Source organism: Ursus arctos, unplaced genomic scaffold, assembly GCF_023065955.2.
Source record: "Ursus arctos isolate Adak ecotype North America unplaced genomic scaffold, UrsArc2.0 scaffold_11, whole genome shotgun sequence".
NCBI classification, from domain to species: domain Eukaryota; kingdom Metazoa; phylum Chordata; class Mammalia; order Carnivora; family Ursidae; genus Ursus; species Ursus arctos.
The window spans coordinates 13109943-13398300 of NW_026622775.1; the positions used below are offsets into that span (position 1 = coordinate 13109943).

General features: G+C 39.2%; 3 protein-coding genes and 2 long non-coding RNA genes across 10 annotated transcripts in view; 4 read left to right on the top strand and 1 right to left on the bottom strand.

Moving 5' to 3' along the window:
* Positions 1 to 5330: 5330 nt before the first annotated feature.
* Positions 5331 to 172568, top strand: SYNPO2 (synaptopodin 2). 3 transcript variants are annotated; one of them, XM_026499243.4, is made up of 6 exons: positions 5341 to 5602; positions 135217 to 135368; positions 138754 to 139565; positions 142013 to 144197; positions 146920 to 146934; positions 149084 to 149235. In XM_026499243.4, the coding sequence occupies exons 1-6, from the start codon at positions 5498 to 5500 to the stop codon at positions 149154 to 149156; spliced, it is 3342 nt and encodes a 1113-aa protein (XP_026355028.1). In that variant the 5' UTR covers positions 5341 to 5497; the 3' UTR covers positions 149157 to 149235. The 3 variants fall into 3 exon arrangements, with proteins under 3 accessions (XP_026355027.2, XP_026355028.1, XP_044240226.1); XM_026499242.4 differs by lacking the exons at positions 146920 to 146934; positions 149084 to 149235 and adding an exon at positions 169035 to 172568 and having other exon boundaries at positions 5331 to 5602; positions 142013 to 144195; XM_044384291.3 differs by lacking the exons at positions 146920 to 146934; positions 149084 to 149235 and adding an exon at positions 169032 to 172568 and having other exon boundaries at positions 142013 to 144195.
* A 23953-nt stretch (positions 172569 to 196521) lies between these two features.
* LOC125281019 (uncharacterized) lies at positions 196522 to 203215 on the top strand. 2 transcript variants are annotated; one of them, XR_007188001.2, is made up of 3 exons: positions 196522 to 196807; positions 197270 to 197414; positions 200274 to 203215. It is a non-coding gene; the product is annotated as an uncharacterized LOC125281019 (long non-coding RNA). The 2 variants fall into 2 exon arrangements; XR_008958608.1 differs by having other exon boundaries at positions 196522 to 196716.
* Positions 203216 to 224936: 21721 nt separating this feature from the next.
* Positions 224937 to 262818, top strand: MYOZ2 (myozenin 2). 2 transcript variants are annotated; one of them, XM_026499244.4, is made up of 6 exons: positions 224937 to 225126; positions 225686 to 225774; positions 241587 to 241756; positions 247199 to 247328; positions 249849 to 250032; positions 262390 to 262818. In XM_026499244.4, the coding sequence occupies exons 2-6, from the start codon at positions 225699 to 225701 to the stop codon at positions 262622 to 262624; spliced, it is 795 nt and encodes a 264-aa protein (XP_026355029.1). In that variant the 5' UTR covers positions 224937 to 225126; positions 225686 to 225698; the 3' UTR covers positions 262625 to 262818. The 2 variants fall into 2 exon arrangements, with proteins under 2 accessions (XP_026355029.1, XP_048068080.1); XM_048212123.1 differs by lacking the exon at positions 224937 to 225126 and adding an exon at positions 226624 to 226697.
* Positions 243617 to 246404, bottom strand: LOC125280995 (uncharacterized). The gene is made up of 3 exons (XR_007187936.2): positions 246229 to 246404; positions 245826 to 245976; positions 243617 to 243714 (listed from the first exon to the last, which is right to left on the bottom strand). It is a non-coding gene; the product is annotated as an uncharacterized LOC125280995 (long non-coding RNA).
* A 13640-nt stretch (positions 262819 to 276458) lies between the features above and the next one.
* The window catches only part of USP53 (ubiquitin specific peptidase 53), a 63139-nt gene continuing 51239 nt past the window's right edge, over positions 276459 to 288358 (top strand). The window contains exon 1 of one of the 2 annotated variants that reach the window (XM_026499247.4): positions 276459 to 276640. The gene's annotated coding sequence lies outside the window, so the exon portion shown is untranslated. Of the gene's footprint in view, positions 276794 to 288358 lie in introns of both variants that reach the window. The other variant, XM_026499246.4, reaches the window with a different exon arrangement.

Consider the following 288358-nt stretch of genomic DNA (forward strand, 5'->3'; position numbering starts at 1 on the left):
TAATACTATCTGAAATACAAAACATGCAATATTTACTAGTAAAACAAAGTAACAAAATGATATTGTTAGTAGACCTCATGAAATAAAATTTTCAGTTCATTTCTTGACATTTGGAGAAAACAGACGTCTAAACCTATTTTTTCTAATATATTTACTTAACTCCATCTTTGTTGTCCTAAAGTGTATACACACACACATACACACACACACACACACACACACACACACACACACTGCACTTTTATAAAATATGGTTTTTGAACTGAAGCTTTTAATGTGTGTGTATCCTACGGGGACTTTAATCCATGTGGTTTCATTTGGTGATTCATTTAAATTTAACTCACATAAATATATTAGCCAATGTTGTCAGATGCCTGCCAGGTTTCTGGTGTTTGGTTTGGTTTGGTTTGGTTTTTTTTTTTTTAAGGCCTTTTGATAGAGATGCCTGGGTGGCTCAGTCAGTTAAGCGTCTGCCTTCGGCTCAGGTCCTGATCCCAGGGTCCTTGGATGGAGTCTGCATTGGGCGTCTTGCTCAGCGGGGAGTCTGCTTCTCCCTCTACCTGCCGCCCCCCCCCCCGCTTGTGCTCTCTCTCTCTCTCTGTCAAATAAATAAATAAAATCTTTTTTGAAAAAGACCTTTTGATAAGCCCCAAATTTTGGTGGCCCTAAAGGAAGGAAGAGTTGGGTTTGGTATAGATATTGAATATGGTATTTTATTACAATTTTTTTTCTAAATTTCAGAGAACTTTACAATAATGTTGTGAGATAATAGAAAGTAGATATTGGTTTCTGCCCCCAGTTCCCGGCACACTAGGAGCATCTTTTGTTTGAATGTTGGTCTTTGACCTTTGTTCCTGATACAGAACTCCTGAAATCCTTGTCATTTCCTGGATGGTGGGAGTGTCTTTCATTCTTCTGAGGTGATTCTGGGTGGCCTTTTGGATGAGGGCTGGCGACTGGAAAGACCAAGAAAAGATTAGAAGCTTGGAATTTTCAGCTCCGCCACCCATTTTCTTGAGAAAATGATCCATCATGCTTACATGATGAAGCCTCTATGAAATTCCCAAAGTACAGGGCTTGGAAAGCTTCTATATTGGCGAACACTTGGAAGTGCTGGGAGAATGGTGTGTCTGGAGAGGGCATGGAAATTCTTCACCCCTTCCCATATACCTTGCCCTTCCTTCCATCTGGTTGTTCTCTGTATCCTATATCATATCCTTTAAGAAATAGTTAAACAGTTTAAGTATTTCCCTGAGTTCTGTGAGCCACTCTAGAAAATTAATCAAATCCAAGGAGGGGATATTTGGAACCTCTGATCTATAGCCAGTTGGTCAGAAGTACAGGCGATAACCTGGACTTATGAGTGGGGTCTGAAGTGTATATGTGTGTGTTGGGGGGCGGGGACCTGTCTTGTGGGACTATGCCCTTACCTATGGGATCTGAAGCTATCTCCAGGTAGAGAGTGTCAAAATTGAGTTGAATTCTTGTATATCCTGCTTGTATCCTGAGAACTGCTTGTTGGTGGTGTGGGGTACACTCTCCACTCCCACTCCCACCCCCACATATTTTTTAGTAAAAAACGGAATTAGAAAAATTATAAAGAGGCATGAGCCTGCATAGGTGGCCAATGTGAAATTATTCTGGAATAAGTCATTCCTACGGGAATATTTTTGTTTGATAATGTGGTTTCCCAATTCATGTTAGGCTCAGAAATCTTACTGTGCTGTCAAAATTGGGAAGGATAATATAGGTATTATTTGCGGAATGAATAATCAAGTGAATGAATGGATGGATGGTATTATAAAACAGAACAACTGATATATTGGTAAATCCTTTAAATGGCATAGAAGTAGAGTTAGTCTAAGAAGATCATTTTTTTTATCGAAGTATAGTTGACATTGTTACATTGTGTCAGGTGTACAATGTTACATTAGTCTCAGGTGTACAACATAGTGATTGACAAGTCTGTATATTATGCTCGCCACAAGTGTAGCTATTATCAAAGGTCATTTTCAAAACCACTCAAGTCCCTTTTTTTCCTTAAGAAAGTGAATTTTTACTCTTGCCTTAATTCTTAAATTCCAAATAAAATAAAGAGCAGACTGTGTGCTGTTTGACCAGGGCTCTGGTTCCATTTCTCCGCTTGTGCCTCAGTTTCACTTTGTTGGGTCTGGGACTTGATATCACCTTCCCTGCAAGCTACTAAGTTAACCTGCTACTGCTTCACGGATGCTGGAAGAAGACATGAGATTCTTTGGCCCGGCAAGCAGCATGTATATCACCATATTTACAAGTTAATCTTGCTTCAGACTCCATAGGGTTTACAAGATATTACCCAGATGCTTGCTACTTACACAGTGGATTGCCATAACAGCTAAGGTACACTAAGCCTAATGAATCCATTGCTTTTATTTTATTTTATTTTTTGCTTGCAATCAACTAGCAAACTTCCTCTTTGTCCCACGTTGAGATATTACCACATCCATCAAGGTTCCTTGCTACAAACACAAGCCTAAGAAATAGCTCAGGAAAAGAAACATTAGGACCTTGAATTCTGACACATCCGGAAAGACATCTAGGAGCACTAGAGACCCATGGAAGACTGCCTTTCCCAAAATACCTTGTGGTGGTTTCCCCTTCACGTTGGCTTCCCCCATCGGCTGTTATCGATATCCATAGGGCGAACAGGATTGTCCCTGACAGCTATCTGGAAGAGTCTTAAGCTTCCCTGTGGTTGAACCATATATAAATTAATCACTGGAGCTGGGGTAATGTCTTTGGCTTAGGCCTGGGTTGTGTATCTGTTCCTGAACTAATCTCTGTGTTAAGGAGGAAAGATTACTCTGTCTTAGATCAACCAACTTATCCATGCTGTTGGGGTGGGAGGATCAATTTTACCTAACCCAGTAGTTACTGCCCAATGGGGGAAGTGCAAAATGTTAGGGAGCCTGTCACTAAATATTCCACATGGTCGTTAAGTGGTATAATTCAAGAATTTTGCTCTATTTCAGATTTTCCCAAGTCAAATGAAGTGAGGAAAAGAAAAGAAATTAGAACACTTTGGCTCTCTTTTCTATACCTTTATTCTGGGAAGTTGTATCTGGTCTTTCATTCTACTTATATTAATTGAGCACTAATTAGTGGTCGAGAATTGTATTAGACCTGGAGAGACAAGTTTGAATAAATTGGAAACATCTGCTAATCTCACAGGGTTAATCATCTAGTGTTGGATTCAGATAATTTAAGAGACCATTTGAATGAGAGAGAAAGTGCAGGGTGGTGGCAGCACGTGGAAGGGACACCTGACCTGGACACAGGAGCAGAGCAGGAAAGGTTAGGAAAGGCTTCCTGGAGAATGTGACATGTAATCTGAGGCCAGAAGGATGAGTTGGAATTATCAGGTGATCTACGTGTGGGGAGGACGAGATCGCTTGGAAGCATGACCTAGCAGATGGGGCAACAGAGCAGGTTAAAGAAACTAAAAGCAGTTCTGTGTGTCTGAATCATAAAATTCAAGGTGGGAGATGACATTGGAAAAGAAGTGAGGAGTGGGAGGCAGAACGTATTCTCTAGGTAAAGGACTTTTGACTATTCTGAAAGCCCTTGAAGACTTGAAACAGAGGGGAAAAAACAAATATGATAAATGTTGCATTTTAGAAATTTCACCCTGGCTGTAATGTCAAAAATGAATTGAGGGTGGAAAAAGGCATGGGACAGTCAAGTTAGGAGATTGTTGAAATCAAGGCCAGTGACAGAAGTAATCGCACTAGTGGGAATGGAATAAAGAGGCAGATTTGCAATCTATTTAGAAGTTGGATCCATATGTCTTTTTAAAAAAGATTTTGTTTATTTATTTGAGAGAGAGAATGAGAGCACGAGCAAGGGGGAGAGGGAGAAACAGACTCCCCTTAAGCAGGGAGCCCAATGTGAGGCTCAGTGTGGGCTCGATGTGGGCTTGATGTGGGGCTCGACCCCAGGACCGCAGGATCTGACCTGAGTCGAAGACAGATGCTTAGCCATCTGAGCCAGCCAGGTGCCCCAGTCCCTGAAGTTCTTTTTCTTTTGTTCTGAGTTCATACTTTAGAATGATACTTGTAAAATTCTTTTTTTCAAAGAAAGATTTGGGTAAATTCAATTCACCTTTTGGGAGAGAATCAAACTTGAGATTCACGTCTGGGCTTCACACCCTTCAAAGGATCTCTGAGTGCTGAAGGTCTCTGAGTGAAGGTTTCTTACTCTTTGTGGGGAGGCACAAACAAAATCACTTGACACATTTGGCTTCTGGGGAGCGAGGCTGTGTGAAGGTTCGCTGCAGAGTGCTTCCCATTACTGAAACAGGCAGAGGGTCTGGAAGTCAGTTTTGTCTGGTACCACGTGTAACACGAATTAACTTGCCCAGGCTTTTCTTTATTTGGTATGTTTTTATGTGGATGAATGTCATGGAAAATAAAAATATAATGGGAAAATAAAAATGTTCCATTTGTACAATTTTTGATAGATTGTATTCAGATTTAAAACATTAAAATATTTTTGACCACATATAAAATCAACTTTTATTTTGGACCACCCAGACTCAGGACACTGTGATCAGGGACTATAAAAATAAGAAACTTGTAAGTGACATTGTATGCAGTTGGCTGACTATTTTGGTTTAAGAAGTTTCTTTCCTGCTGAGGAAGGAAGAAAATGAAACACTTATTTAAATTTAAAATACTCCAAACCATGCAAGAGACACAGTTTAAAGAATGTAGTTTCCAGGGGGAAATTCTTTTCTTCTCCTCTTCCTCCTCCCTCTCCTTCCCCTCCTCAACTCTAAAATACATGCACCTATCTCAAAGTTCAAAAAAGTACCTTTTAGAGTAGGAGGTTTAAAAAACAACAACAACAAATGTTTTGCTTTCTTTTATTTCCTCTTCTTATGGAATTAGACAGTAGAAGCTTAGAAAAATAATAATAATTTCACCCTCTTGAACTCCCTTTGGTCTGTTTCAATCATCAGTGTGGTCATTCTTGAAACATTTATTTGAGAAAATCAGTTTGTCTAGTAGTTGAGTTCTCAGAGCTCCTATTTTAGGATGTCACTCGTGGCCTGGAGATTAAGACCTTCACGTGTTCTCCACTACTCATAGGATTATTAAAGGAAGGTTTTTCAATCATTCTTTAAGTGCTGGCATTAAATCAGTTAGTGCTAGAGAACTTTTGCTTCCCCTCCCCCATCTCGCCCCAAATGAGGACCTTCTTCTCTAAGCGAGTCTCCTTCCTTTGCCCGAAGTGGGCTGAGCAAAGGAGCGTGACGCAAAAGTGGGCTGTGTCCTTGATGCTCGGGAGCGCCTCTGCCTCCTTGCGAATGCGGCCAGCGGCCGCAGCAGCAGCTGAAGCTCTGCGCTCCCCAATCCTGCCTCCTGGGCAGGCGCTTGCAGCTAAGTACGCATCTCAACTGCACCGAAGCCTCCTCTGTCTTTTCAAGCTCTTCATGCTACCCAACTGAAAGGAGAAAATGGGCACGGGGGATTTTATCTGCATTTCCATGACCGGAGGGGCGCCCTGGGGGTTCCGATTGCAAGGTGGCAAGGAGCAGAAGCAGCCCCTGCAAGTTGCTAAGGTAGGACCACCAAAGAAATGCTATCACCGCTCTGTTCTGGGAAGGAATGAGAGCAACCTGTTGATGGTTTTTTTTCAAGTTCTCATTCAGGAGTTTATGTATTAGTTTGATTTTGGCGCCGATGTTAAATTTTTCTACGATGCGGGTTTGTTCGTGTTTCCAAAAAGCTTTGAAGTAACATAGCATATATGTAATTAACCAGTAATTGATAGGGGAAAAAAGAGTGCCGCATTTGTCAGCTGAAGAAAAGCCTAATCAGCTTCTCTGACAACCAGCAAGACACTTGGGAAGTTTCTTCTAGGCAATAGTAGAATATGCAGTTGAGTTATTGTTTCGTGTTACTTTACTTGGTTCTGGCAGAAGAGAAATGCTCAGCTCAGCAAAACCAATTGGTGTGTTTCTTGGGGACTTGTATAAAGCCTTGGTAGTGACATTTATAATGCAGCATTTATGAAAAGGCCAACTTTGGGCGATACTTTTAAATATATGATGAAAATGTCAGATAATCTATTTGAAAGAATATTCTTTTAAGGATTTGACAAATAAATGCAAGAATCTACTGCATTCCATATGTGTACTCATCTAGTTAAGTGCTCAACATAAAATTCAAAGACACTAAAAATATGTTGTAAGTAACTTATAGGAAACTTTGAAATGCATCTAATAACGATTTTAAATGTTTTAAATGTTTTTGTTTCCATTATATTGCTTGTTTTTTGCTACCAGTTTGCTGGAGGGAATCTGATATTGTCTAAATTGGGATTCAGCTAAAATAAATTTTTAAATGCATGAAATTTAAGCAGACTTTTACCTGATTTGAATACTAAATTGTAGTAGTGTATGATTAATTAACGTGTTTGATTAATTTCTGCTTTATATATTAAAAATGGATATAATCCTTATGAAATATGTGGACTACTGGCCTTTGTAGTTATTCTTTCTCTTGGGTTTGGCTTTTTTTTTTTTTTTAATGTTCACTGTGAGGAAAGGAGTTTCTTTGAAATTTTCTGCTCCTAGGCTTCCAGCGGAAAATCCTTTCATAATGCAATGGTGAAATCCTGCCACCTAGTGAAAATTTCAAACATCAAGAAGGAGACATAAAACAGAAGGTGAAAAGCAAAATTTTTAGAACTGGAAAGTTTCTCAGAGACCTCCGGTTCAACCTGCGGATTTTAGATAAGGAAAGAGCCCAGAGCGTTTAAGTAACTTTCCTCTGCTTCAGGCTAGCAGTGATTGAAGAATCTGGAAAGGTAGTTTCATTGTGTTGCTTTAGGAGTTGATGGCAGAAAACATCAGACAAAACAGTGATGCCTGCTTCAGAGTATGCAGAATTCATGGCCTGAACAGGATTTGTTCTGGGTCTAGAATAGCAGTTGGCTGGCTCCAGTTACTGAGATTTGGGTTCTAATTCCAGCTCTGATCTAACTTGTAGCCGGACCTGAGACAAATCTCTCACCCTTCCTGAGTCATCTGTTGTGGCGTGGCGTGTGTGTGTGTGTGTGTGTGTGTGTGTGTGTGTGTGTGTGTAGAGGGAGAAAGAGACAAACATTTTGAGTGAGGTAGGAAAGGAGAAGTAAAGAGGAAATTAACTGTACTCGACCATCAGTGAGATTCTATTTTGCTCGAGTATTTTACTGTCCTTATAGAATACAACTTTAGAATCACTTGCCTACCAGTTAAAATGTGGGGACAAAGGTGGCTGGATGCTGTTATTCTCTGTTAGTTCTTTGTGGCCAGACCTTAAGAATAGGGTGGGTATTCGGTTTCTCCTGAGTCCTTAATGTACTTATTGCAAAGCGGAGCTATTATGTGGTGATTTTTTTTGGAAGAACTACAGCAAATAGCTAGTGAAGTGTGTTTTGGGAGCATTTCTCTACTGATGACATCTCTATCAACAGGATTCAGAGAGGTTATTATGTGTGTGAGTGTCAAAAAATTCAATCCTGCTCTTACCCCCCAAGTCAACTTTCCTAAAATACCCTGCAAATATAGTTGTGGTTTTTAAAAAAATTATTAAAGTATTTGGATGTTTGCTTTAATTATCGAGTTTGTGAGAGTATAATTAATTGCTAATTCTAAAATATCATTATGACGGCATCTGGATGTTTGCCTTAATTCACGCACGCGTGAGTGTGTGTATGTGTGTGTGTGTGTGTGTGAGAGAGAGAGAGAGAGAGACATACACTACAGTTTACAGTCTAGTTTTCCCCATATGTAAAAAGTGACTAGAGAGCCTTCTAAAGAAGACAAAATTTCTAAGTTACTATGGCAATGCCTACTTTTGTTGGTCTATTTTTTCCCCTTAATTCAAACTTACATTTAATTTCTTATACTAGCATTATTTGTTCTAGAAAACCCTTGGAGCAAAGTGCTTATCACTTTCTATGTTATCAAGGCCATGGCCTCGCTAGGATCACTGATTTCATTTAAAACATCAAGTCAACTCAATTTTAGTAATGGTCCCTCAGCTCAAGGTGAAGTGTATGTTGCATGGCATAGACTTCCTCTGCTTCCAAGGCGATGCTTATGAGGGCCAAGTCACCTCCAAGAAGGAGGGTGGAGAGGCGGACGGCAGAAAGACTGGGTAGGGATGGTTGCTGGCAAACACTATGCTCACAGTTTCGAAGAACATGCAGAAGATGAATTTGGGAGTTAAAGAAAATACATAGTAAGAAAGAAAAGGAAATTTCAGACAGTCCTTGAATCATGCCCCCTTAAAAGGGGAGTGCTTCAAAGCCGTTCTATACATGACAACAATTTTTTGGCTTGTATGAAATATCTAGCGTTCATGTTTTTCATAATTCTGTATAGAATGAAAATTGAACACGCTGAAATAGGGGGGAAACCCTATCTAATATTATTAACAATGATTAGATATTGAGTACCTTTATAATTCCCGGTAAATATCCTTCTAGTGACACTTTGGAGAGATGTTCAAACATTTTTAGTATTTGGCTAGCTGATTGAACAGTAGGCAAATGCCGACTTTTAAAGATCACTAACGGAAATTTTAATAATCAAACTTTTCATTGACATTGAAGCTCAAGGCCATAAAATCTGGTTTTATTTGCAAGAATAAACTGAATTTTTAAAAGATCCAAACCAGTTGCCTGGTTTTTGAATGTCTATATATCTTTTAATTTATGTTCTAAATACATGTGATAGAAAGCAAACATTTCTGGGTGCCTGGGTGGCTCAGTCAGTTAAGCATCTGCCTTTGGCTCAGGTCATGATCCCAGGGTCCTGGGATCCACAGCGCATGGCATAGGGCTCCCTGCTCAGTGGGGAGTCTGCTTCTCCCTCTGCCTCTGCCCCTCCCCCTGCTCGTCTGCAAATGCGTGCTCTCTCTCTCTCTCAAATAAATAAATAAAATCTTAAAAAAAAAAAAAGCAGACGTTTCTAATACAGAGTCATAAATATATTTCCAGGAGATCATTCATAGAAACAAATTCATTGAGGCATATTTACAATATAAAACCCCATTGTATGTGTGCAAATACTCTTAGAAAAACTCTGTTAGCACTTTTACTTTACAAAACTCATTTTTCAAACATGTACTTACATGGCTATGCCTCCGGACAGATCACTTTGGAAAATCTTCATGTAAAGAAGTGGGGAGAAATTTTTGTTTTACAAACAAATCTTATGAACAAGTCAGTAATAACTCACATTTTGAAAATAATGAACAAAGAAATGTTCACACTGTATCCTTTATACGTTTGAATGTTTAGAACTGTAAGCTTTCTTCAAAACATATAGACCACTATGGTATTTATTATTCTCTTATTGAATTTCTTTTCTTTTCTTTTTTCTTTTTTAAAACATTTTTTTTAAGAGGGAGAGAGGAAGAGGGGTGGGGGGAGGGGCAGAGGAAGAAGGGGAGAGAGACTCTTTTTTTTTTTTTTTTAAAGATTTTATTTATTTATTCGACAGAGATAGAGACAGCCAGTGAGAGAGGGAACACAAGCACGGGGAGTGGGAGAGGAAGAAGCAGGCTCACAGTGGAAGAGCCTGATGTGGGGCTCGATCCTGGATTGCCGGGATCACGCCCTGAGCTGAAGGCAGACGCCTAACCGCTGTGCCACCCAGGCGCCCCGGGGAGAGAGACTCTTAAGTGGTCTCTGGGCCCAGTGTGGAGCCTGATGCAGGGCTTCATCTCACAACTCTGAGATCATGAGCTGAGCCGAAATCAAGGGTTGGTCACAACCTACTGAGCCACCCAGGTGCCCCTGAATTTCAATTCAAAGTTTCAAGTAGCTTTTATTAAAATTGACATGACAAATTACAATCATGTATTTTATGAGGCAAAAGTGGATTTAATGATTCTGTATGTCAGCTCTTTAACTTAAATAAAGATATGTTAGTAAAGCACAATCAGATAACATAGTCTTATCAGTGCCATCAGTGAGGTCTCTAAAATGTTTCAAATGAAATAATTCCAGCATCATAGCTATTTCTAAAGGGAAAAAAAGAAATATTTTGATGTGTTTGAATATGTGTATTTGAGGATAAATGCTCCTTACTACATATGGAAAGCTAGTAACATCTTCATTAGAAGATATGACTGATCACTTCACTTTTTATTGAGTTTTTGAGCGCTTTCTAGAAATTCTAAAAACAGGTATGCATATAGAAGTCAGTGCGAACTAGGTAAATCCATTAAGCATATGTTATAAAATCTTTGTTTTGGAATTGTGTGTTTGAAGACAGATCACTGTTTGTTGAAAGACAATGAACTAAGATAATGACTTTGCATCAACTTTACCATTACTGGGACATGGCACATATGCATTTATCAAGCTCTTTTCAGGAAAATATTCTTTGCAGTATTTTCTTTGCAGGTGTTTTTTCTTCAAATGACCCCCATAACCTAAGAAGTAGTTTGAAAAATATGCTTATTTTAGAAATGAAGAAATTCAGGCACAGAAAGGCTAAGTTACTTGCCAAAGATTAAGCTGTAAAAAATGGTGGGATTTGATTGTGAATCTGACTTCTCCTTCTGAATTGGTAAAAACAGGTGCCTGAGAGAATAAGGGGAGGCTAAGGTGGTTCCCAAAATGAAGCTTATAAAAAATAGTGTGCTCTTCATCCAAACGTGATTTAATTGGCCAAGGGACCCCCAGGTATCAAGATTAATAAACACCCCGAAGGCAATCCTAATGTGTGGTCAAGATTCAGAAGCACGGCTATAGAAAGTTGAGGCCAGATATGTCATCACAGGGCTTCCTGAAGGGTGGCGTGCTATGTTCTTCTAGCACAGCCCCACTGCCCCTTTTCCAGCTGATGTAAGAGGAGAACCAGAGAGACGCAAGAATTGTCTGAGTCCTTAGCATTGTGATGAAGTCTTCACTTGTAGTGGGAGGGTTTTCCCTTTCTGAAGCCAAGACCTCTGGGTTGCGGGAGGCAAGGAGGTGCTGGGAAGCTTAAAAATGATCGTTGTAAAGATTGGAGGTGCCTGCAAGAGGGGAACCTGGCAATATATTCCCTAGCAGGATGTCTTTTTTGTCAACGGAATTGCCGACCTGCCTAGTGCCTCTCTGAACGGTGGGATAAGAAGTAGGGAGGGGTGACTAGGGGAGTAAAACTGGAGAAAGATGCAAGAGGAGGGAGAGAAAAAGACAAGATGAGACAGAGAGGGAGAATGAGAGAGAAAAGTAGGAACTTAACTATTTGGTAAGGCAAGGATCCTTGCATTTCCCAGGGGTGAATGACTGGCACAGAAAGTGGCAGGATTTGAACCACCTTGCCAGTACCCTACCCAGAGAGGCAAGCTCTTAGCTAGGGACTGGCAGGTGCAAGCTGGCATCCTGAGGAGCTACTGGGGGTCTTGGAAGGGAGCTGGGCAGGAGCCCTATTTCTCATGCTGTGGTAAAAGCTTTCCAGGGCTCCTTGAAGAAACTACATAAGTGCCCTAGCTTCTGGACACTGGCCACAGAGAGGACAGAGATGGCCACTCAGCATTAACCAGAGAAGTGCAACAACCAGAAAGAGAAACACCACCTCATTCAGTTATAACTAAATATATCTACCATCCCCCCTCCTTCTCCGGTCTTCCTGCCTTCAACCTGGGAGGAGCTAGAGGGAGGTAGGAAAAGAGCAGACAACACGCTCCTTGGGGTGCCAAGCCCCGGAGCCACAAGCCCGCCACGGTGCTTAGGGAGAGAGCCTAGGAACAGACAGTGGATTGAAGCTGTAATTGGACTAGACTATTTTAATAACCAAAAACCAACAGAAATGCATGGGATCTAACCAAAGTATTATTAAGGGAGGGATTTGGCTTTATCATACTTGAAAACAGTTGCTGGAAGAAATGAAAGTTTCATGTTTATAACTGAATGAGTTGACACTCCTCAAAAACATCGGTTCCATCACACAGGTTCCTATTATTAATCACCTGTATTTGACGTATGTTAGCTTCAAAACTTAACCACCAACTCGTGTGACTTCCATAGATGATCATGTTGAAATTTTTTTATCTAGGATTCATTGAATGAATGAAAATCTGGCTTTGGGCCAAATAAGAAATTTAAGCTACTTCTTTTCTCTTTTCCTTTCGTTGAATGTGAATCAGCACTTTAATAACCTGGTATGCTTTTTGCTATTAGGTAGGCTCATACTTTCAGTTAGTCTAAAAGAGTGTGTCTTGAACATTATTGTCAGGATCCAGAACTCTTAATTTAAAAGTAAGTACTCTGAGCTTTTATAGGGTCTTAATCTAGGGTGATTGTTGTTTTTAAAGAAAGTCATATTGCAAATTCCAGAAGTCAGTATGTAATATCATTGTGACATACATATTATATCTAACTGAATAATATTTGTATATTTCTCATGGTAGTGGTTTCCAAAATAATTTAACCTCCCTCTGTCAGTTAGTAAGTGTCCAGGAATATAAACTAGTTTATATATTTATCTAAAAATATTTCACATGTGTATATCTTACAATCGTCCAAGTATGTTAACATATGTTATCTCATTTTATACCAGTTGACTAGACGGTTTTATTACTCTCAGTTTATAGATGAAAAAACTGATTCAGAAAAAAATTAATTACTTGCAAAAAATTTATATAAAGGAGTCCGAAGTCAAATATAATTCTTTCCCCTATGGCAGGGGCATCATGCCACTCTCTGCATCAGTTTGGATAAAGAGAACAATCTATCATTTAGTAATGCTGAAAACTGCCAAACTTTGATTTAGAGTTTGTATGAAATGGTATGTCACCTTCTAAGATTTAACCGTTAAAAACATATATAATTTCTTCTTTTAATGGGATCGAGGAAAAGGATGACAGGAAATGCATCTCCAAGGTCATGTGCAGTGAGAGACAAGACTGGAAAGTGAACCAGTTTACATATAAATAAACCTAAAAAATATATGGATTCCAAGATTTTTACTGTAGCTTTCCTAATAGATTCATGATGAATGCCATGAGACTTTTGTAAAAGGAAATGGAGAATTCCTGCATCAGCTTCATTAAATAATCCTTAAGAGTGGGGTGCCTGGGTGGCTCAGTGGGTTGGGCGTCTGACTCTTGGTTTCTGCTGGGGTCATGATCTCATGGGTGTTGGGATGGAGCCCTGTGTCTGGCTCCCCGTACAGCGGGAATCCGCTTGAAGATTCTCTCCCTCTGCCCCTCCCTGCATTCACACATGTGCATGCACAGACACACTCTCTTTCAAATAAATACATAAATCTTAACAAAAAACTCAGTCTTTAAGAGTAAACAACTTCAGGGGCGCCTGGGTGGCACAGCGGTTAAGCGTCTGCCTTCGGCTCAGGGTGTGATCCCTGCGTTATGGGATCGAGCCCCACATCAGGCTCCTCCGCTATGAGCCTGCTTCTTCCTCTCCCACTCCCCCTGCTTGTGTTCCCTCTCTCGCTGGCTGTCTCTATCTCTGTCAAATAAATAAATAAAATCTTTAAAAAAAAAAAAAGAGTAAACAACTTCATGAAGTTGAAAGCCTTATACGAGAAGCAAAATATGACTTGCAGTTTGGTGGGTATTTCATTGTTTGACCACCTCAATGACAGCGTATTTACAGTATTGAATTACCTTGGCATTTTATTTTTTAAAAATTATTTACCATTCTTTTTTATTAGAAAGAAGTAAAGTTGGCCAGGTTCTCAACAAATTGTCTTCAGTGTCTTTGTGAAATCCATTGGTATGTGGCAGGTCATTGGCAATAGTAGGTATAGTTTGGTGTTACGATGGTCTGGATGTAGTTTTCCTTAATTGGCCTTTAAATCTGGTGTGTTTCCAAAAAAATATACTGAAAAATACAGTGGATTTGCCTTTTGAAACACTGTGTAAAAACTCCTGTCACTTGATTATGTAACAAATAATTTTCCTAACCTTGGTCTTGGATTTTTATAATCCTGCTCATCCATGGCTAACTTTTCCACTTTTATTTGGAATCAGCGTGGGTACCGGATTGATGAAATGATGGGGTGGATGAATTTTCCTGAAAAGAACTACAGGTTTATGATCTGTCTAATTCTGCCTGGGCAGTACGCCTTCCTTTACTGCTCTTCCTTCATTCCCTTTATCAAAATTTACCTGGCTTGAATTTCACCATTTTAGGATACAGATTATTTTTCCCTAAGAAATTTATAACAACAGCCAATGAATGTCATTTTTTCCCCAACATCTTCCTGCCTTTAACAGTATTTTCTGGAGATAACTTTATTTAAGAAACTCCTATATAATGTTTCCTGGATGCCAGACGCTTCCTTAAAACACTTTTTAAATATGATGAGAAAATTCTGTGAGGTTATCATTGTTTGAGATCCCCATTAGAGGAGCACAAAGAGGTGAAGCGACTTCCCCAGGTCATATAGATAGTTAGGGTTAGACCTGGTTCACACCTAGAGAGTGTGGCTCCAGGGTTTGTATTCTATACACACAATTCTTGTGGGTCTAGTGTAGTTTACTTTATTCATTTTCACAAAGGGGGATAAATGCAATGAACTTAGATGGTAACTGGGTACTGGCTTTCTACATCCTCTATGGCTCGTATTCTTTCCTGCCCGGGATGCCTTTGCTTAGGACTTCAGCCCAGGCCCTTACTCTTTGCTTTTAGATAACTACAAGCCTTTTAACTGTCTCCCCGCTTTGGGTTTCACATTCCTCAGATTTATGCTACAGAGAGCTGCCAGAGAGATTTTTCTAAATCACCTGTTATATCACTGCTTAAAATACTTCAAAGTCTCCCCATCATAGTCATCAAAAGAACCATAACATTTAAAAAATTTTATTAAGTACAATTAAGCACTTGATGAATTCGATCATACACAATAGCAGATTTTTTTCCCCGCAGGTAAAGAAGCTGAGGGTTAGAGAAGTTAACTAAATAATTTCAGATCACACAGCTGGGAAATGGCAGGTCCAGAACTGAGGCCAGTTTGATGCCAAAGCCCACAGTCTGAGCTGCTCCCTGCACCGCGCCTTGTTTACTGGCCCATGACTCCACTGTGGCATCCGTCACCCTCCACGATCTGGTCCCTGCCATACTGTCCAGCCCCATCACCTGGTACTCCCCTAAATGTGCACTTAGCCGTTGGAAATACGACAGTTCTCTAAAACACTCTGCCTTTCCTGCCACCACGAATCGTCTCTGCTGTGTGCACCCCTTCCTCTGGTACCTACCCTAATACATCGGAGAAATTTTACTCACTCTGGACAACTCTGTTCAGAGTCACTTCTCTGGGTGATTTGACTCAATTTTCTGGTCAGATGTAAGTAAGCATTTGCTCAGCGGTGTTCCCTTTATCACACGCAGGTTTCACCACATGCCTCCATACACGTTGCTGCCGATGGCTGTAATTTTTGTTCACATGTTTGTTTCTTCCATTAAACCAGTGGTATTCAAAATGTTTTGATTGTATCTCCTTAAGTGAAACAATTTTGAGGGTAGCCCATTTATACCTCATATACATGTGAATGATGTATATATATATATATATACACATGCAAGGGTGTGTAAATGAGATATATATATACATATATATGTAATACTATGCTAATATGTTATGTATAGTATACAATATATCAAGAAGAAAGTTTTAAGGAATAAAATAAAGATAAAATCAGCAATTTTTTAAAAAGATTTATTTATTTATTTACTTGACAGAGATAGAGACAGCCAGCGAGAGAGGGCACACAAGCAGGGGGACTGGGAGAGGAAGAAGCAGGCTCATAGCGGAGGAGCCCGACATGGGGCTCGATCCCAGAACGCCGGGATCACGCCCTGAGCCGAAGGCAGACGCTTAACCGCTGTGCCACCCAGGTGCCCCAGCAATATTTTTTAACCAATTTTTATTTTGTTTTGACAGCGCAAAAAGTCTTCTCACTCTCACTGACCAGAAGCTTTTTTTTTTTTAGTGAGAACAATGTGTTTGATGGACTCTTAATTATGAAAATCCGAGTGTGACCCCATGAGGTATAATGAAGAGGTCTAGATTTTAGGTCTAAATTTTAATTTATTTTAATACTTGAATCTGAAGACTATCATGGTTGAAAAAGATAACCACTTATCATAGGTAGCTCCATATTGAATAAATGAAACACTAACTGGAAATTCTTTTTCATTCTCGACTGATAATGCATATGTTTTTGTTGTAATTTTTTGGGTGGATTTCCATCTTCCCTGGTAACCATACTTTGTTCTCATAAACTAATGAGAATAGGCTACATTTTAATATTTTAGTGTTAAAATCTCACTGATACTTTTTACTTGAAAGATTGAAAGCCTGTTAGAAATTCTTTTTTCTTTTTTCTTTCTTTTTAAGATTTTATTTATTTGTCAGAGAGAATGAGCACAAGCAGGGAGAGCGGCAGGCAGAGGGAGAGGGAGAAGCAGGCTCCTTGCTGAACAGGGAGACTGACATGGTCTTCATCCCAGGACCCTGGGATCATGACCTGAGCCAAAGGCAGATGCTTAACCAACTGAGCCAGCCAGGCATCCCAGAAATTCTTTTTTTCTAGTGAAGTGTGCAGATAAGACGTTTTAAAGAATAACACGCTTACATAATTTTCAACCAGCAAAATGGCATAATCATAGAAACATTTTCAAGAACTCTTCAAAATCTCTGTTTCTTCTACTTCTGTTTTTGAAAAGTTGCTTTCAAAACAATTAATTGTGAGGGAACATAGTATATTTATTATTCTAAAATATAGGCCAAGTAACCGATGACTAAGAGCCACTTATTCCAGAAAAGGTCAACAAATTTGGAATATTAATTTATCAGTTAAATGAAACTGTGACACATCCTTAGGTCTACAATTCTTAAAAAGATTTGCAAGACATCAAAAACCGGGGATGTACTGTATGGTGACTAACATAATATAATAAAAAATCATTATAAAAAAAAAAAAAGATTTGCAAGAGATACACTGGACCTCAGTGATACAAATTTCTATGATAGAAACACTTTCCTTGGGGCGCCTGGGTGGCACAGCGGTTAAGCGTCTGCCTTCGGCTCAGGGCGTGGTCCCGGCGTTATGGGATCGAGCCCCACATCAGGCTCCTCCCTATGAGCCTGCTTCTGCCTCTCCCACTCCCCCTGCTTGTGTTCCCTCTCTCGCTGGCTGTCTCTCTCTCTGTCGAATAAATAAAAATCTTTAAAAAAAAAAAAAAGAAACACTTTCCTTGTCACTCCCTATTTCACTGCAACATGTTTAAAAGATTCTAATATATTTTAAATGTGAGCTTTTATAAAGTTAATCATATTGATGACATCTGTAGCACTTTTGCATTCTATCTTCAGTTTATCCAAATGTGAATTTTCCTTTCAATTATGTCCTGAATGAATTTTATGGGAGGCCCCTCCATAATCTTACCTTCGAGTCTTTTCTTTATTAACCCCAGTTCAAGCAGCTACTTCCTCAGCAGTTTTATGTACATTTTTCCCCATAAAACACTGACTTTTTAAAAAAGATTTTATTTATTTATTTGAGCTAGAGCGAGAGAGAAACAGAGAGAGAGCGTGCACAAGCAGGGGGAGGGGCAAAGGGAGAGGGGGAAGCAGGCTCCCCTCTGAACATGGACCCTGGTGCGGGGCTGCATCTCAGGGCCGGGAGATCATGACCTGAGCCGAAGGCAGACACTTAACCAACGGAGCCACCCAGGCGCCCCAAAACATTGACTTTTTAAAAATTAAATAATTCATTTACTTTTGAGAACTTATCTCCATGATCTTCCTTATTGGTTCTCCAAAGGAATAGTTCTTCAGCTATGCAAATATCGAAATTGAATCTTAAAAATACCATACGTTGGGACATACCAGAAACATGTTCTTTTATTTAACTTTACAATAGACGTCCTCCACCAGTATTTTGTTCTAATATTATTTCTACCAGTTTCTTGGGGGGGGGCGGTTTGCATCTTCAACAATATTTGCTGACAAAAAATACGTCTTAGTTTGTTGCCAATAGTACTATTTTAGCCATTTTTGATTGCATCCATGAAGAACTTTCTAAACATTATCATTTGGTTTAAATTGTGGAAAGTTTTAAACTCAGTATTGCCTGACTTGAACCATTGTTGGACAAATTAGTCTAGATTTTTTTGTGTTCTGGATACTTCGTTATTAAATATCTTCTTGACTGATTACTTCACTCTAACACTGGCTGATATCATCCAGTACAATAAAATAAAGCACCTCTCTAACGACAGTGAATATAAATCCATATTCCAAATAGTCTTCTTGGTAATTTGGGATATTTTATCTACCTGTCATATGATTAGGCAGTAATGGTTTTTAATCTCACAATACGGCTGATGAAGAGTTTCTGTAGGATTATAGAGAAGGGTTAACTCTGCCATATTCTTGTTCTTTTGTGCTTGAAATGTAATTCTTATCTTTATTTAATAGCTTCCTTTCAGGAATATTTTAAAACTTGTGTCATTTTGTGGGAGTTAAAACTGGATAATAACATAGAAATTAACTTAATCAAACACTGTAAAACATTATATATTACAATATGCTGAGAGAGAATGAACATGTGAGGAAGCGTCTTTCCCTTCCACCATGTTGGGAGGTCCTTAGTTCAGTGGGGTCACCTCAAATACTGTATGAAATTCATAATCTGCTTGGACCAGACTGGCCCAGGGTACCTATGTTAGCCTTTACTTAATGTAGATTAAACATTAGTTGGCACTTATTTCCTTCTCATTTCTTAGATGAAAATAAATGTTCTTAGGCGTTCCAGCTGGCTTGGCAGATATGTGGGGGAAGGCTTTCAGGCACAATGCACTACAAATATAAAAGGGTCCTGGGACAGAAGCATCCTTGGCAAGTTCAAGGAAACCTAAAGATGCCAACATAGCTGGCACATATTTCCATGAGAAATCACTATGGAAGCCCTGTCTTCACAGTGATAAAAATGAAAAACTCTCTCTCCTGGGAACCCCGACCATGTGGTTATTTTCCCATCATTAAATGATTAACATACTGATCCTACTAGAACAAATTTGAACTGTCCTCTTCATATTTCCTTCTCATCCATTTCAGCTTTTCATAATGTGGCAGCCTACTGACCAGTGTCTGGAACACTTTATTTAAATGAATAATTGCCACTGGCCCTTATGCAGAAGTTTGGTTAGAAATTATATTAAACTAATCTTTCTCTTCCTCTGAAATTGATTCTCCCAGTGAGAGAAGAAGAATTTAAGGAGTGTCAAGGAGAATTTGATACATAGATCCTGTTTATTTTGACCTCAGTGTCAGACCTAGGGTAAAGAAAAGTTTTGTATTTTCTAGTGTGTCTTAATTTCCTTTCTCCTTCAAAAAAGATATAATCCTATTTAGATATTGTTTGGGAACTGATCCTTGAAAGGACAAAAGCATTTTAGTGCTGGCGACCATTTCTATGTAACTTTAAACACATTTTTTTCCTGAACCTCAGTTTCCTCATCTGTAAAATGGAGTGCTATGTAATGAAATTGCTGTTTTTGTGGATAAAAAGTGTCACCAGTTTGACAGGTGAATCTGAGACCCAAAGAACTGGTTAATAATGTGTCTTACCATTCTTTGTAAGCATTGTGTATTCAGATATCACCTGACACATAATAATCACGCAGTAAAGGAGTCTGTCATCATCATCATTGTTCTAATTAGAGGAAGAAGTAACTGTCTTCTACACAAGTTTATTTTTTCTTCAGAAATTAAGAAAGCACTAAACCAATTCCTTGTACTCCTGATATACAAATGGAAGTTAAGAGCATGAAAGGCAAATAGAATGACATGTGATATTTCTTTCACCCAGTGTCAATTTTCATTTTTGATAAAACACAACATTTCACAAAACGCTTACAGTATCACTGACTAACCAAGATTTGTTTGTTATGCAGTTTAATGAGTTTACAGCAAGGGATCCTAACGTTATACATTATACAAGGCCAAATAAAGCTAAATGACTGTCTCGTTTAAAAATAGCACAGATTTTTAAAAAGATTTTATTTGTTTATTTTAGATAGATGGGGGGAGAGAGAGCGAGAGAGTGAGAGCACATACGTATGAGTGGGGGAAGGGGCAGGGGGAGAGAATCTTCAAGCAGACTCCACGCTGACTGTGGAGTTTGAACCCACACCCCAGGAGATCATGACCTGAGCCAAGAGTTGGCTGCTGCAACTGACTGGGCCACCCAGGTGCCCCCAGATTGTTTTAAAGGAAAATACCTGAAGCTATAAAGAATTAATTATATATAATTATGCTGAGCTCTGTTTAGAGTGGACTCGGACTCTTTCAGTCATATTAGTCTCTGTGCCTCCGTTACCCCATTTGTAAAATGAGGATAGTGTTGGGACCTATCTCTAAAGATTATTTTCAAGGTTAGAAATATAAGTCACTTAACACAAAGGAAACATTCAGTGGTTTTTAAAAAGAATTATTAGTGTCTCCCTTTGTGGTTATTTTAATTTTATTTAACCAACTCTTGTGAAATTGAAGGAATATCTGCTGTCTTCCATGCAATGCCTTTTGAGATCCAGATCTCAATGTCATTGGAAGGGCCCCTGCAGTCCTTGGGATCCCCCCCGCCATGAGATGGCATTTAATGGTTTCAGAATGTGGCCTTACACTCACTGAGTAAGCCATACCCCTTTCCCTGGAAACAGCATATGGAAATCATCACAAAGAAAAGGAATCATTTCAAGTGCTTTGAAAATATAAAAGAAAATAAATTGTCCCTGGTAAGTAAATATAGGACACTGATCTCTGAATAGTTAGGAAAACTCTGTGCCAGGGCCTTTGGCGAAGGCTAATGAGCATTTCCTTCCCTCCCCCACCGACACCCCCGCACTCTTGTCTTCTAAATTAAAAGAAGTTATTACTATATAAGGCAGCTTTTTCTAAGTAAATGATAATACATTAAGCTCTTGGTGTTTCTAACTTTCCAAATAGTGGTGAGTTATTTTCATCAGTCAAGATCAAGCTAAAATGAAAAACAACATTTGTGAAAGGCTCAGGCCTTGGGAGTCAGATACGACCATAGAACTCACCTTTATTTTATTTCTTCTGTGAAAAACATAACATTTTCCATTGGATGGTGCTTAGCATGACTGATATTAGATTGGATCGTGTAAATATTATATTACATTTACTGGCTGCTGCAGGGAGTCCGAATGCAGTGATCCATTTTTGGGTCTCCCATCTTCTGGCTGCCTGCCTGCCAGATGGGGAAATGTTGACCAGAAGGATTTCATCCTGAGGCAGAGCTGCGATCAGGAACGGAAGCACATCACTGTGTGCTTCCTCTGTGCCCAGATGACCCTGACGCTTCATGCTGAGTGAGTTACCAGGGTTCCTTCAGGGCTGAGAGGAGACACAAATTCAATTAAAGATCCCATTATGATATTTATTCCGTTCTGTTCTTTATTACCTTCTCTAGTCTGACCCTCTCCTTCTCTTTCTTACTTGAGAAGGAAAACTCCTTCTTTTCTATCTTCACTGCCCCCGTTCTCTTAATTCTCATCCTTTCTTTATCTAGTTCTTTTTATGTCTCTTGTTTCCCAGAGAGCTTAAAACCAAATTAAGACATGAAATTTGATGTTGCTTTATCTGCCGAAGAAAGAGGAGAGATACCGTGTGTGTGTGTGTGTGTGTGTGTGTGTGTGTGTGTGTGTGACAGAGATAGAGAGAGAGAGATGGAGGGAGAGAGGGAGAGAAAATAAACAGGAAGTTGTGCATAAGTCTCTCTCAACTGATTTTCATGGAAAGGTAACAGCATGCTGGATTTTTTGATTCAGGCATGAGATGAACTATAATGGAGAATTATTTTGTCTTTATAAGCATTTTCCAGGAGTGTGTTTTCAATAGTTCAGCACTTCATTCATAGAAACTCCTTTTTAAGTTTTTTTTTTTTAAGGTCTTTCAGCTCCCTTCACGGTTTCTCGTCTGAGCAGCTTGCTTCTTCCTGTGAGGCTGTTCTCATTTTCTCCCAACATGACACGTTTATTCATCCCCCAGTCCTCTGTAACTGCCCATGATCTTTTCTGAAGTAGAATGTTCTTCTATTTATTTCTCCCAGGTACACAGTAGGTATGCAATGAAGACTATTACTTTTTTTTTTTTTTTTTGTCAGAGAGAGAGAGCACAAGTAGGGGAAGTGGCAGAGGGAGAGGGAGAGGAAGAAGCAGGCTCCTTTGCTGAACAAGGAGCCCAATTTGGGACTCAATCCCAGGACCCTGGGATCATGACCTGAGATGAAGGCAGACGCCCAACCAAATGAGCCACCCAGGCGTCCCAAGGCTATTACTTTTTAACTGATTGTTTAATACTGACTCCTATTTGTAATTTACCAAGTGATAAAACTGCATTCAGTCAAAAATAAATACTTATTGTTTGGGGAAGTTTATAAACTTCATCAGAACCTTTAAGGATGAAAACATGAGTTGAAGTTCACAACCTGCATCAAAGCCAAGTGGGGGCCTCAAGACAGTTATGCTCCAGGATTGAAGAAAAGGACGGAGGGCAGGGACAGGGATGGGGACAGATGAAAGGCACGGGGATGGCAGGGACCAGGGTCTGTGGCACAGCGTGAAACAAGGAGATCCTTGCATTAGGTATTCATAATATTGCTAGACTGGAAATCTTACTCGGCCCCCTGTGTCCCAGAGCCAAGGTGGCAAAGAGTGTTGTCAAGTGTGTGATATACCTTCCTATTTTACATTTAAACAACCAAATATTACTGTTTGGGTATAGACATTTCCCATTAGTATTTCTAGTTAAAAGACTTGCATTTTTCCACACTTGTGTTGGCACCTTGCTCTTTGAAAGCAAAACCATAGCTATTGGCAACTTCTAAAATAGTTCTCTGCAAGGGGGATGATATACATGGATGTTACATATATGTGTAATTACATATTTGAGGCAGGCTTTTATACTTACTGAAAGGTTGTTGAATAAATAAATGAATGGATGTACATCTGTTATTCTTTACTATGAGAATGGCAACCACTAAAAAGACTGATGTCACCGAAGCTTTATTGGATGCTTTTTTAAATGAGTGATTTATTTAAAGAATAATTGGAATAATAATATTTATTTTTATATGTGTGAATTCATATTTTTGTTTAGTATTTTGTAGTAACAAGACACCAATCCAAAGGGTGCAGTGAAAAGACTGAACTGAACTAGGAATCAGGAGGCCTGAATTCTGGGCATGGTTCTAACTTGACTTTACTCTGCGGCCTTTAACTGTGATGTCACTAAAACTATCTGGCCCTCAATTTCTCTATTTATAAAATGAAAGGTTTAGAATAGGTGATTTTAAGGTTCCTTTCAGCTAGAGTCTATTTTAAATCAAGAAGATAATAGGTGAAAGAAAATGTCCATGAATGGTCATATTCTCTCTGTTAACTTGAAAAATAAAGTAGCATTTTTTTGGGAAGTGCAATTATTATTATTTTTTTAAGTTTCATTTATTTATTTGAGGGAGGAGGGACTGAGGGAGAGGAAATGAGAGAATCTCCAGCAGACTCCCCACTGAGCAAGGAGCCCGATGTGGAACTCGATCCCAGGACCCTGAGATCATGACCTGAACTGAAGTCAAGAGTCTGATGCTTAATTGACTGAGCCACCCAGACTTTCTGAAAGGGCAATTCTTTATACGGCATATTATGGAAATTTGATTTGCCTTTCTCCAAATTATAATTTACAAGACATATTTGTTTAAAAAAACAAAACAAAAATTCTCAAAATGGTATCAATTTAATGTATTCTTTCCCAGGATTTTCCCTTTTTGTGCTTAAAATTGTATTGCGGTGAATTACCACTGCATTTTCTTAGGCTTCTTTTTTCAGTAAATACTTGATTCTTTTTCTTTATATTTTTCTAAGTAATGAGAGTGTTCCCTAGCATATGCTAATGTAACCAATACATTTTTAAATATCACTAAGAATTTGTGGATTTAAACACAATTGATGTTTTTAGAGATCTAACTTCTTTACTCAGACTCTGGATCTGACATAATTTATAACTTTAAGTTTTGTTCTCCTTACCTTACTAGAAACCCTAAAGAGACAGTGGGTATGGACCATCTCATATCTCATCAAGTAAAACCACTCATTCTGACCTAGCTGTTCTCTTTTATGAGGTATTCTAATTAGATGGAGAAGAGGGAATGTATTTGATATTCCTCATCTATTCCTTAAGACTCTCTCACTTGGGAAAAATGTGTCACAAAAAAAGGAGGAGAGAGTTTTTAGCATACTTGGAGTTGATTAGTTTAGGTCCTCATCTTAAAGTGCAGGATTTTTAATCAAATCATGTCTCTATCCCACAAATGGATTTCTTATCGTTTATGTTTTGTTTTGTTTTAAAGAAAATAGGTAGAATTAAAAATGGCTTTTATTTTTGGATTATAAAAGATGACACATTGTTCTTACAAAAAAAGATTCAAACATTACAGAAAAAGATAAAAATAAAGTAAAAACCATACAACCCAGAATTGACACATCATTAACATTTCAGTGAACAGTATTTTAGACCCCTCTCCCAGCACACGTGCTAACTTACAGTCATACTCACATTCAGTTTTATGTGAAATGAATGGTACTAAATGTATTTCTTATTAAGTAACACAGCATGAACACCATCCTGTGTCAATGAATACTGAGGTACATCGTAATTTTTAAGGATTGCATACTGTCACATTGTATGGACCCACCATAATTTATATAACCCAAACTCCCTTGAAATGCAAGTTATATCTAATGTTTCAACATTAAAATTAGTGTCAAGATGAATATTTTTGTATATATAAAATATATTTGTGCACTGGTCTGATCATTCCTGTAGAATAAATCTCTAAAAGTAGAATTACAAGTCTGAGGGCTTGCTATATTTTTTTGGTGAAAATGAAGACTATCTGAATAAATTCAAGGGCAACTATTATATATAAAGAGAAATTTTCTTATCATGCATGTTACTCATTATTACACTGGCAAGTATAATTGTTTTTAGCTGATCAAGAAAGTAAATATAAAAGTCAAATAATCTATGTGACATACTTTCATCTCTAAACATTTAAAAATATTGGTACTGATTTGTAACTTAAAAAAATGTCCTGAGGGGCCCCTGGGTGGCTCAGTCAGTTAAGTGTCTGCCTTTGGCTCAGGTCATGATCTTAGGGTTCTGGAATTGAGCCCTGCATCGGGCTCTCTGCTCGGTGGGGAGCCTGCTTCTCCCTCGCCCTCTGCTGCTCCCCCTGCTTGTGCTCTCTCTCTCTGACAAATAAATAAATAAAATCTTTTAAAAAAATGTCTTGGAAGAAAAGTTTTTGAGAGGAAGAAAAATTCCCACTTGTTTCAGTTCTATTAAATTTTCCGATTGTTTCAGGATAAAAATTTTGTAAAAAGATTAGCATCTTAAAAGTAATGGACAAAGGTACTAATGCCTGTATCAATGATACCTCGATAAGACTATTTAAAAGACAGAAGAAGAAGGAGGAGGAGGAGGAGGAGGGGAGGAGGAGGAAGAAGAAGTTGGAAACGAGAATTTATTGGCACTCTGTACCCCTATACCAGTAGCCCCTTCCCCAACCCCTGGCCAACATTCCCATCGAAGGGCACTCAGTAATACAGTACTCTTCCAGGCAAAGCCCAAGGTGGATTTTCTCTAAACACATTTAAAAAATGTGTGGGGAACATGAAGGCATTTTGTGTGGATAGTAGTACCCAAGAATGAAACCCTTCTCATTCTGGTACAGGAAGAAATGGGCTATGGTGTGAAGCCTGACACTACTCTTCCCCACACCACACAGAGCTCTTAGTCAAAAACTGTACGGACAGGAGACCACCCAAGGGTCACCAAGACTATGAAGAGTGTCAGCAAGACGGAAGGGAAAGACCAAGATACACAAGTAGAAAACATGACCCTAGAGGAAACAGACAATTTAGGGAATAGAAACTTAAAAAAGACAAGATGCCTAATATAGTCAAACAGATTCAATAAGATTTATAATCATAAAACAAAAAGGATGATTTAAATTGGTAAATTAAATGCAAATAACATGAAGGAATAGAAAATACGGAAAGTAAAGTTGAGATAATCTTCCAGAATACAGATAAAAACACAAAAACCATCCAGAAGGTGCAGTAACTAATAGAAGCCCTAAAAGAAGAGAATAGAGAAAATGGGTGGAATGAAATTATCAAATAAATACTGGAAGACACTTTCTTAGAGTTGAAGGGCTTGAGTTTCGGATTGAAATGGTCCACTTGTGGGCCCACCAAGATGCCATGCCTTGACAGTCTCATGAAAAATAAGTCCTAAAGCCTTCCAGAGGACAAAAATAAATTCATCCATGAGGTATGGGAATGAAAAAGAAATAATATTTCTCATGATTAACCTAAAAACACAAAATAAGACAAAGCAAACCAGTATATATTTTGAAAGAATGTGTAGAAATAAAGTAGTTTGTACATTTAAAAAAATAGTATTAATGCCCAAGGAATTAGGATTTGCAGCTTTCCATGGAATTATCAAGAGAGGATAATCAGATAAATCAGATTTTTAAAAAATATTCTAGGGGCACCTGGATGGCTCTGTCAGTTAAGCATCCGACTCTTGATCTCAGCTCAGGTCATGATCTCAGCGTCATGGGATTGAGCCCTACGTTGGGCTCGGCACTGGGTGTGGAACCTGTTTAAGACTCTCTCTCCCCCTGCCCCACCTCTCCCCTCTCTCCCTCTCTAAACAACAACAGTAACAACAAAAAACCCTAAAACAACAACAAAAAACCCCACCCCAACCTGTCCTAAAGAAATAAACTCTAATCTCTCATTCTCTCTCTCTCATCCTCTCTCTTTCTCTCTCTCTCTTTTTTTTTTTTTTTTTTTGGTGCAAAAGGGTGTTTTTATTAAAGTGTGGGGACAGGACCCATGGGCAGAAAGAGCCGTGGTCACTGCTGCTGCTGCTTCCTGCTGCTCCGGGATTATGAGGAGCAAGCGATTATATTCCTTGGGGTTGGGAGAAGTAAAGATAAGGGAAGTTCCAGAAGGATGATATTTCTCTTGTGAGAAAGCTATGAAAATAAGTTGAATACATGATAAGATCCTATATAAAAGTATTACAATAATTGTCATTGCAGTATTGTTTTCCTAAAGTTATAGGGTCAGTTTCAAGAGAAAGATTTCTTTATAGGAAACACCGTCATTGAAATTTAGGTCTCAGAATTAAGTTTTTTTGTTTTAATTTACAAAAGTATTGCAAAACCTCTTTCGTTTTTAATATAGTTTATATAATTTTGTCTTAATAGAGTTGAAAAGTTTCTAATATCTTGAAAAAGAGAATTTATTTTGTAGAAGATCGGGCCTGTGTAATATAAAGCATGGAGGAATGACCATCGCTGGTCCCCCGTTCAGTTCTCTGGCGCTGCAGAGGGGTCCCTAGACAGGCCCAGCCGCCTGGCCGGGAGCACGGGTCCCCAGGAATGACTTCGTGCTGAGACGCGAGTGCACGGCTCATGTGTACTCTCAAACAGCCTTCAGACCTTAACAAAAAGTACTAGGGATTGTAAATTCACTCAGAGGAAACATAGTATGAAAGATAAATCTCCTTTCGTGGAAACATCGAAAGGATGGGAACTTACGTAGGTGTGGACCATCTATTCTGTTTACATGTTTAGTTTAATTTTTTCCCCCTTAGCTTAATTTTGCGGCAGTAACGGAGTGGTCCTGAGGCAGCCCAAGCTAAAAATGTCCTAGTGCGGGTGCTTGACCTATAGGAGTTGACATGTTTGGGTGTGTGGGAGGGTAGGAGAGCTTGTGGGAAACGGAGATGCTTGTTCCCCAGCCTTCCCCGGGGACAACCTTTCATTCCAGTACAGAGAGATTAGGTGGAAGCAATAGAACTGTTTTCTGGGAAACTCTGCGCTTGGCTGCACCAGAGCCCAGATGACAACGGGTGACGCAGCGCGGTGGAGCAGAGTGCTCTGGTGTTCTCCTGGGGCAGAAGGAGGGCGTGGCCAGGGCTGAAGACCTTGCAGCTCAGCTCCTTGAGGGCTTCGCGGCTTTACAGCTTTGTACACAGGAACCACCGCTCTTCTAGAAGAAAGGCAGCTTTGTCATGGAGGCTTCTGGAAAGGGTGGTTGACGGGGGTCGTCATGGATGGGTGGAGAGCCATACCTATCTGTGGGAAGGTGGGAGCGGAAGGATGAGTGAACCCTACCTGAGCCTGGAGGAGGGGCTAGCAAACTTCCAATTAGTAGGGTCCCTGGGAGCTTTGTGATGACACTTACGTCTTTGTGATTCCCAGAGTATGGACGGCCTGGGTTCACACCTCTGACTCTTCCCAGAAGTTGGTATCCACATACCAAAAGCTATCTGTAAACTAAAATAATCACAAATGAGATGACACAGCAGTTGCACAATGGCCCGTACAGATCACTCCCAGTGCGTTCTTGGTCTCTCCCATGTGTTGAAAACACATGACCTGAGCAGGATCCCTGCCCCTGGGTTTTTGCTTTCCGTTTTCTGAGTCTGTGTTCTGCAATGACCCCAAATCATTAATCTAGCTAAAGTATTGAAGGTCACCACTCCCTTCTGTGTTGCTGCTTTTAGTCTTCGACCCTGTCTTTGCAGCCACGCATGTTGCTGTTTCTCACTCTCGTGTTGGCTCTAAAGCCTGCTCCAGACGCACAGAGAAACCCTGACATGGTCACCCCAACGGTTCCTCTGAACCGGGCCCTCCTTGGGATAGGAGGGTGCTCCGAAGAAGCGTGTCAGCGGAGATGCAGACGAGATCACTCCACTTTGCCTTTTCTGTGCTGGAGCTTTGTTTTGCCCTCTGTCCCCTCACTTGCCTTTGACCTTGCAGGACGTGCCTGTACTCGTATCTAAAAGAGGAGCACTGCACTGGGGATTTCCAGTGTGACAGCATTCAGAATCAATCTTCACGAACACAAATGCTTAGAAATGACTTGTTTAGCTTGGTGCATGTTCGTGAGTTTATGGGAAATAAATATGGTGTTTTTAAGAATTGCCAGTTTCAACTTATTGATACGATACAGAGGAGCTCTGCTCCAGTGATGTCCAAAGAAAGGGAAGAGTGCTTTCAGGGACTAAGTGGCTTTAGGGGACTTTGACCGACTACCTGTAAACATTTCATAAAACAGCTACATTGTTTAAAGCTTAGTGTGTGGGTGGATGCTTGCGGGGGTGGGGAGACTCCAATCCAATAGTTTATTTTAAGATAAATTACAGGAACACAGCACCAGAACAAATCTTTCTTTCTTATTTTATGTAGCCATTTTCCCGCCTAATAATCTTTTAAAGTTTACTTCAGCCCAGTTGTTTTAGTGAATCCTTCCAAACAAAATGAGTACTTTATTTGCTAAAACTGTCAATGCTGTGTATTGTCAATGCCTGTGCATTTGGTGCCTGATCATATACTGGTAATTTATTTGGTTTTTCGCGAGTGTGTGGTTTCCCACTATGCCCCTCCCCCAAGCACTAAGCCCCTTAAAGGCAGGGAGTATATTTTACATTTCTTTTTTCTCATGGTTTCTTACACATAAAAAACCCTCACTAAATATCCAAGAGATCTATTCTGGACTTTTCTATTCATCTTCTGATCCTTAGTTCCTTTATTGCAGGGTACCACTTTTACTCTCATATGGATAAAGATAAGGAAATATTTTGACTTAAGAAAATCTAATGGATGTGTGGGTGGATTTTTGAAACACAATTTATCTTTGCATTATTGAGATTCAATTCATTTTATGCTGTCCTTAGTTCCAATATCATGGATATTTGGGAATTGCATGTGTAATACCTGCATGAACTTTCGTGGGTATCCATTAATATGGATCAGTCACATAGACTTCTCTTCTTCTCTCTTATAGACTCCAGATGTACGTCTGAGATTAATTCAATCTTTGTTTTTCCCCCTTTACCATTTGTTTTTCTATCGGATGTAGTCACCTTTCGAGCAGCTGGAGTGGAAATATCAATCTGTTCTTGGATGCCTAGTCCTTTGTTCTTTCTTTTATTGTTTTATTTTCTTCATGCATGCATAAAAGTTTCTCGGCATGCTCTGCTGATAACATTAAAAACTCTACACACTTTATAGTTTGTATGAAATTTCTGTCAAAGCCAAAGGAAAACTTCTTGCCTGAGAGGTCATAAGGAAGGCCTTGCCATTTCACCATCATGGGAAGAGTTAAGAAATACTAACATTTAGAAGCTCTTTAGATCATTATTTCTGGGAGTTGAGATGAGACATGTACTAAAAATCATTTTGTTTACAAGTCTCATTTTTATCCGGAGATCTTTTTTCTCCCTTTATAATAGATGTATATACAATGAGAACACAGACTTATTTTATAAAGAGAAATTTCCCTTGAGGCACAGACATGAATTAACAGGTTACACCAATTGACGGGACTAAGTCTACATGCAAAATAAGATTGATTGCAGAATGTCGACAACTGAAAAATATGGAAAGTATTAATGGGATCATGAAACCTTAGAGTTGAAAGAGACCTCTCATTTGATATAACTTGCCTCTTGATGGAGGACCTCTTTTTACACCACCACTGATAAACAACCAGCCTTTAAAAAAAAATAGTTCTGATAATGGGACCCAATGAAATCCAAACTATTGTTGGTCACCATTACTCAAAGAATAATTTTCTTTATATTTAGATGAAATCTTCTTCCTCATAACTCTTGCTCGTTGATTCAAACTCTGCCTTCAGTGCAATATAGAGTAAGTTTACTCCTTCCTATGACAGCTGTTCAAATAAAGACTTCCAGAAACATCAATCATTCCTTCCCTGTAATTTATCCTTGTAATGGAACACATCTACCTCGAAGCTTTAGCTGTACCGCTGTTTTATTTGGTTAGCTAAGCTTACTATTAATTAACACTGAGATTTTGCAGTTATAAAATAGTCTCAGGCATCAATAATGAAGAAAATGTTGAGCTAAGTGCATGGTTATTATTTATGTTTATAGTTTCAACTTTGTAGTAAGTTTTTTTTTCATGCAATTTTCCAAGTTGCATCCATAATCATTATTAGGGTTGCTATTTCAGGGTAAAATCACCCACACTTCCCAGATTTATGGATTCCATCTAATTTTTATCTTCTGCTTCGTCTGTTCGTTTTAATTCAACAAGCATTTTCACCACTTGCTTTATGAAAAGTGCTATTCCAGTGTGTTTTTCCGATACCAAGAAGCATTTCTCCATATCTCAGCAGACACTGGGTGTCCTACAGATTTGACCCAGTTCTGATCCTATCTACCTGGAGATAGCATCAGATCCCACAGGCTGAGGGCTCAGTCCTACAAGACTGCCACCTCTTCAGGCTCCAATCACAAGTCCAGATTGTTTTCGGTGCTTCTGACCAACTGGCTATAAATTGGAGGCTCCCAGGACCCCCTCCTTGGGTTGGATTAATTTGTAGGGGGGCTCACAGAACTCAGGGAAACATTTACTTACACTTACCCGTTTATTTTAGAAGATATTATAAAGGATAGAGATGAACAGCCAGATGAAGGCTTACATAAGGCGAGGTCAAGAAGGGTCCTGAGTGCAGCAGCTTCTGTCCCCATGGAACTGGGGTACACGACTCTCCTGGCAAGTGGATGCATTTACCAACCTGGAAGCTCATCAAATCTTGAGTTTTTACGGAGCTTAATCTGCAACGCCCCCTTCTTCCCAGAGGTTGGTGGGTGGGCCTGAAAGATGCAATCCTCAAATCACTTGGTCTCCCTGGTGACCACCCCATCCTGACCCTATCCGGGGATCCCACCCTACATCACTTCATTAAATAAATTCAGGTGTGCTCCCAGAGGCTCCTTATGTGTAACGAAAAACATTCCTGTCCCTCAGGAAATTCCAAGTGTTTAGGAACTTCATGCCAGGTAGCAAGGACAAAGACTAACTATATTTCTGATTATACCACAACTATGCTCGATTCTGAGGTGAATAAGACATTGTCCTTGTTCTGAAGAAACCTAAACTTCCATGGAAGAGGCAGACTTATAGTTATTATACAGGGTGACAAGGCTTTAAAGAGAAATATATAATATAAAATAAAAATCACGAATAACCTCATTCTGTATAGTGGCATCAGGGAGCACTACAGAGGAGTCTCCATTCCAACTGGACTCTGACTTGGACAAAGACATTCCAGGCCTAGGGAACCAGGCAACAAGGCTCCCATTCAACAAGGACACAAGAGCGGGTAAAAGTAAGGCCTGTTCAGTGAACGACAAGTGGCTGCAGAGACCAGAACCAAGACATTGTTCAGTTCTGGGGCTGTAGTGATCTCTTTTATGAATATTGGATAAATCTTTGTGAAATATGTATAATACAGAATGCAATCAGATAGGATTCAAAATATTCCTCTTTGATGCCTGAGCCTTCTTTCCTTTATTGTTTTGTTTTCTTTGTGCATGCCTAAAAGCTCACTGGCATGTTCCTATGATAACGCTCAGAAGTCTACACTCATTTTCCATAGTTTGCATGAAATCTTTGTGTCACAGTCAACAGAAAACTCTTCGCGAGGAAGGCCGTAATGAAGATCTTGCCACCTCACCATCATGGAAAGGGTTAAAAGATACTAAATTTAGATTTGTTATCTCAGAAGTTGAGAAGAACCGGGGATTAAAAGTCACTGGCTTCTTCTTGTCAACTCATCATATTACTCGCTACAAACTCTCTCAAAGTCTCATCAAAGATTTTTAATCAGGGGCATCATAAGACCTGGTGTGTGCTCAGAAAGATGACTTAATCACAGCGTGGAGCTGGATATTGAAGGGCAGAGCTTGGGGAATGAAGACCAGTGAGGCAGAGACCATATTACTCCAGGGACAGATAATGAGACTAGACTGGGCTAAAGCACTGGGCTGGAGAAGCAGCAGCAGACAAATTAGAAAGATACAGGATGTGGATGGCAAGAATAGGGAAGAGTGGACAGTAATTTGGAGGATGGATGTGGCATTTATTAAAATGTGTAGGAGGAACAGTTATGGGGAAAAGAAAATCAATTTAGTTTTGAATAAATGGAATTTGAGCTCTCTATGGGACACACAGAAGGAGCTATATAATGAAGAGCTAAGAGAATCAGTTTGGGCTCAGGAAAGTGGCCAGTGCTAGAGGAAATCTGGGGCTAACAGTTGAAATAGAGGAAGGCAGAAGCAGAAGACAGAGGACAGAAACATGGAAACACCAATATATAAAGTATGGACAGAGAAAGAGGAGACAGTGAGAGAAATTAAAAGAAGTCTCTGGAGGGATAGAACGTAAGTATTTCTGATGAGTTAAGAAAGGAGACTATTTGAAGGAATGGGTTATCAGGGACAAGTATTTCAGGGCTCAAGGGCTATAAGACCAGACATACATTTCACACCTGGAAGGTTGTTGGTGATTGTCTCTCACTAGAATGGTGGGGATGGAAGCCACGCTGAAGATGGTTGGGGAGTAAATGGGAATTCAAGGAGAGCACGTGGAGGTGTGAGCATAGACAATTGTATTTAATGTTTGGCAGTGAAGGAAAGATAGCAAATAGGATGTGAGTGGTGAGAAAACAGGAGTGAAGATGCCATCTATTCAAGGGAAAAGATGATCCAGGAAAACTTTTTTCAGAACACTGGAAGGAGAAAGAGAGAAAAAGAGTCTAAGTAAGGTAAAGTAGTTACTCTTATAGCAAAATCAGAGAAGCTGGGAAGGATTAAATCCATTGAACTTAGTGCTAAATATGTAGAAATTTTATATATTTCATTGTCAGTTGGAAGTGTTTTTTATATAATAAGAATTATTGAAGGGGGTAGAGGGATGGGTTAGCCCAGTGATGGGTATTAAGGAGGGCACGTATTGCATGGAGCACTGGGTGTTATACGCAAACAATGAATCATGGAACACTACATCAACAACTAATGATGTACTGTAGAGTGACTAACATAACATAATAAAAAAAAGAAACAGTAAATGTTTAAAAGTCCTATAAAAGAAAAGAAAAACAAGTAAGATCATTATCTGAAAGCTTTCTAAAGCATTTGAGTCATGGACTGTGAATTGATTGATTGATTTATATTAAACTTTTTTTTTTATACTTTGGACAACATGAGCCCAGAATTGAAATAATTATGCTCCTTGGTTCATAACATATTTCTTGAGTTATTTATAATAATATCATAAGCACATGTGACCCCCCTAACTCTATAAACAAAAACTAAAACAATAGCCTACATCTAACATTATGCGCCACCCCCCCAAATCACTCTGCCTCTCCCCACCCGAGGTAACCATCATCCTGAATTCTGCATTCATTATTACTTGTCTTTCTTTTTGTATATTTTTATTGACTATTTATGCATACTTAGGAAGTAGGTATTTTTATTTTAGTTGTTTTTAATTTTAATAAAAGGGTGTCATGTTTTATGTAATCTTTGGAGACTTTTTTTTCACTTCAGAGATCATCACTAGGGTATATTCCTATGGCTGCAATTCTGGTTCATTTGGTTTGTCTGATGTATAATTCTGCTGTGTGAATAACCCACAGTTTATTCACCACCTTTTGTCAATGGGTATGTGGGTTGCTCCAGGTGTTTGCTATCGTGAATAATGCTAAGAGAACATGTCTCCTGTTGCACATGGCAAATCGGTTTTTAGTTATTTATCCAGGGGTGGAATTGCTGGGTAGTAATTCTGCACGATCAGGTTTAGAAAATGCCAAACTCTTTTTCAAGTGATACATGATTTTACAATTTCATCTGCAATGAATAGGCATCCTGTGGCTACACATCTTCTCCAACTCTTGATATGATCAGAATTTTTAATTTTGTTGTTCTTCTGGTTGTAAAATGGTATCTTACTGTGGTCCTGATTCGTATGTCTTTGACCATCAGGCAAATTGACTATCTCTTTATATGCTTATTGGCTATATCTCTTTTCTCTTCTGTGAATTGCCTGTTCATATCTTTAGAATACTTTCCGTTAGGTTATCCGTGTGTTTCATTTTGACTAGCATAGGTACTTTACATTTTCTTCATATTAAACCTTGTCGGTTGGACGTATAGCGAATAAACTCCAATTTTATAACCTGTCTTTTCATGTTATTTAACGTTTCTTTTGATGAATAAAAATTTTAATATAATCAAACATAAATTTTTTTTCGTTTGTAAATGTTTTTTGGGTCTTGTTAGAGAAATCTTTTACCATGCCATGGTCCAGAACTATACACTTATATTTTCTATAAGATCTTAAGTTTGTTTTTTTTTTTTTAAGATTTTATTTATTTATTTGACAGAGATAGAGACAACCAGAGAGAGAGGAAACACAAGCAGGGGGAGTGGGAGAGGAAGAAGCAGGCTCATAGCGGAGGAGCCTGATGTGGGGCTCGATCCCATAACGCCGGGATCACGCCCTGAGCCGAAGGCAGACGCTTAACCGCTGTGCCACCCAGGCGCCCCAAGATCTTAAGTTTTTAAACTACTATTTTAGAATGTGTTTTCCCAGGTGTTTTCCCAGTTATTTTGTTTGTTTGTTTAAGAGAGAGAGTGTGCACACAAGTGGGGGGAAGTGGGGAGGGGCAAAGAGAGAGGAAGAGGGATAGAGAGAATCTTAAGCAGGCCCCATGCAGGAGCCCCATGCGGGGTTAGATCCCCTCATCCTGAGATCATGACCTGAGCTGAAATCAAGAGTCAAACACTTAACTGACTGAACCACCTAGGTGCCCTGCCAGATATGTTTTTAAATAAATTTTTGTTTATCTTAGATAATGCTGTTCTTTAAATTACACAGCATTTTTGTTGCCTTTAAAAATTTTATTTTCGGGGCGCCTGGGTGGCTCAGTCGTTAAGCGTCTGCCTTCGGCTCAGGGCGTGATCCCAGGGTCCTGGGATCGAGCCCCACATCAGGCTCCTCCGCTGGGAGCCTGCTTCTTCCTCTCCCACTCCCCCTGCTTGTGTTCCCTCTCTCGCTGGCTGTCTCTCTCTCTGTCAAATAAATAAATAAAATCTTTAAAAAAAATTTTATTTTCATCATTTTGGAGATTAAAAGTAATTTAGGTAAAAACAAACAAACAAAAAACCCCTTAGATTCAGAGAATTCAGCCAGTGTAATTCCCCAGCTGAATAATGTATCAGGATGTTGTGACTTAGTAGATGGAAATCAAGTGTTTTAATTTTTTTTTTAAAGATTTTATTTATTTATTCGACAGAGAGAGACAGCCAGCGAGAGAGGGAACACAAGCAGGGGGAGTGGGAGAGGAAGAAGCAGACTCATAGCGGAGGAGCCTGATGTGGGGCTCGATCCCAGAACTCCGGGATCATGCCCTGAGCCGAAGGCAGACACTTAACCGCTGTGCCACCCAGGCACCCCAAGTGTTTTAATTTTTGAATTATTTTCAGCTGTAGGTTTGTTGCTCAGCTAAGAGTAGAAAGAATTTAGTATAAAAAACCCAACAACCCAGTTTTATACTATGTAGATATGTGTGCATACTTATAGTGTATATCTCTTATTATGTATGACTTTAGGTGGAAACATTAAAAAAATATTTCAATCGGTAGGATTGATTTTGTGTTACCGGATAAACATCAATTATTTGTGCTTTTTAAAAGAAGAATTTCATTATGCCAGGAGTCATTTCTAGTCTATTCTAAGACACTGACCAAAAAAAGATTAGTGTTAGAAATATTTTGGTATAATGCAAGGAGAATTAAACAATAGCAAAATTTTGGAAAAGTAGCTAAATATCCAGCCACCATATACCAGAATTTTATATTCTCTCACTTCAAATTCAGAGAATGAGAAGAGTTAGAGAGAAGTCCAAACCGAAGTGACAGTTTTCCCACCAAATTGTTGAGTTAGTTAAAGAGGAGGTTAGTTGAATGGTGCCTGCTGCATGAAGCTTTTTTTTTTTTTAAGACTTTTATTCATTTATGTGAGAGAGAGAGAGAGCACAAGCAGAGGCAGAGGGAGAAACAGATTCCTCACTGAGCAGGGAGCCCAATGTGGGGCTCGATCCCAGGACCCTGGGATCATGATCTGAGCCGAAGGCAGACGCTCAACCGGCTGAGCCACCCAGGTGCCCGCAAGAACCCTTCTTTTAACAGTCTTTCCCATTTAGCTTTCTGTGCAAACTCTTCACAATACAAATTCTTTTATAAATTTCCTAGAAACTGTGAGTTCTCTTTTTTCACTTCAAAAAACAAATTTCTTTCACAGAGTAGCCAAAATATAATTCCAAACTGCAACCAGGTGTCAATGTTTGCAGAAACAAAACTGTCCTTGTAGTTTACCATTGCATGTGTGCCCAGGTGCATATACTTATGTAATATGTTTAGAGACTAGAGTATGGAGTAGGAAAAGCATGAAACAGACGTATTTGGCTGGGTGGCTCCTCCAGCAGGTCGTGTATTTTATAGGATTCTCGTTCTCAGTTGTTGAGCCTACGTTCAAATAGAAAGAGAAAGAGGTTTATCTCTAGAAACAGGTTTGATTTCCTTAAAAGGCAGTTGTTTCTTTTTTCCTTTGCTTCTCTGGAGAATTGGCTACAAACTGGGAATAGCGATCCCATGACTCACTGGCAGAGCCCCGTTACAGCATATAGAGTTCAGATAAAATTATAATGAAACAGACCCTAATTAGACCGTGTGGAACAAGACAGTAATTTTCAAAAGGAAATCTTCGGGATTGCATTTTCTTAAATTTACTTTGAAGATAAAATAATTTGTTCCTTTTTTTTTAATGACTTAATCTAAACGTTGGAATAAAATTTTCATTTGCCTTTTTAACTCAATATATCTAGTTTTTGTATTTGACAAAAGACATGACACATAGTTATGTTAGGCAGTGATAATTTAATTCTTAAGTATTTCAGAGGTAATGCAATGACTATTTTAGATTTCCAAGTCCATCAAATTACATAAAAAAAAAAAAAAGAAAAAAACCACAATGGTACCAACCAGACGGCACAGGCCAAGATTAAGGCTATTCTAAAATTAAATATCCATTTAAGAATTCTACCGCAGTATCAAACAGCAGTATGGAATAGCCAGTTTTAGCAGTGTTCCCAGTGTGAGATACTCTTAGAATGCAGACACTGCCTGACTCATGTGCACAAAGCGAGATCTTTAAAATTGTTTGCTGAATATTTATTTAAAAAGACCTGCATTAAGTGAAGGAGAGCAAATATAAGGCACAAACATGACGGAAAGTGCTAACGGGTCATCACATTCCTTCTGCAGTGCCTCCGCTGGACCTCTCTGTCCCTCAAGCTTGTGCCTTACCAGCCACTTGCAGTTGATTAGAGTTGGACTTTGAGCCAAAATCTCTTTGCAATCACCCTACTTAGCCCTTTCCCCCTCATATTTTGGCTAGTTTTATGTACCAGAGTAATTCAATTAAAAGAGGAAAACGTGGGGGGCGCCTGGGTGGCTCAGTCATTAAGCGTCTGCCTTCGGCTCAGGGCGTGATCCCAGGGTTCTGGGATCAAGTCCCGTATCGGGCTCCCTGCTGGAAGCCTGCTTCTTCCTCTCCCACTCCCCCTGCTTGTGTTCCCTCTCTCGCTGGCTGTCTCTCTCTCTGTCAAATAAATAAATAAGATCTTTAAAAAAAAAAAAAAAAAAGAGGAAAGCGTGGGGCACCTGGGTGGCTCAGTCAGTGAAGCACCCGACTCTGGATCTCAGCTCAGGTCTTGATCTCAGGGTCATGAGTTCAGGTCCTGTGCTGGGCTCCACACTGAGTGCGGAGCCTACTTAAAAAGAGAGAGAGAGAGAGACAGAAAAATGCATTCGTCTATATATCAATTTTTAAAGCTGCTTTGATGTATTTAGCGATGTCCATGAACATCACTGAGTGAAACTAGGTCCCAGGAACACAGAGATGAATACTCTAAGTTTCCTTTCTTCAGAAAGCTCGCACCGTCATAGCGGGAGTCACCTGTGTGATACAATCAGTGTAATGAGATTTTGTCAGTGTTGTATAGAAGGTGAAATAGGGAACGGTGGAGGCAGGAAGGGGGACAGAGAGAGATGATCAGAATATTAGAAGATGGAATACACAAGCTTCAGCTTGAAATGCAAGATGTCTATGAGGATGGAGCAGAGGGTCACGTAAAGTGCTCTGAGAATAGCCCTGAGGCACAAACCAGCATGGCCTGTTAAGAGCCTCTGAGTGCAGGAGCTGGCTACAACCAGGGCTTCGGTGTGTAACTAACTGTGGGGCAGCCTGAGGGCGGAGATCAGAAGACAAAAGATATAGTTGGGGAGTTAGGCAAGAGACACATCATGGAGGGACTCGCGGCCCCAAAACGCAATGGGAATCCCATTAAGAACATTTTATGCATATAAGGAATCATATGATCAACCCATGGAGAGAGGATTGGTTGGGTGAGAGACTGAAGGCTGGTTGAGCACTTGTACGATTATTGTCTTAGTAATAGGGAACAGAAGATGAGGGGAGAAAAGAGGAGATGGATATCACTGATGAAAATAATTTGATTCTGTAAGACAAGGTGGTTGAAGGGAAGTGGAAAACAGTGAAGGAGAAAGGAATCTGAGATGACTTGGGTGACTGAGCAAATTTTAGCATCATTCTTGGAGACAGTAACTATAGGAGAAGGAACAGGTATGCAAGAACAATAATGAGTTTACTTTTATGCATTTGAAATGTGAGGTGCCTGGAAGCCATCCACGGTGCCTTGTCAGTAATTGTGCATAAGGATCCAGACCTCAGGAGGAAGGGAAGGATTTGGAATTCATCTGTGTACAGCTGGTGGTTGAAGTCATTGGAGTGGGTGAGATCACCCACGTCATGAAAAACAACTTTTATCTAAGTGATCCAGCTTCACACATATTAAAGTAGATACAGCAATACTTGGCACCGACAGTGGGCACACCACCAGGTACTTGTTCTGTCTTGGACTGTGGGCTCGAAGAACAAAATATTCCACCATGGAACAAAGGAAAAACAATCACTTCCTTAGGCATTCTCTCTCAAAACTGAGAAGTAATTTAAGTATCAAAAAAAAAAAAACTCCTTGTAGTATTAGTGTGATATAATAAGAAATATCTATTTCATATTCCAACTTTATTCAGATTGCATACTGGAACAATTTTGCCAAAGGTGAAATAAATCTGAAATCAAATGAACATTTTCACAATACACATATGAAACCATTTCTTTTTTGGACACCAGTCTAATCATGAAATAACCAGGCCGAAGGTGGGCACACTGGCCTGGTCAAGAATAATCTCTTCTGGGGGCGCCTGGGTAGCGCAGTCGTTGGGCATCTGCCTTCGGCTCAGGGCGTGATCCCGGCGTTCCAGGATAGAGTCCCACGTTGGGCTCCTCCGCTGGGAGCCTGCTTCTTCCTCTCCCACTCCCCCTGCTTGTGTTCCCTCTCTCTCTGGCTGTCTATCTCTGTCAAACAAATAAATAAATAAATCTTAAAAAAAAAAAAAAAAGAAGAAGAATCTCTTCTGGCCAGGGAAGATTGTTAGTAAGATCCCCCTAAGTTCCTTACCTGGGCTTTAAGTGTTAGGGTTTTGTAGGGCTTCATGGTCAGCCACCTGCCTTCTCACTGCGTGCACGATGCCTTGCACGTTACGCCATTCTCAGTGTCTGCTATCATCATCGTGTCTGTGATGCCCACATCTCTGTCTCTAGCCCAAACCTTACCTTCCAAGCTGTCGTCTACTCAACTGCTGGGCTGATGTCTGAAACACATAGGGCCCATGTTCCTTTTCTGATTAAAACCCTTCCCTTCCAGACTAAAGCTGAAGCTCTTCAATTTGGAAAGATAGATGCTTTGTTAATGATATTCCAATGCTTCAGCCTTATCTTTTTTTTTTTAACTACTTGCACTTTAAACTCCAGCAATAACAACTGGTTATAGTTATTTTTTTGTAGGATTTTATTTATTTATTTATTTATTTATTTATTTATTTATTTATTTATAATATACTTCTTTCGCCATCTTGTCTTCATTCTTGCTTCTCCCTCAATATGCAGGTCTCTGTCCTCCACTTGGTTAACTTCTGTCACCTCCCCAACATAGCCTGGCTTGGCCCTGAATTAATTCCCTCATCTCAGTGTCTTCATAGTACTCTGTGCATATCTTTGTCACTTTACACACTGCTTCACAATTATCTGTTTCTATGACTTTTTCCCTTCCTACCCCGGGGGCACCCTGAGGGTAGAGACTATATCCTGTTCATCTCGTATGCTTGGTGTCCACCATGTGCTTATAGAATGGTTAAATTACATGAGGAAGGCGTGAAGGTCAAAGTCAAACCCACATGAAAGATGTGTCTTTGTATTTCAGTGTAATGTCTTAACCACTGACTAACTCCAGTTAGCCGCACACAGATTTGTTTACTGTCAAATGGTTTTTGTCACCAGTTCTAATAATTGGATCCTAATTAGATAATGCCTGAAGTACACATACGTCTGTCTCATGGACAAGGCTGTTTCATCCTCTCAAGAAATCCTTCCATGTTAGAGAAAAAAGATTGGCTTTCTTCTCCAAGACCTATATGCAAATGATCCCTTCTGGAAGTAAAAACAGACTATATTTGTGCTCCTGACTTTATCCTCCTCTAAAAAATTCCCTGAAGAAACTCAACGCTGACTGACAGGATGGTCAGATTTTGCTCGACTCTTTTTGATGTACGGATTCATATTTTCTAACTGTATATTCTATTGGAAACCTACATGTTCATACAGAGAGACATGTACCATATTTATTTACAAAACCTAACAGCTTGTTCCCTGTACACTGACTCCTGCCATTTTCAATTTTCTGTCCGTTGTGAATATGAGACTGCTATTGTAATAGGAGAGAAAGACGTACAGCTATCTTACATTTTAAATTCCAAGGAAAAGTGTCCTGTAGGAATCACAGTATATTTAGGGATCTCAGACAGCTAATAAGTTCATCCTGTCAAGAAGAAATAGGTTTTTTGTTTTGCTTTGTGTTTTTTTTTTTTTGTTTGTTTGTTTGTTTGTTTTTTTACCAGAAGTATCCTCCACATAGTGTAGTTTAGCCCTATCTGGATTGGCTGGTCTTATCTATGCATATGTCTTTAATTATACACCTGTGCTAATAATAGCACAAAGTAAATCTTATAAATCTTTTAAATAAAACAAGAAATTCCCTGGATATGCAATACAGGAACCGTAGTGTCCAGATTGCTTGTATATATTTTGGGGAAAAAAAACCTTTCTCTGCCGTCCATATAGTATGGTGGCTGCTTCAGAATATTGGTGTTTTAGCTGAATTTCACAAGTAATATACAGTCTGAGAACCCAAATATCGACCTTGGAGGTTGCTTCCTGGTTCTAAGTAGGAACATGACGGCTAGCTGACCTTTGTCGTCCCTCGCAGCGCGCACACGCGGACTGTTGCGTGCAGCCCAGGACGTGCCCGCAGACGGCACCCTGATGGAGAGAAGGCTGCCTCTTACCATCACTGTAACCTTCGTGCTCCCCTGTAATACAGTCGCGTCTCCTTAGCTTCTCGAACCTCTCCTAATGGAAACATCCTGGCACGAGGAAGGGCAGACATCCCAACAGGGTGCGCTAAAACAACAACGACAACAAAACTGAGTTCATGTGGCAACAAGTTTTTCCAGAAAGTCTTAAGGGGATTGTTATACTGAGTTTCAATGAATGCTGACCTCAGCTGGAAAAGCCTACGCTTCTGTGTTGTGTTTCAGGACACAGGTACTTGACAGTCACTGTCGACATACACCAGATTTTACTCATCTGTCAGTAAATCAGAGATTAAAATGCGAGAGGCGGTACCCAGGGGCTTTGTGCGGGTGTGTAGCATTCCCCAGTGGATTAAGGGCCAGCAGATCATGCAAAGTTAGAGACCGATCGAAACCATCCCTTCTGGTACAGGGATACTCGACTCCAGGACTATACAGGTCTGCAGAAAATCTTTGCCTCCTCTTCTTCTTCTTCCTCCTCTTCTTTTTAAATATTTTATTTATTTATTTGAGAGAGAGAATGAGAGAAAGAGCAGGGTGTGGGGTGAGGGTCAGAGGGAGAGGGACAAGCAGACTTCCTGCTGAGCAGAGAGCCTGACATGGGGCTCAATCCCAGGACCCTGGGATCATGACCTGAGCTGAAGGCAGGCACTTAACCAGCTGAGCCACCCAGGCTCCGCTGCTTCCCCTCCTCTTTTTTCCTTCTTCTTCCCCTCCTCCTCCTCCTCCTCCTCCTCCTCCTCCTCCTCCTTCCTCTCCCATTCTTCTTGATTGGGAATTGGCAGAAGAGGATCTTGTGGCATGACGAATGAGAAATATGACATCTTTTAATTTGGCATTGTTTTCTGGTGCTATCATTTGGGATGGAACCACGCCATGAACATTCTGCGTTAATCGTTAGTAGCAACACAGCCCTTAAAGAGAGTAGAAATAGGGGTGGGATGTGTGATTATATTTCTTTGCCCAGGTAGCCTGATAGGGAATTGGTGCCCTGAAAGCTCATGTGATTATTTCCTACTTTGATGTTACAGAATTTCAAGACATTTAAAAAATGTCTAAGAAGTGCCAAGCTGTTTGCTAGGTACTGGGAAAAACAAAGATAAATTAGGCACAAATCCTGCCTCCGAAATGCACACAGTCCAGTCGGGAAGAAGCTAGTAAATTTTTACTGGACAGCTGAGGAAAAATGCAATTGGAGCAGATGGAACAACACTTTCGGTGGCAAGGAGGCGTGGCATGGTGTGCTGTGTCCATCCAGGTGAACGGAAAACAGAGCAGGGGATTGTAGGAAGTAAACTGGAGAGGTAGGCAGGGGCCAGACTAGAAAAGCCTTTGTAAGCTGTTGTATGGATTTTGGGTTTTGTCCTGTGAGTGTGTGCTAGGCAGCTATTAGCAAGAGTGAAATTGACTCACATAATTCATGGGTTCTCATGGAGAGGAAGAAATCATTTGCTTTTTGATACATGTCTGGGGCTGCTAGGGGGCTGTTGCAGCCGTGGAATATGGTGAGAATGTGAGCTGTGACAGCGGCAGGGGTGCTGAGAATGGGACACAGTTACGAAATGTTTAGATAATGCAGTGGAAAGGTCTTGATGATCCATTGGACGTAGGAGGAAAGAATAATAAGGGTGATTAAAGGAATATGTCTTTCTGCCTTGATTAAATGGTGCTGGCAAACCTGTACAACAATGTGGGGAACGCTGACAGCCAGGTAAGTTTGGGCCCCAAAGTCTCTAGCAGTCAAAGCGAAGAGAAAATTACAGTCGGTTAAAGTGTCGCAATAGCAAAAGGTGTAATAAAACAAAAACGGTGAAGTGCTATAAGGTATAAAGTGTAATGAATGTAAATTATTACTATTGTAGTTAAATATGCTTTTCGCTGTAGAGGGGCCAGGGTTCTGTCTCTCAGCTCTCCTAAGTCTGGCAGAGCCCCGGGGCTCCTTGACGAGTGAGGATGCTCTCCGGCTCCCAGGGTCCCAGCTCCGGGAGCAGGGAGCCGATGCGGAAGCAGCGCGGACTCTCGCAGGGACTGTCCCTGTGCATAGATCGAGGCATCCTTAGGGACACACCAGCTGTCCTCCATCGTGTTTGCTGTCTCTGCAGTCTTCTCCTACCCCTTTCCCCTTCAGCAAAAAACAAAACCTGTGCTCTCACATACGAATGAACTGCTTTTGGTCCTGTCTCACTAGTTTGCCAGGCATTCCTAGTCTTGCCTGGACCCTAGCACCTGCTGGGCGCAGAAGCAAGATGAAATTCCTGCCGTGGTTATTTTCTGCATTTTTTTAAAATCTGAAATTTGACATCATTCAGATATTTGCTCTCATTTTCCTAACTCGTGGTGACTGCAAAATTCTCTTGATTTTATGTTATTCACAAGACATAAAATGTTGGAATCAGGGGGCACCTGGGTAGCGCAGTTGTTAAGCATCTGCCTTCAGCTCAGGGCGTGATCCCGGCGTTCTGGGATCGAGCCCCACATCAGGCTCCTCCACTGGGAGCCTGCTTTTTCCTCTCCCACTCCCTCTGCTTGTGTTCCCTCTCTTCGCTGGCTGTCACTCTGTCAAATAAATAAATAAAATCTTTAAAAAAAAAAATGTTGGAATCAGGAAGGACCCTGAAGGGCACCTTGACCAACGCTATCCTTTTACAGATGAGGAAAATGAGGCCCATGAGGGTAGTGAATTGTGAGTTGTACTTAGCTCTACAACCAGCTAGTGTCTGGGCCAAGTCTAGACTCAAGCGCGCTCACTCTCAGACATTACCATGCTGCTTCCCACAGCTTTTTTGAAATTACTCTGGGGAGAGAAAGAGAGGGAGAGGGAGAGGGAAAATGAAAGAGAGGGAGAGAGAGAGAACGAGTGAGAGGGAGAGAGGGAGAGAAGGAAAGGGAAAGAGGTATGTCTCCTAGGTTTAAAGACATTGGCCCTCCCTGCTGGGCTGGAAAAGTAGAATTTTCAAAAAATGTCATTTGAATTGTACACTCTAGTAGTGTAGCTTTAGGATAGTATTGCAGTATGCCTCTCGTGAACGTGGGGACTGGTACCTGCTTTATGACATGGACTGCTGACCGTGTTGAACTAGGGTTGTTTTTAACGATGCTGTTCTAGAGCTTGTTTTTTTCCTAAAAATGATGGAGGACTTACAGCTATAACAGAACTTTGGGAAATGATGGATGTTTATGTCCTATAGACCAATGCAGAGTCTGCAAGGGCTGTTCCTGCGCTTGGCACTTAGCAGTTGTTATTGGCTTTATGTAAGTACCCTATTGGTATAATTTGAATTTTTGGAAACTTTAAGCTGTGCTGTCAATCTTGGGAAAAAGGCATTCTGCTTGTGTATGTTGTACTGGTATTGTATAGAAATTGGTCGGGAGACTGTGTTGATCTAGAAATATTAAACTTCTTCTCCATTTGCACCTTTATAATGTCCATACTAAATATGTACATGGGTTGATGGTGGAAATGAATAAAGTATTCTCTCTCTCTCTCTCTCTCTCTCTTTTTTAAACGCATTTGTGAATACTTCTCGCACTACATCCTGAGAGGAGGAGGGTGTCTGCAGGGTTCTGGAGATCTGAGAGGCCGGGCTGCCTGGCTCCCATGACAGGAGATTTGCTAGGCAACCAGAGCGAGCTTTCAAACCAGCTTAGATATTCCTGACTGGCCCGCTGCCATCCTCTAGGAAGGCAAGTAGGCGCCGTAAATTAGAACTGACCATAATGGCTGACGTGTTACCCTTTAAGAAGTGTTGATATTTTATGGCAAGACGTTTGTTTGTACAGAACTAATCAGTCCATGTAGGGGTTTATTAGCTAATTGGTCAGGATCAAAACTTATAAAAAGCATTTGGAGAACAGTCCCTCTGTGATTACACTGTAGGAAAAAACCCTTATGATGAAGTCAGAAGTGTTGATCTTTGAGAAAGCTTGCCAACCTGCATATAAATTTGTGTGGGAAGAAATACATTTAAAATATGTCCTTCTATAGTAAACTTAAAAAAGCTTCTCCAAGCAAGAAAAAAACAGATGGCATGGGTCTTATTAGGTCATAACTGATACTCTGAGACTTGAAAATCCAGACCAGTTCCAGCAACATTCAAAAATGTTTGCAGTGACATTTCTTTAGAAAGATTAGACATTACTCAGGAAGTGTCGGATCATTACAAAAAGAGGTTTTCAAGAAAACCTCCATTATTTGTTCCTTTATTTTATATATGTCTGGTGAAGGGGATTAGCCCATTTATTAGAGTGAAACAAAATGCTTAAACCTAATTACCCTGGGAAACTGTGAGGCAAAGTTTGACTATGTTGTATTTTTATATTTATATACTTGCATATAGATACATAGCAAGATATAAGGCAACTTCAAAAATAATGAACTGTTTCTTGTTCCTGAACTCAGCCACATTCCACAGCAATGTGCTCTTGTCCTCCACTGTACTTGCCTGATTATAGAACTTACCATGTTGTAATAAACACACCTGTTTAACAGTTTTCCATAGAAGATTGTAAGCTCTGTGAGGGAGGAGCCATGTCTGTTTTATTCATTGTTTCTTTGCCAGAACTTAGGAAAGTTCCTGGTCTGTGGCCATATGGAGAAAAAAGGAGAGGGAAGAAAGAGGAAAGAAAGAAAGAAAGAAAGAAAGAAAGAAAGAAAGAAAGAAAGAAAGAAAGAAAGAAAGAGAAAGAAGAAAGAAAGAAAGAAAGAAAAAGAAGAAAGGGAAAGAAAAGAAAAAAGAAAAAGGAAGGGAGGAAGGAGGGAAGGAAGAAAGGGAGAGAAGCAGGTTTGCATCAGAAACTGGTATCACATACATTTATTTATTTATTTATTTATTTAAGATTTGTTTATTTATTAGAGAGAGAGAGAGCACGCGAGGGGAAGGGGCAGGGCGAGAAGGAGAGAGAGAATCCCAAGCAGATACCCCACTGAGTGCAGAGCCCGACGTGGGACCCCACCTCAGGACCCCAAGATCATAAACCGAGCCAAAATCAAGAGTTGGAATCTCAAACGCCCGAATCACCCAGGCGCTCCGGTTATCACATTTATTATGTATTGTACGGGCACAGTTTGCAGCTTTAAAAAAACTTTGTCTTGGGACTCCTGGGTGGCTTAGTCGGTTAAGCGTCTGCCTTCAGCTCAGGTCATGGTCCGGGGTCCTGGGATTGAGCCCACATCCGGCTCCCTGCTCAGCGGGGAGTCTGCTTCTCCCTCTGCCTGCCCCTCTGCCTGCCACTTCCCCTGCTTGTGCTTTCTTTCTCTCTGACGTAAATAAATAAAATCTTTAAAAACAAACAAAACAAACAGATAAACAAAAACCTTTGTCTTTCCCATTAGAACACAAGTTCCTTGAACTTGTGGTATAGGCCTTTTTCATATTGGTAGCAAAGGGCCTAGGATAGCACCTGTCATCCCTTAAGAACTTAATAAATATTTGTCAAGAAATGAGTGGTTTTATTCAGGTTTATTGCCTTCATTAGATTATGATTACCTCCGAGGATAGAGAAGTATCTGACTTGTAAATTCCTTACCCATGGTGATGACTCAAATGGGTAAATAACTTTAAAAAAAAATTAGTATTTACTGAATTAAATTAAGGGTTAAAATGAGTGCTATCATCTTGTATTAACTAAGATATCAGAATACTATCACATCTTATGCAGATTTTCAAAAGGGTAGATAGAATACTTTATAGGGCCTTCCAGTTTAGAAAAAACATTGCTGTATGCTCAGAATAAACTCGAGAAATTAGAAACTTACAGGTAAGGAGTACTGACCTTCAAAGAGTTTCTTGTCTGCATTCACAGAGCTATAAATGGCAGAGCCGGGATGAGAATATAGGTCTTCTGACTACTAGTTTGAGTCCTTGCCATGATATTAAAATATTTCACAGCTGACATTTCAATTTACGAGCACACTTAATACCCCTATATCCATGGTCATTAGGCTAGTCTTTTAATACTTACTGAACATTCACAAAATGGTAGGCTCCATTGTGAAAAATTGTATACATCCGTCCTGTACTCCCAAGAAGTTTGACTCCCCCTAGGAGGGGGGAAGAAAAAGAAGCAATTCTATATGAAATGACTCCGTACCGTCCACACCACTTCTCTCTGTGATCTAAACTGTGCAGAGATCTAGCTTTGCTGCACAGATCAGAAATAGCCCAGAGTAAGTGCAGCAAATCAGTGGGATCACAGATTCTCCAGAACCAGGTCTACACCCATTCTCTTACTACCCACCTGGATACAGTGAACGTCTTTCCATTCCCGCGGCTCACTGACTCTTTGGTCGGGATCGACAATGCACGCCTGAGGCTTTTATGGAATGCTTAATACAGGGCCGGCCTTACACGTCATTTAAAAAATCAGCAAATATTTGTTTATTTTTTGCGTGAAAACTCCTTACTCTATCAATCACTAGTTTGAATTAATTGAAGTAAAGGGGCTTTTTATTCCCCCTTGAATTAAACACTTCACTGCTCAACATGTCTACAGGTTTGAAAACCACTGTTTCTGTTACCCTTTTTGGAAGGTGATCCAGCACAATGGAGCATAAGTAAGTGTGCCAGGGGCTAGAAATCATTTGATTTTGTGGTTCCCCACAACCTTGTGATCTTTTCCCTCTGCGGGTTATCTTTTTTCCTGACCCAAATGGTTTCCAAGCAGACTTCTAATAATATGCTTCCAACTATTTATAAGGGTTTTCACTTCAAAGATCTCAGGATGTTCAAAAATAGATGAGAGTGTTTTCTTTGACATGTCTGTATTCTGAGACAGAGGCAGCATTGACCCCAGGGGATAAGGTAGCATTTAGAGTGGGATTCAAAGAAGATTCTGGTTTAGATGAAGAAGTGCTCTGAAAAGCTTCTCATCCTTGCTGTCAAAAATATAAAGCCAAGAGTTTTGAGGTTGTAAATATACTTGTTTATATGTGATGGGTTATTGGGTTTTTTTTTAAGATTTTATTTATATGAGAGAGAGAGAGTGGGTGAGAGAGAGAGAACACATGAGTAGGGGGGAGGGGGAGAGGGAGAAGCAGACTCCCTGCTGAGCAAGGAGCCCCATGCTGGACTCAATCCAAGGACCCTGGGACCATGACCTGAACCGAAGGCAGACACTTAACCCACTGAGCCACCCAGGTGCCCCTGTGATGGGTTATTGTTAATCAAATAAAATACTTTCTCCTATGAAAGTGAGCATTTTTCAAGTAATTTATCTCCTGCTAGTTATAACATTTCAATTCCTTTGAATGATTTCTGTGTACTGTAGCCAACAACACCTAGATTTCATGCACTATAAATAATCAATTATTTTATCCTGGTTAAATAAGAAACCTTCATGGGAAGTGGGTACAGAATCTATTTAAGGTCAGGATTTGCCCCCAGATGGTGTTTTCTGTGTGAGCATGAAGTTGAAAGGTAAGAACTTCTTTTCTGCAATTAAAACCAGAAATATTAAATAATCATTGTTAATGAAAGTGATAGATAAGCGCTTGACAGTTCATAGGCATTATCATATCAGAACAAGAACCCATCTTTCTTGAGTGTTTCTTACAAATTTTCCACACACCCTGTTGGGTGGTCTCTGCAACATTTCTCATTCCTCTGTGTCTGGCTGTAGGAGTCTTGTCCATGAACAGCAACAATGTGAAGAAATGTTCTGGAACATGCTCTACCCTGAAAATCCACAATTTTATTTTTAAGCCAGAACTTGCTAAAATCCATTTTTCTAAGAAGAGAACTGAGTAAAAGGACATAAAAATAATTTTTAAGGGAAAGAAACAAGTGAAAATATTTTATCTTGGCACTGAAAAAGAAAATAAGTTTTGAATTTTCTTGAATTCTTTGAATTTAACCGAAAGGAAAGCTTTACTTGCCTTTAGTGATATTCTGGCAAAACTATATTTATCGTAGGTTTCCAGAGCTGGACCCAAGAGGTTCAATAAAAGAAGAACAAGGTAGAACGTTTCAGTAGTGTTACTTAGGGTAGCACATCCTAGAATTTTTGTTGCAATGCTATGCAGAGAAGATGAAAATATTTCTATTGCATTTTGGATAAACAGATAAGCTGCTCCTGGAAGAGTCTATTGATGTGGGGTCTTGGTCTACCTGGAGCCCTACCCAACTCTCCTGAGGACTGAAAAAAAAAATCAATATCTCAACACACTAGTGAGTCACAAGCCAACAGGCAAAACTGATGCTAATATTTTGCTTCAGTGTAAGTCTATGATTTTCACTTTTTATTTTGAAATTTATATATAGGCATAGATAAGTAAAGACTGGTAAAATTTGAACCTAGTTGAGGATAATCAAAAATGATTCTATAGAATCAAAATATGAATTACTGGGAAACAGCATGCAAAATAGTGTATGGTTCTTATAGTTTTAGTATTGAGAAGTTACCAAAACTGAAAGCAAAGTAAGAAATTATTTAAGCATTTAATATAGTCAACTCACAAAGTCGTTAACACTGTAGGATTTATAAATTGATTGCAACTGCTTTTTTTTCATTGGCAGTAGCCCTGCGTGGGGGAAGAAGAATTAAGTTTATGCATGCAAAATGAAAAGCTTTCTATAGAATTGCTTAAATCTGTTTTAAATGCTTAGTAATTTTTTAATTAAATGTTCGTGAACATGTTTTATTCTGAAAGAGATACTAACGGTACTGAGATCCAAATGGAGATTTTTATGATTCTCAGGGATCAGTATTAGAGAAATCTCTTGGTTGCTAAGTGGATCTCTGGATGCAACATGTAGCTGGTTTCCTTTTCACTTTCATTCTGAGAATGGGTTACTTTACATATATTTGGTTAAGAATCAGAGTTAGGAATCTGCTGTTTACATGTGTAGAAAACACACTCAAACTGCTTAAGAGACTTCATTGGTTCATGTAATGGAAAAGGCCATTGGGAGAACTGGCTTTAGGCCTGGCTTGATCTGCTGGCGTCCATGACATGACAGGTCCAGGTCTTTGCTTGGTTTCTTTGTTCACCTCATTCCTGTGTGGTCTTGAGATGTCTACCAGTTATTACAGACTTCCTATCTCTATTCTGTGTGGTGGGAATAAAGCATATCTGTCCCAGCATTCCTAAGAAATCAGTTTGGATTAAATCACACAGTCACCCCTAACCCAATCATTATGGCCAGAGAATTGGAATGCACTAATTACTAGTTGCACTAATGAACTAATCGTCTAGTTTCAAGCCCTTCTCTACAATTTCCAGTGTGGTACCAGTGAACTACACAAATCATCAAATAGAAATTCATGAAATTCAATAGAAGTATCTTTAAGAAGAATGGATGCTAGAGACATTCATTACATGGTGAGTCTTAGAAATGGAAGGAGACTTTAGAATCTTTAGCCAAATGCCTTTCTGATTGATCAAACTTTACAAAACATTAATGTAAAATGGTCCTTTAGTCTCTGTGGGTATCACTTATGACAGCAAGCCACCCTAGCCTGTTTGATTTTTGAACAATTGTATTGGGAAAGGCTTTCTTTACATTGAGCAAAAATTTGCCTCCCCTTGTCCTTCATCCATTGGACCCTGTCTTGCTCTTTGTGGCCGCAAAAAGTAAACTAAATTCTTCTTCCACAATGTAGGCCTTCTAGTATGTATTAAAGATAGTGAACATCCCCGTTCTCTCATCTGTTATTGATGTTGAAAGGTTTAGAATACCCTCACTCTTTTGGCCTCTCTTCTTTGTATGAATTCTGGCTAATTAATTCCAAACTCAGACATATACTTCCATATACTGACATATACTCCCAATGTGGCTGTTGGAAAGTGGTTTATTGCCATACGTGTGAGCAGAAAGATATTGAGGAAAAGGAGGCTAAATCTCTTTAAACAATTTTTTAAAGATTTTATTTATGAGAGAGAAAGCAAGGGGGAGAGAGAGAGAGAGAGAATAAGCAGGGGGAGGGGCAGAGGGGGAAGCCGACTCCCTGCCAAGCAGTCCCAGGACCCTGGGACCACGACCTGAGCTGAAGGCAGATGCTTAACCGACTGAGCCACCCAGGTGCCCCAAGGAGGCTAAATCTCATGGAGAATAACTTGAACAGCAGTCCATGGAAGAAGCCAGCTTCAGAACTAGTTACCTAAAATAAATTATCTGCAGCTAGAATGTGTGCAGAAAATATGTTTTGGGACATGATTTCTCAAATTTCTAACCATTAACATTGGGTTTAATTACTAATTTTTTTTTGTTGGAGACTTGATATTTAATTTGTAAAATATTATGTATTATTAGTATTCTGATAAATGTGTGCCTAATAATATATATAGTATCTACAATATAATATATATATATACACACACACACACCATATTGTTTTAAAAATAATTCTTTTTATTTTGTCTTATAAAAATGAAAGAGAAAGTATTACATCAAGACGCTTGGTCAGATTCCTTTTGCCACGAGAGAACTCTCAGTTCTCTTCTTCATCTACACATTCTCCAGCAGAGTGACAACCTCCCGGGGTCCTCAACTTGAAGCACTTGAGTGTCACGAAAAATTTACGCTGGTAGTAACTCTGAGAAGGACTGGTCCCCATCTGACACAGGAGAAGTGGGAGGAGTTGAGCACTGATTAAGGAAAGCCTCTGATGCGGTGTTGGCATGCCTCCCTCTTCCTCCAGTCGGCCACCAGCTCCTGTAACCTACCGTACAGTACACTGCAGGCACGTTCTCTCTCTTCCAACCTCACTGCCACCACTAGTCCAAACATCGTCCCAGTCATTTGGGATTCCTGCCATGGCCTCCAACCTGGTCTCTTCTCATCCTCCAGTCCATTCTCCAAACAGTAACCAGAGAAATTTAAAATGCCAATAGGATCATGCCTCTCTTCACTCATAGAAAGGTCTTCAATTGCTTTTCATTATACTTAGGAGGATAGAAAATCCTTCACAGGTCTGAGAGGCTCTGCTTACTCGTCTAAGCCCATTTCTCTCCATTCTTTCGGTTGTTCAATACATTCCAGGCATACTTAGCTTCTTTTGGTTCCATAACTGAAATAAACTCTTTTCTCTCGGGGCCTTTGCATATTCCTTCTTTGCTGCTTGGAACACTCCCCATTTCTTTGCCTCTGTACATTCTACTAATCATTAGCTCTCAACCTGAGGGTCCTTAACTCTCCATTCTTCCTAACAGCCCAAAATCAGACCTTATCTTTTATTCTCTGACAGTAACCTCTATCTTTCTTTCAGAGCACCTATGTGTGTACTGGTTGAATGTTTGAAACCTGACTCAGTTGGTAGATCACAAATTGCCGGAGGAGTGGGTTGGCTCACCACTGGATCCCCAAGATGCGGTCGAACTACCTGGGTTTGAATTCTTGTGCTGTCACTTGACAGCTATACCTTGAATACTCAGCCTCAGTTTCTTCACCTGCATGATAGAGAATATAATATTATTTTTTACAAGACTATTGCAAGGATCAAAATACAAATTCCATGTAAAGTGCCTGGCACATAATAGGTGTTCAATCTATATTGATTATTAGTATATTATTGCTTTTAGGATATATTGTTGTCGGCAAGAGCCACTAGAAAATTGTTTCAGTTCCTTGAATAATTCTAAAAAGTCTCTAGAAAAGCTATTGTTATACAAGTATAAAATAACACTAAAAAACGTGTTTTTAACTCATAGCTTCACTGTTCTGTTTTTTTATAATTGTCAAATATTTCAATGTAGCAATGCTAATATATAATTTAACCTGTTTCAGAGGTTGTCTTCAAATATGTTGAGTTTTTTTAATGGGCAGATTATATAAAACTTATTTTCAGATGCTTTGAAAAATAATCCACTGCTACTTTTTATTCTTCCATTGAGATTTCTTAGTTTAGCAGATTTTTTTTAAAGAATTTATTTGTTTATTTATTTATTTATTTAGGGTGTGAGTAGGGGGGAGGTGAAGGACAGAGGGAGAGAGAGAATGTCAAGTGGACTCTGGATTGAGCACAGAGCCCAACATGGGGCTTGATCTCACGAGCCTGAGATCATGACCTGAGATCATGACCTGAGCTGAAATCTAGAGTTAGACACTTAACCCACTGAGCCACCCAGGCGCCCCAGTTTAGCAGGTTTCAAATGGAGGGCAAACTGCTTGGGCCTCTTGACAAAGAAATATTTTGTTTTTATAAACTTCAACTTTTGGAGAATAATGGTATTTTTTCCTGTTCTTTTCTTCTTTTCGTTATGGGGTTTTCATGGGGGAGCTTTTTATAAGTAAGATCTATAGAGTAAAAATTCTGCTTTGTGTAAAAGGATTATGACAGTGTATAGATTTTCACTGTCAGACACCTTCCTTTGGGTAAATATTTATATGAAATGAGGCACAGAATTTAAAATAGCCCTAAAGAAGCTGCATACTCTCCTTGACAACAACAACAACAAAAAAGTTTGTGTATTAACAGTTGGTTTAACAGTGTCTGGCATAGAGAAATAAAGACAAAAATATACTTTGGTCCCATAATATTTATAGCATTGCCAGTTTAACCACGGTGCCCTATTTAGGAATATTTTTTGAGTGAGCTTTATTTTCATGTCCAAGAACACAGTCATAAGTTGGTGGCAGGGAAGCTCAGTCTCTGCAAAAAGAATACACTTCTGTGGTCTTCCGCGAAGGTCAGGGAGGGAGCTCACATTGTAGAAACCCTACATTCTTGTACATCCTGACCTGGAAGACGTCGGTAACAATGGGACAGCCACTTGGAAATGCTGGGTTATGCTTGATATGCTTCTGTAATAAACACTGTCTTCATGAGTCTATACACAAGAAAGGCAAGAGATTCCATTCGGTAATTGTGAGCGATGCACGGCCACATATGGCCGCAGCTCGGCCGCGCGGCGCCCCCATTGTTAGAGAGCGAGCTGCTCCGCGTGACGCCCATATTCCAGATGGCTGGAAGCTCAGCTAACATGAGTAACCACTTCACGTTTTGAATCTTTCTAACATTTATATAACCTCTGCTTTAAAAGCTAAAATCTAAAAATAATTTCCATCGTACTATAAATCTATCCAAACTGTACACATGTTCCCCTGGCTTACTCAGAGCTCTACCTGTCATAACTCAGCCTCCTTGGAGACTCGATGTTCTCATGCGAACACCACTTTCTGATCTGTATTGTGTTAACGTTTGTGAGCGTGTCGGTCGGCACGTACACCGAAGGACACGACGCTGCCACATATAAAGCTTTTTAGCTTCTTCTCTTTCACTTGTAAGCTGTCACTTTTAAGTGCTCTGTCAGTGAGTGTGAGTATGTGTGCCCCCGGTTCCATCTCCCCTCTGTTTTTAATCACCTGTGGGGTAGACAGTGTATTAGATGATTTCTAAAATAAGAGTAAATTGGCTTCAAGTGATTACATAAGGACCACCCTATACGTCAAGCATGAGAACTTACTTTTCTTCTTTGATTCAACAAAGACAAATTGAACACCTACTATGTGCTCATTATTGGATTGGGGACATGGTGGTGAGAATGGTCTCTGCCATCAGGGGGGACGTGCGTCTGCCGAGACCCATACTGTAACTGAGGAGGGACCCTTATTCCTACCTGGGGGTCGTCAGAGAAAGCACCACAAAAGAGGCAGTGCTTGAAGGTGAGTTTTCAACAAAGAATCCTGACAGAATAGTTTTTCAGATGAATAAGGTAGTGATGATGGGCTGAAGCTGGAAGGAGACCGAGGAGTGAGAATTCCAGGCAAAAGTTGGCCGTCCTGCCCGCCTGTCTCTCCATCTCAGTCTCCCCTGATGGCTCCTCTTCTTCCCGCTGATTAACGTGGACATTTTTCTGGCTTCCGACTGAACTCTTCTCCTGTCATTCAGCTCACTCTTCCAGCGTCATTCACAGCGGCCATTTCTATTTCTTGGAGATGACTTTTCGATCGTTTAGACGTGATTTTTAAATGTTCTGTCTAGAGTGTCATCTCTCTTCTCGTTCCAGACCATCATATCCAAATGGATGCAGACGTCTATTTTTATGTCTGACAGACACCTCAAGTTCAGCCTCCCCCCAGATCTGATTCTCCCCTGGGTCATTTATCTCAATGAAAAGAACTACTAGACCCATCTAACCAGTTCTTTAAGCCAGAAATCGGCTTCTTCCTTGCTCCTTTCTTTCAATTCAGCAACACTGTTTGGTTCTTCATCTTGAACGTCCTTTTAATTTATCAATTTCTGTTCATTCCTGGTCACCAATTTCATTCAGGACACTATCAGTCTTTTCCTACATTGCTTTAAAAATGCACTAATTGGGGGTCCCCTGGGTAGCTCAGTCAGTTAAGCATCTCCCTTCAGCTCAGGTCTTAATCCTGGGGTCCTGGGATTCAGCCCCATGTCGGGCTTTCTGCCCAGTGGGGAGTCTGCTTCTCCCTCTGTCTGCCACTCCCCCTTCTTGTGCTCTCTTTCTCTCTCTGTCAAATAAGTAAATAAAACCTTTTTTTTTTATAAAAAATGTATGATTTTAAGTTAACATACATGATGTGGGGGAAGGGAACAATCATTCATATAGAGCTTATAACTCCACAATTGCTCTCTTTACACTGGAGTTGTCTTCTCAAGACAACATGCTGCCCTTGATCAAAGCAGTGCTGTCACACCTTTTTGGAACCGTCTTCAGAGCTCATGTCCTGTTCTTTTGAATAACATCAGGAGTTACAAACATTGCCCTGTAGGGCAGGAGTTTGGTTTTTGGGGAAAAAATCAAGTTATTCGAAACTGCATATGGCAAATAAGAAAAATAATCCATGTTCCTAATGCCATATTCATAAAAATTGAGGATGGGCTGTAAATTAAATAAATCTGGCTCTAAAGGTAATTCCAAAAGGAGTTTAGAAATGTCTTGAACTAAGTCCACATCACTGGAGTAGGTCTGCAGGAGAAATCCTTACATTGAGATGTGAGTGTTCCAGAGTATTACTTGAAGGTCATGTTCTTTTCAGTACCACAGACGTGTGGAAGTACTACCAAGTTTGTGTACAACCAAATTTCTGATAGGGTAAGAATGTTTAAGACAGGTCTTATTACACTTTTTATATGTGAAAGTTGAATTTTTAAGCTACGACCCCACATTTCAAAATTGGAATTTCTACTGTAGTAAAGGAGGTGTTTATATTTAAGATTTTTCCTCGGATGTTAGCTTTACTTTGCCATCTAGGCCTGATCTAGAACAGGTTTTTCATGTCAAATCAAGAGCATGTTTAGGGTACTGGAGGATAGATTGGTGTTGTAATGGAAGAATTAATGAATTACAAGTCCACTCCGAGTACCAATGCATCGCAGTTTGCCCAAGACTGTCCCGATTTTAAACCCGAAAGTCCTGCTTCCTGGGAAACACGTCAGTCCTGGGAAAATCAAGACAGTTACCCACTCCAGCTTCTTAGCTAACTCCTCCATTCTTTTTGGACTATTTGCAGTGAAAATGAAACAATGCCTCTTCTTTGTAAACAAAGGACAGGACACAGGACACATATCTTGGGAGTTGCGTAGCAACTCAACTCAAACAGCAACATAACTTAGCTGAAAGTAGATTGGGCTAATCACTAACTTCGATGCTGATTCAAACTGAAGTCAAGTTCTACTTTATGGTGATGGCTAAGGCCATGTTTTACCAACCAATAACAGCAACATTTACAAGGATAGTAATACAGTTGTATAACTTTTCCCCATCGTGCTTACCATATTTGTTGTGGTATTTTAGTAGAGATATTTTGACAACTTATGTCCGTGGGCAAGGAAATAATTGGCTTATTTAGTTTTTCAAAGGCTTTTTAAGTAGATCTAACAATTATCCATGATGCCTGAAAAGTAACTTATGGTGGAGTTTGGGTTAACACTAAAGATATGCATCATTGAGGGGGAATTTAGGGCTCTATGGATAGGAGAGAGAGCACTGAAATCCGGAGGAGCTGTGTTTGTATCCTGCCTTGCCATTTACCGTTGTATAACTTTGAATTAGTTGCTCTAAACCTCAGCTTCTTCATGAAACAAACGATAGGGACAATTATGGTACCGGTCTCCTGGAAATGCTGTTTATTAAATGATAATGAATGTATAATACTTAATGCTGTGCCCAGCACATAGGAAGGATTCAAGAAATGTGAGCCATTATTATTTGCACCTATCAGAAGTTTCGATAGTAGTGTATTCTGACTATATTTTAGAGTCGTGTTGTCTCTTTAATTTCTCATTTCCTATCCATTACTCTGAGAAGGATCATGTTTTTAAAATATACAAAGAGCACAGAGAATTCTGATAAAAGATGTTTTGCTATATATCAGTGTATGTTCCAAAATCAGGGTAGTGTTACTATAGGAGAATATTGATAGAAATAAATCACCCATGACATAAGACTCTTTGTAATTTTCTCCAAAACAAGATGAATTAAAGAAAAAAAGAAATTCTAAAAACTAAAACTGCACAATTAAAAAAACAAGACTTGAATTTAATAACACTGGAATCAAATTTGAACTACTCTCAACTATACCTTACGATGACTTTGTGAATATCTTTAGTTTATCTTTCAAGGCAGGATACATCAAAACATATGTTACTTGGGACAAGAAAGTAAGATCTGTTTTTCATATTTATTAAGCTAAAGATGTTAGAAACCAAGACATGGCATTCCAAGGTAGTTGCTATACAGATTTATTTTATTTTATTTTATTTTATTTTATTTTATTTTATTTTAGAGAGCATGCATGCAGGGGAGGGGCAGAGGGAGAAGGAGAATCAGGCTCCCCACTGAGCAGGGAGCCCAATGTGGGGCTTGATGTGGGGCTTGATCCCAGGACCCTGGGACTGTAACCTGAGCCAAAGGTAGATGCTTAACCAACTGAGCCACCCACGCACCCTAGTATGCAGGTTTTAAAAAGTAAGATGATATGCCCCAAATTCTCCTATTTATCTATATTCCAAAGTTCCTTGATATATTGAGTTCAAAATTAGAGTGTTACATATATGGAATCAAAATAATCAACAATTTCTCTCTCCCAAGTTTCTCTTATAGCTGGTTAGAAAGCAGCTATTTGACTGAATAGTTAACACTTTCTTGAAAAACAGTAATTGGAAAATACCTGGAGAAAGCAAGATGTGTCCATTGTAGGGTATTGTAGATAAAGGTAGGTTGAGATCACATGGTCATCTACCAAGATAATCAGAGGCAGACTGAAAGGAAAGGAAAGGGAAGGGTAGGCACACAAAGCAACTTCCATCCAGAAAGTTCCGTACATAAAATACTGACTGTAGGTCCAGATGCCATGAACTTAAAAATATGTGTTCTGCTGTGGTGTATATGGGTTTTATTTTCGAGTGAGACCTGACATTAGAAAGAAAGGTAAGGGGCGCCTGGGTGGCACAGCGGTTAAGCGTCTGCCTTCGGCTCAGGGCGTGATCCCGGCGTTCTGGGATCGAGCCCCACATCAGGCTCCTCCACTATGAGCCTGCTTCTTCCTCTCCCACTCCCCCTGCTTGTGTTCCCTCTGTTGCTGGCTGTCTCTATCTCTGTTGAATAAATAAATAAAATCTTTAAAAAAAAAATAGAAAGGTAAAACATCAAGCAGAAACAACAGTTTCCTGCCAAATGAGGGCTCAAGCTGTGCTGTTTGGTAAATTCCAGCGCTATTTTGAAAACAGTTGACAGATGATTAGGAGAGGTCACTGACTTTCTTGTTCTTTTCGTGACCCAGTTTTAGATAACTGCCACCCAAAAGGAAGAGAACAGCCACCAAAGGATGATACAGTCTGGCAGTCAGGTCCTGGCTTAGGCTCCGCCTTCCTCTACGAGCCCTGTATATCATTGCTCACTCTCCACTGCATTCGAACTACAAAACTAAAATAGTAATGTGTTATTCCTTTTATGTTCTTTAAACTTTATTTGAATTGCTACAATACATTTTATGTCTTCATTAATGTTGTTGTAGATGGTAAAATCCTAGAAAGTTACACCGAAGTATGTTAGTCTCCTTCTAAATTCACTCTAACGTTGCAAATCCATTATGAAAAATTTAGCGTGTTCTCTCTTCTAAATCATTTATATAAAGTGTAGAGAGAATTCTATGAGTATTTCAAGAATGAAATCAATGAAAGGCTTTTATGTTTCTGTAAAAATCGGTATGATTAAAGGAAATGCGTTTAGGCTAGGACTTTTGGGTCAAGTACTTTGAGTTGACCAGTTTTTTTACTGAATTGATTCTTTGCTCTTGTGTAGCTAAGAGTTTTGAACAAATACCCTTCTACCCTCTCTTCTATCAAGACGATTTTTTTTTTTTTTTTTTTTTTTTTGCTGTTTAAAACCTGTTGTTTCAGGTTTTAAAAAAATGCCTAGGTACTAGGCTTCCAGTCAGTTTAATTCATCTTTAAGCAGATTGACTTAATTCTACGAACTTCAGAGTCTCTGGTGATAAACTTTTCCATCATCTCTGTATTATCTCTTCTACAGCCAGATGGGGAAAATGGTTTACATCAGGCACAATGTATATTTGAGCAATAAGGTCACAAGGAGAGTTATATTACCTTTTATGGGCAGTGAGACATGTAATGTGTTGCAGCCTTCTCTTTTAAGCTACATAGCACATCTGACACAGCACTTTGTTTTCATGCCTGGATTCCCACACAATCTTAGTTTCTAAGCTCATTCACGTCAACAACCTGAGCCTTATTTAAAGCAGCATTTCCTCTTGAAGTATAGAGCGGGAGGAGGGCCTTCAGTTCCAGCCCTCCGAAGTTTGATAAAAGCCACCTGAAATAAGTTTATTGTCTCACGTTCTGCTTTTTATCCTCTGTGGTCTTCAGCACTCTCTGCCCTGTAAGGACAGAATCAGTATTATATTAATAAGTCCCAGCCCTAAAGAGGTAATCATCACACTTCTGCTTTAGGATCTATTCCTGTGTTAAAGGGCAGTTTTGAACTATATGTAAAATTAAAACAATAATGAAAACAAGTTAAGGGGATGGAAGAGTTCGGTTGTAGCACGTGGGATACATTTTAAGTTCCAGTAGGAAGTGCTACCACAGCCTTGTGTATATATATAATTTTAGGAAGACAGTGTAGGTCAGGAATTGGCACAATTTAAATAATACCAAGAGACAGGATACCATTATTACCATAGTCTAAATTGCTTTCTGTTTAATGGCACCCTACCTTTGGGGATCTGATTAATGTTTGGTATTTCCAGCAAAATATAAAGAATTTTTCATGTCTATAATGGTCCAAAAGGAAACTTCTTTGGCTAGTTAACCCTATAAGCAAAAGAAAAAAACCCCCTTATTTCTCCCCTCCCTCTCTGCAGAATTTGTTTAAAGAGAGGTTCAAAGTGGTTGGTTTAGAGCTCTGTTTGGTTTAATATAACCAACTATAGTTTACGAAAGATGGAACTTTTAAACTGAGTGCACTAATATGATCCAGGTTGTTAAGATCCTCGTTCATAAGAATTAAGAACAAAATAATCAAGTACAGGAGCAAAATTAGCAATAGGAATGAAAGGTCAGTTTTCTTGAGAAGAAAAGAAGTGGTTGGGGGCACCTGGGTGCCACAGTTGGTTAAGCGTTGAACTCTTGATTTCAGCTCAGGTCATGATCTCAGGGTCCTGGGGTGGAGCCCCAAGTCTGGCTCTGCACTCATCAGGGAGTGTTGTATCTCTTCTTGTATCTCTCCCTCTGCTCCTTCCCCCAACCCCACTCTCTTTCTCTCTCTCAAATAAATAAATAAATAAATCTTAAAAAAAAAAAGTGGTTGGGACATGGAGTGCTCAAGAGCCAGGTGTCACCATAGTGATTCTCAAACTCCAGAGTGGGTTGCAATGACCTAGTAGGCTTGTTAAACCACAGATCACACTGTCCCCCCAAATTGCTGATTCAGTAGGTCGGGGGTAAGGTCTGATAATTGGCATTTCTAGCAAGTTCTAAGGTCTACGCTTTGAAAACTACTGTTCTACCCAAACAGGCCCTCCTGGGGTCAGAGGGCAAACAGTGTTCTCCTGCCAGTACTCTTCGGCCCAGGTAACATCCCTGTGCTGACCCCAAAATGAAAAGGGGGGATTTTCTCCCTCAAATGCCATGTTCTTGGAATTGTGATCATGGCTCACTTCCTCTTTTTATTCCAGAAGTATTTTCTCTGCAACATCCGTCTCCTGACTGTACATGGGGAATCCATACAAATATGCAAGTTTTTTATTACAATGTGAAAGAATTGATGTATGTACATTTATAATCCAGGTAAATTGTAAACACATCATGTCCTGTTACTCGGTTAGCTTGTCACAGCTTAACCCATGGAGTAAGTGCTTAGACTTGTCCTCTCTGGTTAGCAGTAGGATGATCTTTTTTTATCCACCCCCTGGAAAGTTTTAAAATAACAAAGCCTGGGTCCCATCTCAGACATATGACATAAAAATCCCTGAGTGGGGGCTTGGCAGTTAAAAGCCTTCAGGATAGTTTTATTGTGCAGTCAGGGTTCAGACCAGTGGTAATCCTGACCATGTCTTCTCACTGGTTACCGGTGGGGTGTTATCACCCTCATAGGGGTGACAATTAGCTCTTGGTGGGGGGAAACATATCTTAGGTATTATAATGGTTTGTGGACCCCCAAAGGGCCAGAGTATATCACAGGCGTATATTATATCTGTAGTATTTTTTTTTTAAAGATTTTATTTATTTATGTGACAGAGAGACAGCCAGTGAGAGAGGGAACACAGCAGGGGAGTGAGAGAGGAAGAAGCAGGCTCCCAGCGGAGGAGCCCTATGTGGGACTCGATCCTGGAACGCCGGGATCACGCCCTGAGCCGAAGGCAGACGCCTCAACGACTGCGCTACCCAGGCGCCCCTATATCTGTAGTATTAGCATTTCATGGGGATGGGGGCAAAGTAGGAAAAAAAAGATTCTTTAGGAAGTGATCATGAAAAAAGGTTGAGAAATACTGCCCTAACCCTGAAACGCTGCTGTGAGCTTTTGGTAATGTGTCTTCCTTCTAAAACGCAACACGAATCTGGTTGAGTGCTCTTGCAGACACGTTGGTAGGGAAAAATTTTTTTTAAAACTCTATCACATGTTGATCATCGAGCAAGGGTACTTTTACATGTATTATTGAGTTAATCCTCATTGCCTTGTGTTTTTCCTTTAGAATATACATCAAAATTATATTTAGTTTTGCTTGATTCTGGCTTCACTCCATTTTCAAAATAATGAAAATAATTACTGTCTTCGTGAGGCTTAGCGAAAATTCCATCAGAAGCTGGGAGGCAACCAGGTGGCTTCAGATTGCCTTCATTCTAAACCATTATTAAATGCATTTAATCCATTTGGAAAACATAACATTCCATTAAAAGAAATTGCAAAAGCAAACGACTTCCATACCCTCGTCTCAATTATGTTATTTTTCTAAAGAAGTCTAGAAAATTATCATTTCATTAATTTGTAATACTACAGTTTTCAGAGAATATCTTGCCATGAAACAGGCAAATATTTAAAATACCTATGGTTTCATATGCTCTTCTGCTATTTGCAAGGTTACAAGATTGTTTTAAAACGTACCCAAGATTTTGTTATTCAAGTATGGTGAGGCAAACAAATCAGGAGACAATCACCATTAAAAAAGTAGTTGTTACAGGGGCACCTGGGTGGCGCAGTCCTTAAGCATCCGCCTTTGGTTCAGGGCGTGATCCCGGCGTTCTGGGATCGAGCCCCACATCAGGCTCCTCTGCTAGGAGCCTGCTTCCTCCTCTCCCACTCCTCCTGCTTGGGTTCCCTCTCTCGCTGGCTGTCTCTCTCTGTCAAATAAATAAATAAAATCTTTACAAAAAAAAAAAAGTAGTTGTTACAGTTCCCAAGAGGAGGGGACACGCCAAGCCATGAAGGGGCACAGGGGAAGAACCGGGGTTGGTCAGGAGGCAGAAGGAGAGAGGGGAGAGCACGGGCAGAACCTTCAGTGTGGTTTCCCAGGTAAGAAATGGGCAAGGCCAGGTGAGCAGGTTTAGGGTTGGATAGTTTGAATAATCTGTGGGCTGTGGGCTATGGTGGTGGGGGAGGGAGAGGTGGTCCCTATCATCTGGTACTTGGCCTCAAGATAATTAGAGCAAAGGCATATTCCTTCCTGGAATGCCAGATAGAGGAGGAAGAGGGGTTTTGGACTCTGGATTGGTTGGTTTGTACATCAAAGCTGTGCTCAAAGGCAAATCAAGTTGTTTACTGTCTCTGGGAATTAGCTAAGCTGGGAAAGTCAGCCTCTGCTAGTTGGTAAAGCCTGAGATGACAGAGCATCAAGAAAACAGAAAAGCAAAAAATATAGTTAAGGTAGTTAAATATAGTTAATACAAGTTGTGTCCCAGAAAGTCAGAGCCATAAACTAGCTTTGTTGTGGAAAAGGAGGAAGATATTTGAATGTTGCGAAAATAACATAACCAGACACTATTAAGTCTTCTAGTCTATTTCTATAAAAGGAGAAAGTTTTAACGAAGTATGAAGATGTCCAAATCTTCCTGATATTGTATACATAAATCAAAAAAACCCCACCTGTCCTGAACAGTGAGACTGTTGGCGGGAGGAAGCAGATGGCGGGAGGAGTTGCTTGACATTATGACCTGGATAATTCTATGGCCCGTCTTATGCCCCATGTGCATGGCTCAGCAGACACAGTGTGTACTGATGGACATTTAGAGCAGAGAGTCTCTGTTACCAGGCAGTAGCAATACATGAAGAGACAGCAAGTTTGTTGGGACCCAACTGCAAAAATCTATGGCTTCAGAATAGGGCCAGGACTTTGATTATTGCTGTAGGTAGTGGTTATCTTCACCATTCAACAGGAAGAAGGCAGCATTGGGTCCTGAAAAGAAACTGCACTGTGTAGTAAAGTAAAGCCAGGACTGAAATTCTAGGTCAGCTCTTCACTAGCTGCATAACCTTGGCCTATAGATGTTACTTCTCTGGACTTGGGGCTCTTTTCTTTTTTCTTTTCTTTTCTTTTTCTCTTTTCAACATTTTATTTATTTATTTGAAAGAGAGACAGACACCACGAGTGGGGAGAGGGGCAGAGGGAGAGGGAGAGAGACAAGCAGACTCCTTGCTGAGTGGGGAGCCTGACGTGGGGCTCAATCCCAGGACCCTGGGATCATGACCTGAGCCAAAGGCAGCTGCATAACCAACTGAGCCATCCAGGCACCCCATGGACTGGGTTTTTTTTTTTTAAATCACAAAATGCAAATTATATCTATTCTTGAGATTGGAAACAACTGAGAAACAAAACATAGGAAACAGATGAAGATTTAAATATAAACTTAAAAAAACAAACAAACTACAGTAAGGTGAATTTAATATTTCATCCCAGAATTCAACTTCCTCACTCAGTCTCAGGCAAAGCTGCAGAGAGCCCATTCTTTCAAACTTACCTAAGGACTAGCTGAGAATGCATCCTGAGGAAGGGTTCTTGGGGCAGGAAGAACCAGAGGGGGCGGACTTCATCTAGGCTTCCTCAGTTCCTTCTCCCAGTCGCAAGGATCAGGGAGGGCATGCATGCCCCTGCCTGAAAAGCGAGTGAGGAGGGGTGAAAGAGGAGACAGTAGGTCCCCACCTCCCTGCTCTGGAAAAAGTACAAATGGCGACTGGAAATCCCCCTTCACTACTTCAAGGATTATTATGAAGATAGATTATAGATAAAATATGCAAGATGCTTACCCAGAAAGTAAGCATTTTAAATGGAGATAGATAAATTCATCAAGACTTTACTTAGCACATATGGATTATTCCTTCTCCCGGTATTGAAATTCAGCAAAATGGCTGTCTTTTTTTTTTTTTTTTTTTCTTGTACAATACCCAAGAGTAAGTTTTTTAATTTATGAGAAAAGGGGATGTACTGTCTGAATCCAAGGTACTTGTAATTCTGTATTCTGAGTTACCTCATGTGACTCTCAAATTCCATTCCAGTAAGAACGCAGATGGGTGAAAATGCCAGAAATAATGTAATAGCAATCTGTAAACATGCGTATTAAATCGTACCATTCCATTATTCTTGTTGGTATTTTAATTGATCACTTTGGATGGTAGGTATTTAATTCATTTTTCCACATAGAACAAATTAGCACATTCTTCATTAATACAGGTACAGGTCATCAGCATACGAGAACTGTTCCAAAAACGATACTAAAACATACAATTTACTAAGTGCTTTATCTGTCAGGCATTGTGCCAAGTGCTTTATAAAGCTTTATTCCTAATTATTTACCAGCTCTAGAAGGAATTATTATTATCCCAATTCTATAAAGGAGAAAACTGACGTTCAGAGAGATTGAGTAATTTCCCCAAAGTTATACAGATTCAAAGTTGTAAGGTCAGAATTCTAACTCAGAATCCAGCAAAGCCTACATTCTTCCCTTTAAATATGTCCTTGGCCTCCCCCTGGGAAAAAATCTCATGTGAAAAGAGAGAAAACAACATTGTGGTTCCATTAGCATAACTAACAGAAGTGACCTTGGAACCTCACTTAGTGGAAGTGTAATGAGGGATAGGAAGACAGCCTTTTTAAACCCTCACATATTATTTTAAACACATTATTCATTTTCAGCTAAAGTGTTTGGTTGATTATCCAAACTGTGTAGAGAGTTTAGGGAAATATGAAACGAGGGGTTTTTTGGCATTAGTTCTAATTTGAAGCTTTTAATGGACACACCATTGGTTTAAGGGTCTATACTATCTTGTACTTTTCTCTTTTTATGACTTCATCACACTTGAGGCAGGACAGGTGCTCATTAAGTATTCATGGACTATTTGGATGTGCTAATTAACAAGTAAAGACATAAGGCTCTTAGAAATGAGTGGTAGAGGTATCAACTTCAGGCAAGAAAAGGAGAGACTCTGCAGGACCCAGCCTTCCTCCAACTACAGCCTTTCCTCTTGAAAATTAAAAACTGTACACATGGGGCTTTCAACACTTTGTGCCATATAGAATACGTTATTATATTTCCATAATTTGCACGTATATCTGCAAAACCATGGGTTGTCTTATAGATTCCCAGGAAATAATATAGATGGCCAAATATCACCAAAGTGAAGGTCGAAGCAAGCATGAGACTGAATGCTGATGAGCCTCGTGGAGATCAGGGACACTGATCTCCCTTGGTCCTTTCCAGGGAATTTTCCTCTGACAAAGCTGGACCCTCCTGGGCTTGGTGGGGAATGGATCCGAGGGCGACAAGGTGGAGCGGAACCCCTGTCACTGACCTCCTTTCTCCTTCACTCCTCCCAGAAAGCCAGGATTCCTACCAGGTGCTCATCTCCCCTGACACGTAGCCCATGCCTGTCTACACAGCGACCGCTGCTCTCTCTTCAAATACTGTACTTGCCTTCTATTCGGCGTTACCTATTATGTACGCTCTTCTCATGCAGACTTGACTTGCTAGTAAAATCACAGCTTTATTTCCGTTTTAAAAACATATTTAAATATATGGATTTTCATGTAATCTTATCCTACAGTCTGTACATATCTTTAAAACAAAAAAAGATGTTTTAAAAACTGACACTTTGCTTCCAGATGTACCTTAATGTCTTCATTATTCAACAGTGGGGCCTTTCCCCCAGTTTCTTTCTTTTTTTTTTTTTTAATTTCAAGAAGATTATTCATTGGGAAAGTCCTAGACCCTGTTTCCAAACTAAACACAAATTATAATACAAAGCACCCTTTTATCTAGACTCATCACTGCCATGTAGGGAATATGTATGTCTCAAATGTGAAAGTATATTCAACTAAAAATGGGCATTTCAATGCTAATGAAAGTCTTGTCTGAAAGTAAGTGTGCAGCCCATCTCTCTGTCTCAGAAGAATGTTTACACGCAGTCAGGAAGAGAACGAGCCGCTGAAGCAGCCCTGGGCATAAAACTGAGCTAGAGGGGAACATGTATCTATTCTTGAAATAGATGGTATTTCTACCATCTCCCCAGATTAATTGGTTAGTTGATCAACTGTACTTCCATATATAGGTATGAATATATATATGTGTATAGATATATCAGTGTGTGTGTGTATCTCTCTCTCTCTCTCTCTCTCTATATATATATATATCTATATCTACACACTGGGAAATATGCAAGGAAGAATAATAGCTAACACTTCCAAAGTATGTACTACATGCCCGGCATTGTCCAAGCACCTTACATATATTAAACTCATGTCATCCTCACAATAAGTCTATGAGGGAAGTATGATATTGTTCCCAGTTTTATAGCTCAGGAAACCGATGCATAAGCAAATGCGTTGTCCAAGATCACACAGGTCGTAAGGGATGGCTTGAACCCCAACAGTCTGGCTCTAGTCTTCACGCTCTTTTCCACCAGGCCAAACTGCTTCCACCCTCAGAGAAGGTATAATGTAATGGGAAGTTTAAAAAGTCACATACGAAATGTGAAGTACCTCCATTCCACAATACGAAGTGTCCCACAACGGTGTGTGCGTAGATGGTGCGTGGGCCCTGAGGCGGGGGGTAGCTACAGATTGGTAGTGTCTGTTTCCCATCTATCTTACTTGGACTGAGATAACCAGGGGAAGCTTCTTAGGAAGACAAGTATTGAATTGGGCCTTCTTCAGTGGAAGAATTGAATGAGAGAGGCAGAGAACAGAAAGCATCCTGTGGGGGAGAAAGGACTTGAGCCACCGTTCAGAGATGGAAATGCACAAAGCATTACTTAAAGAGTAGTAGTAGGAAGGCCAGTCTGCCCAGAGCAACAGGGTCAAGTAGAGAAAGATGGGAGATGTATTTAGAAAGGTTGCTTAAATCCAGATTATTACAAGGATATGACTATCAGGCAAAGAATTTGGGCTTCATTTCATACATAAAGTGGTGTTGTCTTAAGAGGTCAAGGTCAAGAATGGGAAAGTGAAAAAAACAGGATTTGTGGAATATTAATCTGGCAACCATGTGCAAAATGAATAGAAGGGATAACAAAAGGGAAGTAGGGCCCTACTTGGAAATCTGTGTATTTTTCAAGATGAGGGCCCGGAATTCAATAGGTATGTTTTAAATAAATAAAAAGGAAGGAAGGCATAAATCTGGAAATATTACTAAGAAAATATCAGTAAGAATGGTCTGAATGGTTAAGGAAACCCAAGGGAAAACATCAAAGATTATTTCAAAGGTTTTAAATATGAGCAACCCAAAGTAAGATGGAATCCACTTGAGAAGAAGATACGAACTGAAATGAGAAGAGAGATTGTTTGTGTTTTATCATAATCAAAATTATTTCTGATTGGGTAAGTCCATTCTTACCCAGCCAGCCAGTCAATCAGTAATGCCTACTGAGCACTTGTATTCAGAACACAAGAGGAAGGAAGCTTGGTGGGAGAGGTAGAGGCAAGTGTAACTCACAGTAAAATAAACTGGAGAGCTTGGGTGATCTTAGCTCTAATTTCCTTTTCTTTTGGTATGTGGTGAATAGATGTAGGAAGGTGACACAGTGATTATAAGCTTTTGGACTCACACGCTAGATCCCTGGAGTGTCCTGGCAAATTTCATCTATGTAATGGTTCTTTGAACTGTGGTCTTTATTTAGAAAACCTAATCCCCACAAACACGGGAGGTTCCTCCCAAGGGAAGTTCACTGTGATCTTCCATGGCAGGGACCTCCTGGGTGCTTCTGATTTGAAAGGCTCTTGAGAATCAGTGAAGAGAGGTAGGAGGTAGGCTGGGGTCCATCAACACACCCACCGAGGAAATCAAGGGCCAGGTCTCATATCTCTCTCACCTTTGGTCTGTATGACCTAGTATGTAAGAGTATGTGCTTGCAAATCAGATCTGGATTCAAACCCCAGCTCCTCCATTTATCAGAATAATGATTTGGAAAGCCATTTAATCCTGCTTATCATCTGTAAAGATGGAAGTAATAACCCTATATCAATGATTATTGTTAAATGCTCTGTTCACACGACACACTGTTTTTTATTTTATTTTATTTTATTTTATTTTATTTTATTTTATTTTATTTTATTTAAGAGAGAGAGTGTGTGTGAGTGAGCAAGCTCAGAGGAGGGGCAGAGGCAGAGGGAGAGAGAGAATCCTAAGCAGGCTCCACACTCAGCATGGAGGCCAACATGGGGTCCATCTCACCAACTTAAGATCATGACATGAGTGGAAATCAAGAGTCAGATGCCTAGCCAACTGAGCCACCCAGGCGCCCCCATGTGACACACTAAATACATGAGAGCTACTCTATTAATTAAGGTGGTCCATGGAAAGAATGGTGCTTATCCTAGCTTATTATGAGGACTGACTGGTGTCAGGTCTCAATCCAGATTCTTTTACTACATAATAAAATGGCTTGCATCTTTGAACCTTTTCAAAGCCCTTCCATGCCCACTAATACATGTTATTCTCACAACAGACCTGTGAGCGAGTCGGTGTGTTTGTTATTCCTCCTTTTTGCAGGTGGAGAGGATCTTCAGAAAGGGGCAAAGACTTGTTTCAATCCTCAAATGAGGTCACAGAGCCCGAAATGGAACCCAGGGCTGCTCACTCCTGTCAGAGCCTGATGGGAAAAAGCCTGCTGCCACTTTTCTTGTGGAAATACCCCTCCACTTATGTAGTGAACACAGTGCAGAAATGAGCTAATTCTCCAGTCACATCAAAGAGGTGCTTGTTGAACTTTCGACTTTTGGCAAGTCTTAGCCTCAGCAGTTCCTTGACATTTTTTCTACTTTAACTTTTAGTTTTCAAGGCACTTTTAAATTTACTCCTAGCATTCTTGAATAGTAGGCATTGTTTTTTATTTTTTTCACATCTCAAAAAGTCCGCATTACCCATCCAAATACTTACTCAAATCAGAATGTTGGTCTGGGTGTATGTGCTGTGTGTATGGAGGGGGGTGCCTGTTAGTTAACAGGAGGAAAAGGAAAGTGCAAGTGAAATTAATCTCAAAGATTTTGAGATATGTCCTATTACTTTAAATCCTCTGTTTTAAATGTAAACTATGCTTTTCTTTAACTTTGTACACCAAGTTAATTAATTGACTGGTCCATTATTCTTTTAAAGATTTTTTTTATCTATTTGAGATAAAGATAGAGAGTGAGCATGAGTGGGGGTGGAGGAAGGGCAGAGGGAGAGGGAGAAGCAGAAGCAGACTCCCCACTGAGCAGGGAGCCTGACATGGGGCTCCATCCCAGGACCCCGGGATCATGACCTGAGCCAAAGGCAGACGCTTAACCAACTGAGCCACCCAGGCGCCCCCCGTCCATTATTTGATTAAGTTTTGTGCTTGCTCAGGAGGCATAAGGTCCTAGACAAGCAGGTTTCAGTCTGAGGTAACTTTGTTTACCTCTTAGGACCTTGTGGCGGTAGGAGAGTGGGTTGGAAATGGAAGAGAGAGGGTCAAAAGTGTAAGACTCCTGTTTCTGAATCCATCTCCAGTGAGATCAGGATCCCAAACATCTCTGCTCTAGCTTGCCCACAGTTGCCTGAGTAGAGGGAAACTATAGAAAATTCTCCACACCTCCTCTGGCAGTCTTCAACCATCTCAGGCAGACTGCTTCAGTCATCCTTTCTCTTCTAGAAGCAAGATGACTTTGTTAGAAGAATAGTTGAAATTTTCCCTCAATTTTCTCCCCCTCAAGTTTTTGAGGGTTAAGTCCTAAAATGCTCTGCCAGCCACCAAGGGAGGCACACTTGGGAAAAAGAAAAAAAAAAAGGACTAGTGTTCCTGTATTATGAGGTCATACATTCAGTTTTACTTTGTTTTAAAATATATGTTTCCCCAAGGCACCAATTTTTATGTTCTAGGACAGATAACATTTTGACCCTATGTGATATATTTCTATTCAAAGGATTTTAGGGTATGTTTGTTCATCAGTAAGTAAAGCTGAGACGTATTGACTATAAAGTTATTGGCAACACAGAATTTCTTGCTTTTCTGGAAAGACAAGGAGTGTATTTTCCCTGTGAGTGAGGAATTGATTGCATCATTGAGATGTACATCGCACCCCCACATCAAGGCATCAAAGGAAAGCAGCTCCCTCAAATCATCACTCTCCAACCTTTTCACTTCATGGACCAATCATGGAGGTTTGAATCCTAAATTTAACTTTGGAAGTTTGTTGCAAGTTCCAGAGAATTTCCTAAATAGGTTTCAAATGTTAGCGCTTTGCAGGCTTGGGAATTAAGCATTAAAAGAAGAGCGATGATTACAGTTACAATAAAAACTTGGCACAAAATGAAACAGGTTTCACTCTCTCTCTCTCTCTTTCCATGCGCTCACCTAAAGCTATAAATGTGTGGGTGATTACCCCTGAGTTTTTCCAATAATCTCAAGGCAGTTTAATGGCACAGGCAATGGGCTTTTTAAAAAAATCACTATGAACATTCATTTCAATTCAAGGAGTATCTTTTAAACTTGCTCTGGGACAAATCTGGTACAAAGCAACATGCGAGGTACAGAAGAAACATGACCCCAGGCCCTCTCTGGTTGTCTGTGACCGCCCTGCTGCCCAGCGAGTCTTTCCTAGCTGCTCTTCCTCTATCAACCTCTGTATGTTGGAGTCTCTAAGGCCCTGTACTTGGAGTGTTGCCTTGGAGGAACCTTTTGTCTTCTCTATACTCTCTCCCTACGTGTAGTAGGCTGAATCGTGGTCCCCAAAGAGATATGTTCACACCTTAATTCCCAGAACTTGTGAATGTTAGTGAATGTTACTTTATTTGGGAAAAGGGTCTTTGCAGATGTAATTATGTTAAGGGATTTGAGATGAATTATTCAGGTAGAGCATAAATCTAATGATAACTGTCCTTATAAGAGACACACAGGGGAGGGGCGCCTGGGTGGCTCAGATGGGTAAGCATCTGCCCTCGGCTCAAGTCATGATCTCAGGGTCCTGGGATTGAGCCCAGCATCCGGCTCCCTGCTCAGCGGGGAGTCTGCTTCTCCCTCTCTCTCTGCCCCTCCCCCCCACTTGTGCTCTCTCCCTCTCTCCCAAATAAACAAATAAAATATTTTTTAAAAAAGAGAGACACACACAGGGGAGATTTGACAGACAGAAGGGGAGGAGGCAATGTGACCAAAGTGGTAGACCTTGGAGTGATATGGTCACACAAGGCCACAAGTCAAGGATTACTGAGAGCCGCCAGAAGCTAAAAGAGCAACAACTTGTATTCTCCCCTAGAGTCTCCAGAGGGAGTGCAGCCCCTACAGACACCTTGATTTTGAACTTCTGGCCTCCAGACATCTTCATATTCCACCCATAGATTTAAATTTTCAAACCTGACCTCTCCTCAGAGTGCCACACCCAACATACATCTAACTGCTTGCTGGATATCTCCACTTGGATATCAAGAGATAACTCCAACTTAATATGCTAAGGGAATTCTTGATTTCCAATCTTTACACCCACGAATCTACTTCCGAGTCTTTCCCATCAATAAATAGCACTGCTATCTCAGGTTTTGGGTTTTTTTTTTAAAGATTTTACTTATTTGTTGAGAGAGAGAGTGACAGAGAGAGAGCATGAGCTGGGGGAGGGGCAAAGGGAGAGGGAGGAGCAGACTCCCCGCTGAGCAAGGAGCCTGACAGGGGACTCGATCCCAGGACCCCAGGACCATGACCTGAGCCAAAGGTAGGTGTTTAACCAACTGAGCCACCGGGCACCCCACTGCTATCTCAGCTTTAGGGTCAGTTCCAACTACTTCATGGCTCTAGGACAGAACCGAAGCATCATGTTTGATTCTTTTCTTCTTCTCGATACCTGCCACCTAATTCCTAGATGAATCTTTTTTGGCTACTACCTTCGCCCATCATCTCGGACTCAAATTTCTGTGACAGCCTTCTAATTCTCTCTGCCACTACTCTTCTCTCTCTCCACTACAGCCATTATAAACTTCCTACAGTGTAACTCCGATCCTATTACTCCCTGCCTAAGAAGTTTGAATAGCTTTCTATCACAGTGAGAATAATACCCAGACTTCTTACCTTGGTCTACAGCAATGGTTCTCAACTGGAGGCTTTTTTGCTCCCCAGTTGGTAATTGCCAGTGACATTTTTTGGTTGTCACTAGGGAGAGCCTTCTGGCACCTGTGGGTAGAGCCCAGGAATGCTGCTAACCATCGGACACGGCACAGAACAGCTCCCCATAGTAAGGAATTACCTGGCCCTACATGTCAGCAGCACCAAAGCTGAGAAATCCGAGCCTGCGGAGTCCACATGAGCTGACTGATATCTGCCCTTTGTTGTCTCATTTCCCTCTCCTTTTCCTCAAATATGCCAAGCTTGTCCCCATTTCAGAGCCTTTGCACAGATTTTGGGTTGGAACATATTTTCCTGGATCTTTGCACCTCTGTTTCTTCATTATTCAGGTGTGAGCTCAAATATTACCTCCTCAGAGAGGCATTCCCCATCTCACGTGGCCTCCACCATCCTCCCCCAATTGGTCTGTCACATTAGCCTATTTTTACCTCAATATCATTGCTCTTATAGCTTTAACTTAATTATATCGGCGTTTTGTCTACTGTTGGCTTCTTTGCTCAAAGATGTAAGGTCCTCTGAGGTCTTCCAAGCTCTTTGCTACCTGCACCTGGAGCAGGAGCTGGCACAGAGTAAGTGCTCAGTGAATATTTGTCAAATCACTGGCACACAAATGCAAAGCAATAGAGGATAATTAAATAACTCAGGTTTGGTGCCAAAAGTGATGCAGTGAATCACCAGGAAGGCAGGTTTATTTCTAGCGCTTGTTAATTTCTAGTAAGTGGCTCCGGGTGTTACCTCCATTAAAGACTTAACTCCACTGACAGAAGGAGTGGTTGGGATGTCAAGCCTATCTTGTTTGTAGAAAAGATGTAATTTTACCTTTGACTCTATTGTTCTGAAGATAAAGCAGCCTGTCAGGTAGTACATAGCGGGTAACCAGTTGTTAATATGGTTGTGGATTTTGAAGCATCCACACAGAAGTAACAGATGAATCCCTGAGAGCAGAGAAGTCCACCGAGGGATTGCTTTCAGAGAGGAAAACCACAAATTTGCTCTGAAAGAGCCTACTGTTAGGAACAGAGAATAAAGAAGAGTCAAAGGAAATAGAGAAAACTGGTTAGAAAAGTAGTAGGAAAACAAACAAAACAGTCTCTGAAGCCCCAAGTTACAGAGTGATACAAGACAGCCAATTTATAAAAGAACTGTTGTTAACCCGATTCTTAACTGTTGTTAAGCCAATTCTCAGCTCCTTCTTGAACCTCTGTCAGCTTCAGCGTATTGGCTTCCTCCCCAGCCTCCACCATCAGGGGGACCCAGAAGTTCTACAAGTTGTCCACCTCTGGCCCCCGGGGCCTTGAGCAGCCGCTCCTACACAAGCATGCCTGACGCCCACATCAGCTTCTCCACTTTCTCTCGGGTGGGCTGCAGCAGCAGCTCCCGGGGTGGCTGAGGTACCAGCATGAGTGTGGTCGGGGGTTACGGCAGAGTGGGAGTGGGGGGGGCATCCCAGCTGTCTCAGTGAACCAGAGCCTGCTGGGTCCCCTTAAGCTGGGGGTGGACCCCAACATCCAGGCTGTGCACACCCCAGAGAAGGAGCAGATCAAGACCCTCAACAAGTTTGCCTCCTTCATTGACAAGATGAAACACCTGGAGCAGCAGAACAAAATTCTGGAGACCAAGTGGAGCTTCCTACAGCAGCAGAAACCACTCAGAGCAGCATGGATCGCACGTTCAAGAGCTCCATCAACCACCTTCCATGGCAGCCGGACACACGGTAGCCCAGCAGAAGCTGAAGTTGGAGGTGAAGCTTGGCAATGTTTAGGGGCTGGTGGAGGACTTTAAGAATAAATATGAAGCATAGATCAAAGAGCATGCAGACATGGAGAAGGAATTTGTCCTCATGGAGAAAGATGCAGACGAAGCTTACGTGAACAAGGTAGAGCTGGAGTCCCGCCTGGAAAGGCTGACCAACGAGATCAGTGTCTTTAACCAGCTGTAGGAAGAGGAGATATGGGACCTGCAGTCCCAGATCTCAGACATGTCTGTGGTGCTGTCCACGGACAACAGCTGCTCCCTGGACCTGGACGGCATCATTGCCAAGGTCAAAGTCCTGTACAAGGACATCGCCAACCACAGCCAGGCTGAGACCGGATCATGTACCGGATCAAGTACGAGGAGCTGTAGGCATTGGCTGGGAAGCACGGGGGATGACCGCCATTGCATGAAGACAGATTTCTGAGATGAAACAGTATCAGCCAACTCCAGGCTGAGATCGGGGGCGTCAAAGGCCAGGGGGGCTTCCCTGGAGGCCACCATAGGGTGAGCAGCACAGGGAGCTGGCTGTTAAGGCCGCCAATGCCAAGCTGGCCGAGCTGCAGCAAGCCAAGCAGGACGTGGCGCAGAAGCTGCTCGAGTACCGGGAGCTCCTGAATGCCAAGCTGGCCCCGGACATTGAGATCACCACTGGCTAGAGTCTGGGATGCAGAACATGAGTAACCAGACTAAGACCACCAGTGGCTCCTCCGGTGGCCTGACCTGGGCCTAAGGAAGCCTCACCAGTCCTGGTCTCAACTATGGTCTGAGCTTCCGCCTAGTTTCGGCTTGGCAGGGGCTCCAGATCCTTCAGCCGTGTGAACCCCAACAAGACTGTGGTTGTGAAGAAGATTGAGACATGTTGGGAAGCTTGTGTCCGAGTGGTCTCATGTCCCGTCCAAGTGCACAACCACTGTGGTCCCTCCCAACCCCCCAGCTCCTGTGGCTGCCATAGAGCCTCGGGGAAGGAGTTGTGCCCGGGAGCATTGGGAACAAGAGAGCCACCCAAGGCTCAGCCCCAGTCCTCAGCCTAGCCTCGGGGGGGAATCTAATGCCCTGGGTACCCCTTCTTGCCCATGCCCCCAAGTAAAAGTCAATTCAAATGTCTTTTCCCAAACAAAGCCTCAGATGGTTCTGCCAGTGCCCCCCCCCAAAATAAAAAAATTAATAAAAGAAGCATTGCTGATGCATTTTTGGAACTTTGTGCTTTTGTGTTGGGGGTACATGTTCCTTCCATTAATCAGTGAATAGCTGAAAAGTTTTTGGCAAAGCAAAACTAAATTTAGCTATAAAGAAGTACCTACAAACAGAGAAGATAATGAAAGTATTCAGTTCTTACTTTCTAAAAATCTTAACCCTGCTATGAAATTCCTATAATCCTAAAGGGTTTTGGGTTAATCCTTGGACCGCTAATTTTTCTATAGATATTTTACTCATTAGGAAAACATCTGATAATTTCTAACAGCTTCAAAGTGTTGGAAATAGCAGTCATTTTGTTCCCTTTCACCCTGTGTTGAGTGGTTGAGAAATCATCGAGGGAGATTGGCAAAATTAAGAATTGGCAAAAGCTTCCATCTGCCCCAAACCGATCCAGTCCCGTTTCCATGTTTGGAAATGGTTTCTTGAGCTTATCCACACTTTGTTGGCAGGTCATATCTTTGTAGGATGACAGGCACTTTTCTTTCTACCACCCACTAGCCATGATCCTGGCCTTGGGGAATGCAAACCGGGTGTAATGTCCAGAATCAGAGGGCAAATAAACCAAGGACCAAATGCAATGATGGGTGCGGCCATTGTGTAAGAACCAGCTGCGCGGCCACCATGAGTCCTTGAGCTTGTTTTACAGAGGTGTGGTTTGTCCCATCGTATGAAGAGCAAGTGAAGGAGAGGACGTTTTTGAAACATGGGTAGAGAAGGAGAGTTAAATATATCTGATAATGAACTCAATTACGACATTTTATTCTAAGAAAGAATCACTTCTGTAACACTTTGAGGGAGAGAATACATTGTTGTGCCTCATTCAGATCCCTTGCAGGAGGCATCCTGGGCAGATATCTATCCCCTTAGATCATTGCAGTGAGTAGGCAGACAGTTCTTTCTGTCCTACTTCAGCATGTTTTCATCCAGGAGAAACTAAACTTTACTCCTATCTACAATTTCAGAAGTGGATTAGTTCAGTTTAAGGGCACACTGAAATGGGCCACCAGACTCAGAATCATTTTGCCTGACTTACTCATCTGTAGTATCAGCGACCGCTGTTTCAATGCTTAATGTATCTTCAACAACAAGAGAAACTGAAGACATTGGGATTTTCATATATTTAGACCTGATCCCAAAAATTATTTTTAAGTTTTGTATCTTTAACTTTTTAAAAAACATTCGATTGTACTTATTCCTTCTGTCGATTGATCAAAAACACAAGGAAATGAGGATCATCTGGGTTTTTTTAATTGGTATTGTTAAGTGTTGTTAGGGTTCATTCCAGTGTCTGTAAAACCTTCATTGTAGGGGTGTCTCTCCCGGTCTTCTGACCTAACAACTTGCATGAAGTGTTTTGCATCAAGTTCTGGGAAACTTGTATTCACCAGTGAAGTACTGGCTGTAGGCAAGCTCAGAAGCTTAGAGGCCGGAGCCGTCCTGGGTACCTCCCGTCGTCGAAATGTGAATATTTCCCATCAGCTGCGGGCTGGGAGACACACGCCCTTCGCTGAGACGTGATTGCAGCCAAGCGGGATGTGCACGGCCTTTGCATAAGGGAAGGATCACCTTATGAAGGCCACCCCCCAGGCTTTGTGCGCCACCCAACCTAATTCTAGAACATGGAGCAGACGCCAAGGGAGGTTTTGGAGGGTAAGAGATAAAACAGACATAAAGGAAAAAAACATTGCCTGAGGAAACCTTCAGGTTTTATCTATTAGGGTTGTACTCTCATTCTCTCCCTCCCTCCCTCTCTCTCTCTGCCTCTCTTTCTATTTTTCTCTTCCTGCCTCCTTCCCTCTCATTGGATTCTTTCACTAATTGTATGTAGTTCTTAATGAAGAAGCTCTGTGATAAAGCCAATCATCTTTCATTCAACAAATAGTAACTGCTATCTGTTAGACACTGTGCGAGAGATTCTGATGCTCTGACAAATAAGAAAACCCCTGTTTTCAAGGAACTCATAATCCAAAAGCCATCACAGACAAGAAAAATAACCTCTGTGGCGGGATGCGTGATGTGTCCGAGGTATTAGGTGGGACCTCCTGGTCCCTTGGGACCTGGCAAAGATGAGCCTCACAGAATTCCCATTTCCTGTCTCTTTGAAGGCCAAAGCGTGTTCCCAAGACTCCTGTTGCATTCACAGCCAGCTTTGCTCTGATTTCCTGCTTTCTGATGTCCTCTGCATCTTGTAGCCTTTCTTTTATTTCTGTTCTGACATAAACTCAGGTTTGGGACTCCTTCTCTTCGGTTCCCTCCCACACCCGGGTGGGCCTCTCCTCCTCCCACACAAAGCAATCATGAAAACAAGGTTACTATACTGATACTATGTTTTAGAACTTGAACTGAGAGTTTTGGGGTCATGAGAGAGCGCAGCAATAAACTTCAAATGACATAGGGCACATTCCTGCTGTGGGGTCTGTCTGTCAACCATCAACAGGGTCTTCTCAGGGTCTGCTTCACCTCACAGAGCACTCAGACGCCCTCCTGTCTTCCCTTCTGCCTCCTGATTCTCTCCCTCATGCTATCCCTCTGCACCGTATTCTGCCTCTCCCCTCACCTCCAGGTCTGGGAGAGTCTTGCTCTCTGTTGTCCAGAGCAAGCCTTTCCTCTTCATGCACTCTAAAATTCAAGTGCAGGCCCCCCTCATTCTGGGGTAGGACTGCAAAACATGGAGCCAAGTCTGACAGGACAAGCTGGATTAATCCCACTCAGAGGATAGCATTGCAGACAGGGATGCAATGATAAAAGTTGGCTCTGAAGTTCTCCACCATTCATTCGAGCTGCTGGAATGAAAAGGGAAACAGAAATTACGGTTTATTTCCATCATCTCTCCCTCCAGCTCCCACACCTCAGTACTCAAGCAATAGCCGTTGGGCAGAGTGAGGTGTGAGCTCTCTAGCGAGGAAGACAAGGCGCAGACTCCCACCCTTTTCAGTTTCTGGGTGGAGTGAAGGGTGTGAGAGTCTCGTTCGAATTGGTTTCTCTTTCCCAGAGGCTGGGCCCTGGAGCACAGCTCTCTCCGCACCCAGGCAGATCCCAGGGAAGGAGCTCCTCGGCAATCTTGTCTTGGAGAATGCAAGTCTGGGTATGGCTGGAGGGTTTGGTCATGCTCATAAAGAGCCCTGGGATTTGGCATTGGGTCCCAGGGCTGTTGTTAGTTCATATGGAACATCTATGCAAAGCTAAAAAACAGAACAAAACAAAACAAAAAAATCCTGCCACTTCTGGGATGATGCAACCCATGGCCAGGGTGCCGGCTTTGAGAAGGGCAAGGGCCCCTCTACCGGGTGCAGCCTGAACAAAGGAAGGGTGATCCGCTTTGTCCCAGGTTGTGCGGATTCTCTAAATGTAGTCTGACTAGATCAACGAGGTTCTTATTGTACCCGAATCAGAGGTACACTGCAGTGTCGGTCTTTCCTCACAAGGCTCTGAATGATTAGCTAATGAAAAGGCAGTGTTCAAGGATCGGTACGTCACAATCGGTACATCTCTCCCCTTCTTCTTATCCAATTACTTAAAAATAACAGTAATAACGGTTAACCTTTATGGGGCACACTTGACATGTTCCAGGCACTGCACTAAGTAGTTTATAGAGATTAACTCCACGAATTCTTGCAACAACCCTATGACTTACACATCATCAGTCCCACTTAATGTTTGAGAAAACAGAGGCTTAGGTGCTTGAACTCAGCTAGTGAGTGGGTTTTAACTTAGAGTCCGTTTTAACTCCCACCCTATACCACCGATTTTCTTTTCTTTCCCTGCTTTCCTCCTTTCTCTCTCCTCTCCCGCTCTCTTGCCCCACGGGGACAAACCCTTGCAGAGGAGCCTGTAACTTCCTGGTAACTCTACAACTGACCTCTGAGTTCTGAGCATCCCTGAGACTGGGCTTTCCAAACAAAGAGCTTCCCTTTGTTGTTGGGATATGCCGAAGAGCCTGGGATTCTGAAAATCCTGGCTGCAGGTTTCCAAATGAACCAGCAGGTCATGCCCAGATCCTACTCTTTGCTGGGTGGTAACATGTCCGCACACAACAAAACCTAGCTCCACTTGGCCCTTGGCAGGAGGTTCTGTGGCTTTTCTGGCCACCCAACCGAGGGCACAATAGAGAAGCCCCCATCCAGGGTCGTTTCTAGAGACCTCTTTGCCCTGTGGAGAAAAGAGATATACAATAGTACCTGGCAGTTTCTCTACAAAGAGGCTCCATATTTGCCTTATGTTTTTGACGCACCGCAGGATAACTCCCTTAGGTATTAGCTATCTCCTCAAAAAATCATAAGATACACAACATTTTAACCAAAGTTTGTAGTTAAAACCTGGGGACAAAATAGTGGTACTCCCCTTGACTTGGCTTTGATAAACCTTTATACTCTAAAAAAAAAATGTAGCATCCACTTGAAACATAGATCTATTCATGCACTTTGAAAGTTTGTTAAAGTTTGTGATAGAACGAAGATGCATAGCTAATCCAGAAAATGCCTAATTTTGGTGAAAAATGCACGACATCCAATATATTAACTTCCAAATAAGATAACCTGGTGCTCTCCGTTATTGGTTTCCAAAGACTCGTTGAACATTTCCTTGTTTGGCTTTGGAGGAATTTGCTCTGGGATTTCAGCCTGGCCCTCGACTCGCTGAAGGACTGCAGACTTAGAGCAAGCAGGCGGAGAAGCCGACAAGCGAAAATGAAAGTAAGCGGCCCTGGGCCTGAGGCTTAGTGTGTGTTCTTTAAAGAAGGAAGAACTCCTGCAGGGTCAGGGGAATGTCACTGGCAACCCTGGAACTTGCGAACGCCAATCAGACATCATGCGCTCCAGACAGATCAACCAAGTCCAGAGGCAAAATGTTTCATTGTAACTGTTGCAGCAGTGTCCTGGCTTCCTGGAGATGTCTTCTCTCCCGGGGGGTTGTTATTTTACCATGAGCCATTTAACTCTTGCCCGTGATGTTGACATACCTAACTCAGTAGGGACAGTGAGTGGTAGATCTTCCAGACCGGAGCCCAGGCTTTGGAAGGTTCCAGCTGGGAAAGCATCCGTAGCCAGGTCCAGTCCCGTTTAGTAAAACTTCTAACCATGATACAGAGCTGGGACATGCCAAGAAGGGGACCGGATATGCATGCATTAGCTGAGATGAAAAGAAGTGTCTTCTTTTTTTTTTAATAATAATATTTTTTATTATATTATGTTAGTCACCATACAGTACCTCCCTAGTTTTTGATGTAAAGTTCCATGATTCATTAGTCGCGTATAACACCCAGTGCTCCATGCAATACGTGCCCTCCTTACTACGCATCACCAACCTATCCCATTCCCTCACCCCCCTCCCCTCTGAGGCCCTCAGTTTGTTTCCCAGAGTCCATAGTCTCTCATGGTTCATTCCCCCTTCTGTTTACCCCCCCCTTTCTTCTTCCCTTTCTTCCCCTACTGATCATCCTATTTCTTATGTTCCATAGATGAGAGAAATCATATGATATTTGTCTTTCTCTGCTTGACTTATCTCGCTTATCATTATCTCCTCCAGTCCTGTCCATGTTGCAGCAAACGTTGAGAAATCGAAGAACAGTGTCTTCTTCTTTGTCGGGGGTGGGGTCAGGGAGTGACAGGGTCTTATTTTTTTAAATCGTGAAATAAATATTGGTTAAAATGTGTCACATGACTGGGTTTATTTTCTCCTCACCTCTTGAGAACTTTTGCAGAAACAGAGTGATTGTGAACACTACTGCATTTTTCTTTTCTTTCTTTTTTTTTTTTTTTTAAGAGTTTATTCAGAGCACAAGTAGGCCGAGCGGTAGACAGAGGGAGAGGGAGAAGCAGGCTCTCCGGTGAGCAGAGAGTCCACCGTGGGGACTCAATCCCAGGACCCTGGGATCATGACCTGAGCCAAAGGCAGACGCTTAACCAACTGAACCACCTAGGTGCCCCTCTACTGCATTTTTCAAGTGGGGTTTCCTAAGACCTTTGAACCCTGAGAAGCACATCAGAAGCTCTAAATCTAACCGTTAAATATTATGAAATATGGTGTGGCAAAATAAAAACCTTAAAGTGAGAGGAGCAAGAAGACCTCTGTCTGATTACACCCAGCCTCCTCCGGTGGAGAGAATCTAGTAACTTTTCCATGATCGTCAGTTGACCATAAGGGCCCCTTGAAGCTCTTAAATTCTCTGCTAATATAAGTATAGCACTCTGATAGGTTTCCACAGTTTTAGTGTCTCCTACTCCATGTAGGTAAATTTTAGACCAAGGTCACAATGTAGTATTATCCTCTAAAACATTTTTCTGCTATACTCAAGTGAACTGTAAGTCCCTGAAATGCTAGGTAGGTATTTCATTACACTTTGTAAACATTCTATGTGGCTTCAAAAATGCATCTGAGACTAAAATGTATTATCGTTCAAACCACTTTCATGTATGGTGTTTAAAATGGAAAATGCAGTTATAAGGAAATACAATATTTCTCTCCAGATTGTAATAAAAGGTTTACATGATCAGTTAACAGTGCTCTCACTGCCCTCTGCTGCCTTAAAGAGAACACTGGATTTGGAAAGCTTCGTCTTACATCTGATTGGGGAAGGCCAACTTTTCATTTATGGTCATTGTTATTAATGCTCGCTGGCATATTCCAAGTGTAAGACTATCTGACTTGGAAAATCTCAACAATGAAGCAGCCAATGACCCAAAACCAAATAAGCACTATGTTCTTGTGAGTCAGGATTTTCTGGGGTTTTATTAAGTTCTGGGGGTTCTTTCTACAGGATCACTAATATATATGGAAATAGCTGTTTATTTAGAAGTTGATTATAAAGGTTTTTAATATCTGTTATTTTTTTAAAGATTTTTATTTTTAAGTAATCTCTATACCCAGCGTAGGGCTCGAACCCACAACCTGTGATCAAGCATCACATGCTCCACTGACTGAGCCAGCCAGGCACCCCAATACCTGTTATTTTTTAAAACATGAAAAATTAATAGAAATGGCAACAAAACTGAATTTAAATGAGAATCTTGCTTCTTTAAAAAGTGGAATGAAGCTTAAGAGAATTGCTTTGTGGGAATGTTCTATTATTTGCATTTAAATATTGGGTGCTTAACGTCAGTAAAAGATGGAGTGTTTTCATAGTTTCAATTGAATCTTCATCTACTTTTAATTAACATTGTCAGGTCTGTCTATTCTCTAGGGCTTCTGTTTAATAGTAATAGAGAAAATTAATAATATACTCATGAGTCGTCCTGGAGATATGCTTGTTATTTGTATTCAGTATTGACCTAGCGAAAGCTTTACCTGAAATCTATTTTACTCCTGAATTACAAATTATCAACAGCATTTATTCACTTAACAACGTGTCAAATGCTTATTATGTATCAGGCACAAACTTATAGATGAATGTAAACTGCATTTCTGACCTAAGATGCTCACAATTTAATGGGTGCAAAATATAAATAAACATGTCTAATGGAGAAATTTTGGAGGGGGGGAGAGGGAAAAAAAAGAAATTTCCAAAGGTCGTGCTCCCATGGGCGCCAGTCAAGAACCCCAGTAGTCTAATTGTCTTAGATCAGGACCTATGACACGGTTACTAGTGACTAATTCTGTTTGTAGTACTCCTCAGTGCTCACTAAGAAAAACAGGAATGGGTTTTGCAAATCTCTCTCTCTCTCTCTTTTTTCCACTATACACCTTTTAATGACTTGATACCTTCCTTGGACAAAATGTCTGTGTCTACCCTAACCACCCCATTTCCTCTTCAACCATAAATGTGTTTGTAAACAGTAGAAAGATAAATATACTTCCAAGTGCAGATAACCTTATTTTATTTTTATAACTCTGAAGGGATTGTAATAGAAAACTGGTTCTGTTATATCTAATTACTGCCCAAACAGAGGGCTATTGATCCAACACTACAGAACCAAAGTGGGTATTTTTTGGTGGATGATTCTAACATTTAACTGGCTAGGAGTCAATAATCCTCTGTAGCAAGTTAGTTTATTTGGTTACCAAGAGTATGTTTTGAAAACAAAAGGAATACACAAAGGGCTTTGCTTAAAGTCCTCAAATACCATGTAAGGAATGCATGGGAAGAGATTGCTCAAAGTTAAATGTTTTGAGAAAGCTTTTCATTTTGTTATGGTTAAAGGTAGGCATTCAAGTATACTTGCTTCAAAAGTTTTCTAGGATTCAGTCTTTGGAAGTCATACTGTATGGTGTGCAACTGGGACCTTTGATCGTCCTTCCATATATATGAGCCTGAACAGAAATCTTTAAGCTTTTTCTTGAGAACCTTAGCCAGGCCCAACCCGTCTGCAGTGGTCACCTCCATGAAGAAGCAGAGTGGCGTTCTGATTGGACAACTTCTTTCAGTCTCCTCCACCCTGTGGTCAATATGGTCCTTCAGCAGGTTGCATCCCAGGAATGAAGGGAGTATAACAGCCAACTGCTATCCATCAGTACCAAAATGTGGTTGATGGAAATCTGTCCATACTAAGAAATATTTTAAGAAAAAGTTCCGTAAATTGTTTTTTTATTCAGTAAAGCATGTTGTAAAATTTTAGGGGGCAATAATTAATCATCCTCTTCTTCCTCTTTTAATTTCAGAACCAATCAAGAAATAGACTAGAGTTAGACAGATGGAGCTAAAAAAAAATCAGCTTTATTATTGGTAAACTTGACTTGGAGAGTATGGTTTGACCTGTGACCATGTCAGTCTTCCTACAGGTTCCCTTTCTTTCAGAAGCATTTGCATGTGTAAGGGAAAACTTTTACCTAGGATGGTAGGTGCTTTTTAAACTCCTTGTCAACACATGAATGAATGAACCAATCACAAAGCTTATTTCTGCTTTTTTTCTCAGAGTAATGTCAACCTAAATTCCAGAGTACAGGAAATCTTTTCATTTGTTTTGACCCCCGTGACCATTTGCCTCTTTGGACCTGTCCAGTTGCTCTCAGAGGCAGCAGGAAGCTCAGAAAGCTCTAGTGGCTTTAGGACTGAGCACTTTCTGGTGCCAGTGAGAGGTCCCTATCAGCACCTTTTCCTCTTTCTCTTCCCCCTTCATCTGAAAATATAACATGTTGTTCTCTGATGTGAAGATGAATATGTTTGATTTCAGAGATTTGCTCAGCCCCTTAGGCCAGCTGTTTTGGCTCAAACAGGATTCACTTAAACACCAGTTGCTGTTTAGCAACTTACTCTAGTCAATCAACGGATATTTATTATGTGCCTTTTATGCAGAAAGCAAAGAGAAAAACAGAACAAACCCATGACTCTTAAGAATGGGAAGCCAGAGGCACCTGGGTGGCTCAGTTGGTTAAGTGTCTGCCTTGGACTCGGGTCATGACCTCAGGGTCCTGGGATCGAGCCCCACATCAGGCTCCCTGCTCAGTGGGGAGCCTGCTTCTCCCTCTGCCATGCTTTCTCTCTCTCTTCCTCAAATAAATAAATAAAATCTTAAAAAAAAAAAGAGAAAAGAATGGGAAGCCAGATCGTGCTGATGGTTATGCTATGCCAATGTTTTGAAGACAGCAGAGGAGTGAAATGCCTGCCTCAAAGGTCCCAAATGCTCTAGGCTTAGAGTAACACATTTCCCACCTTCCTTTCAGGTTTTAACTTCAAATTATCAATTTTACTCTCAATAAAGGTGGACCGGACAATGGGACTTGGACCTGAGGCTAAACCAGCACTTCCTCGTAGGGAATTAACATTTATTAAAGTTATTTGGCCTCTGGTGACAGGCCAACCTGCCTCACCCATTCAAAGATGAGAAAGCTGGCAAGAAGAACAGAAGCCTAGCTGGGCCTACCTGGGGAAAGTTTAATTGCTTCCTGGATTTTAAAGCACAAGTGAGCCCACCGCCCACAAGCACAGCCAGTATAAGACAGTAAGAGAAAAGATTGGCCGTCACCAACTTTTCCATTCAATAACCATAGTATTTGGAAAAATCCTGGTTCAATGGTGTTCAGACTCTCCACTAATCAAATTAGCTACTCCTCCCGTGGGAGAAGTGACAGGAGACATCTAGAAGTATACCGTCCCATCTGTGGGAGGAAGGGAATTTCCCCTTGGTGGAGAAGGTATGAAAAGAGAAATAACGGTCTCCCCAACACTGAATTATTCCACAGGGGTCGACACCCCCCCCCCCGCCCCCATGCAGTCCTGGTGACCTTCATGGTCCTGAACACCACGGCGGGGTGACACGTAGAACTCTATTTAATCTCTGTAGAAACTCTGATGCAGGAGTTAGCCTAACCTCTTCGCATGGAGACCCTCATCAGAACATAAAAGAAAGAAAGAAGACAGAATAATATTTACCATACATACAAAAAGAAATCTGAGCCTGCAAGCAAAACCTCTACCCTTATGTTTCCCATTTGGGAAAATAGAATATTTTATATATATTTTTCTTTCCACTCCCCCTCCTTCCAAAATGCAGGAGCTTATTTGTCCGAAGTAACCCACAAGAAAGCCTAGCAAATCTGTCTCTTGTGTGCTGACTCCAGTTTCTTTCTGTCGTTTCCAACACTCTTCTCCTAGGATTGTCGTTGGCTTTAAAGGGGTGTCGTAGGTGAACACATTTTGCCTATCGCCTAACAGTTAGGTATGTGGCTCGGGGTTTGAATCTTGCTTCTCCCCTGTACCACCTCTGCGACCTTGGGCATGCCACTACAATCTGAGGCTGAGATGGTTTTCACCACAGGGTGAGTGCTTCCTAATTTCTGTGCCTTTCCTCTGAATGTGAGAAATGAATTAGATCTAGAATCAGCAATATCTATTTTATAAGCTGGCTGTACCCACCAGCCTCCTGCTTTGGCTCTCATTCACACTACTTTTTTTGCAGGCGGCAAATGCAGTGGAAAAATGTGAACTTTGCCATGAAACGGACATGGGTTTGAATTTCTGTTGTACCATTTATTAGTTGTGTGACTATGGATAAATCAGCTAAAGGGTCTCATTCTCTCACTGTGCTTAAAGTGTTAATCATAATGAGGAAAGGGACCCATATTCAGACTCCTATCTTAAAGCAGAAAATCATAGTTACACACATCAAATATCAGATTTTTCCCTGCATTTTAGAAAGTGGTTTATATATTATACGAGCTCTTCATTTCTTCAGTGACTGATTCACTTGTAAGGCATACCTGTGCACTAAATTTATACACAAACACACACATACAGCACTCCCACGGAAGTCAGCTTCCTTTCAGGGGGTTGCCGATTTCTTTGAGAAAGCCACAGCCCCGTGCCGGTGATAACTGGCATTTTCTGCTGTGGTGACGAGTGAGGGTGGGTTAATCCCTGTGCCTGTCAGGTTTGGCCAACTACCCCCCAGATTTCCCTTCGTCAAATGTAAATATGCATCCTGCCAAGTACTTTCCATTTACTTTGTAAAAGCTTCATGTTTTTCACTGGAAATTCAATCCATGTGTGCTGGGTTATTTACTGAGCTCAGAATACTGTTGGGCAAATGCCAGTTCATATCCAAAAAGTTCCCTCCCCACAAAAGAACCCACCATAAAGATCCACGTTTTTTTCTCTCTTCATTTTTTTGTTGTAATCAGGATCAGAACTAATAGAAGCCTAGTTTGGTTCTGAAGTTACATAAAAGTTATATAGTCTCAGAACATACAAACGAAAAGAACCATTCCGAAATGAGCAATCTACGCTGGCTCAGAACAGCTTGTGAAAAGTGTCAATTCTGGTTTGACTTGTTTTAAAATTGCTTTCTTCACCAAAAAGGAAATTGGTTCTTAATGTTTCTGTTTTACAGGCGAGGACACTGACAGTCAATGACTTACTTATTATGGTCAGATGATAGGAATTTGGAAAGGAGACTTAAGAATAAGAAATAAACACAGCTGAGGGTCAAACTCAGGTAATTTACTGCATTTGAGCTAAGAAAAGAGGCACGTGGATGCCTCTCGTGGGAGAGGACATTTCAGCACCCAAAGGGAATCAGTGCTTGAGTGGCAGGGGCAGCTTTTCTCAGTGGGATGAGATAAGAAATGTCAGACAGGCATGATATCATGAGTTTTCATGCACTAGAAATATCATGTGTAGGTAGAGAGGTGGATTTTTTTTAGAGCCACGTTATACAACAGATTTTCTTATTTATGCATATTCAGTCCATCTGTAAGTCCTTTGCCTGTTCTTGGCCACCAGCCTAGAAGAGGCCCGGACCCAGAATATTGTGTAAAACTGTGGGATTTATGACAAATTAGGTTTTAATTCCCTTCCCTTACGGTTTCCTCATCCGCATTTATGACTTCCACTCCCAAATTGATGTATTTAGCCCTGATCTCTCATCTACCTTCTAGTCTCAACAATTCAACTGATTTTAACACATCCTCTGCTTGAATACTTGCTAGAAATGCTCTCCTGCGTAATTGGTGTTATTAATGCAACATCTTGGGAAGAAAGCTTGGGTTTTATTTTTATTTCCCAATATTTGATCCCTCTTGTGAGATGCCCTTGCTTCTACCAATAACACCACCATAATTACAAATTTTCAGTCATTCTTGATTTCCACTCCCCTGTAAATCTGGTCTCTTCCTGAGTCTATAGTTTTTGCTTCAAATTGTGTCTCTTATCTCTTTCCTGTGTGTTATGACAGATAAACTCTAATCCAGGCTCTCATCACTTCCTGTTTGCACAGCTTTAATGGTTTCCTCGTTTCTCTGTCTTCAGGCTTCTCCTCTCTAGTCCATCCTGCACACTAACTAATCTCTCTAGGGGACTTAAGAACCAATAATAATTTCTCATCACTCCTGGGTCATGTCCAGTGTCTCATCCTGGCATTTAAAACTGTTTTAAATGTGGTTCCACCCCACTAATCCATCTTTACTTTCAATGACCTGTCACACACACCCTCCCACCCTTATTAGGTCAGCTCTGCACCTCCCCAGAACACACGATGCTTTTCCCACCCCTGTCCTGCCATACTTACATTATGGGTCACACCCAGCCCAGGTTCATGGCTAAAAAGGCTGGACAAAGACCTGCATGTGGAATGATAAAAAATGTGGGAGGCAGATTCCCAAATCTAGCTAGTACTGTCCTAGAGAGAAGACAAGTCGAACAAACAGAATAGGGCTTGGGACAAGTATGGGAACAGAAAAGTTGGGGCAGTCTGGGCAAGCAGTTCCTCTGAGAAAAAGCCAAATTTCAAGAGTGGGAATGGACCAGTATATGGATAACAGAGATGAAGGGTCCAGGACAGCCGTTCTGAGAAATCTAGGCATACATACAGACTGAAAGCATCTGGAATCTACTTACAAGTGGTAGTAGAGTTCAGCAATTCTTGATGAAGTCCAGGAGTAGGACTTCCATCCCTGGGAAGATGAGGAGATATGACCAGGCAGGAAAAGACTCCCATCCTAGAAGAGCTGGGATCATCAGGGGCAGGATTAAATCTCAAAGAGTAAGACAAGCAGAAATATGGTTACAGGATTTGTTCCTTAGAACAATACAGAAGCTTATGAAAACTAGGTCACCCAATCAGCACCAACCAGCATCAAGTGACCCAGTCCTGTGCCTCAAAAAACAGAGGGCTAAGAATTTGCATTCCAGAGGCTGAGAGGGAATCTAGCATAGTAAAAGCCTTTGGACTTGAATTGTATCCTCCTGCCACTGACTGAATTATCATGTGCAAGGTCCTTAATTTTTGTGAGCTTTGATTTCTTCATGTATATAATGAGGAAAATAATAAATATTCTCTAGATTTGGTATGATGATTAAATAAAGTGCCTGCTGTGGCACCTGCCATTTAATAATTGGCTCGCTGCTCTTGGCCAGACTTCAGAAATCTCTCCTGCCCGAGAAAAGGGTTGACCCCCGTGGCTGAGGTGGGGCTAAGACTGGGGGTGGGAACCAGCCATTCCACTGATGGCAGAGAAGAGTCCAGATGCAAGAAATCAGGCATGGCCTGACTCCTTGCTGGGATGCCGTCCTTCCTCCCTCTTCTTTCTCCCTTCCTCATTCCTTCATCCTCTTAGCTCTACCAATCCTGAACATGACTCATTCTCAGCACAACTGCACCTCTTCTGTGAAGCATCAACTCTGATCTAGAGATTCCTCCATTCTCTTGGCCCCTTCTGAACTGGCATTCTGCTAATTACTTGACCATGTATAATATTAACAATCCCAGTTTTGACTTCTTTCAAGTAATCCCTAAGGTTCATGGCACTGCCATTTGTAATGTTGCAAAGAGAGAACTTCCATAGAAGTTCGGCAAAACTAGCCAAGTGAGCGAACCCGGCAAGTTGGCCTCCATCATATCCAACATAATTTTGATGATACCGATTTGTTGTTGCCTGAACATTTTGTGGGGGGAATTATATCCTATTTTGGAATTTGAGGATTGGGAATTTTCTAAGTTCTCTGGATGAATTCTTTGATAACGCCAAAGGCCTGCAATATCGTAATTTATTGATTTTTAGTTGCTTCTTGTACTTTAGCCAGATTTGTTTAACCAAATTTCAAGCCTCTCCATGATTGATCCAAGTCTCCTCTTTCACGTGGTTCCCCCCAGATTTAGCCCAAAGTTGCCTTCATAGTGAGCACTCAACCTGCAGTTGCTGGTTGATTCGATGACTATCTCTTGTTACCATTTTATTTAGTTTTTGGAATTCTAGATAGCCATTTTCTTCAATTGTCTAGTCACATCTAAAATGAAATATAACATTTTCACTAGCATAATCGAAAGGGAAGTAAAACACAAAGGAGTTGAGTGTCTAATACTTTTTTTTTTTTTTTGTAACAAAAGCACAACAAGCCATTTGCAAGGAAATTTTGGTTAGACAGCATTCTTGTCACCAGGAATCAGGGTAATTTATATTATCTTGTTCTGTATTCCAGTGAATTTTCCACTTGTTCTTGTGATTTGCTGAAATAGAAAAATACTCAACCTTATTTACCTAGTCATGATTATTAGTACCCAATCACATCTCTCTGCTTCCAGATTTTTATTATTCCTTTTTTCTGCTTTCATTTTTAAAAGATATTCTTTATTTTGGAAAACGATGCCAGGACTTTCTGGCTAATTGTGGGTACAAACATACCTGCATATGTCACACTAATTACTTCTGACATTACACATATATGTATTTAGCCCATCTGTTGAAAAGTGGCAATAACCTTTCTATGTGTAGGACTCTAACCTTTTCCCTCTTGTCCAATCTGTTTTACCCTTTGTAGTGGCCTTGAATTAAATTTTATTTTTCAATAACCCTGCACCCCCATGCACATACACACTCACACACCATTTCCAATACCATCCACTCTAGCTGATACCTTCAGCATTTTACAGCTGGACTAACATGATAGTCTTCTTTTTTTTTTTTTTTTAAAGATTTTATTTATTTATTCGACAGAGATAGAGACAGCCAGCGAGAGAGGGAACACAAGCAGGGGGAGTGGGAGAGGAAGAAGCAGGCTCATAGCAGAGGAGCCTGATGTGGGGCTCGATCCCATAACGCCGGGATCACGCCCTGAGCCTAAGGCAGACGCTTAACCGCTGTGCCACCCAGGCGCCCCACATGATAGTCTTCTAGAGGCAGTCTTGGATTGTCACTTTCCCTTTTAAATTGTTCTGTACATTGTTTCCATGCTTACAGCCCAACACCGCCTCTCATCCCCTCAGCACAAAATACAAATAATGTAATCACGACCATCCTGCCCAGACTTGCCTTCTACTCCTCCCTTGTCCCTCCCACTCCCTCTGCACTCCTAGCTGTCCCTTGAACATTGGCTAGGCTTTCCTATTGCCATAGCTTTGCTCATGCCATTCCTGCCTGGCATGTTCTCTCTTCCTATCTCTACCCACAAAATTTTATGTATGCCTTGAGGCCCAAACCAAATGCAATTTACTTCATAGTAAATGCAAAGTAGTTAAAATCCTACCCTCAGCTTCATATCAGAAGCACATATTATTATCCTATGTTTCTAGTAGTGACTATATATACTGCCTTATTTTGTAGTAACTCACACACAACGCTTTTTACTAGGCTATGTGCCCTTGGTGGGCAAGGACTATGCCTGGTCCATCTTTGTATTTCCATATTATTTACTTCAATGCCCTTCCTATAATATGTGCTCAATAAATATTTGTTCACTGTATGAATATTCTCTCACTATATCCAGACTACGTTTTTAGCAGAATAATGGGGTATCAATAGAGGCATCAATGGAGGGTATACAAATCAGACCTCAGAAGTTCATATAACTAAGAACTATAGTTTGGGCAATTACTTTCATAAATTAAAATCTCTTTTAATCGAGAGATATGAAACCACCAAGAGGAAAGACATTTTTTTCTGTAGTCGCTCAGGATACTTGGGCTACAACATTGGATTTTCCTGCTTCTGAGTTCCTTGTCTGTTGCTTAATCTGTATCCCATGTTATCGAGAGAGGAGTCTGGAGCCCGGCTGTCACTCATCCACACTTTGATCATCCTGACCTAAACACTACGGAGGAAAAGACACTCTTCGTGTTTGAGAAATGAAGTTGTACACATTTTATATTGTATCCTGTTTTTAAATCACTTAAGAGGAGAATTTCCTAGATGAAAATAAATCACATTAATTTTATTAATTATGGCTGCTACTAATAATGATGCATATCCCCATGTACAGTGTAGTAGAACCACTTCCTCTATTTTCTAGAAATCTTGATTTTTCAACTCTTTTTAGTGTATTTTTCTTTGTAATATATAAGACCTCGTAATACATATTCTTGAGGTACACAGTGAAAAGAGATGTTGTTCTGCCTATGCTCCCTCATACTTTTTCTAGACCATTCCTCAGCCATGACCATTTTCTGGCTGGCTTTCCTGGAAGGGTATAACCATAATGACACACATACCACACTCCTAGAACTGTCTGGTGTTTGCTTGGTAAGTTCTACCTAGTTCCTTCCTTGGCCTGTGTCCTTCAAGGAGCTGTGGGACCACAGTGGTTCATACTCTTTCCTTCTTCTCTCCTCTTCCAGCACATACATGTGAATCATTCGCGAGTCGGATTGGACTCATTTTCTGGGAAAGTCTTTGGATTTAGAGCCATATGTGATTTCACTTAAGATTAAAAACAAGACACAAGAAATAACAAATGTTGGTGAGGATGCGGAAGAAAAGGAACCCATGTGAGCTGTCGGCAGAAGGCCAATTGGTGCAGCCACTGTGGAAAACAGTGTGGAGGTTCCTCAAAAAATTAAAAATAGAACTATTATATGATCCAGTAATTCCACTACTGGGTATTTACCAAAGAAAATAAAACAAAATAAAAATATATGCACCTTTATGCTTTTTGCAGTGTTATTTATAGTGGCCAAGATATGGAAGCAGCCCAAATGTCCATTGATAGATGAATGGATAAAGAAGATATATTATACATATACAATGCGATATTACTCAGTCATAAAAAAAAAGATTAAATTCTTGCCATTTGTAACAACATTGATGGACTAGACGGTATTATGCTAAGTGAAATAAGTCAGTTAGAGAAGAAGAAATACATTTTACTCAAATGCGAAATTTAGGAAACAAAGCAAAAAAAAAAAACAAAACAAAACAAAAAAAACCCCCAGACTCTTAAATATAGAGAACAAACTGGTGGTCGCCAGAGGGAAGGTGGGTGAGGGGTGAAATATATAAGGGGGATTAAGAGTACTTACCATGGGGCATCCAGCTGGCTCAGTTAGAAGAGCATGTGACTCTTGATCTTGTGGTCATGAGTTCAAGCCCTGTGTTGGATGTACTAAAAAATAAATTAAAAGAAAAAGTATGGGGGCGCCTGGGTGGCGCAGTCGTTAAACGTCTGCCTTCGGCTCAGGGCGTGATCCCAGCGTTCTGGGATCGAGCCCCACATCAGGCTCCTCCGCTGGGAGCCTGCTTCTTCCTCTCCCACTCCCCCTGCTTGTGTTCCCTCTCTCGCTGGCTGTCACTATCTCTGTCAAATAAATAAATAAAATCTTTAAAAAAAAAAAAAAAGAAAAAGTATGCTTGTCATCATGAGCACTGAGAAATGTATAGAAGTTTTGAATCATTATATTGTACACCTGAAACTAATATAATACTGTATGTAAATTAAACTTCAATAATTTTTTAAAAGCTTCACTAAAAAAGAAAAGTAACTTCATCAATAAGTGTCACCATCACCGTTTCGAACATCTTTCCCTATCACGCTATAGTGTAGCTAGAAAGCAAAGAAGTAAAGACCACCTAATACATTGGTTTTCAAAGTCTGATTTATAAAATATATCGCAGTGGGTGTGGTTGGGTAGAGAGAGAGGGAAGAAGGGACCCTGTGCCTGGTGATAGCCCGTGCGGGACACCCTCTGCACATACCAGTCTGTAAACCACTGAATTGAACTAAATGTCACAGTTTACAGAGGAAGAAACTGAGCCCAGAGAGGTTAAATGACTCACTCATGGTCATGTAATGAGTTTGTGGCAGAGCTGATCCCAACTTACTAAGCACAGAGTCCTTTCCAGGGCGTTCCCCACAGATAACTGCTGAATAAAGAGTTCATTTCTACTCATTGGACTAGCGCAATTCATCTCTGTGGCCAAGAGCAGTGTATGAGAACTTGTGTTTTCCTTGTTACAAATCTTTTATTATTGAGGGAGATTCACAATTCACTGAAATCACCGAAGTACCAGAAACAGTGTGACAAACCACAAGGAACACACATTGTGCATTTTTAGCTGGCTCACCTCTTCCATGATGGGCTTTCTAGCTGAGTTACTGAAAGCCTTGCAACCGACCTGCTTCATAAGCTCAGCCCAGAACAGCCCAGCAAACTCTGAGTCCGCTGGGCACTTTAATGGGTGGTCTCCTTTCTCCATCAGCAACCTGGGAAGCTAACCACACATGAGAGGACCTTGATGGTGGCCAATTAGCGCAGAGCCCCCTCAGAGCTACCATTAGAGGCCATCCACATCAATACGATCCTCCACAGCCTGCCTTGTGATTCATGTAATCACAGTAATTACTGGCCTCCCTTCTGAGGTCTTGGCCACAAGAGCAAGAGTTTTCCCTGAGTGCATTGTTTCCAAACAACTGTAAGTCCCTAGTTGTGGAAGATGATGTCATGAGTTCCGATGAGGGGGTTGCTCTAGGGCAGCTGAGGATTGGCCCCAAAGGCCTAAAGGAGCCAATGCAACTCATATCCCGCAGCTGCATCCCCATAGCCACATGCATGCAGCAGATTACTCGATCATTAACCAAAACACGCTTGTGGCTGTTGCTATTGTACTTCTTACTCCTGTACCTTTTAGAGAAATATTGAGACATAAAACCTTCCTTTTCCTTCTTGCCCCTCCGATATGGCACATAATTATCTTCCTCGCCTCTCCTCTCCTCCCCTCCCCTCTTTTCTTTTCTTTTTTCTTTTCTTTTCTTTTCTTTTCTTTTCTTCTCTTTTCTTTTTTCTTTTCTCCTCTCCTCTCCTCTCCTCTCCTCTCCTCTCCTCCCTCCTCCCCTCCCCTCCCCTCCCCTCCCCTCCCCTCCCCTTTTCTTTTCTTTTCTTTTCTTTTCTTTTCTTTTCTTTTCTTTTCTTTTCTTTTTTTTTCTTTGTCAGGAGTTAATGCTTAAATCAAAACAGGTCAGATTGGAATGTCCCTCCAGGAAAAAACTAGTTGAGCATTCTCTAACTGGACCACTTGAGGGCAGCATAGCCTCAGGAGCATATTTTTTGACCAACTAATTCGTAGCATAAGGAAGAAATATGCACTGTGACTTTCATATACACATTGCTGTAATTCAGGGAATAAACCATAAATAATGAGAAGACACTCCCTGGAAATCATTTCAAATTTAAGGATGAAGGAATACATGTCTAATTTTAAATGTACCTACATCGTTTTCTTAAATAACACAGTTGCTTGAGGCAGGCACAATATAAACCATTCATATGAAAAAGAGATGTAAAACTGAGTGCTCTCCTGTTGGTGGGCATTCAGACTGGTGCAGCCACTGTGGAAAACTTCCTCAAAAAGTTAAAAATGGAATTACCTAAAGATCCAGCAATCGCACTACTGAGTATTTACCCAAAGAATACAAAACACTAATTCAAAGGGATACAAGCAACCCTATGTTTATAGCAGCATTATTTACAATAGCCAAGATGTGGAAGCAGCCCAAGTGTCCATCAATTGATGAATGGCTAAAGAAGAAGTGGTATGTGTGTGTGTGTATATATATCATATGAGATATATATGTATATATGTATATATATATAGGCATATATATATAGGAATATTACTCAGCCATAAAAAAGAATGAAATCTTGCCATTTGCAGCTACATGAATGGAGCTCGAGTGTAATGCTAAGTGAAATAAATCAGTCAGAGAAAGACAAATACCATATGGTTTCATTCATATGTGGAATTTAAGAAACAAACAAGCAAAGGGTAAAAAAACAAGAGAGAGAGGCAAATAAAGAAACAGACTCTCAATTACAGATGGAACCAACAGATGGTTACCAGAGGGGTGGTTGATGGGGGGATGGATGGGATAGGGGGTGGAGATTAAGAGGAGCACTTGTGGAGCACCCGGCTGGCTCAGTCGTTAAGCGTCTGCCTTTGGCTCAGGTCATGATCCCAGGGTCCTGGGATCGAGCTCCACATCAGGTTCCCTGCTCAGTGGGGAAGCCTGCTTCTTCCTCTCCCACTTCCCCTGCTTGTGTTCCCTCTCTCGCTGTGTCTCTCCGTCAAATAAATAAAATCTTTTAAAAAAAAAAAAGAGCACTTGGGATGAGCACCAGTTCTGAATGGAAGTTCTGTATCACTATATTGTACACCTGAAACTAATATAACGCTGTATGTTAACTAACTGGAATTAAGATAAAAACTTTAAAATTTTTTTTAATTAAAAAATAAAATAAAATACATTAAAACGAGTGCTGTCAGAAAAAAAAGGTCCCAGACATTAAAAAAAAAAAATGGCTAAACTAAAATATACCCCACAGGGGGCCTCGGTGTCTCAGTCAGTTTAAGCGTTGGCCTTCGACTCAGGTCATGATCACAGGGTCCTGGGATCGAGTCCCATATCGTGCTCCCTGCTCGGTGGGGAGCCTGCTTCTCCCTCTCCCTCTGCTTCTCCCCCTACTTGTGCTCTCCCTGTCAAATAAAGAATCTTTAAAATATGTAAACATATAAAACTATATATCCCATAGTTGACCTGGGTATGTTTGCAGGTGCTTATGTTCCTCCTGCGGACACAGTTTTTCACAACTAACATGTCCCCGTTAACTACCTCTTTTAACCTAAGCAGGAGAGCTTCCTCTCTGCCTTTATTCTGTATTTTGGGAATCAATCCAGGATGGGCAAGAGAAGATAAAAAGAGGGGGTTTAGGGGGAAAGAGAAGTAGAGAGGCATTGCACTCTGTCCTCGGAGAATCACTAGTAGTGATCTGCAGGGAAATGTCTACTTGGCCCAAATCACAGGGAGCTGTACTAACTCCACTCATCTCTGACCCTTTCCAATATATTGTCTGTAAATATCTTTTGGTAGTTTTCACATGGTGTTAATGAACAAATTGCACTTGATCAGCCTGAGATATTTATGTTCTCTTTCCACATATCACTGCATAAGCTACCTAAATAACAGATAACCGACTCCCAGAAACCTGTCTGGAAGGCAATCTACATTCCTTCCTCTGCATCTCTGTATGAGCCATAGAAAGAACATGATAGTCCTTCAATACATTTCCCAGATTATCTGAAGGAGCCAAAGTCTTAACCTGATGCGTGGGTTTTTGTTTTGTTTTTCAAGATTTGTGATTGTGGCAAGGAATTGGAAGAAAGATCTGCAAGCAACCAATTTGAGGAGCTTCTTTAGTCCAACCTCAGTTGGACCTTCAGTGCCTCTTGAATATCCCTTCTTTCATCTGAAGTCCATATGCTATCAATTTCCTTTCTGTATTTTTTGGCAAATCTCCAAAAACAAACTCTTTCTCCCTCGAGCGTGGAGGTGACCTCAGCTACTTTGCTGAGATGGCCAAGGTGATTAGATGTGAACTCCCTGGCTTTCCTCCCTTCACTTCAGTTTTTCTCCTTCAATCTCTTCCAGGGTCTTGTTCCATCAAATATCTCCCTGACTCCACTCTGTTCTTCCACGCTTGAGGAGAAAGTTCTTTCTCCACCTTATTCACCTTTTCAGCTCTGATCCTTTCTCCCTTCACTTGTGGCAGATTTCTTGAACGAAAGGTCTACACTGGGCCACCATGTCCTCATCTCCCTCTACACTCTCTCTTGCATTATTCCACTCTGCTCCCACTCTTCACAAACCACTCTTTAAAGCTCAGGAGTAATGTGCTCATCACCAGGTGGTCAATGATTTCTTCTCAGCTCTTCTCTTTATGACACACACACCTATCACCATGTGAGGGCATTGGCAACTTCTCCCCCCGCTTTTCTCTTTGAAATTCTTTCTTCCCTTGGATTCAGGAACACACATACTCACTCTCTGACCTTTCCTCCTCAGTCTCTGTTGGCCGCACTTCTTCTCCTTCCCCATTACATGTAGGGATTTTTCAGTACTCATTTCCTCAATCTTCTGTGTCCTCTTTTCCGAGCTGGTCTGCTCCTACGGCTTCAACTACCACTTCTTTGCCCTTGACGCCCCAGTATGCATTTCTCTTCCAAGCCATGCATCTCACTTTCCAACGGAATATTTGTCATGTCCACTTTTATGTTGTATCTCCCTTTACTGCACAGCTTCCCCATCTGTCTGTCCCAAATTCATTCTCCCATCTTACTATCCTTCAAGTCTCGGGACAAAATTTCAGTCATCTTTGACTCCTTCTGTGCCATTTGTAAATTGATTGGACATGGGGCATAAGGGATTAGGAAATGATTTTGCAGAATCTCCCTTGTATTCACAGTGACAGTGCTCCACTTCAAACCATCATCACCTGGGCTTTTGAAACCATCACCAAACTGGTGTCTCTGTCATTCATCTCTCTCTTCCTTGTTCCAACCCAACCAATATTTGGCCATTAGCTAGTCCCAAACAATCTCCCCAGTACAAAAGAAACTGGAAATATTAGTTGCTTCCAAAATAAATGGCTGGGAAACAAGAGTGGAAGGAAGGGGAAATTTACACTTCCACGCCATCTTGTTCCTCTAAAATGCTGTGCCCCATGAATATATTAGCTATTAATCATGTTAAGGCCTGGGTGCCTCAGTCGGTTAGGCCACCGATTCTTGGTCTTGGCTCAGGTCTTGATCTCAGGGTTGTGGGTTGAAACCTCACATTACGCTCCACGTCCAGCATGGAGCCTACTTAAAAAAAATAAAGCAAAAATAATGTTTAGGTTGAACATGAAGTTTAGAAAAACAAACAAAACGTTTTTTTCAGTTACTCTTCTGCTCAAAATCCTGCGTGTGCTGACCTCTAAACAAGGTCAAACTTCATCCCATCGTTGGAAGTTTCCTTAGGTCCGGCCACACCCACCCTTCTAGTCTGCTCTGTCTCTCTGCTGTCTCTACTGCACAGGCCAGTCACGTGCCCTCACTCTGGATTCAGAGGCTTCCACGCCCTTGTTTAAACCGTCCCCTCTGCCTGAGGTGCCCTGCTTCATTCCAGATGCAGTCCTCCCTTCCTTCCAGCTTCGCCTCCGATGTCACCAATTCCAAAGTGCTTTCCCGGACCCCAGCATGTAAAACCACTCCTTCTCCGTAGGTTTCCCGGCCTACCCACTTGACTCTATCAGAGTCAGCCTATGCACGTGACTGTTCTTTTCTTTGTATGTTTTGCACCCTTTAGTTCAATGCTCTTCACATGATGGGTTCTTAGTAAATGGTTTCTGAATGTCACTGGCCCCAGACACCAAGAAATCCAAAATTAAAACTGGTTGGCTAGGGGGGCCCTTTGTGTCTTCGCTGATGTTTGTCACTGCCGTTAGGAAATACAAAGGTTGATGATTCCCTCTGCGGTCGGTGCTTCTGCAATTCTGGTCCTAGACCACCTGCTGCAGGAACACCTGGAGAGCTCACTAAAATGTAAATTGCTGGGCTCCAACTGACACCTGCTGTTTCAGAGTCTCTGGGAGTGGGGTTTGGCAATCTGTAATTTAAGCAAGCATCCCAGGTGATCCTTATGTACACTGGGTTCTGAGAGCCTTTGCCGTCGTAGGCTATAGCAGGGGTTAGGGGGAAGGTTTGAGTGCAGAGAATCCCCGAGGTTTCTTCAGCGTAACCCTACTTGTGTGCTCAGTGTTCCCTGGCTTCTGCCAGTCCTTCCACCCTGCGGCCCAGCCTGCTCCATGTACCTGGCTGTGCCTCTTGCTCCTGGAACGGGGCTTGCCCTCTGTCTCTCCTTTCGGGAGGTTGACAGCTGAGCCGTCAAGCTCTAATTCCTTGCAGAAGCTGGTGCTGGCAACTCCCGACGGAGTGCCTCAGACTTCAACAATTATCTCGTCTTTTTCCACTCTTCTCTTTTTTCCTGTAACTGCTGTGGGCAAGTGATTATCTCTGTGTTGTAGACATGGGGATCCTGAGGCAGGGAAATGTTGAGACTTACCTAAGCCTCTGCCATATTAATAGAGTTAATGTCAAAAGCCCTGTCATCCAACTTGGCACTCCCAGTGGCCATTTTGTCAATCAGTAAGTCAATCAGTTAATCAACAAGTATTTACTGAATGCCAAATAGGCATCCAGAAGTGTCTTGTTTAACAACTGCTGGCTGGTGCCGAACCTGGTTCAGTGACCCTACATCATCCTGGCGTACCATGCTGTCCGCAGTTTGCTGCCTTTGTGGTCATGCCAGGTTGCTGAGCTACATTTCACAACAATACCACCATTTATTACATAATTCCGTAGCCCTTAATGAAGTTAAGAGGAACAGGGCTGGGCCAGCTTCTCCAGCGTGACCGACGATTTGGCGATCTTAGCTTGACATTGTGCCTCTGACAATGTTTAGTTTTCCTTGGACTTCCATTGAATTAAAAGTAGAAATTCTGCAGACAAGGGTGCCTGTGTGACTCATTCGGTTTAGCGTCTGCCTTCAGCTCAGGTCATGATCCCAGAGTCCTAGGATTGAGTCCCGCATCGGGCTCCCTGCTCAACAGGGAGTCTGCTTCTCCCTCTCCCTCTGCTGCTCCCCCTGCTTGTGCTCTCTCTCTCAAATAAATAAATAAAATCTTTAAAAAAAGAAAAGAAAAGAAACTCTGCAGACAAGTATGTGACTCTGTGAAAGAAATCTTTTTCTTTTCCCCTTCCAATCCATGTTACGCTCAAAAACCTCTACCCTCAGCATAAATGGCCTTCATTTTCACAACCTGAAATCCTTTTATATGTGAAGATGATTATTTACTTCTACCCCATGGCCCCCAATGCTATACCCTTTCCTAAAACCAATAAATGCTATAGGCTGCATTTACTGAAACTTAAGGGCATTTTCCTTGATTTTCTAACAGTCACAGTGGAAACCATAACGGTGTATGTACAAACCCCATTTGCTGTTGTCAGCCAGCTTACTTTTTTGTGAAGCGAAGCTAGGATAGCAAGTTCAACTCCATGTTTAAAAATGCCACCTCAAACTGGACTGTCTGTGCCCAGTGTCCTGTAGGTTGGCACACATCTGCTAGTCATTCTAGTTACCGAAAAGCAGAATTCAACTATCACAGACTGCCTGGAGAGGATGAATATCTGAACCAAACTCCCATGGATAAGGTCTGAAAAATTTTGGCCTTCTTCCTTTCCTAGATTTCATAGGATTTTAAAAGTAACCCAAAAACTTGACCTGATTTCAGTAAGCATTGGTGGCCCCAAAGGTATCTACGGGGTGCATTGCTGGCCCATCCCAGGGTTGAGAGGGGATAAAAGGCACCTGTGGCCATTTCCACTCTCTCTAGTCTGTAAGTGGGCTGGATTTAGAACTAATCCAAATCACCTTGGCTGGCAGGGAGCCTGGTCCTTTGCTGAGAGGGATTTGGGCCAGTAATTTTACCTCCGCGTTGTTCGACATTCTATTTCAGGCTTAATGTTGTAACATGTTCTTCCTTTTTCCATCTCGTGTAGCCATTAAATAAACGCCCTGGCTGGATCAGAGGAACCAGGAAACAGAATGTTACTCGGTGAGCTATTGATATTGCCCCCTAAAGCTTCCAACAACTTCCCCGATCAACATCTCTGACACGGCCAGAAAATTCCAGTGGACTCCTGTTGTCCATTCATGTGTATTGCAAATGTGTTCTAGGTCTCACTCAATAAAACTATGGCAGTTTTGCTGAATTATACCAAGACCAAGTCTTCTTTAGATACCTCGTTATCCTGTCATTGTTTTAGGTGAAATTACAAATAAATAACATCTGTAATGAGTATATTCGAATGCACACGGGAAAAAATTGATTTCATAGATCAAGTTCACAGAACAAGTTAATAATGGTAAAACAGACCAAGAACTAAGGCCTAATAATTTTATTCTAAGGCCATAATAAAATACACTTTCTCTTGTAACATAGAATGTCTCACACAAATAACACCAAAGAGAAATTGAATAATTTTCATTCTTTAGGATTTCACTTTGATTTAAAGATAACATGGCTTTAGTTATTTTTAATTTTACTTCAGTCACTTATTAAAATACCTAATATGCACCAGAATCGCTATTTCTGCATTCCATTTTTATTTTTAAAATACCCATTTTTACACTCACTCATGTTTAGGTGTTTTACATGCATTTTCTCTATTCTTCACAATGATGTATTAAGTACGTCTTACCCTTGTAACTCTACAGAAAAGGAAAAGGACTCCAGAAAGTTATGCAATGTGAATTAATGAGCTCGGTGCCTGACATGTAACAATTTCTCAGTCAATATTAGTTAAAAGAATCGTTATTTTTCACAAAGTCACACAGCTACTACCTGGGAGAATATGAATTCGAAGTCAAATATGACAGAATGCTTTTGCCACTGTCCACACACTGCCTCAATTTTCCCACTCGATTATGAGCAGTTATTTTAATCGTGTTTATTTGACTGGCTAGAGCAAATATTGCATCAACTATATTTATCTGTCAGTATCTCACGAACATCAACTTATGTGCATGGACATCTGTATGTCTTCTTGTTTTATTTGTTCTGGTTTGGTTTCGGTTTTAGGTGTTTATATTGTACGCCACCATGCGTTTAAGGAAACTTTTAGACTTAAGAGGGAAGCTTTTTTTTTTTTTTTCCGGGGAATGGGAAGAAGGTATTAATCAAGAGGTACCTACGTGTGAAATGAAACAGTCCTGCTCCAAGGAAGAGCCGGGAACTTCCCTAAAAGCAGAGGTTCCTCGCACGGCCTTATATAGCAGGTTGAGTGACACCTCAGCCTAAAAATAGGACTTGCTTGCACAGTACGAGGTGGGACATTTGGATTCTGTTTTATTTCGAACTGACATTTTAGAAAGTGCCTCCAACATTTCCTTTAGAAGAGCTCCAGTGAGAGTTACTCTACGAGTTATTCTGAAGAAGGTCTGTAAGAATTCGGACTTTTGTTTGTAAATTAATAAGTGGCCATCTCTTTCATTTTGAGAGAAGAAAGGGATGCGATTTACATTCTCATGAAGGGTTGCAGACCCGACCTCCAGCCTCTTTTCCCTGCAAGCGCAGACATTGGAGCTTCGGGACCCTCACAGCTGGCTCTGCCCAGGAGCCGTGCGGGCTTCTCTGCAAAGGTCAATAGCTAAGGAGCCTCAGGAGGCACCAGGCACCCCTCCTCTCTTTCTCTCTTTTTCTCTCTCTCCTCACTCTGTCCTTTCTCTTATATATTTTTTTAGATCTTTCTTCCCCAAAGTCTAATCACTTTGATCTGAAATTTCCAAACTTTGACAGAAGGCTCGACCTTGATGAAGACTTCTCTAGAGGAATGCTCAAGGGCGTTGATCATGAGCAGCTGCCCAGGCAGTTAGTTCCCTTCTTTGATTAAAAAAAAGGGGGGCAGGGTGCCTGGGTGGCGCAATTGGTTAAGCAGCTGACTCTTGGTTTCGGCTCAGGTCTGTCCTAGGGTCATGAGATCGAGCCCCGCGTCAGGCTCTGTGCTCAGCACAGAGTCTGCTTTGGATTCTCTCTCCCCCTGCCTCCCCTGCTCATGCTCTCTCTCTCTCAAATAAATAAATCTCAAAAAAAAAAAAGAAAAAATAGGATGGTCACACAAAAAAGGAGTCATTGAATTAGCCAGAACTGGGCTTTGGAAATGCACGTGAAACCCTGGAACCAGTGATCTTAGCTGCATAATTTCATGCTTACACACAAAGGGGTTGATTAGGAAAGGCGTCTCAGCCTGGTCGGGGCTGAATCACACCGGCTGTGTTAGCCTCATGCTCTCGCCAGAAACCTCTGAAAATACTTGAAAGTATCAGACCCTGGGTCATGATTTTGCCTGTGAGACCCTGTGCCCATCGCTGGGGGGGGGGGGATTGTCAGCCTCTAGGGGAGTTAACAGCATTGCAGAGATTTCTGGAGCGCAAGTGAGGGTAGCTAAGGCTTTGGCAAGCTTGAGACTGAGAGCCAATTCCTCAAACTGTGACTCAAATTGGCATATGTCTCTCAACTTGTTTGTATCATTCTCTAATTGTTTCACGCATGCTCACAGGTCCCTCACAAGCCCGAAAGCGTCAGAAGACAGAGACAATGCTATTTCTGATTTCCCAAAAGATTCTGTCAGAGTCACGGGCTCACCTTGTTGACTGACAGTCACTGGTAGCAGTGACTTCAGCTGCAAATAAAGAAAAATAGTTTATGTTCCAAGTGATAAAAGAATGTGTCATGTTAGGGCGCCTGGGTGGCTCAATCAGCTAAACATCTGCCTTCGCCTCAGGTCATGATCCCAGAGTCCTAGGATTGATCCCACGTTGGGCTCCCTGCTCAGCGGGGAGTTCCTGCTCAGCAGGGAGTCTGCGTCTCCTTCTCCATCTGCCCCTCCCCCCCACCCGCTTGTGCTCTGTCTCTCTCTCAAATAAATAAATAAAATCTAAAAAAAAAAAAAAAAGAACATGTCATGCAGTCATGTCTCTGTGATACTGGATTGATCACCAAAAGAGAAATACCCTGTGAGGCAGAAATAGGTGAACTACACTAAGTATCTGGGAATCTTGTGGCAGAGAGAGAAGAAACAGGTAGTTGGGTTAAGGGTTCAGGATTTGGAAGGCACCTGACTTGTTTTCAGGCAAGGACCCTAGCAGAAGCTGTCCGGGGAGTGCATGGTCAATACTAACAGTCCTTGAGAGCAAGCCTTGAGGTCTGGGGGCTGCGAAGTCCACTCTCCATCGGGAGACAGACCCACATCATTCATTCATCTATTCTTTAATTCAGATGTTAAATATTGTACGGCAGGCACCATGCCCGGTGCTAGGAACATAAAGATGAGTATACATGGTCCCTGTGTCCAGAAGTGAGACCTGCTGTAAACCGGTACATTATGACCTCAAGCTAAATGCCATACAGCAGCGTGATTTAATGAAAAGGAGTTTTGCAAAAGAGGAAAATGGAGCTAGCTTTGGATAGGTTTCGCCAGCTACTATTGGTTGTATGATTTGGATATTTTGAGCCTATTTCCTCATCTATAATTTGGAAAGTAATATCTATCTCTTAGGGTTGTTGAAAGGGTAAAATGAGAAGCACATATAAATCACAGCACCACACTGCGTATGACCGACCATCAGAAAACCTTTGATTCCATGCTCTCTGTAACCGCGGAATATGCAGTGTGCTCGATGCCTGGACACAGACCCAATGGCTGCTTGAGAAAGGGAGAGAAGACTCCGCCTAGGAAATAACATTTTTGTTTGATCCTGAAGAGTAAGTCCCATGTTCAATCATTTATTCAGCACTTGTTTACAGAGCATTATTAAACGCCAAATATTACACCAGATACTGGGGGCACAACGGCACACAAAACAGACGATGCTGGACCTCATAGAGCTTATCTGCCAGAGGAGGAGACAGACCAAAACCACATGCTAAGAATAAGGAGGGCAGTGGAGATGGAGAACTGTGACTCTCACATGTATTCAGTTTTCTGGAAAGAGCACCAAGCTGACATAGCCCACAACTCAGCCCAGACCAGGCTGAGATGCCTTTCCTAATCAACCCCTTTGTGTGTAAACATGAAATCACGCAGGTAAGATCACTGGGTCCAGGGCTTCACATTCCATATCCAACCTCCAGGTCTGGCTGATTCAATGACTCCTTTTTTGTGTGAACGCTTTATTCATTTTTTTTTTAATCAAAGAAGGGAACTGCTTGACCTGCTGTTCATCATCAGTGACACTTGGGTGTTCTTCTAGAGAAGTTTCCATCAAACTTGAGCCTTCTGTCAAAGCTCGGAGACCCTTAAGACTTTAGGAGACAGACAAAAAAAGAAAAGAAAGTGGGTGGAGAGAGAGATGCATATTGCCTATTGAGACTTCTTAGCCACTGACATTCGCGTTGACCAGACGGTGCTTGGGCAGAACCACAGGTGAAGCTCGTGTCGCTTTAACATCTGCATTTATCGGGAAAGGGGCTGGCAGGACACCTGGCCTGTTATCAGCCAAGAACCAAAGGATAAGAAGGACCAAGCCGTGTAAAGAGTGAAGGGAAGAACATTCTAAGCAGAATAGCATGTTTAGTTGCTCTGAAGCAGGGAAGGGCTGGGTGGAGCAAGTGAAAGAAAAGAATATAAAAGGAGAAAGATAGCATTTAATAAAGTTCAACAATGAAGGATTCAGGAAAGTTCACATGTACAAAGACACAGAGTTGTGAGAGTCTGGCATGTTCTAAGAGTCTGGAGAACTTCATTTCGGCTGCACTCAGGCTAGAGGAAGGAGGGGAGCAAGGGAGAAGGGGTGCAGGAGATGGAGTTAGGAAGGTAGATGGGGGTGGTTGTGCAGGATCTTGCTTGTGTAATATGAAAATGTTTAGATCTGGTTCTGTAAGCAAGATTTTTACAAGGGAGTGTGAAGGCAGGACTTGATTGTGGAGAATGGATTTAAAGTGAAGAGACTGCTAGAACAGTCTGAGGAAGGACTGAAGTAAGGCAGTGGTGGGGAGGACCAGATTCAAGAGACAATCCTGTGGTAGAAGCAACAGGATAGGATAATATATGGAGTGAGGGCATGGAAGAGTTGGGATAACAGTGAGGTTTCCAGTTTGGGAGGCTCATATTCCATTAGCCAGTGTCACACATAACATATAGCTTCTGGAAAACTCCCTTGTGTGTTCATGAGAGTGAAAAGGGCAAAAAATTCCTTCCTATTGCTATAAAATTGTCTTGACCTCACAGACCCTCTTAAAGGGTATCAGGGATCTCTCAGGGTCCTTGACCCATACTTTCAGACGTGCTCTTCTAGGCAGTTACTTGGGCCTCCCTTCACCATCCCTGACCTCCCTTCATGAACTACTCACCACCAACAATCTCATAAATGCATGTGATCTGCAGTTGTTTGCACTTGGACTTGCTCTGGCCTTTTCGGTTTGAAACTCCTGGACTGGGGCAACAACCCTTGCCTTAATTTCCAAGCCTGTCTTGAAGCCCTCCCCCTGAAAGTGCCATCTTGACTGTCTTCCAAGTTTTGGATCCTTACTCCTCTGCATGGCTTCAGCTTGTCTTGCTGCTCAGATCTGAGGCATCTTCTTATTGTAGAGAAGGAGCTCTCTTTCTGACCATAGCAAGAGCATTCCTCTGCTCTGGATCCTGGGCAGGTGGTCAGACAAAACTAGATTCGTTTTCTTAAGAAGACCACTGAAGGCAGAGTAGAGCTGAGAGTTAATGGGAAGCCCGTGTTAGTCCTTGAATAGGAAAGCAACACGAGAGAAGCATTTATTAACCTATTTGACACTGATTTGCAAAATTCATTAAAGAAGGAAGAGACTAAAAGCAGGAAGCCAAATGTGGTGTGTGTGTGTGTGTGTGTGTGTGTGTGTTGTGTGTGTGTGTGTGTGTGTGTGTTCTTTTTTAAAGGAAAAAGTCCTTTACAATGTGGAACTGAAATAGCGAACTTGATAGTGTGTGGGATTGGACATTGTAGAGAAATGTAATTTTAGAGGATTGACATTTATTTGGAAACCTTTTCCTTTAGACAGATTTACCTTGTTTTATGACCCCTCCTTGATTTAGTTTGGTTTAAAATTCAGAGAAAAACCTATTCCATTGGATCACATTGTCAAGTGCAGCTCGTTAACATGTCTACATGAATTTCTAAGGTCTTCTAACAACTCACCACTCAATTTTTGGATCCATCCTCTTACTGGATACTTGTGTATGAGCCAGCAAGCTCCCTCCCTCCTCCATTTTGCTCTACAAGCACAATTCTCTTAGCATACAAAACTCTTAGCCTACAGACTCTCGTGACACAGGTTTTCCCTTGCATAACCTACAGCTTAGTAAGGTGTGTCTAGAAGTCTGTTTAAGAACCTATTTAACTGCTCTGAGGGTCTTTTCTCCCTCCCCATACTTTTTTCCTCAATATATATATTATTTTTTTGCATTTGAAATGTTATTCTGAATTTTCCAGATTGTAAAAGGGTCTCAAATGAATGTTTGTTTATGTTCAGATGGGTTGAAAATATATTCTGTGGGACCCCTGGGTGGCTCAGTCGGTTAAGCGTCTGCCTTCAGCTCAGGTCGTGATCCCAGGGTCCTGGGATCGAGCCCCACGTCGGTCTCCCTGCTCAGCGGGAGTCTGCTTCTCCCTCTCCCTTTGCAGCTCCCCCTGCTTGCGCGCGCTCTCTCTCAAATAAATAAATAAATAAATAAATAAATAAAATCTTTCAAAAAAAAAAAAAAAGAAAATATATTCTGTTAACAAATGTCACCCCTGGAGTTACAGTTATGGAAGCACAGAGTGATGTAATGCTTTTCCTAGTATTAGAACCCATCACGTTGGAAGAGACTTGGGCTAAAGCCTGATGGGCTGATCTATAGTCCCGTGCGCTGTCCTTGAACTAATTAATGGTCCCTGTTATTCTTGTTGAACATTTGGTTCTTCTAGGAGGCCTCTGGCTCAGTCACTGCCACTATATTAGGCAACATTCTGACGAGTAGTCTTATTCCTGCAGAGAATCTATTCTCCTTCTCTGCAGCGAGGTCTCCTCAGACCACTGGGCCCTGCTGGTGACGTGTGAACTGCCCAGGGGATGAGGCAGATAGCAAAAAATACACCAATTTTAGCAGAAAACACTGACATCAGCGACAGCTGGAGCAGCACAAAGTCTATAAACACACTTGTTACTCATCTGCTGTGCCCGTTGGGCAAGCCAGGTATGTGGCCCACTTGACCATCTTGTAGAGGAATGGCTTCCTAGGCAGGCCTCCTGATGGAACCTGAGATGAGAAGAATCAAATGAGCTTGGTGTTCAGAGCATTAAATGGGTGATTAGTTTAGTCCTGATTTCAAAGAGGAAACCTACCACCTAGATGGAATTTAAAGGGTTGAGGGAAGGAATGACAATTGGATCGGATGGCTCAGTAGAGTGCTTGTTGATTCAACCTATGGACTGGGGCATTAGAAGAGCTGGGTGGTAGCTGGCTGCGGGGGTCTATGGAGGGCTGGTTAAGAGGTTCTGCGTCCAGCATCTCCTCATCTAGAAAAAAGGCAGAGTGTTTTATGAAAGGCAAAGCTAATTACAATGCAAATTTAGATCACATGACCGTAAGCTTGGCAGGAAATGGCATGTAATTAACATTAACATCTTGGAAATCTAAAGTTACAAATGCCAGGGATTGCAGAGCAAGATGTCCTCTGTTTATGGTTTTTGGTTATTCATTTTATTTAATTTGTCTTTTGTTTTCGTATCCAAATGCCTGCCCATACAAGAATGAGATTATCTGGCGGGGAAATGTGATAAACCTAGACCTTATGATTAAATTTTCTTGGACTTTAACCAAATAACCGTAGATCTCTGTTTGATAAATATTTTTTATTTGCTGGTTTTTAATCACTAATTAATACAAGTGCACACAAACAAATATGTTCTCATCATGTATCCAGTCTGTCCTTTTAGACTCCTCGAAGGTAAGAGCAAGATTTTACTTCCAGTGCGCAATTCTCCACAGTGTCTAAGTGCCATGAACATTCAGCTCTGCTGTCTCTTGATCTAAAAGCCCATGATTGTTTTAGCTTTTGATGCAGGATGACCCCGGCCTATAGCTCTCTCCTGTGAAGTTCTTTAAATATATGTCTTTGTAATGAGACAAAGCCATTTCTTCAAAAGACGAAACTCAGACCAGTTAGTGTGTTAGGTATTTGAAGAGAAATACATAGCTCAATTTGGGGTTCTACATTGAGCTCCAAGTCCAACATGTGTAATTATCATGGCAGCTACTATTTACTATTTGTTGTATACTTACTGCCGTGATGAACATTTTATATGTATCTATGTCGGGCAGTCATCTCTCTCAACAACCATGGTTATGATAGGCATCTTATTCGCATTTTATATGCAAGAAAACGGAAGTTCAATGGTTACATAACTTGCTCGAAGTCACACAATTAGTACGTGAAGCAGGAGTTCTTTGAACCCAGGTTTGTGTGATTCCATAGGCCCTGCTCTGAGTGGCAGTACAGAGTGTGGTTAGAACCTTTGCCTCTGAAGCCAGACTGGGCTTCAGTCTTCACTCTGCCACTTGGTAACTGATGATACTGAGACCTGGGCCAAATAACTGATTCTCCCTGAACCTCAGTGTTTTCATTTGTAATGTGGGGGGTGGTAGTAGTACCCATCTGGTAGTGTTGTTTTGAGGATTAAACGTGTTTGTACACAAGAAACAGAACAGAGCTTGAAATACAGAAGCATTATATAGTGTATGCTGTTCACATCTAGCGTATGCATTATTGTGCCCGTAGTCGTGACGGCCCACACACCTCAAATTCAGTAAGTCCCAAACACATGCATCATCTTATTTCCCCTAGACTTGCTTCCCTGGTTTGGCTGAGCAACTGTCATCCGCAGGTCTTCCGAGCTAGAAAACTTTATATTCAGCTAGTATTTCATTATTGATATAGATCAATTCCTAACTTCTGTCAAATTCGTCTTGTAGATACATTATAAACATGTCCCGTCTTTCCCAGTTCTGCATGAGTCACCGCCTCATCATTTATTAGCTGGACCTTTGCTGTCCAGTGTGGTAGCCACTGGCCACATGTGGCTATTTAACACTTGCAATGTGGCTAATTTGAATTGAGATGCACTGTAAGTATAAAATATACAGGAGATTTCAAGGACTTATAATGAAAAAAATAATGTAACCTATTTCATTAATGACTTTTTATATTGCTTACATGTTGAAAGAAAAATATTTCGGAATAAATATATATATATTTTAAAGATTTTATTTATTTGAGAGAGAGAGAGCATGAGTGAGCACAAGCGGTGGGGGGGTGGGCATTGGCAGAGGGAGAAGCAGGAGCCCGGTGTGGGTCTCGATCCCAGGACCCTGGGATCGTGACCTCAGCCAAAGGCCGACATTTAACCAACTGAGCCACCCAGGTGCTCCAAACACATATATTTAAATTAATTTTGCTTGTTTCTTTTTAGGTTTTTAACGTGGCTACTAGAAAATTTAAAATTATACATGTGGTTTACATTTGTTGCTCATATTATATTTGTACTGACTAGTGTTGGTCTGGATGTTTCCAAATGCCATCTATCTATCTATCATCTATCTATCTATCTATCTATCTATCCATCCATCCATCCATCTATCTATCATCTATATAGCTAATTCTACTTTTTTCTATCTTAACTCTCTCTATTCCCTTGTGTCCATAGTAATATTAAATATGTCTTCCTGAACACAAATCTGGTCCAGTCTCTTTTTGTAATTAAAAGACTTTGCTAGCTTCGGTGGTCACCTACAATGGAAAGCCTATCTGGGGCATACCCCAACTTTTTATCCTCTCTCCACCTGGCCAGACTCGTATCTTGCATGACTCTCTTCCTTGCATTTCTCATTCTGGCAGTACCAAACTGTATTCCGGTTCCCAGGTCATTTCATAACTTTTTGCCTTTGCACATGTTTTCCTCTTTGTTTTGAATACTCTTCCTGGTTTTCTTGGTGAAGTTTTATTTATTTTCCAAAATCTGAGACATCACCTCCTCTAGGGAGGCTTCCCACAAAGTTCATCTTTCCCTCTTTTGCAATACTCTTGTTCTTTATGCTATTATTATTACCTTTCCACATGTATAAGTTGTTTTTGTATCTGTCCCCGCCTGCTAACCTGAGTCTATAGAGGACATGACTGTATCTTACTCATTTCTAATATGTCATTCAAAAAACAGTGACTGAATAAAATAAAATAAAATAAAAATAAAATAAATTAATTAAATAAAACAACCTGCTCTCAAAATACACTTCTGTAAGATAAAAATAACACAAGGCATAAACTGTGCCCTAAGAGAGAGGTCAATGAATATTTATTTGTGGGAAGAGAAGAAGTCAATTAATGTTGACTGAAATTTGAAAGAAGGTATGATGAGGTAGGACAAATCTGACTGACTGGCTTAAGAAATGTCTCTCAAACATGGCCCTTTATAAATTTGACATAGTCCAGGCCCTGACTCTCAGTGATGCAGTTCTACGGCAGTCTGGTCACTGTGCAGGCAGTACCCCAATCGGGGGTCACTAACTCACGCTACCTGAAGACAAAGTAGACTGAGGGTAAGCTAGAATTCTGATTCCTTCTTTTTGAAGGAGGGAAAAAACAGAATGACAAGAAGACCGATTGCTTGCATCTTCTGGCCAGTGCCTGTCTTCCCTTAGAAACCAAATTATTATGTAAATCAGGGACCTGTGAGTGAGGAATCAGAACAAAGTGTGTAAGTTGGAAGCTTCGATGGCGGGTGCCTGCCGCGCGCCCCTCCACAGTTGGAAAGCACCTGGTGCTGTGCACGTCAAGCCCTTGATCTGGATACCTTCTCTTCTGGGCAGTACTTTTATGGGCACTGCTTTGTCTCCTACCCTTTTCTAATTTCTATTTCTGGACAACTCATTCAGAAAGACACATTCTTTCCTTTGATATGGTAATACCCTCCATTAGGCTGCTCGGGACCGCGCCTGGCCCATTTATCTAGAGTTCCTTTGAAAACGCCTGTTCTCATCTGTTACTGTTGACCTCAGAGTTAACTCTCACATACACCCCCCTTTCCTTGCTTCTAAGATTGTAGACGTCCCTGATTCCTGCCACAGTGCATTTGCTGGGATGGAGGGAGGCACTGAGGAAGAAGAGGAAAGCAAGCTTCCCGGAGGACATGGTGGGATTCTGGGGAAGGGTGGGGGTGGGGCATTGGCACGGAGCCAGGAACGCCCAGAGTTCTGCATTGGGAGTCAGCTAGGACTCGGTTAAGAATTGTCCTTGCTTGATAATCACATTTTTCTGGACATAGATATCAGCTAATTGGGGAAAATTACAAGGTCCTGAACTTGGCCCTGAGTGTACATATCCATCTCACTGGCTTGGTCATATTCTAAACTTTGCTGCCTTTGTGCTGTTCAAAAGTATGAACGTGCAAGGTTGCTGACAGATGAAGCATTCACTATTTGTACTGTAATGACTACTAAATGGCAAAGCACATTTTAAAGGCAAAATATTTCCTTTTTGGTGAACGAACAAAAAAGAATTATGTTATCTTGTATATTTAGATATTATCCTATATATTTGGCAAATGAGAAAACTATTCATGAAGACTTTAGAAATTGTAATTCTTGCTTCTTAGAGTCCAGAGGACTTTCGTAAACAAAAGTTTAAACAAACAAACAAGCTTATACGTCTATTAGTTGCTATCCTGTTTTAAATGTCTTGATGTGTTAGTGCCTGGTGCAAAATTTACATAGAAAGGAACTTTGGAGTGAGAGTCAGGGATCCTTGAGGGCTGCATTCATCCCAGTTCTATCATTGCTTATGCACCCTTGAACAGGGATCTTAACCTCTCTGGTCTTAGTTGTTCTCTGTGTAAAAAGCAGAGGACAGGTTGTGTTAATTTCTTTAATCTCTCACAACTCTACAACTCTGGGAGTTTGTGAAGTATTATTCCAATAAGTGGGTCAAAGCCTGAGATTTTAAACTTCTTCTTTCCTCCCTCCCTCCTTCCTTCTTTCCTTCTTTCTGTCTTATAGCAGGGTATGAAGAAGCCAGATTCTGGTTGAAATGATGGGTTCTGCCACTCACTGAGACTGTGATTTTAGACAAGCCACATCACATCTCACAGACTTAGTTTCTTCTCCTGCAAAATGGACTTAAAACTCCTTTCCTCTCAGGACTATCGTGAGGATTAGAGATAGTGTGTGCGCCGCAAATGGTTTAGCTGTGGTTCTTGTTATTACTAATTGACCGTGTCAAATGATAAGGAGATTAAAACAAGGTTCCTGTTTTCATGAAGATACAATTTAGGAGTGCAGATACCGTGTTTTCTAATAATTAAAATACAAGTTATAAAGTGCCACAAGAGAAATTCAGAGTGATTTTTAATGCGTTCATAGACCGCAAATCTTTCTGTCTGGAGGGCAAAGGGAGATAATGAAGGGAAGAGCTTCAGGGAGGAGCAGCCATTCAATGTGGACTCTGAAGGGGAAATCAGATTTCAAGACAGGATGGACGTTCTGGGAAACACAGGGTGGATCTAAACAGAGAATTTTCTTTTAATTTACTACTCTCTTCAAGGTTTGCACTGTTGCCTGACCTTTATAAAAAGTTTTGAAGCAGAGATGTTAAATACCAGCATGCTCTGGCCCAAGAAGTTATTTTTCCTCTGGAGGATCTGGCAAAGGAAAAGTTAAAGAGCTTTGGAGAATGGCACGTTAAACAGAAAGGAATTTCAAAATACAGGTCTATTTGAGGAAAAGCAAGACTCTTTAATAAGCAAATGGAAATGCGTTGGCTGCAGGTCACAAGAGAGCTGCCAGTTATCACTCCATCAATCTTTCCTCCCAGGTAGCAATGTTTGGTGACTTAATGAGGTGATAAGGAGCAAGAAACTGACACATGCAGAGGCAGAGTCAGAAGAAGATATCAGAGAAGGTCATTCCCATTCGAACCTTTCTTTGCTTTTAATGTCAAAGACCTTGCTAATAGGTGAGAACCCCAGAGTTGGGGTTAATATTGAGTTATCTCCACTCTGCCTTTGCCATGTACAAGAAGAGAAGGCTTCTTGATGACTGCCATATAAATAGGAGACTGCAGAAGACACACAAACACACACACACACACACACACACACACACACACACACAGGTAATGCAACACCCAGGGATCACCACCCTGGATTAATAAAATAGCACAAGCTCATAGTTGTTCACATTACACAAGGTTCCCTTCTCGGCACTGTGGTGTGGTGCTGAAATGCTGTTTAAAAATTTGTGCTGCTGCCTTCATACCATGGCCATATTTTGGAGCCTATGACTTCATCACGGTCTGAGTTGCCAGGGCTGGATTCCAGGAGAAAGGGGAAGGGAGGTAGATAGGAGGGACAGGAAGCAAAAATAGGCAGGTTGAATAAGGCAGGATGAATTAAAACATTTAATTCCACTTTTTAGAATTCAGTTCTATCATTTGCTCGGAAGGTCTGTGTCTTGTGCTTTCTCCTGCCTTCCACCCCCTCCCTCCCTCCTTCCTTCCCTTTTTTACCTTTGGCTATTTTCCTTCTTATTTTCAGATTACACACTTAATTTGTGTTCTTTCCTCCTTCCTTCCTTTCCTTCTTCCTGTTGTAAACGTTACTCACTGGCTTACCAAAATGGAAGTTAAAGATACGCTCTGCCACCCCTCCCTACTCCCTGCCTCAAGCTCACATAAGTCCCCTTTGCCCCTACTCCACCCTTCCGATATCATTATATCATATTTTGTTTGAATCAATATTCAATGTTTAGATTATAAAGCTAAGCTCTATACTACGCCATGAGTACTTTTTCCTTTCTTACACAAATGTTTTTTCTCTTAGAATTAACATCTGTCTTTCCTTTTTAGTGTTCTAAGTATTTGTCATTCATTTATCCCCAAACTCTGTCCATCTGTCTAAATAATTCTCCTGATATTTTAAATCACATCAGGAACTCTATCAATACCATCTGTTTTGGTTGCTAGAGTCTTCTGACCTGCTCTGATTTGGACTGGTAACTCTCTTTGCGAGATACATATTGTTTCCTAGAGTCTTTCTTTGTAATCATCCTGGGGATTCCTCTTTTCCTCTCTTGAGCTGATCCTCACTCCCTAGACCCCACATCTCCTTTTTTCTTGGTTCTTTTCCTCATTTTTATGGCACCCTTCCTCCAGTTGCTTCCTAAGAAAGGGTGGTGAGAGCTAAGTTTTCCGAGATCTAAAATATTTGATAGCATCTTTATTCTGTCCTTACGCTTAATTGATAATTCCTCTAGGTTAGCATTCTAGGCTGGAAAGACCTTCTCAGAATTCTGAAGGTATTAGTCTGTGCTTGACCTTCAATGTTGCTATTGAGAAGTCCAAAGGAATTCTAAAACAAAACAAAACAAAAGAAAAAAAAAACATAAAGCAATTCTGATTCTTGATCCCTCGTGTATGTAACTTTTTCTCCTGGAAACTTACAAGATCTTTTTGTGAAATTCATGATGATGTGCTATGGTTTGTATGTATTTTATTCTAGTGTATGGGTCCTTCAATTTTGGGAAGTTTTCTTGAATTACTTATTTGATGATTTATTTCTTTTGTTTTCTCACCCTGAAATTCCTATTATTCAGACATTGGACCATTTGTATCCATTCTTGAATTTTTAAAACTTTTCCCTTCTATTCTCATCTTTTTGTCTTGATTTTAAACCTGTTAGGTTCTAGGAGATTCTAGAAAATTTCCTCAACATTATTTTCTAAATTCTCTGTCGAGCTATTCATTTCTGATGAGATATTTTTAACCTCCGAGAGTCTTTCTCATTCTTTTCTATATCCTTTGAGTTCTGTTTCATGAATTTCATATCACTCTGAAGATATCAGTGATAACGTTTTTTGGTGTTTTCCTCTCCTGGCAGTTTTTATGTTTGCTTTTTGCTTATTTTGGCCTGTCTTTTACAATAGAAGCTTTCCTTTAGATTAGAAGAGAGATTTCCTTGGCTATCTGCTTACTGTAAAGTGACCAAACGGAGTCATTTCTTGGTGAAACTCTAATATTTCTATTTTTTTTTTTTTTTGGATTAGCTAATCAGAATCTTTCAGTCTCCTTCCAAAAGGGTATAAAGTCTAGCTGCCAGAGTTCTGGGAGCTCAGACAGAAGGGGGCTTGGAGTGGGGTGGGGGGGTTATTGCTATCTAGTAGTTTTTCTTTCACTTTCCTTCTTTTCCATATGGCTCACCCATCTTCAACTGTGCCTGGTGTCCTGTAGGGCTAATCGAGGCCATTTGCTTGGCTGAGAGGAATTAGGAAATGGTATTGGGGTGTTCTAATATCTTCTTAATCTTCCTGTTTTCATCCCTACTCTCATCCTTACTTCAAGAGGGAGCTGTTCCCACAAATTCCTGAGTCTTGAGGGAATTCTACAGAGCAAATTGTGTTGCTTTTAGCTTTCTCCTTTCCTGACATAGGAGTCAGTATTCTCAGGTCTACCTGTTTGTAGAAACTGTTAAAAATTACTTTTTTTTTTTTAACTGAGGAAAGCTTTAAAATGGCAAATAAATATCTACCTTTGGAAAACAATATGGGCAAATAGCATTGCTGCAAACAACTAAATAATTGTTTCGAAATAGCATTAACACCAAGCTAGTCTAGCAACACATATTCAATTGGAGCATTCAGCAACTATGACTATTATATTCTGCAAAGAGAACAAATGGTTTGTAGTAAAAAGAAAATGCATTGGCTGACAGTATGTCCATGGAGAGAAACTAGGGTGCCCTCCGAGCTTTAGCCAGAGGCACTGGGGTGCCAGAAAGGCAAAGATGTCGCCTTTCGTAGCAAGAAGAAGCTGTGAGTGAGGGAAAGGGGAAGCAACAAACCACCGAGGCCACATTCACCCTGACACCATCAACAATAAACAATACAAAACTTCTTAAAAATAAGCCTGAACTTGATGGCATGAAAGTTGGTGTCCTAACCATTGCCTTTCTCATACTTTACAACATACGAAGACGAAAGGAGATTTCGATGAAGAACTTCTTCAAGATGGAGTCAGAGTGTTCATCGTAAAGGAGACACAACTAACACTCTTAGGAACAGAAGGTCTTTTAGTAGAATACAAATTATCCAGTTAATTTATGTTCAATAATTCAAAGAAACTTCTTAATGCAGGAGTGTCAATCTATTTCTTCTAATCACACTCTTTCCCACTTTGATATGGATTCAAATTTTTAACTGATATCGGGGAACAGACAGAACATATAGTTTATACACTGAAGTGTTAATAACATCATCTGATACTTTTGCTTTTGTTTCAAGGAATATTAATATAATATAAATGTGCTAATAAAGGAATCTGTGAGATATAGAACCAGGCACAGGAAACCGTTCTTTATACCCTTGAAAATGACAAGCAGATTGAGTCCATCAATTATAATTATAGTCCATGAAGAATTTGTAAGACACCGTTATTAGAGAGAGAGAGAACAGGGAAGGGGATGGGGAGGGACACATAAATGAAACAAAGCACATACTAACAAACAAAAAAATAAATGAAATAAAGCAGCATATTTGTTGTTGGATTATATCAGTTCTCATGGGGTTAGGTGCCCCTCTCACTATGGGTCCTGGTAATTATCTGTGGTTATTAGGGCATGTCAGAAAACCAGCCTTTGAAGATGGACGTCTGATTGCCAGTCCTTCCTAGTCTCCGGGGCTAGCCTGGAAGGCAAGACTAGATCAGTACCTGCTGCTGGAGGCTCTCAGTACTTGGTAGATAAATGAACACCTTCAGGAATGAGGTGAAATGAGCTGTGGAAACTTGTAAGCACATTGGTCTAATTTTCACTGGCTTTTTTATATCCCTGTACAGCAAACTCCAAATGAAAGAAACCATGTCTTAGCAAATATAAATGAGATTAAACAGTGACAGAGATTATGTTGTGGTATTGTGAACGATGGGTACCAACCCATTCATTTGAAAAAAGATTTGAAAAGATTTGATATTTTCTTTGAAATCCAAATTGTTTCATAGGAAGAGGAGAAAACTCAGTATTTTGTAAATTTTCTTTTACAATTTGTAAATTAGGACAGTCCTTGCCTCAAAAAATTAGTATGGCTTATTTTTTTTCCTTTAAATTATAATTCATATAGGCTGTTACACAGTTTGCTTGAGTCATCTCAAATGTTTCTATACTGAACTTTAATTCACTAAATTACTTTAATATATTTATCTGCCATTTGACTATTCCATTTCCTCCAAATATTATGCACAATTAATTTAATTAACGTGGAGACAATTTTTCCTATAAAACAAGCACTTGGTAATTCCATTTCTTTGCTTCAGATTTATGTAATAATAGAGAGGAAATTGAAATTTCATCATATTTAGTTTCAAATGAAAATCAAGAACAAATGGAAATCCATCGTCTTTGGCATTTTAGACTTTGTGACCAGCTAAAGAATAAGCACTATAGGTAAGGTAAAGCAGAATTTGAATATGTTGTCATATTTGCATTGTACACTTAGCACAAGTATTGTCAAATGGTACCTGGAGCTTTTTGTATGGCTGGAGGCTGCACAAGATATTTTTGAAGAGCTAGCTATATGCTTGCGTGAACTCCTTACAGAATTTAGCTAATGTTGCTTCCACATAAGCAGTCTTCAGCACACTCTGGCTCTAATCCAGACAGTTTTGTTTCGGAACATCTTTGTTTTCAGAATAATAAAAGTTGTATAGTTAAAATAAAAGAATATGTTAAAAAAATCTGAAAATCATGATTATAAACTCATCTTCTAGTCTCCTTTAAAAGTATGGCTATTTGAAGCTTAATAGAGTTAATGAGATGGTCCTCAAAAGAAAGTTCCTCAGTATAGATCTGCCTATTTGTCACATACACACACACACCCAAAATGGTTGCCACCCCCAACATATTTCCCTACAACATTTTATAGAAAATAAAACCAGCTTCAGGGGCCCCTGGGAAGCTTGTTAAAAATGCAGATACAAACATCCCAGCCTCTGAGATTTGGTTTCCATGGAGGATAGGAAATAAAAACTGGGTTTCTGCATTTTGAAAGTTCTGCCCAGAGATCTGGTGTTCACCAAAGGTTATAAACCCCTATTCTAGAAGGCCGTCACTGGTTGATGAGCCTCTAGGACAGCATGTCACAAACCCTAACACGTATATGAATCACGGATGATCTTGTTAAATGCAGTTGATCCATCTGGGTTGGGGGCTGGGATTCGATGGTTCTAACAAATTCTGGGGTGATTCCAAGACTACTGGTCTGGGAACCTCACTTTGAATTGCAAAGATGAGATTTTTAGGGGCGCCTGGGTGGCACAGCGGTTAAGCGTCTGCCTTCAGCTCAGGGCGTGATCCCGGCGTTATGGGATCGAGCCCCACATCAGGCTCCTCCGCTATGAGCCTGCTTCTTCCTCTCCCACTCCCCTTGCTTGTGTTCCCTGTCTCGGTGGCTGTCTCTATCTCTGTCGAATAAATAAATAAAATCTTAAAAAAAAAAAAGATGAGATTTTTATAGCCCTTTTGTAGGCAAGCAAACAGGCATTTGTTTTGAAGTACTCTGCAAGATACTACAGCATTAATTGGAGGCGGCATTGTGCTGTGAAAGGGTAGTCCCTCCAGCAGCACTCCCTGAGCACTCCCTGTGTCCTCGGTGCTATGTCTGTGCATCCCAGATCTCCCTTGCCCCCTCCTCCTGAGGTCACATTTATTTGTCCTTTAGGAAACCTTCCCTCCTCCAAGAATCCTTGCTTGCGGGTAGTGCCCTGGGTGTGCTCCCATTGCATACTGTGTTAACTTGAATGATAGCAGTTATCATGTGGGGTTACACTTATCTACTAATTTATTTATCTTAGAATATAAAGTTTTTAAAAAAGATTTACTTATTTATTTTGGGGGGGGGCAGAGGGTGGGATCTTCAGGCAGACTCCCCACCAAGTGCAGAGCCCAGGCTGGGATTGATCCCACAACCCATGAGATCATGACCTGCGCTGAAACCAAGAGAGCAGATGGTCAATCGACTGAGCCCCCAGGCGCCCGTAGAATATAAAGCTATTGAGGGCAGTATTCATTATTGACTTCAGAGCCCAGAACACTGTCAGTCACATAAAAGACAATCAGTAAATATATAGCATAATTGCCTACTTAACTAATTAATCAAATGAGGAGCAAAGCCAAAACTTCCAGCTCCAACTCCATTTTCTTACATAAACTCAAGAAAGACCTCTGGCTAGGTGAAGAGAGAGTAGCTGAGGGCTCTCGCCTGCCCCTGCACGGCTCTGCTGGGCTGGCCCCGGCCCAAGATTTTTTGGCAAGATGACGACATTCATGTAGGCTCTCCTCAATCAGAAATAAATAGGAGAAGTATTAGTCAATCACAGCAGGGGGCATGACTGGTTTTAAAATGCATCAGCAGAACACTTACGTGGACACAGAAGGCACTTGGCATGACCCCGATTTCCCTTCTTGAAGTACGGGCTTTGGAAAGCACTCGCCCAGCCCCGGCGCGCTCCCGCGGACCTGCCAAGGCAGACGGGGCACAGCCGAGCTGCGCGGCACCTGCGGCATTGCCTCACTCGGGCGGCCTCCGCTCATGTGCTCTTCTCCATAAATTGCCACCAAGCCCATACTTAGGAAAGGTTTAGGTTTTACTGATTGCCTTGTGACTTTACCTCTTCTGGGGCCAGAGAGATGATGGCGAAACGGAGTGATTGGCAGGAGCAGCTGCAGAGCTGCTTTATGGAGTCGCGGTGTGACCGTTCCTGCGCTGCGGAGAACTCCCTTCTCTCTGATGTGCAGTATACAGGACCGATACATTTCCCCCAGTACACCGGGAATTCCCTATTTCTCGCATGAGACCTTTGCTGTAATCTCATACCTGAAAGAGACTAGAAAGAGACAATACATACAAAGTTCATAGTAGGTTTGGGAGGGACTGTTGACTCTCGTACTGAGGGAACTGAGACAGACATCCGAGTAAAATTCAATTTTCTCATATTGTCATTAATCAGCACACTTGCTGTGTGCAAGACATACTTTGGGTTGGAAACAATACAGAGATCTTTGTATTGCGATCACAGCACTCAATGAATTTCAACTAGCCACTAGTTTGGAAACTGGATGGGGGCTATTTCCAATGAAGTCTTCACATTCCAGCCCAGTGAAGGCTTTCTCCTTCCCTTTGTCTCTCCTCCCACAGACAGTAGACTTCAAATCTCTAGAACTGGACTGAACAATGAGATTCTTCGTTTCCCTTGGGCACCAGAGTTGCCTTTAGTCGGAATTCACAGTTGGTTTCAGGTGTGCTCTCTCAGAGCAAGGTTTGCAAAAGGCATCGCTTCCTGGTTTCTGTCAGCCTGTTCCTCCTTGGGCTGTTTGCCCTTACATTGCCTTTGATGGAATGTCCTCCTCTCCAGCTCAGAGACCCAGGATGCTGAAGATGGATCACATGTGTCTGTCTCTTTAGATCAGTAGTTCTCAAAGTGTGGTCTGCGGTCCTCCAGGGGTCTCTGAGATGCTTTCAGGAGATCCAGGAGTTCAAAATGATTTTCATAATGATACCAAGATTTTTGCTTGTCTTTTTCACTGTGTTGACATTTGCACGGATGATGCAAAAAGCCAAGGTGGATGAAGCCCCTTGCATGTTAGCATTCAGGACAGTGACTCCTACCTGTACTAGGAGTCATTGTATTCCTCGCTGTCCCCAAGTGACTTAAGAAACAAGATTCTGGTTTCATATAAGGCTATTCTTGATAAGGCAGTACAAGCTTGCATTTTTTTAAAGATTGTATTTATTTTTTAGAGAGAGAACGTGAATTGGGGGGGGGGAGGCGGGAGAAAGAGGGAGAGAGAATCCCAAGCAGACTCGGCGCTGAGTGCAGAGCGTGACACGGGGCTCCATCTCACAACCCTGAGATCATGACCTGAGCCGAAAGAAATCAAGAGTTGGACACTTAACCAACTGAGCCACTCAGGTGCCCCAAAGCTTGCATTTTATTGAATCTTGAGCACACATCTTTTTAATATTCTGTACGATAAAATGAAAATATACATAAAACAATTTTACCGAATACTGAAGAACAATGCTTGTCTTGAGGAAGCACTTGGACGGTCCTTTCAACTGCAAGCTCTACTAGCCATTTTTTTCATGAACATCATTTCTACTTTAAAGAATGACTGACAGACACACTGCAGTTAATCAAACTGGGTATTCAGTCGACACCTTCTAAAAAATGAGCAAAATGAACCTGTCACTTGAAGGAAAACACTGCCAGTATTTGAACGTCCAAGGGAAAATTAAGTTTCATCTGCCACCGTAAATTTGACAGCTTCTCAATACTTCAAGACTTCTCTGATGAGAACATTGATGATATCAAGGAGGGTGATTTTGTATATTTGCATAATGAAGTGTGTCAACATTTGGAAGATCTGCATAACTCCGTGAATCAGTATTTTCCAAATAACAATGTATGGGGTAACAGAATGATGGATGGGTAAAAGGTCCATTCAAACTGCGAAATATACCAACGACTTTTAATGTTACCAAGTATGAGAAGTTCATTGCTACAGTTTCAAATTTCACATTGCAACTTTAGAAACTACCACTTGTTGAGTCTGATGTAGTGTCAAAGAAAAATATCCAAAATTACCTGAAAAGCATTAAAACACTCTTCCCTTTTCCAACTATGTGTGTGTGTGCGTGTGTGTGTGTGTACACATACACTTATCTGTGTGAGGCTAGATCTTCATACACTTCAATCAACACAATGTAATACAACAGAATGAAGAAGCACATATGACAATCCAGCTGTCTTCTATTAAGCTCAGATACTAAGAAATGGAAAACAATGTTACTATTCTCACTAAATTATCTTAGTGTTAAAAAGCATGGCTATTTTTCATAAAAACATATTGTTTACATTAACATAACCCATTATTGTATTTTATAATTAATGAACAAAATTTTTAAATGTCCCACTTTTTATTTCTAACATGGTAAATATCAATAGAACCCCTAAGAACAAAATATTTTTAAAGTTTGCTATCATTTATTAGATTGTAAATGGGTCCTAAGACCAAAAGGTCTGAGAATTGTTGCTCTAGGTCCCACACTCAGCTAACTAAAGCTCTGGAGGTGATCATTTCACCCGGGCCCTTCCCTGAAAGGGCACAGTCCTTGATTAACTTCCCCTGGCTTCTGCATCAGCTAGTTCGCTCCTTTTTGCAGCCAGATGGCTCAGCACGTCCTGTGGCTCGGGTGGTGGCATGTATTCCAATTACGTGAAGACAGTATCGGCATTGTCCTCTACCCCACTTTCCCACTAAAGTAAGTGTTCAGTGCAATCAGTGACTTTCTTGGATTAAAACTATGCAAAATACTTATAAATGTGTACTGTTCACAGTTCTTTAATATAAAACCTCCTCAGAAATTTTACATGATTCTTTCCAAAACGGAAGCAGCACGATATATCTTATGCGTATGTACGCATGTGCGTGCATATGCGTGTATGTGTGTCGCAGTTCCACAACGCATAGAATTAGCGGTCTCGAGGGGATTCCTTCATTTGCCTGAAAGGAAAATGATTCCCTGAGACCCTAAATGCCTTGTTGCGTGATTTGGTTGCTTAATTAAGGTACGATCCCCAGTTTGCTTCCAGAGCAAAATAACAGAATTCATACATTTTTAAAAAATGTGTACCCTTGTCCTGGGGAGGACATTTTTCATGTTATGTCTACCCTCTTTATCTGTAGTTTTATGTATGAGCAACCTGAAGAAAAAACTGCTTTATCTAGTTTAGTCAAATATAGTAAGACTTTAGATGGCTATAGAGCTGTGGAAAAACAGGGCGTTCCAGAAAGATACATTTTCTGGATATGTGAGACATATTCAGTGTCTAAAACGAAACCATTTCAGTAAAAACAGCAATACAAGAAAAGTATTTAGGACCTCAAATTATGAACTCTAATCCAGTACCTAATGAGGCAGTGCCTCAGATCCAGTTATACCTTTAAATAGCAAATCTCCTGTTTTAGCTCTTTGGGGTGGTTATCTCTAAAAGGGGTTTTTCTGCATCTAATCAATCTAGTAAAGATGATGTAAACATTTTAAATGATTTGAGATCATTATTATTAATGTCCACTCTTATACTCAAATACAATAGAGGCATCAAGTCCCTTGATCAAGTGAGAGTTTTTTTACACCTTCATTAAATGATCCTATATTCAGAGTCTTTTTTTTTTTTAAGATTTTGATGTGTTTTTAAATATTGGCTTTTACCTTCTTGCTTTGGCACCGTATTAACTATAAAATCTTCCTTTACACAGGATGCATATTTGTCTCTCCATTTCTAATTTTCTGTAAGCCAAATTTAAAAACCTCATTAGAATTGTATAAAATTAAACAAATAGAATGAGAAAGGGCCCCAGACACCTACAGTGATGGACAGAAGTCTTAGGGAGCTTTATTTATTACCATATTTTGACCACTCAAAAGACTGTTGAGCTTACTTATAGGTGCTTTTTTTTTTTAAGATTTTATTTATTTATTTTTGAAAGAGAGAGAGTGTGCGCGCGGGCACATGCACGAGCACGAGTGGAGGGGGGAAGCGACTCCCCGCTGAGCAGGGAGCCGGATGTGGAACTCGATCATAGGACCCTGGGATCATGACCTGAGCTGAAGGTAGATGCTTAACCAATGACCCCCCAGGTGCCCCTTATAGGTTCTTTAGATGACTGATGATATTCGTATTAGGTGAGATATCACAGCATAATAATTATTTAGCTAATAGTCGTGTATAGTTAACAAAATCATAAAAATAAACATATTTAAAAGTAGTGAATTCTAATTCTGTTGCCTTTTCTGAGTAATTTCGCTTCTACTGATTACATATTTATCTAGTCTTAGATTTCACATAGGCTTTTTAATGAATTCTTTAAAAAGTATTTCAAAAAACATTCTGTATAAATGCTTATGGAAGGAATGTTCCTTATGGGTCAAAAGTCTTTATGCAGTCTTTCACATTTAATCCAACAAAAAAGCAGACAGGGACATGTACACGTAGGCTCTGGTCCATCAGTGTTTTCCTGAAAGAGCTAGGATGTTTACATTCTTAGGAAGAAAAGAAGAGCAGAGAATACCATTCCATATTTGTACTTGTTGGTTTTCTAGCATCATGGTGGCTGCTTCGTGAGAGCTCAAGCAGTCATACTCCAGCATCGTTCCTGCCTGTGAAATCACATTGGTATGCAGATCCTGAAGTATGCAGCCCCATGGATAGGGCTCATGCCTGTCAAAGACAGTTACTTACTCCGGGAATCTTTCCAAGGTTGCTACCAGGAATGTTTTTTACTTTTATGGCGACTTGGTCCCTAAGGGTAGAGACAGTCATCCAAAAGGAAAATTTTTTGCCCAGTATTGTCCATATATTAGTGACCAGAGCACTTAAGTTCATAGTCTTCAAACAAAACTCAACATGAAAACAAGCTATTGAGCTTGAATTGAAGTACTGAGTATAGAATAACTGAAAACTCCTAGTGTCTGTTTGCATTTGCACTCGTGACCTGATTTGAATATAGTTCAAGATTTATTGTCACTATTTAGACAAACATTTTGTAAGTTGAATGCCTTCAATTCTTTATGTACTTGTCAATACTTAAATGGAGAAAAGCCTCATTTCCTCTTAGGAATCAACTACTGCCCTTTCAGAACATTTGTCTGAGATGACTGTGCGTGTTGACAATCATCTCACTTTTTTCCTTACATATTCTTCACAGAGCTCTTATTTCTCTGGTGTTGATTTCTTAGTATGTACTCTATACTGGCTTTTCTGAGCTTCCTTCATTGTCCTCAAGTTTTCATCCCCTCTGCCTGTCCTTGCTCCTTTACTCTTAGTAAATGGTGACCTCATACCATTTATCTGGTATACGTTTCTGCGCTGTCTCTCCTGTCTTGAAGTATCAGAGTCTGTATTCATTTTTTTTCTTCTTATCTGGATTTGACTAGTCACCGCACCTCTCTTAACCTTCTGTGTTTGCCCTTAATTCTATCATTCTGTATCAGTTCTGGGGTTCATTTGCAGAAAATATAAACCCTCTAGTTATTTTAGTCAGCGAGGAACTCAATAAGTACTTGTAGAATTGTTGAAAGATCTGGAAAAGCAGGCTTGAGGCAGGGCCTCCAGGAATGACTTCAAACAACACTGCAGACCTGGCTACCCAAGGGATTGGCAACATTTGTCACAATACAGAAGCAGGGGAGTCCGGAGCCATTGGGCCCAGCGCTGGGTCTAGGGTTACATACCTTAGAGATGATCTGGGATTAAGAAGCTGCCAGCAAAAGTGTTGTATCCAGAATAAAATCGTCTCCCAGATCTGCACCAGCAAGATGGGTGTCTCCCGGTCTAACATCCCTCTCTGCTGAACTCAATCCCAAATACAAGTTTTCTTGCAGCTACACCTGCTGGGTTAGAACTGCATCACCCCCAGAGCCCTGGCTGCCAGAGAGTCTGGGAAATGCTGTTATCTTCTCAGCCTCTGTGACATTCAAGGCACACATGAATGAGCTTGGGACACAAGCTGAGCAGTCCATTCAGCGCTGCTATGGTCTTCTCCACTGACTTTTGATTTACTCAGCGATTAGTTACATTTCGTATTTATTTACCATATTCTAGGGGTTTTCTCAAGTCTTTTTTTCCCCCTCCATTTTACTGTTTGAATTTTTGCACTGTTTGAATGTTTGCACTAATATCCAGGATGCCTTTTGCTCCCCGCAATAAAGGTTTTCCTGGGGTTCTTACTGCTTTTATTCCATTGTATTCTGGTCCTTGTTTTCTTTTGCCTTCTCATCCTGAAACTGTATTGCTATTTGCTATTGAGTTCCAGAAATATTGTACCACTGTAAACAGGAATTTCCAACAACCTGTGACCTCATCTTTGGTACTGGGAAACTCACCATCAAAGATGGAGGTTTGGAGTTCAGAATCTGGAGAGCAACTCCTTTAAAAGTTGGATTATTCCCTTAATTTCTAAAACTTAATCTACCATTCTCACCTCTCTTGCTGCACCTCCCAGTGACCATTCTGACAATTTCTCTGGTCAGCTGAGGAATACAGACCTACCTAGGGCTTCAGTGTGAGAACGGGGGGGGGGGGGGTGAGGGAAAGCTTACTAAGTCTTGTCTCAGAGATACAAGGGAGGTTTTGTTGAAGGTCTGAAGTAGAAAACTGAGGAAAGGCTGGAGCTTCAGAAAGAGCTGCTAGATCATAGACTACTTTCCAATTTCCATCAAAATGTTTTAATTTCTAAAATTTTACTTGTCCGAGATCATCTCTGTCATCCTCTTTTAGTTATCTCCGGGTCCCAGAGACTTCATGTTACAGATTGAGAATAGCCCACATGTGATAGGTTAGATTTATGCTAATTTCCTCTTTTCTTTTCATATATTTTAATAGAGAGAGTAGTGGAATCTAAGGAAGAGATTGTCTTGGTTCTGCCACTTGCTGTGACATGTTCTGACAGGACTTGTCAATGAGTTACACAGGAAAATGTAGCCCATGAAACAAGATTTAGTTCACCAATAGCAAGCTGACACAACTGATAAGCCATTTACATAAAACAAAATCGTTTAACTACAAAGTTCTATGAGAATGTGTGATACCTGCTTTCTAGTCATTTCTGGAAGACTTGGAAATGAAGTGATAATAAAAGAATAGAAAAAGAAGGTTTTTGGATTTTGCCAGGGAATTATTAATTCCTAAAACCAAATTAGCATGCTGAAACTCTTCTCAGATTTATTTTGTGAAATGAAATAATGTTGTTGAATTTCCCGAGAAGCTCTAACTTTCTGTTTTCACTTGGTTGTGGTAAAATAAATCTTTCCTGGTATGGATCAAGAAGCAGTAAGCAAAAAAAATACAGTCTTTGGTAAATATTTACATTACCAGTATCTCTTAGTTCTGTGGTCTGATTAAACTGAGAGATGCCAGCAGGGAATACAGTATTTTATGGCTAGAAACTCCCTAGCTGTCTAATGTATTAGATGTGGAGTGAAGTGTCTAAGGGACTGTTCTCAAGAAAAAGGCATGCATCGCATGCTCATATAGGTATCAAATCACAGTTTGCAAAAGATAATTACACTCAAGTTTGAATTTTTAACATATTGGATCATAATATTGATTATTTTCCAATCTTTAAAGAACACCTTATATATAAATCTTAAAAGAAAAGAAGAAAGAAAACCAAATAAAGCAAACAAAACCTGTCTTTCCCAGGTTATGGACTGACTGGACAAATTTTTATATCCTCCCTGACTTTCCTTACGGCCTATGCCAATTGTTGCTACACACTCCTCTCTCTCTTTAAGATTCATCATAGGGGCACCTGGGTGGCAGTCGGTTAAGTACCCAACTCTTGGTTTCAGCTCAGGTCTGACCTCAGGGTTGTGGGATCAAGCCCTGTGTGGGGCTCCGCACTCAGCATGGAGTCTGCTTGGGTTGCTCTCTCCCTCTCCTTCTGCCCCTTCCCCCTCTCAAATACATAAAATCTTTTTTTTTTTTTTTTTTTTTTAAGATTCATGGTAGAGAATTCAGTCTATTGACTACAGAGGCTATGTGTGTAATGGTTAAAAACACACGCTCTGAAGTCAGATTCCCTGGGTTCAAATTCTGATTCTCACTGTGTGATTTTAGGCAAAGTACCTAATTTTCCAAGTCACTGTTTTCTTATCTATAAAATGAAAGTAAAAGCAGTCCATCTGAACATTCACAAATGGAAGTGTATTTATACTTCTCCTTGAGGTTTTGTAGGGGTAAATGGTATAAGCATGTAGAGGGTTTAGCATAGTATGTGCTCAGTGAAGATAAGCCCCTACTATTTTAATATTTGTATTGTTATTTCTGCTGGGAAACAATAAATAGGCTTGTCTTCTTCCATCTTTCAGTTATGAAATGTGTACTTACTGAGAAAAAGACAGATACCACATTTATCTTTAGATTATGATGAGTTAATGCCAAATATAGGCATAAAAACTGAAAATAAATCCAGATGTTTTCAAACATCTTGTAGACAAAGTACCAACATTTTATAGCTTTTCTTTTACTTGACATGTTCCTCTCATGTGTGCATGTGTGTGTGTGTGTGTGTGTGTGTGTGTGTGTATGAGAAACCAACTCATTTTTATCCATTTGCCCCTTCTTGGGCACCTCTAGGAGCTGTATGTGGGTCATGGAACTTAGTATGTATTATTTCTAATCCTTTTAACCATCTAGAGAAATAAAGTTCATTAGCTCTATTTTACACTTTAGAAAACTAAAGCTCAAAGGTGCAGTATGACTTACCTAAGTTCAGTCAGCTCGTAATCATCGGAGCCACACAACTGAAACCGTTCTTCCTGCGGGGTTGGCACTCTCACCCACTATGTATTTTATGAACCTAGCACTAGTGGCCTATGCGGAGGACTGGTTGATAAATTCCCTGAGATTCAGCATTGTCAATGAGAATGAGCTGCGTATCCAAACTTATTACTGACAGTGTATTTCATTTTCACAAATAAGAATATTCTCAGGAGTTAGAATTTTCACTCACATATGTAATAATACACAAATATATACATTCTAAAATATCTGATTACACACAATGTAATGTAAAGAGCTTTTGTACACTAATAAATGAGCTATATTGGTGAAGTTGGTGATTGCAAAGGATATGTCTGGGTGTAATAGACACTGTCATACCATCTTTGTTTGTTTGGGTAGTCTATTAAAAATGGAGGAAGAGTAGTGCTTCAGAAAAGCCGTTGTGGCAAGGACAATAGCACCACATTTAACATGGTTCTTGAGGAAAATATTTCTTGCTGTTCAGACAAATGTAAAAGGTCAGTGACACACAGTCGCCACAGTTGACTCTGAATGTTGACCTCAGAATGCATGCTCTGAGGGAATGCTAACTCCTCCCATAATGCTTTTGCTTACTCGGATACCATTAAAAGCTCCACTTGACAAGCGCGATGATGAACTGCCCTTTTCCCGTCGAGCAACACATGTTTGCATGATAGACCTGTTAAGTTGGGGATTTATTTCTCTTCCAAGGATCGATTTTTCATCTTGTTCTGCAAACCTATGAAGTTGCTTAAAATTCACACAACTTAGTGCTGATAAAAGGGAAACCCCCTCTCCCCACCCCTGAGATTGAGCGGTACAGGGCATAATGATACATCTGTCTTACAAACATAAAACCTCTTTGGTCCTCCAAAAGATGAGTTTCCTGTCTGTGTTCTAGCACATCTGACTCAATTGAATGAATGGGTTTATGCTTCAAAAACTGCTTTATTATCCACCGCATCTTATTTTATAAAAAAATAAATAAATTTAAATGACTGAAATGTGAACAAACAACTCTAACCTTTACTTAAATGTTCAATGTTGGATATTATTTTATCCCTGACTTATTAACAGCTCTCTTGTGATTCCTTATTTTAATTATTTCATGCAAGACAAAACAAATATATTTGGCAGGTAAATAGATATTTTTCAAAATTGGGGGCGTACGCTCTTTCTCATTGCTTTTGTTGCCTCCTTATAGCCCTTGCAAATATTTTGCAATAAACTAGTATGTTCTTCCAAAACAAATAAAAATGAGATAGTTTTGTCAGAAAATGGGAAACCACTGTAGATTATAATTTATGACAAAGGATCTTTCCAGAGCAAAACTAACTGAATCACTTTCAACTTCACTAGTGTCATCATCCTGGCACTTAAAGGTATTCTTTTACTTTCAAGAGTGCCGCTTAACACGTAAATGCACCCAGAGATAGAAACGTAAACCTGTATTGGTCAACATGCTAATTATCGATTAGTGGGCAGCTGTTGGAGGTAAGTTGAAATCTGTTTCACACCCAGTCAGAAATGAGCCTGGGTGGGGCGCCTGGGTGGCGCAGTCCTTAAGCGTCTGCCTTCGGCTCAGGGCGTGATCCCAGCGTTCTGGGATCGAGCCCCACATCAGGCTTTTCGGCTGGGAGCCTGCTTCTTCCTCTCCCACTCCCCCTGCTTGTGTTCCCTCTCTTGCTGGCTGTCTCTCTCTGTCAAATAAATAAATAAAATCTTAAAAAGAAAAAGAAAAAAGAAATGAGCCTGGCTATGAAAACATTCTTTAAGAAGTATTGCTGACCAGGCTTTGATCTCTTTGGACTCAGAATCTTGATTTTAATAGAAAGGGACCATCTGGGTGGCAAATGTCTAGAATAGGATCTTAAAGTGTTGTTAAGTTTCAGATTGTATGACATATTCCATGGTGCATGGAGAACTGCTAGACTCACATTATAAAATGACATCTAAACACATAAGTGTCAGTTAGGGTCCCAGCAGGAAATAGGCAGCATGCTCAGAGGGGTAATTAAAGATAATATAATGCAGGGACTAAAGGCAGGTTTAAGTGAACCACCAAATGATAATGAAGCACGCAGGGATAAAAATACAGGAGGCTATTATCACCGTTAGGCCTGAAGGGGCAAGAAGATGGTATGTGTTATTGGAATGAAACGAGTTAAGGCAAGGGTGAGGGGCAAACGGACGGGCGCCGTGACTCTCTAGATGGAGGAACCGAGCCGTTGCCAAACCGTGACCCAGCACATTGAGTAGGGAGAACATCTGTCTACCTGATCTCTCATTCCTCTTGCTCTTTGATGGCTCCTTGGGGCTTACTGGTGACCAAATCCAACCAGCAGCCGCGTGCAGGGGAGCCCCACGATGCAGCGAAGACGGGGGAGATGGACCCGGGAAGGGGAGAGGGAGAATCATCGGCATGACGTTTTACCATAATACAAATGATGCAGGATAGAAACCTCCAATTATTCCTCACGAAGGAGCTGGTGGGGGCTCTCTGCCGTTAGTCTCCTCCTCTGAATTTCTCTTTTCCAGGTTCTGAAAGTTCTCTTTTAGGTTTTTAGTCAGTGTTTGTTCTAGATCATTCTGGGCAAGAATATGATGCAATCGTTATAGCAGGGATGTTTTTATTATTTGCAAAATTATCTTTTTTCCTTTCTTCTTTGCTAAACTTTGCTTCATACCAAGACTTCAATAGTTGATTTCAATAAAGGATTTTTCTCTTTGACATAATTCTTAATATCCTGGCTGCCTAACTTCCCCATTGTGCTGGGACGGCTTTCATTAGTTCATTTAGCTGTACAGCTCTCTCGTTGAACTGTCCTGCCCTGCATCTCCTTCTTACAGTCAGTGTTCAACCCACCTCCACAATGGGAAAGGCTTTTAGCATTTTTTTTTTGGATGTGAGAGGTCACTCTCTGCCTGGGGTCAAACTTCACAGTGTGACAGTTATTTTTAATGTAAACTCAATTATTTTAACATGTCTGCCCTCATTCTTCTCTATTCTTTATTTCTTTTATTCCAGTTCCTTTACTATAGATTTACTTTCCTTTTTCATTCACCTACAATGCTGTGAATTAAATGTTGACATGATGGCGCATACTACATTGCGTGCGTGAGAGGGGTCAGAAGGGTGTAAGGTGGGCTTCTAGGTCAACAGATGGATTAAAAACCAGGGCTGATTTTATAGCTTGCAAATCTATTTACCCCCCAAATCAATGTTTCTTAGACATGGTGGCATGCTTTGTTTGTTTTTTTACAAGTTATAGGATTCTAACTATTTCTTTCTTTTTTCACTCCACTCAGATACGAAGCCAGAGCAAAGCCTCTGGGTCTGGGCTCTGTGAGGGGGATGAAGTGGTTTCTATCAATGGCAACCCTTGCGCAGACCTCACCTACCCCCAAGTCATCAAGCTCATGGAGAGCATAACAGACTCTCTCCAAATGCTTATCAAAAGGTACAAAAGATTTGTTGGAATATGTATTTTGTCTTGAAGTTAGATGGGAGTGACTATAGCTTTTACTAAATATATAATTTGTCATTTATGGGGAAATTGGGGTTGCTCCATAGAAGGTTGGTATACTTAAACAGAGGGACCACCATGTTTGAAAAGTGGCAATTAATTTTCTGGCTAATTGAGAATTAACTTGAAAATTTTTGTGTCATGAACTTTGTTGAAAATCTTAGGTATTTTAGACAAGTTCCTTAGAAAGCTCAGTATGTTGAACATAATTGAATACTTCCAGGTCAAGATTTTGTGGTGGGTCAGGATCAGTACACTATAATTCCAGATTCACCAATGAATTAAAAATATTTAACTTAACTGTAGGGAACAAACTGATGGTTACAGGGGGGTGGTGGTGGAGGGGGAGATAGGTGATGGGAATTAAGAAGAGCACGTGTCATGATGAGCACTGGGTGTGTATGGAAGTACTGAATCACTATTTTGTACACCTGAAACTAATATTACGCTGTATGTTAACTATACTGGAATTAAAATTTTAAAAAACAACAGCCATCAATTCCATTAAAAAATGTTAAAGTGTTAAACTGTTACACCGTACAATAGTTTTTTATAGAAAGAGAATGCCTGGGAGAAGGAAAAGAACAACAAAAACCCTAAAAGCAGCTCGATTTCTGCTTCTCAGGACCTCCAGCAAAACCATTTGGGCATGGACAAAAGCAGATGGTTAGAATAAAGGTTTTGGACTACTAATGGAGATCACTTGTTAATTTGATCTCCCCAAATACCACCCTCCCTACCTAATTGATTAAAAATGCAGTAGTAAACTTTAAACATTAAGACAAAAGAAAACAACAAGGGCAATCACAAAAAAGCGACATCATCAACATTTTTACAGTCCTGTGCAAATCACAGGACTGTGTACAAATCCATACTGACTTTGCAAGTGAGGCTCTGACCATGACACTGTAATGAATCCAGAAAGGAAAGTTCTGGCTTCCTGGAAAACAGCCTTCAGGAAGATGCGAGAGGACAATCTCACACAGAATTGAAAGCCCTCCAGGTTTTGTCTTCACTCTGCAGAAACACTACCTGCAGCCTTACCCCTTTGATAATCATTCACTATTGATTTCATTTCTATACACACATGAACTCGGTAGGGCCATAATCTTGTGAAAATAAAAGAAATGTAGCCCTATTCTTAGACTCTCCCATCTAAATATTTACCCATCAAGCCCAATGATTAAGCCTTTAGGATCCCACTTAATTATAAAGCTGCCATTTGCTTTTAAAAGAAAACTAACTGGAGTCTTGCCAAGTGTGGACACAGTGTTTGCCATTATCGTGCACAAATCTCGGAGGTATTTGAAGACTTCCATCTTTGTTAAAGTTTTAATCACATCCCAAATAGGGGGAAAACCTTTTCTAATTTATTCCCTTTTTAGTGTCTTTACTCTTCTAATGAGGCCAATTTCTTCAGACCATATTTGTGGTCTGGAACGTTCCCTACTAGTTCTTGTTTTGATTACAATGGCTACCACTGGGAAAATCCGTGGTGATTTAAAGCGGAGCCTTAGGTACATATTTACTTTCAGAAATAAATGAACTAGCTCTCTGCTGCTTTTAATAACTGACATTACGATGATGATTATTTTCTCTCAAGTATTTTGACTTTTGCAAAATAAATAACTAATTGATGAGATTCGAATGGAATCTCAAATTAAAATCAGCCCAAAGGCAATCATCACCATCATCATCACCATCACCACCACCATTCTGGGTATCTGAACACTGTACCTATGTAAGCTGAAAGGAAATGAGCATTTTAAGGTACAAATCTTTAACCTTTAGTGCTTTTATGATTTGTATTCATGTATGTCCATTTTACTTCTGCTACCGGTAAATGTTAACATTTATATGATCCATTGGCCTGTATTACACTCTGTAAGACTGGAATAAATTCAAATGACTCTATTCTCAGCTTCGTAATTGATTGCTAACATAATTCAAAGTGATTTAATCTACTTCCATCCGAGGCCTTCCTAAATTAAAACTCTCTGACCTTTTGGCACCATCAAATTTAGTTGCATAGAGTGTATTGATCATTTCCTATACAAGAAAGATCTAATTTGCTATCATCATGTTTTTAAAATGCTATGTCATAATTTTTTTTAATTACCAGGAAGCTTTACAGATTACTTCCTTAGAGAAAGCTGCATTTCATTTACCTATCTGTTTTTTATTGTTTTGTTTAGTTTTGCTTTCCTAAATGCACAAGCAAAGTTAGGATCAATTATTTTGAACATTAGTCAGAAATTCTGAGGTATATTCCTTTGGGTAGTCCCTTGAGTAGGGGTTCACTCCCTTCAAATGATGATCTGGCATTAATCAGGGGGCATTTTGAAGGAGGAGGAAAGGGTCAGAGATAGACACCTGCTGCTTTTTAAAAAAACTTACAAATGTGAGACATGAAGGCATCTCCTACAGCTGTTCTGTGAGTGATGCTTCTCTTCTAAAAGCAGTTCGAGTTTAAATTAGAGTTTTAGCAAGAAGTCGTTTGGCTCTTACACTGGCATTGCTTCTTGCAAACCCAGATTTGCAAAACCGGCTGGGAATGGTTAAGGTCGAAAGCAAAGGATGGTGATGAGCAGAGCTGGGCTTCTTAGCTGAGAGATAAAGGAACAGTTTTGACTTCAGAGATCCTGTAAGGAAATGCTCTGGGAGACAGGTTCAAATAGGAGAAGGGGAGACATCTCTGATTATAAATACTCCATGACTCAATGATTCATTGCAGCATGGAAAGGATTTCTCTTTACACAAGAGTACTGGGCTGGGGTCCACTTATTACAAAACACATGCTCCCTGGAGCTTGAAAAACAGCTTCTATTTCATACCTTTCAAGAAAGCACAGCCTCTACAAGGATTACTTGAATTCTCTGTGTATTAACATTGCTCTGAAGCTGCTGAATATGTTTACATGATATTACGATGTTCAGACCTAAACTTAGTCAGTAAGACGTTGAAATGCTTTGTCATATTAGAACAAACATGGCTATTTGAAAACACCCAAGTAATTACAGATAAAGGACATTGTGTAGCTATAGCCTGTGCTGTTAAAAAAAACCAAAGCTGAATTTAGGACGGATTTAGGTTCCATAATCTTTCGTAAGCATTTTTGCTTTGCTTTAAAGAAAAGTTTATTTGGAAGGTCTTTAAATAATAACGTAAACATGTTGCCAACTTCTGCTCTCAAATATGTTGCAGTTGACATTTAAGAGGAAATATTTTGACTGTATCATGTATCATAAAATTGTCAGAAAGTTCTTTGGCAGGTGTAACACACTGATTTAACCTTCTGGACTGACTTTTCTGTGTGCAGACCATCCAGTGGAGTAAATGAGACTTCCATCTCTGAAACTGAAAACAAAAGCCCAGAGCATCTCACCCAGGAGGGGCGCGTGGAAAGTACCACCCTGCAAATTCGACCAGCCGCAAAGAACCAGCACAGAGAGTTGTATGTTGCCTCAGTCAGGAGTGGAGCTCCTCTAGCTGAGGACCAAGGGAGCGGTCCCGGTTTTTCTGGGAGCATAAAAGAAGAAACAGGCCCAAGCTACCATGTGGCTCCCCATACGCCCGACTCCCAAACAGGAGGCTTAGCAGAGGGGATTATCTTAAGGGAGAAGGCAGAAGTTGGACAGCCAGGCCCTGTGGTTGAGCTACAACTGTCCCTTTCACAAGAGAGACACAAGGTCACCAATGTCCCCGTGGTGGCTCTCCTGGGAGCTGAAAAATCCAAGTCTCCTGACCCAGATCCTCATGTACAGCACGGCAGGATCGTCCACATAGATTCAATTCCCACTAAGGAGAAAGGGGAGCCTTCTCTGAGGTCCAGCAAGATAATCCAGATCTCCAGTGGCAAAGAGTTAAAAGTGATCCAGGGAAGTGAAGCAGGAGACGCGGGGCTGCCCCGAGTGGAAGTGATACTCGACTGCTTGGACAGGCAGAAGACGGAAGGGTGCAGGCTTCAGGCAGGAAAGGGGTGTGTGGATTCTCCAGTGGAAGGAGGGCAGTCAGAAGCACCTCCTTCTCTGGTATCCTTTGCAGTCTCATCAGAAGGCACAGAGCAGGGAGAAGATCCACGCTCGGAAAGGGATCACAGCAGACCTCACAAGCACCGAGCGCGCCACGCACGTAAGTCCTGCCCAGGGCCACTGCTGGGCTATTGGAAGGGGCCTGGGAGCTTAGGGCATTTTGCTGCTGCTTCACTTGCATGGATTTTTTTTTTCTTTTTAAAATTTTTCTTATGTCTCTCTGTGGTTTGAAAAAAAATTTTTTTTTATTAATGCACAGAATAACAAATGGGAAGTTGTGGAGAACACCAATTTCTGAAATGGAGGCAATAAGTTTGAAGCTTGTCGTAGATTTAAATGTATTTAAGGCACTTTCTTTTATCCCCAAAGGCCCAAGAGCTGTTCAAGAAAATATTATTAATGTGTCTCTTTGATTTGTCTCAGAATGTTATAAGATGTCAGGCAAAATAGTAGAGGGGAGTATTGGAAGTCAGGTGGACTCCGAGTTTAAATGTCAAAAACGGTTGAGTCTGCTGCTGAGAGGTATCTTGAAAATACAGGCTCCACCACTGATATTAAAAGCAGATCCTCATTTTGAAAAAAAAAAATCATTGTGCAGCTTGATGATGCTTGCAGAAGTGAGTTTGACAGACAAGGACATGTGGACTCCTGAGCGGTTACACGATCCGCTCCGTTTTGTATGTCTTCACTCCACTGCAAAGCCTTTCATCTACCTTCTAGACACAGGAGTCAGTCTTCCGAGCCCCCTGGAGGCATTTAAATGTCCCCAAATGTAAAATGTATTTAAATTCAAGGCTGTTTACGGTGTTTTGTTTTACCCAAGGGAGTGATTACAGAAAGGAGAATGAAGATAAGAACATCAGTTAGGTTTTATGATTTTTGTTATTTTCTTTTCTCTCTCTCTGTCTTTTTTTCCTTTTTTAAACAGTTTTAGAATTTCATTTGAGGAGGTAAATGCTGACTAGCAAAGTCACTTGAAGGTATGAATGATACACAATGGTAACGAACTCAGTTATTCAAAGTACTATATTAAATCTTCTAACCTCTCCTTATTCCTTTCCAAGCATATTTTTAGCATAACCATTTGTAGCTTTATTGGCAAGTGCTGTGAATCGTCCTTATACTTGAAGCATCCGTATGCATCTCCACACTTACGGCATATTAAACAAGTGTATTAAGGCAGCACTCACATACTTTACATGTTGGCAGTGAAGTGAGCAGCAACTGTGCAACTGTGGCTGTCAGTTTAATAGTAAGTTGTATAACACTGGCCAAAAAAAGGACTTATGTTTGATAATGATCACGCTGTTTTCTCTAAATAAAATTCGATTGCCAGGGAATATCTGTAACTTTGTTATAAAACTATTCGCTCTGTTTCTATTTTATTAAAAAAAAAAAAAAGAATCATGAAGCCTGATTTTTTCCAGGGACAAAACAAAACAAAAAACAACTAATTTTCAATCATAAAATATTCAAAAAGTTTTTCTGAAATTTCCGTTTAACTATTTTGAAGAATTCAAAACTTGCTTGTGAATCATGCTCTTTATCACTAAATACATGAGGACAATTAACTGATGCTATAAACTAGTTTGCAGTTTATTTTTTCTAACAATAATGATAAAATAAAAAATTTAAAACTAAATGTTTGTTACTTCAAAACTGTCAAACTCTCATTGTAAACGACTTAATTTCTGCATCAGCTTTTACCTACAGTTAAGAGGGTCACTAGTCACAAAATTTTTAAATTTCCCCAAGATTTACACTTATTCTTGCTGCGACTGAAGTAGTGTTATATTTCCAAAATAGCAATCTATTTCAAACAAATTTATCTAGACAACTTTGTAGCTTGAATTTCTTACACGTATTCACAACAATCCTGTGTTCCAAATCATTAGCAGTTCTTGATTCAGTGCCTTCAATTATTATTCATTCTGTTTTTTTAGTTTATATTAATCCAGTCGCCATGAATACAAGGACTTTGGGGAGATGTCAATGTTTAAAAAAAAAAAAAGAACAAAACCTAAGTATTTAAATTCATTACATTGAAACACTTAGAAATTTCAGTTTCTTGCCCTCCCCACTGCCACTTTTTAAAAATGCTTGGAGACAGTTTTATATTGAGATTTTATCTTTTAAATGCGGAAGTACAAGGTATGTCTTACCTTGTTTTTCAGAAAATATTATGTCCTTAAATTATTTCCTTTTTAGTTTGGATCACAACCTATTAACTGACGTTGAGTCTCCAGCGTGTATTGTCACAGTATAAAGATCCGTATGCTGCGTATAGTCTAATCACCATACATAAAGATGTATTTACACGAGCAAGTGAAACAGACCACTGTGCAGAGATTTTTATATCATTGTATGTCATCATAAAAGTATACATTTTTAAAAGAAATAAGAAAGAGAAATGAGTTAGATTGCTTCAAAATTCAGTGGCTGATTGTAAGCATGTTTTCTCCATATTTACTTTCCCCCGGGAGAGTTGATTTCTGGGTTGCTATGAGGTCTTCTTGGAATTCAATATAATTTTTGTACTTTCCCTAGGGCTCAGGAGGAGTGAAAGCCTGTCAGAAAAGCAGGTGAAAGAAGCAAAATCTAAATGCAAAAGCATTGCCCTCCTTCTTACAGATGCCCCCAACCCCAACTCCAAGGGGGTGTTGATGTTTAAGAAGCGCCGCAGGCGGGCCAAGAAATACACCCTAGTCAGCTACGGCACGGGCGAACTTGAGCGCGAGGCCGACGAGGAGGAAGACGGTGACAAAGAGGATACCTGCGAAGTAGCATTTCTGGGCACGAGTGAATCTGAGGTGGATGAAGAGTTATTGTCTGACACTGACGACGGCGCACGCGTTGTGAACTTCGACTGGGACTCTGGACTCGTGGACATCGAAAAGAAACTGAACAGAGGGGACAAGATGGAGATGTTGCCAGACACCTCAGGCAAGGGCGCCCTCATGTTTGCCAAGAGGAGGGAGCGAATGGATCAGATCGCGGCCCAAAAAGAGGAGGAGAGGGTGGGTGGAATGGCAAGCAGAGAGCCCGCTGCTGTGCAGACAGACGGCCTGAGAACCACGGCTTCCTACCAAAGGAAGGAAGAAGAAACCGGAAGAATGCAGAGCTCTGTGAGCAGAAGCTACATCGAGGTGAGCCCCGGTCATGGCCACGTGCCCCAACACAATGGCTTCACTGGGGTGTCCGACACAGCAGAGGCCCAGAGGATGATCCCTAGGAACAGAACAGCCAAACCCTTCCCGGGGTCTGTGAACCAGGCAGCGACCCCCTTCTCCCCAACCCGGAACGTGACGAGCCCCATGGCGGACTTCCCGGCGCCTCCGCCCTATTCTGCAGTCACACCTCCACCTGAAGGCTTCTCCAGAGCCGTGTCAAGCCCGACGGCTGGCCCCGCACAGCCTCCTCCGTGGCCCCAGCCCGCCCCATGGTCCCAGCCAGCCTTCTACGACTCCTCTGAGCGGATAGCCTCCCGGGATGAAAGGATCGCCGTGCCAGCAAAAAGAACAGGAATACTGCAGGAGGCCAAAAGGAGAAGCACGACAAAGCCCATGTTCACTTTTAAAGAGCCCAAAGTAAGCCCAAATCCTGAACTCTTGTCACTTCTTCAAAATTCAGAAGGCAAAAAGGGCACTGGAGCTGGAGGCGATTCCGGACCCGAAGAAGACTACCTCAGTTTGGGAGCAGAGGCTTGTAATTTCATGCAGAGCTCCACTGCAAAACAAAAGACTCCACCTCCTGTCGCCCCGAAACCTGCAGTCAAGTCCTCGTCCTCCCAACCAGTAACTCCAGTTTCTCCGGTCTGGTCCCCAGGAGTGGCTCCAACCCAACCTCCTGCCTTCCCCACGTCCAACCCGTCGCAGGGCACCGTTGTCTCCTCCATCAAAATAGCCCAGCCTTCCTACGCTCCTGCCCGGCCCGCGAGCACTCTGACCCTGGCTGGTCCCTTCAAGGGTCCACAGGCAGCAGTAGCCAGTCCCAACTACACACCTAAGCCAACGGCTCCCACACCAACAGTAAACGCTGCTCATGCTGGTGCCCCGGGACCATCCAATGAGCTTCCAGGAATGAGTGGGAAAGGAGCCCAGCTCTTTGCTAAAAGGCAGTCGAGGATGGAGAAGTATGTGGTAGATTCCGACACAGTGCAGGCCCATGCTGCTCGCGCCCAGTCTCCCACTCCGTCTCTACCAGCCGGTTGGAAGTACTCCTCCAATGTCCGAGCTCCTCCTCCTGTGGCCTACAACCCTATCCACTCCCCCTCCTACCCTCTGGCTGCTCTCAAGTCTCAGTCATCAGCCCCACAGGCCTCCAAGACAAGCAAGAAAAAGGGCAAAAAACCCCTCAATGCTTTGGACGTCATGAAGCACCAACCATATCAGCTAAATGCATCCCTGTTTACTTTCCAACCTCCTGATGGAAAGGATGGCCTCCTCCAAAAGTCATCCGCCAAGGTCAGTTCAGTGCCCGCCGTGAAGCAAGCTCTTCCTCCCCGGCCCGTGAACGCTGGCTCGCCCACTACTGCGCAGGCCTCGTCTGTGTACTCGGTGCCAGCATATAGCTCTCAGCCTGCCTTCTTTGCAGAGGCCACCTCACCGGTCAGCGCGTCCCCCGTGCCCGTGGGCATTCCCACCTCTCCAAAGCAAGAATCAGCCTCGACGTCTTACTTTGTGGCACCAAGGCCGAAGTTCTCAGCCAAGAAAAGTGGTGTCCCAGTGCAGGTGTGGAAACCATCTATCGCGGAAGAGTAATCTCGTAGCCGAAGCTGAGTGTCCACTTTGCTTGAAACAAGTTGTTTGCAGTGTTACTTGAGTCCCTGAGAATGCCTAGCAAGTCCTCGACTTACTTAATTTCAGATGTCACTTCCCAATCTGGGTCCAAGGAGCATAATATTTTTAATGAGTCAAAAATCTAACTCAGATTGACTTAAAACATATTTATCTTCTTTGCACACTTAAAAAATATGGGAGCACCCCCACATAGACATGTGCCGTTATATTAAGTAAGCAGGATACTTAGGATTTATGCTTTAGTCACAAGAAAGACAGTGATCAGTGTTAGCAGACATTGCACACGGCCTTTATGTAGCGTAACAGCTGGGCTCCTATGGTGAAAAGGTTCAAATGTAGTGAAAATATAACATGTATTGACTGCGGTTTCCTTCTTAGGTAGTGCTTTATCTCTATTACTAGTGTTACGGGATAAGAAATTTATGGAGGACAGGGATCAGCTCTGGTCTGTCAACCTCAGCCACCTGTTCGGTACTGCAGGGGGGGCATTCTGGGGATTGTTGAAATGTACATAGTTTAGTAGGAAGGGTAAGGAAGAGGGTGTCCGTGATGACTGAGCACTCATGTGTTAGGTTCTTCGCCAGATGTTTTCTATGTATTAGCTCATTTCAGAAGACTTTCTTAAAGTAAGTGAGATAGGGCAAGAAGGATGATTATCCTTAGAGACTGATTTCCATCTTCTCTTCCCAGTTACTTAAGAAACGAAGTGAGTGTATCTCCAGTTGCCCGTGAATGTGTAAGTTTGTGTTCCTCAGCCGAGGCGAGTGGTAGAGCACGGTACACAGGAATGACAAAAAAGGGTGAGCAGGCTGCAGATAAAGGTACTTAGGACTATTATTTTCCCTCGGGAAAGCACGCGATTGAGGCATGAAGGGTTACTGACGACAGGGGCTGATTGTGAAGCACGAGGAACCCCATGTGTGTGGAGGCCGTAGGGTGAGAACACACAATTATCAGCATCATTTCTGAGCGACCTCACAGATTGTTTTCCTTGTGTTTGTTTGGCTTTCTGCCTACCGCTTCTCCCACTGTTCCTTGCAATTCTATTCTCACACCTTCACTTTGTAATTTCTATCTGATGGACCAGGAGGATTCAGGCAAGGTTACCTTGTAAATTTGGATTGGTCACACATCATGCCGTCATCCAGCTGGCTATGAAGGTAATAATGTTACTGACAGTAAACCTGAAGACCTTTCTCATATCTATTTAAAGTCCAAGTCTGACCAACCATGGAAAATATTCAACAGGAATTAATGTAGAGAACCACGAAACGTTTTTGACAGCTCCGAGGAAAACCATCTACTCAATACAGGAGATATGTTTAGAGACATCTTATAAAAACTTGCCTGCTTTGAGGGTACATGGTACTGTTTTAATCCTCTGAAAATGTCTGTATTCCTGTTCTTTTACTGCTGTCTCTGTCAACCTGCTATATTTTTCACTATCCTATTAAAATATCACCATCTTCTTTATCTGTTTAATGCCCGTATTTTTAAAAATGATCTTCTCTGTAGGAGCTGTTCTGACCCAAGTCATTTCTCTGATATTTCTCTTCTATTGCTCCCCAGATCTCTGAATTTCCTTTGTGAGCGTATTCATTTGTCTGCACGTTGTGAAACTCTAAGACAGAACACACGAAAAGAATTAAGTCAGCTACAGGACAATGAGGCTGTTTCTTTTGCTTTTTTTCTAGAAAATCTTCCATTGCCTTTGGTGGCAGTTTACCTAGAGGTTACAACCACAGGATGCAGCTCGGTCCCTCATTTACCTTTTTTGGAAATCAGCTAGGGAGATTAATACAGGGTAAAGGAAAAAGCAATCTATCCATTATATAACACTATTGTTTGTATTACTTGTTCCCTGCAAAGGAAGTCTGTTAAATGCTGTGCATCTTACATTCTTTTCTAATAGGACAACCAAAAAAGGCTTCTTAAGGTGAAGCAGGAAAGGAGATCATTTTTATAACTTTGCATTCTTGACATAGCATTTAAAGAATGGTATGAAGTAGAGGAAAGATAATGGAACACAGCGTAGTTAATTTGAGATCACCAGTTCAAATGTAGCCTGGGCTGGTAATGACCCACAAGTACTCCCAGTTGTCCAGTGGTTTGTGGTATGTAGGAATGAGAAGTGTTTTCAGTCCATTTCCTGTAGGACAGGTGGCAATCTTAGCGGAGCCCCTATTTGGAGTTGATGACTAAACACACCACTAGCATAACTGGGAGTGTCATAGGGTTCCCAAAAAGCTTCTAAGAAACATGCCAGGCACGCAATCAAAGCATCCACAACCTCGACCGGGAACTGGAAGCATAGGTCTCATCTTGAATCGTATGGTCCTACATTATGGAGGAGGGGTGGGAATCCTCCCAAACGGCATCTGTGACAGAATGTAACCATACTTGAGGATGGGGGAGTGGGAGGGAAAAGGACCGAGCCAGCACCCTGGAGTAAGAGGGATTCCCTTTCCCTGTTCTCCTCGACCAGAGAGCCTCCTGGGAACTAGCATGCAGAATAAGCCGTATGTACCACCTGAAAGGTTGGAGTTATGGGAATGATGTCAGTGTGGCAGGTGGGAGGCTTAGAACTCATGACCTCAGCTTCCCGCCCACGGGGCATCCTTTGCAATCTGTGTGTTGTTGGCTTTGTTGTGGTAGCAGATGTTTGACGGGTAGGTTGTGGGATATGAGGAGGCAGGTTTGGTTTAGTTTTTAACACCTTGCCTTGTCCCTTGTCCTTCGTTAGCTTAGTTTCTAGGCAGAGCACCTGTGAAGTCAAGTATTCATCACCAACACCGCAGCAATGATCATTGACTGGGTGCCTGTGTTATGTTCGGTGCCGTATGCATCTTATCCCAAGGGATCCACTGTGCGGTTTACAGGCACTGGGACATAAAATAGAATGTAGTCACAGTCACTGACGTGCTGCAGGATCTCATGCAATTTTTTCCCACGAGTTTCCCCTTAACAATGCCTCAAGCCTCTCTTCCTGGACCGTTGTGCCATAATGAGTGTGCACAACACTAGATATTCTAGGAAGAGAGGCGTACATAAATCTAAATACAGCGTATGCCTCTCCGTCTTGTAGGAGAATAGGTTGAATCACAGAACTGGTAAGACTGGGAATCTGAGCATTGCCACTTCAATCTTAAAACATTTACGATTTTGTTTCTAATATTTCAATAATACACACATTCTGTTTTGAGAGAGGAAGAATCACAGTTTCTGCATTTTGACTCTTCATTCATAGTAGAAAGCATAAGTTATTAGGAATATGTTTTATAAGACACATTTGGGTTGTCATTCTGGAGCATGTAAAAGTTTGTACTTCAAAATATATCTAGCATGATCGTTAATGATAACACGTATCTCATTTAATCTGCACAAGAAGCAACTCATTTAACTGCAGGAAAGCCGATCCGAGTTACACACAATTCTTTCGAGCAAGCCAGGGTTCTTTAATCCTTCTAGATTGTGCTGACCCCTTTCAAGAAATGGCCTGCTTCTTAGGGACAGCTGAGTATTATCACACAGCCTAAATTCTAGCCTGGCAGCGAGAGTCACATCTGAGATGTCAAAAACAAATGATCCGCGTTTAAAAGGGTGTGGACTAGCAAACGTGGGACCATTGTCCTATTTACAGCTACTAGGTTAAAGAACTTTGAAGGTCGTTGTGCTGCTGACAGGCATATCAAACACTGGCACTCCGTGGCACTTTCAGCCCCTTAAGAGCCCGAGGAGACACAGGGGTTAGTATCTGAGTGTGCTTTAGCCTGCCAGACAAAAGCCCTGGCTGTGTATCCTTTTATCCAGTTACAAAGTTGAGAAGCTGCAAGCACCCGTATTCTAAGGGTGAGTTCCTGAAATCCGCGGCTGTTCTATGAGTCACAGCCGGCCCGGCAGGAAGGGTATTTGAAGTCATGGTTATCAAAAAGAAGTGATTGTTTTCTGCAAAGCTAAATGCTTAAAATGCTTCCAGAGGGAAGCTGTGGGCAGCAAGCGTGCTCATTCCCTTCTAAAATCAGAGCTGTCGAGTTTGTTTTAAAGATTGCTAAGAGTTCATGAGAAAAATATATAAATTCTAAGACCCAACATTATATTCCCAGACACACTGACCCTCACTGGTCTCATGTCCCCTTATCACTGGACTCTGGGGGACACAAAGACTCATGTAACACTTCAGTGCTACTAAGTTCGTCAACAAGTATTCTGGGAAAAAGCAGAATCGAATTCTTCTCTAGGCTTCCCACCAGGGTTGGCCAAAGGCCATAAAGCAAACTCGCAAATTCCCACAGGACCCAAACACCAGGCAAAATCACTAAAAGAGGCCAGTCTCCATTTCTTCCTCTATGGTTAAAAAAAAAGAAAAAAAATTATAGTCTATCCTATGGAGCCACAGGCCAATAAAAATCAGTCTTCTGGAAGAGCCCCCAAATCAGACTTATTCTTTCCTTAACATTGTCAGATACAGCCAGTTTATTAAATTTTCAAAATATTAATATGTTCTTATGGTACGTATATCTGTACACCGAATGACCTCTCGGCACTTGGAAATCACAGAGCTTACCATTCAGGGGCAATTGAGCGAAGAAAAAATTTAATTTGAAAATATCAAATCCTGTCAGACATTTCTCAGACTCCTGATTTTATACGAGGTTTGCTAGCTAGTAAAGTATATCTCAAGTATAAAGAAGGTTAGGGTTTTTACAGGGTCCTATAGTTTATATCATTTTCTGTTATTGGTACACAGAATTTCTTTTACCCCTGTTACCTCATTCTTGGCATGTTTATCTAAATTATGTGTGCTTTGTGACTGGTGAAATATACATTCAAGGTCCCTAATAAAAATAGTCCCAAGGACTGACTTTCCAGCCTACCTTCCTTCCTCTACCTGATAAACACTATTAACACTCAAAATAATACCGTTCGTATGTGCCATGGAGAAATCCTGCTTTCACAGCCTCTAGTTCCTGAGCTTCTTGATAACTATTAATGATTCGTTTGCGGAAAAACAAAACAAAACAAAACAAAAAAAACGAAGGATTGCAGCTAGCTCTAAGTTGAAAAGAACTGCACAATCTAGGAACAAACTGAGACAATTTTTCTTCTTGGGAGTAAATATCAAACAGCAAAGTGTTTTGTTCTTCAGAAGACATTTTAGAAGTCAGGGGATCTTTGATATCTTTACTTAACAATAATCTGTTTTCAGACCACTCAAAGGCCCCGAGTCAGGTGTTCTGGTCCAATGCAGGACTGCATGGATGGGAATGGATGCTGGGCAGCCATGCAAACAACCTTGTGAGACCCGAGGAAAAGGCAGAAGTTGGGGGGCGGGGTTCATCTGTTACGTTTCTACTACGTGCCAAGAACTGTGTTAAATACTTCCCATAAATTATAACAATAGCTAACATTAACTGAGCACGAATTTTGGGTCCTGAATTGTGCCAAGTATCTTTCCTAGATTATCTCTTTTCTTCTATTGAGATATGATCTACATATAACATTATATTAGTTTCGGGTGTACAACATAAGGATTTGATATTTGTATTTATTGTGAAATGATCACCTCAGTGAGTGTAGTTAACATCCATCACCACACAGTTACAAATTTTTTTCTTGTCATGAGAATTTTTAAGATCTCCTCTCTTAGCGACTTTCACGTATACGATAGAGCATTACCAACTATAGTCACCATGCTGCACATTATATACTCCAGACATTTCATTTGGTCCTTGGAATAATGCTGAAAGGAAGGTTTTATTCCCAATTTACAGGCGAGCTGCCTGAAATTCAGAGAGGCTAAACAACCTGTCGGATAGTCATTAAGCTTTTAAGTCATTGGCTGGGTTTGGAACTAGACCTTTGTCTGACATCCACGCCTGGACCTTCCCTTCTGTACCACATGGTTTCCATAGTCTCATTAGACCCAGAATACCACTCCGTTAATAGTTTTGTGTTCCCCAAACTATTTAGCAAGAGCCTACTCTATATAGGCTTTATAGATGACTTTGACCATGTTGAATAACATTAGAAAGGACCCCCTTACTTTCCTCGGATTGCACATAAACTCAGAGGCTTTGATGGTATGTTGGAAATGAAAACCAGCCTCTGAGAAAGAAGCATCTGTCCTATAAGTGAAAAAGGTGAATTTGACAGTGATTTTGTACTAGTTACCCAAATTCTTTTATTTTCTTATTTCAGGATGAATAGATGATATTTATGGGCTGAGATTGGGGAAGAATTGTCACTTTAAAAAAAAAAAAAGCAAAATCGGAGACTCTCATAAAAGGAAGTATTCGCCTAGGCTTCATGCCATTCTGACTACATGTAGCTCAAGGAACATTCTTATTAAATAGTGAAACGGCACCCAGCTTGGCTTGTTACTAAACCCATAATAACTTAAGACATTTCAACAAGAATAATTCTAAACAGAATAATAATGCAAGCATCACAAACTTTCAGTGTTTCAAATCTAAAAAATAGTTGTCACTGGAATCTTAGCATTCCATGAAGTCTCTCCTGGATATGCATGAGGCAGCTAAAGTTTCCAGCCACAGTGTCCTCAATGGAGCATTTCTCAACAGTTATTTCTGTAGGAAGACTTCCCAGCAAGGACATTTTTACACCTTATGTTTTTTCCAGTAGCTTTTTTTTCCCCTTCAACTATGTCTCACTGTTATTTTCAAAACATCTCCTGAGGAACTGGTGTAATGGATTCTAAACAGGGGGTCGGAGCATTCCCATCACTAACTTCAAGGAGAGAAGATGTGAACTTCTAAGTTCATTGTAAAAACCTCCTCATTATCTTTGCAGAGCTCTGCTGCCTTTATTTAAAAATCATAGAGCCACTAATAAGGTGATAATTATGAGGGCTTACCATATGCTAGATGCATAGCTAACAAACGTTGACTTTTTCAGTCATCACAAAATGACTATAAAGTAGATACTATGATCATCCCATTTTACAGATGAGAAACTGAGGTAAAGAAAAGGAACTTGTCTAAGGAGGTGGGGAAAGGCTCAAGACCTGACAGTCAGGGACCAGAGCCATTCACTAACCACAAGACTACATTACCTCTCTTGATCGCAAGACAAAGGTCACAGATGAAAGGAATTGCCCATCAGAGCAATAAGTTTTAACTGTCTCAGAAATAACTCAAAAGTTACTTTAAATCAATATGAAAATCTAAATCAATATGAAAAAGACTTCTTAGAGCTTGGAAGCCCCAAATGACAGACACTTGTAGGCAGGTACAAGGGGAGGAGAAAAGCTATAGTTTTATTTCTATCGGCCTTTTTGCTTATAACTCATTACATGATAGGGGGGAGCCTAATACTTTGCTAGTTACCCTTGATCGGAATTTGAACTAGACCAAACTCCTCAAACACCCACTTCCAGCCGACTATCATCGTATATTACTGCTAGGGCTGTGCTAGTTTACACCAGGTAAATTAAGGAAAACAAAGAACAGCAAAGAAGAAAAATTTCTCAAATTTTAAGAACAATAATGCAGAAAAATAGTCCCCTCCAATTTTTAAATTAAAAAAGTCACAATTTGGTTTAGGGGAGGCAAAAGGTAACCATTTCTTCAGTGACATTCACCTGTGATTAGGTGAGAGCATGCACGCAAACCCCACGCCTACAGAGGCACATTCTGTCCCGGGCCCAGGTGCCTGCAACTGCGTCAGGCCCGCCTCTGGCTCGTAGGGAGGCTCCAGGCAGACGCTTACGCCTTTTTGAGCCTCAGTGTCCCTCTCTGTGGCATGGAGACAATACTGGGTGCACATCACAGGTCGAGCAGGTTAAAGGAATCCACAGTGTTAGGTGTATAGAACGGTGCCTGGCGCATGAAAGCGTTCAACAGGTGCTAGCTACTAGTGTTACTGCAAGGGCCACTTAACAAACAATAGCTACTGTTTCAGAAACTTCCAAGGAGGAAAACACACACAACCATTAGACAAGTTCTTTCATTTTTTTCTGTTAATGTGCATCCCAGTTTTAGGGGTCGAACACAATAAAAAGACAAAAAGCAGAAAGTGTCTGTATAAATCTATTGACACAACCAATCTCTTCTCAAGAGGCTTGTCCTGAGAAGTCGTTGTTTCTTCTGTTTTCTTCTTACTGAAACTTTGTATGTCTATGTTCCTCTCTCTTCAGCCTGTTGGACAACTTTTTTCTTCTTTGTCTTCATCTATTGTCCTAGCATTATAATGGTATACAAAATGGTGCAATATTTAAAAAACAAAAACACACTTTTTTTTTAAAAGATTTTATTTATTTATTTGACAGAGATAGAGACAGCCAGCGAGAGAGGGAACACAAGCAGGGGGAGTGGGAGAGGAAGAAGCAGGCTCATAGCGGAGGAGCCTGATGTGGGGCTCGATCCCATTACGCCGGGATCACGCCCTGAGCCGAAGGCAGACGCCTAACCGCTGTGCCACCCAGGCGCCCCCCAAAACACACCTTAACATCAGCTTTGAGACTCCACTATAAAGGGACTGCTTTCAATTCAAAGTATCAATTGTTAAATAAAACAAGTGTGGTGCCCTTAGTAATATACAGAGAATTCTTATGGCGGGGGATGCTTGTAAATTAAATATAGTCTCAAATTTGGGATGTTGGTCTCCTGAGGAAGGTTCTGGTAGGATAGTTGAAGCTATTTAGGCCGAGCCCACAGAAAGTGGAACAGCTGGCCACCCGATTGCCAAGGCCACCCCAATTCACGCCTGCAACAGTTGGGGCTCTGACAGAACCTGGCTGACCTCGGAAGGCGCTGCGGACAGCTGTTCTTATCCCTCCTTCCCAACACTGTCCCAGGACAAAGGGTCAGCAACCTGGTCTTTTTAGAGTAATTGATCCCCTTGCCTGAGAAGCATGAGCAGTTTCCAAAAACAGAGTGAACCCTCTCTCTGAACAGAGCAAACTCCCAGTTCACAGAGCAAGGGATGAAAAACAATTCTCAGAAGCTGAGTGAATGATGTAGGGAGGAACCTAGAATCCCAGCTGCCTTTCAAACCCAGGGAATTTTTGTGGGTTTTCTGGTGTGCCTCTAGAATCTTTCTGAGTCAGAAGTAGAAGTTGGGACTAATCTTGAAGAGGAAAAAAAAAAATCAAAACAAGCTGAGAGGCCGAAAATTTTACCTGAATCCAAAGTCGCTTTTGTTTCAAATACTTTTAAACTGATTTAGTTCTGTTTTCCTTTTGTACCATTTAATTACATTTTTTTTCTTGGAAAGTGAAAAACAACTAGATCTTTTTCTTGAATTGCATATCCCTCAGTTCTGTTTTCTCCTAACATGTCTCAGGCTGGTAAAAAAATATTCACAAAACCGTCCTCTAGAGCTAAAGATCACCAAAGAATAGTCTGGGCCAATATAAATGAAGTGCTCAGTGTCACACCAATCCTTCCATTGGTAGGGTTTTTTTCCTTTATGTCCCACTCAAGAGTTAGTTGATGGTCTAGCCCACTGACTACTTGTTACTGCTTATCAGATGGTGCCAATAGTAATTCTTCATATAAACCCAAATAAGCTAACTAGATTTTGAATTCTACATTATGAAACAGCCAGCAAAATGTTACAACCCAGAGTGGGTGCTATTATGGAAATAAAAACCAAAGTAAAATAGATCACTTAGAATTTATTTTAATTTTACACTTCAGTTCACCAACTAATAAGGTTTCTTTACATACAGCACTTCAGTTTTAGCCAGCCACCGCCTTCAGAGGTTCTAACACACAGCTTTCCAACTTTTGTTCCCAGAGGGGAATTAAGACCTTCCCTCCCCACCCCCAGCGCCACTGTGGAACTTCTGATTTAGTAGATCTGGGTGGGGTCCAGGGATTTGTTCTTGTAACATACACCCCAGATGATTCTGATGCTAATGGTTGTGAACCACACTTTGTAAAACACTTTTCTAACACACAGAACACTTAGGCCAACCTTATTCTTTAAAACCCATAAATAGTTTTCCAGTTTGTCCAGTCAGGCACAGGCCGACTTGTCAACTGCACCTGCTTTCCACTGTTCTATAGGCCTCCTGAGCGGGCACTGAAGCGCGGATCTTGCCGGCTCCATCTCAAAGGTCCAGGAGATGGCAGCAAACCCTCTTCCCGCTCCGAAAGGGCTTCGCAGGCAGCCGTTCTCAAACTTGTGAATAATTTGCTCTAAACATTCTTTTTCTTTATTTTTTTTTTAAATAGAAGAATAAAGAGGGCCTTCAGATGTGATTTTGTCATACCCCCTGCTTCTAATCAAGGCTGAGAATAAATATTTCTAGGAATAGAATGATACAATTTTATCGTCTAGAGAAGGGACTGTACAAGGTTCCTTGGCTGTTTTTTCTTATCTCTGGGGAAAGGAATTGTATGACTTCCCTTGGCTGTAGGGCATTAGTGTCTGTTATCTCCAATCAAAAATGTTCTTACTAATAACTAACTTAAATCTCTCTGGCAGTAATCAAAACATTTTTATTTTGGGATCCAGGCTAAAGGAGAATTTTGGAGCACTTTGAATGCTAATCAGCCTTTTAAAAGGAAAACAAATATGATCGTAAAATTTTCAAAACAAAAAAAACAAATCGTGTACTTTAAGGATCACGGGGAAAGATCCCAGTGTTTTCGCTGTGCCTTTCCATTATGATGATCAAATGGTGTGGTAGATTGATAAAATGCAAAATCAGCCAGAGGCTGCTTAAAGACTAGAAGAATGTACAGAACAAAGGGGCAGGTAGACCCACTGAGTAGCAGCTTTGATCCCAACAAGACCATTGTTTTCAGATCTTTGACGCACTAAAGTTTATTTCTAAAACAAAAAGATGGTGACGTCTGGTAGTTCTGTAATATGAGATGAATGTTTGTACATTCACCAGTGGGAGGAGAAGAGACTAACAAGAGATAGGAGAGCTGGATATTTGAGGAACTACAGTGTGGATAAGGGAGTAAATGTGTCTGTTGCTGAAAAAGAAGTGTTAGGAGTAATGAACAGAAGTTACAAGACTGTAAATGTCAGTTTAACTCAAAACTTCAAAATCTTGTGGGGCAGAGATGGAGACGGAATTAACATATATATTAGGCATATAAAATGTGTTACGAGCTTTAATACATGTACTTAACTTAGTTCTCATAGCAACCTTACCTGGAGGAAAATTATCATTTTTTTTTAAAGATTTTATTTATTTATTTGACAGAGATAGAGACAGCCAGCAAGGGAGGGAACACAAGCAGGGGGAGTGGGAGAGGAAGAAGCAGGCTCATAGCGGAGGAGCCCGATGTGGGGCTCGATCCCATAACGCCAGGATCACGCCCTGAGCCGAAGGCAGACGCTTAACTGCTGTGCCACCCAGGCGCCCCGAAATTATCATTTTTTTAATTGAGAAGGAAACTGGAGCTCAGAGAAGTTAAGAAAATTGCCCTAAGTCACACAGCTAGTCCTAAGGTGGCAGACCCGCCAGCTGACTCCAAGTTCATCTGTTTGCATAGCCTGTGCTTTTTCCCACTGCAATGCCTATCAGGTGTGTTGTAAAAGGAACTCCTGTACCTCATTGAAGCTTGATTGCAGATCTCCAATCCCTTCCACCTCGGAGATTTTATAATTTGCTATATAAATATCTTCTAAAAAAATTGGGCTTTTTATGTTTCATGAGTATTTTGGTGTAGTTCAATACCTTTTAAAAAAGCAAGGTCAGTTTAAAACCGGACAAGACAAAATTTGTCCCTTACCCCTTCAATTCCAGGATATTTGTAGGAAACTTAAATAATCATTTTTTCTAATGAGACAAAGCAGAGCTTAGGTGAGAATAATTTTTCTTTTCTTTAAGCCATGACTCGAATGATTTGCTTCAGTTCTAGTGTCTGTGAAGTGTGATTAGAATTCCTCCTGACTATTCTTGAAACATACACAGATACTTCTTGAGAAGGGGGAGTGCTGTGAGGCTCGGAGGGAACTTTAGGCCTCGGGGACCCACCCCCGAGGCACCCTGGCGTAAGGTGAGAAACAGCTGGCAATGCTCTAAAGCAGCATTTCCAGCACCCTTTGCTTATCATTTCACCTGCATCAGGAGATCTCCATCCTTCGTTGTCAAAATGCCCATGTTCCATCAGACAAAATTATGTCAAATATACCATGCACTCACACAGAAAGCAATCTTTTATAGAAAAAAACCATTTAGTATTTATCTTCTTTGCTTTCAGTATTCAACCTCTGTTTTGTTTTCCTTTTGCTTTGTTTTCTAAACTTCTGTAATAGCCTACGTAGCACTGTCAACCATGGTCAAAGTCAAAATCCCGTCTTATGAATGGTGCATCAACATTTAATTATCGGTGTATTGTTAGGGATGCACTGCATTGTCAGACTTCATCTGGTCTCATGTAGACTTCATTTTTTTGCAAAAAAGAAAAAAAAGTACTGACCTAGAGTGAACTTCATTTAGCAACTAGTTACAACATCGAAGTTGCATTTCACCTGGGAATAACTGACCCACAGTGATAAATTGTAAGCGATCGTCCCCTCTGTCCCCACCTCCTTCAGGCCCTTTAAATGAAAGAATTTGGAGATAACTTTCCTCCCAGCGAAAACACACATGAAATCTCTTAGCCTAGGTCATACCCATGTGTGATTCCAGATGGTCGATGATTTGCTGATCTACAGATTAAATTTTGAAAAGAACTTACCTGCATTAGACTCACAACTTCCGAAACAGGCAAGGTTAAGAACAAGGTTGCAACCGCGAAGTCGGCCCATCACTCTCAGAAAGAGTCTCATAGGGGCGCCTGGGTGGCGCAGTCGTTAAGCGTCTGCCTTTGGCTCAGGGCATGATCCCAGCGTTCTGGGATCACGCCCCACATCAGGCTCTTCTGCTAGGAGCCTGCTCCTTCCTCTCCCACTCCCCCTGCTTGTGTTCCCTCTCTTGCTGGCTGTCTCTGTCAAATAAATAAATAAAATCTTAAAAAAAAAAATGTTTAAGAATAGATGAGAGCAAAGCTGAGAGGAACTTTTCAATGGGTGTAGCTTAGGAATCTTTTTACAAAGAGATAAGCTCTAAACATTTCTTTTTCCAGCCCTTCCCCAGAGTTTTTTTAATTTTTTGTTTGTTAGTTTTAATGGATAGTCCCTTAAGAACTTCAGACAGACATATTATGGAAGGGTCCCTTCTCTCAGTCTCAAATGTGTATTTATAAGGACCTAGACATTTTAGTACCTCCAGAAGAATTTATCTTTTATCTTAGGCTCGGACTGTACATCCAGTGTGGCTTTGAGGGTTGATGAAGTGTTTGTAGGTAATTCACAAGGCGTTGTTAATTCACCTGTGTATTTGCATGAATCAATACCGAAAGAGGAAAAAGTTGTTTGGCGATTGATAGTCAAAACTACCTAACATTATATTAACATGAAGGTGAACTTGGGAATGAGGAGTAGTCAGGGGCATGATAAGGAATGAGATCCTTTGAATGAATGTGTGGCCCAAATACTATAGCAAAACTTGCTCTAGTATTAATAAGCAATATTATGTCTAAGAATAGGCTGCGGTTTTGTGAGAACATTAAGAAAGCTATAGCAATAGGAGAGCTGTAATAATAGCTAACAAGACAAGAAAATTACAGCATACTAATGCCTCCTGAGACACCTCCTTGAACCATTAATTGGATTACAGATAAACCCGTGATTAGTATTTTTAAGTGAAGTAAATGCTTCCTATTTTGAAGATATGTTCCTGGGACACTACTGATAAAAGATGTTTCCAAGTTCTCCATTTGTATTTGAAAAGTACACCAACATGACTATCACCATATACTCTGCTTTAATCTGTATTGCCCCCTGAATGGCCTTTTATCTATTCCAGAAAAACAATCATTCCTTTGAAAGCCTCAATTACTTTATGGAAATCCCCGTGTACTATAAAATGAGATGACACACACGGAATTACTACATAAATTCCTCAGACAAGAAAGATGTCATGAAATAAAACTTACCACTTGCACCAGAGAGATGTGGTAAAGCAATTAAGCAAAATTTTTCTTATTCTGCGCTTAAGAAAATAAGTTGTTGGTTACTTCCCGGATGAAGAGTTGTACTTTTTTATTCCTAATTTTAAACATCACTCTGGGGCCATGTTTCTGACTAAGGAAACATAAATATGATTTAGCAGTAAATCTTGAATTTCCCAGGAACAGTAGGTTAAACATTTTCCCCAGGGACCAGGAAATGAATCAAAGGATCTATTTCATAAGCTTAGAAAACGTAATGGACAGAAAAACAGTTACAAAGATCAAATAAGTCATTTTTCTCATACTGTATTTTCCACATCCTTGTGAAATAATATTGTCACACGTTGTGTAGTTGTTGATGTGTCTTTGCCATTACCATTAACCAGGTTTGGTTTGTCAGCTTTTTAATGTGGTTAGGAGTCGTGATAGAAGAATGGCTTAAACATCAACCCTCAAACACATGCCAGAGAGAAATTTGGAGAATGTTATCATGTAAAGGGCCCAATCAAGGTTGTTACATGCTATGCACACATTTCTTAAGAACTCCTTTTCTTAAACTCTTAACTGATGAAATTTCCCTCTGAGAAAATCAAAGCCATTCTACTTGGGAAATGAGTTTGCTTAAGGAATATTAGCTCCATGTCAAACAGCAAGCACGTAAGCTGTAAACTATATTGAAAAATCATCTCTCCTCACCCCACTTTTTTCCTAGGGATAAGTGCACATTCATGGTGACTTTTCTTTCTGTGAATGTGGGCAGGAGGAGATGGTTACCTGGATTTGCTTTAGGAAAAGTTATCTAGGATATAATGGACAGCTAAAGCTGTATTTGGATAGTGAAATACATTTTAAGTAGGCTTTACAGTGTAGGTAATAATTTTATGCTACTAATGATGAGTCTCCTTTCTTAAGTGCTTACTACATGCCAGACACTGACAGTTTTCTTTACAGAAGTTACCCAAAAGGTCACCAATTCATTTATTTCATAAGGATCATCAGCCTTTGTTTATTGTGAAAGTTCCTTTTTTTTCTCTATAGAAACTAATGAAAGCTGAACTTTCGATATGTTATTCATTTTTTTCTAAGGTGGGAATCCATATGACTTTTACTGCTTGAATCTTCTGAGAAGATAGAACTTCTCTTCAAAAAATATTTTGAAATGTGTTTAAAAGATTTTGTTTTTATGTTCAAGCCAATTAAAGTAGACTTATTTAAGGCTCCCCCCCCAGAAATATAAAAAATTAAAATGCCAATTCCAGCTTTTTAAATAGAACACAGTATATCAATAGGAGTGTTTTCATAGGCTATAATTTTTAGAATGGCATACTTTTTTGAGGATAAAGGGAGGTGAGACGGCAAAACGTTGCTGTGTAGTTAATTTCTTTTCACTAATAGATTTAGCGCCTTAAAATTATTTAGATACAATTTCATTACCTATGACTTTAAATTTTAAATTTCCCTGTACAGACACATACCAGCTGTGAGACCGAGGGTACATTACCTTGTACCTAGGGTACATTTGCATGCCTCAGTTTACTGATTTGCAAGATTGGGATTATAGGGTTGTTGAGAGGATTCAATGAATTAATGGGAAAACTTGCTTCGTACTGTAATTAGTACATAGTAAAAATTCTATACATTTTGGGTCTCGCTATCATTGCTATCTAAGATGAAAGGGGCCGCAGAAGTACATGCACAGATTCCTCCTTAACATTTTCATTCTTTTATAACAGAGGATTAAGAAAGATCAAGCAGTCTGTGCCCCCCCCCCCCCCCCCCCCCCCCCCCCGAGCTAGCAGAGAGGTGAGGTCAGTGCGTGTTTCTGGCCAGCTCCGCCGCCTGCGTTCTGACCGGTGGAAAGACGTGGCTGGCGCAGCGGTATCGCAGGCGTGTGGTGCTAATGCCACTTCAAAGGCAAGGCTCCCTCTATTTTTAGCCTGGGTCGGCAGCCTGCCTATGCAGTTGCCTCTTGAACAGAAGGTTCTGCCAGGTCTCTGACACCTTCTAAGACCTCACAGGCTCTTCTCACAAAAACAAGAATAATCGCCATGTGTTGTGCTGGGGGGCACTCGATTTCTAAACGAAATCTCTCCTCTCCTCCTAATCTTGAAACTGTAGCTGGCATTATTACCATTTTACAACCAAGGAAAGTATGGCTGGAGAGGTGGGAGCATCCGGGTAACAAGAGGCCAAGGCAGGACTCCCGGGTCAGCGTCACAGCCAAGTTACCCGAGTTCACATTCTTTCCAGTCTATCACGCTTGCTTCCATTGTCGCTTATAACCCTTAGTCTTTCTCACGAAGGGATTTCCTTCAAACATAAAATAAACTTTTAAAATGTGTATTGTTTTAGAACCCAAATTTAATCTAAAAGTTAATCTAAAGTGAATAAAGATGAATAGTCAATGGCAGAGCCAAGACCAGAAGCACTAGCTACAAGATGGTATCTCTTTTTCTGATGTCCGACTATGTTTATTTTCTTTCTCTAAGCAATGTATGGTTACTTGACTAGTTTTCTAGTCAATAATACGACGTATTAGTCCTGATTGTCTGCAGATGAGCAGCATAATGCTGCAGATTTCTGTCTGAGGAAATGGGCACTCTCTTCCATTTTGTGAATAAGAGAGTGCCACACCAGAATTTCCCAAAGCCCCGCTGGTGAAGAACATTTAATATTCACTTTAGGAAGGCAGATCACAGAAAATATGAGATAGAGACTGTTTTATTAAGAGACTAGAACAAAAATGACCTTAAAATGCTCATTCCTTGACGTCAAGCTTGACTGTGAATCACCTCAAAGGAGCATTTATCCTACATTTAAAGATGTCTAGATAGAGGAGTTCTACATCTCCATGGAGAAATCGCTTTCCTGCTAACATGCTTCCCTACCAGGAAAATTAATCCAAGACTCATGAAAATGGGAGTGCCCCTAAGACATTGGTTAGTAGAAAATGCCATTTCCTACACCTGCTTGTGATCTCACAATAAATGGTAAGTAAACTTTCAGTTTTCCCTTACGCAATTTTTTAAAAAGATGTATTTTTTTTAGAGAGAGAGCAGTGGGAAGGGGCAGAGGGAAGAGGGAGAACGATCCAGGCAGGCTCTGCGCTGAGCACGGAGCCTGAGGCAGGGCTCAATCTCAGGACCCCGAGATCCGACCTGAGCCGAAATCAAGAGTCAGGCTCTTAATGGACTGCGCCACCGAGGTGCCCCTCCCTTCTGCAATTCTAACTAGTCCCAATGTCCATTATCTTTTTCTTCTTAGGTCTTTTTTTTTTTTTTAACTCTTGCAAATATATTTTAGACTCTCTTTAGGATTCATGCATAAAATTTTAGGACTTATCTCATTTGGAGAGTCAAACAGCTTAAAACCCTCACATTTGCACTGACCTAAAATGCAAATGATTGTACTTGCACATTAAAATCTTCTACCTGTTTAGGAAGATTGATTTGTTTGTAAATATTGATTCATCCTCTTTGTTTTGGCAAACCTGGCTTGGTGAGCATACTGGTGTGTGTATAGCGAGGGTGGGGGATGAGTCTATTTGTAGCAGAGCCCCTCACCACAGCTAAGTGTTATGAGAAGGGCTATATCTTGAGGCATAATGAAAAATTTTGGTGAAGCTAACCAAGTTTCCTGGTTATAGAATTCTGATATAGAAATTACTCATTCATCCAACAAATATTTACTAAGTGTCTACTTGCCAGGAACTGTTTTCAGTCTAGGGATTTCTTAATGAATAAAACAGAATGCAACAATAACCCTTACTCTTACATGGAGCGAAATTCTAGTGGGAAGAAGCTCATAAACAAAATAAATAAAATATTTATTATGTTAAATAGACATAAGCCTAAAGGCAGAAATAAAACAGGGAAGGGGATAGGGAATTTTGAGAGAGAAAGAGGGAGATACGGACAGACAGGAGTCAAATAGTGATCATATGATATTTGAATAAGGCCTGAAGGAAAAGAAACAGGAGTCATGCTGATATCTAGAGTACTGTGTTCCGGGCAGAAGGGTCAGCAGGTGTAAAGGTCCTGAGGCATGAGTGTGTTTGGTGTGTTCACAAATAGCAGAGGCTGGTATGGCTAGATCCAAGTGAGAGGGAAAGAGCAGGAGATGAAATCAGAGATTAAGGAGGAGTGGGTGAGCAGATTTTACAGGGCCTTGTGGGTCAATGAAAGGACTTTGATTTTCCTTTTTTGAAATGAGAAGCCACGAGAGGATTTTAAACAGAGGACTAAGTAACATAATCTGAATTAGGTTTTAACAGGGTAATTTTAGCTGCCATTTGAGAACAGACTAGATAAGCAAGGGTGGAACCAGGGAAACCAATTAGGAGACGTAGCAATAATCCAGGCAAGATTATGCTGCTTTAGTTTAGGACGGTAGCAGCAGAGGCATGGGAAATGATTGCAGACTGGATGTATTTTAAAGTCCGCGCTGACAGATAGGTGTAGAGTGTAAGGGACAGGGAAGAGTCAGCAGTGACTCTTAAGATTTTGACCTGAGCACATGGGAAGCTGGAGAATGCCTGGTGCTTCCTTCCATTCATGTGCCCCTTCATAGCCCTCTGCTTTGTAGACATTCTTATAAATGACTTAAAAGGCAAATGAAATGTCATTTATTTCTGTTTGCCTCTACTGGAATCTGCTGATGATAAAGTATGTTTGTGATGAATATTTACTGATTATGTGTTTAAGAGAGAAAGTTGTTGAAGGAGTTGAAATATCATTTGTCAGTTGGAGACATTTCCTCTACTATGGCATATTTAAGCAGGAATTCAGTTAAGAGAAAGTTTTTGGCTTTCAAGGTTTGTGGTCTGAGATAGTTTAAACTTCCGAATATATCCTATTAAACTTCTTTGGCTTCTGTAGCTATTTGCATTGCTTTAGAATTAATTCACTTCATTGTCCTATGTAAACCTCAGACTACACTTCCTTTTTAAATGTCAAGTATTTCCTGCCGGTTAAATTGGTTACCCAGACAGTCTAATAAGGAAGCTAACCAAGCTGCCTCATGAACTGCTTTATGTGGATAAATCTGCATTGAATTGACATGAAAAGTTGGTTATGCTAAGCTGAGAAAGGCCCTCAGCTCCTCTGAGCTTTTCAGCTGACTTGAGCGCAGAGCCCCAGGTGTGTCTCACCATCATATAAAAGGAGCACATCTAAATGTGAGGTATTCCCTACACCCTTCCACCTACCTGTTCTTGTGACAAACGGCAAGATGGCAACAGTAATTAATCCAAACTTAATCAAAATTTAAATGATTCTTTCCAAAATTTCTAAGATCTCATTTCATTTAGCTTGCTTGGATTTGAATCTTTTTTTAAAAAGACGTTTTCTCAAAACGATTTTATTATAAGCATAGTCTAATACTTGACTAAAAAACTCTGGTGTGAAACTGTGTGGGTCCAACTTCCCCACTCCAGTACTTACTAGCTTTCTACCCTTAGGGAAGTTCCTTACCGTCTTATTGATTGATTGATTGATGTTACTTACCTTCTTTAAGTCTCACTGTCCTTGTCCTTGTCCTTGAAAATAGGAATAATTATAGGGCCTACTTCGTGGGCTTGTTTTGAGGATTATATGAAATGCTTTATGTAAGGCAATTAGTAGCCACCTCTTGGCACACTGTAGGAGCTGTTAGTGTGGCTATTATTAAAGGTAGAGGTAGGAAAACGCCTCCCTCGTGTGAAGCCACGTGATTTGTGAGTTCTGTGGGAATCTTTGCAGGTGATTTGTGAGTTCTGTGGGAATCTTTGCAGCCTTTGCTGTAGGCATTATATTGGACTGGCTAAAGATTAGCAGGTACTTTCCTGCATTGAACCCTTAAAGGACACACTACTCTAAATATACACAGTCCGAACGTTCTACATGCAATATGAACTGTGCCATCTGCACGATGACAAGGTCCCTCGGTCAGTTTGAACATTGTCTTCGTTGGTTCGTCTTCGGTGTTTGTGTTTATGTATATACGTCTACTTAAGAGGGTCAAGGTAGTATGTCTGCGTTAGCCCCACCTAACATACTGAAGAAGAAGATGCAGAAGAGAGAATGACCACCATAGATGTTATTTCTCCTTAGTTTGAAAATGAGGGATAGCGATAGGATAGTGAAGGTGTCCAAAAAAGGTGGAAGCAATGAGGAATATGTGAAGAAAAGGTATATAGAAGTGGAAGCAGGAGTATTTTATGTTACTAGGATCACGGGGTTAAAAGTTAGGGGAGGCAAAATTTGGTTTAGTGTAAGGAGGAAGTTCTCAACAGTTAAAGCCTAACGATTGACCAAGATGCCCTGAAAACAAGTGAGCCCCCTTCTCTAGAGCAAGCCCTGAGTGAAGTATAAGGTTTCACCTCTTAGGACTATTTGAATTTCTTGAAATTAATCATTAGAAAATTTTCTTCATTCAATTTTTAGCCTATATTTCATTGTTAAAAGAAAAATGAGAGAAAGGCCTTAGTGGTCTACTGAAAATGGTAATGTTACATGACAGGACATTAAAGTGAAAGTTCCCCCGAGGCCCTCAGATATCAGAGATGCTGCACACTAATGTCTGATTTCAGACGAAATTGCAGACTCTACAAAGAACACATCAGGGAGCCACTCCTGTTGGAACCCCCCCCCCCCCCCAGCAGGTCTAGGTTATTAAAAGGGATCAGAGGATGGAAAGGAGAGAGGATTTCTTGAGGAAGATTTCTGGATCCCATAGATCATGGGGTGTGGGTTTAGAGTAGGTGGAGGTGAGGGGCTCCTATATCCTCACCTCCACCCCTGTGAGAGAAGAATTTCAAAGTAGCTTCTTAGAGGGACACCTGGGTGGCTCAGTCACTTCAGTGTCTGATTCTTGACATTGGCTCAGGTCATGATATCAGAGTTGTGAGATCGAACCCCACGTCGAGCTCTGTGCTGGGTGTGGAGTCTGCTTAAGATTCTCTCTCTCGCCCTCTGCCCCTCCCCCTGCTTGTACTCTCTCTCTCTGTCTGAAAAAAAATTTTTTTTTTTTAAAGTAGCTTCTTAGAGAGCTTGATATGAGATGTCTGCATGAGGATGGACAGGAGGGCAGAGCGGACTGGGGTCCAACACTCTCCCAAGAAATTTGGAAGTTGAGACATGGGCTGACAAATTGTTTTGGCAAAGAACCAGGATATGGGCTGCTGTAGTCCCAAAGGCAAATATGTGTGTTCCCCATGGACCACAGCAGGTCAGGAGCAAAGGAGAGCTGGGAAGTGTTGTCTTGAGGCCTCTTCAAATAACCCCTTTCGTAGCTTCAGCTTCCTTGGGGGTGCAGAATGAGTCACAAGTTACCCGTTAAAATAGGGATGACTTGGCATGATTTGAAGACTACAAGCAAAATATCCCCAGTGATAGGAATCTTCAAAGATCCCGTGGAAGTTTCCTTATCTGGGCCTACCTGGCTCTGAGAGTAAAAAGCCAGAATATGATGTTACCAAATGAAGTAAAAATTCCCCTCAGGCTCTTTTTCTCTTCTCCATTCTTGTACTCTAAGCCCAGGGAGCCAGAAGTCCAAGTTAGCAAGCTGAGGGAAGAGAGGAAAGAAATCATGAAGAAGCCAACCACAATGCCTTCCCTGAAGGAAGACGATCTTCCTGAAACAGGCCCCAGGGAGAAGAGATTTAACTCTAAGTTGAGACTGGAATTTGTTACGGCAAGGGATGGAATATTCTATTTTGAAATAAACTGGTTTGGGTAACTGAAAGTGACCACAGGACTATTCCTAGAAGAAAGCAGAGTGCCACAAGACCTGCTAAGTTTTCATGTAGTGACAGTGGAAAAACTTCTTTCATTAAAAAAAAATTAAAGGGTGGCAGGAGACAAAAAGAAAAGCAATTTGATGACACATCAATGTAATGCTAATTTAACATACTGATTACAGTTAAGTGCTCACATATCAAAAATCTAAATTCTTTAGAAAATAATACAACCCATGGTAGAAACAACAACCAAGGATCCAACCCATGTTATGCCAGGATTCTACCGTTAGACATTCAAACTCCAAAATAGAAGAAACACCTCTGTTATTTTCAGGTCCCTTTGGTCATTTCTGGCTCAGATTATATCACATGGCTTCCTTTAGCCGGCCAAGCAGAGAACAGCATGAGCCTTGGGGCGGAGACTGACAGAAGGAAATAGCACCAAAGAACGAGATGTGGAAATTGCTTTGGGGAAATACGTTAAAATTAGGGGTTTGGGTGCAGGCAGGGACCAGAGGCCTGCAGTATTTTGGGCACAAACAGAAACAACACGTACCTAAAGAACTACTTATTTATCCCATATTTGCCTCTCTCATCTCTGACAGTTTGTAAGTTTATGTTCTATTGTTAGCGCTTAAAGGAATATGAAGGCATGTCTGGCAGTCTGAGGAGTGTGTAGGAGAGCAAGTCATTTTGTTCATTGAGGTAATTGCTCTCTTCCTTCACAGCCAGTACTGCTACTATATTTGGCATATTTGTATATTCCACAGGAGATTTTTTTAACTTTGATGCTATTTAAATTTTTTCCTCAGAGAGCCTTACGCTTTCAACATCATACTTCACAGTTCTACTTTTTTGCTCACGTATTCAATTGATTAACATTTATGCCTTAGCTGAAAAAAATCTCTAATCTCTTTGTTATTAGAATATCATTCAACAATGCTTTTGAGCTAATTTCTGGTAAGCTTCCATTCTTCTGAAGATTTTCAAGCTAAGAAGGGAGGGGGAATGGAAACTAAAATGTTCGCTTTCCTCCAGTGTTCTGGATGCCCTATCAACTGAAGTGTACGCATCCACATTGTACTTAACTCTTCCAAATATATTGGTAATTATTTCTTTTTCCAGTTATTAGCCAGTGATGTTAATCACCTGCATGTGTATTCAGGATCACTTCCTGTATTTCTGTAGAGGCTTTGAGCCCTTTATTGACATCTCTTCGAGTCTCTAATGTTTTAAAGACCCGACTAAAACAGGCCCCTGAGGTGCTAGAACTGATCAAAGACCACATAAAGCAGATCTCATTGGAATTTGAAAACTGTCCAAGGACTTTATAGACCAATGTGTCCTCTCTCTTCCATTAGTAAGGACAAAAGGGAGACATAGACATATACTACGGGAGATAAGAGCTGAATATTTCTTTATCATATTGAATGTTAATACTTCTCACAGTGTAGAAAATTCCCTATTGATCCTGTCAAGATAGGTAAAGAGTCTCTAAAGTGACCTTCCATGATGGACTAAGTTACTACTGCAAAGCTAACAACAGTACTATGTTACATGTTTCTTGAGGGCAAGGACTTTATTTAAATCATTTTTGTATTTCCAGATGAGTGTGCCTGGGAAGTATTAGGCGTTCAATAAAATTCTTGTTAAATGAATCAAACCAAAGCATAAATAATGTGAAATGGAAATCAAACCAAAATGGTAACTAAAATTAGGCTTTTCTCCCCTCCGTGATTACTTAGTCCAGAGAACTTATTATTAGATCTAGATTAGGATAAAGAGATTAATGAAAACAAGATCTGTTAAGATTCAACTATTATAACTGATATTTTAATGATAAAAAAGAGAGAGGCAAGATTCAGTATATTGACCCCCTTACTCTTGATATGCAAGCCAAGAATGAACCACCTACCTTCTTTGTGTGTCTAATGAAAAAACAAAAACAAATCATTTGAATCTAAGATAGTTTGTCAAATCCAGGTGTTGGTATTCACTTTAAATTTAAGAACTTGGTTAAGAGAGAAAAGCTGTTGAAACCGTCTCTGAAATGTAGATGCATTTTTAAGCATGGCAATGTTTTTTGTTCCAGAAACACACAACGTTATAATACTTTCAAAGCTGACTCATTTCCCCTAGGTGTACATTTGCTACTTTTTGCCAGAAGTTTGTCTAAGAGAGTTTCATGCAGATGGGTATGTGTGAGGACATAATGTAGGTAACTAGTCCTCAGGGTTTCTGGAATACAGAAGGGGAAAAGGAGAGAGAATACAAGAGCTTTCAGTAAATTATATTTCTGCATACCAAGAAAACAAACATTTCACATACACAGGAGAATGTTGCAGGGACACAAACTCTCAAAGAAGTAAGGAATGTAATACACATAAGAAGCAGCAAATCTCAGATGAAACAAGAAGCAGGAGTGTTTGTCTGAGACATGGGCAATATCTCATGCTTAGGGAATGAAGATCCACATGATCTTCCGCAGCGTATGAATAGATTTTGAGAAGAAAAAGTCCATCCACTCCATCAGATCAGTAACATTAAATATGTCTAAGTAGCTCTTGGATTTTTTTTTTTTTCTATATTCAGTGGACCAAAATAAGATAACAGATTGGAAGTCACTTGGGAAAAGTAATAAGCCCAGTAGCTCATGGTCTGTTTCTGGGGTAGTCAATATGTTTTGTTTATTTTGTACCAGGAAAGCAGGACCTGAATGAGTGTGGGCTGTGAATATAGATATAAATATGTGGAGGGCAGATAAGTAAGGGTGGCTCCCAGTGATAACAGAGTCCCAGCAGCGGTGGTTGTGCCCAAGAGAGATGGTAGCGATTGGAGCTATGGGTTCAGAGATGGAGAGCAATAAGAAAATCCTAAGTGAGGACCAAGTCCCAGGCCAGAGCTAATAATACACCAGGTAGAGGCAGCCTGTCTTGGCCTTAGGACTAAGTATTTTGGGGGTTTGATTTTTACAGTGCTCAGTAATGTTGCCAAGATCACTTTGAAATAACAGTCAATCAGCACAAACCAAAATGAATGAGATACACTAACATTTTCATTGTTTTTAGCAGATTGGACACTCCCTCTCTCTTCCTGGAAGACCAGTCCCTCCAGCCATCTCCACAACATCTCCTTGGGTATTCCAGCCTGCTTATAACTACTCTAGCAAACCAACTGAAGAGCTAGAGAAGGCAAACAAGAGACTAACTCCCTGGGAAGCAGCAGCAAAGTCTCCTCTTGGTCTAGTGGATGATGCCTTTAAACCCAGAAACATCCAGGAATCCATTGTGGCAAATGTGGTCTCAGCGGCTAGGAGGAAGGTGCTTCCAGGGCGCTCAGAAGATTGGAATGAGAGACTGTCCTATGTTCCTCAAGCCCAGAAGGCCAATGTGAGCTTATTTGCAAGGCAAGAGTATAATGTTGCATCTTTACCTAATAATAATAATATGTCCACCAACTCCCAATATGGTTCACAGTTACCATATGCATATTATAGGCAGCCTTCCAGAAATGATTCTGAAATAATGTCCATGGAAACTAGGTCTGATTACTGTCTTTCAATAGCTGGTTGCAACTACAACCCACACCCAAGGGGATGGAGACGCCAAACATGAATGTTAGAAAAACTGATCATGTGCCATCTACAATAGTAATTTTTAAAATGTTCCTTTGTAGGGTGTTTCACTTTTCCAGTAGGTTTTGACTCACTTTTGGTCTTGGCTTATTCTCAGAAGTCATTTATTTGAGTTTGTGCGTGTGTGTGCGTGTAAGTACACGTGAGTGATCTCTTCCTTGTCTGCTCATGATAGAGAATTTCCTTGAGGAAAAAATTCATTTTCTGCATTGATGTGCTTGCATTTATATCTAGTTCATAATCTTAATTCCATTTATTCCATTAATATGAGGTAGTCTAGGCAACTAAACGCTGCTCATTTAAAGTGAAATTAAGTATTTTCTTCTAAGTGTCTTAGTCCAGGAGGGAATTAACAGAATACGATGCTCTAATTGTCATTAGCAGTAAGAGCAAGGAATATAACATGGGAGAAGTTTTCAATGAGAGCATGCCATTGAATGATAATTATATAAAAAAGGATTTCCTTGGTGTTGTTTTAAGCATTTCTCTGAAACATTATCAAAAATCCAATGACATTCAGTTTTTTAGAACTGAAATATAAGTGTTCTCAGAAAGAAAGAAATATTTGACAGAAAGATAATTATACAATCCAGAAGGACTTCTGAGGCAAATTGTGTAATGCATGGGTAATAGAAAGATTTGGGTATAAAATTTATTTTTAATCTATTTAAAGGCAGCAGCCTGAGACAGGAGTAGATTCTGAGTTCAGGTATCCTCGTTTGTCAAACGAGAAGATCAGATTATTTAATCTCTTATATCCTTAACAGTCTTGATATTCTGAGATTTTCTCATTGGTAGAATAGCCTTTGGTGCATTATTCATTTTTGTTGCTCATCATATAAATGCAGGATTAATTTAGGAGTGGGTTAGGTCATCAGTGTCACTACATGTATAATTAAAGGTCCAAAAGGAATTGTTGGGAGACAGGTTTTGTGCTATGTGTTACATGGAGGGAGGGTTGATGTGAAGAAAAATAAAACTGTTAATGGATTTAAGGAAGTGGTAGATGGATGTGTCTGTTATTATGCAACTGTAGGTCATGACCATCTATTTAGTTACAGAAAACAAAGTCATCATTAGGATGTTCAGAGGAAGCTGGACAGCTGCTCGGTCAATTTCATGACCCAGGCCTTATTAGCACGACCATGAGACAATTAAACACCTGCTCCTTACTGCCATACCCACAAAGTAGTCAGTACAAGGAAATTCAAAGCATTTAACATCATAAACAAGAATTGAGAACATTTTAAAATAAAAAATTTTTTTGAGTATTCAAAACATTCTTAGATTTTTAAATGTGACTGTTTTTCTTTTTTTACTCTTTAACTCTTATATTTATCATTATAATGGTGTCTTTCAAAGAATAAAACTTAAAGAAGAAAAAAAATTCCAGGGTCTAAGTGATCCCTTATCTTGGAAGTAAAAGATTAAAAATCTGAAGAAATATAGTAAGTTCTCCTATTGATGGACCCAACCAGACACTAATTTGTTTAGTTATAAAGAAAAGATAAATACTTCTAAAGTTATATTGTTAAATTCCCTTAAATTTATATACTGTTAATTCTCTCAAATTATAATTATTGACTCCAAAGACTTTCTATGGAATCTTAAATAATAATGCCTGGTATATTGATCAGTATGTCAGCAAATTCTCAGGAATCCCTACATAAAAGTCTTATTTGCTTCAAACTTTATTATATTGGCTAAATCATTCCAGATGTCAGTGTCTTAAGATAAGGGTCATTTAGCAGGAAAGACTGCCTGACAGGATCAGATCCCATTTTGTTGCTTTCTTTTTTAAATGCTAAAAGTGGTTTCCATTACTACCTAGGATTTAATATACTCCAACTGCAGAAATTGATATATATTAGATTATTCACTAAAACTTTCACTGGACTCAAAATAAAAACACAGACATTGTAAACTTATATATTATTATAACAAAATAGCCATCTCGCTCTTTGCATGTACTAGATCAAAATCATCATTTGTTTGAAGCTATCTGAATTTATTCTAGACATCAAGAGAAAGACAATACATGGCAGGAAAGTTGTACATTTTTCACTCACAAAGAAATGAACATCTCATAGTTTTATTGGAAATTGATGTTTCAAGATATCATTTGCAGATATAATTCCAAAAAGCAGAAGTGCCAATGTCGAATCATCACAAAATGTATTGTTGATACTGAATCTCCAGTTTATTTAAAAACGAGTAAAGTTAGATGTGCTTGTATTCAAGCTAATGTTTGAGACAGACACGCTGAGATCTGATTCCTATACTTAAGAATACCTTATATCTGTGAGATAAAAACAGTATTTTTAGAAGGCTGTTGCTTGTAAATATATACCACATTTGTGAAGACATTTTTCTACTAGTAGCAATCACATAGGTAGATGAGTTCCTGTTTTACCATGGATTAAAAAGCATGCCCTAAAATGTTACAGTATGCCAGTCATAGGGACACTAATTTGTCACCTTTCCTCCTTCTTGAGTTTAAATATCACATCATTGCATGTGCGTGAAGTTTCCGCTATTAAAATGATTCAGATTTTTGTCTAGTATTTTGAGTTTTATAAATGCACGGATTCCAGTCCATTTATTTCTGAATATGTCTCTTTTATGTTTTGGCACTATCACTCACATTGGAAAGGGCCACCCTATTAGGGCTCAAGCATATATATGTATTAATGAAACTTTGGATAAAAGAGTATATCAGGTAGGCTCAGTTATTACAATTAGAGAGGAATTGTAGAAATGTTTATTTTTTAAGAGAAAGTAGATTTTCACATTTGATTTCTGTTCAAAGTAGAAGTATCTACACTGTCCACACTTTTCTACTAAAAATGACTATGTTCTCCTGCTAGTTAGATTGACATTTCTGACTGTGTTTATCCCAAAAGACTGTATTTGAAAGATGAATACTGAAAATCAAAATTGTATTAGTAATAAAAATTAACTTGAAAATCAATTTAAAGAGTGTTTTCATTTTTTCTTATAAAATATTATTTCAAATTAGTTTTCACCCTAAAGAATGGGGATTTGATATACTCCAAGTCCAGAAGTTGATATATATTACTATATATATTATATTTTTAATTATATCGTATACATTACATTATTAATCTTATCTACTACATATTTTTGAATTTTAGCTTCTATAATATTAGCTCCAGACACATCAAAAGAATTTCATGCTGACTGGCGACATTTAACTGTAACACTTAAAAACTTCAGAAAAAACAAAATACAATCAATTTGACACGTAGGTGAAGACGTTTGGGGTCCAAACATAAATTAATATTATTCTTTATTAACTCTTTCCTTCATAGTATATTGGAAATTACTCTTAAGCATAAGAATAGCCAATGGTAATATGACTTGATAACATGTTGGTTGTATTTTGAAGGGCTGGGGACTCACTCAGAGAGTCTATCATGTTTGTGATTCCAAAAATGACTTTGGCTCTTCCTATGTGACAGTGAAACTATCAGCTGGAACGCGAGCTCCCTGGTCAATTGGTATCATACAACACAGCTTTTTGACACTTTTGGGGGGGGGGAGCAAATTCTGAATAGAATGGCTCTTATTGGCATTCTGATAAAAAAAACAAATTTTTTTAAAGGACCAGCACTAGAAACATACTTCAAAAATGAGGACTCTTTTAAAGATTAAAATGACCTAAGATTAGTAACATTATATTGTCTTAAGATGCTAATGTCATAGAAGAATCCCCTTTTCTCTGAGGAATTCCTAGTGCTTAGCAGACTATACATTTCAAAACGTACTTAGAAGTCGGTAATGTCATATCCACAGGGAGCTGACAGACAGTCTGAGGCGAGAGGAGCTCAATTCCCTGGCTCCTCACTGGGAAGAACACAACAGAGCTACTTCAAAACTAGCCAGGCTTCCCCGGGTCTACTTACTACCAAAAGTATTTAGTACAAACTGCTCCCTTTTCCTCAGAGGTTCTGGAAAACAACACAATTTGCGACTTCTCGAATTTAATAGGACAGTATTTTCCACGAAGGGGCATTTCATTATTTATAGCCTTATAAAATGTGACAGTTTATATTTCTAGGAAGGATCTAGCAATCTCTCTATAAAAATCAAGTAATTATAAAAAGGGCATTTAAAGAGGAAATGCCTCCAATGAATCTTGCTGTGGTATTTTTTTCTCTCCAGAGTTGTAGTGAAGATTTGCTATATTGTAACTTCTTTCTCCTTGACTTTTCTGTCACCAGTATTCATGAATTTTCCTCTACTCTGATCTTCCCCAAGAGGAAAAAGCTTCATTCACCACTTCAAGGATTTTAAGATTTGTATTTCCTTTTCTTATGTCAAGTTTTTATTTAAAATTTTAGTTAGTGAATATATATGGTAAAATTGCTTTCAGGTATAGAATTTAGTGATTCATCAACTTACATATAACATCCTTTGCTCATCACATCACTATATTTCTTACTTGAGAGTCTGAAAAGGCTTTATAAAGCGTGACTGCCTTACCATGATGATTTGAATATGTGTGAGGTTTGCCCTAAATTACCAAATAAATTATAATGGGGTATGTTATAAGGACCAAGGGCAGGCTACCCCCAGGATGGGCCGCTTGGGCATGAAGACTATTTTGAGTTAAAAGCAAACAAAACCCGGCAGAATTAGGAAAAGCTCTTTACCTCCTCCTCAACTGCCTAAAAAGAATTTAGGTAGAGGACCCACTCCAGGAAGAGATTGATCACCACAGATAACTGCATTATAATATGAACAAGGGGTGGTAAACAAGGAGGAATTTAGCAAAATCTGTTTGTTAAAACTCCTCTCTATGCCCCATTGTTTCTGTGTGTCCCAGTGAATTTTTATTTACCAAACATTTACTCTTTTTCATCTTCCTGTGAATTTCATTCCTTCCTTTTGAAGTCCAAAACCCCTACCCCCATCTCCTAAGGTAGGAATGACAAAATATTTCATTTTACCTGTCTTTGGAATTTCATGCCTATGTGAATTTCTCTTACGTATGAAATTAAATTTGATTTTCCCCTGCTAATATGTCTCATGTCATTTTGATTCTTAGCCCAACTAGAAGGGCTTTGAAGGGCAGAGAACATTTCTTCCTCCAAAAACGTAGAAAAAGGCAAAATCTTATCTAAGCTCAAATTGCCTTTGAAGAACCCCTCTACATTACTATGAACATTCAGAAGTAGAGATAGGATTCTCCTTAGCCTTTCTTCAACCCTGCCTTTTCTAGAAAACATTATTTATTTAGACAATTGAGCTATAGGTGTGTTCTGCAGGGATATTTCTTCGACAAGGTATAGTGCACGTGTTGGAAGTAAAAAGTCATCCTTAAACTAGGGAAGGGACACTGCACTGCCCCTATTCCCACTTCTATGGAGCAACCATTTTCAAAGCAGAACCAAACCAGAAGTCAGCAGAAGCTTTTCGGCTCCTGGGGTTAATCCCTGACCTATCAGAACAAACCTCATTTCAAGAGACTGGCTTGGTTGTTTTTCCTGTTGACCTACATATTTATACCACAGCTTTCTGCCAGACTAGTACATAGGACAGAGAAGAATAATATTTTTAAAATAAATAAAGGGGAGAGGGCTGCATATTTTCCCATAGCTTGGTATTATTTGGGCCTTTATGCCATTTAAATGTCTCTTTGTCCTTGAATTCAGATGATCTCTCTGGTTTCTATCTACAATAACTGCAGCTCTCATCATTAGCAATACGAAATGCCTATAATTTATTGAAGTTGATAATTACTAGAGGGCTGAGAAGAGGAAAAAGAACCCTGATTTTGTGATAAAACAGCCAAACTTCAATGCTCAGCTAAGCCAAGCCCCGTGTTCAGCATGAATTTGGAAAAGAAAATAACAAAAAAAGAAGGCAGAGGTTTCAGCCTTGTAGTGTTCTTCAGTGCTGGTGTCTGAAAATCATGTCTCATGGAGACTCAACTGGCTTTCCACAATATGTTTGAATAAGCAAAGTACCTGGGTTTCTTATATTGTATAAAAGGGAAGACATTAAGAAAGAAATAAGAATTTACTGTTCTATGTCTAAAATGCTATCATGTAGAAAAAATCAGAAGCAGGAACAAATTCTACATATATTTCGCCTGAGGAACTTTCAAAAGCATTTGTTACACATTTTTATTTCACCACTACCCTGCTATAAAATTATTCTTAAAACAGAGCACATTAAAAGAGGTCCATTCCAAGATCAAAAAAGGGGTATGTGTGTGAATTTTAACCATAAGTATAAAACAAATATTTTTACTACCAAGAAGACATAGACATTTATGGCACAAATATTTCCATAAAATATGTGCATTGCATTCATTTTAAGAACTCTCCCTATAGGGGGCACCTCCGTGACTCAATCAGTTAAGCGTCATCTGACTCTGGCTCAGGTCATGGTCTAGGGGTCCTGGGATCAAGCCTGGCTACCATCAGGCTCTTCACTCTGTGGGGAGTATGCTTGTCCCTCTCCCTCTGCCCCTCCCCCTGCTCATGCTCTCTCTCTCTCTTTCTCAAATAAATAAATAAAATATTTCAAAAAAAAAAGAGAGAGAGAAGTCTCCTTTTAGGCATTAGATTATCCATTTTCCCTTAGTTATTATGATTTGAAGTCAGCAATGACAACACTGGGGCTTTCATGAAGACATCAGAATGAAAGTCAGCAGGTAAGGCTTGTTCTGATGTTTAATGTCTCTGACAAGGGGAAACATTAAGTTTTATCAGCGTGAGCAGCCAGTAGGTTTAATTAACATTAAATGGCATTTCTGTTCCTGCCCTGGACTTTTTTTTCTTGGCACAATGAATATACCTAGAATTGGATTTAAAGTGACAGCAAACTCAAATCCTCTCCCCAAGTGGAGGGCTAATGTAAACAGGCTCACCACAGTCTATGGCTATAGACTCTTTGCAGTTTAAGAATAAAGTCCTAGAGGGGCGCCTGGGTGGCTCAGTTGTTAAGTATCTGCCTTTGGCTCAGGGCGTGATCCTAGCGTTCTGGGATCGAGCCCCGCATCAGGCTCCTCTGCTGGGAGCCTGCTTCTTCCTCTCCCACTCCCCCTGCCTGTGTTCCCTCTCTTGCTGGCTGTCTCTTTGTCAAAAAAATAAATAAAATCTTAAAAAAAAAAAAAAGGCCTAGAATGGAGACCGGTATGTCCCAATCGGTAGACCTTAGTAATTCTTCTAGAATGTACTACTTTTGACACGAGCACATAAAGCCCTTCTCTTGGCAGCTCCAGAAACTACTGTTAAGGGGAGATGGATTCATTCATTTATCAATCAGCAATCTTTTTTCCTTTGTCACTGTGCCCTACCCAATGTTTGATGTGGGATATATTAGTGATTAAAACGTGGCCTCTGTTGCCAGGGAGCTGGTAGTTCTAAGGGAGGGGATAGTGTAAGGAGACAAGAACAATGATAGTGTTTTACAGAGTATTATGAGAAGAGCAAAAATAATTCAACCTTAAGTGTGGAAGGGTCCGCAAGAAGGCTTTCTGGAAGAATTGATGGCAGACTTGAATCCTAAGGCAGAATAGGAAGTACTGGTAGAGGTGAGTACAGCCAAGAGCAAGGCCATTCCAGACAGAGAGGTAAACTCCAGGCAGTTCTGTGTTATCCCTGGATAATAAGGTGAGAATCAGAAAGCAGTGGGTTTTACCTTACGGAGAAAGTTAAACTTTTTTTGGTAAAAGGCCACATAGTAAATACTTCAGGCTTATAGCACCATATGATTTCAACTCAACTCTGCAAAAGCAGCCATGGCGAATATGAAATGAATGAGCGTGGCTTAATAAAGCGTCATTTATGGACATTGTCACTGGACTTTCATATAATTTTCACAAGTCATGAAATATTCTTAAAATTTTTTTTCGGGCAGTTAAAAATGGAAAAACTATTTGTAATTCACTGTACGAAAATAGGTGTCCGGCCAGATTTAGCCCCTTGGCTGTAGTTTGCCGATTCCTGCTGTAGCACAACAATGGGGCACTATTAAAGGGTTTTAAACAAGGGATTGGCATGATCTGGCCTTCTTGGTAGGAAGTTTATTCTGGCAGCACTAGGGAAGATAGAGTTGAGAGGGTAGGACAAGGGGAAAGGAGGACACAGAGTCGTCTAATGTTCCCGTGTGAAAAGGCAGGCACGGTTTACCTGCTAGAACACTCTGTAATAAATCATCAATCCTAGACTACCCCAAAGTGTCCTTCCCTCCCTATTACTACCTGTCCCTCTCTTTGTCACTGTACCTCATCCTCCCATCCCCATTCCAAGCACACATTGTGGCTGCCAGCTGGCCTCCTCCTTCAAATTCTCCCAACAGGGCATACAACAGGGAACTGTGTCGAAAGAGTCACTGCTGGCAACCCACTTCCCTAATTTCTGGGAAGATGGTGATGGCTGAGTGAGTGCTACAATAACCCAACCTTCCTGCAAGCCATCAATATGTGTTCCAGATGTGGTCACAATCTTTGCAACAGTTATTTTCCTGTTGACAGGAATAACAGTCTTTTTTTTTTTTTAATTTGCATTTGACAGATGAAATGATGCCATCTCAGAAAACTGAAATGATTAGCTTCTTTTCCTGTAGCATAATTGAAGACTTTATTCTTTGCTAACTAATCTGGATTTCAAAGCATTTAAAATGAAACATGTCACAAAAATGCCTTGAACCAAAAAATTATTTTCAAGAGATTAAGAACTAAAATAGGAATATCTTAGGGAGGTTTTCAAATTTCACTGTTCTGTGAGAGGGAGGTATGTGCAAAACAACCTCCAAAGGTCAAAAGAACCATAGGACCGAGGAAAAAGGCCGGCAAATCCAGCTTGACAAGAAATGGTTTATGAAGTGGATTTATGGGCAGAAGCATGTCTTGGGTAGCTGCAAGACCAGTAGATCTCCACAATCCCAGATCTCAGCAAATCTACCCCCAATAAGACCCACTTTTTTTTTTTTAAAGATTTTTAATTTATTTATTTGACAGAGAGACAGCAAGAGAGAGAACACAAGCAGGAGGAGTGGGAGAGGGAGAAGCAGACCTCCTGCTGAGCAGGGAGCCCCATGCACCCTTGATGTGGGGCTCTATGCGGGGTTTGATCCCAGGACCCCAGAGCCACAACCCGAGCCAAAGGCAGATGCTCAATGACTGAGCCATCCAGGCTCCCCTAAGACCCACTTTTATAGCCCTGGAGGCTGGGGAGTATGTGCTGGTAGACCACCTGGGAGGAGATATTTGAGAAGAGTCATGTGTCATAGTCACATCTCCAGAGCACAGTGAGGATGGTATGCCCCGAGGATGTACTTAAGGGTATGGTTAAACAAAAATCACATGTGTGTGTTGGTGGGGAAGGAGGACTGTGCTCAAAGCTTCAGGTCATCAAGTAGTCATCATGGCAGATTTGTCCAACATGGCATCAGTCTGGTTCATACACTCACTGACTATTAAAATTGGAAGGGGACCTGGTGACTGTGTAATGAAATACAGGAGGAATGTTAAAAAAAGTCAAAATGAGTGCCAGGTTCTTTTCCTTCAATGTTGTGTGCTTTCTTCAAAATTACAGAGCTTTTTTTAACCCAACATCTGCTAGATTTAACATGACAATATTATCCTACCTTTGTTATAATGCCATTTTCAAACATTAATGTTGCTGTATTATTAATTTCATTTTAAGCTCTTAAGGCACTTGATGTTTATAGATCTGAGCCAATGTTATGTTGTTCCAGACATGGCCCATGTCAACATCCCCCCCTCCCTTCCTGTCTTACAGACAGAGGTGATGTCATTGGCAATTGATGGGATAGTTTTATGTGGCACTATGTCATTATCTCCGTTCTGAAATCCTTCCAAAATGTAGAAACATAAAGTGAAGAACATACTAGTGGAAGATGTATAATACTGTGTACTTCTAAAAGAGTAAAGCAGAAAAAGCCAGAGTTGACTACAATAGTAACTCATTCTAACTAAAACAGCTATGTAATCTGGAAATTGCCAGGCTATTCTACCCACACAAATAGTTCAAGCTCAAGAATGATGGGAAATCTTTCAACAGGATGATATGTGAAAAATTATGGCAAACAGAAATGTGTTAAGAATTTGATTGTTGATTTTCAAAAATGGAAAAAATCTTAGAGTGTCATAAAAACCAGACAATCCTAAAATATTAAAAAATTAAAAACCAGATAATTCTGCCACATAATCTTCTGACCTACTGTGACTTCATCATATATATCACTCCAAATGAAGGTTCGTAAGTATAGCAAGGTGAAGATTTGCACAGGAGACTTTTTTTTTTTTTAAGATTTTTATTTATTTATTTGACAGAGAGAGACAGCCAGCGAGAGAGGGAACACAAGCAGGGGGAGTGGGAGAGGAAGAAGCAGGCTCCCAGCAGAGCAGGGAGCCCGATGCGGGGCTCGATCCCAGAACCCTGGGCTCATGCCCTGAGCTGAAGGCAGATGCTTAACGACTGAGCCACCCAAGTGCCCCAGCACAGGAGACTTAATTGTTGATAATCTACTTTCATAGAATTATCGCAAATCTTATGTACATAATCAAGGAAAAACTTAAGTAGAGATTTATTTGAAATAATTTATCTGAATTGTTATTCTCGTTTACTGCATTTATCCAATCACTCACTCATCAGGAATGTATTATGTACTTTTTAGGTGTTAAGCATTCTACTAGTAGTAAGAATGATGATGACAACGACGATGATGATGGTGATGACGGTGATGACAGCCACTCTTTATAGGCACTCAAAATGTACCAAACCCTATACTCAACTCTATTGTCTCATTTAATCTGCTCACTTTTTTGTAGTTGGTACTGTAATTATTCCCACTTTACGTATGAAGAAACTGAGACATAGAATGTATAAATAACTGACAGTCATGCCACTAAAAAGTAGTAGATCTGGGATGTGAATTGACTTGTTCTATAGTCCATTCTATATATACTTGTCTATACACACATGATAAAAAAGATGTAGATGGCATGGTATCTCCATGTGTGGGAAAATAGATAAATTTACAGCAAAAGAAACATTCTAAGGCATATATGGGATCATCATGTTGAAAGGGATCGTAGAGATTATCTAGTCAAAACTCTCATTTTATAGAAAGGAAATTGAGACCTAGCTAGGACAAAATGGCCAACGTCACCCAATGGAATACAGAAGTACTTTGCTCCTGTGCCACTCCCCAAGTCCAGGTCCTTATCACCTGCCACCAGAACCATCAAAATAGCATCAGATCATGTTTCTTTTTCTGCCTCCAGTTCCATCTTTTTTCTATCCCAATTATTATTTCTAAAACTCATGTCTGTTAATGTTGAATTACTTAAACTCTTCAAAATGCTTTTCTCTTCCTTCTTCCTGAAGGCCCAGCTCTGCCTTATCAAGCACCAATCCTTCCAGCTCCACTTCCCACCACCTCTCCAGCTGCTCGACAATTCATTCCCACAATTCCCACAAAGTCATGTTCCTTTCTTTTTGTGTCTGAGCATGCTCTTCTCTCTGTCTAAAATACCCTTCTTTCCTAGTCGATACACCCGTTCATCCTTCAAGCAGCAGCTCAGATATCACTCATCTAAGCATTTCATTCTCCAAATTACTAGTCACTCCCTCCTCTGCATTTCCATAATCCTTCACTTATACTCAATATTAGAGAAAATGACTTGCTCACCTTTTAGCCTAACACCGAGTGCATTTAAAAATGAGTAACGTGCGGGGCGCCTGGGTGGCAGGGGCGCCTGGGTGGCACAGTGGTTAAACGTCTGCCTTCGGCTCAGGGTGTGATCCCGGCGATCTGGGATCGAGCCCCACATCAGGCTCTTCTGCTATGAGCCTGCTTCTTCCTCTCCCACTCCCCCTGCTTGTGTTCCCTCTCTCGCTGGCTGTCTCTATCTCTGTCAAATAAATAAATAAAATCTTTAAAAAAAAAATGAGTAACGTGGATTGAAGATCCACGATAAAAGCAGGAAGACCAGCTAGCAAGCTCTTACAGAAGTCCAGGCAAACAGTGGTTAAAGTGGAGTCACTAGAGATGGAAAAAAACACAGACAGATTCTAATTTTATTTGGGAGATAGGCTCGGCAGGTCTTGGAAACGTCCTGGATGTGGGCAGAAAAAGAAAGGGAGGCGTTATAGTTTATTTTTAGATTTTATGGTTTGAACCATTGCATGGATGGCATTATGTTTTACTGAGATGAAGAAGAGTAAAGTGAGAAATTTAGGAGGGAAAATTAAAAGTTCCATATTTGTACATATTGAATTGATATTAAGTCTGGACATTTTAAGCTTTCCTGTAGAAAATCATTCTTAAAGTATAAGAGCCACCAGATAACAATAATAATAGCTAAGAGTCATTGGGATTGCTCAACATGTCCCAGACTTGGTTTACACATTAAGTTATATGGTCTCCACAATCACCTATAAGGAAGTTATTACTGTGACTTCCATTTTATAGACGATGAAAGTAAGGTACAGAATGGTTATGTTACCTGCCCAAGATCTCACATTTGTAAGTGGAAGAAATAGGATTTAAATCCAGGCAGTCTGACTTGAGAGCCTGGCCTTTTATTCTCTGCATAAAAAAAAAAAAAAAATGAATGACACAGTATCAGGAAATCCTACTTATTTCTGAGTAAGACCAATAGGAAGCAAACACAACTCTCCACATATTACATGAGAAGATTTATTAAACGCTGATTTTTAGAAATGACAGTTCTGTTGCTGAAGCCAAATAACTTTTCTTATCATGGATGCCCTTATAGAAATGACATTACATAGTAGGACCAAGTAGCGATCAGCGATGACTTCTCCCACGGGAATTAACTGGATCCCCATCTAGCTCTCTTGCCTGGAGGCAATCACCTGCAGACACCCACTTACAGCCACAGTTATCACTTGAGAAACTATTTATTGATCATCTGTAATGAGTCAGGTACTGGAGTAAGCACGGAACTACAACTCTGATTTCATAGAGTTTCTGACTAGAGAGGGAAACAAACATTAGTCAGTTAATCCACCAATTAAAATAAACTGTGATATGGGCAGGAGCACACAGTCCTCTGGAGGAAATTATATTTGAGGGTAGACTTGAAAAGGCAGGTAGGATTAAAACAGGAAGCAGCTCAAAATTTCTTAGGCAGAGAAGAGAAGAGGCTGGTAGGGCACATAAGAAATAGCGCAGGAGCATTTGTGCCATTGGACACAGGTAGCGGGCTTCCAAAACTTGCAAGGCAGCAATAGGGAAATGTCCTTTGCCTGTTGTGAATGTCAGGGCTCTATCCCAGGCAGCCTGCTCTTCTCTCTCTCTGAAGGTCCTCTCCTGGTAATCCAATGGACAACCACCTAAGTCATTACCACTTACACAAGGATGACAGATAATCCATCCAAACCTGACTTGAATGATCTCTTTGGCTCCATCCCTGAGTCTATTTATTCATTAGATTTCACCACTTGAGTGGTTCCAGAACGCCATTGATTCAACACTTGCAGAAGAGACTTCACTTCCTCCCCACTCGGAGTCTGCTTCTTCGCCTCACTCCCTGGTGCCACCAGCCACCCATCCGACTGCTTAAGGAGGGACTGGATGCATTGCCCTCATTTTTTTCCTCACCCCAAACCTCATTCTACACATGGATCGTCAAATTCTGTGAACTCCTGCTCTTCATAGCGTCTCTCCTTATCTGCTTGGCCCTACCTGCAGCCTGTCCCAGCATCTGCTCAGGCCCTCATGACCTTATACTTAGATGACTGCAGTAGGGTCCTAAGGTCTTGCTGCCAACATTCTCAATCTGTTCTTCATTCAAGAGCCAAAATAATAGTACAAAAATGCACATTGTGTTACGGCCTTTAAAGCCATCAATGGCCCCTCTGGTTCTCAGGCTTGAGTCCAAACTCCTGTGTAACCCTCTAGTATTTCCTATTTCCCTGCCTTTCAACCTTTTCTCTTGCTAACAGTCCCTCTTCTTGCACTTCATACTCCACCCGTACCAAACGACTTAGAATTCTTCAACTCCTTATGTGGTTTCAAACCTCCACATTTCAGCTCACGCTACTCTCTGCTTGAAATGCCTTTCAACACCGTCCCCACACCTTTACTCATCTTTCTAGTCTCAAGTCACAGACCGACCTGTCTCTGAAGCTTTTTGTGATCACTATGCCTCTGCCCCAAATAGAACTGACCTTTTCCTTCTTTCTGTTCCCACTGTTTCCAGGGCAGACCATTTCCACAGCACTTTTGTCACGGTGATCCCATCTGTCTGGCACGATGCCTGCCTGATTGTTTCCTCAACACAAACACAATTCATTGACCAGTACTTACTATCCACCATGAGTTAGTGCTGTGGTCAAATGTTGCAGAAGTCGAAAAGGCAAATAAAACCATCTTTGCCCTCATCATTTATGGTCATGAAATAAAACCTTTCAGTTCCAAAGCTCTCCCAAGATTTACTCTGAAGCTAATATAATTTTAGCTAATTTAATGTAGTTTAAGGGACCTGATTTATAGAGGCCTCTTTTAAAGTCCTGTGTTAATTTTATTTTTTAAATTTTAGGTCATTTTTTTTTAAAGGAAGTCCCCAAATTATATGCATTTTGGGCCCCACACAATCTGTACCCATCCCTGGTTCCAGGACCTGGACCATTATCTTTGGTCAGGAATTTTTGTAAACAATGCTTAAAGAAAAGTCAAGAGTGACTCAGGGAGGGTTGATGGGTGGTGGCATGGGTTTCCTCCTGGGCTGGCCCCGACTGAGTGTTGAGTGGGAGTGACTCAAATCCTCCCCCCCAGAGTCTCTTGGAGTGAAGAAGGAGGGTAACGAGCCTCTGACTGAGTCTCTCACAATCTCCCTCCTCTCCTACCACCCACAACCCCTAAAAGAAGAGTGAATTAGAAAACAAGGGAAAAAAAGAAAGATAACACGGCACCTTGGTGCCTCAGTTGGTTAAGCGTCTGCCTTCGGCTCAGGTCATGATCTCAGGGTCCTGGGATCGAGCCCCACATTGGGATCCCAGCTCAGCAGGGAGTCTGCTTCTCCATCTGCCCCTCTCCCCTGCTCGTGCTCAGTCTCAATCTCTCTCACAAATAAATAAAATCTTAAAAAAAAAAAAAGGAAAAAGACAACAAACGCTACAAGAATAGCAGAAAACCATGGTTCTGAGCTACTAACAGAAAATGTATCACTCCGGCTTACTCAATGTTATCAGGTTTGTAGGGATTCTGTGACATGACTGCAGTGTTAGAGTAAAACATGTTTGTTGTGGTTGGGAAGTGAGGGGAAGAGGGAAGTTAGAGGCAAGAGGAAAAGAGAGGAAGGACATGTGACAAAGGTGAAGAACATGACTAATGAGTCCCATTCTTCCTTATGTCACTTGTGGCTTCCCTGAGCATGGAGAAAGGAATAATGGGCTGGGACCTGTCATACACATTCCTTCTCCCTACCCCACCCCTCAGCATTTCCTGCAGAAGCAAGTCAGGCCCTGGCACAATAGCTCCATGTGGCAATAGGGAAAAGGAGTAATACTAAGACTGGTAGTTGGGGGTGGGAGATCTGAGTCCAGTTCCTGGTCTGGCTCAAGCAGGATTCAAATTTCGAGGCCCAAGCACAATTTCGAGGCCCAAGCACAGAGAAGACTATCGGGCCACCACTGCTCTCATTCTGTAATTCATATAACACTTTAATGTTTTTTAATGACACATAACTTACCCGTATGCTGAAACTACAATAACTGTTTTTCCAGATTTTGTGATCTTTACATTTTGGACATGCTGAGTACAGCCAGATTTTCTCCCTCCCTGATGTGTGTTGGTTTTGCCTATCTAACACCATCCTGGTTCCTACTGATGGTGTGACCTTGGGAGAGTACCTTACCACTCTGGGACTGGTTACTCATCTATAAAGTTGGTATGTGATGTTCCTTTAATTCCTGAGTCTATTAGAGTTCTCTTTAATCTTTCAAAAGAAAACAATTTGAAATACTTCTGCTCTGGCTTATGTGTCCTAATGACTTGTACAGAGTAGAAAATTCTAGTCTGGATGAGAGAGAACATCCTGTGTATGCAGTGATACATCTGATTTTACTCATTCTACAAATATTTACTGAATACCTACCGTTTAACAGCTGTTGAGAGTACAGTGATGAGCAAAGCAGATAAACTCCTTGCCTTGTCCAGTTTACTTCCATACTTCCACACCTAGCCTGGGGTCAGCCTTGGTGTCTGGTTTCCAGAACCCACCTTCTCAATCACTATCTAGTATGGTAGTGAGGAACATGACTCTGCAGTCACACAGCCTGGGTTCAAATCCCAGTTCTGTCACTTCCTTGCTTGGGGACCTTGAGCACGTTTCTTAAGCTCTTTGTCCTGCTAATTCCTATCTTTAAAACCGGGCTCACAATAGCAAGTCCACCTGCCCACGGTGTATTTCCCAACATGCCTCAGTTATTGGCGTGACTGTTGTGGCAGGCCTCGTGCAGCTGCTCAGGAGCAGAGACGGGGGCTCAGAGAGACTGCTGCAAGCTTGCTCCACAGCTCGTGCCTAGACCCTGGCCCAAGAGGGAAGGAAGATTCTCTCCCCAGTTTGTGTCTTACTCTGGCATCTGGGTTAAGCCATACTACCCTAATGTCATTCTGAGTTCTTAGAGAAAACAGCCTTTTTTAGTTTTCACTCAAGCCCATTCTATCTTCTCCCCAGCTCCTCTCTGGTTGAAAAAGTACTGTATGGTGACTAACATAACATAATAAAAAATTATTATAAAAAAAAAGAAAAAGAATCCTTGGGGTGTAAATTAGGAGATTGTGTGTAAATGTAGCCCAGATTTCATCTGTTCCCTTGTCCTTCTCTTTGAGTTCCCCAATCTCCTTCTCCACCAAAAAAATTAATGAATCCACTTCACAAAAAAGTATTGCTGAGAACTGTGGACTTTATACAAGATTTTATGGGGAAAAAAAGGATGAGGGAAGTAATAGCACATACTCTACAGCTGACCACTTGAAAATTCCTCATTGACGTTTTTCCATTTCTCTTCTCCAGATTCCCCTTTCCGGCCAGGTTACTAGGAACGTTGTCCCTCCCGGCAGGGCCCACCCTCATTGTGCCTCTCTTCCGTTACCAGTACTCTTCCTCCTTAGAAAATGGTGAGGGTTATAAACATCAACAAAAATTCCTATTACACAAATAACAGATGCAACGTCATATTCAAAACACACACTGGTCCATTATTATTAAAGATTTGTCATTGGGTGACATTTGTCTACCATCTGCTTCTGTGTGGCAAAAGGGAAGAAGGCCCAGTCCCTCTGAATCAATCCTGCGTCAAAAGGCTTCTCAGCCTCTCATGAAACAGCCTTCAGACATGCCAGCTTTCCTTCCACCAGATACCACTAGTGGGGTTCAAGCTTTAACGATCATTGAGATAAAAATGCTGGGTAACAGGTTATATTTTCTTCCCATCTTATCCTTCCAAAGCAACCTTACTGTTAACAACTCAAGGTTGTGCCAAGTACTTTTAGTTTTCAACACTGTCTTTCAGGTTTCAAACTTTTGTGATCATTCTTTCCTACCTCCCACCCTCAACAAAACTATCTGCTTCCTATATGTTTTCTTTTTTTTTTTAAGATTTTATTTATTTATTCGACAGAGATAGAGACAGCCAGCGAGAGAGGGAACACAAGCAGGGGGAGTGGGAGAGGAAGAAGCAGGCTCACAGCAGAGGAGCCTGATGTGGGGCTCGATCCCAGAACGCCGGGATCACGCCCTGAGCCGAAGGCAGACCCTTAACCGCTGTGCCACCCAGGCGCCCCCCTACATGTTTTCTTTAGCACGCCAACTTGACTTTACCTATCACTCAACATATTTCATTTAAATTTCCTATTTTGCATGTCCTTTAGTAGAATATAAGTTCCGTGAGAGCAGGGATTGGGGCTGTTGCATCCCCAGCACCCCACACAGTTCTTGACCGAATTGAGAGCTCAATATATATTTGTTGAATTAAGGAATGAACAACACAGCTTTAGTATTGACTACCCTTGTTATAAAGTAATACATGTGACCAATCTCAAATGTCAGAAAACTGGAATGCCAAAACTGTTAGTGCTAAGGATCCACTCACCGTGCTTTTATAAAGTTCATCTAGATCATGGTTAACTTCGAATTCTCTTCCTCCCAGTGCCTCTGCCAGGGACCCATAAAAGATGCCACTATGAATTTATTTCCTTTTTCACTTATTCTTTTCTTTCTCTTGTCCCTTTTAACAATAAAGCAAAATCCCCCTACGTACCACCTCTGGAGGCAAATGGACTTGGGTGTGAAACTCACTTTCACCACTTATTAACTTTATGATCTTGAAAAATCAATGTCTTTCAGCTTCATTTTTCTTACTATAAGATAAGGATATCTATATCCACATCATCAGACTGTCAGAGAATTAAGTGGTACAACTAAAGCCTCCTGGTTCATAGTGGAGCTTTGGTAAATATGAAACATGTTAAACCTCCTACTCATCCCTTTCCCATAACTCACATTATTACTCTACCCTGGAAGTTCAAAAGCCTCAAAATGCTCACCACTTGATTTTTCTGTACTTTTTGCAATTTGCACTTTATGATTCTCTGCTGCCCCATCCCTCACCCCAACATCCCCCACCCCAGAACTGCTTTTAAGACTTTTTTTAAATCTTAGCATTTCACTGTGATACATTTAGGTATAGATATCATTTTATAGATCCTGTTAGGCTTCTTTAGTTTTCCTGATATCTCTTATCAGGTCTCAATCATTATCTCTTCAGAAAATGCTGCTGTCTCATTCGCTGTCTTCTCCTGGGATGCTGACTAGACTTCTTTTGGATTCAGCCTCCATTTCTCTCATCCTCTCCTTTTTACCTTCCTTCTTATTTACTCACTGAGTTGGTAATATCTTCAGGTCTAGAGTATTAACCCTCTCGTGAACTGTGTCTAACCCACTATTGAACCCATACATTTAGTTCTTCATTTCACGCATATGGTTTATTTCTGTAGGCTCTGGTTGATTTGATTCCATTTTAATTGTGCTTGCTCTTTACTTATAATTTTAAAACTCTTCTTTTTTATTTCTTAAAATCTGTAACTCACACTTCTTTTAATATATGTGTCTATTAGCTGCAAAATGTTTGCAGACTTCTCTGTCTTTTATCTCTTGGCTCTCACTCTTGGTATTTTGCTTGTGTGTGTGTGTGTGTTTTAATGAGATGCTCCTATCCCTTGGGCCTTTATCAGTGGAGACTCTTTAAGGTCTGAAAGAGATTCCCACTTGTTTCTGTCAAGTGCCTTAGCACTGCCAGTCTTAGAACACTTGAAACTAACTTGGCTTAAGATGTTTCAGGACACCACTGGTAGTGGGAGTTCTGTCTTCAAACACATATGAGAGTTAGGTTATGGTTAGAAATACTCAGGAGATTTTTTAAAATTCAGTTTATCATCAAGGTTTAATACAGGTGATTTTTCTTAAATACCTAGGGAGGGGCAGTGTGCATGGTACATGCAAGTTTATTTCTGGTTCACCCTTTTAATTAGAGTACAGTCTTTTTAATTAGAGTACAGTTTTATGGAGGGGGTGTGTCTCTTACTAAGCTTCCCATGTTAGGCAAGCCCTGGGCTTCCTTTCCCATCCCCATAAAACTGCAAAGAATCAAAAATTAACCCCAAGGTTCATCCAGGTCAGGAAAAACCCTCAAATGATGTCCTTTGCTCACCTCTCTGGATTCATTCCCACCTTCATATAACTCACAGCCTGAGTATTCCAGCTTGTGAATACAATCAAGGCTTTTTTCCAAGCAACATTGTGAGTTGTTTTTAGCAACAGGCTCAATCTGGGTGCCCAGAACACCAGGTCGCCCTTCACAGCGTGTGCAGGCTCCTATTAAGTCAAGTTGCTGATCATCCTGCCTGGGGTTCGGCCTCACACAGCGCCCAAGGGTTTAAATCATTACGCTGAGATTTGTATTTCAATGAGTCAGCTGCATTGTCTTTTTCTACTCTCTTTGCCTTAAGCAATAAAACATGGTTGTAGAAGAAACAGAGATGAAGAAGATACAGTTAACAACGAATCTGAATTTTGGACCCCTTAAAGGAGTCCAAGGCAGGGCTTAGACTGTTTTCATTGCCTTGCCCTGTTTAAGATTCCGCTGAGTTGGCCTTCATGTTAGGAAAGTTGATTGTTTACAAATGTTTGAACATTTTCTCACTGACCCCATGGTTGGGTGTGCCTTTGAATAACAAAAGACGAATAAGCTAAATAAATTAAATTTTATCCTCATTTTGAAGGAAATATTGAAAATAATAAAAAATGGAAGTAGGAATATATACCTGGATTCCAGCTTGTGAATTTTTTTCCTCCACAACACAAAGCCTTTCCAGAGGCCCTAAAATGGAGTGTGAGACTAGTAATCTGGAAGGGAAGAGAGGATCACCTAATTCAACCCTTTCCCATTACTGATGAGGAAACCAAATCCCAGGGAAGTTATGTGACCTATTTAGCATCACACAATAGAAGCTATTCCAGGACTGGGTCTCCTGATTCCTAGGAACTGATTCAACTCTACCACACTGTCATATACTATGTAGTTTCTGTTTCACCAGAAAATTTGAAACATGCACAATAACCTTGGGAGATTTTATAAATTTAGTTTATTCTGAGTACCTAATATCAGAGATTTATGAAAAACAAGCAAAAACAATCTATTGGAACTCAAATACAAAATGAAAAACAACAGCTTAAAAAAACCTTTCCATTGCATGGGATAGGCTAATCTTTTTATTTTCTAGTATCTTAGTTGTCCTTACCTGTTCAGTATTTAGAAAATTAGAATACATCAAAGTTACTTAGAGATGCCATTATTATTAAAGATAAAACTTTTATTATTTACATATGTTACATTTTGAAATAAACTTAGAAATTTACTTAGATATTTAAAAGTAAATATCTTTCATCAGGCATCTCTGTCATTATCATAATTTATAAGACACATATAAATTATAACCAAGAAATTAGAGCTACAGGTCAGATTGAATGTGAACTGGAGAACTACCAGGAGTAAATCTCTGAACTCAATTAAATAAATGAGGTCAGAGGTTGACACAGAGAGAAGGATCAAGAATTGTCATCACTACTCATGACAAGATAGCAGCAAATCACCTTAACTGATGCACCATGAAAGTCTCTTGGGTGTTAGAATCAAATCATGGAAATGATCATGTCAGGACAGCTCTGATGGATCAGATTTGATGCAGCCACTCATAACACATGAATAATTGCATATTGAGAGTTACAGTTTTACCTTTATAAGATGTTATGCAATTGTGAATTTCCCTCTAAGGGAACAATAATAACTTGCACTTGAGATTATTTTTGGACACATTAGAGTTTTAACTTCCTATTTCAAAAACACAATCCAAGATTCCAATAGATAACCCAGGCTCTTTGCTGCCAGTACATTCCAGTCTCCACAGGTTCACAGAATTTTTAGTCACCTAGGAGTAATCAGATCCAGCAGAGACTTTTGTTTGTTTTCTTTTGTTTTAAGAATAGACATAGAAAGTTCATTTATTTAGTACTGGTTTTATTTCACATCTGCAAGAAATCAAAGTTAGTATGGAAAGTATCTCCGGCATGGATAAGTTGTGAAATCAAAAGAACTGCATGTGTCAGGAGTGTTTACTTTTTGGATAAAGTCTCATGAGCAAAAACCGAAGATAGGGTAAGCATAATACGCATTAATAATAACAAGTAACATGCTCAGTCAACAAAATATAAGAGGGGATAACTCTACAGAAATTAAACTCCATAGAATATGAAATAAATAAAATGGTAAAGAATGACAACATTATTAGCAAAAAATGCCATCATTATTAGCAAACATTACCAAGAGTATTGAGCAATAGGCTAGGTAACTGTTTGTGAAGAATAACTATCAAAAGAAATAGCATTTCTTCCTGACAGAGTCTCTGCTCCAAAATGAACACAACAATACAGATGGTAGCAAAGAAACAGTGGACACATTTTCAATACTATTGCCAAAGAGCAAATTCCCTTAAGCTAACCTTTATTTCCAAAATTTATCGAGCTATTTTTAGGACTTTTCCTCCAAATGGAAATTTGATGAATATGAAGAAAAAAGGTTAATGGCAGAAACAAATCAGATGACAGAGATTATGGAAAATGGAGGAACGGTACTCAAAACCGAAGACTGAATCAGAGAGGGTGAAGGATAAGATGGTGCTGTGGAGGATCACCACTCATTCTCTTGCCCACAAATATTTACTGAGCCTCTGTTAAGTGCCAGCCATTCTTCTAGGCACTGGGGTTAAGGCAGGGAACAAAACAAAATACTTTCCTTTGTGGAGTTTATATTCCTATGCAGAGGTTGGCCAACATCTTCTATAAAGTCCCAAATAACAAATATTTTGAGGCTTTGTGGGTCTCACAGTCTCTGTCACAGCTACTCAACTCTGCCATTATATGTGGGAAAGCTGTCACTGAAAGACATACAAGTGGCCATGGTTGCGTTCCAATAAAATTGTAGTTATTAAAACAGATGGCAGGCTAATTTAGCCCTCAAGCCATAGTTTGCCAACCTCTGTTCTAAGTGGAAGGAGACAGATAAATGTATAATACCATTTCAGGTCATTATAAATGCCTTGCAGAAAAATAAAACAGGCCGAGGGGATGGAAGGTAATGATGCGGAGGAGCTGCTATTTTAGATTGTTAGAGAAAGTCTTTCTAATGACAACAAAGCAGAGAACCTGAATGAAGTGAGGCTGTCAGACAGGATGGGATCCGGTGCATGGGTGGAGGGCTTGACTTTAAATAGGAGTGTGACTTTTCCAATGAAGACATACAAATGGCTAACAGACACATGAAAAAATGTTCAAAATCATTAGCCATCAAGGAAATTCAAATCAAAACCTCACTGAGATACCACCTTACGCCAGTTAGAATGGCAAAAATAGACAAGGCAAGAAACAACAATTGTTGGAGAGGATGTGGAGAAAGGGGATCCCTCCTACATTGTTGGTGGGAATGCAAGTTGGTACAGCCACTCTGGAAAACAGTGTGGAGGTCCCTTAAAAAGTTAAAAATTGAGCTACCCTATGATCCAGCCATTGCACTACTGGGTATTTACCCCAAAGATACAGACGTAGTGAAGAGAAGGGCCATATGCACCCCAATGTTCATAGCAGCAATGTCCACAATAGCTAAATTGTGGAAGGAGCCGAGATGCCCTTCAACAGATGACTGGATTAAGAAGTTGTGGTCCATATATACAATGGAATATTACTCAGCTATCAGAAAGAACGAGTTCTCAACATTTGCTACAACATGGACGGCACTGGAGGAGATAATGCTAAGTGAAATAAGTCAAGCAGAGAAAGACAACTATCATATGATTTCTCTCATCTATGGAACATAAGAACTAGGATGATCGGTAGGGGAAGAAAGGGATAAAGAAAGGGGGGGTAATCAGAAGGGGGAATGAAACATGAGAGACTATGGACTATGAGAAACAAACTGAGGACTTCAGAGGGGAGGGGGGTGGGGGAATGGGATAGACCGGTGATGGGTAGTAAGGAGGGCACGTATTGCATGGTGCACTGGGTGTTATACACAACTAATGAATCATCGAGCCTTACATCGGAAACCGGGGATGTACTGTATGGTGACTAACATAATATAATAAAAAATCATTTAAAAAAAAAAAAAAAAAAAACAAGAGTTTTAAAAAGCTCTTCCAGGTAATTCTGATACACACCCCTGGTTGAGCACTGGAAATGTGCTGTAATCACATCTAAATCTAGCTCAATAAACATTTCAAGAATTTCTAAACCCAAAAAAAAAAAAAATAAATAAATAGGAGTGTGGACAAAGAATCTCTTTTAATAGGAAAGAAGGCAAAATATGACGTTGCAGAAGTAGTAAGTTGGCATATATGGTTGGGGGAATATTGGTGTTTTTTCTGATCACTGATGGAAAGTGGTGAGTAGGGCCATACTTATCACACTTACCCTCCTCTTCTTTCTGTTCTTTACTTGCTGAAGACAATAAGTTCAGTAAGTATTGTGGGCAAGAAGAAATCTACAGAAGGACATTTTATAGCATTTTTAAAGGAGCAGAAGTTAGGGAAGAGGGGGAAGTACATTCTAAGAATGACTAGTGGATGGTGCAACAGCTTTGAGAAATACCATATGACCTGGACGCAGGAGTCAGAGGGAAGATGTATCCTGGTGTGTAGTGAGTGTTATTACATAAAGAAGGTAGGAAGCGATAAGATGAATTTTAGAAACATTCTTAAAAGTTCAAATTTTATTTCATCAGCAATATTGTCACTCCATGGGGACCCTACAGGATTCTGTGAAAGGGGAAGTAAAAGGTGATACTTATGGAAAGTAAAACTGTCTATCAATGTCTACTGTACCAAAAGAAACCAACAAAGAGGCCTGTCCTTCCAGCTCAATTGGTGTCATCTCTGGCTTGCCCCATGAAAGGTATCAAAGTATAATTCAACAAAGCAAATTGTATGTAATCAAAGCTCGCGAGGAAAATTGTGATAAAGACAACTGCTATACAGGAAATGATACGATAATACAAAATTGGGAATAGACAAGGAAAAATAAACCGGATAATTATCAGTACATATTCAGAATTAATTTCTAAGCTCTAAAGCACTACGAATAAAATCTCATTGCATGATAAATGAATTATAGAAATCACTCATGCCCAGACAACAGGGATACCTGTGTGAGTCGGAGCTAACAGTGCCCTTCCTGAAACATTGCATCATACCAGGTAGCTAGTTACCCAGTGGGAGCAAACTATGTTTCAAAATAAGAGGCCAACGGGTCATGCTGTCTCATTCCTTATGCCTATTTACAGCTTGACTCAAGACTGCCTGAAGTTCAAAACCTTTGTTCTCCAGGAACAGTCAACACTTAAGGCAAAGTTTGTCCAAAGAAATTAGCAACTGACAGGGAATCTTCACTTTTAGATTTGACATCTCATAATAAAACCAAGTTTATATGCCGACCATATGAAATAAACCCTAATTCAAGTTGATGTCATTTCAGAGAGCAGCAGTGGTGGTCAGACCCAAGAACAAGCCCACTTGCCCTGCATGAAAAGCCCATGGGTTTGAAGGGGGAGCATTGGAAAAAAGGCAGACTGGGTTGCCCGCGTCTAACACTTATAACAGGGAAGTCTCTTAATTCTCTTTTGGCTGACTCTGTTGTAATCTTGAGTAAGTCACTTAAGTTCCAAACACTCAACTTCCTTCCATCTAGAAACAATGATCTAATACTAAGAAATCCTAAAAATATGAGACAATTTCTTATTTATAATTATCACCAGCTAACAGTAGTAGGTGACTAAGGAGAAAAAAAAAAATACCCATAAAGCAAAAGTAATCCACTCTTTATCAGAGTATCTCTACCACTACATTACAAATATGTCCTCTAGAAATGTTCTTTTTGAGCTATTCCAACACAGGCACTGTAATAGTTAATTCAAGAGGTAGGGTTCAATGATGTCCACACAAACAAGTTTTCAAACTGTGGCTCTTTGTCTAGCTGGAGGTAGGTGTGCCAGTGTCTGTTTTTGAACCATTACAGTATATTCATGAATTTATGTCCTAATCTGCTAGCTTAATTAAAGAATTCTCACCAAATATAGCAAAAGTTTGGAGCTCTAGCTCAGGAGGAATGCCCTCACTTACTAGGGTGCAGATTAGTGAGGAGGAAGAATTAGGGCTCCAGACAGATCTCCTTTCCACAATATTGCAGAATGTAAATTTTAACATTTGTTTTACTGTTATTTTTAATAAGCCCCCCCAAGGAAGTTAAGTATGTATTCCTAGTTGTTTACTAGCTGCAGGTGAGGGAAAGCTATTTAATTGCATATTCCCAGACTTCTCATTTGCAAAATGGGGGTAGTTATGCCTAATGCGTGCACATTGCTGTGAAGTTTAAACAAGGAAAATATGGGGTGCCTGGGTAGCGCAGTCGTTAAGCGTCTGCCTTCGGCTCAGGGCATGATCCTGGCGTCCCGGGATCGAGTCCCACATCAGGCTCCTCCGCTGGGAGCCTGCTTCTTCCTCTCCCACTCCCCCTGCTCTGTTCCCTCTCTCACTGGCTGTCTCTCTGTCACATAAATAAATAAAATCTTTAAAAAAAAAAATAAACAAGGAAAATACATGTATAAAAATTACATATATATATAATATAAATATATATAGCAATTAATGCAGTATCTGATGCATAATAATTAAATTTGGTTTTTGTAAGTGAGGAAAGTGTGGACCCACATAATGTAGTAGTTGAGAGTAATTTTATTGTTGACTTTCAGCTACTCAGAGCCTTTAACAAATTCCTTAGGAAGAAATGATTTCTTAAATTCTTCAAAGTCATACACCAAATTTAGAGTAGGTATCACATCTAGTGTTTTTCCTCTCTTTAGAGAAAAACATAAATTCTACACCAAATTCTATAGCTTACCTCTATGTATTATTTCAGATACCCAAAATATTAAAATTTCCAGTTATTCTGGAGAGATTATTTGTGCATCAGACATCAAAATGTCCATCATTGTTCTGGCAAATCATATCTTGGAATGTAAGAGTGTAGCAAAGCAGAACTGTTATAGGAAAATTGGGAATAAAAAAATAGAGACTAATCCTTGCCTTCTTTGACCTCAGACTATAAATAATCAAGCCTTGTAATTATATGGCACATTATACGCTGTACAGTAAAAATAAAACAAACGGCACTTGTAACAAACACTGTTTTCCGTGAGCCAATGGCACTCCTCCCTGCTCATCTCATTTCCTAAGCCAGGACTTGAGAAATCAGGTGACTTGGCAATGAAAACGAAATCACATACATATTCACGGAAAGTCTATAAACCAGGGTGATGAGTAACTTGAAAACTCAAGCAAGGGTCTGCTTTTATTGTTTTTGCCTCTGGCTTCCATTGCCTTTTCTTGCCTCTACTGATGGCAGTAGAGGCTGCAAGCGTGGTAAGGAAAAAAGAGACAGCTAAAACTGACTTGGCACTGAATCCTGTCACACAGCATTGCAGGTCAGTGAGAACACAAGCAGAATTTGACTTGACCTTCTAAAACTCTTCACTGTAATCTTGGTCACTCTCTTAATTGAATTATGGATCTCAGGTTGGTTTTGTCTTTAATATTCTTCATTGAATTTCTGTTGAATAGGTATTTGTTGTTGTTACTGTTGTCGTTGCTATTATGCCAATTAGTTCAATGAAAATGGCCCTATCCAAATGGCCAAGAACAACTAAGCAGAACTGTTTTCTTGTCATAAATGATATATCCTATGAATATATTAATTTATGACTATAGAGAGCATAATGTAGTCCTTTTAAATGAATTTCTTCACCTCTAAGTTGAATTGAATTTAAAAAGACATCAATCACGGAGAGTTATTATGAAGAATATAAGAACTATGAGGCTTAAAAAAATCGTTTAATTGAGTGTCCTACTTCTATGCCAAAAAAATCTTGTAATTTGTTAAAGATAAGTCTATATTAATTGTATATATAATGCATGCATTATATGTATATAAATGCACATGCTTTTTTAGTGTAAATCTGTATTTATGTTATTTGAAAGTAAGAATCTGGGTCAAGGACTCCATGACATCAAAATACCCAAGATTTTCCATAAAACAAGTGGAATGGAGGGGCACCAGGATGGCTCAGTCGGTTACGCGTCTGCCTTTGGCTCAGGTCCTGATGGTCCTGGGATCGAGCACCACGTAAGAATCCCTGCTCAGCGTGGAGTCTGCTTCTCCCTTTCCCTCTGCTCATTCCCCCTGCTTGTTCTCTCTCTTGCTCTCTCTCTCAAATAAATAAAATCTTTTATTGAAAAAACAAGTGGAATGGATTAGAGAAAAGATTTTAGAAGATGTTGGAATATGCAATGGTAACATATATAATGAATTCAGAAGAGTGAAGAACTGTTTCCTGTCATTCAGGAAGAATGGACCATCTTATTCTAGTGAATATGGTGAGCAAAGGCTATAGTTACATCAAATGATCAGGCTATAGTTCTAAAATTAATTCTTCTGGGAGACCATCACAATCCATATTTGAAAAAAAAATCCCCCATGTTTCCACTTTTTTGGCTTTTATTATTGCAAGGGGGAAAATGGGATCTGAGACCTAACAGCAAAGAGTTCCAGGCAGTTTAAATGTGCAAAATCTGAACAACTTACTTCAGCCCAGAACTTAGCTTCTCCTGAGTCCACCTGGCTGTTTAGTTTTTCTTACCAGAAATACCGCTCTGGAATGTTCAGGAAGCATAAATCCTAAGAGCCACGAGAGAAAGCCAGAAACTTGCACCTGGCACAACTTATCTAGTCTCGCTAGTATAAATGAATGTTAATTCCAGAAGGACCTGAGAACCCTAGAACAGAGGCATGACAGATATTGTAGTTTGGTGGAATTAGAGTGGAGATGGGAGTAAGAAAGTCCATTTGAATTCTGGTTCTGCCTCTTTGTAGTTGTGTGAGTCAGGACCCTTGTGGGAAGTTGCAAAAACCCAGCTGGAACTAGCTTAGTCAAAGGAAAAGGAGGTATTTATTGGCTCAGGAAACCAGACAGGCAGCAGGTTAAAAACACAGTTGTCATGAGGGAAAACTGGATCAGGGACATTCGCGCTGCCAGGTCAGCTTCCTTCTCTTGGACCAGTACTCTCAATGTGCCTACCATGACATCTTTCAGTGGCTTCTTCTGGCTCCCATAGGAACAGCTTTCCAGCCAGAGAAGAGGACTCTCTCTCCACATCACCTCCCTCATTTTCCTTCATCCCTCTCTTCATCCAGATTCAAAAAAAATGTGAGGAAAACTTCTAATTGTCTTGACTCCCTTCATGTATTCATAAGCTAGGTCAGGAGGGTTATTATTAGTCCAGTTTAGGTCAAGTGGCCACTCCAAGGTCAGTTAGTGTTGCCCACGGGACTGAGGTCACAGGATGAGAGAGCTCCCAGTTAGAACACACACTGGAGGTGAGGGTAGAGAAGCAGTTTTCCACAAGGAGGAGGCTAGCACAGGCACAATCTCTTGCCTGTGAGGCAGCCCACATGACCTGACTCTACTCCAGTAACTCCTGGGTCTTAGGCCACACTCTTGAACCTCCTTACTTTCCCAAAGTATAAAATGGGGAAAATTATAATACTTAACTCACAGAATTATTGTGGGGAATTATTAAATTAATAGATGATTAAAAGTATCTTGAAAAACATAAAATAACTTACAAATAAATACATTTTCAGTTTTTTCCTCAGAACTAGTAGATTTCTGGAATCTGGTACAAATGAACAAAGGACTGTCTTTCCCTCAGCCCCATTTGATGCATCAGATTCCTTGGGAAATAGTCTAATAACGGTCACATGATTTGTAGCATGTACACCACATCTATTGTAAAAAAGACACATTAGCAAGAATTAGGTCTGATAGTTTAAAACATAAGCCCAAAGGAGCAAAAGTTTATTTTATTTCATCAGAAAAATACAGCTGGTTTTTCTCTATAACCTAATACCTAAATTATGGATTAGTACAAAGAAATGTGTTTTCTGGTAAATGTAGCCGAATATGTATCTTGAATAAGAAAATAAATTTTCTTAGTACTCCTTGCTCCAAGCATTCTGAGTCCTTTTTTTGGTACTGATTAATATCACATGAGAGACAATACAAATTTCATGCTGCCTGAAAGGAAATCGAGGTAGGAATATTTAACAGCTCCCCTGCAATGGTTAGTAACATTACTCAAGTAATGACACCAAACATAAAATCCTTGTCTTCCACCCCAAATTCAGGACTTCACCGTATCTTCAATCCACTGTCCTTGATTTAGTGCAATTTGACTTTGGAATGTATATATATGGTACTTGGTAAATTATGTAAGGTAGGGAGGTGGCTCAAAATGTGGTTGAGGCTTCCCTGGACTAGAAGCTTCTGTTGGATTTTCCAGGCAACAACTTTTCTCTGGGGGGCGGGGGGGAGGTAAAGGAATTTAGGGAAAAGGGGTGAATTTCTCTGTGTCAGTCCTGCCTACCTTAGCCCACGTGGACCCATCCTTACAAAAAATAAAATGATTCTGCCCCATCTTTGACAGGCTATACAAATCTCACTCCCTCTGGGAATATGTCTCTGAACTCTCAAGACTGGATCAGATAGCCCTCTGTTGGGTCCCAGACAACACTGTGCTTATTTCTTGTATCATGTATATCTCTTTCAGTCTCAAAACGCCAAAAAATACTAATCAAACAGCTTATATAAGAAAAGACTTTTCTTCAGCAATGTATATGTCAACAGTAGGCTATTAACAATTAAGCTCTGGGGGAGTCAAAAATTATACAGAGATTTTCAACAGCATGGGGGTTGGTGCCCCTAACTCCCATGTTATTCATAGGTCAAGTACATAGTGAATTTGTGATATAGAATTCAATAATTCAAAATTCAGGTAGGGTTCCAAGATAAAGTTATGAATGACAGTGAAATAACAAGTCAAGAATAGAAAGATCTAAAAAAATTATAAAATAAAAGTAGAAAGATCTTCATTTTGAAAGATGTATAATAATGAAGAATTTGATCTCTGTTTGTTCTTTTTGTAGGAAGCTTTGTTGAATGAAAAGGAAAACTGCAAAAATCTATGAAGTGACTCAGAATTCACAAAATCCTCCTTGAAAATGCCTATAAATATCCCTCCACAGAAGCTTTTCTGGATTACATAGTTATAATAAAAACTATTGCTTTGTCTTCTGATTTGTAGAAAATAAGGCACCGATGAAGAAGATAAGAACTCTTCCAAATGGTATAATGAAATAGTATACATTTATTATAATTTAAAATGTTTCATTACTTAGTTGCCCTGTTTAATTCATGTACATATACTGTTACTTGCTGTGCACACTAATCAATAGGTTAAATACACTCAGAGTCACTTCTATTAAAAATAAGGTCAATGGTCATTAAAAACACATAGCAAATAATGCCCTATGCTAATTTTATTTCCATGAGAAAATTCAATTTGCCATTTAACATTTCAATTCATTCTCTTTTTCCAGAAAGGGAAACTTGACAGAAACAGAATATGTTGTGGTTAAGCATAAGGGCTAGAGGCAAACTGTGGGAGGTTTGGGTACCAGGCTCCCTCACATGCTAATGTGTGATACTTACCTTCTCTGTGCCTGCACCATAGAATTCGATGGAATAATGCATGTGGAAAGTACAGTGCCTAGTATGTCCACAGCTATCACCATCAGTAACCACCCCATTCCCTAGCCAAAGCATAAAGGCTAACCAACCTGCCAGTCAAGAACAGGGCTTATAGAACCTTACAAGAACAGGACCAGGGCAAGCCTTGCACCAAATGTGATATTCAACTAATGGTGACTTTTCTTCCTAATGTACATCTGGACTCACTGGTATCTGCTTATAGTATGATTCTAAAAATCTCTCAGGAGCTTGCTACTGGTGGACTATTATCCTGATCATCAAGAAAGGAATTATCTAGGATTTAGCATATTCTTCAAATAAAATCTAATTTTGTTTCTTAAAAAAGTATGATATAAGAATATATCTGATGCATAGCAAAAAAAAAAAAAAGAACTAGAGAAAATATATGGAAATAGTGATCTCATTGATTCATTTTACAATTATTAAATGTCTACTATGTACAAGGAGTAATTTTGCTGGGTGTTAGAGAATACAAAGATAGATATAATACGACGGCTATTATCAAGCAGTAGAGACAAATATAAAACTTTTGTATTAGATAGCAGATTCCATATCAGAAGCATTAGTTAAATGCTGTAAGAACATAGAAGGGAAAGAGAAAATTAAATAAAATCTAGGAAATTGGAGAATTTCCTTGGCTTTTAGGAAGACATATATAAGACTTCCTATAGGAGGACAGAGACAAGGAATGGTGGATTTTCCATTACCTCAGCTATACTACTTCTCCTTCCCCACACGTAACAACCACAGTTTTGGCATGGGAGATATGGTAAATAGAAAAAACAGCCATCAGAATAAGAATGATTGCATGCTGAGAAGTATATGTGAAAAAGAGGATTGTCCCATTCATGATAAAAAAGTGAGGAAATTTATGGAGTGATTATATACATGGACACTACAGCACCAACTTAAAAATCCCCTGTCACAGGCAGCCGGGTGGCTCAGTGGGTTAAGTGTCCAGCTCTTGATTTAGGTTCAGGTCATGATGTCAGGGTCATGAGATGGAACCCCGCATAGGGCTCAGCACAAGTCTGCTTGTCCCTCTCCCACCCCTGTCATGCACCAGGCCAGCCTGTGTGTATGCATGCTCTCTCTTCATTAACTAGCCTTTCCTTCATCATCTGGTCTGCTTCACTGCAAACCAAGTTTAATTCAAGGATGAAGAGCAGCAGATGTTTCCACAGCATGGCTGCTAGCCAAAAAGCATGTTCTTAAGTCCTTTGAGAGCATAGTGATTAGACTTTTTCTGCAGGAAGAGTAAACTAGCAAGAAAGAAGTTGTCCTAATTTTTTAGCTACTGCTACCATCTTCCTCTCTACCCTGTCCATTCCCTCAATTTATTTGTCTTTCTATATATCTCATTCATAAATTTTCTCCTATAGTTATTTCCCAGATTTGTAACAAACTCAGGACATTTCTATTGCTCTTGCTCTCAGAGTAAGTTCCAGAAAATCACTATGCCTGGAAGGAAACATGGTTTACTGAACTGAAGTAGCAACTTGGAAAGGATGGTTCTAGAACATTCTAAACACTATGATTTTATTAATGCACAATCTGCAGCAAAGCAGGATGATTAACTTCCAAAGGGAATTGTGAATTTAAAAAACAAACAAAAAATCAGAAGGAATAAACTGTACTAATCAGTGATACAATCACAATTAATTATCTCAAAACTACTCTCAGTGAATAACATTGAGAGATTGGTTTTTAGAATGGCCTTAAATAAGATCAAATAAAATTTTTTGATTCTTCTCAGAAACACTTTAAGAAAAAATATTTAAAAGAACAACAGGCATTGAAGATAGTCTAATTTCCAAAATATTCATTTTGAAAAACCATCATTTCTAAAACTGGATTGGTAAGACTGGATCTTGTAGTTCTGATAGTTAGATGGATAGATAGTAGATAATAGATATATAGATAAATAAATAAAATGATTTAGCTACTGTTCCCTTCAAATTTAGATTTGGTATTAAATACAGTACCAGTAGTAAATATTTACCTTACTTTGCACTTTTCTGTGATTGAGCAAAACACCGATTTCAAGAAATGTCACATTTTGCCCCACGTTTCCTCTACCCTGCAAAGGTGCCATGGGATTGCTGTTTATGAAAGTAGAAAGATGGCCTGATGGGAAAAACACTGGACAAATCTAAATTGTTGTCCCAACTTTACTATTTGCCGTGCAACCTTAGGTAAATAATTTAATCTTGCTGAACTTCATTTTCTCCTTTAAAAATGGGGACAAAATATTGTTCTCTGCTTTATCCTTAAGGTTGTTGTGAATATCAAAAGACACATAAAATACTTTTAAAAATGTAATGATTTTGTACATTCTTTATAAAGATATATAATGAGGCACCTATAATATTTTGTATATATTTTCAAACTCTTTAAAAATACATCTATAACTCAAAAAATAAATCTATAACCCTTACCATGATTTTTCATCAATTCTTTAAAAGTAACTAATATATACTAAAGCATCAGGATTAAGCTCATAAACTTTTAAGTCAAACTGCTGCTTACTAGGGCAAATTGCTTAATCTATTTTGCAACTTCTTAATCTATAAAAGGGTATATGACAATAGTACCTACCTCACCTTCAGAGCTATTGTGCACATTAAATCCATTAAAATATGCAAAGTACTAGAACGACTCCTATGCAATAGACACAAGTATTAGTTCTCCTAAGAATAAGAATTCGAAAAGATATGTGAATCTGTTGCAATTTTATCATTACCAGAGGTTGGTATTTAAATAATCAGACCAGGGACACCTGGGTGACTCAGTGGATTAAGCAGCTGCCATTGGCTCAGGTCATGATCCTGGGGTCCTGGGATTGAGTCCCACATCAGGCTCCTTGCTCAGCGGGGAGCCTGCTTCTCCCTCTCCTTCAGCCTGCTGTTCCGCCTGCTTGTGCTTTCTCTCTCTCTCTCTCTTTTGACAAATAAATAAATAAAATCTTTTTTTAAGTAAATAAATAAGTAATCAGACCTTATGATTCACTTATTCTTTCAGGAAAAAAAAAACCTTAAAAATTTATCCACATGTCTCTCTTAAAATCCACTCACCTCTTGCATCTAAGAAGACAAGATCAAGAAAACTTTGAAAGCCTAACTGCTAATTTCTTTGCATTTTTTCTTAAGAAACAAAAAGATATAACCAATATGACTTATAGCAATTGAGAGGATATGGCTAAACAATGTCATATTCCAGGCTTCTACTTCTCTTTGGTGGCTCATTTCTGGGTCTGCAATACTTAACCATAAGAAAAAGGAAATGATGATGGACTTAAATGAGAAGGGTGTCTTCCAACTACCCTGCCTGGAGATCCAAAATAATCTACCATGCCCGGAAGAGAGCAAGAGAGTCTCATGGTCATGATGGACACAACAGAGCCCTGTCTTGAGAAACAATTCAAGTTTGTTCTGTGTCTTATCATCTTCTATTTCTGAACAACTAAAAACTGAATTTCAAAAACTTGACTGGATGTCAGTCTCACAACCATCCCCTCCAACTGCATATAAAGACCATCTACCCACCAAACACATGTGTCATGCACATGTGCACACATGCACACACCCTCCCCACACAATCCAACCAATTAAATCACTACTGCCTGTTAATTATCTCCTAAACTATCACAATTGTCTCTTTACTGATCTTCCTGCCTGCCTCTAATTTCATCCCACAGTCTGCATCACCTTAACCTAACTTCCATGCTGCTGCTGGAATGGCACTCATGGCACGAACATTTGCATGTCTTTTTCCTGCTTGCATTTTCATAATGCAGTACGAGATCGATTCTGAACACTTTTACAAAAAATACAAGACTCTTCAAAATCTGACACCTGCCTATTCACTCAGATTGATCTTCCAGTGCTATTCCCCTTGTCTGGAGTATCTCTTCTCTGGGACTCCCACAGATGTTACAAGCTTCACTTGAAATGCTGCCTCCTTCATGAAGATTCCCTGCTTCTTGACGGCACACTTAGATGCTAGTGCTCACATGCTTTCAGTAATTTGTCAACATCTCTCTATTATAACAATTACCTTAGAGCTATATAGTTGTTTGTTCACACATCTATCTTCTCACTACTATTCTGGGAGGCAAACCAATATATACATTTTAAAATTATAACACTTAAAAAATGTGATACATTCTCATTGTAGACACCTTAGAAAATTCAATAATGTCTAACAAAAACAAAATTATTTATATTTCTTCCACAAAGAAAATACCATTATTTTAAAAATAGTTCTTCTATTCATATACATATACAAACACATTCACATGCACACACCCACAGTACATATTTTTTATTTGTCTTAGAACATTCATAGTTTGGTTTGTTTTTGTTTTTTTTTTCTAGCAGCTAGCACACGGCCTACCACATAAATAGTCAACAAATATTTACTGAGTGAATGAATAATCTCAAATCTATGCCCCATTTCTCCTTGTCCTTGGCTACTGCCCTATAATCATTCTTCTGAACTACTCTAGTAATCTGTAATTGGTCTCATTGCCACCAATTTCTTTTCCCTTCAATTCACCCTCCATATTGCTGCCATGATTATATCATCAAATGAAAATCTTGCTACATTATTGTCATGTTTATGAATCTTTTGGTGACTTTTATTGCCTATGAAATAACATGCAATTCCTTATCATTCAAGACTTTTCACAATTTAGTCCTAATATACTTCTCTGACCCATCTTCTGTCATTTCTACCTCTTGTATTGGGGATCAGCCCGGTCACACCAGACCATTCACAGTTCTCAAAGATATGCCATGGAGTCTCACTCTTGACTCATGCCACTCCTTCTGACCAAAATATCCTGCCCCAGTCTTCCTCATCAGGCAAATATTTGATATATTCTTCAAGGACAAATATATGTATATATCATCTATGAGTCTTTTCCAACATTTCCTCCATTGTTCAGCCAAGTGATTCATTCTTTCAGCTGTTTCCAGAGAAGTCGTCCCAAAAGCTAAAACTGAAGTTTTGTAAAACTGCATTCTCTGACCCCCACGAATGGAGGCTCAGATTTCGTAGGAGTGGAGTGGAGACAGGAATCTGTTGTTTTAAAAACATGCTACATCCCAACATAAACAATGCCAGACTGAACGCAGTTCAGTTCCAGGCCAGACTGAACTCTGGGTTGCTGAGTGCTAAACATTCCTCTTAAAGCATGACTCAGGATCATGCTGGAAACAGCCAGAAGTAGAGCATGTTGGGACCCATGCTTTCAGGTATTAATAAAACCAATCATTTTTTCTCATAGGTTTTATGCATACGAATCTTTGAGAAGTGAAATCAGCTTCTGTTATTTCAAGCTGTTCAAAATACCAGGGAAATGGAGGGATTGAAAACATAAAGTAAAACAAAGGCATAAACTATTAAATATAGACCAAAAAAAAAAAAAAGGAAGAAAAGGACATGAAGTCATGTAAGCTGTCTCTATAATACTGTACTCATGGGGGGAAAAATGAAGAGGAGAAGCAGCACAATGAAACTAGTCATAAAAAAAATATGATTTGTGTCCAAGGAGCCATCAAGTGTCTTGCTTGTTCAAATCAGCAGAACTATTATCCTAGATTGGCATTACTGGCTCTGAACAAGTCACTTAGCCCAAGATTCTTGGGATTTTCCTCATTCAAAAAGATATGCAACTCCTTTTGAAGATTTCAGTTCAAAGTAACTCTACGTAAAACCCACCCTCCCTTCTCTTGGGTACAATATGCTCATTCACCGAACAAGTGTCCAGAGAAGAAAAATGCGTTAATAGTTAATCACTTCTAAAGTTAACTTTAGAATCAAGAATTTTAGAGACAGAGAGACTGTTAGAGATTTTCTAGACCATACTTTTTAACCTTTTCCACAACAGAGTGCACACAGAAAATGGTATTTGTGTAGCACACCGGGATACAGAGATGAGACTGTTGAAGACTACAGATGACTGGCAAGGGGCTCCTGCTGCCAGTGGGTAGGTGTCAAAGAGCTCAGTATCTCCCAGAACCTCTGTAACACATACTGCTCAAGAAGATACACTAGATAAAACAATGCATCTTAGAGAGGAGAAAACTCAAGCCCCAGAGTGTGGCTTAACACCAGAGAGGTTAACAAAGTCACTTAGTGGGAAAGCGAGGATGGGGTTTTCACATGCCTCACATGAACAGTGGTTCCAATCTATATGCCATTCAGAATTTACCAATTCTGATCATTGGTGTAGGAGTCATTTGAAGGGACCCACCAATTCACTGAGGCACCCAGCAATGGCAACAGATTGCAAAAATGATGATCTCTCCCACAAATATCTGTACTGATTTCAACTGTATTTAAATGCTACTTAAAAAAATATTCATTCAGAATTCAATTAATTCATTGAAAAAATGCTAGATAAGATCCTAAAAGCACTTTGTAAATAAATGGAGGGGGCTGCCAGGAATTAAACAGGAGTATGAGTTTAGGGAAGTAAGTGAGAAGCAGTTGCGTGCCCTGGGAGAACCTATATATCCAGGATTCCTGGAACTTTGCATTGTCCCAGAGCAGAAAGCTCCATTAGTGACTCTCCAGCATGAAAGCCATGCTCAGGAAAAGCCCACTAGAAATAATTGAATAAACAACCCTTCACAGAAGCAAGCAGCAAAGAAATCTGTCTGAAAGAGTTTTTTTTTTAAAGATTTTATTTATTTATTAGACAGAGACAGCCAGTGAGAGAGGGAACACAAGAAGGAGGAGTGGGAGAGGAAGAAGCAGGCTCATAGCGGAGGAGCCTGATGTGGGGCTCGATCCCATAACGCCGGGATCACGCTCTGAGCCGAAGGCAGATGCCTAACCGCTGTGCCACCCAGGCGCCCCTGAAAGAGATTTAAATACGAGGCCAAAGCTCTCCTGAGAATTTGTAGCAAATGGAAATTTCAGCCATGGATTTAGGATCAAAATTTACACCGTTTACATGATATGGAAATTTGTAAGCTAAAAATTTTCATTTCTGGACCCATTTAAACTAGACCCAGGTCTGTAATGTCCTCATACATGTGTCAGAAGGAAACACAGATCCTCCCTGGAGGAATGAATTAGAAAAGTTCAAAGGAGGGGCGCCTGTGTGGCTCAGTCGTTAAGCGTCTGCCTTGGGCTCAGGGCGTGATCCCAGCATTCTGGGATCGAGCCCCACATCAGTCTCTTCCATTGGGAGCCTGCTTCTTCCTCTTCCACGCCCCCTGCTTGTGTTCCCTCTCTCGCTGGCTGTCTCTCTCTCTGTCAAATAAATAAATAAAATCTTTAAAAAGAAAAGAAAAGTCCAAAGGATTGTGTTTTATTGAGAAGAAAAGTTTGCAATAAAAGAAAAATCACAAAACACATGAGAAAAAACTAAGCCACCACAAACATTGTCATAGAAATTATAAACAATAGGAACTTGGATACTGGAAATGTACAAATACAGAGAACATATTAGAAAATAAATGTATATGTTTAAGGAAGTTTTAAAAGGGGATGGGGAGGTAAAAACATCACTAATAAGCAAGGGATTAAGAGATTTAGGAAAAGAGATATAGAAATAAAAATATAATAATTAAAAGTAAATATTCAATGTAGGGATTAAAAGTAGCAGATAGATACCATGGTGGACAGAATTAATAAAATGGAAAATTCTTATGCAAAAAGAGAAATTACACAGAATAAAGCAATAGAGATAAAAAGATGGGAAATACTTTTAAGACATAAAGAAAACAGAGCAAGTCCAAAATATATCTAGTCTGAGTTTCAGGACAACCAGGCAAATTTAACCAAAAGAAAGTAATAAAGCCATAATTAATGTCAGACAAAATTCTTTTTTTAAAAAAAAATTTTTATTTATTTGACACAGACAGAGAGAGAAAGAGAGAGAGCACAAGCAGGGCGAGTGGCAGAGGGAGAAGCAGGCTCCCTGTTGGGCAGGGAGCTGGACATGGGGCTTGATCCCAGGACCCTGGGATCATGACCTGAGTTGAAGGCAGACCCTTAACCGACTGAGCCATCCAGGCACCCCCCAAATTATTCTTTTTTTTTTTAAGGATTTAATTTATTTATTTGACAGAGAGAGAGAGACAGCCAGCAAGAGAGGGAATACAAGCAGGGGGAGTGGGAGAGGAAGAAGCAGGCTCCCAGCGTAGGAGCCTGATGTGGGGCTTAATCCCAGAACGCTGGGATCACGCCCTAAGCCGAAGGCAGACACTTAATGACTGAGCCACCCAGGCGCCCCCCCAAAATTATTTTTTAAAGGAAAAAAATACTACTAGTAAAGAAGAAAACTCTATAAAAATAACAAGATATAATCAAAAGAACATCACATTTACAGGTTCATATTATTTGATATTGTAGCCTCAAAATAAATAACATATAAACAAAAAGAACTACAAAGAGAAATTGACAAATGCAAGTATTTGTGGGAAATATCTAACACATATCTTTTAGTCATTAATACTTAGAGTAGATAAAACCATGAAAGTTGCAACCAATAGATAAGTAAGTCGAGGAGATCTATAAAGCACAGTGTACTGAATATACAAATGATACTGTATTATAATTGCCAAACTAGCTAAGAGACTAGATCTTAATTATTCTCACCACAGAAAAAGAAATAATAATTATGTGACATGATAAAGATGCTAACTATCACTACAGTTGGGCAATCATAAAATATAAATGTTATAAATCAACACATATACCTTAAATCTACACGATGTTGTATGTAAATGTATTCAATAAAAAATAAAAGGGAGGGAATAAAAAAAGAAAAATCAATATTGCAAATAATTCCTATCAGTCCTGGTCATAGAGTTAAACCCCAATTTTAGAATCCCTTTTATATTTAGAAGATTTAGTTCTGTCCTATGGAATGTAGGTAGAAGTGATGCATGTACTTTCAGGCCCAAACACAGAATATCCTGTATAATTGTCTACACTCTTGCTTCCTCATCTAAGACATACAGAGCTGCCCATTGAGAATGCTGGCAATTTTAAAAAGGGTAGAAGCTTATTCTCTGTGTCATACGTAGAAATATTCAGGATGGACTTTGAATGAACAAGAAATAAACTCGTCCTGTGTTAAGCCCTTTGAAATTTTGAATTGTTTATTATAGCTGATCGCTTATCATAAGAACACAGAAATTAAAAATAAAATGAGAGCTAAAAATAATTCTCTCTTTTGGCAAAGTTTTAAACACAATTCTGGTAATTCAGGAGTTAAAGAGAACAGTGTAATAAAAATTTTTAAATATTGGAATTAAATAATAAATAAACCCAAAGAAAGTTGGAAGAGGAAAATCTTATGGAGAAGAATGGAAATAGAAATAAGCATGTAACAGAAGAGAAACAAAATTAAATATTGATCTTTGAAAAGTCTAATAAGATTAACAAATCCCTAGGAAAATTGATTCAAGCAAAAAGGTCAAGTAAAAAATCAATAATATTAGGAATGAAAAGGGGGAATACTGCAGATGTAGAAGAAAGTTTAAAAATAAGAATATACATGAAAAATTAAAAGATAAAGAGACACTGACTGTCTTTTGTTCTGGACTAACTTGTCAGTGATGTTTGTATAGTGAATGGCCTTGGAAGATATAGCAAAAAGCAGTCAACACTTACTGCTAATTAAAAAAGATTCAAGTTCCCTAGGCTTAGTGTTTCTCTCCTAAAATGCAACCCAGTGCATAAGCAGGCATTCATCTCAGCCCATCCATGCTGCCCAGTTGTACTTGGACACAAGAACTGATGCAAACATGAAGCTCATGCTGCTTGTTGTGCCTTAACTGAAGTCTTACTATCTTTGACTCAGGAGTTCATATCTACTGTGGTAAGATAACCCGTTGGCTTGCAAGTATCGTAAAATCTCACTGCTCTCACAGTTCTTGACATGAACAAGATAATTTGAAAATGTATGTGGAAGATCCACAATGAGCCAAAATCTTCTTTTTTTTTTTTTTTAAGACTTTATTTATTTGTCAGAGAGAGAGCACACACAATCATGGGGAGCAGCAGGCAGAGGAAGAAGCAGGCTCCCTGCTGAGCAAGGAACCCAATGCTGTACTTGATCCCAGGACCTTGGCATCATGACCTGAGCCTAAGGCAGACACTTAACCAACTGAGCCACCCAGGCATCCCTGAGCCAGAATTTTCTTTCTGTTTTTTTTTTTTATTAAAGATTTTATTTATTTATTTGACAGAGAGAGAGAGAGCCAGCGAGGGAGGGAACACAAGCAGGGGGAGTGGGAGAGGAAGAAGCAGGCTCCCAGCGGAGGAGCCTGACATGGGGCTCGATCCCAGAACGCCAGGATCACACCCTGAGCCGAAGGCAAATGCTTAACGACTGAGCCACCCGGGCGCCTCAAGCCAGAATTTTCTTAAAGAAGAACAGGAAGAGGGTACTTGCCTTGCCAAATATGGATTCATTATTGGGTTACAAAATTTAAGATTGTGTAATATTGAAATGGAAATAGATTAATGGGCCAATGGAAAACAAGAGCTATCATAGAAACAGACCTAAACATATATGAAAACTTAATAAATGACAGAATTGAATTTCTAGGTTAGCTAGAAAAGATGCACGATTCTACAATTAAAAAAAAGCTAGGATAAGTATTATCCATCTGAATAAAAAATAAAATTGGGTCACTACCTCATACCCCACAAAAAATTAATTTCAGATGGAATAAAGTCTTAAATGTGAAAAAGCAAAACTGCAAATTTTAGCAGAAAATGTATGACTGCAGTTTAGAAAAGACAGAAAAAGCACCAATCATATAGTAGAAGATTGATGTCTTCAAATACATAAAAGGTTAAACTTCGTTTAAACCAAAGCTATAAAAAAAGATGTCAAGACAAAGTCTAAAAAGGAAAGCAGAAATGTACTCACTTTACAAATAACTAAAGAAGGATTAAACACCAGACTACTTAATAATTCCTAAAAATCAAGATGATAAATGCAAACAACTCAATAGAAAAAGAGACAAAGATAAGAACAGACATTTCTCAAAGAGAACTAGGAATAAATGTTCAATAAACTTGGAAAGGGCACAACCTCACTTTAGTTATCAGGGAAATACAAATGAAACCACATTTTACACCTATTTGTTTAATGACAATGTTAAAGTCTAACCTGTTCGATGTTGTGGAAGATGCAAAACGTAGCAGAACTCTTACAGGTTGCGAGTTAGGGGGATAAATTGATATAATCATTTCAAGCTCTGAATTTAACTCCCAGCTTTATTCTCCAGAAAAGCTTTTGCGTAAGTGCCCCCAAGAGACATACATATACAAATGTTTGTAGCAACACTGCTTCTAATGGAAAAAAATCAATTAAGTCTCAATGAGATTGGATTAGTAAAAGTGTGGTATATTCATGCAATGAATACTAAACAGTAGTGAAAATTAGTAACCTGCCACTATAACATAGCACAGATGAATCTTAGAAACTGTTTTCAGTGAAAAGGAAGTTGCAGAAGAGTATAATTTCTTAATATTTTATGAAGTTCAAAAATAACCCAAAGCAAACTACATAGTTTACCAATATATACATGCCCATTGGAACACCCATGAAGACGACCTAGGAAGTGACTTAAAGTGTTTATTACTAAGAGGACTTCTGGGGAGGGACAGGGAAGCAGGGAGAAGATAGAAGGGACAGATATGGGCTTCAGTAGCATTGACAGCATTCTATTTCTTAAGTTGGGCAATATATTCACAGGTATTCATTTTAAAATTTTGCTTCATAACTTACATATAATATTAGTAATAAAATTGGGGGAAACAGACATTAAAAGAAAAAGTGTTTCTAAATACACAGACTCATATACATAAATATATCAAGTAAATACGTATTTACTTTAAAAATCACCTATTTTTTTTAGCAATTGTTTAGTAAACATGGTAAAGAACAAATTCTTAAGAAGTGAAATATTCTCCCATTGTATGTTGCCTAAGGGAAATAGTTAAATTTGCCTGGGCCTTTCTTCACACAAGAGACTTCAACTGCTGTAGTTCATTGTAGGACTGGCCATTGAAATATACAGTTGACTCTTGAACAACATGGGGATTAGGGGCACCAACCCCCCTGTCCCATACCCCACAGTCAAAAATCTGCATATAATTTTGACTCCCCAAAAACTAATAGCCTACTGTTGACCAAAAGCCTTACTGATTAATATAAACAGTTGATTAATGCATGCATTGTGTGTTATATGTATTATATAATGTAGTCTTACAATAAGTAAGCTAGAGAAAAGAAAATGTTATTAAGAAAAATATAAGGAGAGAAAATGATGTACTTACAGTTCTATACTGTATTTATAGGGAAAAAAATCTGCGTCTAATTGGACCTGTGCAATTCAAACCCATGTTGTTCAAGGCTCAACTGTGTAAGGTAAGACTTAGTGGTGTTGGGGCGCCTGGGTGGCACAGCGGTTAAGCGTCTGCCTTCGGCTCAGGGCGTGATCCCGGCGTTATGGGATCGAGCCCCACATCAGGCTCCTCCGCTATGAGCCTGCTTCTTCCTCTCCCACTCCCCCTGCTTGTGTTCCCTCTCTCACTGGCTGTCTCTATCTCTGTCGAATAAATAAATAAAATCTTAAAAAAAAAAATAAAAGACTTAGTGGTGTTATCCACATTAAAAGTCATTCCAATTCATGGCTACTTTGTAAATTTTCTGCACACAGGAAGCAGAATCTGTCCAGAATCAGCTAAATTGGTTAATCAGGTCTCTCTCTCTTGCTAACAGCTTTATTCCTAAAGCAACAAGTTTTTACAGCAACGAGTATACGTAAGACAACAAGCATCTCACTAAGAGTAAAAGACATGTCTACCTTAAAGATTTTAAATTTAATGGGGAGACATGAATTGTGATGGTTTGGACCCTTATCACTATTAGAGACTGTAAAGAGCATCTATTGTGAAGTCAAACAACCTGGGTTTGCGTCTTTGCAACAACGCTTCTGAGCTAGGGCGGGTTACTTAGTCTTCTACGTTTCTGTTCTTTACCAGTAAAGAAGAGGTGATGATAACAGAACTTATCTAGGTGTTGTGAAGATTAAATGAGTTAATTTATGTAAAACACCTAGAACAGTCTCTGATACACCATAAGGGGTACAAAAGTGATAGTTGTTATAAATGGTGATGGTAATGGTGGTGGTGGTGGCAATGCTCCCCTTTTTATATGCATCACCTGGGAACCTCTGGTTATTCCCCCAATAGTCTCAGAGCCTTAGTATTCTAGTCAATTCAACTAGGTAATGTTCAATTTGGCAATTTTAAGAATAAATTGAGGAGATTTTTTTCATAACATATCCTCACCCACTAATTGATCCAGTGACAATCCCCTTGTGGGATACAGAAATCCCCCACTCAGAGATTCCTCAACAGGAAAGGTAGAAAAAGGGTCTTTCTAGTCCTTGTTTGGACCAGTTCATCAATCAGTTATGAGTCCCTGCATAAAAAGATAGGAGGGATGGGAAAAATATTTAACATTAATGAAATTCTATAGTTTTTTGTGGTGTAAAATGACAACATAAAATTTCAGCCAAAAAAAGGAAGGAAAATAACAAAAGAGGAAAAAAGAGGAAAGTATTCAAGAAAGTAATTAATAAAAGTATAAATGCAGTGTTTCTTAGGTAGAAAGGAGTGTCCTATACACATATAGATTCATAGATTCTGACTGTAAAAGTACCAAATGCAATAGCTCCCTTAACATTCTCCTCTATGCTGATGGCATGGTTTAATAAAAAACTAAGAACAGCCCCTCATCTTCTTTTCTACTTGCAGTCAGAACGAACTGCTACATAGTGATTAGGCAAAACTGAAATTATCATTTTGAAACAAGACATTTTCCAAACCAAATAGCAATGTTAGATGAACTGATTCAGCTTCTTAGAGGTATATTTGCAACCAAGTCATTTGGGTGCTCTTCCAAAGAAAAAATGGCCATAAAACTGACATAGTCTAGAGGAAAGAAAGGACAGTTCCTTTGCTTGACCCATAAATATGTAAAACTTTTCTTCATCCACTTGCTTCCTCCAATTCTTCTGGAAGCCTTTCCAAAATCTTTCTTTTCATTCCCCTCCATGCACCCTATTGCTAAAATCTCAGCCCATACTTATTGCTTGGTCATTCTCCATCCATCTTATTATCACCATTTAATTCCTTCACTTCCAATAAGGCCTTTCTTCTGCAGAAGAAAAGATTTCTTGAAGCACTCATCTTTCTCTTTAATGTAAATCAAGCAAGTTTCAAATTTGCTGCTCTCTGCTGCCTTGGCTCAAAAAATTACTTAGGAATTGCCATCCGAAGGGGAAGTTGTGAATATTTACATTAAAACCTTTTCTTTTTATGCAAGTCACATAGTATACAACTTTCTCCCCAGTTGGCCTATGAAATCCTCAAAACCAAAAACCACATTTTACTCATTTTATAAATGTCTGCCAAAGGCATGACCTAAAGAAGTCCTCAGTATGACTCTTGAACCCCAAGAGTACTACTGTACCATCTATGGGTGTTTCAGCATTTCACTTAGAAGGAGCCTAAGTGAGGGAATTTTGAGGGAAAAGGGCATAGGAGACCAGTTTGAAACAACATTTGCATAGTAAGCAGACTTTTTGCCTAGATTGTATGTTTATTGCATTCATTCATCCATTTATTAAAGTATATTAAGTGTCAGCAATGTGTCAGATATGATTCTTGGTGTTAGAAATACAACAAAAAACAAAAAACAGGTAATAGTTTGTGCCTTTGTGGCATTTACATAAATATGGTAGATAGTGATTAGTATTATGGAGAAAATTAAATCAGGGAGGTTGGGGAATTCTGGAGGCATGAGGTATTGTATTTTTTAACAGGGTAGACAAGGAATGCTTTACTGAGAAGGTGGCACTGAGTAAAGACCAGAAGTAGTTTGGGAGAGAGTCACACAGATATGTGGAAGAAAGTGTTCCTGGCTGAAGGAACAGCCTGGAATGTTTGAGCAAAGCAAAGAAGCTTGGAGGTCTAGAGCAGCAAGTGCAAGAGAGAGACTAGAAGATGTGGTCAGAGAGTTATCAGATGGTAAGAATGTGGAGGATATTTTTAGGCTATTCTTAGGGCTGGATTTTATGCTAGGATATGAAGCCATTAGAGTATTTTGAGAATACTCTAAAGGAGTTAAATTTGATTTTTAAAAGGTTCTAGCTACCTTTTGAGAAGACACTTAAGTGAGATACATATAGCAATAAAAGACTGATGTACCTTTGACTAATCTCCTGACTTCTTTATCCCTTACTTTGCCCTAGTCACACTGGCCTCTTCACTTTTCTCAAATATCCCAGGCATGTTAACACCTTAGGGTACTTGCTCCTTCTTCCTGGAATGTTCTTCTCCTAATATATCCACATGGCTTCCTCTTGTCTTTGCTTTAGGCCTTTATTCAAATGTCACCTTTTCAATGAGGCCTTCTTTGGTCATTCTAAAATCACAGACCCTCCCCCTAACAATGCTGCCTGACTTCTCTACTTTATTTTTTCCTAATAATTATCATTATCTAGCATATGATATATTTTACTTGTTTATCTTGCCCTATGCCTACCTCTCCCACTGGAATGTAAGCTCCATGAAGATGGGAATTTTAAAAAATTTGATCTACTAGTCAGTGCCTAGAATAGTACCTAATACATGCCAGTTGCTCAATCAATATTTGTTGAATGAATACACTAAGAAGAAATGGGAGAAAAACCAGGAGTATGTGGTTTTTTGGAATCAAGAGACAAAGCTTCTTGTGTTATAATTGTATTGTATGGTGACAGGTGGTAGTACACTTGTGTGCACAGCATAGTGTATAGAGTTGTCAAATCACTGTACTGAACACCTGAAACTAATGTAACATTATGTGTCAATTACACTTCAATAAAAAGAAGAAATCCTTTCTAATACTGAAGATGCATTTTTGACTGAAGATATTTGTGTATATTTGAGATGTACTGAGGTTGTGTTTGCATGGCATAAACATTATTTCAGCCTCAAGAGTTTTGATACAAAATAAGGGAGCTAAAGCTCTCCTAACCAGCATCACTTCTTGACCCACCGTTGCATATCATGGAATCAAGAGATAAGAATGGAGAATGAATGGTTAAGTTAACAGTGGTGAAAGGAACTAAAATTCATTACATTCCTGCCATGCGCCATGCATTATACTATGCTATCTAAGCAATATTTGCCACATGACTATGATATACCATCACTATCTTAAGCACTGGGTTACAAAGTGACTTAATCTACTAGAGAATAAAACATTAGAGTCTTGTTAGAACAAAGAGATTGAATACATAATAGATGTATTGTACGTTTAAACACAATACAACATAACCCAGAAGAGCAAGTGACCCAAGAGAAAGCACAAACTACTTGGGAAGATCAGAAAAGGTTACAAGGAGGTGAAACTCCTTGTAGATGGAGGCTATTGAAAAATCAATGGAAACGCACCAAGAGAGCTCATCAGGTAGAAGAGAAAGCCTATTGTTAGCAAAACTTCAGGTTCCAAAACAATGAACATGAGCAGAGACCGAAGAGCCTACCAACATCAAGCCCAAACATAATTTTAATATAATCTTGTCAATCATATGAAATGAAAACCAGGAGAGAAGAGCAAGAAGGCTGGGACTGCAGTTGCCTTACAACTGTTGCTTCATGTTTGGAATAGAGAGCAAAGAATGGAACAATGCCTGGTTGTATGTCCTATAAACACACTGTGACTATTGTCATCACCCCACCTGGCAAGATTTGTGTCTTGAGAGACAATACTCAGGTTATTATCTCCTCTCTTCCTTCAGATGAGAGGGATGGGGTTGAGGTAGACTTCCATTCCCCAGCCTAAAAGTGATTTAAGTGATTGATTAGATTGTAAGAGGAAAAGGAAAAAAGAGGATTCCATGATGATTCCCGGGTTGGTCTGCAGTGTAGGTAGTGATGTCTACATTCTCTATATGTCTATATGGGGAATTCAGGATGAGGGCTCATTTGAGAGGAAAGACAATGAGCACAGTTTGGGATATGTTAATGTTATGCTGTTTGTAGGACACCAAAATGGGGGTTCTAATTGCAATTTGGAAATACAGGAGAAAAGGCCGGGAGATAGGTCAGGATCAGCCACTTATGATTGTCTTAAATGTAATTTCACAAACTGAAGGGGCATAGCCTTACTAAGACTAATGAAATTGGGAAGTTGGCATGTCTGGACCTACTCAGAACCTGGTCCCTTGTAAATTTATCTTGGTGATGGCATGCTGGAGACCCTCCTGATGGCACCACCTGGCCCTGATACCAAACCTTACTGCACATTTCCTTTTAAACATTGCATGTCACATACTTCTTTCCTCCTACCAGGATTTTTCTCCAATGACCAACCATCATAGACCTACATCTATCATGATGTGCACCACTCCAAATCTCAAATTATCAAAATTCTTATTGCTTCACAAATGAATATTTGTTTCTCTTTTATCTCCAAACATGTTCAAATTTCCTCTTCCAAAACATGCATGCACACACTCTCTCTCTCACACACACACACACACACACACACACGCAACTTATTTTCCTTTTAGCGACTGAACTCTTTCTCCCCTTTAGTTCATGGCCAGTCCTTTCAAATAAATAGTTTCCATTTGCAGCTTACACTTCCTAACCACTCATTATTGTCTTAAATCCTTTCTATTTGGGTTCTGTGACTACCACATTTAAAGATGTCTCTATTCTGCCAAAGACCGACTTCGTGACAACTCCAACGATCTTTTCTCATTTGTCGCTCTCTGTAGAAATTGACAGTGACTGGAAATTCTGTTTTCTTTTGAATTTTGCTCTCCTGGTTCTTATCTAATTTAATTTTTTTCTTATTCATTTTTTTACTCTCTTACTCATTCAATGAACATTTACAAGGCACTGAATTTTTTACTCTTAACGGGTGTCATAGTTTAATGAGATAAAGTAGTAGGTGGGTGGGATTTAGGCAGACTCATGGGAAACCAGCAAATTAGTGGACATTTGAATGGTGAGCAGATTCAGAATATGGAGAGTTATTCCTATTCATTTATAAATGCCATTAGGTTGTGATACCCTGACAAATCACTTTCACATAGGGTATATACTTCTCAAGTACTCCAGAACCTTCACTGTTTGTTTCCGGTTGCTTTATTTCTTAGCAATCCCTCTTCTGATCTACAAATGCTTTATTCCTGTGCATTAATACCACAGCTCAAGTCATATCCATCTTTTTCAATTAAGGAGCCATTCTGTTTTTTCTTGCTGTGTGGCCTTTAGCATGTGATCTAACCTCTCTTGCGTCTCGCTGGCAAATGGCAATTAAGCTATTGTTTTGCTTGTCATCCTTTCACATCTTTATGCTACAGTTAAACTTTTGATGATGATAATAATAATAATGATGGTTAACACTTATTACACACTTAATATGAGCCAGGCATTGTGATAAGCACTCTGCCATGGAACTGCTTTATGACAGTGATGCTATGGTTGTCCTTTTCTTATAGTCAATGCTGCTGATACTCTAGCATGTGATACATAGCTGTGAAATCCAGATTCTGTCACAAAAAACTGTTGACTGTACATTCTTTAAAAAACTTCATGTTTTCTTTAATGAACTTTGATTTAATTAGGTCATGCTAAATTTGTATATAAAAGCAGAAGAATATTTTCTTGCAGGTAAGAAAACTGTCAAAGAAAATGCTTCCATAGACTGTAGGAAAAATACAGGCTGGCTAGAATCATGAAAGGAAATGTGACAAAGTTCTGGATAAATGCTGGGATTATGCAAGCAGAGGAAAAAAAATGATTTGCGGGTTTGCTTTGGCAACTTGTTTCTTAATATTCCTGTATATGAAACTTTCTTTCTTTCCAAGTTCCCAACCCTATTACGTGAGCCGTCCTTGACAAGCTGGTCATCGGGTTCTGTTTAACTCTCCTTTTCACCCCAGTTTACCTTAAGGCTTAATTTAAGAGCCTAGAAGGAAATGCTTAAGCAGGAGAAATAAATTCGCAGAGGAAGACAGGTAAAACCCTGGGTTTGCCTATAAATGGATTATTTTGCTAGAGCTGGATTTGATTCTTATTTTTGGCCCTGAAGGTGGTAAGTATGTTTGCGTGTGTGGTACACTGGCCAGGAAAGGAAGGAGAGGTCTGCACGGCAAATGGCACATATTTCCATTTGTTTATATCCAGCGCTTTAATAACTTTAGTATTTGCACAGCTGAAGGAAAGGAAAGCACCCTGAGAATAGACACCATGAGGAACTGTAGAAGCTTGCAAACAAGAAAAACATGAGTTGGGAAAGGGCCACAAATGTTATAAGTAAAAAGGACCCCAGCCAAAATAAACTGTGTGTTAGGATGCTCCATTCTAAAGGGAATCGATAAGGAGCACGTTGAAATAACTATTCTGACAGTTCTCAACTCTGCTTCTTTATTTTTGTTATGAAGACATCAATACAGAGATATTCAGAGATTGGGAAGATAGACATTTCTGCACAACATAGTGAAAATACAAAAGCCTTTGGATCAGACAAAACATTAGCAAATGTTAATTCCATCTCTATCATTTCCAAAAATGATGATGCATGGGGGTTTTACTTAATCTCTCAGAATGTCAGTTTCCTCCTCTGTAAAACAAGAGCAAGGCTTAAAAATATGATGAAGTAAAAAGTTGTTTTGTTTTTTTAAGAAAAAGCTCTTGTCCACTTTGGACATCATATTTTTTCAGTTTCATATGGTTTTACTTCTTCCTCTCTCTTCCACTTACTTTAATTTTGATTTGGATCACAAGCACTGCATATATGTGTTTACGTGATGCTGTTTAGTACACATATACACACAATTTGGGGGACTTGATTTCTCCTTTCAGATTAAGGTAAAACATCTCACCCTCGATTTACAGGCGGAGTAGGTTACGAAAGTATAGACCAATGCGTGACCAACAGCCCCTGCCTAGCAAACATTAACTACAGGTGGCTGTAATAGTTCCTCTTACCCCGGTAGGTGCCCTTAGGTCTTTGCTATAGTAGGACCAGTTGCAAACTCCCCTATTTGTCTTGTACTGTCTCATTTTGGCAAGTGGGATGATCAACACAGCACTGCTTATAACTATTCTGGCCTTGCTATGTCTGGGTAATGAGATTGACTATAAGCTGGATCTTCCTCGATGTAAAAAAATAGAAACCATGGAAGATATTGCAAGCCAATTAGCCATAAGGAGAATAGATAGGCCTTTCACACAAACCAAAACCCATGAGTCCTTAGACAGTCTCACCGTCTGTAAGTTTTTAAAACCTTTGTTATCCTTTCTCTCCTCCCAGGGCTAGCACCATATGTGACACCCCAAAGGCTGGTAAATAACTGATCGTCCTATCAGATTTGTCATTTAACATTAGCCTGGCAGCTGCCCTGTTTGGGTTATGTGTGCAACCTTCCAGAACTGAGCCTCAATAATGGTGATATGTTGTCTGCCCACCTAGCAGACAGTCAGTTCCCACATCCTGGGCTCCCCCACCCCAGGATCCTGCCCTAATCTCTAACTGCCCACGGTCACCTAATATAGACTGAAAATGGGACAAGGAGAAACAGAATCTAAAAACAAGTGCTCAGTCAGAGGAAGATCAATGTAGACCTTGTTTACCACTTGGCTAAAGGGCTCATGTTTACCACACTGGCTAAATAAGGTTGCCTTTCATGGTCTTCATGGTGTGGATTTTTGTTAGGTGGTATATTGGCAGTGAAATTCACCTTATTTAATCTCTTTTTTCTTGTAGCAAGTGGTGAAGGAGTTGGAAACACACTGTGGCAGCCCAAGCAATGGAAATAGTTTGGTTATAGTAACACTGACCAGTTGTGCCATAAACATCTTCCTCACTAGCCTCCCAAACACCAAGTTCTACCATTAGAATCCCATTATTTTGCTTATAAGAAAAGAGCTCATCTTTCATTGTTAACACCATTCAATTTAAAATACTTAGGGCCTTGAGGGAATCCTAAAGTACTATTCCACTTAAATTAGGGTTAGGAAAAAGCATCAGGGATAAGAATAATTAATAGGGCAAGACAAGTGTAGGCACTGAGATCCTGGGGGTAGGAAAGATCCCTTTCTGGTACGGAGTGTGTATGCGGCGCGCGGGGGTAGGATGCGGTCCTGGGTCTTGGGGATGGGAGGAGGGTGCTGAGGACAAAGGAAGATGGCAATATGACAAATGTGAGGGAAGTTTAATCTAGAGCCAGATCTCTGTGCAGATGAAATAGAAATATATTAACTGTGACTCAATTTAAAATTTAAATGTATTGGCTTTTGGAATGGACCATCTGAAAATGCTTTATAAAAACCAGTAAAGTTCTTTTCTAACATTTAGCCTTGTCATGAAGCACATGGATAGCATACACTGCCTGAAAGTTACAATACCAATGATTTGTTCTTTCTTCTTTTCAGAACAACAATAACTCAGAAACCAAAGATATGTATGAATGAGCTTAAAATATAAGGCAAACAATTTTAAGTATAACTGAAAAACAAAAACAAGTAAGGTGTTACATTCTTTAAAACTTTTAAAATTATTTAAATTATGTCCTTTCATTTTAGGGGTGTCTGGGTGGTGCAGTCAGTTAACCGTCTGACTCTTGGTTTTGGCTCAGGTCGTGATTTCAGGGTCATGAGATCAAGCCCTGCATCAAGCCCTCCATCAGGCTCCACCCTCAGTGTGGAGTCTGTTTGGGTTTCTCTCTCCCTTTCCCTCTGCCCCCCACCTCAAATTAATAAATTAATTTTTTTTTAAATCTCCTTTCATTTTAGAAATCAAAGTTAACATAACAATTATTATCTGCCAAGGACACCAATTCAACCTGTAGAGCTATAGAACACAAAATTAGAAACATATGAAGGTGGCCACACAGGAAAACTGGGTTTTTCTCAATGTATTTTTATTCTTTACTGAATAATGCAGTTGATTGTTCTAATCCTTTCATATTGCAGGAATAATAATAGTAAAGAAAAAAATTAATATTCATTAAGCTTTTATTGTGTATCAGAAATTTCTAAAATTGTTACATGTAAAATGTCCATGACATGATGTGGTAGAAACTGTAATCTCTATTTTATAAATAAAAACTAAGAGTTTAGAAGACTTAACTAATAGCATACTACAGTAAATGCTGGAGCCAGGAATTTAAGGGCAATTGGAGAATCTCAGGAGGGAATTTAAATTCATTTGGCTTTGGCAAAATGGTTTCTTTGGTACCTAATTAATATCTTCAATGCAAACATTTGCTTAGAAGCAATTGTAATAGGTTAGCTTAAACCTACTACTACCTTGAACCATGATCAGGCACCAAAAGTGTAACTATTTCAATCTCAATCAAAACAATTTCTCCCATAAATGGCCACCATCTTTCCATATTCATTACTCTTCATTTATTACAATCGTATTTTCCTCCCAGGTGTTTGACATAATAGGAATTAAGAGAATTCCAAAATCATGTCAAACCTTTAATGCATTCCACAATTAATCTCCAACCCATTCATTTATTCATTCATTCCATGAATATTGAGTGCCCACCACATACTTGATGCCTAAGCCTTTATGGAGTTCTTTGTATTTTGGTAGGAAAAAGAGACACTAGATAGATAAAATAATGTCTATATGTTCTTGTGTCAAAATCTGGGGGTGGTCACACAGTAACCATTTATCTCCTTTGTCAGTAAGTTAACTTCTGAATTTTAGCTGGGCACACAGCCACACAGAATAAAATCCACATTTCCCAACCTCTCTTTAACTCTGTATGGCTATTTGACTAAGTTCTGGACAAAGGGATGTAAGCAAAAGAGATCTGAGCAATATCAGGACATGTTTTGAAGAAGAAACAGTGTGCTTTTCTTATCACTTTTTCCTTTTTCTGCTAACTAAAATATGAACATGCTGGCTAGAGCTGGAGTAGCCACTTAGGCCCAAGGGGACTGCATTTTAGGGATAATGGAGCAAAAAATTAGAGGGTAATTGAGCCCCCTGATGATTTTGTCAATCACACCAATCCTAGATTATTTACCTCTGGACTAAGCTTATATGTGGGAAAAACAAACTTCTTTTTAAAATTTCTATTTTTGCAGTTTTTCTTCCACTTTCATTTGATTTTAATCTTGATGAAAAATAGAAAGAAAAATGAAGCATAATTAGGGACCAGAGAATAGCACCATGTGATATTTTAGACAAGGTGACTAGGGAAGTGCTTTAAAAGGAATCAATATTTGAGTGGAGTCCTGATTGCATGAGAGAGTAAGCCATATGGGTAGAAGAAGAACATGTTACAGCAAGCAGGAATAGCCCAGAAATGGGAATGCTTCTTCTGTGTTCAAAGACCAACAAGGAGGCCAACAGGGCCTACCTTCCAAACCTGTTATCCTGTCATTCTCCCAAATAGGAATCCTTGACTCCAGACCTTGCAAAAATTAGTCAACTTTGTAGGCACTGTTCTTAATAGGGTCTCTTCAAAAAGTATGACCCAGTTATGAGTCTCAGCTTTTATTCAAATAACTTCATGGCTCAACCTTTAGTGCCACTTCCAAGTGTTCCCCCATTTCGCCTTTCAAATATTATCCATTTTTCTGAACCTAGCATAAGTTCTCACTCCTGCTTAAGTAATGGCTCTACTGATCCACCCCACATTGCGTTCTTCATTCTTGAAACTCCATAGATATTATCGCCCATATTTTCATTGTCAAGGTTAATGATCTATCTTTCTGGTCTAATTCACGTATGTGTCTCTTGCCACCTCAATTATGATGTAGCATAAGATCTACATCTTAAAAAGTTTAAAAAATTCCTTTTGGCTACTATCTCCTCAAAGAGAAGTTGCTCCATAAAGACTTTCTGTATGTTCATTCAACCATCTCACAAACTAGAAACACAATGGAGAGAACCTAATCTTTCACTGTTCCTCCCTTTCGCCAGGAAGATATGAGTAGCTGAAGTATTTGGTGCTATATATAGTCAGTTGATGTCAGCTGGATGCCAGTCTCTTCAGAAAGGCTCAGTCCCAGTTTGAGTCAGAGCTAGGGACCATGCCGTCCCAGGCTCAGGGATAAAAACCATCGGGCCCAAGTGCCATCCATATTCCATCTCCACTCTTTCCTACACAAATTGGGACTCATCCCTGCTGAAAAGCACAGTCTCAGAGCAAGGTGAGTATATTGTTTCCTAAAATGTTTTATTAGTCAGTTGTCCAAGGAGGTTCAGAGTTATGACTCATAAATGGGCATTCTTTGCTTTAAAGGGCAGCTGTTGATGCTAATATTAAAATGCCACCACCAAAGAGTTCTGGTTTAATCTAGTGTCCTTTCTTCATTCTTACAGTTTGTTGGAACTGATGTACTGTGATGCTGGTACAAATGAAGGCCAATAAGGAAACAATGACAGATTAAAATAAACTGTGGAAAAGAAAGAGGGAGGGGAAAGGAGGCAGCTCTTTCATTGTTTCTCATTGCCTGGTGACCATTGTACAGTGTATAGATAAGACTGGGCCTGAAACTCTGAGTATTATCTTCTGTTCACTGTGACATTGCCTGTCAATGAATAACATGCTCTGTCACCAGACAGAGAATGCATATTAAAGTCACTCAGTAGAAAGCAGTCATAAATTCCTAATAAAGAACAAAGATGCGCTCTTTCAAAAGGATGATTATAAAACACTCCAAATGAGTTCTTCACATTGTCTCAATAGCATTCCTTTATTTTCTACAGGGAACAAAAAACCATGCTTTCACACAATACCATGGTGAAGCAGAGAAAACAGCAAGCATCAGCCATCATGAAGGAAATCCATGGAAATGGTATCAATAAAAATCCTTTTTTAGCATTAATTTAGCTCAGCCTTAACAAAGATCCTTCCTGATGTTATTTAATATTCTATAGTTTACTTCCTTTAAATTTTTGCTATTCTGTCATAACAAACCTGGAGCTCTAGGGGGTGTAGAAAAGCCTATGGTAACTAATCCTTTTGCAGTCATCCTTTCTCATCTGAAAGCTATTTTCAGATCAACAACTGCTCTAAAGGAATGAAGCAATCTGACAGCTGATGTACATTCTGCTTGGCTTGCCTTTCACATTTCACATTATAAGTTAATATCACTCTCAATTCCTTTTTTGGGACAGGTCTCATACTTGTCTTCATGGTCCAACCCACATGGCAATCTTGATTTCTTTTACCTTATATTACATAAAACATTAAAAGTACATTCTATCATCCTTTTTGCACAAAAGCTGTTAAGTTGGAATTCATATTGTGAATTTCTTTCACCGTGAAACCAGTCATCATATTTAGTAATTGCTTTACTAAGATATTTTCAGTAGAAATCTACTTTTATTTATAATGTCTAGGGAAGTATAAAGTTTAGGTAGTCTCAAAGCATATGACTCAAAAAAAATTAATATAAATTAGAAGCAAGATGATATTCCACTCTCCTTTTCCTTAAGTTCTGGCAAATAACTCTAGAAAGCAATGCTTTATAAATTGCATTTTGATTGTCATAAAGGAAAGTCAACTTAATGAGCCAAGGAGAGCATCAATTTTAAAAGTGAATGGGTAGACTATCCAGATGCTTTTAAGGGCTGATTTGAGCCATTCCAGATATATCTGTGGAGTTTTCAGAATGCCTCCTTATTTCCCCTCCATTGACAAGGAAATGTAACCTTTCACCTGAACACTATTGAGACCTAGAGGCATGAGATCTGGTGGGGGCAGCCGGGAACAGGGGTAAGTATAGTGTTTTCCTATTTCACCTTCCATAAAGCATACTGCATAGAACCAATCAAAGATTGTTTTAGATACTCCCTATACAATGTAGTCATATCTAAAGAGTCCTGTTGTTAAGTTTCATTTTCTATAATATAAAATTAGCATACTGGATTCAACTTAGTTTCCATGTTTTACTATGATGTCAGACTAGCTTGGTATAAAGTGAGAATAAATCTGAATCAGATTCCAGAACTAAACTTGTACCAGTCCAAAGTTGAAAAATTCACACATCTTTTACATTTTTATGTTTCTTTATATTTCCTGCTTCAGGTAGTTTACTTGAAATTGTTTTTATAGTTTTCCTGATCAACAAGGAAAACCTAGATGAACACTTGAGTTTGAGAATAAATTATTTATCTTAAAACTGGACTTGAGATAAGTTATTTTCTAATTGCATTCTAATCATGAATCAGTTGATCCATTTAATGTATTCCCAGTTTAAATCATGTGTCGGATTCTACTCTATGGTAGTCCTGACATAGACCTACAAGGGTAAGAATATCTTTTTCTTATAACTTTTGTGTTTATGAAATATAAAGAAAAAATACAATTCTATCTCAAGGGGAAAAAAACCCTCCAAACTATTATCTTACCACTAGTAGGTCCTGGCCATGTAAAGGCTGCTGAAGCCTCCCTCCCAGGTCACGGGTAGATTTCCAGCCCCTTTAAGTGGAGTCACATGCTCTGCCTGTGTTTGGAGGTCAAGTATCCAGATAATGCAGGATGATCGCAGGCTTTCTTAACTCACCTCAGATAAAATAGCTGTAGTACTTTATGAAACAGCTTAAATAATTTCCCTCTCTTATTTCCTCTGACATATTCTATGGAACTTTACTATTTGTATATGACATGGTGTCTAGAGATCTAGAGCTAGGGAAGTGTCGTGGACACAGAGATGAGACAGACTGCAACGAAACCTTTTTGGGAATAATCCTCCAAACTTTCAAATACTTCACAGCAGTAAAAATCTGGGTAATTTAAGATAGAGCATGCAACTGTTTCAATCTTAATTATAACACTTAGTAAATCAAACTTGGGTTGGCTTTTCCTTTATAAAACTGAACAGAGAAGGATGTTTTCGAAGCCCTTCTCTCACCTCCTTCCCCCCTTGTGCATCAGGATTTTTTTTTCTTTTGTACGTTACAACTCCTTTATTTTTTATATCACTTTTCAAAAACATTTAGCCTGGAGAAGAATGAAATGTGACAATGAGCTGACTAAATGGGTTGTCTTTTAACACGTACTGGAAGTTCATTCCGGTTCTTGTCATCTGGGAGAGACACTATAGTGGTGAGCCTTTGAGATCAATCAGTAGGAAAACATAAGAATCAAAAAGGAGAGTTTTACATCAGAGTACTTATTCCACCCGAAGGTGAAATAACCGCAAAGAATTAATGAAAAATCCTACCCATCTAGACTAAAATACATAGAACTGGATAGAATGAGTAAAAATGTAGATAACTTCCAACCTCTACTAACTACGCCCCAAATTGTTACTTATTACAGATCCATTATGTTTTTGGTGTCAAATTATGTCCCAGCAGCAAATATACCACACTCCCAACAAATAATTAATAGAAAGTATCGCCTGACACTAAGGCTCTATACTTTCACGTCATTGTATCACTATATCATGATCACAATCATGATGCTCATCATCAACATTAGAAGGAGTAGAGCTGATGAGAGTAGTTGTCTTGTGTTACTGCTGTGAAACAAAACTTCCGTGCTTTATACAGAAGTAAGAGAACCATGTTGCTACCACCTAACAAATGCTATTCTAAAAGACAGACAAAAATACAAAAATATTTTGTCATTATCCATGCATGAATTAGTTGTGGGGGCTCTGTGCCATTTGTGCCTAATTAGTACATCTTCTCTGGTATTAATCCTGTTCCTCTCTCACTCAGTAACTCTTTCAGACTTGAATACTGGAGGAGGGAGAGAGATAGAGAAGCATAAAAATGATAGGGAGTGATAAGTTGACAGAAAGAGAAGGGGGAGTGAGAATAGAAGAAGGCGATGCTCTCTAGAGCAAATGACATCTGTCCAGAAGTGGTGGGGAAAATGAACTGGAATGAAAATAACCATAAGAAGAACAGGGCATACGCTGTCCCCCGGTCTTACACACAGACATAACTGACAGGTTAAAAGAACTTCAGAAACAGGGAAGACCACAGTGCCTTGGAAGGCTGCTGCAGTCACCCTACAGTTTTTTCACTGGGGCTCTGTGAGGGCTTTTCTGGTATGTTTTTTGTTTATGTTTTTAATTTTTCCCTGCATGACTGGTGAACAGCTTTTCCCAGCACACAGAAGACTGTTTTTGTGACTTCAGGAAAAGAGTTTAGCTTTGTGGTCTGAAAACAGGAAGCCTGGGTTCTAAATGGAGTGTTGTTGTTGATATGGTACCAGGAGCCCTGGGTTCCAGACCAGACATCAGATTCCTCATCTGAACATGAGGAGGTTGGATTTGCTGATATGTTTAATTCTAAAATTCCATGATTCTAATTCACTGAGCTGTGTGCTGCAGTCAAACATCAGCATATTTGAGTTCCTCCAATAACAAAGACAATGATAATATTGACATAAATTGCAAGGGCACTTTGAAAAGTATAGAGTATAAAATCTAGAAATTCAGACGGAAGATTATGTGAAGACTGCTTTTGCTTTTCCTGCATCAGCATATCTTAAACTATAATTTATTAATCAGGCCATCAATGTTAAAATTAGGACACTGAGAAGGCCTTAAGTACCACATATCAAATACGGAAGTTGGGGGAGATAAAGAACTTAACCTAATGCTTCAGTGTACAAGTTTATTAGTTTTCCTTGGTCTAAATTTTCATGTTAACATTCCATAACCCCAAGAGAAAAGCGTGTTTTTTTAAATTTGTTGTGCAGTAACATCTTGTGGATTCACAGATTTTCTGAGCATGCTATAGTTTTCCAAACTTCTGATAAGGTCCTTCAGAAAAGTAGCAGCAGAGGGCTAAATTCTAGCTACTACCCAAGTAGATATCACAGTATTAAGTCCAACCATACTATTCTATCATCCTGGTTTCTTTGTTGTCTTTTTTCACTCTAATATGCTGTACATGTGTATTTCCTAAACAGTACTAAATGATTGTGTAATTCAAATTGTGCAATTCAATATATTGGTAATCTCATTTCTTAAATGTTTATAAAATTACAGTTATTAAATGATAATATTTTAATAGTAAGTTTTTGAAAACTCTATAATAGCTGTAGAATTCAAATCAAAGCAGAGATATAAAATAGGAAGTTAAAGCATCTCAGATGGATTTCAAAATCAACTTTTTAATGTAAAGAAAGTTATTAATGACCTTTTTACCAATTGTCTTTTCAGGCATTATTCAAAATCACAGTCTGGACTATTATCTTTTACATAATATGTATATATGTATGTTACATTTTTAAATAAAGCATATTTTATGGACTATTATTCAATCCACTTACGCCAACTATCTGCGAACAGGCAGAAGAGACCTGTGAGAGCAGAGAAAATCGTTGGCCTCAGGCTTCTAAGTAAATCAATAGAACCACCCTAGAGCAAGTCAGTTTTGGTTAACTCCCCTCCACTGGTTTTGCCCATTCTACCATAATTGCAGCTGCCAGGGAATCATGAGGAAAGAGGTTCTTTTTAAAAGATTTTTTGTCTTCCTACAATTATGTGTAAATGAGTTTCTTTACAAACTATGAATTAGATTCACTGATCTAACTAAATATGTAGCTTTTGGTAGGATCAAAATTTCACATTAAATATGTCGAACTACCTGCATACACATAAGTCATTTGATCAAGTTTCAGAACGTTAGCATATGAAATAAATGTGAAAAAAAGAATGTTTCCTTTTGGGGTAACTTAAGTCCAGTGTTTGTTTGAAAGACTATGCATTAATGTAAGATTTGAAGAAGGAACTGATCACATTTTCAAAGATCACATATTGTCTCAATAAAATGCAATTCTCCATTTGGTTTCTAATACTCATAGTAATGGGGCTCCACAATATGAAAGATAGAAGGAATGTATACTCAAAAATCAAAATATTCGAACTTTTTAATGTAAGATTTTAAATCTTAATTTAACTACAAAAGTATTGTACATTTGAGGATACTACTGAGGAAGAATATTGGTTAACACTTATTTAATATTTCTAGCAGATTAAAAATTGTGGGTTTTTTTGTGGAAATTACTTTGATTATGGCCAAGACCCTTGGATTATATGTCTGTATCAATTTATAATTAGATATTCAACTGTTCATAAATAATTGTTGATTCTTGTAATAGTAGCAAAATACAATATATCAAGTCCTATAAAATTTTTAAATAAAGGGAAAATTCTGGATCACTATAAATGACATCAATAGGAAGGTATGCCTAGCAACATTATTTTCAATAGATGATCTAATGCCACAAAGACAACCTTCTAATCCATCAAGGCAAGGATATGTATCCTGAATAAGTTATATCATTTATCAGGCATCCAGATTAAAAACACTGTTAAGACCCTGCAGAGGGGTTTGCAATAAAGGGCAGGGAACAGCTGAACTTAGATTCTGTGTGCTCAGTTGACAGTGTTCTTCACTCTGAAGGTTTAAGTAAAGTGTTCATACATTAGATTCCCCTCACAGATGGTTTGGAACTCCTGCTCCAGTTATAAATTTAACTATTGGAAAGGAAGGGAAGAAAACCTTAGATAATTTAGATATGTCTTTTGCTGTTTGTTTGTTTATGCAAAATATGTTGACTTCACATATTCCTGTTTAGTACCTTGCTAGTAAATACCTAACAACTGGTTCTTTGGGGCGGTGCTGGGTAGAATAACTTGGTTTTTAGAGTTTGCCAATTTCTATGGTATAAATACACCCACCACAGCTGATTTCAAGCTACCGTCAAGAAGGCACTGAAAGGAGATTTAGGAAAATATGTGCAGTAATACATTATATAGTATTTCCACCATACACATACAAACAGATATAAATAACATCAGGAGCATAGATAATAGCAAAATGCAGTAAAAAGACTTAGAAAGTGATACTTTTTGAGTATTTATTGTTTTGTTTTTAAATACTTTATCTAATTATTAAATTTATATAATTCACTTTTAATTAGGGCTGTGTTTACTGAAGTTAACTACTGGCTCACAGAATTCTTGAAAATTTATCAGTCAATTTTTGTGAGCCAGTAGAAGCTTGTCAGCCTAGTGCTGACTTATCATCCAGAATGATAATACTGGCCCCAGGGTCCCAGGGTCCTTAATACTTTCAGATGGCCACTCAAAGCCAGTAAACTCACTGTGTATCACAGAGTAGGCGGGAGAAAATGTAGGCTTAGAGAAAGTAGAATGGAGTATGAAGAATAAGAAAAGGGGTTGAGTGTCCATTATTTTATCCTCCTTTTTCCTTTTTGTCTCTTATTTCTCCTCTCTCATGATACAAATTTATTAATAATAACAGATTGTGCCAGCTGATTATTTCTTTGTATCCCTGACATCAAAGGTAGGTAAGTTCCTCATGGCTCTTACTGAACATCTATTCCTTATAGCAGCTTGAGTGATGGTTCCAGTGCTTTGCTAAAAAGGAGTGAATGTTTCTTATGAAACCAGATGAGTCTGTGACCAGCGGTATATCCATTTTTGTTATAGCTCTGTTCTCTGCTCTCTTTCCTCTTTGAGGCCCCCACTTGCGGGCTTTTAGGCTGGACTTCCTCACTTTTCCTTATGACTCCCATCTTAATATATATGTTTTGGACCTACATCAGTGAGACGAAGATCTGGAGAGAATAACTATATCAGCATACTTTTAGTTGAAAATAAGAGAAAGTCAGAGGCCAACTAGCTTAAACAATAAAGGAAATTTGTAGCTCACATATCTGGAAAGTTCAGAGGTGATCTGGTAGGGCTTCATCTAGCCACTCAAGTATGCCGCCAAGCATTTTCTGGCTTCTCTGTCTCTGTTTTGATTTCCTTGGGGTAAGCTTCATCCCAAGCCTGGTTCTATCATTCTACCAAGTACCCGCTAACAGCTTCCTGGGCAATATACTTCCCTGCTTACATGCATCAGAATAAAGAAAGCATCTTTGGCACAACATTCGCAGAGAAAAGTCCTGATATTCATTCTCATTGGCCTGGGTCAGGTCTTGTACTTGTTTCTGAACCAATCACAAAATCTGATCAACTCCGGTCAAACACACCCCAGAAGACTACTGTAAATCATAGGGGCCAGCAGGATGGAATCTACTTAAGTCATGTGGAATCAGCTAGTATCGGGGGAGGGGGCATTAGGAAGAGGGAAATGAGATAAAGACATTTTCTCAAATTTCAGTCCGGAGTCACAGAATTAAACTTATGCCTTAGCTTGGAATTTAGAAGGTATAGAAATTAATATAAGAATATGCTATTCCTTTTTCTAACACCTCTATTTTCATTTAACTGTTTGTAATCAGTAACAGAAATGGGGAGGAAGAAAAAAGTTGCATTTCTGTTTTGGTTTCTTTATGGAAAATATTTGTAGCCTTAATTGTAAGGAGAAAGATTCCATAACTATGAAGATTGTCATCTCTGCATTTTCTAGTGGCTGCCTGTTTGGGGGCATTTTTCATTTCCTGAAAATATCCCATTAGAAAGGTTTTTCGGGAAAAACCTAAATTGGTTTAAAAACATTATTTGTAATATATAATTACATTATATAGAATATGTATTTCTAGAAAAGTTTAATGGAAAAAATCTGTAGATTTTGATTTTTGTGTTACTATTTCATTCTCTCTCTTTCTTATTGCTAATTGAATTGTTTTGAGAAGCATTTAAAGAAGGAGATTCCCCCTTCCCATAATGCACTAAGTATAAGCAAATACTGTTTCTTCTATCCTTTGTGATCTAAAGGGAACTTGTGATTTTGATTATAGAATCAAAAAGTTGGGCACCTGTGTGGCCCAGTTGGTTAAGGGCCTGCCTTTGGCTCAAGTCATGATCCCAGGACCCTGGGATAGAGCCACACAGGGCTCCCTATTTGGTGGGGAGGCTGCTTCTCCCTCTCCCTCTCCCCCACCCCCTACTCATTCTCTCTCTCTCTCTCAAGTAAACAAATAATTTCTTTAAAAAAAAAAGGATCAGAAAGTTGAAAGAGCCCACCCTGTCACTCTCTCTAGAATACTAAAGTATATATTCATAGATATGCTGAAAAATAACCTAACTTCTTCCATGTTCCAAGGACACAGTAACAAAGATTTCAAACACTTGCAAATAAATGAAGGCAAACATTCCTTGTAGAACTCAGCAGGGCTGGCAAGCAAATCCCAGGCAACTATTATAAAACACCCTCATTTACTTTGCTCTTTTCCTCCTATTCCTTTTTCATAGGCAATCTCTGCCATCCCTGGGGATTTGTAAAGCATAGCTTTTTTCCCCCCATACTGGAGAGCAAACAAAGCTGCTCTGTATTGTATTAGAAAGGGCTATGAATTTTTTTAATTAAATTTTATTTTAATAATAGACTATTTTTAGAGCAGTTTTAGGTTTACAGAAAAACTAAGCGGAAAGTATAGAGTGTTCCCATATACCCATTCTCCTCCCAACACATGGTTTCCCCTATTATTAACATCTTGCCTTAGTGTGATATACTGGTTATGGTTAATGAACCAATATCGATACACTATTAAAAACTAAAGTCCAGGGGTGCCTGGGTGGCTCAGTTAGTTAAGCATCTAATTCTTGGTTTCGGCTGGGGTCACAACTTGGGGTCCTGGGATCGAGCCCCGCTTTGGGCTCTGCATTCAGTGTAGAGTCTGCTGGAGATTGTCTCCCTTTCCCTCTCCCTCTGCTCCTCCCCTGAGCGCGCACACACACACACACACACTCTCTCTCTCTCTCTCTCTCCCTAAAATAAGTAAATAAAATCTTAAAAAAGAAACAACAACTAAAGTCCATAGTTTACATTAGGGGTCACTCTGTGTTGTATTGCTTTATGGGCTTTCATGAATGCATAATGTCATGTAACTGCCATTATAGTATCATAGGGCATAGTCTCACTGCCCTAGAAATCCCTTGTACTCTACCTGTTTATCCCCGCTCCCTCCCCACAAGCTCTTGGCAACCACTGATTCTTCTACTGTCTTCAGAGTTTTGCCTTTTCCAGAATGCCATGTAGTTGGAACCATACAGTGTGTAGCTTTTACAGACCGGCTTCTTTCACTTAGCAATTTACACTTAAGGATTATTCATGTCTTTTTATGGGTTGGTAGCTTTTTTTTTTTTTTAGATAATTGCAGTTCATATGCAATTGTAAGAAATAATACAGAGCTGTCCCATCATGTACCCTTTCCTAATTTCCCCCAAGGTTACGTCTTGCAAAGCTATTGTACACTATCACAACCAGAATATTGTCATTAATATAGTCAGGAGACTCCTGCCAATTACTACTCTGCTCTTTATTTCTCTATATATATTTTTTCATTTCAAGAATGCTATATATATATATATATATATATATATATATATATATATATAAAACCTTTGGGGATTGGCTTTTTTCATTCAGTGTAATTCTCTGGAGATAGAGCCAGGAGATGTATGTTTCAATAGTTTTTCGTTTTTATTGCTGAATACCATGATGTGGCTGGACCACAGTGTTTTAACTATTTACTCATTGAAGTATGTCTGGATTATTGCTGTTTTGTTTTTAATTAAGAATAAAGTTACTATGAACATTTGTACATAGCTTTTTGTGTGAACTGGGATAAACGCCCAGTTACTGTTCGTTCTATGGTAGGTTTTTAACAGAAACTACTAAATTACTTTCTAGAGTGGCTGTACCATTCTACATTTCCAACAGCAATATATGAGTGACCCAGTTTCTCCACACCCTCCCCAGCATTAGGAGCTATCACTATTTTTCATTTTAGCCATTCTAATAGTGAGATCGCATTATGGTCTTAATTTGCATTTCCTTAATTTGAATTGACTGATGATGTTGAACATCTTTTTGTACGCTTATTTGCCATCTATATATCCTCTTTGGTGAAATGTCTTTTCATGTCTTTGGCCCATGTTCTAATTGGACTGTTTGCATTTTTACTAGTGAGTTTTGAGAGTTCTTTATATAATCTAGCTTGTTGTCAAATACGGTTTCCCACTCTGTAGCTTGTCTTTTCATCCTTGTAAAAGTCTTTCTCAGAGCAAAAGCTTTTAATTTTGATGAAGTCCATTTGTAATTTTTTCCTCTAATGAATTGTGCCTGTGGTGTCATGTTTAATAGCATTTTGCCGGGCCCTCGGTCCCAAAGGTATGATCATGTAACTTTTCTTCTCTAGCCTATTAATACGGTGGAATATATTGATTTTTGAATATTGAACCAGTCAGTATCTCTGGAATAAACCCCACTTATTCATGGTATATAATTTTTTTGTATATTTTTGAATTCTAATTACTAATATTTTGTTAAGGATTTTTGCTTCTATATGCATGAGGAATATTGGTCGGTAGCTTTGTTTACTGTGTGTTGTCTTTGGTTCTGGTATCAGGGTAATATTAGCTTAATAAACAAATTGGGAACTTTTCTCTCATCTTCTATTTTCAGGCAGAGATTATGAATTGGGTGTTAATTCTTGAAATGTTTGGTAGAATTCTCCAGTGAAATTATCTAGCTCTGAAGATTTCTTTTTTGGGAGATTTTAAAACTGTAAATTTGATTGCTTTATATTTATAGGATTAATCAACTTATCTACTTCATATTGGTGAGATGTGATACTTTGTGCTTTTCAAAAATTGGTGAATTTTTTAAAGTTTTCAGATTTATGTGAATTTATGTATAATGTTGTTCATAGTATTCTCTTATTATCCATTTGCTATCTACAGTGTCTGTAGTTCCTTCCTTTGTTCCTAACATTGGTAATTTGGGTCTTTTATATTTTTGTCTGTGTCAGTCTAGCTAAAGATTTATCAATTCTATTTATCTTTCAAAACTCAACTCCATGCTTAACTGGTTTTTAATTTCTGCTGTTATCTTTATTATTTCCTTCCTTCTGCTTGCTTTGGGCTTATTTTGCTCCTCTTTTTCTAGGTTTGGTTTTTTGTTTTGTTTTGTTTTTTGAGAAAGAGAGAGAATGTATGTGTACATGCGTGCTAGCCAGGGGGTGGGTGATGAAGGGCAGAGTAAGAGGGAGAGAGAGAATCTTAAGCAGCCTCCATGCTCAGTGCAGAGCCCCCCTCGGGGCTTGATCTCAGGACCCTGGGTCATGACCTGAGCTGAAACCAAGAGTTGAACACAGCTGACTGAGCTACCCAGGTGCCCCCTTTTTCTGTTTTTAAGGTAGCTTAGGTTATTCATTTGAGACTTTTTCTTTTTTTTTAAACATATGCATTTAGTGCTATAAATGTCCCTTTCAGCACTGCATTAACTGTGTCTCATAAATTTTGACATGCTTTATTTTTATTTTCATTCAGATCAATAATTTTTTTTATTTCCCTTGAGACTTCCTCTTTGACCCATGGATTATCTACAAGTATGTTGTTTAGTTTCCAAACATTTAGAGATTTTCCTATTATCTTTCTGTTACTGATTTCTAATGTGATTCCATTGTAACCAGAAATCATATTCTGTACCGTTTTAACTCTTTTAAATTTGTTGAGGTTTATTTTATGGCCCAGGATATGGTCTACCTTGGTATATGTTCCATGAGTACTTGAAAAGAGTGTGCATTCTGTTGTTGTTCAGTAGAATCTAATTCTGTAAATGTCAATTAGATCTTCCTGGTTAATGGTATTATTGAGTCCTTTTATAACCTTGCTGATTTTCTGTCTGTTGTTCTATTGTTTATTGAGAGAGGGATGTTGAAGTCTCCAACTGTAACTGTTGATTTATCTATTTCTCCTTTCTGTTCTTTAATTCTTTTTGTGGTTGCTCTTGTTGTTTGGTGCATACACATTTAGAATTTCTAGGTCTTCTTGGTGGATTGATATTTTAATCATTGTATAATGCTTTTTCTGTCTCTGGTAATTGTCTTTGCTCTGAAGTCTAGTTTATTTGATTTTAATATGACCACTCCTGATCGCCATTAATATTTGCTTGATGTATCTTTTTCCATCCTGTTACTTTCTTTCTTTTGTTTTTTAAATATTTATTTATTTATTTATTTGAGAGCGAGCGCGAGAGAGAGAGCGTGTGTGCAAGTGGGGGGAGAGGCAGAGGGAGAGGGCAAGAGAGAATCCCAAGCAGACTCCCCACTGAGCACAGAGCCTGACAGAGGGCCCAATCTCATGACCCTTAGATCATGACCTGAGCCAGAAAATCAAGAGTCAGATGCTTAACAGACTGAGCCACCCAGGTGGCCATCCATCCTGTTACTGTCAACTTGCTTATATTGTTCAACTCACTTATTTGGAGTGAGTTTCTTATAGACAGCATATAGTTGGATCATGTTTTTTAATCTAATCTGCAGCCTTTGTCCTTTAATTGATATATTTAGAGCATTTATATTTAATGTGGTTATTGATGTGTTAGGGCTTAGCTCTATCATTTTATTTTTTGTTTTCTGTTTGTTGTATCTGTTTTTCATTTCTCTTTTCTTTTTCCTATTTTTCTATGGATTACTTGAACATTTTTAATATTTCTATTTCTATTTATCTACAGTGATTTCAAGTCCATCTGTAATAGCTTTTTTGGTAGTTGCTCTAAGAATTACATTTTATATGCATAACTTACCGAAGTCTACTGATGTCATCACTTTATCAATTCAAGTGAAGTATAGAAAACTTACCTACCTTCATATCCCTTTATCCTCCTCTGTTTATAATACAATTGTCTTAACTATTTCTTCTACATATATTTATAATTATATGAGAGAGTGTTATAGTTTTTGCTTCTAACATCAAACATAATTTAGGAAACTCAAGAGGAGAAAGGAAGCTTATTGTATTTACCCACACTGTTGCTCACTGTATTCTTTCTTTGCTCCATATTTTATTGTTTCCCTCTGTTTAAAGAACTTCTCTTAGCTTTTTGCTATGGTCTGAATGTTTGTGTCCCCACCAAATTCATATACTGAAATCCTAATGCCTCTGTGATGGTATTAAGAGATGGAATCTTTGGAGGTGATTATGTCATGACAGTCAAGTCCTTGTGAAAGAGATTAATGCCCTTAAAAAAGAGGTCCAAGAGAGCTATCTTGTCCCTTGCACCATGTGAGAACACAGAAAGAAATCAGCAATCTGCAACCCAGAAGGGGGCTTTCACCAGAACCCCAACCATGCTGGCACTTAGTTCTCAGATTTCCAGACTCCAGAACTATGAGAAATAAATATCTGTTGTTTAGAAGTCACTGGTCTTTGGTATTTTGTTATAGTTGCTTGAACCATTGTTTTAGGATGGGTCTCCAGGAAAAAAACTCTCCTAGTTTCCCTTCATCTGAAGATGTCTCAAATTCTCCTTCATTTCCAGTGGATATTTTCAATGGGTATCAGATTCTGAGTTGACAATTTTTTTCTTTCTGTAACCTTGTGCCACTTTCTCCTGGTTTTCATGGTTTCTGGTGAGAAATTCACTGTCATTCTCATTTTTTTTTTTCCCTCCCTAGAGGTAAGTTGTCATTTTTCTCTGGCTGCTTTCAAGGTTTTTCATCTTTAATTTTTAGAGGTTTATAATACGTCTTGTGAAATTCTATTGCCTTATCTTGTATAAGACACTCTTAGCTTCTTGAATCTGTAGATTTAGCTTTCTTGCCTAATTCGGGGAGTTTTTAACCTTTTTTTTTTTAAGATTTATTTATATATTTGAGAGAGAGAGAGAGAGAGAGAGAGAGCATGAGAGGGGGGAGGGGAAGGGTCAGAAGGAGAAGCAGACTCCCTGCCAAGCAGGGAGCCTGATGTAGGGCTCAATCCTGGGACTCCAGGATCATGACCTGAGCTGAAGGCAGACGTTTAACTGACTGAGCCACCCAGGCACCCTGACCATTATTTCTTTCAGTACTTTCCCAGCCCCACTTCCTTCTCCTCTCCTGGGACTTCAGTGCAAGTAGAAGTGCAGGTTCCCCACTTGGTCCCCATTGAAACTTGAGCCAAAGAGCTCTTAATTACTGATGGTAGTTTGAAATCCCGACATGGTCTCCACTAACACTGCTGGGAGCGATGGTCGTTACTGGCCAAAGGGGATGAAAGTCCCAGCTTCTTCCTTGGCTTTTCTGATACTAACCCTGTGGGAATATTGGGGCACCTTGCTACAGCCTCAGAAGGGTAAAATTCTGGGCTCCTCACTTGGACTTTGTTGCTATGGGTAGGGCCCGGTTTTTCCTTTGGTATTTTGCTGAAGTAGAGTGCTATTGTCTAAAAGTTTTCTGTTTTTCTAGGCTGCTCCTTTCCTAGTCTTTTGGGTAATGGTAACAGTCTTTTGTTAGGGCTTTTTTTTTTTTTGTCTGCACTTGTTGGTGTGTCTGGGTTACTAGCATCTTAGCCCCAAGTCTGGGATTTATGAAGCTAAAAGAAAACCCAGAGAATTCACCACCACATTGTTCCTTGAGTCCTGAGATTCTTACCTAGTTGCCTTCTTCTCTTCACCTTTCAGAGTCTTCTTATGTTTGTTTTATAAATAATGTCCAGGATTTATAGTTGAATTTAGTAAAGTATAGGGAAAGTATATCTACTCTATCTTCCCAGAGGCAGAGGTCTTAATATTATAATTTTTATGATTAGTGAAGCTTCTCTCCATGTAACATCAAAATATGTAAACAAATTGATTTTTTTCCAAAGCAAAATAAGGAGAAAATTCAAGTAATTCTGTTATTTCATCCCTAACACCTCCAAAAGCCTCATTATTAGGGTTAATTTGTCACATCATCAAAGAATTTTGCCCCAATCAATCAGAATAATGAATTATTTATTTTACAAATGGCCCAATTTTTCTTCCTCTGCATTTTCTAGCAGTCTACAGTGGCAAGAGAATTCTGTGGGTTACACAAAAATATATTCTTGATTAAAGGAGGAAATAGAAGAGTTTCAACTCTTTTCAATTTTAAAAAAGTCCTTCAGTACAAGAAATAGAAAATAACAGTCATTTACTGGACATCTCCTATATTTAAGGCATGGGGGTCACAAAGACTAAAATATATTTAAAAAAAATGCAAACCATTAAATAAGTAGAATGGAATCAAGTAATTGTGATTCAGTGCTATGGGGGGATATGAAAAAGGCATGAATAATTATGCATGGGGATTTAGTGTAGGGATTCACAGAAATAGCATTAAGCTGGATTGGGAATGATTTGTTCATTCAATAGTTACTACCTGCCTACTTTAAACTAGGCTTCTTGATGGTGGCTGCAGAATGAATGGTATTTTGACAGAGACAGGGATTGGAGTGGCACAGATGGAAGGGTAGGCACTCGAGCAATAGGGATAGCTTAAACACACAAAAATGTGGGGTGCCAAACAGAACTTATTAAAACTATAAGCAGTGTTGTTTGAAAACTCATTAAATTTGGAAACACTAAATTATACTAGTAGTGTCATTAGCTAATTTTCATTCACTGTTTCTATGTGCCAGGTACCATAGCTAAGTGATTTATATGAAGCATTTTATTTAATCCTCATATCAAGCATATTCGGTAGGTGTTACCCAAACTTTAGAGATGAGGAGCCTCAGGCTTAGAAAAATAAGTAACATATCTATAATCATACAGTTGGAAAGTGAGGGAGCTAGTATTCAACCCAAAGCAGTCTGAGTAAAGGGTCTCTATCTTACCCACCACACTAGCAGATAGCGGGCAATAAATTATGGAATTTAGCAAAGCATTTAAAAATGCTTACCTTGGGGTTTTCATGCACATGAATGTTGTTTTACAGATGTAGATGGCATGCACCTGGGCAAAAAAGTCAGCATCCCCAGAGACATCATGTTGGAAGAATTATCCCATCTCAGTAACCGTGGCGCCAGACTATTTAAGATGCGACAAAGAAGATCTGATAAATACACATTTGAAAATTTCCAGTATGAATCTAAAGCACAAATAAATGTAGGTATAACTTGGTTATGTGGTATCTAAACAAACAGGCAGCATTTCTAGGTGTATATGTATCACTAGATTCCCAAACAAGTGTTCTACATATTTATTCAACATATTTTTTCTGTTGATTCTGTTAGACTTTTTTTAATGAAAATAAATTGTTTAGATGAATAAACAAAAAAAAGTATTATGTATGTTATGAGTATCTTTTTAGTTCAGTAGGGACATTGCAAATTTGGCACTGAAAAGCTGGTCTGCTCTGCTAAGAGGAGGGAGAGGGAGTGGAGATTGGAAGAACTAAAAGTTTCCATGGTCTTATCTCTACTAGTTAAATGTTTGGGATGGGAACACTTCCAAAGCACACAGCACTCCACAAAGTAAGCATACGCATTTTATTGACTGAATACATCCCAGCACTGAAACGTGCCTGAGAACTACAGACATAGTTGAGCTTCTCTCAGCTCAAAGCATTTATTCCACATCGTGTAGGGAAGTCTGATTTTTATTAACAACAAAACCAAGGTGGACAAAACTCTTTAGACAAAAGTTTTCCTCAGTTGAAAGATAATAAACAAATGAACAAGTAACTACATTATATTTTACATATTGCATTGATACTATATTCTTTTAAACTGTCATGTAGAGAGATTGTCAAGGAAGAAGTGTGTAGTAGGAAAACAACTAGCTTTGGGGAATTAGCTTTAAAAATAAAATACCAGGCATGAAGAATCAAAAAGGAATAAAGCATTGGTTCTAAATTTGACGAGGGGGTGGAGACTACAATAAAGTTAAGTTTTATTTACTGAGGGTTTCTTCCTATACCTGTGGGAAACCTGTAAGTTTACTTGTGAATTTAAACCCAAACATTTGCCAGCTGCCATCACGAATAAGTTGTTTTGAATGGACATCTCACTTCTTTGCAACAAACAGACTAGTTTCACTAAGATCTTTTATCATAATTACTAAAATACATTACAGAACTAACATCCACGCCCACAAACACTAAAATGTTAGTTTTCAAAATGTCTGCTTCTCTGGTTAACAATAAATATGAGGGACAACTTAAGTGAAATAATTTTTTTCACATTAATAAGCCTCCTTCAACATCCATAGATAAAGTCTAGTTACAACTATGAATTCAATTAGACATCAAATCTTACTGAACTATAGTATTTACATTTGCAAGGGATGACTTTTCACTTGAAGCCATGGATAAATATAATGTTATGTTACCCTATAATTTTGTCTAATATCTACTTATCAGAAAACGTCTGTAGCTAATACAGTGTGAGCCTAAAATAATCCCTATCCCAGTTGATGGAGTCTAATTATATAATCATATTCTTTTAATAATATTAGACAACAAGGAGTAGTATAAAATAAGGTGGCTTAAGGAAATTCTTTGAGAACATATATACAAGTCTAGACATCTGATACTTACATCTCCAAGTCTATGCTTTAACTACAGTTCCGGAGGAAGAGACAATGAGTTTTTAAATGTCTTTATGGACACAACATATTCCCTCCTCACCAGTATCTCAGATTATTGGCACTAGCCTGTGGCCAAATGTTCTGATTATTCCTAAAATGTAAGAATATGCCTTGGTAGTTTTTCAGTATTCCTAGAAAGTTGAACACTAAAAAAACAAAATAGTCCAAAACAGGCATATTAAAATAAACAATTAAATGCTGATAAGTAACTTAGAGCAATAAACTATAATGTATGCCATGAACTAGTATGTCATTGAGTTATATAACATACTCTGAAGTCTGATGAAATCTACTCTCTAGAAATGAGGAAAGTAGTGTTCTAGGAAGTATATTAATTTGTCTTAAGCAACTCTATAATAAAGAAGATCGAAACCCAGCTCTCAGAATTCTAGAATTCTTAGTACTGACACTTACCATGGTGTAATCAAAGGAAACTGGGCCAGAAACCAGAAGACCAGCGTTCCGTCCCAGCTGCCCTACAAGCCATGCAATTTGGAGTCAATTTAAAAATTTCTTTGCTTTCCTGGACCTGTTTTCTCATTTAGAAAATTAGGAAATGTACTCAAATGTTCTCTAAAGTGCCTTCTTTAATGATCTGTGTTTAATTCTAAAAATGACCTGTATAATAAATCATTGAGAAAATAGTGAGCCACATTATACAATGATATATTTGCTATATCAAGGCATTAGATTGCAACTTGGAGCAAGCCTTGTTAATATGATAGGAATTTTAAAAACAATGTTAGGTTCAGGTCTATTTCCATTCATTTATTTACACTTTTGGCAAATATTTATTAAATGCCTACTGTGTTCTAGATACAATGCTGGGAGCTCAAAGATAAGTAAATACAGCTTTTGTGTAGTGAAGGGGAAACAAAATAACATTGAAAGATGGAAAACAACTATTACTTAGTCTATTTCTTGAATCATCTTTATATAATTTATATCACATTTTCCTAATTTATTGACTACATTTTCTGAAATGAACTTCTACTGCTTCCCTCAAGCTATACTGTCAAAATAATTATTTAACTCTATATACATTTCTTATTTTATTATAATGTTTAGGACATCATTAGATGCAAATATAAACTAACTCCCAGGTAATTTAATGCCATTTGTCCAAATATTAAGTATCATTTTAAAAATTAAAAAAATAAGGTCAGCTTTGGTCTTATTCCACTGCTGAGAAACTGGCAAATTCAAGCCACACAAACCTTATGACAAAGATAATAACAGGAAATGTGCTTTCTGAATAAGAAATGAAGATACACTGCTTGCTACACAAGCCAATTTTGAATTCCTAGTTCATGAATTGATCAAATTCTTTTTTTTAACCTTTTTTTTTTTTTTTTAAGTAGGCTCCATACTCAGTGTGGAGCCTAATGCAGGGCTTGAGCTCATGACCCTGAGATCAAGACCTGGGCTGAGATTAAGAATTGGACTCTTAACTGACTGAGCCACTAACTAATGAAATTCTTACACCAATAGGCAAAAAATGAAATGAATGAAGAAAATGAGCATTTAAGGAAAAATAAAATAGAAGAATGATTCATCATAATTATCTTCTATACATCACTATAAAATGATATTGAGGAAAACAATCCACATTTTATAATAAAGACTACATATATATTTGGTAACTATGGACTTTTTGAAATCCTTCAAAATCTTAAATAATACTGAGGAAAGGGGAAATATACTATAAAAAGTAATTCTGAAATAAGACTAAATATACTGAGATTCTCAAAACATATTTATTTTGTGCAAAAAAATAACTTCTACTATGTATTTGGCACAGTTTAAGAACAGTTTTTTTTAATCCTTTTATTTCTATTGATATTTCAACAGAAATCACGTAAGAGACACTATCCATGAGTTTATACCTTCTATGTTTATAACCTGTAAGATGGTGCTTTAGTTTTATTTTGTTTAGGGTCAACTTAACTGAAATAAAAAGAAACACATTTTCATTTATCTTTTCAACTTTTCGTGAAAGAAATCACATATGATGGAACTTTTTAAGTAATTTAAGCCTTAAAGTAATTTAAGGCTTATGTCATAATTAAAGTGTTTCTACCCAACTATTATTAGGCTTTATTTGTATACTTAACAATGACAATAGAGGTACTGGGTGTCTCCTGATAATTAATGACTAGCTAGAAAGAGTTGATTGTCCTGTTCACTAATTCCCAGGAAAAAGTCTCCAAAGAAAGTCAGTATTACAATTCTTAAATTACCGTAGATAGAATGATTTGAAATTTAGGTGAAATGAATTTCATGGACACATTTCAGGAACTTAGAAAAAGAATTCTAGATGCATGATATTCCTATATTCATCTCAACTGGCTTTTTATTTATAATTTAACATTTTAAGAGGTGGTGTAGGTTCAGAGTGAGAAAAGATACTAATCTAGTCAAGTAAATATAACACTTAAGATAATAGCTACATTCAAAATGCTAAATACTAATGTTTCTGAGTACAGCATTACACCAGTCTTTAGAAATTGTTCCTTAGTGCCTATGGAATAAAATATAAACTCTTCTGCCCGGTAATCAAACCCTATGCTCACCTAATAAACATTACCTCTCATGCCTTTTTGCACCTTTCCATAAGCCAGCTCACCATTGCTAACATGTGTCGTATTCATTTCCGTAGCAGCTTTACCCATGGTGCTGCAGAGAATAAGGTGAATTTTGTAAAAAGCACCTGGAGAATTGCTGTGGGTGGGTAAAGCCTGAAAACAAGGATAAACTTTGCTTAAGTATTAAATGCAAAATTATTTTTCACCATATCATTTTATAAATAAATGCAGAAGTGAAAAAGCATCTAAAAATATTTTCTACTTATGTCACACAAAGAAAAGTCAAAATTGGTTTTTATTTGCTGTGGTCTTCACTAAATTTTTCTTTTTAAAGTTAAAAAAATTGACTTTATGTACTTCTTAGATAGATTGACTTCTTTTTAAAACATACATATTTTGGGATACCTGGGTGGCTCAGTTGGTTAAGCATCTGCCTTCAGTTCAGGTCATGATCGCAGGGTCCCCGGATTGAGCCCCACCTTGGGCTCTGCTCAGCGTGGAGAATGCTTCTCCCTCTCCCTCTGCCTGTTGCTCCCCCCACTTGTGCTCTCTCTGTCTCTCTCTCTCTTTTTTTCTGTGTCAAATAAATAAATAAAATCTTTAAAAAAATAAAATACACATATTTCTCAGATATAATTAAAATAATTCTTTATTATAAAGATAAGGCCTAGCCATACTTCTGAGGACATCACCTATTACAATGTTTTTTTTCTCTGCTAAAATGCAAATTGACTGTTTTTAAAAGTGCTATATTATTGTCTTAGAATAAATCCTAAATTATAATAGTAAAACAAATTCACCTAAAACTTAAAAGATAAACATCTCTATTAAGCATTTTAGTTCCTAGAAATCCCAAATTCTTCCTGTTACAAATCTATGCAGATTCAAGTATAAATATTTTTATACACAACTGGTGTTCAAATTTCAGATTAAATTTTAAAACAAGACAAAGAGTATAATTAAATAAACAAAATAGTAAGGTAACAATAAGCCAAATATTTGGCCAGTATGCTTTATAATAGTAGATTAGTAAAGACTTAAAAGTGAAATAGGTTCACCTTTAGAGGGACTTTGTGAATAGTCCATTAAATAATTGATAGAAAGGCCTAGACACTACCTGGCACATAGTAAGGTTCAATTAATTATTATTAATTGGAGTGTTATCATAAAACATATCTTAGGTTAAGATCAGTAAAAGTTCTCATTCTATAGTTCAACCAATTATATATAAATTATTGAGGCCCCAAGAAACAAGGAAGTGGAACTGTACTTAAATTTGAAATATACCAATGGAGTTTTGCAAATATGGTATCTCCATATTAGTATGTCTAATATTTTTGAGTTTTCAGCAGAGTTTACTTTTGATCACATACAGTACAACACTGCCATGCAGAATGGAAAGTTGGATGGAAGTAACTTGGAAGGTGGCTCACAACAGGCTCCATTTACCCCTCCCAACACCCCGGATCCACGAAGTCCCCCAAATCCAGAAAACATTGCACCAGGTAACTATTCCCTTAGAAACACTAAATAAACAATAAGTAAAATCAATAGAATGAAACTGCTGTGCACTTAAATGTATGACTCAGGTCATTTGGATGCTTCAGTAAGTGGTATCTAAATGACATGGCTTTACTCATTATATATTTTTTGGTTAAGTTCAAGATAAATATGAAGATTTAGATCTAAGGAGTCATGTAAAACATTTACTGTGTCCTTTCAGATGGTTCATTGTATTTGTTGGTAATCATCTGTTATATTAAAAATTGAGTCACTTGTAATTACATTGAAATTCTATTTGTATAAGACTGTATGAAGTGCTATATATTGTCTTCTTTAATTTCAAAATAACTCTGATATATTTTTTACAATTCTCATTTTACAAATTAAGAAGCTGAGGTCATAAATGGCTATAAACTCATACTGACTGATCAAGAATTAAATCCAGATACCAAATTACAGATGCCTCATGAAAGTGACCTTGTGGAGATTACTATCATTATTCTCTGCTTCCTTAAAGGACTTTAAATGCAATTCTTCAAGATTGCATATTTGTTTATTATCTTAAAAGAGAGATCCTCATCTAGTCAGTATATGTTATTCAGAAATAGTGTTAGATTTTGAAATATTAAATCTGTCACAAGAATTATCTATTTAGACAATACCTTTTCAAAACAACTGACAAGTACCTTCAAGTATTTCCCCAAGAGTAATGTACAAAGTAGATTTTTTAAAGGTCAGTGACATGATCCAGTTTTCCAGTTAGAAAGATCACTCAGGCAGCAGTATGGAGGGTCTGGTGCGGGGGTGGGGTTGGGGCTAAAGGATGAGTATGAAGGTTATTGTGAAAGCCCAGGCAAGAAGTGGTCAAAGCCTGAATGAAGGCAGTTGTAACAGAAATGAAGAGGAAAGAGGGAATTTTCCAGAGCAAGATTTCCCAATGTTGTGCTTGCAAATCCCTTGCCTGAGATTTGTAAGCCATACTTGAGACTCACTGAAGCCAAATCTCTCAAGGGAAGAATCCATTATCCACACTTTAAATAAGTGCCAAAAGTGACTCAGAAACAAAGTTTGAGAGCCACTATTTCAGCAATCCGTAAGAAGTAGAGCCGGTAATAGTGATTTGCTGTGGGAAGGAGAGGAAGTTTAGGATAATGCTTCTGTCTTGGTCATCTGAGAATAGTGCTGGCATTCACTACGATAACCAATATAGAAGAAGCAGCAAGTAGAGAATGGCTACATAGAGGTCTAGGCAGATTATTAAGGGTGCCAGGGAATATTCGTTTGGACAAATATAATGGGTGTTTGAACAGAAGGGCCTGGAGATTAAAAAAAAAAAAAAGAATCATCAACATGTAGGTCACAATTAAAACCACGAATATAAATGGAATTTTCTAGGCAGAATGTACAGTATAAGAGAAGAGCTTTGAGTAACTAAGTGGCAAGCAGAAAAAAGTCTATCGGAAGAGACTACCATGAGATACTAGAGGCAATCAAAAGAAAATTAAATTACTGCAAACAAATGACCGCCTAGAGGTGGCATTATCAGCAAGGTATTTTGGAAATCTCTTTAGTGTAAAGAAAGGATAGGCATGATTGGACAGGAGAAAATAGAAAACATTTTAGAGAAGAGAAAGAGCATCAGAAAAACCTAAAAGTAAGAGTGATCAGATAGTAAAAGGTTTTGATATCATGGAAAAAAGAATTATGCAAAGGACACAATGAGGCAGTAAGGTGGTGTAGATGAAGAGTACACAGCGGCCTTTGAATGCTTGAAGAATGTCACTTGATGCATGTGAAAATGGTTTATAAAGTTGATGCCAGAAATTTGTGTGATTTTTAAATGGCACTTACAAAAAATTTCCAGCTCCCGGAAGAAGTTGAGGAAGTGAGACCAGAAACAGAAAAGTTAGGTAAGAAATCTTTAGGAACAAAATAAACATAGGATGGGCACATCAGGGAGTAAGATTGGGGCCTGACTAAGGCAACGGAAGCAGCTTACCTCACCACTTTGAAGTTCAAACGGTTTTCAGATCGCTCAGCAATTTAAGATAGACAAGACTTAAATATTACCTCTAGTGAATCATCTCCCAAAGCAGGGAGATTTTGCCTTCACTGCTCCTTCCCCAGCACCTAGATCACAGCAGACACTCAATATATATTTTTAACTTAATTCGTGCACTGTGGTATCTAAAGCCTACTATAAATTAATGTAAGGGAAACAATTTTTCACAATTAAATAGTTTCACTGAACAAATACATGCTAAAATAATCAAGGAAGAAGTAACTGTATGATTTGGTATAATAAAACATTGAGAAAAGTGGTTTCTTTGGAAGATTCCATAAGTTTAAAGGGGTTAAAAATGTCTTACAGTTTCAGACTACTCTTTTCTGAGAGATCATAGAAAGGACGCATTCTTCATAAATTCACCCCCACTTGAAAAATTAAACATGGTAAAATGTTAGGTGGAGTTCAGTAACTCCTAGGCCTCAGGATTATTTATTCTTGCTATATTTTTCCTAAGGTTATTCTGGACCACTGAAGGAAATTCCTCCTGAGAAGTTCAACACCACGGCTGTCCCGAAGTACTATCAGTCGCCCTGGGAACAGGCCATTAGCGGTGATCCAGAGCTTTTAGAGGCTTTATACCCTAAATTTTTCAAGCCTGAAGGAAAGGTAGAACTGCCTGATTACAGGAGCTTTAACAGGTAATCCAATTATCCTGGGTGACTCTGCTGGCATGTAAAACCGAGGATTTTATATCATGGTATGGAGAACTGAATTCTCTGGTAGAAAAAGTTTTCTTTTAAGAATAGACTCAAAATAGCCATATAGGATAACTCTTAAGGGTAGGCAAGGACTGATTTTTGCAATATCACTAATATGGCAAACCTTGTTTTTTTTTTTAGTACAAAAATGAAGGAAATGATTCAGAAACTATCACTGTTAAAACATCAAGATTATCTCCCACATTATTAAATCTTTTTAAAAACATTTTTATTAGGGATGCCTGGGTGGCTCAGTCAGTTGAGTATCTGTCTTCCGCTCGGGTTGGGATCAAGTCCCGCATTGGGTGCCCTGCTTAGTGGGGAGCCTGCTTCTCCCTCCGCCTGCCACTCTCCGCTGCCTGTGCTTTCTCTCTCTCTCTCATTCTGATAGATAAATAAATAAATAAATAAAATCTTTTTAAAAAACCAACATTTTAATTAAAAAATTTTATTAAAAAGTTTTTTTTAATTAGTAATAATTTCTCATTCAAAGGTTGATATTAGTTTTTCTGTGTTGATTCAAACAACAGTGCTATTCAAGATTTTCAGAAATAATTTACATATACGACTATGAGAATAACTGTGTAATTCTAGGCTCCAACTTATATTTTTTAAACCAGATTAAAGGTAATTTAAGAATTTGTGGCCAGACTCCAGTATATGTATAAACCAAAACTTACGCTACTAAAATTATTGCCAAATAATATCGGCATGATAGTATTCACAATAGATATCTATTTCTCCCTGTTATCCAATTTTAATAATTTCCATGGATATTTTAGCTATATTTTTAATGGTCTCATAATCCATTCTTTAATCATTTGATTTTCATTTTAGAGTAAAGTATTTTTAGTATGCGGGTGGCTGGGTGATTCAGGCAGTTGAATGTCCTATTCTTGACTTCGGCTCAGGGAATGATCTCAGGGTGGTGAGACCCAGCCCGGTTTCAGGCTTCTGCCGAGCATGGAGCCTGCTCAAGATTCTCTGTCTCTCCTTCTGCCCCTTCCTGTCCCTCCCCCCAATGCCCACTCACACACTCTCTCTCTTTCTCAAATAAATAAATAAATAAAATAAAACTATCTGCAGTATGCTGTTTTGTACCCACAGAAAATTTATAGGCTGCTTAATGACTATTCATTTAAAAAATAATAAATTAAGGAGTAAGTCTTTGAGTTACAAAAGAATACCACAAAGCCTGCATGTAAACAGTGATCTTCTTCAGTACTTTTAAAATTCTTGCACTATTAGAATGTTAGTTTTCACACACTACTATAGTAGTGGTATTAATATTATGCCTATTATTAATAATAGATCTACTAGGATTACACTTTATGCTATTATTAATTAGTAATGCTAATAGTATTAGTACTACATCTTGCATAAATGAGGTGTACCACAGAACTTAAGGTGGGTTTGAGGAGTGTCTGGGAAAGCAGATTAGAGGGCCATTCTAATCAATGATATAACTTTTTTCCAAAATGAGAGTGTAGAAAATTATAAAAAGTAAAACACTAAGGGAAAATGGAAAATAATGGAATACTTGAGGCTTGTTTTTGAGATTAATGCTTTAGAGATGCTGTGTGACTTCTTGTGTATCTTGTGGCTTTCCTAGACCATGCCTGCTGAGCAGCTTGCTTCCAGTTTTACAAACACACTGGTATATTTGTGTTGGCTATAACAGATGCCTATTGTTTGTATAAATACCAAGTGAGTGCTATTTCAGTGAGAGAGAGAGAGAGAAAGAGAAGTTAACCTGTTAATACTTCTCCTTTACTTAAGAAAATTTTATTTCTTTTTGTATACACATCAATATATAAATAAAAACTTCAGAGCTTAACATTAATCAATATTAGTCTATTCTTAGATTTTTTATGAATGTAATTTGATATAAGTCAATGTACCTTTCATTATTATAATGTGTACAAATGTCATTTCATACAGATATATCAATATTTTAGTCATTGTCACTGATTTTAAATAAGCACTGATCAATTTTTAAATAAAATTTGAGTATGGTTGACACATGATGTTACATGAGTTCCAGGTGTAGAACATAGTGTTTCAACCATGTTATACATTATGCTGTGCTCACAATTATAGCTACCATCTGTCACCATACAATACTATAATACTATTGACTATATTCCTTATGCTATACTTGTATACACATGACATTCATTCTATAACTAGAAGCCTGTATCTCCTGCTCTCCTTCACCCATTTTGCCCATGCTCCCAAATGCCCTCCCCTCCGGCAACCATCAGTTTGTTCTCTGTATTTGTAAGTCTGATTCTGCTTTTTGTTTGTTTGTTCATTCATTTGTTTTGTTTTTTTAGATTCCACATAGAAGTGAAATCATATGGTATTTTTCTCTGGTATATTTCACTTAACATAAGTGAAATATAAGTGAAATTCACTTTAGGTCCATCCATGTTGTTGAAAATGACAAGATCTCATCCTTTTTTTATGGCTGAGTAGTGTTCTATTGTGTATATTCCAATGGAATATATATCACATCTTCTTTATCCATGTATCTATTGAGGGATACTTGGGCTGCTTCCATATCTTGGCTATTGTAAATAATGCTGCAATATTCTTAGATTCTTTATCATTGTTAAATAACAGATGGACACAAAGTATGATGATACGTAGGCAATCCCAAACAGGTAGCTTTAAGAGTCTTTTTGCCCTTAAAGTATATGTAACTGGCTACACAAAATTTGAGGCCTTGTCTGTTGCATACATTGTACTGAAAGCCTCCTTAACAAACAAACAGTATAACCATATCTTTGCCTTGAATGCTTGCTAAATAAATGAGTCTATAAAAAGTTACATAGATAGGAAATGGAAATCCATTTCCAGCTATGGAAGACTAGTTTATATTAGAACAACTTCACAAAAATAACTAGAAAAGCAAGTTATTATAAAGTGTTGGAAAAGCTATCAAGGAAGTAAGGACTTAAGGGCCAAGCTAGACGTGAGGGAAATTTAGAGATGTGAACCCAACATTTGGTACCACTTTTCCCCATTAAGGCATTTGCTGATTTATTGGCAACAACTAATAAGAAGCAGAGAAAGTAAGCAAAATTTTCAATAATCTTGAATCTGGGAAGGCCAAAAATAGGAATATAGGGTCTGCCAGGAGGAGAGGCCCAAATATTACAAGCTTTTAGTTGGGATTCCTACAGGCTACACCACTGGAATAAAGGTGAACAAGTAATAGATCATCTTTCATGAAAATAAATGCTGATCCTACTCAACGCAATCCTAGGTTGGATAAAAATCACCTCTTTTATGTCAAACTGCCTGCCATGGACAAAAGTAAATCATCTCTGGAAGGAAGAGAACATCATTTAGAGACTCAAATTATTTCTACAATTTTTGATACACAATGCTCATCACTCAATTAAAAATTGCCAAGCATACTATGAGACGAGACCAAATGACTAAAAATAAAGAGAAAAAATAATAAAAGAAACAGACACACAAAAGATCAAATTATTGGAATGTTGGCTACTCCAAAATAATTGTGTGAAATATGTTCAAGAAAATAGATAACAAGATGAAAAATTTCAGCAGATTGGAAATATTTTTTAAGAAAGATTCAAAGGTAGGGGCACCTGGGGGGTGCCTTTAGCTCAGGTCATGATCTCAGGGTCCTGGGATTGAGCCCCATGTCAGGCTTCCTGCTCAGTGGGGATCTGCCTCTCCCTCTCCCTCTGCCCCTTGTCCCCCGCTCACGCCCTCTCGGTCAAATAAATAAATAAAATCTTTTTTTAAAAAAAGAATTAAATGGAAATCGTACAAAAGTGAAAAATATACAGACAACTTGGAGATATTGTGGGTTCAGTTCTAGACCACTGTAATGAAACAAATATCACAATAAAGTGAGTCAAACAAATTTTCTGGTTTCCCAGTGCATAAAAAAAGTTAAATTTACACAAAACTGTAGAATATTAAGCATGCAATAGCATTATGTCTAAAACAACATGTGCTACCTTAATTAAAATACACTTTACTGATAAAAAATGCTAACTATCATCTGAGCTTTCAGCAAGTCAGAATCACTGACCATAGATCACCATAACAAATTTAATAATTATGAAAAGTTTGAAATACTGTGAGAATTATGAAAATGTGACACAGAAACATGAAGTGAACAAATGCTGTTGGAAAATGGTGCCAATACACTTTCTTGACACAGGGTTGCCACAAACCTTCAGTTTGTAAAAAATGCAACATCTGCAAAGCTCAGTAAAGTGAAGCACGATAAAATGAGGTATGCATGTAATAACTGAAATTAAGAAGTCAAAGGATTAAGTGGTTGGATCCATATAAAATTTACAGGACATACAAAGTACAGAGAAACATGTTAAAAATACCAAGGGAATGTAATCAGTAAAATTCAGTCTGTGGGAAACTCCACAGGACAAATGATCCAATATTTTCAATAAATAAATGCAAGGAAGAGATTAAAGGTGAAAACTCCATAATGTAAAAATGTTTTAGAAGAAATTTTAAAGGACAGACAAAACTAAACCATACTATTTAGAGATACAGAACTGGGCTATTAACATATAATGAAAGGGTTTTTTGTATTTTATAAAATGATATTATCACAAAAGTCAAAATATTGACTACATCTAGGGTCAGGAGAGGGCTGGGATTGAGCAGGGCCATGTTTAGGGCTTCTGGAGGAACTCTTAACATGCGTAGTAGTTACAAGGTTGTTCACTTTATAAGCTATTGTCCATTTTCATCAGGCTTCCTGTATTTCTATTATATTTCATGATAAAAATATTTTTAAAAATTAAATAGATTTCATGGCAGATTAAACACAGCTGAAGAGAGGATTCATAAACCGATATGAAAAATGATCAAACTAAAGCAGAAAGGAAAAAAAGGATTCAAAAAGCAGTAAAATGGCAAAAGATGTGCCTGGGACAGTAATAAAAAATGACAATATATGTGTGTGAGTAGAGTCTCATGAGGGAATAAGAGAGAAAATTAGCCAGAAGCAATATCTGAGGAGTTAATAGCTAAGAATTTTTCAAAATTGACAAAAGATATCAAGGTTCAGGTTCAAGAAGTCCTACGCAGCCCAGGAAGGGTAATGTTAAGTAGACCACACCAAGGCACATGACTGGAAATCTGCTGAAAACCAAAGACAATAAGAAAATCTTAAAGCCAGGGAATAAAAGACAACTATCTTAAAAGGGTAAAAATAAGACAACTGGAATTTATAAAAGACAATGGAATAACACCTTTAAAAATGAAATAAATAACAGTCAGTCTTTAATTCTATACCCAGTGAAAATATTCTTTAAAGGTAAAAGTAAAAATGAAAACATACTTACACACTCTTGACAAAAAAGTTGTTTTTTGACCGCTGCTAGACAACAGAACAGTAATAAACAAAAAGTATAAATATAGGAAAGGAAAAATAAAACCATCTTTATTCACAAATGGCAGGATTATGTCCAATGAAATTCTAAGCAGAGGTTAGTGATTAGAATTAGTAAATAAATTTAGTGCAATCACAGAGTATAAGGTCAACATAAAAATTAATGATATTTTTATATACTAACAACAAATAATTAGAAAATAAATAATAATAATCAAGTTTTACCTCATGATTTGTATATTTTTTAATGTATCTTATACTTCAATTAAATTTAAGAATCACATAGGCAAAATAATCTCAATAGGCACCTCAGCCATTATAAGTTAGATGTGATACAAGCCATTCTTTGAATTAGTCTAGAACACATTCCAATAATTTAAAAGAGAGGTTAAAATAATTTCCAGGTATAAATTGGGCTAATATCTTTCCTGCTGTAATTATTTAATGGGATTTTATTTTATTTTATCAAACTATTCAAGATTACGAGAAAATGATTTTACCAGAAATTCAGTTTTTCACACAACTATCATATGTTTTAAAAATAAAATGTAATAGGAAATATCATTACCCTTCTGTTGCAAAAATAATTCAATTTTACTATATTAAGACTTACTTCTAATATATCTTTTTTTTCACTTTTGCAAAAATAAATGAAAGCAACAGAGAGGGAAATAAGCAGTTTCCAAATATTCCCAAAGTCCTTTGCAAAGAGTAAAATAATATTCTTATTATATGTACTTATTGGATATTGGTTAATAAAGCATATAAGGGTAAGATATAGTCTAACTGCATTCAGTGATGATAACGACTGGAAAAGAATTCCTCCCAAGTCTAATCATATATTCAAAATGGCCCATGGTTTAATACAACTTTGTATTCTTGTACTCATTTTGCGTTTATTTAAATATTATGCTTTGTCAAATAATACTATGTTCAGCCCTTATAACATGTGAGGAAAAATAATCTAGGAGCACGTTTTCCAGTTCTGCTTCGAAAAGCTGTATGACTTTATGTCACTTAACCTCTCCTTATATTGGTTTTCTCATCTGTATATAATCATGATTATCTAAGTGACTTTAAATGTATTACATACATTATCTACTTAGTAGAAAATTTATTTTAATTTCCACATAACCATTTTACATAATTCTTTACCTTATAGAATAATCAGTAATTATTATGGGCATATTATATGTCCAGCACTACTAGTTTTAACAAATGCAATCCCATTACTGATCAATCAAAATAATCAAGAAAGCATCTATTAACTGAGAATCTGAGTGAAACACGCTTCTTACTCATTACATAGATGACAGGTGTAAAAATAATTTTCAGATCTATGTTTGAAGAATTTATGTTGTGGGAATTACAGAGATGCACAGTTATCTTTTAATAGAATATTCCAAATCTTTTAGTGGATATTTTTGCTTCACTGACTTTGAGTAAAACTTGACACTGTTTTCAGAGATCTTAAGACTCTTACAAATAATCTCTCACTTTGAATGTTTAACATCTCTGTTAATGGACTTTATTTTGTGTGCTGAGGGCAAAAAACATTCAAACAAACAGGATATAGTCTCTACGGTGCCAAAGAAAAGAAAACTGCTTTTCAAACAACAACCTTTCACTGGATCAGTGGTAGGAGGTAGGAGATGGGTGATGGAATGGAAGGGAATGCTTTCATTTAGAAGAGAAGAAAATGACCTACAAATTGGAGGGAGAAACAAAACTGAAGTGGACAAAATGGCAAAAAGTCATGCACTAAACGACAAATTCAAATATTAGATTTCAGTGGCAGAAAAACATTTCTTCTTTGAGTTAATTTAGGAAAAATACATGAGTAAAATTCATTTTTGAAATTACTAGGTACAAGGTTAATTGGCCAAATTCAGCCTGACTCTAGAAATGTTGAACTCCAGCCTCTTGTATCCATGGATAACCATATATTCTTGAACTCCTACAAGTGTGTGTGAGGCCTGTGCAATTGTGTAGGATGCCCACGCTTTGAAGGGCTATCTTGGTTTTCAATGCTTTGCTGTTTTTACCTTGAAATTCTTAACAATTTTTTTTAACAAGGAGCCCCATGTTTTCATTTGGGGCCTACAAATTACATGGCTGGTCTTAATCCAGGCTCCAAGCTTAGGAAGTGGTTACTGACCAACCAGGCAGACTAAGGTGTTTTTTACCCTAAGCTTCTCTGCGTGGAGGACACTCTTCCCTTGGAGCAACTATCTTATTCAATGATGTGTTGTTTTTTTCCTCATGTTTCACTCTCTACTTATCTGTAAGATGAACTGCAATCTTTCCGTCTTTGAATTCTTAGCGCATAGCAAGGTGTTTAGACATAATAAGCCATCAGTAATTTGCTACATGAATAAATGACTGAATCAACAAATGCACAAACTATTGATATACAACAGACATCTTCCAAAATGATAAAATATTGTCTTGGACATCTTGGACATCCAAGAATAAGTTTTACTTATGTACTGAATCAACTCTGAGCAATAAAGACTCTTCAATTCACTAAATCGAATGACAAAATGTGGACATTGAATCAGCTAGTTGCATCATGAATGGGACAGCAACCTGGTTTGACACAGTCCATTCAGGCTGACATTCCTAAACATTTAGACACAGTCCAAGTAGGCTGACATTCCTAAACACACTGCTCTGCTTAGTAAGTGATCTCAGAAGGTCCCATATTCCCCAAGAATTAGCTCGTGGGTGTGTGGTATAGAGTAGTGACTAGAAAAACAGGCCTCCCTTGAGTCAGGCTGACTGGGTTTAAATCCTAGTTCTACAACTTAATAGGTGGGTGACTTTGGGCAAGTCATTCAACTTAGCTGTGTCTCTATCATCTATTAAATAGGAATATAAGCAGAACCAATTTATAAGGTTGTGAGGATTTAATGAAAAAAATCGTGTAAAGCCTTTGTATTCAAAGTATGATCCATAGACCAGTAGCACTAGTATTACCTGGGAACTGGTTAGAAATGTGGAATCTCAGGACACACACTAGACTGACTGAATTAGTGTCTGCTCTTTAATAAGATCCCAGTGTGATTCTACCGATAGTTTGTGAATCATGTAAAAAAGGGTCTGGTATATTAGTACCTAGTCAATGAATAATAGCTTTAATCGTTACTATGACTTCTGAAGTTTAATAATCGTAAAGGATCTGAATGATAATCTAAGTTCTTCAAGTTCTTTTCTAAACTGATCTCTCAGGGTGCCTGGGTGGTACAGTTGGTTAAGCGTCTGCCTTCAGCTCAGATCATGATCCCAGTGTCCAGGGACTGAGCTCCGCATTTAGCTCTCTGCTCAGTGGGGAACCTTCTTCTCCCTCTCCTCCCTGCTCATGCTCTCTTGATATCTCTCTCTCTCAAGTAAATAAATGAAATCTTTAATAAAAATAAAAAATAAACTGATCTCTCTTACAAGCAGAGTAATGGTTTTAGGCCCTGGATGTGAAAATCTATACTGATATGATTGCTAAGTACTATCTCGGACTGAGGTTACTGCACCAATCAATGACCTGTTATTATACATATCTTCCACAGCAATTTGGGGAAAATATCACCAGGTCAGTCATCCTGAAAACAGATGCAACAGAAAATAAAACATACTGCTCTTCAGAGAGGAGCAAATGAGAGGAAGACAAGAAAATTATGGGAAATAAGACAGAGGTTCTATAACGTGATACCATGTACCATCTCTTCAGCCATTGTTGAGATCCTCTATCCACTCTGTGGATGTTACCTTCACTGAGGCTTTTAGTGTCTGGCTCACTGTCTTCCTCCCCAGGACGATTCCTGTCATACTTCTCGGTAGCTTCACTATCCACATATGATTTATCCACATATCCACGTATCCACATATGAACTCTCCACCCTTTTAAGTCTTTGTCTCATTTTAAGGATCGCTTTCTCAATCCCACCTCAGCCACTCTTGGCTTTTCTTAAAGTTTGTCATTACTGATACCTGTGTTGCCTTCAAAAATCTCAATTTTAAGCACTCCCCCATCACATTGTATCTTTACTTTTCATTTATTCTTTTCTTCAACAATACTTCAGCTGCACATGTCAAAGCCATCCCATATTTCAAAGTCCATCAGTCACTGTCTCCTTACTTAGTCAGACTCCATGGTCTCTTAATATTGTCACACAGATTAAGATATTCAAGATGATCACAGGGTGACTGAGCTACAATGAAAATCAGATCTCTTCCAGGCTTTAAAATAATCTCCATAATATTGGACAGTCCCTATAGTCTTCCCATTGTCCAATGTGTATGAGGATCTTCTAGGTACAATGCATTACACAAGTATATTGTAATGAGTTACAAAGATATATCAGAGAGAATTCCAGTCCTCCTGGAGTACAGTTTGGCAATAATAATAACAATAACAAGGCAGATATATCAATGGATGTAATGGAAGATCAGAGAGTGTCCTCCTGGAGTACAGTTTGGCAATAATAATAATAATAATAATAATAATAATAATAATAACAAGGCAGATATATCAATGGATGTAATGGAAGATAGGAAATGAGGTTACAGGGGAAGTAAAAATAGAGTCCATGGAAACCTAGAGGAGCAAGACCTACTTCTGGCTGTGGGAGATCAAGGAAAGCTTCAAGAAGAAAGCCACATATGCTACTTAAATAACATACTTAGAACTGAAAGAACGTAAAGGTGATTTAGAAGTGCAAATTAGAACTTAACGTTATAACCTAAAGGAGACTTAGAAATGTAGTGTCAGAGTACTCCAACAGAGAAAAAAAGAGTATGACTAAAGGTAGGAGAGTATAAAGGAGAAGAGTAAGCACTGCATTCAATTTGGCTAGAATGAAGGGGGCATAAAAAGAACAGGGCAAACAGACATAATGGGCCTTCCCACTGAGATGTCAAAATTGTTTTCTACTCACACACCAAAACTGTTCCTCTCTGTCTTCCAACAGCCAGTTGCTAAAACTCTAAACGTACAACTATCCTTGATTTCTATATTTCTTTGACAATTTTTATCCATTTATCAGAAAATCCTGTTGACTCTACTCCCAAAACCCATCCTGACACCACTCACTTCTTTCCATCTTCATGGAAAACACCTGAAATCCAAGCCGCCATCATTTCTCACTTGAATTGCCACAGTATCTTCTCTCCTTCCACTCTTGTCCTCTTATAATCTATTCACAGAGCAAAAGCCAGCCAGAGTAATCTTTACAAAAATTTAATCGGATTACACTACTCCCTGCTTAACATTTTACAGTGCCGCCCTTCACACTCGGAATAAAATTCATGTTCCTTACTTGGACAAAGTCCCATACAATCCACCTCTCTGTCCTCTCTTCTCTCTACCAACCTTTACCTACTTGTCTACCAACATAGGCCTTCTTTCTTTTCCTGAACATATCAACAATATCTCTGCCTTAGATTCTTTGCATTACCTACTCCCTATGCCTGAAATACTGATGTGTTTCAGCTGTACTGCCAATGGCTAACTTCTTACCATCATGTGACAGTTTAAAAGTCATCTTTTCAGGGGTGCCTGGGTGGCGCAGTCATTAAGCGTCTGCCTTCGGCTCAGGGAGTGATCCTGGCGTTCTGGCATCGAGCCCCACATCAGGCTCCTCTGCTAGGAGCCTGCTTCTTCCTCTCCCACTCCCCCTGCTTGTGTTCCCTCTCTCGCTGGCTGTCTCTGTCAAATAAATAAATAAAATCTTTAAAAAAAAAAAAGAAAAGTCATCTCTTCAGAGAAGTCTTCTCCGGCTATCTAGTCATTCATTTATGCCCTAGAAAATTATACTTCTTTAATTTTCTGCATAGCTCTCATTACTATCGGAAGTATTGTCTATATGTTTATTTTTTTTATTGTCTGTCTTCTTCATTAGAGCATAAGTGCTTGGGGTGCCTGGGTGGCTCAGTCGGCTAGGCCTCTAGCTGTTGATTTCAGCTCAGGTCATGATCTTAGGGTTGTGAGGTTGAGCCCCATGTCAGTGTGGAGTCTGCTTAAGATTCTCTCCCTCTCCTTCTGCCCTTCCCCCCCGCCACATGCATGCATGCTTTCTCGCTCTTAAAAAAAAAAAAAAAAAGAATATTAAGAGCTCAAACTTTGACTCCATTGTTCACTGTTACATCCCTAACACTTAGAAATGCCTCGTGCTGAATGAATAAATAAATTAATGGCTAAATCAAAGGAAGCTGGAATGTTATTTGGGGCCTTGAATTCCAAGATAAGAAGGTGGACTTTATTCAAAAGAAAAATAGAATTTTGAGGTTACTGAGGTGGAGATAGAAAGATGCAAAAGACACACTTCTTGCCTTCAAAGAGTTTATAATTCACAAATTATACCAAACCATATTATGAAAAAACAAACTCAGACCAAATCATATTATGAAAAAAAAAAGCTAACAAGCCAAAGTACTATATCATAAGCATCAAATGACTGACATAACAATGCATGCTATAGGAATTTGGCTAAAGAACAGTGAGGAGGCTGGGATAATTGAGAGGAAGCTGGAACTTAAAGGCCACAAGACATACACAGGTGGACAGAAGGCAGGGAGGAAATACCTAAGCAGGGGAAGCATTGTTAGCAAAGACACAAAGGCAAGAAATGTTTTCAACGAGCTCAGGGTATAGAATAGATTAGCTTAGTCCCAAACTAAGAGTACCTACAAAGGGACTTTATACCAATGTATTAACAAATATCTGTTTTATCATATCATAGTACTTAATTAAAAATATTTGCCTCAGAGATCGAAAACTGAAAATTGTACTAAGACTATAACAACATACCCATAGAATCACAAATTAAATTGTTTTCTATTTTCTGGCAAATGAATTTGAAAATTAATTAATATATTCTTTTTCTTTTCACTTCCCACAGAGTTGCCACCCCATTTGGAGGTTTTGAAAAAGCATCAAAAATGGTTAAATTCAAGGTTCCAGATTTTGATCTACTACTTCTAACAGATCCCAGATTTATGGCTTTTGCCAATCCTCTTTCTGGCAGACGGTCCTTTAATAGGACTCCAAAGGGATGGATATCTGAGAATGTTCCTATAGTGATAACAACTGAGCCTACAGAGGACACCACTGTACCAGAAACAGAAGACCTATGAAGAGAAAGTTGTATATGCCACAAAACCCTCTAAACATAAATGTTGCTGTTTTATTATTCTACTTACTGGCAAAGCCTCTTACACTCTTCATTAGTAGCAATAATTAATAGCAATTTAGCAATTTTCCTTTTATCACATTTAAATTCAATCTCAGATCAAATGCTAATAAACAATTCAAAATCTTGTTTTAAAAACTTTCAACTCACTTGTCTTTATTCATAATTTTGTTTTCACCTGGTCTAAACAATCCAGCCTTCTCTGATAAAGTCCAGGAAAGTAACTGACAACAAAAGGTTTCAACTTCTTTTCCTTTAATATGAGCTATTTTTGAATAAATTTTTCAAGTAGAATCGAATTAAAGTACAGTGCAAGATATTTAGACTCATTTGGAGTTTTCTTTAAGGGATGAAAGCTATGGAAGCCAATGAACAAACATAATGGATGGAGAAAAGTGTCGTAAAGGGTTCCTTTCTGGTGACCAGGATAAAACAGCATGTCTGGATAAAGCCTTCTCATTAGTCATTCTTAGAATTTCTAAACTGCTTTGTATGTTTTGACCGGCTTTGAATCACTAGGTAACTATTCCCGATGACATTCTCCAAAGTTCAGTTGGGTTACTATATTCATTTAGTATTAAGTCAAGCAGACAGAGAGACAGTGACTCAACGAACATCATACTCATCTTAATGGTCAGGGTGTACTTGGAATTCAAGCTCCATAAATCCCAAAGCTCTGCGTTGATTAGGTTCAACTTTATGTATGCATTTTTAGAGGAGTAAAAACAAATAAAATATATGCTAATATACATATAAATAAAATATATATACATGAAAGAGAGATGTATAATTTGAATTAGCAGCTTTTTTTCCCTGAATCTTTAAATTCTACTTAGTCCTTAAATACTAGAGAGTATATACTACAAAATACATACAAAAACAAGAAATGAAAGAGCACGAAAACATCTGAAAGCAAAGTAGCACACATCAGTCATGAGATATGTGAACATATTGATATACAGGGCTCAAACTAATATATAGCTTTAGATCTGTCTTAAAATATGATAAAGGGAGTAGATAGCATAGAATTATTAAGAAATAAGTATCAATTTTTCCCATTTTAATTCAGTTAAGAGTTCTGTGATAGATATTTATGCCAGAGAACGAATGCCTCAGCCATAGAAAACTATGCACCAGATTAAGTTTAGGAAGGAGAGTAGATAGTAAAGAAAATGCCACATAACAACATATTTACAAAAGAATCTGTGTATGCAGCATTGGAGTTGGTGGTTGTTCTAATCATCCTCTAGTCTTGTAAGCAGAGAAATTTTTTTAAAAATTGCTGCTAAAAAAATGCAATCCCTAGAAAGTAGCAATATCAAAGTATTACATGAATACATTCTGAAATAATAGAGAATTCATATAATTTAAAATCTATCTTTAAGATTACTTAGTTTTACTTAAGTTTTGGTGTTTATCTGTTTTAAAATAATAACATTGGCATCTGTGATAAACTAGACATAAGGCTCCTATCATGCTGTTTTTTCATCCATTTTTAATGCTTTAAAAGATAAAAATTAGTCATATTCTATTACGCATTATGATGAAATAATTTATTTTTAATAGCAGTTTGAAATGAGTTACTATTTCTCATTAAATTGAAATTTTATTGCATGATTTCAATGATCTCCAAACAATTAAACTGTATGCTCAATATCACCATTCTGTCAACCACCAAAAGGGGGCCCAGCAATTAAATATGCTAGGTAAAGAACAATACTCCCCACTCTGCAACTACCATAAAGGAGTATTTAAAAGGGAAAATCTTAAGTTGGTTTATTTTTTTTAAGAATTGGATAGAAAATGATGGAATAACTCTGTTCACTACTGTATTTCTTCCTTTCCTGGAAGTGTGTATTAATTCTAGCCCAGCTGTCTGACACCTTTAGAAATGCCAAAATGTCACATTCTGGTTGCTACACAATCGAGAATTTGAAAGGAATTTTGAATAGGTTTCCATTGACCTGAAAAGCAGCTAAACCTTTCAAAGTCTGAAGAAATATGATAGTCTATTTAGAACAGCAGAAAGACTGTGGCATCTTTTCCAGTCACATTTGTATACATGAGAAATGGAATAATGGAGAAAGAAAATTTAAAAAAAAAAAAAAAACTTTCACTGACGGACTACTAAATGCCAGGCACTGTACTTACTCATGGCATTGAGCCCCCTCAACATATATTTGCCATATTTTATTTGCATAATTATCCTGTGAGGAAGGTATTATAAATAATCTCAATTTTATATAAGAAAATTGAGCCTTAGAGAACTAAGGTGATTTGCTTAATTCTAGCACAAAAGGGGGAGAGCTTGCTAAATCTGGCTCTAAAATATAAGCTCTAGTCATTGTTTATCTTCTCTTTCAGAATAAAATTCAGCCTTAAGCTATTTTTTTTACATTAGACAAAATAATAATAAGTCTTCATTATCTTAATTTGAGGCAAATGCAGCTATAAACAACAATTTCAGAGTCACCCTCAAAGTCATTCAGGCACTCCTGATCAGAGGAGGCTGCGCTGTCAGGCTGTGTTGAACGTGGACTCAACAAAACAAGCAACATGCATGTTTAATTTTGAAATTTTAGCACCACAAAAGCGAACTCAGATTAAATTCGCTCATTTCTGCTCAGCATCGTGCTCCTTTTGATCTATGTATTCTTCCTTTTCTTTCCCCTGTAGAGGAAAAGGAGGAAAGAAGAGGAAAGGAAGGAAAGGAATGCATGACACTAAGAAATCATAAGGTTGAAAGAAGTCGTCTAGTGTGATCATACACCAAAGCCAAGCCATTCCTTTAAAGGAAAATATTTTCTACTTTTCAAAACTTTAGATGGAACTCTCTCAATTTCCATTATACTATTCAACAGACTTCCGGATCATGAAATTTTATCTCCTTTTTTATGTAAGCCAATTTCCTGACGATCAGCTGGCCAATTGTTCTCTGGATAATAACTAGAGCTACATTAATAACTAGAGCTATGGTTAAAAAGACCATTCTTGGCTTTTAACTCTACTGCCTTCAATCATTTCTCAAAGTTAGGGTTTTCCATTTCTTAACACACTATTCAAAGGCACTTGATAATTGAAAATAACTAATTATTGGTCATTACAGAATCAAGGCAAATATAAACAATAATTTTGAGTCTAAGTCACCATTTATTGAATGCATTTAAACTTCTACATTTTCTAAATAGATCCATTTATAAATGTTTTAGCAGCTTGGAAATGGAGGGAGTCAATTATTCTTGCAAAGGCTAATGTAGAGCAAAATGTCCAGTCGTGAGTATGAAAAGAACATCCTGAACTTTCCAACTCAGGGCACAGCTGTACCAGCAGACTTATTAATTCTGGAATTTCCTCACTCTGCTGCTTATGCAAGATAAAACTTACATGACATCATTGCAGTTTCTCAGCCACAACTGCTTTTTATTAAGCTTAGGAAAGTATTGCTTTGAATGCTTCTTTTCTTATGAAAAATACTTTCAACCTCCACATGCTCTATTCTGTAGGAAGAAGGGCAGTTCGCTTTCTATGAAAGGTGGAAGAATGCCAGCTTTTGCCCAAAGCACTTCACCAATATAAAAAAAGAGTCTTTGGAAAATTATAATACTTAAAAAAATTAAACTTTGCAGAACGAAGAAAAAAATAAGTAAAACTGTGTAAAGATTTCCAGGGCTTAAACTGGAGTCATTATTAGATCAAGAACAGGGTGTGTCTCTATTTCAATGCCTTAGCTAGAAGGGCTGGCTTTTAACCCAGGATAGAAACTTTTCCTGCTTTCTCAATATAATGGGATATCAATAGGAAGATTTGGTACACATGGGCAGAAAGGGGGGAAATGCTCATTTTAAGAGGTTAAAGTTCAGATCCAAAAAGAATGTGCTTATTTTTCTGTTCTATGGTATATTTTCAAACACATTTCAGTGACAGCTTAGGCACTGTAGGGAACGGAGATGTTTCAGGAAATAGGACCGGAAAAAGTCAGAAGGAAAAAAGATAAATTCAATGTCATACCCTATTTTAAAACTGCTGATTGAAGAACTAATATAGAAGCTGCAGCACTAGCAAAATAAATATAAATGAAAGGGGCAAAAAAACGAATGCCAAAATGAAGCAGGCTGAAAGGAAATACAGGCTAGCCTGGACAGGAATTAATTGTGCTATTTAGTGCTGTCTGCAGGTTTTTCCTCATACCTTCTGAAGTAGTTCTGATCGTACATGTACACAATCGTCTAATGTGAATTGTCACCCAAACAGATACTCTCAGCACATTTTCTGTATCATCACTTACTTACAGATAACATAAAAGCAGTTGTTTTGAAGGTGCCAGGTAGCTGCTGATCTACCAGAAATCAGCAACGTCATCTCATGCAATTCACTTCACTCTGTAAGTCAGTTTTCTCTAATTCTTTATGTGGCTCAAGTGCTACCTCTGCCTGAGACCTTCCCTGACCACCCTTATTTCAGAGCAAATATTTCTAATACCTTATTGTGCTTTAAAAAAAAAAAAGATTTTATTTATTTATTTGAGAGAGAGAGAGAGAGAGCACTCACACATTAGCGGGAGTGAGGGGGAGGATCCCAAGCAGATGCGGACTTGATCTCATGACCCTGAGATCATGACCTGCACCAAAATCAAGAGTCGGACACTTCACCGACTGAGCCACTCAGGTATCCCGTTATTGTGCTTTTTTAAAATAGCACTTATTACTCCCGAACATAGTGTCTTAGTCTGGGTCCTCTGAGAAGCAGATGTCAAGATGGGGTTAAATCTAAAAAAATTGTATTAGGAAAAATGCTCTCAAAAGTGAAAGGGGGGGCACCTGGGTGGCTCAGTCGTTAAGTGTCTGCCTTCGCCTCAGGGTGTGATCCCGGCGTTATGGGATCAAGCCCCGCATCACGCTCCTCTGCTAGGAGCCTGCTTCCCACTTCCACTCCCCCTGCTTGTGTTCCCTCTCTCGCTGGCTGTCTCTCCCTCTGTGAAACAAATAAATAAAATCTTTAAATTAAAAAAAAAAAAAAAGGTGAAAAGGGGGAAGGAGTCTAGAGGGTGGGAAGAGCCAAGAGATTCCAAATGAAAGTGTGCTGACTTGTTCCACACTGCCACGCAGCTGAGGGAGGATGCAGCATAGCTGTTGGAGGACCCTTGAGCCAAAGTCACCTGCAGGAGAAACCCTGTGCTTCCCTGAAATGGTTCTGCCTTAGTGTCCTTGTCACAGTCAGTCATTGGCTAGGAGCAGACTGTGGAAGGCAGCCTAGGCCCAAATGAAGTGATGAGGGTCACCGTGCACTAGAACTGGGGTCCTCGGTCAATCATGTTGTTGGAAATCTGCAAGGAGCCTTCTTATGACCCACCAAATTAATATACCTATTTGTTCCTTCCTTGTTCATCTTGTCCACCAGAATGAATGTTCTCTCAGGGCAGAAATGTGGCCTTTTTTATTAATTGCTCTATCCTCCATGCCTGGTAGATAGTAAAGAACAATAAAAATTTGTTAAATGAATAAATGTATCTGGATTAAGGGGATAATATTTGTAGCTACCTTAAAAATAAATGCATTAAAAGGTATACTACCCCATACACAGTAAGTCTTCAACAAATGTTAGCTATTTTTATGAATATAATAAAAAATTATCAACATCATGCAGTAAGAAACCAAAGGCATTTAGAACTAAGCTAGATTAGAGGTTACATTGAAAATTCTTTGGGATAAATATACTTGGCTCTGACTTGGAACTAATATATGTTGGAGTAAGGAATTTATTAAATATAGACATAGAAACTTCAGTGTTTCACTGAAGTGGTCTGACTACCTTTTTAGGATAAGCATTTGCATTAGCTCTGTTCTCCAGACTCAAAATTGCAGTTAAGATAGCCTTTTTAGGATTTTGATAGAATAGTCTTACTTCCTGTGAGCTTTCCCATATTTTGTATGTCATTTAGGAATTTTTTTTCATAGTACTTGGGCTCTATCTAAGGTCACACCCGGAATGAGAGCCAGCTTGGAACCCATAGTCAGGAAAGAGCCACATGGCCCATGGCTCACCAGGACTCACGTTCTCCCAGCCCAACCTGTGCCAACATAAGCCAAGGGGCCTGCATAACTAAGGGTGTGGGACTTAGAGGTTTTCAGAGATCACCTACAGGTTTTTAGAGCCCCCATAAAATGAGCTCCCAAACCAGCCACTTCTAGAAACTCAGACACCAGGTGAGTGAGTCAGGTGGACTCTGGTCTCCTTTTGTTTCAATCTGAGCTTGCTCCAAATCCTCTCCAGGGCCATTCTCCCCATGAAGAAGGTGATCGCAAAATTAGGCCATGCCAGTCTCTGTTATAAAACATGTGCTTCTGAAAATTTTTACTTAAAAATTCCTTGTAAAAGTCAGCCATTTCTTTCGCATTCAATGTCGCTTTTTGACCTCATTCCGCTTCGGTTCCCAGGCCTTTAGCTTTTAGTCTTGAGTGAATAAATTCTTTTTTCTTATGAAAAGTCAAATTCTGTTTTGTACAGAACTGTTGGTTACATCCTTCTGGTTTTTGTCTTAATTCTCTTAGCTTTTGTTCCAATGGTGATTCCATTTTCAGGGATGTCAGAGTGAACAAATCAAAGGTTTGCATTTTTATCTGGGATTCCTATCCAATCATGGCACGATGTTCTTGGCAGAATCTTGAGATCCTGCTGCGCACCGTGCTTGCACTCGGAGGTGGGGGTGGGGGTAAGCTGACAGCTGGGACCAGTGAAGTTGCTGAAGAAAGGAGGGAGAAAAGTCCTCTTGGGGCAGCAAGGCTGCCATACCCCATGCAGCCTGTCACTTAAGAGTTTTTAAAAATCAATATGGTGGATACTTTCCTTGATCAGTGTACCCTACCTCTTCAGAAAACACATCACCCAATCAGAACAGAGTTCCCATGGAACTGATGGCTACATAAACCTTTCCTTCTTTTTTTTTTTTCCTTCAGCTAAAAAGATTTTTCATTTAAATTCCTGTTTGGAATGTTATAAATCACAGAACATATTGCCCCTGGGGCACCTGGCTGGTTCAGCAACTCTTGATCTTGGGGTTGTGAGTTTGAGCCCCAAATTGCTGTAGGGATTACTTAAAAATAAAATTTAAAAAAAAGCCATACTGCCCCTAGATTCTAATGTTTTGGCACAATTATCTCTAGAGGATGGTGAATACAAACAACCATTCCCATTCCCTTTCAAGGGCAGGAGCAGGGTAGGGGGTTGAGGGGGTCCTGCCTTGCTTAAAGAAAGTGGGCATCTGGAGTTCATAACCAGGGGAAGGGGCTGATTCCTCTATGAGCTGATGCTAAAATAATGAAAAATTCACCTAAATACAATTTACCTGTAACAACCTTTTCTTCTTTTCCAACTTACCTTGTAAAAAAGAAGAAACAAAGAACAAGTTATGATTTTGCCAAATGTGATCCACTAGGACTATGTTAATAGCATAATAAAACACTCTTTGGTTTAAACAAACAGCCATCAAGGACTCAAAGAACTTTAGATACTATCTTGAAATATTCGAAATCAATTCCCTCATTTACAGAATGGAAATTTAGAGAAGTTAAGAAACTAGCCCAATCTCACACTGCATATCTAAAATTAGGACCCAAGAATTCTGCTTCTGATCTCACGTGCTTTCCACTATCTTATTCTCTCTCTCTCCTATCTCAGCTGAGAACATAGTCATCCACATAGACATAAGCTGCACATCTTCTGGTGGCATACTGTAAATGATTTCATATTTATCTATATGGATATAGCCTTACATAATTTGTACATCTCATTTATTAACCATAGAGGATTAAAACTGTGAACTGTGAATGTTAGTAAAAATGTGGAGCCAAAGAGTAACGGCCTTTTTAAATGTTAGGAAGTTTTTAATCAGTGAAAAATTGTTAATGTGATAATATCAAAGCAAAATGAATATTTTTTTCTAACTGGAAGGGAGCAAATTTCCACACTATATTGAAGGGGGACCTGCTCCTTCTATTAAAAATCTTTTGCTCACATCTTTCAAACTGTAGTTTTGTTCTGTTAGGGAGTCTAGAAATCAATTTAATTGGTTATGATCAGAAGATTTTCAAATGAAATAGAAAAGAATAAAATATCAGAGTGCATCACTCACAGTAATAATGGTTTAAGAAATTACTGATTTTGTTTTATACATGTCCATGTGAACTAGATCATAGTGTAAAATATACTGCTTTCTCTAGGTTGCAGTCTACAATGTTTGAAAGCTGCTCTTCTACCTACTGCTAGCTGCTGTTTGAAATTGAAATTCAGCAGTTTTTGGCAACTGAAATGGCTTTTCTTCATCACATTAAAACTATTATAACTAATTCCATAAAGAGAGTTATTCAGAATAAAAAGAATTTGAAACAGTAACAGGACAAAACTTGTAGAAAACAATTTAATCAGAAAACTTTGATTTTAAAATGTACAAAGTCTAGGGCGCCTGGTTGGTTCCGTCTGTAGAGCGGTTGAGCATCTGACCTCGGCTTAGGTCATGATCCCAGGGTCCTGGGATTGAGACCTGAGTCTGGCTCCACACTCAGTGGGGAGTCTGCTTCTCTCTCTCCCTCTGCCTCTCCCCCTGCTCATGCTCTCTCTGTCTCTCAAATAAATAAATAAAAACTTAAAAGAAAAATAAAATGTACAAAGTCTTTAACACACATTCCCGGGATATTATTTGCCAAGAGTTAGATTGTTTGTTTTCCCCCAGCACAATTTCAGTTTTAAGGCTTGTTTTACAGATCAGAGAATGAAAGACTCAAGAACACTAATAGTTCAGAATTAGAAATAAATTCAGTCCTTTAGAATTTCTGCTTTATATACACCTATAATTCTTTGAAGTATTTCTATCACACCTATAATTCTTTGAAGTATTTCTATACCAACAACTGTCTTACTCTATTAAAAAGTGTTGTATTTCCCTTTTTCCTTTTGACTGTGAAGTGAATTTCAATAAGGAAGTTCAACTTGAAAACACTGGTGCCCTGAATATTTTTGTCATCTTTACAAAGAAAAGTGCTCTCCAGGGCAACTTCCTTTTGGGCTCAGTGCTTCAGCCAATATGCTATGAGCAAAAGATATGGTGTTATTCTACTCTTGTATTTCTTAAAGAACTACTTTAAAAACAAGTCAGCCTAAGATGTAAAGTCTTGTGTGTGTGTGTGTGTGTGTGTGTGTGTGTGTGTGCATGGCTTAGATTTGTTAGGTTCCCAGGGGTGAGAAAACAAGTTTGGTAAATTTCCAAACATCTTAGTATTTTTCATAAAGTCGAAGTCCTACAATAGATATCACAATTCAGAAAAAGAAAGTCTTGTGAAATGGTCTCAACTTCCTTATGTTCCCTTTTCCTTGTCTTTCCAGAGGGTATAAAGATGCCAAGTATGTTTATCACTAATACTTGAATATAGAAGAAATTCATTGTACTTTAAGATACAAAAAAGTACAATCTCCTATGAAACCTCAGAATATTTCAGGGAAAATATTTCATACAGGCCAATTCCAAGTGTTTCAGAGCTGGGTTTCAGTTCTGGTTCTACTTAGTGTCCAGCATGAGCTTGGCTAACTTTACTTCCCTGAACTTATGCTTTCTCATCCATACAATGAGACTTTAACGAACTAATCTCTAAGATCCTTTCCATCTCTAAGATTCTAAAGACTCTTACATGTAAAACATGTTATAAAACTTTTATAAAAAAATTAAAGAGAAAGAATATTTACGCACAAACCCTAATCGGGCTAATTGAAAAAAAAATGTTTTTATTTTTCACTGACACATTTTTTCAGAAGTTGACAGCAAAAGTGCATCCTGAGCTCAGTTTCATGGATGGTATATAAAATCTGTTACTGCATTTTCCAGGGACATGGTGATGAGTCCATTGCCGGTGAACATAGATAAGAGCCTCCTTAGATGAAAGCCCACATGGGGAAAAACCATTTTAGATGATGACAGAAAAATGTTTTCCTGTTACCAATAACTTAAATATCATATCCACTTTTGATTTTAGATCAGAGCCAAACATGTTTAAGCTATAGATTCATGCACATTTTTGTTCTTTTCTCTCATTCTTTACATTCTACTTGTATTTTAATTTCTCATAGCTCTGATTTGTCTTATTTATATTTCATCACTACTTTATGCAATATGTTTGAATGCATTGCATTATTATTGTTCTTTAGAATTCACTTTAAATATTTAAATATTACGAATGAATGGATTGATTAATAAGCTTAATATTACTAGGCCTTCAAAAAAATTGTTGAGAGAAAACTGAGTATTTTTAACTTGAAAAAAAAGTATTTTCACAGTTAAACAGTATCTTATGGAAAAGTGAATATAGATTTCTGTTGCTACAAAGGACAGAAATAAGACCAGTATGTGGAAATTACCAATAGATTTCAATTCATTGTGATGAAAATTTCTTAAGTTAGTCTTAAAAAGGAATAGGCTGTCTCACAAAGCATCGAGTTTTCTATCATGTCACTATATTTGAACAGAACTTGGACAACCATTGATGGGGATGATCCTTCAGTGAGTGGGAGGCTGGGCCAGATGTAATCTAAAGCCTCCCACATCTTTGAGATTATAATCAAATACATAGTACAGAAAGAAAAACAATGTATAGATTCTTATAGCATCACATTATCATTGATGACAACAGTACTGGTAATCATAATAATAGCACTAATGGCTGTAATATACAGTATAGGACTTCACTTGCTTTTATCTAGGGCAGTATCAAAAGACATCATATGTAAGTATTATTTCTCATCACAGTTTTACAGATAAGAAAATTAGAATGTTTCAAAGTGAAATAACATACAAGGGTAATGAAATTGCCTAAGCTGACAATAACTCAGCAAAAATTAAGGAGGCTACTGGCTAACCACTAGCTATGGTTAACTAACAAATGTTGACTCTGGCATAGCAGAGGCTAAGGTTTGGGATGTATGGTTAGTAAAGTTTTGACTAAGAGCTGGCCAAGGTGCTAAGGATATTGAATTTGACCTTCTGATGCTTAACAAAATGTCATGCTGCAGAGCTCTGAGGCATCTGGTAAGCACTCAACTCCTGAATTTCCTATTTTATAAGAGGATAGAGGACTTTCAGGAACTCTCTTCTCTCTCCCACTTCCTCCCGTATCTACATTATTCTTTCAGACCAGCTACTCTAAATAGGCAACATGCATCACCACAAGCAGCTCTGAGCTCCCATCTTTACAGCTTTGCAACCAGAGAAAAGATCCAATTTGAAATTGCTGTGAAAGGATGCTGATGAGCCTGAATCACCCATACACCAATCGCTGGGCCAGTAAAGGGTGAAATACCCCACTTGGAGTTATGCCCACCCTGTGGTTTAGCTGTTATTAAAACCTGTGTATATGTTATTATTAAAAGCAGGAAAGACATTCCTAGCCACCATGTTTTCTGGGTGGGATATGTAGTGCAAGGTTAATTTTCCTTTTTCCCATCTGTTTGCTTCAGACTGCCTTTTTGATGCTTAACCTGTGACTTACTACAAGCCTATAATTTAAAACTCAGTACTTAGAAGTGCCAAGAACTGGTAGAAAGTTTGAACTTAGAGGATTAAAAAAGTGTTTTTCAGTGTTTAGTCAAATTCTCAAGAAGGGTGAACTAAAGGGCATTCTTCTGTAATCTTTAAATGAGGAGAGGAGATAGAATGAGTGTTTATTATCCACAGTTTAAATTATTTTTCAAGAGTGGAGAAGGGATTGACTTGTCAGTTACATTTGCAAATAAATAATTACAGTACAATATAATTGTTAAAATAGAAATAAGTCCAAAAAGGGTGAAGGAAAGGCAAGTCTGTCTTGGAAAATTATGAAAGGTTCCATAAAGGAAGTAAGTTTTCAATTTCAATTTCAACTCAACTGAGACCGAAAGGATCCTGAAAGAACGTGGTAGGATCCACAGAAAATCAAGGAGTTCAGTATGGCTACAGTGGAGTAAACAGGCAAGAATGGCAGATGATGTTAACGGTCTGAAGCAAGATCATGAAACGTCCTACTGGTGATGGGAAGCCCCTGAAATCTTTGCAGAGGAATATCATGATCATATTTTCACGTTAGAAAAATTATTAATAGAATGTAGGTTGGAGTGGAGTGGGAAATAACAAGAGGCTATTGCAATTGTCCAAGGGAGATGATTCAGGAGAGGTGTTAATTACTTGATGGACCAAGACAGTGAGAGTGAAGATTGAAGAGTGGATTTGAGGGATAATTAAGGAGATAAGAGTCCATAGAATTTGATAGTAGGATAGAGGAAGTGAGGGAAATGTAATATAGGGGTACTCCTGTTTTTCTGTCTTGGGTAACTGGGTGCCATTACCTGAAATAGGGAATGAAAATGGGGTAGTTTCCAGATGGGTGGGGAGAGTCATGGTATCAGGAATAGGGAATGCTAAAGATACCAACATCAATTCAGAACCTATTTAAGGTATTTGTGTGATATTCAAATGAAGATGTTGTTGCTTAAAAGTCTAATCTGAAGATATACATCTGGGAGTCCTCGGTGCACTGGGACACCTGGTAGCTAAGTCCACGATGGAAAAGAGATTGTTCAAGGATACAAGAGGAATAAGGTCAGACAACAAAAGAAAATGGAGAGCTTGGGAACACAGAGGGCCTTAAGAAAAATATTTAAACTGTATCAGAGATGTAGCTGCAGAACCAAGAAACAGTGGTATTAGGGAAACCAAAAGGAAAGTTAATAGTGTTATAATTTTTTAATGCAGTTTTTTCTCCTCCTCCTCCTCCAAAAGTTTTAAATTTCTTGAAGACAGGAACTATGTCTTAACTTTCACTGTATTTCCTTTAGTGCTTAATTCAGTGAAAGGATTATAGTAAATGCTAAATAAATTCACATTCATTCAGTCTCAAGCAAAATGCACCTATACCAATGTAAAATGTTTCTTCATTCTAATTCTTCAAATAAACGTTTAGTTACCTAGGACTTTACCTAAATCAGTTTTATAACCTGTATGTTCTACCTGCATCAGCTTTGAAATGAGTTTCAAAATTTCATTTATTACTTATTGAGAGGGATTTTTGATACTAAAGATGGCAGTGGTTTTTTTTAAAACTTCTTAAAAACAACAACAACAATAATATATTACAGAACAAAGTTTAGCCCAATTCCGAAGCAATAGCTTGTAACTTAAAACTTGTTCTAAAGCAGAGTAAGGAGACAGCCAAATTTTTCTTACCACAATTAACTATTAACCGAGTCAACGCTATTAAAGCTTTCATTTTATTAATAGTCACGAACAACCACTTGGGGAATATACATTCACGCCAATGGAAGCCATTTAAGTGTAAACAAATCATAATGATTCACAGAAAGCTAAAAGGAATTGCATATCCACATGCGGTTTTGAAGTCAGGCAGTACAGACTGTTTTCTCTCAGGTAACAATACTTAACCAGTCCTTCGCGGGTCCGCTTTCCTGAGCTTAGAAAATACCGAATATATGGACCAAGAGCACGGAATAGTCACCCGCACTTGAGAACTATCCCCTCCTTCCTTCTACGCCACACAAGCCAACCTGCACGCACCTTTTCCAGGAGTTAAACCCTAACGCTCCGCTCCTGCCTTAAGGGGATATGGTCAAGCTCCTGCTCTCGCGGGATCTCGCGCCTTGGAGTAAGTCAACTGGATCGCGCGCCCAATCGAACCCCCGCGGGAATACAGTTCTCCAGGTCCGGAAAGCCGGGAAATCGCGTGCGGGGCGGGGTTAGCTCGATGAGCGTGAAGGCGGGGCCTTTCCCGAGGAGGCGGGGCGGGCGGAGAGTGGGGCGGGTCTCCCGGGACCTGTTGATCGCAGGTGTCACTGGCCTGACTGGCCCTTGGGTGTTGGGGTGTGTGCGCATGCTCCGCGAGCAGGGTCGAGCTCTGGGCGGCGAGAGCAGACGCCTCTGCTTCAGTTCCCGGTGAGCCTCGGCTACGGTGGCAGCTGTTAGTGTCAGACGGGTGTTGGCGTGAGGCGGAGCTGGGCCAGTGGGTGGTAGTCCTGTGGAAGTGGAAGGCCCATATTTCTTTACCTGGACCGCACTCTCCCTCTCGTTTGGAGGGCAGAGCTCAAGGTAAGTCTCGGAAACTAGTCCCTGTAGAGATCCAACGACCTGCGACCCCCGCCCCGGGCCTGAGCCGGAGACCCCCGTTCCAACGCCAGACCTTGTTTCTCCCCTAGCAGCCCTGCGACATCCTTCGCCCCCGCTCCGCGGACTCTTTCCCGGGGTTCAGGCACCCGAGGTCACGCAGCCTTCCCGCCTCCTCCCCGCCCGGTCCCGGCCCTGGAGGAGATGCGTCTGGCCAGGCGGGAGGCGCGCGGGAGGCAGGAGGAGGTGCTGTATTTACTGGGTCGTGGTTGTTCATTGCTGCTGTGTTTGAGGGCGGACACGAGGCAGAACCTGGAATCCAGCTGGGTCGCTGGGATTATGAATATTACGCTTCCTTGGCCCCTCACTTGCGGAGCAGCCACTGCCTCGCCCGAGCAGCAGCTTTTTAAAGGGTTCCGGATGGTTATGTTGCGCTCCTTGGAGCAGGGAGATGACTGGATTCGTGAGAATCTTTGGGTTGGTGATTTCTGGGTGGTAGTAGTAATTTATAAAGTTAATGTTTAGCTTCTAAACGGCGACTTATAGGGCGTTTATCAAACTACTTTTAAACATTGTCGGAGAACAGGAAGTACTTGTACAGGTGTACTAGGGAGGCTTTCTAAAGCCTGCAATCTGAGCGTGTTCTGAGGTTTTGTTATCCTGCTACAGGGTTTTCTGTATCAGTGCAAAGTCTGATTAATGCTTGCAAAATGTACTGCAAGGCTTTATTAGACAGCAGAGTATGCCAAAATGTTTCCTTATCTGGAAAAATATATGTATTTTTGCAAGGGATTTTCAAGGCTGTTTGTGAGGGATTTTTAAACTTAGGAAGTTCTTTGTGATTAGGATCTGATTCATTTTTAATTCTGTTCTCTAAAGAAAAGCATTGCTAATTCTCAGTGTTTGAAAGGAGTAGCAAGTGCTAACACAAAATTCTGATTGAATGTACTTTTGGCTAAATTGATACTTGTTTGTTAGTTTAATTTTCTATTTTCAGTTTTCTGATTATGGCCTAGGCAAAGCTCCTTCAACCTGTGAAAGAGAAATTAAAAAAAAAAAACACCAAAAACTTATTTTGCAAAAGCAATTTAGGATTTACCTACCATTGTCATAAGAATTCCAAATAGACACACTCACTGTAGATAAGAGTTAATTATGGAAAAAAATAGAGTTTTTGTTTTTGTTTTACATTTTAGAGGCTCTTAAAATGAGCTTTTTGGACAATTTGCCCAGGTTCATGATTAGTGGTGATAAACCGTGAAAGTGATTTATTTAAATTTGTTCATAAATTAAACTCATTGGTAGTTAATGTGTATTTTTAACTACAGTGTAAAAATAAGTGACCAAGAACAGACCTTTTTTTCCTCTGTTAATTTAAAAACTTTTTATAAATGCATAGTGTTCATGGAACTTAGCACTAATAGTCACTCCATTAATTATTTTCTCTAGAAGATACAAGTAGTTTTTTAAAAGATAGCTATTTTAATGTCAGAAGGGATACCCTTTTCCACCTAGCTTGTTCTTTTCCTTAAAAAAGAAAATCTCTTTTCAAAAACTCTTATATTTTAGTATGTACTGTGATTCAAGGTCTTTTATATTATTTAATGTCAGATGTTTCTTTTAAACTGTGGTGTCAAGAAATATAATTTTGGAATTATGGTTTAGAAGCTTCTTTTAGCAAAACAGAGTTTAAAAAATGAAAATTTTGATTTATTTTAAGGTGATATACACATTAAAAAGTCAAAATCAGGGTTATTTTTCCTGTTGAAACTTTTGGAATTCACTCACCTACCATGCTAGGGAGGATGTTGCTTTACCTTACAATTTTTCAAAAGTATGTTTGGAATCTATAAAGTGGTAGATTAAGCTATCCTACGAAGACGTTTACTTATTACAATACTTAGTAGATCTTGTTATTTGACAGCTTTAACTATAAGGTGTTTCTTAATTATAGACCCCAAAGACAACCTACAGCAAGGTCGTTTATGTAGTGCATCTGAAAGTATTTTGAATACAGAGTGTGCTAAGTATGCTAGGGCCCAAAAAATTGTCAGTCTAGCCTACTGGTTCTCATGAGCTCCTCGATTAAGGGAAGAAGTGTACTAATTTATGTCATCTTTGGAAAACTAGATAGAGATTTGTGATGATACAAATGTAGCATTAGTATATTATTATTAATTTTGTACAGATGTAATATAATGATTTTAGAAAATTCTGCATTAACAAAAGTTGCACATAGTACGAACAAGAAATGGATGCATGGGGCGCCTGGGTGGCGCAGTCGTTAAGCGTCTGCCTTCGGCTCAGGGCATGATCCCGGCGTTCTGGGATCGAGCCCCACATCAGGCTCCTCTGCTAGGAGCCTGCTTCTTTCTCTCCCACTCCCCCTGCTTGTGTTCCCTCTCTCGCTGGCTGTCTCTCTGTCAAATTAATAAATAAAATCTTTAAAAAAAGAAAAGAGAAATGGATGCATCCTGTTCTACCACAGATACAATCTTCAAAGGTTATTTAAACTTTAAATAACTTCATATAATATCCTAATCTTGGCAAGTTATTATGAGTTTCTTTTAAGATGTTGGGAATATTATATTTTTATATCTATGTATTTATCTATCTGTAGACTAGGTAAGAAGTATCTAGTCTTCATTTTCCAAGTTAACCCATATCCTCTATCAGGAGTTCTTAAAGTAGGGTCCATGATTAGAACTGTGGTCTATGGTTAGAACTGAATTATAATATAATTGGTTTTCTTTGTGATCTTATGAATTTTTTCTTTCTTTCAATCTTATGAAATTTATTTTATGCATTTACAAACATCATTCCAAGGAGCCCATAGGCCTCATTAGGCCACCAAAAGTGTCTCTGACATTCACAAAAATGCTACAAACCATTGCATCTGGTTGAAGAATTTTTGTTTTAGATAAGTCGCTTCAGAAAAGTTGCTGCATATATTCATATTTGTAATTCATCAGAAATAAAATATTATGCAATGTAAACCATATTTCAGTATCTTAGCTGTCATTTCAGTTATCTGAGCTGTCATGGTATTTTTGAATCAGTTTGGCATTTTTGAATACATTTTGTAAATGTAACTTCTATTTACTTCTATTTTGTAAATATTGACCTGCAAAAAGCAGTTTGAAGAAATATTGTTCCTTTGGAATTTGGAAACTTTTTTACTTTGTGATTTTCTGATTCAGCAAATTTATTCAATGAACATTTATTGATCTATTGTTATGCTAGACACCAGAGATTAAAAAATTAATAAGACAACATTAAAGTAGTCAAAAATTTGAGTTCTTCCTTTTCACAGCCTTATCTCTGGCTGTTCCCAATCCTCCCCCAACTGAACTGTGTTTCCAAAGATAAAGTAGTCTTTTTTTCTTATACCCTTGCCTTTGCAAGATGCTGCTTCTCTTCCCATTCCCCTTTCAACTTCCCAGTCATCCATACCACACCTGTGAAGTATTTTCTAATCCATCAAAAGTAGATTATCACTTCATTTTTGTGTTACTACTGTACTTCGATCTATATCGTACAAAGATCTGTACTGTGTTCCTGTAGAGGGAAGACAGAATAAGGGTATCTGGAAATGGTGGTATATGTACTGTCATCTTAAGTATAAGGAGAGTACCATATGGACAGCACAAAAAATGGTAGGCAGGCAGAGGAGCTTTCTAGGAGACCCAGAGACAGGATGAGAGTAATGTCCAGGTATGTTTTGGGTACTCCAGTGATTTTTTATGGCTGGGTAGATCATGTTATTTATGAAAAAAAAATTGTCATTAAGGAAGTTTGTAGTTATTTTCCTGAAAAATGGTACATAAGTTGAATTTTTCTAAATTTAATCTCTGTTGTTTACATTGTTATTTCAGAGTTGCTTTCCATTGATTTCTGATGCACTGCTTTCTACTGTTTTACCTCAGTTTCTCCTTCTCTAGTCCAAAAGTTTGTAAATGAATGCTTGAAATAATACTGTGATGAATCCACTTGTAAAGTGAAGCATTCCCAAACATTTTCTTATAAATTAGAATTTTTCATGTTTAATTTTCTTAAATTAGGATATCTCTGAAAATGAAATCACTTATATTCTACTAAGAATGACTTATTAACAGATATTACAGTTTAGAAATTGATACTTTATCGTGCAATATATCTGATCTAACTAAGGCTATAGTCAAGATTGATAAATCAGTTTAAGGAAATGGAGAAAGATAGCAAAATGAGATATAAAATATCATGATACAGCTTTTCCTTTCTGTTCAGATGTTTATATTATTAAAAATAATTTTACTTCAAAGATAGTGTTGTTGCTATCATTATAATTAGCTTACATTTACTGAATGCCTACTATATTTTGGGCATATATTAGGTATTTTATACATGGTTTATGGTACTTATAACTATGACCTTTTATGTAATTATGATTATAGATTATGTAACTGATATGATTTTAATGATTGAATAGTTGAGTAATGTTCTGTGCCACTGGAAACTTTATCAGAGGTGGAAGAAATAATTGGGCACATGAGGTCAGTATCAGACCACAGATTCCATCCTTGTCAAGAACCTATCAGGGCATTCTTTGTCCACCAGACACTTTATGCCTTGGCATCTTCGAAACTTCTTAGCCTGCATAATAAACTCTTGCCCCTCTCATGGTGGCCTTCCCTGTTTTTAGGCAAGCAGGCTATTTGAACCCTAAAAGATTTTTCCTTCTATATAGTATGCTGTACAGGCCTGAAATAATCCTACCTCCTTAACCTAGCTGCCAGATGGTGGGAAATTGTCCTGAACTCTGATTGCCTAGGTCATCTTTGTTAGGAACACTAATTTGTTCATTAAGGTTTCACTTCACTTCCTGAACTTCCTTCAGTAAGTATTTAATGAGTACTTAACCGTGTATTGGGTACTGGTTTACATGTCTGGGATTCACTTTACATTCTAAGATGATTGTGAGGAGAAACAATAATAATCCTAATAAGTCAATTATATAGCATATAAGATGGTGATGAATGCCAAGTAGAAAAGAAAAGGTAGAGCATGGTAAGGGGGATTGGGAGTGTGGGGTGGAGGTTGTGATGGATTGCAAATTTAAATCAGTATAGGCCTCATTTAGAAGGTGATTTTTGAAGAAAGCAGTCATGAAGGGAGCCAGGGAGACGCCATGTGTGCATCAAGGGGAGGTATATTCCAGGCAGAAGAATAGCCAGAGTAGGGACTTTAAAGCAGGTGTTTGCATAGTGTATTCAGAAATAAGAAGGAGGCTGATACAATGGCAATAGAGAAAATAAAGGGAAAGTAGTTAGAGATGAAGATGAGGGGATGGGCAGGTGTGACACAGTAAGAAATTTATATTTGGACTCTGGCCCCATTTCTTGACATACAGCTCCTAAAACCCTTGGAGCATCTCTGAAAGTGATTTTTTTTTTTTGCATGCTAATGAGATGACTGCTGTTGGGGGTTCCTGGATGGGGGCTGGTTGCCAGGGGAACCAACTGTGATTAGAGGAATTGAACTTTCAGCTTGCCCACCTTCCTCCACATCCTGGGAGGAGAGTGTGGTGAAGGTTGAGCTAATCACTAATGGCCAGTGATTTAATCAGTTTTGCCTATGTAATGAAGCCTCCATAAAAAATCCTAACTGGGTGCTCCTGGTCTGTTTAGTGTCTGCCTTCTGGCCCAAGTCATGACCCCAGGGTCCTGGGATTGAGCCCCATGCCAGGCTCCTTGCTCAGCAGGAAGCCTGCTTCTCCCTCTCCCTCTGTCTGCCTATCCCCTTGCTTGTGCGCACTCTCTCTCTCCCTCTCTGTCAAATAAATAAATACAATCTTTAAAAAAAAGTCCTAACTGAAGGCATTTGGAAAGCTTTTGGGTTGGTGTACACGTGGAGATGCTGAGAGGGTAATATGTCTAGAGAGGGCATGGACACTCCATGTCCCCTCCCACATTCTTTGCCCTACGCATCTCTTCCATCTGGCTGTTTCTGAGTATATTTTTATAATAAACCCAAAGTCTAGTCAGCAAGCTGAGTTCTGTGAGCCATGCTATCAAATTAATCAAATTAATCATCCATGGAAAAGGTTGTGGCAACCCCCAAATTATAGGCGATTGACCAGAAGTACAAGTGACAACGTGGGACGTGTGGGACATGCGATCAGTGTCTGAAGTGGGAGGGATGGTCTTGTGGGACTGAGCCCTTGACTTGGGATCTAACACTAACTTCAGGTAGATAGTGTCAAAATGGAGTGAAATTGTAGGACACCCTCTTGGTGTCCACTGAGAATTGGAGAATGGCTTGTGGAAAAACACATCTGGTCTCAAGTGCTGTCAGAAGAAGATGGTTTTTACTTTAGCAGGTAGTACAGGGCCTTGCAGGCCATTATAAAGACTTTTTGGGTTTTAATCTGAATGTAATAAAGACCCATTGAAAGGTTATAAGTATTGGGGCGCCTGGGTGGCGCAGTTGTTTAGCGTCTGCCTTCAGCTCAGGGAGTGATCCCGGCGTTCAGGGATTGAGCCCCACATCAGGCTCCTCCGCTAGGAGCCTGCTTCTTCCTCTCCCACTCCCCCTGCTTGTGTTCCCTCTCTCACTCGCTGTCTCTCTCTGTCAAATAAATAAATCAAATCTTTTTAAAAGAAAGAAAGAGAAAGGAAAGAAAGAAAGAAAGAAAGAAAGAAAGAAAGAAAGAAAGAAAGAAAGAAGAAAGGTTATAAGGAGAGGGATGACATTATGAATTTATTTTAGAAGTATCTTTTTGTCTATTCTTGAGGTTAGATTTTGAAGGGTAAGGGCAGAAGCTAGGAGACAATTAAGAGGCTATTCTAGCAATCCAGGCAAGATTTGAAGATGGGTAAGACAAGAATAGTAGAAGTGGAGGTGGTGAGAATTGGTCACATTCTAACAGAGATATGTGAGAAAGAAGAGTGAAAGATCATTCCAAGATATTTTTTCTGAGCTACTGGAAAGAAAAAGTTACCATCAACTGAGATGGGGAAGGAAGGTATAGATAAAGCAAGAGTTCAGTTTTGGGCTTTGTCAAGACAAAGAAAAGTTAGGTTATGCCTGCTTTGGTGTAATTCTCTTCTGGAGATGATATCCTAAAGGAGATTGCTATAATCCATTGTCTTTAATGTTCATATTCTATATTCTGGATACACATGAACTCATGTCTTTCTCTAGTTAGCTACCAGTGGGAACTAGGAAGTAGGTAAAAGCCATAAGAGGTAAACATAGTTCTTTTTTGGACAAAAAGAAATAGAGCAAAAAAGTGCAGAACATTGAAAATTACTTAAAATTTGCTGGTTTTTTGGTGGTGGTACAGTATTTTCTTACTACTTTAATCTCATTTTCTGTCTTTGTTTTATAAATTTTCTGGTACACTCTTCTCCAATACCTCCATTTGTAGAGTAACAGTGGTTTTGTATGTCAAAGGACATTTATTCTGCAATTATATCTTCTTTATTCTAATCCTTCAACTTATAAAAGTGAAAGATACTTCTATAATGAATTAGATTTTAATTACTTCAACTTGCTATGCATCTTTACCTTGTTATCTAGTTATCAAAAGTGAAACCTTAAATACTTTCACTAGTTAGATGAACTGTTGTAGTATATCTGTAAAAAGTCTTCAGTGTATCCTTGAGTAACTCTATTTCTTATTAGTGAAAAGATGTTAAAATGAAATTTTACTTTACAGTTTAATGGCTAGGCCAGAATATATTTCCATAGCTTTATTAGCAATAGTTCTGCACTTCAGTAGGATTATGGATATTTCTAATTTTCTTTATGTAGTACTTCTATGTTGTTTTAAAAATCTATATAATATTCTATTTTAAGCCAAAACAAAATCCAATAAATGTAAAAGAACAAAGAAGTCTCATGGCTTTATCAGCTATTATATTAGTTTTCTAGGGCTGCTGTAATGAAGTACAACCAACTGGATGGCATAAAATAATAGAAATTTATTCTCTCACAGCTCTGGAGGCTTAGAAGTCCAAAATCAAGGTTTGGCAGAGTGGGTTTCTTTCAAGGGCTCTGAGCAGAAGCCTTCTTTTCCCCTTTCTAGCTTCTGGTGGTGGCTGTCAATCCTTGGTGTTCCCGGGCTTGTAGCTGTATCACTCTAACCCCTGTCTGTCATTAAACAGTATTCTCTGTGTTTCTGTCTCTTCTTCTAATGATAAGTGCTAGTCTTACTGGATTAGGGCCACCCTGATGACTTCATCTTAACCTGATTACATCTGCAAAAGCCCTATTTCCAAATGTTCACAGGCACTGGAGGTTAGGACTTTAATATACCATTTGGTGGACATAATTCAACTTGTTTTATAGCTTAATGTTCACTTTTAAATTGAAGAGAAGGGAACACTTCCAAACTCATTTTATGAGGCCAGCTTTATCCTGATACCAAAGATAAATAGGACATTACAAGAAAAGAAAGTACAGGCCAATATCCCTGAAGAATATAAATGGAAAAGTTCTCAACAAAATATTAGCAAACCAAATTCAGTAACACTTTGGAAGGATCATATACCATAACAAGTGGGATTTACCCCTGGCATGCAAGGATGGTTCAGTATTTGCAAATCAATAAATGTCATATACCACATTAAGAGAAGGAAAGATTAGATGCAGAAGAAGCATTTAACAAAATTCAATATCCCTTCAATATGAAAATTCTTAACAAAATGGGTATAGAGGGAATGTGTCTCAATATAATAAAAGCCACATATGACAGGCCCACTGCTAACATCATTCTAAACTGTGAAAAGTCAAAAGCTCTTCCTCTAGAATCAGACACAAAACAGGAGTGCCCACTCTCACCACATCTATTCAACATAGCACTGGAAGCCGTAGACAGTGCAATTAGTCAAGAAAAATAAATGATATCCAAATAGGAAAGGAAGAAGTAAAACTATCGTTATTGGCAGATAACATTATATTATATGTGGAAACCCAGAGACTCCACCAAAACCTGTTAGAACTAATACTTGAATTCAGTAAAGTTGCAGGATACAAAAATGAACATACAGAGATCAGTTGCATTTTTATTCAGTCAATTTTGTCTTACCCTAAAATTGCTACATCAAATTTCTTTTGTTTTATACTTTTCTGGTATATCATTTTAATTTTATATTTGTGTGTATGTACACATACATAACATATAATGCATAAATGTAACTAATATACATATATAGTTTTTTTTAGTGCAGGCTTTGTTTTTTTTCACTTCTATTTCAAGCTTGGCTGTCCATCCCCATTTTAACAAGACATGTACACACTCCTCCTAGCTCAGATGTTCATATAAAGCATATGTATTTTTTTCACATATATTCTTTTACCAAAATAGGATTATATTACATTTCTGCATTTTGCCTTTGTCATTCAGAAACACCCTGTTATATAATTATGCCCCTATTTATGGACATTCATTTTGTTTATTTCCTTACTTATTGCACCTACCAACTATATCTCAATAAGGTAGTAACTTTTGGAGGGAGGCATAGATTCTCAGTATTGCGGTTTTTAGATTGAAGTGTGTTTTTAATTTTAACAGTTGTTGCCAGGTTGACATAATATTGCTACAAGGGTATTATAGTATAATTACATTTTTTATTAGTCAACAGTAAGGGAAAGTACCTCTTTCCATTTATCTCCACCAACAGTGATTCTTTTAAGTTTTTGCCAGCTGATGGAAACAAATTACCTCTTAATTACTTTCATAATGCCTCTATGTTGAGGTCTCCAAGATTCCTGACATTCCTAGGTTTGGTGATTTTTTGGAATTTTGAGCACTCGGCATGTAGTCGTACTTACTGCTATGCTTTATTAATTATAGCAAAAGGAAATAAAGCGAAATCAGCAAATGGAGAAGGGTCATGGGGCAAAGTTTGGTGGAAATCAGGCACAAGTTTCTCATAGTTTTCTTCCATTACAGTCACATGAAACACACAAATTCCTCCAGCAACAAATTGTGGTGACATTATGTAAAATGCAGTCTATCAGAAAGCTGTTTAGAGACTCAGTCCATAAATTTTTTATTGGAAAGTGGTCACATAGTTATCCTCTACCTCAAATGTTATCAAAATTCCAGACTTCCAGAAGGAAAGCAGGTGTTCAGGATAAACCACATAGTTTGCATAGTTTAGGTACAGTGACCAATCTTACTAGTTTTGTGGTGGGAATCCTCCCAAAAATTTAAATTCTAAAAGCCTAAATAAAACCTTGCAGGCAGGCTTCCTAAGGATAGCAATCTCTGGCCTGCTATATTGTCCTTCCCTTTTTCTTGTTTCTTAAGTAACTTTGTTGAAATATAATTCACATGTCATACAATTCACTCATTGAAAGAGTACAATTCAGTGGTTTTTAGTATATTTACAGGAAGGTAAACCTATCAACACAACTTTAGAACATTTTCATCGCCTCAGAAAGAATCCTTGTTTATTAAAATGTTAAAAAAAAAAAAAAAAGAATTCCTATACCCTTTAGCTCTCACTCTTCCCTTCTCATTTCTATAGCCCCATTTCTCCAGTCCAAGCAACCACTAATCTACTCGCTGTGTCTGTAGATTTCTCTGTTCTGGACATTTTGTATGAATGGAATCGTAACATGTGGTCCTTCCTGACTTCTTTCACTTAGCAGAATGTTTTCAATGTTCATCCATATGAAGTAGCATGTAAAAGTACTTCATTTCTTTGTATGGCTGAATAATATTCCATTGTATGAATATGTATACACACATACTCATACTTTATGTCATTTATCCATTCATTAGTTGATGAACATTTGGGTTGTTTCCACCTTTCAGCTATTATGAACATTGCTGTGTTAGCTCTTTTCTGCATAACCTCCCAAGTATTTATTGAAAGAATAAATATAGAATCACATTTGCATTCCTGGAATAAACCCTCCTTGATTATTATTCTTTTGAATAGTGCACATTATTCTTTTGACACATTGATAGATTATGTTTGCTAGCACTTTACTTACAGTTTTGAATCCAAGTCACATTAGTCTGAGGTTTATCATGTTTTGATATTAAAGTTATGTTAGCTTCATGAAATGATTTGGGATACTTTGTGTAATTATTTTCCCTCTGACCTGCAACAATATGTTAGAATTAACAATTCTTTAACATTTAGATAAAATTGAGCTTCGAATCCATCTGATCCAGATGACTTTTTCTTTCTTTCTTTTTTTTTTTTTTAAGATTTTATTTATTTATTTGACGGAGACAGCCAACGAGAGAAGGAACACAAGCAGGGGGAGTGGGAGAGGAGCAAGCAGGCTCCCAGCGGAGCAGGGAGCCCAATGCTGGGGCTCAATCCCAGGACCCTGGGATTACGCCCCGAGTCATAGGCAGACGTTTAAGGACTGAGCCACCCAGGTGCCCCAGATGACTTTTTCAATGGGAGAACTTTTGTTTCCACATTATTCTAGATTTTAAAAATGTTTTCTGTTTTTTCTTGGGTTAATTTTGTTAATTTGTATTTTGCTGGGAAATTACCTATTCCTTTAGATTTTAAAAGTTATTGCCCTAAGACTTAAGTC

Excerpts from the sequence above, each read along its gene's own strand:
- MYOZ2 (XM_026499244.4), top strand. The coding sequence starts at position 225,699 with ATGCTTTCACACAATACCATGGTGAAGCAGAGAAAACAGCAAGCATCA. Across the intron at positions 225,775-241,586 it reads GAAGGAAATCCATGGAAATG|ATGTAGATGGCATGCACCTG; the intron begins GTATCAATAAAA and ends GTTGTTTTACAG. Across the intron at positions 250,033-262,389 it reads GATTACAGGAGCTTTAACAG|AGTTGCCACCCCATTTGGAG; the intron begins GTAATCCAATTA and ends CACTTCCCACAG.
- SYNPO2 (XM_044384291.3), top strand. The coding sequence starts at position 5,498 with ATGGGCACGGGGGATTTTATCTGCATTTCCATGACCGGAGGGGCGCCC. Across the intron at positions 5,603-135,216 it reads AGCCCCTGCAAGTTGCTAAG|ATACGAAGCCAGAGCAAAGC; the intron begins GTAGGACCACCA and ends CACTCCACTCAG. Across the intron at positions 135,369-138,753 it reads CTCCAAATGCTTATCAAAAG|ACCATCCAGTGGAGTAAATG; the intron begins GTACAAAAGATT and ends TTCTGTGTGCAG.